General features: G+C 39.5%; 4 protein-coding genes and 1 long non-coding RNA gene across 11 annotated transcripts; 1 reads left to right on the top strand and 4 right to left on the bottom strand.

Annotated features, from left to right (window-relative positions):
* Window positions 1–1,876: 1,876 nt before the first annotated feature.
* On the bottom strand, window positions 1,877–17,450 carry LOC113424877 (lipase member M-like). The gene is made up of 9 exons (XM_026686758.2): window positions 17,346–17,450; window positions 13,254–13,368; window positions 12,361–12,559; window positions 11,473–11,582; window positions 10,423–10,559; window positions 4,500–4,646; window positions 4,326–4,397; window positions 2,749–2,814; window positions 1,877–2,110 (listed from the first exon to the last, which is right to left on the bottom strand). Exons 1-9 carry the CDS (start codon window positions 17,448–17,450, stop codon window positions 1,877–1,879), a joined length of 1,185 nt encoding a protein of 394 aa, XP_026542543.2.
* Window positions 17,451–17,944: 494 nt separating this feature from the next.
* LOC148130835 (uncharacterized) lies at window positions 17,945–19,659 on the bottom strand. The gene is made up of 2 exons (XR_015749352.1): window positions 18,483–19,659; window positions 17,945–18,251 (listed from the first exon to the last, which is right to left on the bottom strand). It is a non-coding gene; the product is annotated as an uncharacterized LOC148130835 (long non-coding RNA).
* Window positions 19,660–46,754: 27,095 nt separating this feature from the next.
* LOC113424878 (lipase member M-like) lies at window positions 46,755–66,321 on the bottom strand. Its single transcript, XM_026686759.2, is given in 10 exon segments — window positions 46,755–46,988; window positions 48,259–48,324; window positions 49,991–50,062; window positions 50,941–51,087; window positions 52,826–52,962; window positions 54,726–54,835; window positions 55,950–56,148; window positions 56,361–56,454; window positions 66,114–66,278; window positions 66,280–66,321. Coding segments are annotated over 10 exon segments (1,266 nt in total).
* A 7,891-nt stretch (window positions 66,322–74,212) lies between these two features.
* Window positions 74,213–99,842, bottom strand: LOC113424876 (lipase member K-like). The gene is made up of 11 exons (XM_087965673.1): window positions 99,787–99,842; window positions 96,860–96,912; window positions 95,633–95,736; window positions 95,145–95,262; window positions 94,705–94,903; window positions 92,184–92,293; window positions 91,212–91,348; window positions 89,210–89,356; window positions 85,626–85,697; window positions 77,513–77,581; window positions 74,213–74,499 (listed from the first exon to the last, which is right to left on the bottom strand). Exons 1-11 carry the CDS (start codon window positions 99,840–99,842, stop codon window positions 74,266–74,268), a joined length of 1,299 nt encoding a protein of 432 aa, XP_087821799.1. The 3' UTR covers window positions 74,213–74,265.
* Window positions 99,843–108,127: 8,285 nt separating this feature from the next.
* Window positions 108,128–271,207, top strand: RNLS (renalase, FAD dependent amine oxidase). 7 transcript variants are annotated; one of them, XM_087964154.1, is made up of 8 exons: window positions 108,128–108,270; window positions 109,054–109,159; window positions 118,612–118,754; window positions 120,066–120,227; window positions 213,109–213,282; window positions 229,109–229,284; window positions 244,224–244,293; window positions 271,137–271,207. In XM_087964154.1, the coding sequence occupies exons 1-8, from the start codon at window positions 108,150–108,152 to the stop codon at window positions 271,190–271,192; spliced, it is 1,008 nt and encodes a 335-aa protein (XP_087820280.1). In that variant the 5' UTR covers window positions 108,128–108,149; the 3' UTR covers window positions 271,193–271,207. The 7 variants fall into 7 exon arrangements, with proteins under 7 accessions (XP_087820280.1, XP_087820282.1, XP_087820281.1 ...); XM_087964156.1 differs by lacking the exon at window positions 271,137–271,207 and adding an exon at window positions 247,305–247,545 and having other exon boundaries at window positions 120,069–120,227; XM_087964155.1 differs by lacking the exon at window positions 271,137–271,207 and adding an exon at window positions 247,305–247,545.
* The last annotated feature ends 17,151 nt before the right edge of the window (window positions 271,208–288,358 follow it).

The raw sequence follows: 288,358 nt of genomic DNA, 5'->3' as shown, positions 1-288,358 counted from the left end.
AGCCTTCTGGTGGTTGACTGCAACACGAAGCAAGGAGCAAGGACAAATTGTTGCCATTTCTTACCCAGAACTGTAGCAAACTTAAACTTTGCAGCTTTGTACGCTTATGCGAATGATCAGTGCATTTTATGTGATGTAATGCGTTTGTAATAGGACAAAAATTGCTACATTAACAAATAGGACAAAAATTGCTACATTAACAAAGATTGCTTCTAATAAAAGAGGGTGTCGGAGTTTGCTCTGAGCTTTTCATCCCGAGACAACCTTGTGTTGTGTCTTCTTTTCATGAGGGACCACCACAGACCACCAAACTCATAATTTTAAATCCCAAGGACCAGAGACCCTGGAAAAATCTCAAAATAGGCTGCAGAAAAATTCCCCACCCCGTTTTCCTACTGATCGATCATTCTTTACTGTCTCCAGCTCCATTCTCAGGGGGAGAGAGAGAGAGAGAGAAAGACTTTTTGGCTTCATGCAAGGAAAGCAGCAGAAGCAGCAGAAGTCTTTCTTTCTCTCCCCCAAATTCCACCAGAAATGAATCTTTGTGAGAATTGTCACGCTGGCACAGCCTCTTGGAGCAGGATGCCTTGCAGGGTCCCAAAGATTCATTTCTGGTGGAATTTGGGGAAAGAAAGAAAGACTTTTGCTGCTTTCCATGCATGCAGCCAAAAGCAGAAGAAAGAAGAGGAAAGAAACAGCCCAGTGGCCATGCCAGGCGTGTGGGGCAAGTGGGGCAAATTCCCCCTTCTCCTCACTACCTCATGTTGTTCGTAATGCAAGCGACACAAGCCTTGTGTTCCCGTGGGCCATGTGGGCCGAGCAGCCTTGTGTTCCCGTTCAGCCTGGATTAATTGCTTTGGGGGGTGCTCTGGGGGTGAGATTTCTCTGCGGCCCACCAAAATGTTCTCACAGACCACCAGTGGTCCCCAGCCCACTGGTTGGTGACCACTGTACTAGACCAGCTGTCGCCAACCAGTGAGCCGCAGCCCACTTGTGGGCTGTGAGAAAATTTTGCTGAGCCGCAGACAAATCTCACCCCCAGAACACCCCCCAAAGCAATTATTCCATGCTGCACAGAAACACAAGGCTGTGTAGCCCACATGGCCTGTGGGAACCCTCCCCGCCCACTCACTCCTTACCCGGCAAACTTACCTGCTAAACTGCTATTTTTCCTTTTTCTGACCATCATCTGTGTTCTGCTATGCCAGGAGATTTAGATTAGCTGGGAAGCAAGAAATGGTTGGATTTCTTGCTTTCTAGCTAGTCTTTAGATCTTTGGCTCTGCTTTTAAGCACAGCCGAACCTCCTTTAGGACTAAAGTTTCTATTATTCAGTGCAGACTCATGGCAAGCAAATTTTATGTGACAGACTGCTAGCCGATGGCAGATAGATCACTGAATGAATCTGTGATTCTGTGAGCAACTCAATCTGCCGTCTGCTTTGCCTGATTTTGGGTAAAAGTTGCTCTTTAAAAAAAAAAAAACACCATGTACATACATGGTGTATGTAAATATTGTGTTGTGAGTTAATTTTGTGAGTTTGCTTGCAAGCAAATTTTATGTAACAGATTGAGCTAGCCAATGGCAGATAGATAGATTTCTGAATGAATCTGTGATTCTGTGAGCAACTCAATCTGCCTGCTTTGCCTGGTTTTGGGTAAAAGTTGCTCTTTTTTATAAAAAATTCAATATTTATATAAATATTTATAATATTTCCATACAAGCCATGCCCAGCCAGTCACATGACCAGCAAGCCACACCCACAAATTAGGCCACGCCCACAGAACCGGTTAGTGGTCCCTGGGATTTAAAATTATGAGATTGGTGGTCCCTGAGGTCCAAAAGGTTGGCAACCCCTGTACTAGACAATCCCCAGCTTATGAGAAATTGTGAATTATGTCAACAAGTTCATCATACAATTTTTGACGTGCATCAAGGCCGAAAAGATAATCATAATGCATCCATTGAGGAATGATTTTGTAGGAGATCAGATTACTAAGAAGAGGGAGCAATAGTTTGGTGTCCTTTAGTGTTGAAATTTGATCATTTTCACCACCCCACATGAAGATTGGGATATTCATGCTTCTTATATCATAAAAGGGAGGGGTCATCTAAAGAGAAGAAGATAAACACTTCATTAAATCTCATAACAACTAAATATTGCTACTATTATAATATTGTCCTATAATATCTCGTGGTTTGAATCATTTAGCTTTGCTACTTCCCAGAGTCTAGGATAGCTCTACCTGACTTATTTTTTAGGATGGTTGTTAATATAATACACTTTTATTGTCATGCTATGTGGCCATCACTATCATAACGTATCTTCCATTTTTGAGCAATCTACCTACAGGCTTTACGACCATAACCCCATAAAATCTGGAAAAAAAAAACGTTTAAATTATTAGCACAGTAAGCTTTATTCATTGTCTCCAATACTCTAAATTCAATTCCTGCTAATTGCTCCTAAAAGAACTTTTTTGTAGTTTAAAAGAGACCCAATACATTCTTTTCTGAATTTCCTGGTAGTTATATCTGGGTAGACTTTACATGTTTGATGACACAGCATTTCATTGATACAAAAATGGACACTCCTGCCTTTAATCAAAATAGGTGAATCCAGGATGACATATGAAATGTAATGGTGTTATGTAAACAAAAATTACAAAAATAGTAAATTTGTAACCACTTTATCTTCATTCTTATTTATCTGCAATATTACTTTCATTTGAAAAAAAACTTTGTCTACCTGATTGTATTTTTCCATATTCTTAGAACCATAGTCAAATTCTTTAAACTGCCCACTATCAAGCACCTGAAAAGGACAAGAGAAAAGTCTCTAAAATCACTTTTGTAAATTATTTTTTTACATTTAAAAAAATGTTAATGCACTTTTCTAAAGCTTCCCATTAAAATAATCTATTTATATAATCCTTTAGAATAAGTTAAGATACAAAGATACACAATAGAAGATTCTGGAACAAAATAACTTTTCTGGAACAAAATTACTTTTCCTTTCTGGTGTTTTTGGATAGATTGGAATTTTAAATTCCTTAATAAAAAGTCAATACTATTAATGATTAATTTCTCAAGGGCACAATTTCCTTAAACTTGTCACAATGCAGCCTATTTTAGCTTTGTAGCTGTAAGTGATTGTCATCCTCCCACACAAACTGTTCTGTCTTTCTGTATTCCCTCCCTTCTGGGAATCTGAAAAAATATTCTATTGCAAATAATACATGGAGCAATTGCCAGAGGTCTGTTGCCCAGCTTGTCTAGTGTGCCAATTGATTAACTGAAAAGTATTGGTGATTTAATCCCTTGATGTTATGGAATATAGTAAACTGGATTAGGAGGGAGGGATTAGGAGGGAGGGACTGCATTCCAGAAGAATAAGAGGCAGCTCAGTCCAGATATTTTCTGAGAAAGAAGGAGGATGAAGAAGTCCTCCCTAATCATTCTCAGATGATATGTCTAGATATAGACAGTAGGGTGCTTCACTTTGGCAAGATTCTGTCTCTAAGTGAAGAATAATAAAGAACTCTACTTGGAAGAACCAAGGCATGTCTATCCTGATTTGGGGGCATGGCATTTGTAACCCGACAAACAGACGGTGGAACATACTTTGCCTCTGAAGAGAACTGAAAAATTTCAATTGATTCAAAATATAGCAGCTTGTTTAATCACTAGAGTAAATACAATTGGCATCTGTGCTGTGGTGCTACTTTGCCAGCGGATTTGCCAACTCCAAATTCACATGATCCTTGGGAGAAGAAGTGTTCCTACTCAGTGGAGGACAGTGGCCCATATGTTTTCTCAATCAGGTGCCCTGCCCTTCAGAGCCCTGCCCTGGTTCACGAGACAAGTAGCATTTAAATGCTTGCAAATTCTTGGACTGTCCCAGTGATAGTTTAGATTAGCTGATAGTTTTTGATGGCTGTTTGTCCCGCAAACTGCCCTAGTCCTTTTGGGTGTAGGCTAGGGGTGTACACTCGCATTGTCACGGCATCATCACATGACGTATTGCAGCTTTTTCCCCTTTTGCTAAAACGGCAGTGGGCATGGCCAGTGCGTGATGCATCCGGCTTGCTGGCCGCAGGTTTGACAGCTCTGGTTTAGGTTCTATAAATAATGGTATAAAAAATTAATACTCAGAAAAGCTAATGGAGAAAACAAAGAAGAATTCATTTTTAATTAATGGGAAATTGATACTTTAATTTTATTTGAGATAGAAGCATTTATTATGAAGACAGAGATCAAAAAGGGCATTTGTTATTCCCAGTTGGTAAATTTCACATTTTTAGTTTCACATTTCAGAATTTTTACCTGCTTCCAATGTAAGAGAGTTTTTGTTGATGTGCATCCTAATAAATGTGTTACAATGACATCCAGGCGACTCTGAGGAAGAATATTTTTAAAAAACACATTTTCATTTAATTGGTACATTGATGTCACCATTTGAAATAAATTAGCTTGTTTAAAAATATGCAATAAACATACCATATTTACATTGTTTTCACTAATTCCACCACCGGACAATAAAATATTTGCACAGGTTTTTCTCCATAAATCCATGTCACAAAACCTAGTCAATATTCGTGATATTTGATTAGGTAGCACGCAAATTTCTTTTCTGCCTAATGCAGCCTGTAAATAAAACAATTCAAATCCATTTTCAATGCCTTTGAACTTTTTCTATCCTTTCAAATTTGCATATTCCAAGTTTACTTTCAAAATGAGGTATCATAATAGGTGGCTGGGAGGAAGCAAAGACCTGACAGTACCTCTGACCAGTGGTGGGATTCAAATTTTTTTACTTCCGGTTCTGTGGGCGTGGCTTGGTGGGTGTGGTGTGGCTTGGTGGGCATGGCAGGGGAACGATACTGCAAAATGGTAAAATCTCCATTCCCACCCCACTCCTGGGGGAACGATACTGCAAAATCCCATTCCCTCCCCACCCCACTAACCTGCTTTCCAGCTCCATCCTTCTGTGCAGGACAACAAAAGAAGACCCAGCCAATCAGCTGGGACTCGGGAGGCAGAGAATAGATGGGGCTAAGGCCAGTCAGAGGTGGTATTCTGAACTACTCAAAATTTCCACTACCGGTTCACCAAACTAATCAAAATTTCCACTACCGGTTCTCCAGAACTGGTCAGAACCTGCTGAATACCACCTCTGCCTCTGACATTTTCCTAGGTCAGTGGTGGCTAACCTTTTTGGGCTCCCATGGTGAAAATTGTGCATGCCAGCACCCAGAAGGCAATGTGCGCAGGGGGCCCCACGCCCCCTGCGCATGCACGCATTACCCCCACGTGCACTGCATGACTCTGTGCATGCGTGCAACTCCCGCACGCCCCCGTGCCTCGCGCATGCATGCCAGATCAACAGGCGGGCGGGCAGCATGCACACATGTGCAGTGGGGCTTTTCCGGGCAACCTCTTGCCTGCCACTTCCAGCACATGTGCCATAGGTTCGCCATCACAGTCCTAGGTAGTGGGTGATGAGCCACTGAACTGGATCATAAGATTATATACAATGCCAAATATCTTATTTCATCATTCGGGGATTGGTGCTGGAAGCTTTAAGCCCCAGTCCACTGATACCTCAGCTGTTGCCCTTGGTAATTTAGCAGCTCAACCAGAGGTGGTATTCAGCAGGTTCTGACCAGTTCTGGAGAACCAGTAGCAGAAATTTTGAGTAATTTGGAGAATTGGCAAATACCACCTCTGACTGGCCCCACCCCCATCTATTCTCTGCCTCGCTGATTGGCTGGGTCTTCTTTTTTTTTTTTTAAACAAGTTTTATTTTTCAAGACAAACAATACATAAATACACATAAACACAAAACATAAAAGTATAAAAATCTCTTTTCTGAAAGTTGCTTAGTCCCGGTTAAAACTCTTGGTACAGACACAAGTTCAATTTCATATTCATTTTACATACCATTTCATATTTTCTTAACATTTTCAATTTTCTATATAACTTCTCCTCTCCTTTAAATTTTCTCAATTTTATTTCATTTTTATTTTTTATCTCCTCTCAATTCATATCGTAATATTTATTATTCTTTGTCTGTTCTATTCCAGCCAATCATTTATTTTTCTTCTTTAAAAAAAAGAAGAAATACTTCTCCTATACACTATATGGAGTATGATGCCTTTGTCTTTTTCCCCTATATTTATAGTACTTAATATAAAATACATAACCTACATTGGGATTCTGTCTGGTACATTCTAAAATTATACTATATTATCAAAAATAATACAAATCTATTCATTAATATTGATATTCATTCATATCTTAGATATTTAACTCATTACTTTCAATTAAATTGCATGCTTTTATGAGAGCCCTATTTTTCAAAATTATTCCCCCCACATCACATATTATAGCTCAATATTTCATTGAAACGTTCCTCCTTCTTCTACTTCAAATCTCATTTCACAAAAGGTTTGCTAATATACCATCTTCTAATTATTAATATTGACAATCATTTATATCTTAAACATTTTATCCATTTCAATTGAATGTCATGCCTTTGTAGGAACACTTATGCTTTCCACAATTATTACCCCCTCACAATCTTGGATCATATTTCATTACAATACTCCTTTTTCTTAACAAAAATTTCACTTGTTTATGTTAAATCTTTTATCACATTTTAAACTACATATTATTTCTAATTTTCTATAATTACTTCTAAATACAGATATAAAAATGCAATCTTATGTACCTTCTAGAATCCCATTAACAATAAGACTTATCCATTATCTCTGAAAAACTTTTGCTTCTTAATATCTTGCTCCCCACCATCCTTTCTCCCTTGCTTCTTCTTCTTCTCCTTGTCCTCTTTAACCCCTTGTCTCCCCACCTCCCTTTTATTCTGCTTTCCCCTTTCTGTTGTTTCTTAACATAATGTCCCTTTTCCACCTTTTTCTTCTCTTTTGGGCTGTTTTTCCAGATCTTAAAGACCTCCGCTTTTTCCCTTCTCCAATCAAAGTCCTTTTCTCATCAAAGATGGCTTCTCCTTCTTCTTTATCCCCATCATCCTCATTCTGCTTCACATAAATATAAACCGCCATTTCTAAGTATTGGAAAATAGTGCCAAGTCCATCTTCACCTCCTTGTTTTTCTCTTTCAAATTTTTGATATATAAGTTCCAATTCATCCATAGATGATGCCATTGTGTAAAGAAAAAGTTTTTCCAAACAACCACCCAGATGATTTAATCAGAAATAATTTCCAAAGGTTCCAAAATCACCAAACAATCCAAACAGACTGTTTCTTTTAAATACCTTCTTCTTCTTGACTTTCTCTTTCTGGGGTTAAAGTAATCACAAATCCTTTTCAAATATATTTTTGGAAGTTTTTAAACTCTTTGCAATTCTAGGCAATCTTCTCCTTATTTTCAAATTTTGCTCAGATTTTTTTCACTCTCCCTTCCCACTCACAGCCAAAAGGATTTTTTTTCCGTGTCACTTTAGGAAGGAGAGTCGAACAAAGAAAAAAAAACTTTTCCCTTTAGGGCAGTGGTCCCCAACCTTTTTGTACCAGGGACCGGTTTCAAGCAGAAAATTTTTGCAAGGACCGGGGGAGCGGGGGGAGAAGGAGAAGAGAAGGAGGCTTGCTCTCTCGCTGCTCCACCATCCAAGGAAGAAACTGCTTCAAAGAGCGGGGGCTTTTCCTGTCGCCGCAGCTATTCCGAAGCGCCCGTTTCACCCCCTCCCACCCGCCCAGCAGCCTGCTTCAATCCACAGTGTCCCGTTCTGCCTGCCTGCCTGCCTGCCTGCCTTAGTTTCTGGTTGTTTGGGAGCAGCTTGGCTGAGAATAATAACTATTCGCCTCTTTTACTCAGCCGAAGCTGTTCCGATTCAACCATTAACGAAGGCAGGCAGGCAGGCAGAGCGGCGAGTGGACGGTGGGGGTGGGGAGAAGCGGGCGCTTCGGGAAGCTGCGGTGACAGGAAAAGCCCCGGCTTCTTTGAAGCAGTTTCTTCCTGTGCTGGTGGAGGAGCGAGAGAGCGACTGAGAGAGCTGACCCAGAGAGAAGGACAGGTTCGGTTGCTTCCTCCCTCCTCTTCTTTCATTTGTGTCCTTGATCCCGATCCCAGCAGCATTCACCGAAGGTGAAAAAGCCGCCATTTTTTAAAAAAATTCTTTGCGGTCCGGTAGAGCGTGCTCCGGCCCGGTACCGGTCCGCGGCCCGGTGGTTGAGGACCCCTGCTTTAGGGTATTCGCAGCTTGTAACTCTCGCATGGAACAATAGATACTTAACAGCTTTCAAGGTTCCAAATAACTTTCTCCTGTCTTGTCCCAGTTAGAAGCAACTTTCACTTTCCTTTCAGCTTTCTCCCTCCTGCTCCTGCTTACCGGCTGCAGCTTTCTTCGTGGCGACCATTGCTGATCGCCGTTCCTCCGCCTCGGGAAAAGGGAGTTTAGCCGGCTGGGGAGGGGGTTTGCGGCACCCAAACCCCTTGCCGGATCCCCCTATCTTCCGCTGCCTCTACAGGGCAGCTGTATCCCCAGATTCAAATGGATCGGGGGAACCTTGGCGGTGAACGCAGCAGGGATTGCACAGTGGCAAATCCCTGCCTCCACCGAAAGCTAGCAAACCGGAAAGTCGGCTGGGTCTTCTTTTGTTGCCCTGCACAGGAGAACGGAGCTGGAAAGCAGGTTAGTAGGATGGGGAGGGAATGGAGATTTTGCAGTATCCTTCCCCTGCCACGCCCACCAAGCCATGCCCACCAAGCCACACCATGCTCACCAGCCACGCCCACAGAACCGGTAGTAAAAAAAATTGAATCCCACCACTGAGCTCAACTCTTAACATAGAGATAAACTTGAAACATATATGCACTACAATAATCTTTGATAACTAAATAACAGATAATACAAGGGATAAATACTTAAATTTACCATATAAACTAAGCAATATTTCTATCTATTCTTTTGATTGTGATCTTAATTCCCATTATAAATGGTTCTTCTGCAACTAACAACAAATCCAATAAAAGCCAACAAATTAAAATCACTTAAAAACATTCAATAACATTAATTAATTAGACCACTTCCACTCTAATAGATTGCATCCTGACAATGGGCAATGATAAATAGTATGATAATTATTTAGCTTCATTATATCATTCAGAGTCCTTTGGAATCCTCTGATAAAACCTGAGCACTATTGGTCAACTTCTAGCATAGCTGTCATATTTCTCAGAGCACACAAACTCCACAACCACAACATCAAGGTAGTGCCTCACTTGGGGTATGCTACATATTTTTATTTACATTTATTATAACCACATATTGGAGGTGGCGCAGCTATAATAAATGTAAATAAAAATAGGAACATGACAGCCATGCTAGAAGTTGAACAATACTTCATCAGCGGAGCCAGATGAAGAGTGTTTGTCTCATAAAAAAAAAATGATGAGATGTAATTTACAAAAGCCCATATCGGATTGGTTATTTCACTGGTCAACAAGGACTGCTTTACACATTAGAATTATTCTACTGAAAAGGGGCTACAGGACTCAGGGCTGTTGGTGGAGTAACCAAAGCCAGCAGCTGCAGGATTATTTGAAGAAAAGTTGTTGACCCATCACAAATATATTTAAGATAGAAAAACAAGAAATAGTCCTGTGAACATAGTAATACCAGTTGAATTCCACCCCTGACACCAGATATTATGGTTGTTGAGGGCCAAAGCATACAATGTATTGATATCGCTGTACCAAGAGATGCCAAAGTCAGAAAAAAAGAACTGGAAAAACTCATGAAATATCGCGACCTGGCCATCGAAACTACGCGGTTATGGATGAAACATGTAACAGTGATACCCAGGGCATTTGATCACCAGGACATTTAATACCATGTCCAAGAATTTTACAAAACACATCAAGAAATTGTAGCTTTCTGAAATAACACCAGCGGAACTGCAAAAAAATATGCTACTTGGAACATCGTATATTTTAAGAAGATACTTGGTTGATACCTAAGACGCTGGCAGCAACCCATATCAATCATGAGCACTAGTCAATGGTTTTTGTGATACATTTTTAAATGTTCAGTTGACTGAATTTCATGTTTAATGAATAAAAGAGATAGTAGTAGTAGTAGTAGTAGTAGTAGTAGTAGTAGTAGTAATACAAAGGCCTTCCTAACTAAAATGTTGTCTGCTGCCAAGAGAAGAATAACAAAAAGGTATATAGCTTAACTTCCTTTGGCAGAGTTCCCAGAATATTTGTAAATATTTTCAATATCATAAACTTGTTAATCTCATACAAACAAACCTAAGCGTGATTAACTCCTATTGAAGGCAATTATTTTGACATGAGATTTGTTCTTGCCTTTTAAAGATCTTAGCAGTAAAGTAACTAGCATATATTCATTATTTGAAAACCACAGCATCAATCACATACCTTTATAACACCTTGGTTCGTTTTGATTATCATCTCATACCATGGTTTGATATGATTCACCAAATATATTGGACCAAATGCAAAAAAGTTTTTTATTTTCTCAGCTAATGCTGGCATAGCTGAAAATGCAATGAATCCTAAGTATAAAGAAAATTAATGATTATTCAGAACCATTAAAAGTCATAGCTTGTTTATGATAGATATACTATATTTGCTAGAGCAGTAAGCAAATAGTATATCCACACAATCTGATGGATGCCCTTCCTGACGCCTATGTGGAGCTCATAAAAGATATTTTCTCTTTATGCCCAGAGAGAGAAATATCTGCCGCTACCTAGGATCGAACTCACAGCCTCCTGATTGTGAGCTCTGCCTCTAGGCCCCCATGCTTCTCATAACCCTCCTATTCATTGATTCAGTAATAATGGCTTAATATCCACATTACACATAGGAATTTAACCCAGTCATAGAAGATTTCCTTGAATAGGGAGGATTCTATACAGATACGAAGGATTGAATTAAAGGCTATTTGTTTGAAATGCAAATTAAAGAGGTGTTGTTTTGTTTTTGTTCTGTTTTAGTGATAGCAATCCCATTCCATTTGGAATGTCATATAACACAACCCATCCAAGGATATGGGTCAATAAAGATTATGTATGTTTATGTCTTATGTACTGCTTTCACTTCATTCACACTTTCCATTATTTTGTCCCCAATAAATTGTTCAATTACTTCTTCATGGTATGATTAAACAAACCATTCTCCTACAAATCTAAACAAAAAGAAAATAAAAATGAAGAATATAATTAAATATATACTGTAAGAATTGACACTTAGAAGTCTATAGCTTTTAGCCAGTTTGCATCCCACCAGCAATTACCACAGTTGAATGAGATCAGATGACATGTGCTGGTACCAAGCCACAGTGTTGTCATCTGCATCATGATGTCATTGCATCGTTTGCCTGATGACATTAAGATGCTTATCATGTCACTTGCCCTTCCACCCGCCATGCTTCCCTTTTCACCCTGCAAAAATACAAGAACTTACCTATAGTGGATCCTTGGGAATAGCCAATATAAGAAAGTTGTTTCTGTCCAGTTTTAGCTAGGATAAAATATATAATAGCTGGCAGATCTTCCATTGCCATTTCATGAAAACTGAAACAAAATAGAGTCAATCAATCACTCAATCAAATCTTTGTTACGGTCCTAGCCAAATATAAGAAGGGTGACATATAAACAATTAATAATTTTAAAATCTAAGAAACATAAAATATATAAAGTTATTTTTTAAAAACAAACAAACCTAAAAGGTATATATATAAAACTATAAAAAGAATTAAAAATGTAAAAGAATTACATGGCTGACTAAATTTATTATAATACAAAACAATGAACTGGATAATGAAACTTATATCACTATAGCAATATGTGGTAAGCGACTCAAACTATCTCTCTTTCCTGATTATATATGCATTAATTGTGTGTATAATTGCTTGTTTGTCATGGTACTATAGGATGGGAATCATAATCTAATAGAAATGTAAAATAAAACAATCACATATCCAGTTGGGGGAAGGAAGTCTATGGAAGAAGGGGACTTTCAAGAAAATCAGGATAGTGAACATGACTGGTGTCCATGACAATCAAAGCCCTTCCCTCTTTTTGTATGCATTGTGACATGTTAAAAAGAAGATAGAATTTTGATTGCACAATCATAGCTACCTTAAAATTTTTTCTCTCTTCTGTGGATGCCCTTGACTGCTGATGAACATGGATGCTTCTATGACTGTCCAATCAGACCCATGGCACAGTCTAAGGTTTTGGACTTTTCCTTTCAAGTCAACAACATGGCATGATCCATCTTTTGTATTTCTTTCACATTGAAGTTTATTACTCCCTCCCCCCACCCACAGCACCAAATATTTTAACTTACCTGAAATTCCAGAATTCTTCTTCTTTGTGTGAAAAGTGCTGGTGTCTTTTACACCATCTGCTTCCTCGGTTATTTGCCAACCAAACATCAAAGCCAGCATCTGCCAGTACAAAACCTAAGCTACCATTGGGCACATTAGTCAGCCATATTCCACAATCAGTAAGAACACCTGGCATCAGTAACACAACAGGTTTTGAAGCTGAAAACAAAACAAAAAAAAAGGAAAGGAAGAAAAGGATAGACAAGAAAGCAAGACATTTCAACGAGAAAAAAATGTAATTTCATAGTTGGGCTTTTGTAATCAGCCCAGATTCTGAATAAAATTAAGAATCTGGCCTGATTACAACTGAGCTATAAATCTGCAAACCATAATAACATTATAAGGCAAAAAACAGTAAAACATTTGCTTTGGCTTAATACTTTGTTTGTTTATTGTATTTGTATAACTGCTTATCTCACATAAAAGTGAGTCTGGGTGGCATTATGATACTATATAACTCTAAAAATGAGGTTATGTTCTTTCCTGTTTTCCCATGTTCATTTAAATGAAATGATTAACATGTAGTTTACTCATTAAGATAATCTTGAGATTCTTTGACTAATATCTAGACCCGGGGAAATCCCAAAACGTTCCTATTACATGATATCACAATATCATGGAAAATGAAATGAACTTGGAACCACGTGTGTTTTGGTTTTTGTGTCCATTTGTTTTCAGGATGACTTCTGTTTCCCAGAACAAGTAAATTATTTCAAAGGATCTCCCCCTTTAAATGAAAGGGTTTTCTCACTGCAGTATTTCTACAGATGTAAGAATGTAAATAGGATATTTCAAAAGAACAAATAAGTATTAATAAACTTTGCTTTTGTGAACTGTAAATGCAAAAAGAAACCTGTTTTCTCCAAGGCTTTCCTTGCAAGTATTCTGTTGATAGTAAGAAAGTAACCATCATTTGTCAGTATTTCATGTTCCTCGTTAGGATAACCATGATATTGTAAGACCTCACTCTGGAAAGGGATATAAAAAAGATGCTCCATTCAAAACCTTGCCTTAAATCTGTCGCATGTTGGATATTTGCCTTTGCAGAGATGTTTATTAAGGCAATACTACATTCTTAATAAAGAAAAAAATCCGATAGTTTCCCCCACAGACACCCACCCACACCCATATCCACATCCAAACAGAGGGAGGAGGGAGAGAGAGAGAGATGTAATCAGTCTTGTTTCACTTGTAACCTTGTTTACCTTTTTATTACCCTTACAACATACAACCTTAGCTCGTATAGAAATATAAACCTCAGGCGACTAAGATTATCATCTTTAATCATAAGGTTTTGCACTAGCTAGGTTTGCCTGTGAAATTGGTAGGAACATTTAACCTGTCCTTCAACTGATGAGAATATTAATAACAGCAATGTCTCTACATATTATAAGAAGCCAGTCTCACAAATGAAAAAGTGACCTTTTGGGGGTAACCTCTTCAGCATTTGGAAGAACAATTTTGATAGATATGTTCCAGTCTAACAGGAGACCAAAGGCAATGATTAGAATCTTCCACTAAATCAAAGCTGAAGCTGCTTTCCACAGCAGCTTGCCAGTTTGTCTCCTGTATAAGATTACCAAAATCTGTATCTTTAGCTTCCTTTAACCCATATGGTGGATCTTTATTTCTGATTGCAATAATGACCTACACATTTTTGGTTGATCTAAAGAATGAAGTATTACATTCTCAGAATTACTATAAGTTCCAAGGAGATTTGAGTTGACATCAAAAAAGTCATAATATCGTATCACCTATTCATTGCTCTACCTTATCTTTATTGAAAAGTGTACCATTACAGTAAGAATCCTTTCGTCTATATAAAAAGACTGTATTCCATCAAAGATTTCTTTTTAGCCAAACCAGAATAAAGATCCCAATAAAAATAGGTTATCAAAGGAGTAAAAAGAGAAATATCATGTATCAAAACTGTGTATTTATTATTCCAAATTTGGAGACTATTGAATATTAAGAGTAAATGTTTTAGTGAAAATATTTTCAATCTGTTTTATTCCAGAAAAATGTTTCAGGTAAAAAACAACAACATTGATTTAAAAATTGCTAAATGTCTATGGAGATTATCCAGGTCATCAAGACATCAAGCAGAACTCAAGAATCTCAAAGGTGCTTTTTTCAAGAGGTAATTGGTCTTTCTTTTGTTTTTCCTTGAAGATGTTTCACTTCTCATCCAAGAAGCTTCTTCAGCTCTGGATGAGAGCTGAAGAAGCTTATTGGTTGAGGAGCAAAACGTCTTCAAAGAAAAACCAGAAAGTCCAGCAGCCTCTTGAAAAAGCACTGTTGGGACTGATTTATAAACAGGGGTGGGATTCAAATTTTTTAACAACCAGTTCTGTGGACATGGCTTAGTTGGTGGGCATGGATTGGTGGTCATGTTATTGGCTGGACGTGGCCAACTAAATATCACTCTCATCGAGGCATGCATCTCCTCGCCTGGCCTCTCATGACTGTGGGGATGCTGCAACAGTTGTAAGTATGAAAAATGGTCATAAGTCACTTTTGTCAGTGCCATTTTAACTTTGAATGGTCACTCCACACAAGCAAAGTACCAGCAAAGGAGGGGAAAAAACTCCAGAGACGTTCCTGAGACAGGAAGTCTAGTCCTGCCAAGAATGTAATAAGAGTTAACGGAGAGGCAGTTTCTGTAAGCAACACCAGAATGTTTCCTTCCTGCCTTCCTTACAGGATTAGGCCAGTAATTTCTTCTAACAACCGGTTCTCCGAACTGCTTAGAATGTTAACAACCGGTTCTAGCAAATAGGTGCAAACTGGTAGAATCCCACCCCTGTTTATACACTTATTTGATTCTAATTAGTTTCAATCCAAATCCAGTGATTAGAAGAGCCCTCCATAATAAGTGAACTAACCTGCCACTTGATAATGTAATAACAAATTGGGCATGCTTCTGCCTCCTGAGGTGGAAGAGATTTCTGCAGAGTATTATCAGAGAAGTCAAGATAGCATCTACAATAGTGCAATCGGTGGTTGCACCACTGTAAGATCTATGTCAGGTACACATAGATCAAAATTTCTGAACTCAAAAGAATATTCCAACTCAAATAGGAATGTTAAATGATACCAATAGACAAATGGTAATAAATTAAAAATAGGTCAGAGAAAAAGGGTTTAACTTTAACTTTCTTTAATTTATTGTTTTACATTGTTTTGTTTTGTTTTGTTTTTTTGCTCTTAAAAGTTGACCAGTGATTGAATGGTGGACTCTTTTTTTATTTTTATTTTCCTTTATGTTTTTTCCCCCTTTTTCCTATGAAGACTGATGAAGATTGGAGAGTAGATTTATTACACCTAACTGGAAGCCACTTCTATTTGGGCTTTGTTGGGAAGATAGACCCATTGTGGGACTGAATTTATTTAATTAGATAACAACTGATAAAAGATGGCATTAAGAAACAAGCATGGATATTTAATCCAGGATGAATTACTTTTAACTTTTGGGATGAGTTGGGATAGATGTTGTGGCAAACTTTATATGGGTGGATTACAATAACATTTTCTTAACAGAGAGTTTTGAGACCTTAATCTTGTCATTATTATTATTATTACCATTATTATTATTATTAACTATGTTGTCATTAATATAGTATGTAAAAGACAGATCAATAATTTTCAAGTAGATTTACAGGTTTAAATTTTTTTGGGAGGCTTATTTTGCAAGGGGTAGGAACTAATATTGTAGTAATGTATTAATCAGTATTCAGTTAGGGAGGATAATATATGTATATGCTTTTTTTCCTTTCATTTTGATACACTTTTTAAAAATGTCTTGATTGTTTTATATTTTGCCCCTTTCTTTGGATTTTTTTTAGAGTTTTGTATTTTAACTTTCTTTTGAATACAATAAAAAATAGGGAGGGGAATATGATAAGCAACAGAAGAAAAATCAGTAAAGGTTCTAATTAAGGAATGCCAACCAACCTGGGAAATGACACAGAGGACACAAAGATGTTCCAACAGATGTACAAACTACGGTCCTATTTCACAGACTGGCAAAATAATGTTTAGGATCAATTAGTGCAGATTACAACCCTACACGAAGAAAGAACCTTGGACACCCAACATGGTAAAGAGGAAATAAAGAGGAAAAAGAGATGCAAGATATTTAATCTGGCTTTAAAAAAAAAATCCAAGGAACATGAAATATTGGTACATAATTGAGAAAGTGAAAGAGTACCAGAGGGAAATCAATATATGCTTTATGAATCCTAGAAAGGCCTTTGATTGTGCCTATCATTATTAAGTTATAGAATGTCCTTAGAAAAATGGGATTCCCAGAACATTACATTGACCTCATGAGAAATCTACCAGATAGATAGATAGATAGATAGATAGATAGATGATAGATAGATAGATAGATAGATAGATAGATAGATAGATAGATAGATAGATAGATAGATAGATAGATAGATAGATAGATAGATAGATAGATGATAGATAGATAGATAGATAGATAGATAGATAGATAGATAGATAGATAGATAGATAGAGATAGAGATGATAGAGATAGAGATGGAGGGAGGGAGGGAGGGAAGAAGGGAGGGAGGGAGGGGGAGGGAGAGAGACAGAGACGGAGAAAGGGAGAGGGAGATCAGGGAGTCTCTTCTGTAGACAGAATATGGTGAAACAGATTGGGTCCAAGCTGGCAAAGGAGTGAAACAAAGCTTCTGTCCCCTTCTTTAGGTATTGAAGGAGGTGCCCATTGGCCTATGAGTATCTAAGGAATTTAACCTTGATCATTGAAAACTCTAAAATAACTGATTCAAATATAAATTTACTAGTACAAGTGGAACATTTTTACCATTGTATATATGATACCTGGATTCAGAAACCAGATTAGAATTGACAATGAGGTTCCAACCATTACAGTATAAAATATTGTACTAAAGTATATTAACTACATTAAACTTACAATATTCATGAATGTTTCAGGGTTCCCTTCTGTCTTTGTTCTTGACAATTTTTTGGAATCGTTGAACTCCAGAACCAAAAGAGATATCACAAGAAACAAAAACATCTTCAGTATCTGTAAAATAGCAATGGAATTTATGGCATTATTGTACTTTTGCCAGGCAGCTTTTAAAGGGTTAAGATTATAAACTGAAGCCAGTGTGTTGTTTTTTTTTAATAACAAATTTTATTAATTTTCAAAGACAATACACAGACAAACAAAACATAAAACATAAGAACATAAAACATCTTTTCTAAAAACTGCTTAACAAAACAAATAAAACATCTCATTTAAGTACATTACTCTTTTCCAACTTCTCACTGTTTCTTCCTTTATTTCTGTTCAATTTTATTCATTAAACTTATACTTTCATGTATTTCATATTACTATATTTCATATTATTGCTATTTCATATGTTCTTATCCAACATCATTAATCCTCGATAAACAAACATAAGCAAACAAAATACATAACATAAAAACATAAAACTTCTTTTTAGAAAGCGGCTTAACCCCAGGTTATAACTTTTTGTACAGACATAAATCAAATTCATGCTCACCTTATATACTATTTCATATCTTCTCTTTTCACTCTCTTAATTCTATTTTATTTATTTAATCTCAATTTAAATCATTATACTTGTATCTTTTGTCCGTTCTTTTTCAATTATCTATTTATCTTTTCTCTTTACCACAAATTTTTCCCTGTAATCACTGGTTGAAGTATGACACCTTTCTATTTCCCCCCCAAATTTAACACTTAAAATAATACATAGTTTCTATTCTGATTCTGCTTAGTACATTCTACATAACATTTTAAAATATAAAACATAATGATCTTATAGTATATTAAAAATAATTAATTAAACTCTATTAATTAAATCTTAGGCATTTTACACATTCCCTACAATATTCTATTAACCCATATTTCAAATACAAATACTACAATACAATCTTGTGTACTTTTGCAGAATCTCTTTTTAGATTATGTTTTACCCTTTATCTCTGAAAAAAACCTGTTTATTAGCATCTTGTTTTAAGCCTTTATAACTTCCCTTCACTTTTTCCCTTCCTTCCTTGTCAAATCTAGCCTTTTTACGCCCCCCTCTCTCAATCTCCAGCCTTTTAGTCTCCCCTCTCTGTTGTATTCCTCTCTTCTGTTGCTTTCTGACATTATATCGATTTTTCACCTTATTTTTCCCTTTCTTGGTTGTTTTTTTAGAACTTAAATTCTCCATTTTCTTTTCCTTTTTACCCCTTTCTTTCTCATTTAAAATCATATGTCCATTAAAGATGGCTTCTTCTTCATCATCCCAGCCTTTTTCTTGTTGCATTTCCTGATAAGTAGAAATCGCCATTTCTAAGAAGCAAAGGATAGATCCAAAGGAGCCCTTGCCTTCTTCTTCTTCTCTTAATTTTTCAAATTGCATTTTCAGTTCTTCAACAGATACCATTGTAAAAAAATCCAAATGTTTTCTTAGTCTTTCAAAAGATAGTTCACAAAAGTCCCAAAGTCATCAAGCAATCAAAGTCAGCACAATCAGCACAGTCTGTTTCATTTAGCACTTTCTTCTACTTTCTCTTCCTGGGGTAGAATTCAATTACACAATTCCAAGGTATTTTTTGGAAGTTTTATTGCAATTTAATCTCTGATCTTATAAAACTCCAAGCAATCTCCTTCAACAAACGTTTGCCTCTCTTCCTTCCCACTTAAAGCAAAAAGATTTTAATTTTTAAATGTCAGTGTTTAGAAATCTAATGTCCCCTTGGCTTTAATTTTCAAAGTTAGTACCTTCTGCTGCCAAAGCGGGTATTTCCGATTTCCATCTGCTGTCTCCGTGGGGAAGTGAGGAGAAAAAAACAAAAAACTTTCCCTTTACTTTCCACCGCAGCTTAACGATCTTCTGGGAAACAATATATCACTTAAGGAGCCAAAGTTTCAGGGTATTCAGATGTTAATTGTCATCCCGGTTCAGCCAAAAGCCTTCTCTTTCTTCACTTCCTCCTGCACAAAACTTGTCCGGCTGAGAGGTTCTTTGTGACGGCCATTGCTGACCGCCGCTCCACCACCTTTGGAAAAGGGAGTTAAGCCGGCTGGGGAAGGGGGGTGCGATATCCCCCGACCCCTGCCCGGATCTCCCCTCTCTTCAGTTATCCCTACAGGATAACTATAGCCTCCCAATCCAATTGGATCGAAGGCACTCCAGCAGCGAGCGCAGCAGGGATCGCGCACAAACGCGAATTCCTGCTGCCTCCGAAGCCTGACAAACCGGAACTCAAGCCAGTGTGTTTTTGAGGTTGACAACAGTGTTTAAAAAAAAAAGTAAGTGAATACCTTATGTTACTATGCAGCCTTGAGGGCTTGAATCAGTTCCCAAATTTGTTGTTTCATGCAACATATACCTTTCTGCTTAGTCAAACATTATACAACAGTATTTAATTCATTTGTTCATTTAATCTTTATAATCTATATAATCCTGAAATCATTTTCATTCAGAAAAATTAAAATAATGCTATGATAACAAGATGCATTACTGTATTGTATTCAGTAAAAATATGCAATATCTTCACATCATACAATCTCATAAACGGGACTTTATATAAGGGACTTTGACATACAATGGAAACCCTTCATGCCTGCATGAAAACAATAAAACTAATTTAAAACACACATCCTTAATATGACTAAAAAACACTGAAAGAAATTCTTACCATTCACTCCAAGGCTCTGCTGTGTATGAGATGTTTCAGTTTACAAAGGGTGGAGATATCTGTAGGTATTGCACCTTGAAAGATATTGAAACTAACATCATAAGATTTCCTGTTGCACCACAGCCCAGGCTCTTCCAATTACCGTAACATTTATTTGTTTAGAGCAAGACAGAAATATATTCTTCCCTGCTGCATTTTTTAAAAAACCTCACACTTCCTGTATATTCCAAATATTTGTTTTTAAACATAAATAACCAACCCAGGTCCTGCATAAATAAGTGGAGATGGCATGCACAGTGAAAGATTTGAGACTCTCACCCCAAAAAATCAATGAAATAATATGAAAAAGTCTCCGATGACTATGAGGCCAAGACCAATGTGTATAAACAAAGCAATGTCCCGAACAAATCCATAATGCAAGCATTGCTGGATATGCTGTCTTTTACTTTGCAACATAGATAGAAAGAGAGTTATAACCACGTAACACTGGTGCTTTTAATAGATGTGTTTACTTTGAGAACTACTTCTAATACCTCATTTGTTTTTTGATGCCCATCATCAAAGAGACACAGTTGTCTGGGGATGTAGCATAAATGCAAAATTATAGTTAAGACCATGTTTCTCTATTATTTGGGCCTGGAGGAACGAACAGGTTCAGTTTGGATTCTTGAAGCCTAGCTGGACAAGAACTTAGGAAATGCCTACTTAGGAAATTCATCCTGTAGGATTTATTTATTTATTTTGATTTGTCAATCGCTTACAAAATAATAGGTATAAGTATCAACGTAAGAATACAGAAAATAGGTACAATTAAATGGGGACAATAGGACAGGGACGGGAGGCACGATGATGCACTTATGCACGCCCCTGTGTGCCTACTTAGGAAATTCATCCTGTAGGATTTCACTATAGTTATGACACTAAAGGCAAGGACAAGGAGTTGCAAGATCTTTCATTGGGCTCTTGGCTGTTACCAGAGTAAGTGCTTCTCCCTGAAGTAGGGATGCAGTTGGTTTTTCTTTAAAATTCATTTCTTCTTACTGGCCTCCTTTCCTTCCTTGGGACATTTCAGAGGTCAGCCTAGCCTTGTCTAGTGAATGCTCAACCATGCAGCCACTTTTTCCCTTCCTTCTTTCCTTCCTACTGTTAGGAGGAAAGAGCAAAATCAGAACTAAATTTAGTTGTCCTTGAAATCTAGAATGGATGTCTTTGAACCGTATACTAGATCATGAATCAGGATGGTAATATGAATCAGTGATCCATGTGGCATGAGTTCTCTGAGCAACTGTAGGGATCAATAAAGCCCTTAATAGCAAAGATAAGTGCAGAATAAACAACGGTTGTCTTATAAAATGTGTTTGATACTGAAAATATGGGAAGATGAAGTTGAAGCACATGGGGCTGGATAACCTGGAAAATTCTGGTTCTCTTCCAAAACCCAGCCTTTTCTAAATCAGATTAATTACCACTCTAAAATTGCCTGGTTTTTATTTCTAGGGGAAAGAGGGTGCTAAAATTGTTAACATCATTTACTGTTTAGATATATCAATTTCCAAATACATCTTTGTTTATTTCTCTGCTATTACCTCCTTTGGAAGGCGTCCAGACCTCCACTTTCTTTCCTGCAATGGTGGTTTCTTTCTATGGTGCCATATTCTTTCTGCACCCAAAGCAGTCCTGTTGGGGCAAAAGTGGCAGCACACAAGCTGGTCCTATGGAGAAGATGATAGCAATACCATGAAAAAAACAGCTTTGTGAAAGAGAATACAGCACCCCCACCACAGGCCAGATTAACAGATTAACAGAGTCGGAAGGGCCCTTGTAGGTCATCTCCGCCCAAGCAGGAGACCTTACACTAGGCAGCCTGTGCACACGGCAGCAGAATCGGACAGTGGGGAAGAAAGGGGATCAGCCCGGGAGTCTGGAGAGGACTCGCACAAGGATCCTGCATCCGATGCAGAGATGGGGCCAGGATGATCTGGGAGTGGGGTGCTGCCTCCGGAGCCTCCAGAGTCTGGCAGCAGCGAGGCAGAGGACCCAGGGGAGCCTGTTCCCAGAGTGCGTATGCACAGAGCTGCTAGAAGGCGAGAGCAGCTGAAACAAAAGGGGCGATTCTTTTATACCCATAAGGTATAAAAGACAGGCAAAGATGATGAAACCTTTGCAGGAAGCAAAGTTGTTCGTTCGGTTCAAAGTCATTCCTGAAGCTCTTTGTACTTTGGTTGGTTTTTTTTTCTAGTTCATTTGACACTTCTGTTATTAGCAGCACTTCGCAGGAAAGAAAGGTGGGTGCTTATCTCGAGGGACTGTTTGAGATTCATTACCATCTGGGAATGAAAATAATTCCCAGCATTGCAATAAAATAAGACTGAGTCAACCTTGAGCCTAGTTGGATTTGAACTGTCAAATTGCAGTCAGCCGACAGTCAGCAGAAATAGCCTGCAGTACTGCTCTCTAACCACTGAGGATCATGGTGGTTATGTCCTTAGAAAAATGGGATTCTCAGAGCATTACATTGACCCAGGTGTGCGATTCAACTGGTTTAACAACCGGTTTGGTGAGTGTGGACATGTGTGCCAAACGCACGCTTTGCACACACAGAGACTATTTGCTACTGACCTTCTCCAGCAATCCCTGTGTGTTAAACAGCTGGCGCGTGGCAATCCGCTATGCCACATGAATCAGCTGAGCTTGAAAAACAGGATATAAAGCACAACCTAGAGCCCGGGCAGGCAGGTGGGCCCAACAGCTGATTGTTGGAGCTAACCGAACCATTTCACTCCCAGCTGATCCTCGAAGACACCAGTTCGCCCAAACTGGGCGGAACTGGTAGAATCCCACCTCTGCATTGACCTCATGAGAAACCGACTATAGAGAGAGAGATCAGGAAGTCTGTTCTATAGACAGAATATGGTGAAACCTACTGGCTCCAGGTTGGCAAAGGAGTGAGACAAAGCTGTATACTTAGGTACTGAGGGAGCTGCCCATTGGCCTATTAGTATCTCTAAGGATTGCAGCCTCAACCATTGCAAACTCTAAAATAACAGATTCAAATGTAAACTTACTAGTATAAGTGGAACATCTTTACCACTGTATATATGAAATCTTAATTCAGAAACCAGGTTAGAATTGACAATGGGGTTCCAACGCTCAATGTATTAAATATTGTACTAAAGTATAAATGGTGGCATTGGAGAAGACGCCTGAAAATACCATGGAAATAAATGAAAATAAACGAATAGATTATCGAACAAATCAACCCAGAGTTCTCATTCAAGGCACAAATGACCAAGTGCAAGTTATCCTACTTCAGACACATTACGTGAAGATCCAGCTCCCCTGAAAAGGCTTGAATGCTGCAAAAGATGAAAGGGAAGATAACAAGAGAATGGCCAACCACAAAGTGAATTGAGTCCAGAGGCAATGAGTGTACCATTGAAAAACCTGAAAGACCAGGTTAGAGACAGATCATCATGGATGAAACTATCCATGTGATTGACACAAACTTGATGACATATAAACAATCAATCAAAAGATCTTAAGTGAAATGTTTTGATTATTTCCATCTCTATACATTGGTGGAAAAACCGATAGCAATGTTATTAGGGATAGAATTTCTGAACTGGGACGGTGTTTCAGAATGGACATAGGCATGCTTGCACTTTGCAAATGTTGCACTGTTTCTAGTATGCACTTTGTATACCAGATATGTGATTCCACTAATTGAGAGTTCTTTAATTAACTCTTTAACTGAGAGTTCTTTAATTAAGATGGCATGATACAATATGAAACAAGGTTATTGTGTGCTGTCATCTCCTTCTTAATATCTCTGTAATTATTTGAATTCAAAAGTGAAGAATGAAATGTAGCTGAAAATAAATGTTAACAGTTTAGTTCATGGCAAATTTTCTTAACAAATTATACGTCTAATCTGATTTCAATAAATGATTTACACATTAATCCAATCATGTTTGAAGTTTTGTACAGATTCAGATTACCAACCTATTTTAGTTACTAATCAATATTAGGTTAATAATAGAACAATGTGGTAATGTGCAATCTTGGCCTGTATTTAATAATTCATTGCGTTGCATTCGGATTGAGAGAGATATCAATGGCACTCTTATCTATACATCACACTTTAAAGAACATATGGAAAAAATGAAGTAGGCTAAAAAAATTCCTCCAGATTCACTACAGGTCCATAAATCCATGGCAAATGGTTAAAAAAATTGGCACATTTAGCTTGTAAAAAATATTAAGAAAAGTTAGAGATCTACAACTATTTAAACCAGGGGTCTTCAAACTTGACAGCTTTAAGACTTGTGGACTTCAACTCCCAGAATTCCTCCTCCAGTCATGTTAGCTCAGGAGTTGAAGTCCACAAGTCTTAAACTTGCCAAGTTTGAAGATCCTTGATTTAAACAATGGGTATATGACCTTTCATCTTGTCTTGGCCACATTGAGTGAAGAAGAATAGTCTTGGACCACATATAAAATATGTAATATAGTTAATGTATCTAAGTCACATAATAATGTAAGGTTTGTAATCTTGTGGGGCTGCATTACTAGCTATCCAAGACCACATGTGGACACATCTGATCTAAAGCAGGGGTGGGATTCAAATTTGTTAACAACTGGTTCTGTGGGTGTGGCTTAGTTGGTGGGTGTGGCTTGGTGGTCATGTTATTGGCCAACTCAATATCACTCACATTGAGCTACGCATCTCCTCACCTGGCCTCTCATGACTGTGGGGATGCTGCAACAGTCGTAAGTGTGAAAAATGGTCATCAGTCACTTTTTTCAGTGCCATTGTAACTTTGAATGGTCACTCCACACAAGCAAAGTACCAGCAAAGGAGGGGAAAAAACTCCAGAGAAGTTCCTGAAAGTCTAGTCCTGCCAAGAATGTAATAAGGGTTAACGGAGAGGCAGTTTCTGTAAGCAACACCAGAATGTTTCCTTCCTGCCTTCCTTACAGGATTAGGCCAGTAATTTCTTCTAACAACCGGTTCTCCGAACTGCTTAAAATGTGGTAATTCTGGGTGGCATACAATATGAAGATGTTGTACTCTTTCCAGTATTCACATCTAGCAAAGAAAGACTTTGTTTAAAAAAATATGTTTTGCCAAGAGTATACTCTACTGAAGCGTAAATGGTTACAGAAGTAGCATTTGTGTTCTTTGCATAGGAAAACCTCAGATTCAGTCTACGCTACTTCTGCAAATGTCCAATCAAGTGCTTGTATATTGTTTAGAAAACATGTGCTCAGCTCCCAGCTCTGCATATTGTTACTTGACCTTGATTGGCTGTAGCTTCTCACATGGCTCAGCTGAGCATCTATCCCCCTCCCTTCTTCCTTCCCTTTCCCTCCTTCCCCCCCCCACCACCGCTAATGTCAGCTCATGAAGCTTGGATAGGTGAAATACAGCCATGACACATACTTTGATTTACCAACCTATCCCAAAAGTTTCCTTGTTTTTCTTATTTTCTTATTTTTTTTACAAACCATCATTCTGTCTGGATAAAATTGCATGGAATTATGTGCAATACTGGATGATGTGTCTCTGCCCTATATCAGTGGGAATAAAAAGAGTCTTCTTGTTGCAATTATGGTGCTGATATGCAAACTATTAAACCTATGGTGCAAGATTGCCCTTGTCATGAGTTCTCTGGTTTTCTATCTAGAAGATCTGCACAAAGCAAAGCAACACCAGAAGAGATTAGCTGGATAGCTGAATTGGACATCCAGTTATGAGGCCTCTGCCGTATCTCCATTGTAGTTTTGTATATAATTACATAGATTATCTGTATATGTTTACTTCTCACCAGATTCTAAATAAATAATAGTAGTTTTGTATATAACTTTTTGTATATATCACATTGGGTTAGGGTTAGGGTTAGGGTTACAATAATCTGAATGGAGCCAGGAAGGAAGGAAGGAAGGAAGGAAGGGAGGCAGGAAGGAAGGAAGGAAGGAAGGAGAGAGAGAGAGAGAAAGACAGAAAGACAGACAAAAGCTGAGATTCTCTCTGTATACATGATCATATCATAAATTTTAAAAATCTCTTTGTGTAGAGATTGTTTTCTTTTGAGAAAGCAATAACACTGATGATATTACCTAGCTTGGTAAGGAAATGTCTGCAAGAAAACAACCAAGCTCAGAGAGCAACAAGGACCCCACAAAGTAACAACATCTTACAGTTGCAAACCCCAAACTATTATAGGCATACATGTGAAAATATTCCCCATATAAACCTAAGGAAGAAAACATTCCCTGAGCAGATAAATTTTTATTATGACATCAGAGATATCAGCTATAACAACAAAAGTACAGATATGATCTGGGAGAGACAGAATGGATTGAGAGTTGAATGGTTCTCATGATAGAAGACAGCTCTTTGGATTTCAGAGTCCCCATTTAAGGGAAACCCTCTTCTCGGTAAGACAAAACTGGCTTAAGTAGTCAGTGGACTTCTTGTTCAAACTTGTTGCCTTCAGTTCTGATGCAAAGGTGAAGGAAAGAAATGAGCATGTCAGTGCTATTTGTGATGTATTTCTTTCCTGCAATGGCTCTCTTTCAATTCTTTGAGACTTCCATTAACGTTCAATCAAGCCTGGTTTAATGGGGTGCCTCGATGCGTTGCTCATCTTCTATTACATCCTACTGTCCCTCTAGAATTGTTCAATTGTCTCTCAATCATTCCAGCCCAGTTCCTAACCTACTGGCTGAAAATCTCACTGGAAAACTTATCTTGCTGGAGGCAGCAAACCTGTCTTGATAAAATCTTTACAATTGATGCTGAGGCTTGCAATGTTATTCATTCATTTGTCCAAAACCAGGGCTGATTTGAATTTGAAATTGAGCAGGTTGCTCAATTTGCTGCTAGTTCATTGCTAGGTTAATGATAAACCCTCTGTGAAAGCCGGTCTCTGGATCTGTGATGATTCTGATCACACAAACACAGAAAATGGGGGAAGCCATTTGTCAAGAGTGAAACATTGGTAGCTACATGCCTCTTTGTTTCAACTTGTCATTAGAGTAAAGAGGGAGAGAGAAATGTTGATTACAAATGGGTTAGTTGGAGAAATGAAACGTAGTGTTAGATCGGTAGATCGGTTCCCACAGAGACGCGAGACCAAAGTGTACATTCAGCTCTTTATTTCAGTGTTAAGACCTGTACAAGATCTTAGAGCCGCGGCAGCCCTTCATATAGGGATTGCTCGCGGCTCGGCGGCCAATGACAGGGCTTTGAATCTCCCACGATTGGCTCGACCAATCGCGGTTGATTCTTAGCACGCCAATCACGGCTGTTCAGTTGACCAATCGGGTCGCGGTCCGTGTGGACCAATCAGTATTCAGTATTTGGAGTATGCTGATATAGAACACTTAGGTTCACTGAAACTTGTGAGAGTCTGGAAACATTTCAAGGATGTTTCAACAGATATGAAGAAGAAGACAATGCAGTTCCCATAACCAAGAGAACTTGTTTACATGGTGTGCATATATCCATATGTGGGTTGGGCTGGGAACTTCATTGTTTAATACTGTGAACTGTTGCCTGAGAAATTCAGAGTTAGTTTTACCTCACCATTACCATGCTATGTATTCAATAAACAGAAAGCTTTTCAGAAAAGACATGATCCTGGACTTTTATTTGGATACTCAAGCTGGATGGTGACATCAGGAAGTTTCACAGAAATGTGCAATTTGTATTAAAGAAGGAAACCAGTAAAATTGATTGATTCCTTATCAGATTTTCCTGGCAACAACTCCTAGGTCTATTATGTTCCCTGCTGTAAGAGTTTCCATTTATGATGCTTGATTTTCACTCTTGATTGTGAGGGTGGAGCAAGTCATTAACCTATTTCACTAATAGTCATTAGAATTTCTACAGTGGTGGGAGACAAAAAGAAAACCAAAACAAACCGCATTGAGGAGAGTTCCAAAGCAAGCCAAGATACCTAATCATAAATTCCAGGAAAATAACCGAGGAGAGTCCATGGGAAGACCACCAGCAAAGATAAACCTCTTTCAAAGTAAACACTAAACTTTGACGCCAGCAATTCTGACTGCATAGTTACAAACTTATATACATAGCTCCAAGCTACAAGCCACGAGGAGGATCATGGTAATCTCCTCTTGAGTAGACCTCGCTTTTCCCTGATCCTCTCCTCCCTGCGTGACCTAGGATGGAGAGGGGGTGGGCCTGGATCCTCCTTTGATTGCTCAGCCGGCCTCTGCCCTTCCCCAGCCTCCTCCACCACCTCTGGAGCCACACTCCCACTCCCTGTTGGCTGTTCCTCCTCTTCCTCAGAGTCAGTCTCCACCAGGGGCATGATAGAAATCTTATGCTACAGCAATATGCTTTCAGGCTATCTCTGAAGATCTAAACAAAGAAAATGGGTTTTAAAAGACTGTTTCACATGGCATAACTGCACAGCTGCATAACCAACCACAGTTTTCCTCCTCCCGATTTAAATCCTACACAATTTAGACACTCCATGCCCCTGATGAAGTTGTTTGTACCACATCAAAGCTCATGCCTTTTAGTAAAATTTCTAGTCATAAAAATGCCACCAGACTCCTGACTTTTGGCTACCATAACCTACCCTGCTCATCTCCACTTCCTACAACGTTGCCATCAAAGCAAGTATTTCTATATACAAGCAGGAAGCAGCATCAAGACCCCAAATGAAATCCCAGTGGTTCCACTCAGGAAACTTCTTCTCATGAATGAGATTAGTGATTCGATGTTGCAACTCTGCCATTTCTATGGGTTGAGCACTCCAGTCCTGACCTCCACTTCACATTGCTATTGGGGTGGTGAGTGCTTCAATGTTGTACAGAGGATGAGTTGTCTGTCAAGAACAAACCAAAAAAAAGGAATAATGTAGTAAGCATTGACATAAATTTAAATGCATGGTAATTAATACCTTAAATTAGTATTAAATGATTCTATGTTGTATGTAGCATATAGTAGTTGTTTTTGTGTAAAAAATAAATAACAGAGTATTCAACAAGGCCATACATTTACGTACGCTTTAATTCATGGTAATTGATATGGTAAAATAATCTGGGGACTCAGTTTAAAAGAAAACAAGGTGTATAAATTCAGCCCATTATATATCTGTTTGTCTATATATATATTATTTATCTAATCTCTTAAGTCATCCTCCTTTTTTGGTGGATTTACGGCTGCAATGTGTAAGGATACTTTTATTTATTAGGTTATTTGGCTTCAAGGTGTAGAAAATACTTTGTTCATGTGGGATTTGGAGCACGTGAAATCCTCATCTCACTGTTCAGTAATACCAATACCAATTTTAGAATTAAAACCATTGCCTATTTATGATCCAAATCTATTTTAAGTAGGCTAAAGCTTGGTGTTGGGGCAAAAACTTCTTTGTTGACTTTTTCTTCCCTTTTTTTTCTGTTGTACATTTCCCAGTTTGTTTTACTCGCCATTAGAGAAGACAACAGATATAAACCTTTAACTGGATATGAGTATGTGTAGATACAGATACAGATAATCAGAGTTGCAAGGTACCTTGTAGGACATCTAGTCCAACCCCCCGCCCATGCGGGAGACCCTACACCACATTTCTGACAAATGGCAGTCCAATCTCTTCTTGAAAGTCTCAACTGATGGCGCTTCCACAACTTCTGAGGGCAAGCTCTTCCATTGGTTGATTGTTCTCACTGTCAGAAAGTTTCTCCTTGTTTCCAGGTTAAATCTCTCCTTGTTCAGTTTCCATCCATTATTCCTTGTCTGGCCTACAGGAGCTTTAGAAAATAGCTTGACCCTTTCCTCCCTGTGGCAGCCCCTCAAATATTGGAAGACCGCTATCATGTTTCCCCTGGTCCTTCTCTTTACTAGACTAGCCAAGCCCAGTTCCTGTAACCGTTCGTTGTATGTTTTAGCCTCCAGTCCCCTAATCATCCTGGTTGCTCTTCTCTGTACTTTTTCTAGACCCTCAACATCTTTTTTATAATGTGGTGACCAAGACTGGATGCAGTACTCTAGATGTGGTCTTACTAAGGCTTTATAAAGTGGTATTCGTACCTCCCTTGATCTTGATTGTATCCCTCTGTTAATACAACTTAGGATTGCATTAGCTTTTTTGGCTGCTGCTGCACACTGCTGGCTCATATTTAACTGGTTGTCCACTAAGACTCCAAGATCCCTCTCACAGTTACTGCTATTGCTAGTGTGTGTGTGTGTGTGTGTATACACACATATTTACATATATACATATGTGTATGTGTATGTATATATGTATGTGTGTATGAATATATATATGTATACTTTCCAACAATAAATATTGCTTTTCAGTTATTTAAAAACCCAAATATTAATGACTCCCCAACTCAAAATCATTTGCCGAAGGTAGAATTGATAGAACATTCATTTCTCATTCATTTCCAAAATTATACCCATAATCCATCAAATTCCTACCTGATTATATATATCTTTGTTCTTTGATCCATAATCATAATATGCAAACTGATCTGATTTAGCTATCTATAAAAGAGAACAAGACAATATTTGAATATGTGCATAAACCCTTTAACAAAATACAAGTTGGCATCTCCAAAAGAAAAACAATAACAGAATAACAGAGAGTTGGAAGGGAAATATGGCTGAGTCCTGATTTAAAACGTTATTATAAGGAAGAAATTTATAGGAAGGCTACTGCCTTCTTACACAGATTGAGTCTTCTACTCTTTTTGATTATGTGCATTTAAAAGCATTTAATTTGAATAAAAGATTTATTATAACTGCAGGACTAATAATGAAATGTGTAATGGGCACCATTTTGTGGTCTTCCACTGTTTATCTTTAAGTACAGACATTATGGCTTTTAGAAAATTGAATTGAGAAGTGTGGCTATCTACATAGTTTGGGATTAAACAATTTTATGTGTGATAAATAAATGGCATCTTAAAGTCTCGAAATATCATGATTTTTCACTTGCAGCTACTGTACCTGACTCAAATGGATAATATTTTTCACAGAGGTATAATCTGGGAATCATGACAGATACACATCAATCTGACTCTGTAATGGAAAGGTGAATTATTGAGAAGTCATATTATTCCATAGAATGACTTTTTGTAGATATCATTATTTATAACCTCTTAATAGCAGTAGCCCTTACAGCCCTCTCTAAGTGGTTTACAGTGTCAGCATATTGCCCCCAACAATCTGGGTCCTCATTTTACTGACCTTGGAATGATGGAAAGCTAAGTCAACCTTGAGACAGTGAGATTTGAACTGCCCAATTGTAGGCAGCCGGCAGGCAGCAGAAGTAACCTGCAGTACTTCATTCTAACTACTGTGCCAACCACAGCTCTGGCTTCAAATGTTGCTCTTGATTTCTGTAGCAGCACGGCCACATGAGAAGTAAGTGGAAGTGTCTTGTTGGATGGGCCAAAGCATCAATGCAGCAAACACTGACATGGATACATTATAAATGCCCAGCGTTATTGAGTTATCTGCCTTCCACAGTCACTCAAATGCTTGTGCTACTGCTGAAAATTCAACATCTCAAAGGAGTAACCATAAACGACAATGAATTCTATAGAAACTATCACTGCATCATGTATGTCATGATATCGTCACACAAATGTTGCAAATAAGCAATTGTTCTATAAGTGCACTTATTTGAACAATGACCTCATAGCATGCATGATGTCATGCGCCTTCCTTTGGATTTCCTGCCTACAACACCTCAACTGGGCATGGCCAATAAAGAATTCTATTCTATTATTCTATTCCTATTTATTCTATTCTATTCTATTCTATTCTATTCTATTCTATTCTATTCTATTCTATTCTACTCTACTCTACTCTACTCTACTCTACCCTATCCCATACCATCCCATACCATCCCATTCCATTCCATTCCCATCCCAGTAGTGACTAAGAAAACAAAAGGATTGCAAACATACCTTGAACAATATCTCTGGCAAATGTATGGCTTGCAGTAGAACACTTTTTGCATGCTGAAGTGTATATGCAGGGCCCAAGGCAAAAAGCATCTTGACCTTAGCAGCCAGTTGTGGTATCACTGAAAATGCTACAAGGGCTGGAGATAAAGGTTTCAGTTAGTATCCTTTCACTTGGCTTTTAATGCAATACTTGTAGGCAGATTGAAGATGACATTTTGAATTAAGCTTGACTCATACGATAGAATTTTCTTAGCAACAAGACAGTGTCTGGCCCTTGGTTTGTTCCAGAAAGTGCTTTTCACCTTCCAGATCAAGTTTACAGCTTTGATATTTCTTGGGCCTTCTATCTTTTTTAACTTTAAAATCATACCCAGTCAGTTGTTCTCCCACTTAGCTAGTGTTGTAAGTAGATATTTATTTAAAAATCAAGTTAGTAAAGAATTATAATGAATGCGATACATTAAAAGCAATTTCCGTAAGAGGGGTGGCTTTCTCATGAGCAGCAACTCTGCATATGAATGATTTTATTTTCAACTGTGTTGGTTGGTTACATATAAATCAAAAGACTCTTTGATGTGGGAATTGAAAAGGTCTCTTTCTTAAATGTATAGAAAGGATCTCCGTGGCTTTCAATTTGCTTACAAAGATAAGGTATTTTCATTTATGAAACACTTATCTTTTTTGTAAGAGTCTTATATCTGAAGTCAAATAAGCACATATCCAAAATAGACAGATATAAAGACTGGCCTGAATTCAGATATTTAACTGACACTTTTAGGATTGGTCTACCTCACTTAGTCCAGCAGAAGCAACATGCTGTGGGTCCCCATTGAGTTTCAGTTGGCAGGGTCTAGGACAAAAGTCTTTTCTGCCATGGCACATTAGAACATCTTGTCATTGGAGGGGAGGTCCATCCCCAAATTTTGACCTTCCCAAAGGGCATTAAAACTTGGCACTGCTGGGGACTTCTGGTTTGGCATCACGGTGACACGGTCCGGATAGCAGGGATCCATAAAATCCCAGCTGATACCTCTTTGTTGTGGGGGTCCTAAGAGACCAAAGTCATCCTGGAGCGGTGACGAAGAAAGGAGGGATGCCTTGATGATCGTGGAAGAGCAGTGGCTCTTCCACTTGAAACAAGGTACCCTCCCGACCAACAAAGAAGCGAAACTGCTATTATGGCCGACCAAAGCTGGGGCAACTGAAGAAAGAAATGAGCAGGAGTTATTTGTGAACAGTGTATTGAATCTGGATGAAATTATTTTCAACTTTTTTTAAATTAAAGACTCATTTTAAGCAAAAGAATTTCTGAAAGACTCCGAAGCATGGGGAAAGCGGTGAACTAACACATGGAGGTAAACTATAGACCCAAAAGAGAAATAAAACCTTAACAGAAGAATATGAAGTTTTTAAAGACTGAACTGGAATTTGTTATGTTGTAAAAAGTGACTTAAATCTGGTGGAAATATTGTCTGACTGTTGGAAGAAATTATATAAAGAAAAATGGCTTTTTTTTTCCTCTTTGTATTGAACTTTGACAATCAGCTGGCAGAGTTTTGGTATTGAAAATTAGAGCTGTGTTGCCATCTACTGGCCAAAGTAGATATTATTGATACAGGGCTGGAAAGGCTCTGAAAAAGAATTGGGGGGTGGGGGGCGAGGGAGAGTCATAGGAGGAGATAGGCAGAGAAGTAAAAGGCAAAGAACATTTGGAAGTCCATCTCATTGTTTTTCCAGTTGTTTGTATTTGTTACTTTCTGGCAGCTTATGAATAACTGGTGAGCCTTTTGGAATTTTGAAAGCAATGTGGATTATAAAGGATAGGAATTGCCCTTGAAACTGAACACCTGATTTTGTGAGTTAATGAGTTATGGGGAAACTCAGTGGGCCATTCTGGATTATAAAAACTATTTGATAGAATTTTCTACTAGGTGAAAGGAGGGGGAAAAACATTAAACAAGACTTATAAACTTAAATAACTCAGAGGGAGTAAAAAAAACAGCAGATTTTCATGATTACAAACATTATGGATGTTGAGGAACAGTTCAGGGATTGAGCAAATTCTTTTAGCATTGATTTTTTGATGTTCTTGAAAATTTGGGAGACTGTGACTTGGATGGATTATTGAATAACTTTTAGCCAACTAAATAAAGTAAAATGTTACAAAGAAATAAATATACCCCAAATGGAAACACTATTAATGCTTCAAAATATCAAGGAAACTATGATAAGGAATCATAGGGAGATGATGGAGCTGACACACAATATGGATTGGAGATTGGGAAATCACCAACAAAAAATCCAAACAACAGAGGAGAATTCAAAAGGAGCAGAAGAAAGAAGAGAGGAGAAAAACCAACAAATGACACAAGTCGATAAAGATAATAGACAGTAAAAATAGAACAAATAAATGATTTTTCAAGAGGCCAAAATGTAGAAGAGACCAAAAAAGAAAGATTGCATAGCAGAGACCAAAGAGCTTCTGATGGGTATCTTAGAGAGCAGACAGCAAGAGGCCACTATGGAGGCAGAGAAGACATTTAGATTAAACATGAGTGGTGTGTAGAGGGTTACAAAATCCCAAGAGAGGAGCAAGGGAGACTGATCAAAAAGTCAATAAGAGTTGAAGTACTAAAAAGAGCAAGAGATGATGGATAGATATAGAATATCTAATACCTCCGTTCTGTAATTCTATGAAGTTAATTTTGATGTCTAGTATAGACTTTTGCATAACAATGATTTTGCTCTATTTCTTGAGTCTGACCAGTAGAGATTTCAGATGTCACCATCTGAACACAAAAAAATGTCGGCTTGGATAATAGCACCAAACTTCATTCTCAACATACCTGTACTGCAAACTTGTGAATGGCAGACAAAATAGAGATGCTCCTGTCCCCTTTTCTGAAGAATAAAGTTTATTGTGGCAGAAAGGTCATATATCCCAATTTCATGAAAACTGAAACCAAACAAGTGTAACGGAGTATTTATTTTATTTTAGGAAATTTATAGTGCTGCCTATTCGCACATCAAGGCTGCTTACAAGGATATAAAAACCTCATATAAAAAACAATAAAACTAATCAAAGAGAGAATTGTATATAAATTAATAATACAATAAAATCACACACACACCCCACCCTAGCGACAACACATCACAGGAGCCATTTCAGGGGTGGGATTCAAATTTCTTAACAACTTGTTCTGTGGATATGGCCTAATTTGTGGGTGTGGCTTGGTGGTCATGTGACTGGCTGGGTATGGCTTATATGTAAATATTATAAGTCTTTCTTTCTGCCCCCCAAACTCCACCAGAAATGAGTCTTTGCCGGCGCAGCCTCTTGGAGCAGGATGCCTTGAAAGGTCCCAAAGACTCATTTCTGGCAGAGATTGGGGGAGAGAAAGGAAGACTTTTGCTGCTTTCCTTGTGTGCAGCCAAAAGCAGAAGAAGAAAGAAGCGGAAGAAGCAACCTGGTGGCCAGGCAAGTTCCCCCCTCCGCCCTTTCCCCTCTCCCCTCACTACCTCGTGTTGTTCCTAATGCAAGCGACGCAAGCCTTGTGTTCCCGTGGGCCGTGTGGGCAGCACAGCCTTGTCTTCCCCTGCAACCTGGATTAATTCCTTTGGGGGGGTGCTTTGGGCTGGCATTTCTCTGCGGACCACCAAAATTTTCTCGTGCCACCAGTGGGTCATGGACCACCAGTTGGCGACCACTGGTATATACAGTATATCCATTCATCATAGGTGGTGCCCTCAACTTAGGCTTGTTTCAAATGTAACAAGTTATTTAATTCAATTTTAATTTAATAGAAGCAAAGTCAATTATTAAAGTAGATTGTTCCAGACATTTTTAAAATGTCTTTCCAAAACAACGCCTACCCAGTTTTAAAGTCCAATTTTCTATGTTTTAAAAAGTCTTTCGCTTTTCTCCCGTTAGTTACTTTCTTTTGGATGTAGGATTTTTCTCTGTATTATTATTCGTTGCTTTAGCAAACAGTTCTAAGAGTCTCTTTTCCTGGATTTTCTTCTCTTTTTTCCCCTTTTAATGTTAGGGTCTAAATAAAAAAGGAATCTTCTCACCCAGCTTCAGTCACATCTGGCTCACATGTATTTCCCCAAGAGGCATTATACTCTTGACAAGCAGCTTTTGTTAGACATAGAATATGAATATTGACGCTGTCAATACCGGTAGCCTCCAGCTCTTCATAGATAGTACTATGAGATATACAATGGCTCCAGGGTACATATCTTAAATGTCTCAGAAAAGAGAAGAGCTTTCAGCCTAGCTTGATATGGTTCTCTCCCTTCATCACTGTTGGAAAGTTCAACAAAATTTGGGTTCAACAAAAATCCAAGGAAAGTATCTACAGGGGACCAGTTTCAGGAAGAGCTGGGCCTGCTATGCCTGTTACCACCTATATGCATTGTCCTACCCTAGATCTTCTAAGGCAGGGGCGGGGCGGCTTAATGACAGACCAAGGCAGGGCAAGGCTCCACCAGCAGCGGCCTAGCTTTAGGTGGCTCCAAGCAGCCCGCCCCGCCCGCTGGTGGAACCTTTCCCGCTCCTCGGCGGGAAGACGCTCCAGCCTGCAAGCTTTGCCTTTGCAAAGTTTAAGCCTGGAAGCCCCGGAAAAAAAGGGGGATCGGGGGACTCACCTTCGGAGAGGTCGCACTCGAAGGTGATTTCGAACTCCCAGCCGAGGCCTTTGCAAATTTCTTTTCTTTCCTACCCCTAGATTGCTCCGCACTGTTTTGCAGCTTTGGGGGCCACGCGGCACAGGGCAATCGCCACACCCACTGATTTTTTTCAGGGCGGGCCGGATTGGACAGACCAATGGCAGTGATTTTTTTTCAGGGGTGGGCGGATTGGACAGACCAATGGCAGTGATTTTTTTTCAGGGGCGGCGGATTGGACAAACCAATGGCAGTGATTTTTTTCAGGGGCGGGCCGCATTGGACAGACCAACGGGCCGGATGTGGCCCCCGGGCCGTAGTTTGCCCACCCCTGTTCTAAGGGGATCCTCCCCTAACTACCCTGACTGACTTTCTCTAAGATAAAAGGCTCTGCTATTCCCCCTTCCAACCATTGTCACATTCACTCAATCAAGCACCCTGGGTAGATGGATAAGGACAGGAGGCCCCATGGCACATTACTACAGCTCTCTGCTCCAACAGGTTTCCACCTCTCCATAACCCACATTTCACAGCATCCCCCCCCAAGCTGGCCCATCTCATTGGCCAGTCGGGGAGAAGGCAGGCTCACCCAACCCCTCCAATTGACTCTCAGTGCTGCATCCAGGTTTTCAACCATCAAAATTCAACCATCAAAGACATCTGTATTACCTAGGCTGATATGCCCTCTTCAGATTAAGCCACATAATCTAATGTGATTGTTCTTAGGTTTTGCATGTCTCTTACATTTTTCAACTCCTTTCAAGTTCTGAATTTATATCCCAAAAGATTATTTTAGGATAAGGATGTCCTACTCTTTGTTGCTTTTGTTTTTTCTTCTTCTTCTTCTTCTTCTTCTTCTTCTTCTTCTTCTTCTTCTTCTTCTTCTTCTTCTTCTTCTTCTTCTTCTTCTTCTTCTTCTTCTTCTTCTTCTTCTCCTTCTCCTTCTCCTCCTCCTCCTCCTCCTCCTCCTCCTCCTCCTCCTCCTCCTCCTCCTCCTCCTCCTCCTCCTCCTCCTCCTCCTCCTCCTCCTCCTCCTCCTCCTGCTGTAGTTTCAGGTTAATTTTCATAGTTACCCTGCATAATCCTTAGTCTGATATCTGTGTTTGAAATGGAATTCGCACTAAGAAATCTTATACAACAACAGCATGATTTCAGGTTGTCTCTGAAGGTATCAATAAACACAATGGGTTTTAAAGATTAAAAGGTCTCCCGATATGAAGTGCCCCACCAATGCCGAGGTCAAGATCCAAGCTATCGCCGCCCACCCGCCCGAGGATGCAAGGGGGGGAATTAAGTCACCCCCGAAAAGACAGCCTAGCTGTTTTTTCAGGGGTCAAAAAAAATAAGGCCCGGCCTTATTTTGTGAGAAACATGGTACATATACATATACATATACATATACATATACATATACATATACATATACATATACATATACATATACATATACATATGCATATACATACATACATACTGACCCAAATCTTGAAAGATCAACACAAATTGGGGTTGGGAAATATATTTTTTCTTACTCTTTCTATGTCCTGGGATCCTGTTCAGGGTCCTTCTGTAAGGACTTCATATTCTTCTGCTGGATACCCCCAGAACTGAATTATCTCACTCTACGAGGAGGCAAAGAGAAAAATCTACCACCACCTTCTTCCAAGGCACAAATATAAAGTTTCTGACAGTTGAAACTAGAATTCATGAAAAGCTTTATTGCTGAACTTTAAAATATCAAAGTCATTGTCCAAATGTTGATTGTCACATAGTCAAAGCAGCATTAGCAACATACAACAACTTGGCATCAGCATAATTGTGAGAACAAAGGCTTCCAGAAGTAGATATGGGCTTTAGAAAAAAATTGCTAGGGAGAAGATAAACCATCATAGTCATTTCTGACCCCACTCATGTGCCACAAAATGCAGTCTGATTGTTGGGGACCGGGTGCAAATCAGAATGCACTATTAGAGAAATGATTACCTCTGTATCCAAAAATAGGAGCATTCCTCAACACAATATCTTATTTTATGATTGACCTGTAAAGTCAAAGTGCTTTATTTTATTTTATTGGTGGGGGGGGGGGTGCAAACATTCAGACAACCACTAGATAAGAGGAAAGGGAAATGAATGTCTGCCATCTAGTGGATCTTCTTGCTATCTGCATCCTGTATACAAAGGGCCCAGAAAAGGCTTAATTAAAAATATACAACGTACATAGAAGAAAGTCCCATTGAACACAATTGGTAAAAATACTTTTTGAGAGCTCAACTCACAATATTCATGTGGGATTCGGGATTCATTTTTCTGATGGTTTCTACTTCTTCTGACCTCATATTATCACATACATGAATCATAAGCAGCAACAGCCATATCCCGGAGCGCCTAACAACAGTTAAATATTTTAGGGAAGAGATCCAGTTCAGTTTGGAAAATGCACACCTGGGTTGAAAGAGTTGTATTCCATTGTAAGCACTGTTGCAACACCCAAGGCAAAATTTGGATCAACTATAATGTATTTAAAGGTAAACAAGTCAATATATCCTTATTTTTTTAAACAAACTTTATTCAGTTTTTCCAACAATTTAAAAACACTAAAAAAAACAATTGCAACAACATTGAAGACGTCATTACCATTTCTTAACCATACTCCTCTATTTCTATTTCTGTTTTCTATTGCATTATGATTATTATAATATTAATTTTTCTGTTGATTCTCTATTCCTTACTTCTTACCTATATCACTTGTTACATAATACATTTTCTATTAATTCTACATTCAGTACATATAGCTATTAGCAAGTCAATATATCCTATGGAGGGAGAGTAGATCATTTTTTTAAAAAAGTGTATAACACCACTGAGTTCCCTGGCAGAATTCCTCTTGTTATATATTGAATGTATATAGTTGTGTTAATTGTGCTACAGTGAAACTAACTTTTAGATGACCGTAACTGCTAGCTCCAACTGTTTTGGAAGAAAATTTACAACATTTATATCTGGGCGGGCCTTTTCTAGTTCTATGATTGGCTAAGACCCTGTGGGCCTAGAGTATAAATCACAGGCATTTCCCTGCAGTTCCTCAGTTCCCGTTTTGAGTCTGGTTCTTGCCTACTGAAGCCCATTACACAATACCTCTGTTAATTGATTTCGATAATTCAGTCATTACTTAATTCAGCTAATACTTTACCAGCTGAAGGTTTATATATTCAGAAGCTCTTTAGCAGGTGTACAATTGCAGTGTAGCTAGGAGCCAAAACCTGTATATATTCAGAAAAACCATGCATAAATAAAAAAAAGCCTCTCACACCCTGTCACTTGGCAATGTACAGCCTTTCAAAAAAAAAATTGGTAATATAATATATTTCTATATTATATTAGCATGAAAAAATATTTACTCATCGAGAAGCTAAAATAATAGCCTTCAAGCATTTTAAAGAACAAATAATTGTGCAAATCTTTATTTCTTTTCCCATTATTTTTTCTAGGGTAACAGGAGAGAGAAGAGCAAGAGGAGACGTTTGTCTGGGCGCCCAGGTTTAGTTGAAGTTTGGGCTGCTCTGGGCAACTTTTAATCCTACCATTCTGCCTTTTGTTTCAAAATATCCTGTCTTGAATGGATTACCAAATCTCAATTTTTAAAAGATGGCCTTCTCAGTTTCTGCTTGGGGGCTATTAAGAAAGCCTGATTCTGCTTCCTGCCCCCCCCCCCCCAAAAAAAACCCCACATATTTGTCAATTTCTCATTTAGCGAAATATATTATTCTTCCTTTTTTAATATTCCTCAAAGTATTTCATTCTTCCAGGAGGGGGGCCTTCCCACAATAGGAACAATAAAAATATTAATAAAGGATAAGTATTTATTTGCATTATTACTGGTATAAATGCTATTCTGTTTAAATCCAGACAGCTGTTATTCCATCTTCATCATATTAATTGTGGAATATTTATACATTCATATGGATGGTGATTTGGATGGTGATTTTCTAATCATACATGGAAAAAAAATGATCTCTGAATAAATTTCTAGTTCCTTTACCATCTTCGTGCAGGTGTGTTTGATGACAGGTGACTGAATTTTCTTATTTATGTTTCTGTTTACATGAAGGCTAGATTTGGATATTTCTGTACAGTATGGAACTTGAGAATAAAATGAGGTGGATGATTGAAGAACAGTTCTGATTAGTTAGAAATGAATATAAATAAAAAAAACACGCCTAATTAGATTAACGTAATGAATACTATAATATTCTAGAAATATTTGAGAGAACTTTCTCAAAAAAATGAAACATATCATAGTGTTTGTAATTCCAAGGCGAAATATGTTTCTCACGGAGAGGAACTGTAGTCCCACTTTTCTCTGAATTCTGTGTTTCTGTATATAAAATTCTCAGGCTTTAGAGCTACGTAAAGTAAGGCCAGACAGGCTTCAAGGCCAACAACAGGAGGAAGAAGAATGGAAGATATGACTGTGTAAAGTTGAAATCAGAGAAAGATTTCTATTAAAATAAATAATAAAAAAGGATGCCTAATTAAATTCACAAAATGTATACTAAGAAACCATCTATATCATGGGTGTCAAACTTGATCACATCACAGACTGGGGTGGTTGTGGCCTGTGCGTGATGTAGCCAACCCATGGACCACCAGTTTTACATGCCTGGATACGATAGACAGGTGGAAATGATGGAACCTGAGCACCTTGATCCTAGATTGATGCTGTGTAACCTTGATTCTAGACTGATGCTGTGTAACAGTGGGAATTGTGTGGTTTTTCCACTGTGGTTCGTGAGAACAAGAAAACAGGGTTTTTGATAGTTTAAAGGATATTGAATTCCATTTTATGTTCTGTGTCATTTCTGTTCAACGTGTTCCTTAAGTATATACTGTAATTTTCCATTCCTAAATCTTATTTAATTTGTTACTTTTGCTTTAATCTCATTTCTAAATGTTTAGTACACACAATTTAATGTAGCAAAATAGCCTGTTTATGCTGTTCTCAGCAAACTAGGATCTCCAGAAGCATATGTGGGAAGAGCTATTACCGAAAAGTTCTGCCATCTGGCCCACATGTATTTCCCCAAGAGGGAAATACTCAGGAGATGTTCCTTGTTGACAAACAGAACTTATTACACATAGAATACCAAACTGGCACTGGCAATAGCCTCCAACTTTTCACAGTTGGTAGTATGAGATACGTAATGGCACCAGGTGCATATCTCATTGAAATAGATGGCCCAGAAAAGAGAAGAGCTTTCAGCCTAGCCCAGAAATCATGGGAGCTCCAACACTGGATGTTTTTAAGAAGAGTCTAGACAACCATTTATCTGAAATGGTATAGGTTCTCCTGCTTGAACAGAGGGCTGGATTAGAAGACCTCCAAGGTCCCTTCCAGCTCATTCTATTCCACTATTCCTCTCCTAATGTAGCCTGATGCAATGCTCTCCCTTAGCCCCTGTAGATGAAACCAAGGTTAACAGCAAAATTACACTTGAAAACCCTCCGTTAAGAATCGATTATTGTATTTAAACTGATAGAAAGTCTACAACAACTTGTCTATGGAGATTCTCAGCTATCCAGGTCATGGTTGTCCCATGGTTGTCCCTTTTTTCACAAGGCAACTGGACTTTCTGAGGTGAAGAAGTGAAGAAGGTTCTTGGATGAGAAGCGAAACATCTTCAAAGAAAAACCAGAAAGTCCAGTTGCCTCTTGAAAAAAGCACCTTTGGGTCTACAACAACTTCTTACCTACCATAAATCATCACTATCATTATCTCTGATCCATCTAGGATCAAATACATTCATTTGATTCTCTAAAATTTTGTCTTAAGATTTGGGTTGGTAACTTTCCCAACACTTGTATCATATTCCCCAGAATCATAAACCCTTGTTGTTGATCCATCTTCCCAAGAAAGTCCAGTCCAAAATGTTTTCCAGTTGGGTCCATTTCCAAATGACCTTCAATTTTCTTTTTAAAGTTCAGTTCATCCCTCATCAATTCTATTCACTCCAAATCTGTAGAAACCATGTCTTTTTCAGCCTTCTCCAATAACCTGCAGTTTCCAAACAAAGATCCTTCTCCTTTAAACCTCCTAGCAACAATTTAGATTTTGATCCATCTAACTGAGAGCCTGGTTTGGCTGCAATTGCTTGTGTTTGGGTATCTCTTTGAGGATAGTGAACTTTAATCTACAAGTTCAAGGTTTTCAATTTGAACTTGTGGATTAAAATACATTTTTGAAAAGAAAAACTTCCCAAAAGGCTTTATCTTTAAGTTTTTACATTGTTTGCATTTTCAATATAATCTTTCATTTCAAAGACAGGAAAATTGTGTATACTATGAGATAATGAGATTATGCTTAGCCAGGAATATTTAACATGAAGCAGAATATTTAAGATAGTCTGGAATACAACCTCCATGCCCTCTCACCTACACATGGAACTGAAAATGAATCTATCAATCTTTGAGCCACATGGAATGGTTTAAGAAAGTATCATCACATTACCTTGTTTTTTGATAAAATGTGTATAACTCTGATAATACCACGTGAATCAAGTTTCAAAACTACATCAATTCAATTGGAGCACTGTGCTTAATTTTGTGTCATACCCCCACTGGGTAGACCCAATCAGGAAATCAATAGGAAGGCTATGTTTATTGAGAATGGCCATAATAATTGACTCTTGAAAGTCTGGTGTATAAAGTCTGGATGTCCTTTCTTCTTTTATACTTGGGTTAAATAGGGAGATGTCTGTTATCAGGACAGTCTAATCTTTCAAAATGCTGTAGCCCCCTTTCCCCAGTCAACAGCTTCTCTATATCTCCATCAGTGTCATCTTTCTAGATTTAGAAGACACAAGCATTGCATTACACTACGACACAACTGCAATGATTATTGATTCTAAGAGCTCAACTTACTATATTCATAAATAATTCAGGATTCATAAATGTTTAGCTGTTCAGCTCTTCTAAACTCACAATTTCTTATGTAGCTATCAACATCCGCAATGGTGGAATATCTATAAAACAATGGAATAATTAGCTTTGGAAAAGGACCTAGACTAGAGTCTTGTGACTAACCTCATATCAGTTACACCCAATCAAAAGGACTAATCTTCTAGAAACTCCCTTATATATCTTCTTCACTTCATTTTTTTCATCACATGCATATTTTCATAGGGCTGATCATTCTATTAAAGATGTAAAACATTTGTTTTCAATTATCCCAGCATCAGCCATTTTTGCTCCTTCAGTGATAGGATTTCGGTTGAGATTTGTCAGCTTTTAATTCCCAGTAATGCATACACTGTCACTAATAATCTTCCAGAAAACTCCCTAATGATTAATCTTCCTAACTTCATTTTTTTCAACTTTTCTTCCAGGAGAAACTCAAGGTTAACCAATATTATACAATTTTATTTTATTTTTTTAAGTAAAATTGAATCAATCCAATAATTATAAAAAAAGAAAGCTATTGCCTCCAGTGAAGGAACAAAACCAAGCTTCAGGTAATTTATGACTGGAGATGCCTGTTCTTTAAACATCTGTATACTTCTGCTTTCAATATGGGAAATGTACTGATGCGAATAGAGATAAAGAGAAAAGGTTTGGAATTATGTAATTAAATCTCTTCTTCTTTAGTTATGCCAGAGAATTGTGGATTAGTTCTTTTGAAAGTATTTCACATTGTATAAACGACTGCTTTGCTCTGCTTATTTTGATGGTACATGGTGGGATCCTTGGTGCTCGTTCGCTCTCTACATCCTCTTGACAAATATCTTCTGACTTAATCCAACTGGAAGACCTCCCTATCAATTGAATCCCTTTTATTATAGTACCGTGTTTCTCCAACAATATGGCCTCCACCAACAGGAAGGCCCAGCATGTTTTTGGGGCATAAAATCAAATTAAGCCCCTCCCCCCAAATTTAGGCCTATCTTAAAATATGCAAAATAAGGGGGAAGGGCGGGAGACTTGCTGTTAGGAGCGCCCGGCGGGCAGGAATTCCTCGCCACCAGCCGCTCCTAACGGGCGATCATGGCGAAGTGCGGGGAGCTCCCTATTCCCACCAAATACCTTTGCTGCAGACACCTTTGGCACCCGCCGCTATTGCTTTCCCTTCTGCCCATTCTCTGCCACGTTTGGAGCTGGCGCTTCCGTGTTGGAGTGCCGCCGCCATTTGGAGCTCCAAGCGGAAGTGGCAGCTCCAAACATGATGGCGGGCGATCTTTTTATTTTGGTCCGTGCGAAGTTCAGAGTGAGCAAGAGAGGGAGACTGCGATGCCTCCATCCGAGATGGCAACCTCACTAGTGGATCACAACGTGGCTGGAAGCCCGAATCGGCGGATACGATGGCGATCTTTTGGAGCGAGAGGAAAGGGAGAGAAGAGTTGCGAGGCGTAATTTGCAGGAGGAAGTGGGTGTACCCCACGGCAGGGAGCCCAAGGAAGAAGGGCCGGTAGGCACGGAGAGCGTCCCGTAGCTCCGGAAGCAGCCTAGAGATGCTCCCGGGAAGAGGCGCAGATGCTGCCTTGTAGTCCCCAAACCAACAGCGTGCGCCACCTTTAGTTATGTGCGCTCCGCTCTCTGGGCATCTCCGTGTGATCGTGACCCTGTCCTTTCCACCTGGCGCCCTTGCTGCTTTCTGGCTTTTTAGCGACCGGCTTCGCGTTTGGAACACGTTCGCGTTTGGAGTTGGTTTGGGGACTACAAGGCAGCATCTGCGCCTCTTTCCAGGTGCGTCTCTAGGCTGCTTCCGGAGCTACGGGACGCTCTCCATTGCCTACCGGCCCTTCTTCCTTGGGCTCCCTGCCGTGGCGTACACCCACTTCCTCCTGCAAATTATGCCTCGCAACTCTTCTCTCCCTTTCCTCTCGCTCCAAAAAGATTGTCATCGTATCCCACCGATTCAGGCTTCCAGCCACGTTGTGATCCACTAGTGAGGTTGCCATCTCGGATGGAGGCATCGCAGTCTCCCTCTCTTGCTCGCTCTGAACTTCGCGTGGACCAAAATAAAAAGATCGCCCGCCGTCATGTTTGGAGCTGCCACTTCCGCGTTTGGAGCTCCAAATGGCGGCGGCACTCCAAACACGGAAGCGCCAGCTCCAAACGTGGTGGCGGAATGGGCAGAAGGGAAAGCAACAGCGGCGGGTGCCAAAGGTGTCTGCAGCAAAGGTGGGAGTAGGGAGCTCTCTGTGCTTCGCCATGATCACCCGTTAGGAGCGGCTGTTGGCGAGGATACAAGGGGGGGAATTAAGTCACCCCAAAAAAAGACAGCCTAGCCGTTTTTTCGGGGCTCAAAAAAAAATAAGGCCCGGCCTTATTATGTGAGAAACACGGTAGTAGCCAAATTTGAACATTAATCAGTTCAATAATGACAGTCAGGGTAATCAGGTTCGATATGAAATATAAGCTCCCATTATATCAGCTTTAAATTTTAGTCCAGTTTTGTGGGCAGCTTTTCATACGGATGCTTTCTTTATCCTTTGACAATCTCCCAGTTTCCCATGGAAAGTTAGGAGATGCCTAACTCCTGCAGATTTATGGAGAGGCAAAGCATGAGGAATACAAAGAGAAGTTCCATTGGATAAGTAAATACATCCTTACATCATTTGGGAGAGAGATCTTGGCATGTATAGTATGGAATTACTATTGGAAAATTCCTATATTATGGGAATCTTTCTATTAACTACTGACTAGGCCAATGAATGAAGCACACGTTATGTCAGTGTTCAAATCAGATTTATTTATTTAAGAAAACTTTCAAACCCGCCTAAACACTAAAAGTCTAGGAAGTTACATTATTTATAACTTTAGGATCTACATTAAATTATCAGTAGGAGCTAGACTTAATTCTTCAGTAGGAACGAAATACACAATGGTTCATAAATTGTGGAAGAAGAACCAATTTTGAACACAAATCAGTAGAATAATAAAGACAGTCAACATAAACCCAGGAAACAAAAAATACTTGAGTGTCTGGTACTTTCACGTGTACTGTATAATGAGGACAGTGAAATTTTAATTCCAGGTGGCTTCATAGATATTTCTCCATTAGGCCAAGGATGTCCTTGTATGCACGTTGGTGAGCATCAATGCCCCAAATAAAATCCCAGTGAGTCCAATCAGGGAACCCCTTATTATAGACAAGATTAGTTGTTCGAGACCATAATTGTGCTATTTCGTTCGGACGGCAAACCCAATCCTGTCCTCCACTCCAAATAGCAACTGGCACAGTGATGGCTTCTATCCTGTAGAATGGTGGAGTTTTCTGAGGAAAGGAAAACACAGTGAGAAAGTTAGAAATTCTCCTAGAACAAAATTCAATACAAGGGTGGGAATTACACTAAAGGACTTCTTCCGTACAAGAAGTATCGAGAGGAGCCCAAAGAAATTCTGAATTTGGGTAATGAAATGTCGTAGATACTTTCAGTGCATTCCTTGTTTTGGAAGCATAATTTTAAAAAAAATTTAAAAAGAGCACAGATATATTTTCTGCCATTTCTGCTTAGTACTCTTTGTTATGTTGTCTCTGATTCAAACCACTTTTTAAATTTTGTATTCTGTACTGTACTAACTGCAGGCTGTATCCATATTGTATTTATATTTAAAAAGTGCTCAAAGTCCTGCAGATAATATAGGAATTCTCCTTAATTTCCCCACGCCTATCTCCACTCTTCTGGGCACCCCACCTGTAGTGATCACAGAAAAAAATGTGTGAGTTCTCTGTCCTAGACAAAAGATCAAAAAAGCATCAGGGTCAGACAGAGTGACTCCTTGTTTGAAAGCAGGTGATGAACAACCAGCCCCCATCTTCAAACAGCTGTTTAATAAATCACTGTGTTTTGTCCCTTCTTGCTTTAAACATCTATCATCATCACAGTTCCTAAGAAACCCTCCATCAGGGAGCTGAATGACTACAAGCCATCTGACATCCATAGTCATGAAGACCTTTGAGAGGTTAGTGCTGGTCCACTTTGAAAGTCATCGCGGATCTGCTGTTAGGCCCCATGCAGTTTGTCTACTGAGCAAATTGGTCAACAGATGATGCTGTCAATATGTTCTTGAATCTCCGGGGACCTGCGCATTGAAGTTTTTAAGGACTTCAATGCCATCATTCCAGAAATTCTTCACTACTTTAGAATGAACTGAGTCCTCAAAAAATGACCAAGGGACAGTTCCCCAGGGATTCAAGATCATATTGACAGCAGGTGTAATGTTCTCCCCATATCCTTCCATTTCTATCCCAACTACTTTCCTGAAAACACATGTATATTGCTTTCCAATAAACAGAAATTTTTTACTTGTTGGGATTTTCCAAAGCAATGGGAAGTTTTCAAATCAAAAATACTTTCAATTAGTTATGCTTTATTTTTAGTTACCCAGGATTAAAGTATTTTATGGAATAATCTGATAGTTTGGCAGAAAACAATCATTATATTATGAGTTTTAGGAATCAACTGTTCATTATTTGTCTTCTTTCCCATGGAAAAATGCAACAAATTCTACATTAAAAACTGTCAAAATCCAGCACAACCAACCTGGTGATAAATATCTTTGTTCTTCAAGCCATAGTCAAAATATCTGAAAAGCCCACTTTTCATAAGCTAGAATAAGAAAGAAAACACAACAGAGACATAAGTAGAAAACATAAGTATGTTTTCTATTATAAAAATAATGATAATTCTAAAGACCAAAAGGATGCAGAACATCCTCCAATCATATTTTGTTACCATCTAAGGGGAGTTAACTCCAATGAGAAGACATTGACACAATTCACAGATTCTATAATTTCCATGAAGTTACTTACTATCATACAGCCAGCAAAAAAACCAGTCAAACTGGATGTAATATAAAGATTTTTCAACCTAAATACAATACCATGTGTCTTTCCAAAGCCACTGTCAGCCATTTTGTTTATGTTAAAAATGGTGGACGTTTTTTCATAAATCTTCTACTTTCCTAACTACAAAATGACCAATGAAAAGTTCAGGTTTTCACTCCAAAACATTCTGGAATGGTTGACCCATTACTTTATATACAGTTTAGTTTAATTTAGTTTAGTTTAATTTAGTTTAGTTTATTGTCATTGCACCTTGTACAACAAAATCAAACACCATCTCCAGTGCACATTGAAAATAAAACACAAATACGCATCCTTCACTCTCCACACATTGAACCGAAAACCCCCAACACGGCACCAACACTGCACTATACAGCAGAATTCAAAAGAGCTAGTGCCCTGGGATAGAAGCTGGTACAGTTATTTACACCTAATATGTAGCCTTGATGTTTGCTACATGGACGTCTCTGGGTAGATGGGTGGGTCAAAAAGGTTAAACCCCTGTGTCCCTTTCCCCCCTTTTTTACATACATCAAGGCATAAATGTTTTGTTTATGTTATAAATGGTGTGCATTTTTTCATAAATCCTAAATCTTACAAATCAATTCATAATTTTGACTTTCCTAACTACAAAATGGCTAATGAAAAATTCAAGTTTTCACTCCAAAGCATTTTGGAATGGCTGACCCAGAACTTTATACACAATTATTCACACCTAATATTTAGCCTTGATGTTTGCTAGGTATTAGGCATGCAGAATATTTTCTCCCTTAAAAGACATTTCTGAAGTTTTATTTAAAAAAACATTTCCAAGTAGTTATGAGAAAACCATATTTGTATGTGCATTCATGGACATCTCTGGGGTAGATGGGTGAGTCAAAAAGGTTAAACCTCTGTCCCTTTTTTTACATACATCACTGGCCAAGGCCAGTGCAGTTACCTTCTCCCCATCTATCTTTAATACTCAAGATAACTTAAAAATCAGTGTGGCATCTAGGTGTCTAAAAAAACTCATTCACCTTTGGATTAGCCAAAATGTGTTTATTAATTAGCATATGGCATACTATACATGGACTAGCAATATATACATATTAACATTTCACTTAGATTAGTAAAACAATGAAATATAAATGATAAAAATATCTATGTTCAAGTTTTCTTTTCTTAACAGCCTTTTAGAAGAAGGACTGAGATGTGCAATAATTTTGAAAGACGTTTTCCATCATTAAGCAAATGTTGTCTTCTGTTAAGAATTTGCTGAATTGATTTAATCAACAGTTCTCCTAATTATTTACTTATCTGGTTTTTGTCTAATTCTTATTGTGGTTCTCAACAGACTACTGTATGATTATTTTTACCTGACCACGGGGATGTTTTTATTAAAAGATGAGAACTTGTTTGTTGAATTCAATCATCAAAATGAATCTTACCTGGCCCAAGTGGATTATGTGTTTCACCGAAGTATAATCTGGGAAATGTGAGATATACACATCAGAACGGCTCTAGAAATGGTAAAGAAAAAACTGTTTAGAAGTGTTTTATATTTCAAAAGGCTTGTGTGAACTGTACTGTGTAAAAGATGAGAAGCATCTAAAGCTAATTTTGAGTGAATCACTCAGTAATTTCATGCGAAGGAAGGGAGGGAGGGAGGGAGGGAGGGAGGAAGGAAGGAAGGAAGGAAGCAAGCAAGCAAGCAAGCAAGCAATCAAGCGAGGGAAGGAATAGATATCCAAATGAAATATGAAGATCGTGTTAAATTATCATTAATAATCCAGAAAGTTTCTATTTATCTTTCAGTGACAGAAAAAGCATTGAAACAGCGTTACACAGCACACTAAAGGACAATAAGCACCATTGGCATTATTTTTTAATTTTGTTTTCATCCAGAGACTCAGATCATAGAAATACTTGCAAATGTATATCTGTATTGTTGAGAATCTGAATCAAAAGTTCCACACATTCACATACCCTTGCATACTTTCCCAATGCAAATTGAGATTCCAGGCTAGGACTGAATTAATAGAAACAGAGAATTGTGAAACTGAAACAGATCACAAGGATGCCCTTTATTAAAGACTGAAGGCATGTTCCATGTGATCCTACCCAAGAACTACAATCCCCATATATTATCATTCCTTCAAACCATGGTTCACAAGCCTATTAAGCCTTGGCCAGTCCAACTTGGACACAGTTGTCAAACCTCCTGCAACATTTCTGCCAGCATCCCTCATTTAGGTCAAATGGGAACTTTTTTAGGAAATGTATTTTGTTCTGCAAACTCTTTATCCTGGACTATTTCACTCTTTAACTATATAAGTGTGGGGGCATCCTAGAAAAAGCTTCATTTTTGTTAACATTTTGAAAAACTTCACTTAAATACCTTATTTAAATTCTTCAGATTAAATCCACTAATTAGAGAAAGTGCTTGTCTGCAGAGTTCATCACTCAGTTGTTGGCCACATTGTTGGGTCAGAGCTGCTCTCTTGCTTCGACTCAGCAGGCTAAATTCCTTCTGCCCGAATATGAACTGCAAAACCAAGGAATCCTTTTTCCTGTGAATCTTTCCAATGGATGTCTTAAACAAACTGGCAAAATAAGAATCTTAATATTCTAAAATCCTTACATTAAGGGGAAAAAAAAAAAAAGCTCCAGGCTAAATTTTTATATTTTTGAGATTCTTCCCATTTCAATTATTTTTTCCAATTTTCAGATGTGTAAAAGAACTTAGTCTTGCTCTTTAGTTTCTTTTTTCTTTTTTAATGAATTTTCTATAAAATATACTGGTAGAAAATATACAAAATACCAATTTTCTATATTTTAGAAGAGTAAACTCACCTCCTGGGTAAAGGCAAAAGGAAAGAATGGCTGGGTGGACTGAACATTAATACTTGAACTGCTATAAGTCCATGTATTTGCCATATGCTAAATAAATAAAATCTCCTTACAAAGTCTTGAATTCATATCTAGCATAAGAATCTCCCACTGGCAATTCCAGTGGTTTCTGTTGTTCCTTAAGCTCAATTTTGACTTGGAGAACTCCCTACAGTTTTCCTGGCAAGATTTTGCAAGTAATTTGCCATTGCCTCCTTTCCAGGATTGAGAAAGAGGGACTGGCCCAAGGTTATCAGCTGTCTTTGAGCATGAGATACGACACATGACTCTCAGTTTCTAGCTTAATGCCTTAACCGCCTATCAAACTGGCATTCTGAAGCAGAGGTGGTACTCAGCAGGTTCTGACCAGTTCTGGAGAACCGGTAGAGGAAATTTTGAGTGGTTCGGAGAACCGGCAAATCCCACCTCTGACTGGAGATTTTACAGTTTTTCCCCTGCCACGCCCACCAAGCCACGCACACAGAACCAGTAGTAAAAATTTTTTGAATCCCACCACTGTTCTGAAGGCAAAATAAGAAGTGGATGACAACTAATCAAGGAGAGAACGAACCTAGAACTGAAGAGAAATTTCCTGACAGTTAGAACAATTAAGCAATGGAACAACTTGCATTCAGAAGTTGTGGGTGTTCCAACACTAGAAGTTTTAAAGAAGAGATTGGACAAAATTTGTCTGGAATGGGACAGGATTTCCTGCTTGAGAAGAGGGTGGGTCCTTTCCAATTTTATTATTCTGTTATTCTAATTCTAGTTCCACACATTAAAATGCACATTTTGGGACAAGGCTGTAAACAAATGGGTACTTGCTATTCTAGATCAAATCATGCCAATCATTATATAATTCAATCAAATAAATTCTTGCTTCTTTATTTGTTTGAATTATATCCCACCTTTCCTGCTTCCATATTTCCCAACAAGATGAAATCAACAAGTAAGTCTGCATGGCTGAGGATAGACACAGTGCAGTGATTCACTTAACAATTGTGGCAAGAAAGGTCTTAAAATGGGACAAAACTCATTTAACTACTGTCTTGCTTAGCAACCAAAACTTTGGGATCAATTGTGGTCATAAGTTAAGGACTAACTGTATTGTATTAAAATTTAAGACAGAGTTAAACTACACTTGTAAAACAACCTAACTAGCATCTAATAACTGAGATCCAGAATACAACCTATATGAAATTATAATGTAAACACTAAAATTATGTTAAATCTAAATTATATTTAAAGTACAACAGTGGAAATTTATCTAAAACTATTAATATCTGCAAAGTGGTAAGCACTCGCTTTACTGCTCTGGAAAGTCTATCCTAACCTTAAGTCCCTAGTGAAGATTTCCAAGGCTTTGGTGATACATTCAACTTTAATTCACATACCTTGATTAATACTTCTGGCAAACGTAGTATTTGTAGTACGGGACTTATGGCTTTCTGTAATGTGTATGCAGGACCCAAGGCAAAAAACATTTTTATTTTCTCAGCCAAGTGTGGGAGGACAGAAAATCCAACATAAGCTGTGAACACAAAACATTTTAGCACCTTTTTAAATGCAGAGGAAAGTAATTATGTATTTACAGGCAAAAATAGAATGTATGTAGACTTCATAGGACCACCTCATGCAATATGTAAAAGTCAACAATTAGGGTTTTTTTTAAGTCCTTTATGGTTGACACCATCAGCTACCTAGGTTGATGTCAATAAACTTTATAATCCCTTGGCTTGGGTTATGAACTGACCGTTGCTTATATTTTTAATTGTTCTTACAGGGAGCACAGGGTGGTTCTAACTTGACAATAATTCTATGAGCTAGGCTGAAAGACAATGGCCAATATTATTCACTGAACTTTATATTCTCCTAAATGAAGGAGAAAATATGGCATTGGTTATGGCAAGCAAAACATCTCCCTGCCTGGATTTCTTTCCTATGGAATTAGGAAATCATAAATTATGCAGGCTCCCCCATGAGAATACTTAGAAAAAGTCAAGGAATATTGGTAAACCTGGGAAAAGATACCAGGAGATGAGCATAGACTCTGGAAAGCAAGGCCAATATAAGATAAATCCATAAAATTAACTTGAAAGTAACTACGTCCATAAAATGCTTTCTTTGTTATTTCACACCATTGTTTTTATCCATTGTATCACCTCATGGAAAGCTCTTGTGTCTGACCTTGAATATAGAATAGAATAGATAGAATAGAATAGATGTTTAACTCATTCATATATAATATGAATCATTGATATATTACTCCTTCTACCCTCAATTCAGGAATTCATCTCAGGACTCAATGAGGGTAGGGAAAGAGGCTTCCACTTTTCATTCTGAGTTTGATGTCATCAGAAGTGTGACATGAGCTAAAAAGGGATTCCAGCTGACTTTAATAAAAAATAATTTTCTAACTGTTGAGAGATACTGTGAGATTAGCAAGCTTGAATTAAAAATGGTATTGGCTAGGCAAAGACATAGTCATCATGAGTTATCTGGAGAGAAAAAGATCAGGGAAGATGAAAGAAGGAAAATATGAAGCAAATAAAACCTATCAACTAGAGTTTGGCTCTTTTCTGAAGGTGTGGGATGGACTTTTACATTCTAGGCTCTAGAGCCATGATGGAGAACCTATGGCACACATACCAGAGGTGGCACACAGTGCCCTCTCAGTGGGCATGCACACCATCACCACCTGCTCTTCTGGTTTCTGGGCATGCCAGCCAGCTTGTCTTTGTAGCGCCGGAATACCAAAAAACGGCCTAGAAAGTGGTCTGAAAGCAGCCCGGAAAACGACCCGGAAATGCCCACAAAACAGGCTCTTTTTCAGGCTGTTTCCCCAGCTGGTTTCAGGCTGGTTTCCAGGCCATTTGCAGGCCATTTTTCAGGCTGTTTTTGGCCCAGAAAATGGCCTGAAAAATGGCAAAAAGCAGGTCATTTTCCAGGCCGTTTCCCAGGGTGCATGCATGCACATTCCGGTTTGGGCATTCAGTGCCGAAAATGTTCGCCATCACTGCTCTAGAGTGTAAAACTCTAGACAGCTCAGGATGGGGGGAATGCACATATTTGGTATTGACAGTTAAATCATTTGGTCATTGCTAAGATAGCACCTCCTTCTTCAAGCAGCCAGAAGAAATTTCAACACTGACTCAATAACTCTGACACCAATTTGTGGGGGGGATAGGATATATCTGGTAACAAGTTTTTCTCTGGAATTGGTTAGTGATTTTACAGACATCACCGAAAGCAGGGAAACCTTCCCATAAAAGGGTTGGCAAATCATCAACCTACCTATTAAAGATCCCACAGCATGACCAGCATAAAAAATTTTCTGCTGTCCAGTTTTCTGTAGAATAAACTCTGTCATGGCACTAAGATCATAGATGCCCATTTCATGGAAACTGCAAATGTAAAGATGTCATGTAAAATATAAGTTGTGTTGTGTACTAATCAACTCAGAATTCTCCTGTGAGGCACAGACTCGATGTATATTACTTTGGACACATTATGCAAAGAACTGGAAAGTCTTTAATTTGGGGAAAGTTAGGGAAGAAACAAAAGAAAAGCAATTACAGCAGCAATTGGTGAGTATTGGGACACTTGAATGACCAGATTAAATACAGATCATCTTGGAGAAAAGCTATCTATCAATGCATCCTATCATGTGCTCTGGTTTTCCCCCTTGCAAATCATTAACAAGTATATTTAACCAACAGAATATGCAAACAACAAATTGATCTGGATGAAGAGAAAATAAAAACGTTTTCTAGGACAGCAAATTGCTAACTGCAACAAAACAAGTTTGAATAAAATTGTCAATTAGCAATCACAATAGTATGTAATTGAATGTAAGAAGAGATACAGGCTTCCTTGACCGATTAAACCATGATTAATCCATTGTTAAGGAAGAGATGAATGAAGAACTTTTGGGCTGAATGGCCATGATCTAGTTTTCTATACCATACCGTTCAGGCCTAAAGTTTGTCACTGCTTCATTGATGCCAGCCATGGAAACAAACAAGAGTATATTGAAGATTACAAATACTTGTTTCTTGATGGCTAAAGCAGCAGTTAAGGTCTCTACATAAAATTATCCCTTAGAATCACCACATCTGCTCAGTTTCAAAGATGCATTTCCTGGAACTATTGATTGAGAAGATGGCAATCATCCAGAACATTACTAATGGTTCTGTATTTAACAAGCTTTTTGGCTGGGGTATGGTAATGATACAGTTAATATCACCTTCTCTAACACTAGCAAATGGATGAGATCTATGTCCAGCCCATCCTGAATTTGGTCAACTCTTATCTACCATCTATTTGCTTTGACTGTCAGAGTAATTCATATTTTCTTAGAGAGCTTTAGCATGCAATAAGCCTATAATCATTTGTACTTCCTGAATTCCTGGTTATTTGCAATGGACATTTTTGAACTGACCTTTGAATTGATTAATTGGTTGAATAATCAATTGACTGATAACCAGCTGGAGTAAGTGCTACATTTTAAATACTAACCTGAAATTCCAAAATTCTGTTTCATTAACCGAAAGGTGCTTGTGTCTTCTAGACCAAGAGTTTCCTCTGTAATTTCCAATCCATACATCATATTCAGCATCTGCTAGTATGAAGCCCAGGCTCTGGTGGGGCAAATTTGATATCCACACACTACCTTCCATAATTAGTCCATGCATTAATAATATAGCAGACTTGCTGCCTGAAAAAGAAAGAACTTCTTACGTGAGATTCTTAATAATAAGGTTCATAGAATCAGAATGGCATAAAACTGTGTTGGATGGGAAGTGACATTTCAATACTGTTTTTCTTCAAGGAACACATGAAGAGGGGTTGATGTGAGCAAACACCACTGCTCTGTTTCCCAAAAAGTACCCAGACCCTTAATGTTTGTTTCTGCTTTTTTTTTTTTACCTCCCAGAATTCTGTTCATATTTAGGTAATAGCCATCTTCTGTAAGGATGTCGTATTCTTCACAACAATATCCCCAATATCTGATTCTTTCACTCTGCAAAGGTTGAAAAACAAATTTATAATGTAGAATGGATTGTGGTACAATGAACATATGTTGGCCAACCCAAAAATTATCTAGGAAATGATTACTTCAAGAAAATACTTAAATCATGGCTGAATTATTGAAGATTTTTTTAAAAAAAAATTCAGATATTATTGAGTCAAAATTAATGTCAGGTGATTATATGGATATATTGAGTTTTCTTGTCAACACGTGGAATGTCCATGGTCTGGGGTAAAAAGTCAAGATGATGGCCTGTGATCAGACTATGTTTTTGCATAGCAGAGCTTTGAACCACTGTTGTGACTGCCATCTTGTTTTTTTTTGGCCATACCCAAATATGGCAGCAATTAAGAAAAAATTTGGCATTGCCTCCTTCTGAGATGCTTTGTGACTTCTTAGTCTGCATAGTAATCTGCCTTCCCAACCTGAATTAACTTCAAGGCCCAGGAACATTCAAGTGTTGCCAGCTCCTCAGACAATAAGAGTATGCTTAACCAAGAATATTTAACATGAAGCAGAATACTTAAGATGATCTGGAATGCAAGCTTCTAGTCATCTTACTCATAGGTGGAACTAAAAATGAAAATTTCAACAGAAGGAAGCCTGGTAAAGACTGATCGCTGAGCGCTGACAGCAATTAGTCAGCACTTCCTCCCCCTGCTCCTTTGGTGCGCCCAGGAAGAAAGACTATAAGACTAAAATGCCAGCCCCAACTCAGACTTGTTTTTCTATGGAACTAATCCCACAGATACATGTCTAGTGATTCCCCGAAATCTAAAAGACCCTTTTCCTCCCGCACTCTCTCTCTCTCCCTTTCTCTCTTAGTCTTTTCTTTCTCTCTATAATAATTATAAATATAGGTGTAAAGGCAAATTGCTTATTATAGTTATTAGGGTTTACTGATTAGAGTCTCTTGAATATACAAAAATTTTAAGGTCTGTTAAATAGGGTTGACTCAGATTAATTGGAACCTTAAATATTAATATACATTATAGGATAAAGGTATATATAGAGTGAGAAATTCTAGAGTTGTTTGTTAGCTTTAAACAAGTTTGAGTTGATATGGTATTGATTTATTTGGGGTAAAATATAATTAACTCTGGTATATAAACTTAGTATAGAGAATAATATATAATACATAATACATAATACATAGTATTTGATAACGCTCTATTGTATAGTATCTGATAACACTTTATTGAATTGGAATTTAAATTGCCTAAACGACAAATTGGGCTGAAGAAAGAGATCTAAAATAACTTGGTGTGTAAGCTTAGTAAATAGACTTGTAATCACACTTAAGGGGCTATTACATCGAATGGTGATTTGGGATAATATTCTTAACATTGTCCAATTGCAAAAACAAATCTTATCAGAGATGACTTCCACAACAACCACGGCCCTGAAAACGGGAAGGAAGAACACCCAGACCTTGACGACAACTTGGGCAACTGCCTCCCCAACAATGCAGAAAACTATAGAAGAGACCTTGACAGGAGAAAAACAACCAACCGTCACTAATGCTAATCTACAAGTGACACTATTATCCCTGCAAGAATCAATGTCTAGAATGCAGGAGATTATGATTAGGAACCACAATGAGACCAGAGCCGATATTAGCGAACTGAAGGAAGAAATGGGTAAATTAAAAGAGGAGATGAGAGCAGATATACAGAAAGTTGAAGATAAGGTTGGGACAATGCAATTGGCCATGGAAAGAACTGAAATAAAAATAAAAGAAATAGAGAGGAGGACAGAACGAGCGGAGAGGAACCTAGAAAGGACTGAGGAAGACTTTAAAAATGTTAATAGAGAAATGGAAGATTCCTTGGTCCAACTTGAGATGGACAGAGCAGCGGCATACCTAAGGTTCCAAAACATGGAGGAATCCAAAAATGAAGAACTAGAGCAATTAATGGCAGGTTTGTTGGCTGAACTAGTTGAAAAAGAGAAAGATGACTTACTCAAAGAATTTGACAAAGTCTATAGGGTGAACACCAGTTACGCAAGGCGTCACAATTGCCCAAGGGGGATCCATATCCGCTTTTCAAGAAGATGCGTGAGAGACCTAATACTTAGAATGGCCAGAGACGAGAGAATATTATATAAGGGCAAAGAGATCATAGTTCTTAAGCAGATTCCAAGAAAAGTGAGGGCCATAAGGCAAGAATATAAATTTTTAGCTAATTATTTAAACAAAAAAGAAATCTCATTCAAATGGCTAATTCCAGAAGGGATGTTAATATCGTGGAAGGTAAGAAAAATTAAAATAGATTCAATAGAACAAGCACAAGACTTCCTAGAACAGCTAACAACCACGGAGGATCAACACACTAGGGAGGAAACCCAAAGGAACATGCAGGAAGATCGTAACCGCCATAGGAACAAAGAAGAAAGACCCATCCAAACTCAAGGGAAAGACAACTTACAACAAGAAAGAGAAGAAACAATCCCATATCAACCACAAGAAGAGAGCCGTATAGTTACGAGACAAAAAGCGAGGCAGACTTAGGTAAATGGAGGAAGGAAGGAAAATTCTTTCCATCAATATAAACGGCCTAAATTCAAGAACTAAAAGGAAAAGGATTCTAACCAAACTAATAAAACAAAATGTTGATATAATTTGCATACAAGAAACACACATTAGGAAAAGTGAGGAGAAATTCCTAGATTGTCAGAAACTGGGAAAATTATTCACAGCACCAGCAGATAAACACAAAAAGAAAGGTATTGCAATATATGTGAGAGATGACTTAAAAGCGGAGTTAATCTGGGCGGACCCTGAAGGAAGAACTCTGGTGGTACAAATCTCAATTAATGGCATTACATTTTTACTGGTAGTAATCTATGCCCCAAATGATGATCAAGGTAAATTTTTCAAACATCTCCACCAAAAAATAATAGACTTCGAAAAAGGCAATATTTGGCTGATTGGCGATTTTAACTCTATTGCTGACTACCAGAAGGATCACAGTAACATGAGTAAGAACAAAAAAGGAAAAAGAGAATTTTCGAAGCCATGTAAGGATATGATGAATGAAATGAATCTGGTAGATATCTGGAGAAAACTAAACCCAAAAAAAGAACAGTTTACTTATTATTCTAACCCACACAAAATTTGGACAAGAATAGATATGGCTTGGATAAACAGTGAATTAATTAATGAAGTCAAAGATAGCGAAATCTTACCAAATGACTGGGCTGACCACAACCCAATTCAAATAACCTGGAGAGGTAGAAGAAAACCAAAGAAAAGATGGACTCTTAACACTCACTTAATAAAAGAAGAAGAATATTAGAGATTACTATTAGATTATTAATATTAGAATATTGAGAGATTACTGCAATTGATTGTTTGATATAATATTGGCTATATAGATTACCCAAAATTGTTCCTCTAATTAATTCAATCAACGTACTATTTTAACAATCCTACCATGCCAAAAAAGAAAATCCTACGTCAAACCACAACCTAAAGAGAAGATGATCCCCACCAATGAACCACAAGACTCCTGCACATGCCTTAAATGCTACAAAAATCTAAAGGATAATGAAAACTCCATCAAATGTTCTCTGTGTAAAAATACACTCATCATGACTGTTTGGGATTACCTGAGCAGATTATTCAATACCTAAAATCATCCAATGAGTTTCCACATATCTGCAAATCATGCAGACCCAAACTGGATCTGTCTGAAAGAGTTGATACCATTGAAACCATTGAAACATCCCCTACCATCGAAACCATTACAACATCCCTCAACATCATAGTAGCATCCCTGGACGCCGTAAAAGAAAGAATATCCAACCTTGAAAAAAAGGACACAACGCAAAAACCTGAACATCCAATAGCTACAAACCACATCTCTACCAATCAACCACAATCCAATCCACAACCCAATCCACAAATAAACACAACCCAGACAAATATTGATATCCCAATTCTCATCAGAGAAGCCGTTGAGCGTGAACGGAAACGTCCAAACGCCATCTTATTTGGTCTAGAAGACATCAATGTCAATGATGACATCACAACTGTCCGAAACATCATCAGAAATTATCAAGCATCAACCATCTCCGCTGATGAAATACTTGACATTTCCGCATTGACCGAGAGCTCAAAAATAGAGACGGCTCTGTGGCCCCACGCTTGTGCAGGATCATTTGCAAAAATGAATCAAGCAAACGTAAATTCATTTATACTATAAACTCACTCGCCAAAACCAACACCATCCATAAGAACCTCCGTTGCCGCCCTGACCTAACCATACAGCAACGTGCCCGCTCCCGTGCACTCCGCATCGAACTCAAAAACCGTCTAGACAATGGAGAGAAGGACCTGTACATTGACTACCATGCTGACTGTATCAAAAGTAAACCACTCAACCCAATACTCAGCTTTTACCCTCAACCACAACCCTACCTCAACCCATCCACCATCACCCAAGACTAGGCACGCACGCCCCAACTACCTCAATTCCAACTACTGCCGGCCTTAAATGCAAACTACTCAATGCAAGAAGCCTCGTGAATAAAATACCTGAATTTCTCTTCCTCCTAAATATGGCTAACTTCGACATTATATTTGTCTGTGAAACATGGCTCAATGCATCTCTCCCTGACTCCATTACCACAGTAAGAGACTATCATGTTTACAGATCAGATCGTGAAAATCGTCGAGGAGGTGGAGTTGCTATATTCTATAAAAATCCTTACATCTAAAAAATATCCAAGTTACCCAGGAGTTTGCCCTTCCTGAAACCATCATCTGTGAACTATCCTCAAATATCACAATTCGATTCTTACTATGTTACAGAGCACCTGATTATGACATCGAACATGTAAACAAGCTAAATACATTACTAACATGGGCTGCATCCTGCCCATACCCTTTTATCCTTCTTGGTGATTTCAATCTACCTCATATTAACTGGACCCTAAATGATTGTACAACTGAAATCATACACACAACCTTCTACAATGCTATTACAAATCTGGGACTGGAACAACTAGTAACCAACAACACTAGACTAAACAACTGCCTCGATCTCATCTTCTGCAACAGTTTGAACCTAATCTACGGAATACAATCTAAAGAACCCTTTTCCAGTAGTGACCACAATATGATCAACTTTTGTCTCAACATACATCCACACAAAAATCACCACAATGATGTAATCCCCTATTGTAACTTCAAAAAGGCAACTATGATCTTATAGACAACGATCTCTCATCCCTTGATTGGCAATCTCTATTCACTGGATGCAATACCGTTGAAGACCATTATAACATATTTTTACTTGAAGTCAAAAGAGTCATCAAACTATATGTACCAACAACAACTCCCAAAACAAAACAAAAAAGCAGATTACCCATATCAATAAGGAAACTTCAATCCAAAAAGAGATCACTCTGGCGGAAAAACAAATCTGGTCACGTTGCCAATTTCAAAAACCGATACAAAAATCTATGCCACCAGATAAAGACCGAATGCGCCAATTATCACATTAAACAAGAGGAAAACCTTCTAAGCACCAATTCCACCGCGCTTTTACAATTTTGTAAACAACAAACTAAAAGACTCAAGGTCCATCCCTCCTTGATAGGACCTGATGGTAAAGACTGCAACAACGACACCATTAAAGCCAACATCTTTAACACATTCTTCGGCTCAGTATTTGTAAACAGCAATGGATCATGCCCAATATTTCCTAGCCGTACCACAGATAACAACAATGATCTAATACATATCGATTTCACAGAAGACAATGTTGAAAAAGCAATATGCAACCTAAAACCATCTCTATCTATTGGACCGGATGGAATATGTGCCTACTTCTTAAGAAAGCTATCCACTGCCATAGCCAAACCTCTAAGCATAATCTTTGAAAAATCTTTCAGGACCAGCTCCTTGCCTAACCTATGGTCACAAGCCACAGTCATCCCCATCTTCAAAAAGGGAGACCCAAGCCTAGTTGAAAATTACAGGCCAATCTCCTTATGCTGCGTCACCTGTAAAGTCATGGAATCAATTATTAACCAATCCATCATCCTTCACTTAGAGACAAATAACCTACTCTCCAATAAACAATTTGGTTTCAGAAAAAACTATCCTGTAATCTGCAACTCTTACACTGCAAAAACATATGGACGACACAACTCGACCAGGGCAAAACAATAGACGCAATCTACATAGACTTCTGTAAAGCCTTTGATTCAGTGGTACACGACAAACTACTCCTAAAAATAAAATCCTATGGTATCTCTGGACAACTGAATAACTGGATAGAAGCATTCCTGTCAAACAGACAACAAATGGTCAAAATCGGGAGCGTCCTATCAAATCCAGTACCTGTCAATAGTGGTGTTCCCCAAGGCAGTGTTCTAGGACCAACTCTCTTCATACTCTACATAAACGACCTCTGTGATCATATTAAGAGCAATTGCGTTCTCTTCGCTGATGATGTAAAGCTGTTCAATACCACAGACAATACTGCTACCCTACAAAAGATCTTGACTATGTATCCGAATGGTCAAACAAATGGCAACTTCAAATCTCAACAAATAAATGCTCTGTCTTACATATTGGCAAAAAAAATCAGAAAATAAAATACAAGCTGAATAGTCAAGATCTTGTTGATGACCCAAGCTCTGTAAAGGACCTTGGAATACTCACCTCTAATGATCTAAGTGCTAGAGCACACTGCAACTACATAGCCAAAAAGGCATTAAGAGTTGTTAACCTAATCCTACGTAGCTTTTCTCTGGTAATATCACACTACTAACCAGAGCATACAAAACATTTGCTAGACCAATACTCGAATACAGTTCATCAGTCTGGAACCCACACTACGTATCTGATATTAGCACAATTGAGAAAGTCCAGAAATATTTCACAAGAAGAGTTCTCCACTCCTCTACTCGCTGTAGAATACCTTATGCCACCAGACTTGAAATTCTAGAACTAGAAAACCTTGAATTACGCCGTCTTCGGTCTGACTTAAGCATGGTATACAAAATCATACATTGCAATGTCCTACCTGTCAATGAATACTTCAGCTTCAACCATAACAACACAAGAGCACACAATAGATACAAACTCAAAGTAAACCGCACCAAACTTGATTGCAGGAAATACGACTTCAGCAATAGAGTGGTCAATGTCTGGAATACTCTACCCGACTCTGTAGTTTCTTCCCCAAACCCCAAAAACTTTAACCTTAGACTGTCTACTATTGACCTCACCCCTTTCCTAAGAGGTCTGTAGGGGCGTGCATAAGCGCACCAACGTGCCTACCGTCCCTGTCCTATTGTTTCTCTTATTCTTTTATTTTTCTTATATGTAAACCATTTCATGTATTCACAACTATGTATACATTTATACTTATTATCTTGTAAACAATTGGCAAATCAAATAAATAAATAAAATAAATAAATATACTAACAAATTGAAAGAAGAACTGAACTTCTTCTTAAAGGAAAATAATAATGAACTAACTTCGAAACAAAATATATGGGACACAATGAAGGCATTTATAAGAGGAACAACAATCTCTTACAATGCTATGAGAAACAAAAGAAAGTATGCCCAACAAAGTAACCTACAACAAGAAATTAAAGATTTAGAAACCCAACTACAAAAGAACCCCAAAAACCAAAGAATACAGAACCAGTTAATAACAACTAAACACAAACTAAATTTACTGGAACAAGAAAAATTGGAGATTAGTCTGAAAATGACTAAACAAATCTACTTTGAGCATGCAAACAAGCCAGGGAGATGGTTAGCCCACAAACTTAAGAAAACGAAAGAAAAAAGATTGATACACCAATTAATGGACAAGAGGGGCAATTTGCAAGAGGAGATAGAGAAGAAAAAAGAGATCACTTTTAAATACTTCGGGAAATTATACAAAAAGGAAGAAGTCTGTGAGGACAAAATAATGAAATACCTAGAGGAAGCAAATGATAAAGCAATTGGAGAGGAAGAGATAGAATTATTAAACAAAAATATAACATGGTCCGAACTGAAGTCAGCAATAGAGAAGCAAAGTAACAATAAAGCGCCAGGACCAGACGGGATACCTGTAGAACTTTACAAAACAATCATAGAACAAATTGGACCACTGATGCTGGAAGTATTCAACGAGGTACTCCTAGCAGCCAAGATGCCGGACTCGTGGAGGGGAGCTTTAATTTTGCTGATCCCGAAGGAGGACCTAGACCATAGACTTATTAATAATTATAGACCAATCTCGCTCCTGAATGCAGATTACAAACTATTCTCTTCTATAATAGCCACTAGATTAAAACAGGTTTTAAACACACATATCCATGAAGATCAAAATGGATTTCTCCCATTTCGACAAATTAAGAATAATTTAAGAACAGTGATAGACATTTCAGAATTCTATGAAGCCCATCCGGAAAAACAATTTGCATTTATGTTTTTGGACGCTGAAAAAGCATTCGACAATTTAAATTGGCATTTCTTAATACAAAAAATATACAATATGAACCTCGGCACCAGATTCGAAAACATCGTCACTACAATTTACCACACCCAACAGGCAAATATTCTAATAAATGGGGAACAAACTGGCCCGATAAAAATAGAAAAAGGGGTAAGACAGGGTTGCCCTCTCTCCCCCCTGCTTTTCATATTCGCCCTAGAATCTCTTTTGACGTACATTAGGCAAAATTCGAGAATTAGAGGACTGAGGATTAAATCAGAAGAGTATAAAGTACAAGCCTTCACTGATGATTTGGGTTTTTTTCTGGAGGAGCCCATAGAAAAAGGACATAACTTATTAGAAGAACTAGAACGATTTGGAGAAGTCGCAGGATTTAAAATTAACAGGGGAAAAACGAAATTAATGACTAAAAATTTAACAGGAGACCAGAATAAAGAGCTAGAGACAACAATGGGAATACAGGTGACAAAAAAAATTAAATACTTAGGAATTTGGCTAACTCCACAAAGCAAATCATTAAAAGAAAACAACTATGACAAACTTCTCCAACAATCCAAGAAAGATTTAGATTCCTAGAGTAAGTTACAACTTTCCTTATTGGGCAGGATTGCTCTGATTAAGATGAATATTCTGCCAAAATTTCTATATTTATTCCAGACAATTCCAATCAAATTAAATAAAAATTTTTTTTATGGAATTAAACAAGATAACGCTGAAATTTATTTGGCAGGGGGAAAAAGCTAGGATTAACGTAAAAGCCCTACAAGATTTGAAAAGCAGAGGAGGGTTAGCCCTGCCAAACTGGGAAATATATCATACGGCAGCCACCCTATTATGGATAAAGGAATGGGTGAATCTAACCAACAAAAGAACACTAATATTAGAAGGCCACGATATGCAGAAAGGATGGCATGCCTTTCTGTGGGAAACTGGGAAACCCAGGCAATCATATTTCCATAGGCATCTTATCAGGGACTCTCTATTAACCAATTGGAAAAAAAGTACGTAAAAAACTCTATCTAAAAATACCAATTTGGCTATCTCCAATGGAAGCGATAGTACACCCTAATAATTTGGATATAACTAAAATGATTTAAGAGAAGGGAGTAGGAGCAGGTCAATCCTGTCTAACATAGTTGGATGGGTACAGATTACAATTCTAAGAGTTCAACTTACTATATTCATAAATGATTCAGGATTCATAAACGTTTTGCCATTCACTTCTTCTGAACTCAAATTTCCTTGGGTAGCTGTCATAGCAATCAGCATCCACATGGTGAAACATCTATAAAACAATGGAGTAATTACCAATGGAAAAGGACATGTTTTTCTGAAATATATTCATACAAATAAATTCATACCAGATATACCTAATAAAAAGCATTATGTAAAAATGCTAAATGAGAAAGTTGGTTAACTACAGATATTTCTGCTGGGACAATAAAAGTTTAACCTTTGAAGCAGTCATGTAGGAATTTCAAAGGACATCACTACTTTAATAGTTTGAGTTGAGTGCTTCAGAGCAGCAAAGCTCTGAAAAGTGCTCCTTTTAAATTCTTTAAGTCCTGTAATCTTTACAGCCCTGATGATTTATGTGTAGTCACACAATCATAAAATGTAATGAGAGAGCCAGTTTGGTCTAGAAAGTAAAAGATTGTGAGTTCAAGTCCCACCTTAGCCATGTAAGCCAGCTTGGGTGATTTGGGGCAAGTTACACTCTCTCTCAGCCCAACCCATTTCACAGGGCTGTTATTGTGGGGAAAACAGGAGGAGAAAGGTGTGTTGGATGTGTTCTCTGACTTGAATTATTTGTAAAAATAACAAAGCAGAAAATAAATAGATGATAGATAGATGGATGGATGGATGGATGGATGGATGGATGGATAGATAGATAGATAGATAGATAGATAGATAGATAGATAGATAGATAGATAGATAGATGAATAAATGTAAAACAATCATCCATTTTAGTATAGACATGACTTTAAATATAAACCAGTTAAGATGTTGCAGCAGGCTGGGTGGGTAGGGAGACAAAAGAAAGAAACAAATGAAGTCAGCTGGAAAAAAAATTATATAATTAAGTATATATCAAAGAAGCTAAATTTGGAAGATGAAGAAAAAATCTCAATGTAAATGTAATAATGACTATAGCCTGGAAATAGACTAGATATTTTTTTTACTATAGAATCTTCTGCAATAATTTTATATATAGAAAATCATATGTATGTACAGCGTAAGACCTGAAATAGATTTCCTAAAAGTAATCTGAGAGAGGAAACTTTTCATGTAACACATCACTCCATGGACCAAACTTATTAATTCCATAAATTGAACCCTAAATGGCCTTCTTACTCATTTCATTCAAAAGATAGAAGATTTCTTCTTATCAATGCCAGGAGGAACCCAAATCATTTTGTTCTGAGAACTGCTCCCAGGTTCAATCTCCTTCATGTCAGAGTCTCTGGGCAAATTCCAAAAAACCCAAACATTGTGATATGTCTCTAAGCATATAAAGTTCAAGAAAACTCAAACCAAATCTTTGTATTATAAGACATAATGACTCAAATACCACATGCAAATTCTCGGATGGCTATTCATTATACTAAAGATTTAAAATGTTTATTTCCTATTATCCCAGCATCAGCCATTTCTACTCTTTCAATGATGGGATTTAGGTTGACATTTAAGTGAGCTTTTAATTCCAAATAATATATACACAATCACTAATAACAGTGGTGGGATTCAATTTTTTTTTACTACCGGTTCTGTGGGCGTGGCTTGGTGGGCGTGGCAGGGGAAGGATACTGTGAAATCTCCAGTCAGAGGTGGGATTTGCCGGTTCTACGAACTACTCAAAATTTCCACTACCAGTTCTCCAGAACTGGTCAGAACCTGCTGAATACCACCTCTAACTAATAATCTTCCAGAAAGCTCCCTAACGATAAATCTTCCTAACTTCATATTTTTCACTTTTTTTTTCCAGTAGTAAATCAAGGACAGATTATATAATTGATAAAAAAAATAAACTTGAATTTAATCCATTCATCATAAAAAGTTAAATTACTGCATCCAGTGAAAGATAAAAACAAAGATTATTATAATTAAAGACTGGGGGTGCCTGTCTTTAAACCATTATATACTTCTGTTTTCAATATGCAAATAGTGCTTCAGGAAAAAGCTTGGCACTATATCATTAGATCTCTCTTTCTTCGTGTGATGACTAATATTTCTGGATTAAATTTCCACATTTTCAAAACAGCTGCTTTGTTCTGCTTATTTTGATGACATAATTATATATATTCTAGTTCATTTAATTAGGTGGTTAAGGCACCAGGCTGTGAGTTCTAATCCTGCCTACTGCATGAAAACCAGCTGGATTACCTTGAGTCAGTCCAGGACTGTTGTTGTGGGGGCAATAAGAGGAAAAAGTATTATGTTTGCCACCTTGAGTTATTTATTTCACAAGAGCAATAATAAAGTAAATTGATAAACAGTAATAAAGGTGGGATTTTAAAAAAAATAAATAAAAATAAAATTTAAAATATATCTTAACTGGTATTATGATTTTAGTTTTTCAAAATAGCTCTAAAACATAAATACATAGACCTGAGACTGATAGAGGGAGGGAGGGAGAGAGGAAGGAAGAAAGGAAGGAAGGAAGGAAGGAAGGATTACCACATAAATTCTTAATATTGTGCTGTATAGGCATTCAAATTAATTTCCCACTCTAACTAAAAGCTACTTCCCTACTAAAAAAAAAAAAAAAAATCATATAGGCACAAGTTCTAGCTTTCCCTCAGCATCAATCAAATACATTTGGTCAAAAAAATGTAACAATTACTCAAATGTTACAGTATCAGCAAAGGTGATCACTTATATTTTATCATATCTGTCTTTGACCTAAAGAGCATTTAGACCTAAACTATCAAAGTGTATTTTTGTATTTTCCAAAGAGAATCATTTTCTTGAACAAAAAATATTAGACATAATTATATATTGTGCTCCATTGAGATGTAGTTGTAGAGAAATATCTGTTTCTTTATACATTATTTCTTCAAATGTGAAATAAAACAGAGAAAAATTACCTGTGTGTGATTTTAAATGACACTTTTTTCTTAGAAATTAGTGGCAAACTTATCATATCTATATGTGTCTCATTTAATTTTTAAATTAATATTTAATGTTATTAAAGTCAAAACATTTTGCTACAGAAATAATTCTCTTTTATGAATATGGATTAAAGTTAAACTGGGAAAGATGGGGAGGGAAGGGGAAAAGGAGGAATTCCATGAGATAAATATCAGTAATTAAATAAAATCCCCCCACAAACATTCATCCAGCAGCCATAGATCCAAACTTTAATCCATTAGACGTGTTTAGATATATGTGGGAATCCTCCCCCCCCCCCCGAAGAATGAAATATTTGGGGGAATATTAAAAGGCAGAATATTATATTTCCCCAAAGGAAAAATGGAGAAATATGCTCTTAAAAAGAGAAGGCAGACTCAGTCTTTCTTAATAGCTCCCAGAAGATATTTTGTGCCCTTAAGAAAGATTGAGTCAGCCTATTCACAAAACAAAATAATTTCGCCTCCAAGAATGGGATTAAAATTTACATTCTCCTCCATCCAAATTCTAAGAACAGGACATGAGCCTTTAAGTTGAGGACATAATAGGATTAACCTGTTTGGCAAAAGTCACAAGCCCCTTCACTGTACAACCCCCCAGAACAGTTCAAACTTCAAAGTCACAGAAACCTAGAAAGATCCATCCACCTATTCAGCCATTTGGTCAGCTGTCTCAGAACCACACGCTCCTGGTGGTTCTACTTCATCAATAAATGGAACCTGTTTCCAGTCAGTCTTCATGTTATTTCCAGCGTCTTTCTCCCAGCTTGGAACGGAACCAGGTGGATTTTCCTTCCAACATGCGAAAATTCCATTTCATCAATAATCTTTTTGAAAAACATGTTTTGATTGACGCAAAGACAGAACTTACATTAATGTTGCTTTCTTTTCTTTTACTCTTCTCATTTCAAACCCAGCACACAATAATATTCCTGTGAGATATAGACCAGTTACCAATGTCCTCTCCTAAATGGTACGTTTCTTCTCACACACAAGTCTGGAAACCTCCCTTTATAAACTGTACACACCTGCCAGCTGTAGCAACCTGCTGGGTGTAGCAGCTGTTTGTTCATATTTACACCCAATTGGCTGGTGTCTTCTGACTCAATCCAATAGGAAGACTTCCCTATTAAAAATGGGTTCCTTTTATTATATAGAAGCATAGGGTGAGAAAAACTGCACTTTCTGTTTTGCCCCTCACTAGTATGAGCCACTCCATGTTTACTGAGAACAGCAATCAATGATGTCTCCTCATTCAATACAATCCAATTAAGATACAAGTAGTCTTTTGGATTCTTCTAATAATGCTTTAAATTGTACTGTGGTTAATTTAATAGCTGAATTTGTAACAATTGAATTAACTTTCATTATTTCTTAGCTTTTTAAGTTGATTTGCTTTGAATGTTTCCTTGAGCACTCTTCGATTTTATTTTATCCAAGGATCAAAGGAATAAATTTGGACACATAGGGAAAGTGGTCTGTTTTGGTGTTAATGCCAGATGAGTAATCAAAGAAAGATAATTTCTGGTTGGTCATATGGGTCCTCATTCAGTGGAATGATTCCTACAGTTTTACAAGGGAATTAGAATATTTGCTTTGGGGGGAAATGTGTATCCAAACTGTTAGTATTTTTTGGTTAGTACTGTTAAAATAACAAGAATCTTTCAATATAAATTTAGAGAATTATTTTTAAGCTTGGTATTCTACATCATACTTCATCTGATACAGCTCTCTTCACATGCATTGTACTACACATCTATTTTACTACACAACTCATGACCTATTGGATCATGTTTCAAAGATATTTACTTAGCTATCTCTTGCAAACACCCACATAATTCCCCCCTAATGCTTATTCCACCTCCTTTGCATCTTTTGCATCCAATAAAATATATTGTCCAAAGCATGTGCAAATAACTTGTTTGGAAATGTTGATATAGGACAGCAGTACATAAATTACAATTCTTTACCTTCTGTAATTAAGTCTGTTAAGCAAATAAATACTGCAATATAGTAAAAATGGGATGTCTCTGTTAATCATCAGAAGTAGAGAATATGATATAATTTTGGCTACGTGTCAACTAATGATAAACAGGAGGCTATAACTCTTGTCCCAAAGATGCTTTTTCAAGAGGCAACTGAACTTTCTTGTTATTCTTTGAAGTTTTTTTTGCTTCTCATCCAAGAAGTTTCTTCAGCTTTGAGCAAAACATCTTCAAAGAAAAACAAGAAAGTCCTGTTGCCTCTTTAAAAAGCATCTTTGGGACAACCATGACCTGGATGACTCTCCATAGACATGTAGTATAACTCTTGTTCTCTGTTCACTACTGCATTAAAATATTGCCATAGTTTCCCTTATGCCACCAGTAAAAACATGGACAACTACTGCAAATATGGTCATTATCCTGAGAATTTCTTTTTAAGCCATTCCTTGGAATCATTTTGAACATTAATGCTGATAGAAGATCTAGTGCTAATGCAAACATTTCTTGATCACTGTGTATTACATGAAAGGAGTCCACACCGGGCATCCCCCAGGTGATGATTTCAGGTTCATATAATTTATGTCATGTTCTACTCTTATTCAAAGAGCTTTAGAATAATAGAGAGGGGATGAAAGAAGAGAAAAAATACAACAAATAGGCCAAATATCAACTTTTGTGGTTGATCACTCACACCGTCTTGACTAAATTTCAGTTATTTATTTGTATCCCTCCTTTACTATTTTTACAAACAATTCAAGATAGAAAACATACCCAATACTTCTTCCTCCTCTATTTTCCCCACAACAATAACTCATGAAATGGGCTGGGTTGGGAGAGAGTAGCTGGCCAAAGGTCACCAGGCTGGCTTTCATCACTAAGGTGGGATTTAAACTCACAGTCTCTGAGTTTCTATCTGGTCCCTTAATCACTAGACCAAAGTGGCTTTCATTGTCTTTATTACACCAGAATCCAACAGGGAACATGCTAAGAATTGCAGTCTATCAGACACATATGATCAACATACAAGTGGATTACTGCCTTCCTGACAAACAGGCAACAAATAGTAAAAATAGGAAACACCCTATCAAACCCTGCACCAGTTATCAGCAGTGTCTCACAAGGGAGTGTCCTAGGACCCACACTCTTTACACTCTATACAAATGACCTTTGTGATCACCTTATTAGCAACCGCGTCCTCTTCGCTGATGATGTAAAACTATTCAACACCACCGTCAATACTACCGTCTTTCAAAAAGACCTTGATTATGTGTCTGAATGGTCTAACAATTGGCAACTCTAAATATCTACCAACAAATGCTCTGTCCTACACATTGGTAAAAAAAAATCTATATACCAAATACAATCTAGGTGGATATGACGTTGTTGATGACCCTCACTTTGTCAAGGACATTCTCATATTGAATGATCTAAGCACCAAAGCTCACTGCAACAGTATTTCCAAAAAGGCTTTAAGAGTTGTAAATTTAATTTTATGAAGCTTCTCCTCTGGTAATACTGTTTTGCAAACTAGACTAATACTTGAATTCAGCTCTGCTGTCTGGAATCCGCACTGTGTATCTGACATAAATACAACTGAGCAAGTCTAGAAGTATTTTACCAGCAGAGTACTACATTCCTCTGTTCACAACAGAATACCCTACAGCAGTGATCCCCAACCTTTTTTACGCCGCGGCCCGGTATCCCCAACCTTTTTTATGGCGCGGCCCGGTACCGGCATTAGCTGGGCGCCGCCATCTTTTTGATGAAAAAGTGCTTCCGGTGACCTCACCGGAAGCACTTTTTCATCAAAAAGATGGAGCCCACGCTTCGATGAGCTTTTCCGGGTAGAAATGGCTTTCTACCCGGAAAAGCTCACCGGAAGCACTTTTTCATCAAAAAAAGATGGCGGCGCCCAGCAAGCCAGCGGCCCGGTAGGACTTGTTTCACGGACCGGTACCGGTCCGTGGACCGGTGGTTGGGGACCCCTGCCCTACAGCACCAGACTTGAGATTCTTGGCTTAGACAACCTTGAATTACGCCGATTAAGATTAGACTTAAACATAGTACATAAAATCATATGTTACAATGTCTTATCAGTTAATGAATATTTCAGCTTTAACAACAACAACACTAGAGAGCACAACAGATATAAACTAAATGTAAACCATTCAAAACTCTATTGCAAGAAGTATGATTTCAGCAACAGAGTAGTCAATGTCTGGAACTCACTACCTGATTCTGTTGTCACCTGCTCAAACTCCCAGTCCTTTACCCTCAAACTAACCTCTATTGACCTCACCCCATTCCTAAGAGGTCTGTAAGCAGTGTGCATAAGCGCACAATCATGCGTCCCGTCCCTGTCCTATTGTCCCCAATTATTAGTTTCTATTTCTTGTATTTAAACTTATGTTTGTTCTTATTTCTGTTATATTGTAAGTTTTGAAAATAAAATAAATAAATAAAAATAAATAAAGATAGGGTAGTCTGTTCTAATCAATCAACATGTTTTCTTTTACTTTTTAAGTATTTGAGATTATATTATTTTGAATCACATGAAAGGAGCCCACACCGGGCACCCCCAGGCAACTGTGATGTCACCATCTAATCCTTTCAACCCTGAAGGACCTTAACAGTTGCTTCCAACACAAACGGGACAAGATGTATAAGCGATAGCAATAACTCTTAGACTTATATACAACTTCACAGTGTTTTACAGCCCTCTATAAGCAGTTTAGTGTCAGCATATTGCCCCCAACAGTCTGGGTCCTCATTTTACCGACCTCGGAAGGATGGAAGGCTGAGTCAAGCTTGAGCTGGCCAGGATCGAACTGCTGGCAGTCGGCAGAATTAGCCTACAATACTGTGTTCTAACCACTATGCCACCATGGCTACAAATTTAGCTATACTCCATGTTCTCCATTAGGGATATGATTTCCATGTGTTCACCCCACTCCATCTTTGAAAGAAAAGCAGTTTAGGAGTAATTGTAAAGACAAAATCAACTCTGAGTAATGCGTAAATAGAATAATCTATGCATCCAAGCTAAATGACTTGTTGTATATAGAAAACAAGTTAACGGAGACAAGAGTATGAATTCACTGGATGGTCTTTTGTTTTGTATGTAAACTGAAAATTTATTTAAAATGGGTCATGGAAAAAACCAGTGGAAAATTAACAGCAAATGAACTTCGTGTCTTTATTGACAAACATTTCTCAAGGATTCCTCTGGAGTAAGTCCATTATTTCATAATACAAATTATCAGGTGCATCAATACCATATATAAAATCCAGATGGTTCCACTGAGGAATAAATTTGTGGGAAATAAGGTTTTGAATTTGGGGGATTAATTGATTAACATCATCAGGATCAGAAAGCCAGTCATTTCCACCATTCCAAATTGCCGTTGGTACAGTCATAGCTGATATATTGTATTCAGGAGGCAAATCCTGTTTTTAAAAAATGAAAAAGAAAATGTGATATTGTCCTACTCCTCAGATCCAGACAAAGATATTATTAGCTAAATTGTGTCCCACTTTGCAAGAACATAAAGGAAAGAAAATGGGGCTGAATTCTTGTGTATTCATTAACTTGAGTTCTGTAGAATGCTAAGTATTAACATTCCTTCCAAAGACTACATATTTTCTCATTGTAACTGAAAATGAAATGCATTCACCCATAACACTGAGTCTCAAAAGAAGTTTAATGCTCCTGGGTGACCTACTTTCACACTTCACTCTTTTACTTCTGTCGGTTATGTTTTACGCTAAAGGTAATTATGATATATAAGGGAGGTGTCCTCTGAAAAGCTCCATATGGGTTCAAAACGTTAACGGGACCATTGTCCCAATTTTTAACCAGTCTTCATTGTGCAAATATTGAGTTTGCTCATACAAATATCCACATGTGCATAGTTGCTTGGTTGTATATGTGTGTTCACACAATACTTAAAGACATTTGGGAAAGTCTGTATCTCAAGGCTTGTTATTTGAATTCCTGAAGCATACATGCATAAGAAAGATTTCAAGGCAGGAATTCTGTATGATCTACTTTCAGTCTTAAATCTTTTATTATAACTATTCATATTTCTTAATTAAGGCCATTTCTTTCTGATCTATCTATCTATCTACCGTGTTTCTCATATAATAAGGCCAGGTCTTTTTTTTTATTTTTTGAGCCCCGAAAAAATGGCTAGGCCGTCTTTTCGGGGGTGATTTAATTCCCCACCCTTGCATCTTCAGGCGGGCGGGCGGGCAACAATGGCTTGGATGTTGACCTCGACGTTGGTGGGGCACTTCATATTGGGGTTAACGCAGGCAGCACCATATCCGGGTGTGCAACAAAAGTACTTCCTAACGGCAAGCCCCCCCACCATTCTGCATGTTTTAATATAGGCCTTAATTTGGGGGGAGGGGCTTAATTTCATTTCATGCCTATAAAACATGCTGGGACTTCCTATTGGGGGAGGCCATATTGTTGGAGAAATAGGGTATCTATCTATCTATCTATCTATCTATCTATCTATCTATCTATCTATCTATCTATCTATCTATCTATCTATCATCTATCCGTTTGTTTGTTTGTTTTGTAGCATACCCCAATGCTCAAACAAAATAATGCTACTTAAGAACAGTATGGTAAAAATAAAAATCCAGAGAAAATCCATGACAGGTACATGCTGTCAATCATCCAGGACTGAACACACGTTGGAATAAAACTGCTCTAAAGTGTTTATGCAATTACAGTAAGGGGAGGGGGCTTCGCAAAGGAAAATATTCAAAAGGGGCAGTCAATAGAAGTTCTGTTGTCTGACCCACATCCATGAACCTCACAGAGGGAGGGCGTTTGCAACTAGCTCCTTCTCAATGACTGAACCAAGCAAATTCAGTTCTGACAAAGGTTTGCCTGAGATACCCTGGTGCCATATAGTTTAGGACTTTCACCACCACTTTGAAGCAGAAGCAGAAGCATACTGGCAGTTCTAGTACAGATCCAATTCTAAATTGGCAGGTTTGCTGACACATTTTGTACCAGCTGCAGCTTCCAAGTTGTTTTCAAAGGCAGCCTCACAACAGATCGTATGCAATAAAAGGCATGAGTTAGTAGGGTTGGGCCAATGGAGAAAAGCCATTGGGATTTGATCTATGGTCAATTTCATCATGCAAAAAAAGTGTTCTCCTACTCTATCTGTTTTTAGTTCACTTTATGTACATTTTCACAGAGATTCAAAAAGGGAGAGAGGGAGGGAGGAATTGCAAAGCTGTCTCTCAGTTGTATCAATGGCTGAATTCCTGGATGAGACTGGTTGTGTGCCAAAAGTCAGGATTAGCCCAATGGATCAACTGGGGGTGAAACCCCTTCAATGCAATTCTGGTTACATAATAATAAATTGGCTCAGCTTTCAAACAGGGTGGACAGCATAAAATTACATGTGGGCTAGAGCAGCGGCCGCCAATGGGTGGGCCATGAGAAAATTTTGGTGGGCCGCAGAGAAATCTCACCCCAAGAGCACCCCCTCCCAAAAGCAATTAATCCAGGCTGCGCAGAAACACAAGTGCTGCGCCACCCACATGGCCCACAGGAACCCTCCCCGCCCACTCACTCCTTACCCAGTAAAGTTGCCTGCTAAATTTCTATTTTTCCTTTTTTCTGACCATCAACTGTTCTCTGTGCTGGGAGTTTTAGATTAGCTAGGAAGCAGAAAATGGTTGAATTTCTTGGTTTCTAGCTAGTCTTTAGCTCTTCGGCTCTGCTTTTAAGTACAGCTGAATCTCCCTTAGGACTGAAGGTTTGCTTGCAAGCAAATTCAGTGCAGACTCACGGCAAGCAAATTTGAGAGATTGAGCTAGCCGATGGCAGAAAGATAGAATGATTCTGAATCATTGAATCATTGAATGATTCTGTGAGCAACTCAATCTGCCTGCTTTGCCTGATTTTGGGTAAAAGATGCTCTTTTTTTAAATAAAAAATTCAATATTTACATGCATGGTGTGTTGTGAGTTAATTTTGTGAGTTTGCTTGCTAGCAAATTTTATGAGTTTGCTTGCAAGCAAATTTTATGTGACAGACTGAGCTAGCCAATGGCAGATATATAGATCTCTGAATGAATCTGTGATTCTGTGAGCAACTCAATCTGCCAGCCTGCTTTGCCTGATTTTGGGTAAAAGTTGCTCTTTTTTAATAAAAAAGATTCAATATTTATATAAATATTTATAATATTTACATACAAGCCATGCCCAGCCAGTCACATGACCACCAAGCCACACCCACAAATTAGGCCACACCCACAGAACCAGTTAGTGGTCCCTGGGATCTAAAATTATGAGTTTGGTGATCCTTGAGGTCCAAAAGGTTGGCAACCCCTGGGCTAGACGGTTGCTGAAGCAATGGTGTCCAATACAAGATATATGTACAATACATATCATTACTATTGAGATAAGCATCTGCTGGAAAATACTTCACCTGTCCATAATGAAATTTATTTCCAAGTCTTCCATGATCATAAGCTTGAAGTTTACCACTGTTAATGGCCTGAAATATAAAGAAATATCAAATGAATGTATTTATGATCTTACTTCAGCTTTCCTTTGCTTTACAAGCGCTATGAGGATTGGTTATAAAGTTACTTTTTCATACCCATCATAACTGAGTGGTTGTTAAAAAAGGCAGTTGCTAAATGAGGACTGTCTGTACTCTCAATCGGCAGCAGTGTCTTTGGGATGATGAATCTTTGGGGAGTTGAAACAGGCAAAACGTCAGACATCCCTTTTTGTATGTGCATCAACAAATAGTGTAATATAAACATAAACTATAATAATAGGAACAATAATAATAACAACAACAGCATCACATCTATGCACAAGATGGAGAACTTGTATCTTCACACTGCAACTGCCACCTTGCCTCTTTTGAGCTCTCCCTACAATTGCTGATGAGCATCATCATATGTTAATGTTCGTATTGGCCTTTCAAGCAATTCTTTGTGCTTTATTTTGCCATTAGCAAAAACAAAAACCAATACGTTAACATCGTTAACCTATTTTACACTTGAGAAACATGAAGAAGCTGAAAGAAGAGGCCTTTCCTAATAAGATCGAGCAAGTTCATAGCCAATGAAATTTTTGACTAGGGATTGACTGATTGATTTATATATTTACACAATTTAGAAGCTGCCTAACCTTAAATAACTGGGACTGTCCGATTTATTTATATATTTATACAATTTAGAAGCTCCCTAACTTTAAATAAATCTGAGATGTTTGCATTCTTTAAAAAATAAATTAAAAAAGGAAGAACAATACAAAACAAAATAAAGGAATTGATTATATTATCCTCCATTATCCAAGTCTCTATATTAAACAAACTCAACCAACAGCTTGTCCCAAAGCTTGTGAGAATAACCAAGTTTTCAGTGACTTTTCTAATGTCACATAAGACTCTTGGAAAAGCAGGGAGATTATTAAACAAATACTATGACAGAGAAGGCTTATTCCCTAGGTTCTAATAGATGACACTGTTTAACTGAAGGGACCTAAAGCTAATGTGTCATATGAGACAAACAAACTATTGGAGACAAGTGGCTCTTCAAATACTAGGCCCAGTGCCATGAAGGGCTTTTAGATAGTAATCAGAACCTTGAATTGGCCCTGGAGACTAACTGATAACCAATATAGCTTACAGAGCAATGGTGTCACCCAGGCATATTGCACTATGTTGTCTGTCCTACCATATTCTGGAGCAACCATAACTTCCAAATTAGCAGCTGCCAAAAAAGCTAATACAATCCTTGGTTGTATAAACAGAGGCATAGAATAAATCACATGAAGTATTAGTACCTCTTTATAAAGCTTTAGTAAGACCAAACCTGGAATACTGCATCCAGTTTTGGTTACCACATTACAAAAAAGATGTTGAGACTTTGGAAAAGGTGCAAAGAAAAGCAACTAAAATGATTAAAGGTCTGGAGACTAAAACATATGAAGAACAGTTGCGGGATTTGGGTTTGGCTAGTCTAGAGAAAAGAAGGACTATGGGGGACATATCCAGTATTTGAGAGGTTGCTGTTAGATCTGGAGGTGTGGGCGCAATAACGGAGACGAGGGATCTATAGTGACTCAACTCAACACTTTAATAGTGACTTCAGAACAGGACAACAACTAGGGCAGCAGCAGCTCTTTTATAGAGCTAGCTGCTGTCACAACAACCAATGAAATTGAAGTAACCGCTCTAAAAGCGTCCAATCGGCGACGGCCCGTTGTCAGCCAATCAGGTCAGCCAGAATCGGCCAATCACGATTCGCTTATCCGTGGGCCAATCAGAAGTGCAGGCTTACAAGCCTGCTGCTGAAGTAAGTTAGTATAGTTTTTGACGAATGAGTTTATTAGTTCGTAACACCCCTCCCCCCTAGGTTCCGTCTGAGGGGTGGGGTGACGTATTCTCATAAGTAGGCAGGCCGTTTCACTTGTCTATTCGATTTTTGCTGTTCCACCGGTCTCTGCTCTGGCGCTGGCTCCAGTGGGCTGTTTGTAGAACCGGGTGGCGAAGACAGTTCCATTACTCCGCTCGGGGATTCAGGGCTGTCCTCTCTGTTGTCATCCGGGTTCCCTGGACTTGCTTCTATGGCCGGGCTGCTTTGTGGCGAAACAATCACCCGGCTCGGTCCACCTCCGGAAGGTGAGTATTCCATGGTTGGCTGTGCAGACTGCTGGGCGTCAGTTAGTGGGTCGTCTGCTATTTCTATTTCGGCCCCCTCGATTTCCCTTCCCCCCTCAGCTTGCGATTCAGGGGTTGCGATAGGGTTAGGTGCCAATCGGGAACGAAGTTGGTCTATATGGCGCTTCCATAATTTCCCATCGCTAGTTTGTAGACGGTAAGATCTGGGGCCCGTAAGTTGAGTTATCGTAGCGGGGACCCACAATGGATCACCCGCGAAGTTTTTCGCGAAGACTAAGTCGCCTACCTTGAACGCACGACACTTGCTGCTGGAACCGCATGGTTTTTCTGGTGTGTATGTTGGGTGTAGGCGATCAAGGTGTGAGCGAAGTTTCTGGCCCATCAGAAGTTCGGCCGGGGTTCTGTTTGTGATGCTGTGCGGGGTGATGTGTTGGAGGAGAAGCATTCGGGTTACTTTGTCATCAATGTCCCCATGTTCCATCTTGTGCAGGGTCTTTTTATGAATTGGACCATGCGCTCAGCCCTGCCATTGGCCGCAGGGTGGGCCGGCGAAGTTAAGGCATGGCGGATGCCCCGGTCGGCTAGGTACTGTTCAAATGCTAGGGCAGTGAATTGGGGACCGTTATCCGAGACTAAAACGTCAGGCAAACCGTGCGTAGCGAATAGTCTATTTAATTTTTTAACGACGGCTTCTGTGGTGGTGCTCTTCATTTTGTGGACTTCGAGCCAGTTGGAATAGGCATCCACAGTTATGAGAAAAGTGGGTCCCTTGGTGGGTCCTGCAAAGTCAATGTGGATGCGGGACCAGGGACCACGAGGTGCGTCCCATTCAGTTGGAGGTGCCTTCGGTGGGGTAGCGCGGATTTCCTGGCATTTGTTGCATATGGCTACCCAGGCTTCTATCTGTTTATCGATACCTGGCCACCACACGTAACTTCTTGCCAGTGCCTTCATTCGCACGATGCCTGGATGACCATCGTGCAACAGTTTTAGAACGGTGTGTTGTAATTTTTCTGGAATGATGACTCTGTCTCCCCACAAGATGCAGACCTTCTGGGAAAACAGTTCCGTCTGTCGATGTTTGAAAGGCGCGAAGGTGTCGTTGGGTTCGTTGTCAGGCCAACCTTGTTCCACCCAGCTGAGGACTCGAGCGAATACAGGATCCTTTTTTGTTTCCGCAGCGATGTCTCGTGCAGTCAGGGGTGGTGCAGGGAGAGTTTCGATTTGGAGTGCAGTTAAAGTTGGAGCTGGATCGTCTATGGCTTCCGGTTGCAGAGAACGACTCAAGGCGTCAGCGTGGGGAATGACTTTCCCCGGGCGGTGTTGCAGTTGATAATCGTATGCGGCTAGAAACTCTGACCAACGGGTCATTCTGGGTGATAAGATGTGGGGAGTTGGTTTGTCTCCCGCTAAAATGCCAAGCAATGGCTTGTGATCGGTTATTATGGTAAACGGTCTGCCATATACATATTCATGAAAGCGTTTAATAGCGGATACAATAGCAAGAGCCTCTTTATCGAGTTGGCTGTAGTTTCTTTCAGTCTTCGATAAAGTTCGTGAAAAGAAAGCAATAGGTGCTTCATTTCCGTTTGGTAGGACATGACTTAAGATGGCTCCTACCCCAAATGGTGAAGCATCGCAGGTGACCGTTAACGGCAAAGTCTCGTTATACTGCATTAATACAGCGTCTGAGGTTAAGAGATCTTTTACTTGCTGGAATGCTCGTTCTTCCCGATGTCCCCAGACCCAGGAAGCCTTCTTGTCGAGTAGTCTATGTAGGGGCTCAGCTACAGTCGCCTTCTGGGGCAAGAAGATGTTATAAAAGTTAATGAGTCCCAGGAAGGCTTGGAGGTCTGTTTTATTCCTGGGTCTTGGGGAGTTTTTTATTGCCGTTACTTTTTTTTCAGTGGGATGGATTCCCTTTTTGTCAAGAAGGTACCCCAGGAACTCAACCCTCTCCGTACAAAGTTGACACTTGTCCTTTTTTACTTTCAACCTGGCATTTTTAAATTTCTGAAGAACCGTTCTGAGTCGTTTCTCTAATACATCTTTAGTGGGGGCAGCTATCAATACGTCATCGAAATAAGGCACGACTCCTTTTATGCCTTGTAGCAGTCTCTCCATCAGGCTTTGGAAAATGCCTGGTGCTACACTCACTCCGAACTGGAGTCTATTACATTTAAACGCACCTCTGTGCGTGACTATAGTCTGGGCCTCAGCAGTTTCTGCATCTACGGGTAGTTGCTGGTATGCCTGGGCGAGGTCCAATTTTGCAAATACTTTTCCGCCAACCAGAGAGTGAAGAAGATGTTGGACCACAGGTACCGGGTAAGCGCTCTGCTGAAGTGCGTGATTTAGGGTGGCCCGGTAATCCCCACAAATTCTTATCGATCCATCAGGCTTTATGGGAGTTACAATCGGGTTTTCCCAACGGGCGTGATCGATCGGTTCCAACACCCCCTGAGCTATTAATTTGTCCAATTGTTCATCAATCTTTGGCTTGAGTGTGAAAGGCACTCGACGAGGCTTAAGGCGGATGGGTGCAACATCGGGGTTGAGGCTAAAGGATATGGGGGATCCCTTGTACTTGCCTAGTTTCTTGGTGAACACGTCCTGAAATTCCTGGACGAGGGCCGCTTCCCAATCGCTGTCTCCTGTCTGGTGAATGCCCGCTAGTTCAATTCCCAGTGGAACGAACCACTGTAACCCCAACAAGCTGGGTCGGTCTCGATCGACGATGGTAATAGGCAGATTTGCAGTGCGGTCTCTGAAAGACACCTGGACGTGGCGGGAACCGGCAATGGGAATCCTGTTTCCCTGGTAGTCCCGTAATATAATTTTTTGGGTGCTGAGGTCCTGCCGACGGATGTCAGGGATCAGCTGCTTGAAGGTTTTCCATGAGACCATTGATAGGGACGACCCCGAGTCTACTTCCATTACGCATGGACGATTCTCAATGGCGACCTTCACTCGGATCTTTCTTGCATCCATGGATGATGCGTGACCAATGGTAATGGTTTGATGCGCCTCTTCTCGCCTAGCTGACGCAGCAGGCGCTCGATTTCTGTAGTGATAGTGGTTCGATTGGTGATTCAGACAGTTCTGATTTACAGGTGGGCTGCTCGTTGTTCTTAGGATTGGGCTTGACGCTCGGTTGCTTCTGCAAACCTTTGCGATGTGGCCCCTCTTTCCACAGGAACGGCAGAGTGCGTCGAGGAATTTGCAGTCCGATCGCGGGTGATTGGCCCCGCAACCGGCGCATTGACGTGCAGGTTTCTGGCTCTTCAGGTCTCGCTGGTCGCGCTCTGACCTGAGTCGGTTGACCTCTTCTTCCTCACTATCAGACGAGGATTCGAGGTCTTCATGGTGAGCCGTTGTTGAGTGCCTCTTGGAAAAAGGCGTAGTGTCACTGGCGAGTTGGCGGAGTGGTGCGTTGGTGCGGTGCATTCGAGCGGCCGACTTCCTGGTTGCTTCTGCTGCAGTAGCGTCGGCGATGACATCTGCGAGGTCGATGTCCCCTTTAGCCATGATCTTGCTCTGCGCAGTGTGGTCATCTAATCCCAGAACTATGCGGTCTCTCATGGCTTCCTAGAGGTTTGCGAAACCACAGAGGCCTCCCAGGTTCCAGAGGTCCGCGATGAAGTCCCCAACGCTCTCGTTTTTCCGTTGGTCCCTCTGGTAAAATTCGTGCCTTCGGATAAGCGTTGGTACCGCGGGTGCATAATGGGCTCGGAGGATCGGTGCGAGGGTATCCCAATCCATTGTTTTAACTTCCGCTGGTTTAGCAAGTGCCTTAGCCATTTTAAAAATGGCAGGCCCACAATGGGTCAGGAAGATCGCTCGTTTCTTGCCAGGCGCAGCGTCTTTCAGGTTGTTGGTCTCCAGGAACATCTGGAACCTGTCTATATATGAGTCCCAGTCTTCGTTAGCCGGGTCAAATGGAGCGGGTGGTACGGCGCCGCTGGCCATCTTGCCGTTGTTGGCGCTCTCTTAGCCACGTGCTCTGTTCGGTGCTCAGCGAGTGCTCAGTCAGCTCTATCGTCTCCGCATCCCACCTTCATTGCCAGTGTTAGTTCTGGAGGTGTGGGCGCAATAACGGAGACGAGGCATCTATAGTGACTCAACTTAACACTTTAATAGTGACTTCAGAACAGAACAACAACAAGGGCAGCAGCAGCTCTTTTATAGAGCTAGCTGCTGTCACAACAACCAATGAAATTGAAGTAACCGCTCTAAAAGCGTCCAATCGGCAATGGCCCATTGTCAGCCAATCAGGTCAGCCAGAATCGGCCAATCACGATTCACTTATCCGTGGGCCAATCAGAAGTGCAGGCTTACAAGCCTGCTGCTGAAGTAAGTTAGTATAGTTTTTGACGAATGAGTTTATTAGTTCATAACAGTTGCCATAAAGAGATGGGGATCACTGTATTTTCCAAAGCACCAGAGGGCAAGAAACAATGGATGAAAATTAGTCAAGGAGGGAAGCAACCTGGAATTAAGGAGAAATTTCCTAACAGTGAAGACAATTAACCAATAAAACAGTTTGCCTTCAAAACTTATGACTGCTTCATCGCTGGAGGTTTTTAAGAAGGAACTGAACAGTCACTTGTCTGAAATGGTATAGGATCTCCTGCTTGAGCAGGGGGTTGGACTAGGTGACCTCCAAGGTCCCATCCAGCTCTATTCTGATTCTAATTTTCTAGGGCAGCCCCATTTGGAGTACATTGCAGTAATTCATTGGTGAGGTGACTAAGATCTGAGTAAGTAAGTATTGCCAAAAAGGCTTTAAGAGTTGTACATTTAATTTTATGAAGCTTCTCCTCTGGTAATACTGTTTTGCAAACTAGGGCATTCAAAACCTTTGCTAGACATGAATTCAGCCCTGCTTTCTGGAATCCACACTGCATATCTGACATAAATACAATTGAGCAAGTCCAGAAGTATTTTACCAGAAGAGTACTACATTCCTCTGTTCTCAACAGAATACCCTACAGCACCAGACTTGAGATTCTTGGCTTAGGCAACCTTGAACTATGCCAACTAAGATTGCACTTAAGCTTAGTACATGAAATCATATGTTACAATGTCTTATTAGTTAATGAATATTTCAGCTTTAACAACAACAACACAAGAGCACACACCAGATATAAACTAAATGTAAACCACTCCAAACTTGATTGCAGGAAGTACGATTTCAGCAACAGAGTGGTCAATGTCTGGAATTCACTACCTGATTCTGTTGTCACCTGCTCAAACCCCCACTCCTTTACCCTCAAACTAACCTCTATTGACCTCACCCCATTCCTAAGAGGTCTGTAAGGGGTGTGCAAAAGCGCACAATCGTGCCTACCGTCCCTGTCCTATTGTCCCCAATTATTAGTTTCCATTTCTTGTATTTAAACTTATGTTTACTCTTGTTTCTGTTATATTGTAAGCTTTTGACAAATAAATGAATAAATAAAATAATTGCTAAGGGGCTTCTAATACAGGAATAGGCATGATTGGCAAACTAGATAAATCTGTGCAAAGGCCCTCTTTGAGCAAGGGATGGAGATCAAAGCAATCCTCAAGTTGTGGACCAGTGATGAATGGGGAAATGCTCTCCCATTCAAAACCAAAAATGGAAAAAACCCGGAACTGGAGGGAAAAAATATTCACAACCACGCAGTATTCTCACGATTTAGCCTGACTCTTTTTCTCCCCATTCAGACCTGTACAGGTTTCAGAGACTGTGACAGGACCAAGATAGCATAACGCAGACAGCTCGGAGTTGAAATATCACTTGGGTATTATCAACAAAAGAATAACAATTTATATCTCTCAAGAAAAGACCATCCTATAATTTCTTAAAGCATAATATATTATGCCCTCCCAGGGTACCAATTTATTTTAGGGTATCTACCTGTTTCCAATGGATCATATTTTGCACAGATGTACCTGCTGGGACATATGAAGTATATACATCAACTCGGCTCTGAAAGAAAAAAAAAAAGACATCGTGTAGATTCTTTACTGTGCAACCAAGTTAATTTCAGATCATTTTTTTTTATTATGTTAAGGAATCGTGTGATTTCTTTCTTTGGTTTTATGTCACTGCATAAATCTAACCATTAATGATTGCAAACCATGGCTTATGGCAGAGAAGACCAAGAGTCTTAAAAATGTGCAAATCTCTGTGCAAATTTCTTGCAGACGTTTCATTACCCAAACTAGATAACATCATCAGTGCTAGTAAGAAGTGCAGTTTGTTGACACTTTATACTCTAGTGGCTTGCCTGTCTGTGTTGGCGGGGGTGATCTTAGAGATTCTTTGGTTGAGCTATTTGCTGTTGGCTTCTTTGGCAGTTTCTTAAAAATGTCTCTGCTCCAGAAAAGGGGGAACTGGCATTAGTCATCTGTTGTTTGTATTATACAAATCCAAATTGTGTTTATTTCATAAGCCATGATTGAGTAAACCAATCTAATCCATAATTCTGAACCAATAGGCTGAAAGCCCACTCAAAGGTTTATAAGAAATGACAACTGAAAATGTTTGAAACCTTTCATAAAAAGTTATGTTTCTTTTTTGTTCACACAGTTGGGATGAAATGAGCACAATGGTAGGGACATCTGCAACCATGCAACTGAAACATGGAAAAAGCGGTGAAGGTTCTGTCACAAGGTCACAGCCAACATCTTGACACCTCTGAACACTGCATTCATCTCACAATGTATTGTGGTTTGCCAGCAGCAGGTGCGGACGGCTGAGGTCTCAGAGAGTGAGGACTCAGATGAGGGGCCTGCGTGTGATGCAGGGATGGGGCCAGGACTATCTGAGAGTGGGATGCTGTCTTCGGAGCTTGTGGAGTCTGGCAGCAGTGACGAAGAGGACCCCGGGAAGCCTGTGCCCAGTGCGCATGCACACAGGGCTGCTTGAAGGAAAGAGCAGCTGAAGCAGCAAGGGTGATTCGGGAATAAGGCTGAAAGGTGATGGCCCCTCTCATAAGGGATAAAAACCAGCCCTCGGGGATGTGTTCTTTGCAGGAAGCAAAGAAGTTCTTTAGACTCAGTGTCCTCGTTGAAGCCCTGATTAGTTTTTGAAACTTCTATCGGTGGATATTTACTATTTAATCAGTAATTAGTCTTCTGTCCTTGGCAGCCTTTTGCAAACTTGAAAGGGCTTGCTTTAGATATCGGACAATTAGGTTTAAATGTCTCTTGGCTGGGAATGCACTGAATTCCCAGTGCCACATTTAAAAAGGTTTGCTTTTATACACAGTTTGTGTTTGTTTAATTTGAACAAGGTTTGGGTCAGAACACAATGGGAGAAAAGATACAATAACCTTTTCAAAAAGTTCAGGGGAAAATATCTTATTCCCAGACAGAAAATATAATGTAATATGTAATGCTTAGAGGGGGAAAGTGACCAAACTAAGGAGACACAGTGGAAATTGAGTATCTCTATCACACCTCATATGGAAAAAGTGAGTTTCCATCCCTCATACTGAAAAGGGCAGATAAAGGAAATTTCTCCTTTCAGCTCATTCATGGTCTTCATGAATGAAAACCAAGACACTCAGATACACAAGCCAGTAAATAAAATAATGGAAGCTTTCTAGGCCATCTCATTTTTTTACTGAAGGAACCCAAATTAAAAACATCTTCAACAAATATCTATCCCAGATTAGTCTATTGAAAAGGAACTCATCACTTTAGATACTTTTAGAATGTATAGATAATTTGTAATATTATTTGATTTTTGGATGGATGGATGGATGGATGGATGATATGCTGAAAAATAAACCACCAATTTTTATAGACAACACACAAGAATCCATTAATGTTCTTTGCAAAACAAAATGGCAAATTGCTGCATTTGGTTTCAAGGCATACCAATCATGTTAGAGAAAAAAAGAATCCTGAAAAATCAGGGAGCTGGCGGGAGTGACAAAAAGAAAGCTTCTCAACCTATCTCCAGGTAAATCAATGTTCTGGGTTTTCCCATGTATATTGCGGTAGCCATTTTGTGACTGCCCCAACATGTGTGGCCAATATTCTAAACCAGTGGTCCCCAACCTATGGGCCGTGCCAACTACCAGGCTGTGACCTAGCCCACATGAGTGGTGAGCCGGCGTGCATGTGTGTTCGCAGCCACACTTGCTTGAGTGATGAGCACTGGCACTCACATTCACACAAGTGGCACTCCAAAGGCTTTTCTTTCGCACGAGTGGAGCTTATATGGCTCGGTTCTCCTCTCCACACGCCACCTAGCTGCCAGCTCCCGATGCTTCAAAAGCAGAGTAGTGAGAACAGAGGCTGAGTGGGACAAGCATGCCCTGCTCAGTTTCGCTGACTCACCAAGGCTGCCTTCACAAGACATCCAATCCATTTCAAGCCTTCCATCTAGTGGAGGGATTCAAATTTTTTTACTACCAGTTCTGTGGGTGTGGCTCAGTGGGCGTGGCTTAGCTTGGCGGGTATGGATTGGTGGGCGTGGCAGGGGAAGGATACTGCATACCTACTTTCCAGCTCCATTCTCCTATGCAGGGCAACCAAAGAAGACCCAGCCAATCAGCTGGGACTCAGGAGGCAGAGAATAGATGGAGGTGGGGCCAGTCAGAGGTGGTATTTGCCGTTTTTCCAAACTACTCAAAATTTCCGCTACCGGTTCTCCAGAACTGGTCAGAACCTGCTGAATACCACCTTTGCTCCCGTCCCTTTGCAAAAACTTTTGACACAAAGAAGTCTGATGTAGCTGAGACTACACCTGAAAGGCTTCTCTTGTCCCTTGCGTGAGTGGAGCTTGTGTGGCCCAGTTCCTTCCTCTCTACCCGCAGCCCCAGCCAGGCTGCCAAACCACAAAGGTTGGGGACCACTTTTCTAAACGTGTTTCAACCAAAAGCATGCTTAGTTTTGATCTGTAGAAAGAAGTCCATTTAGTAATGAGTCCTCTATATCAGTTAAGTAAACTAAAAAGAGTGAATCTCTGAAACAAATACAACTCCTTCCCTTAATCCAATATTTTTCAAACTTGGCAACTTTGAGATATATGGACTTCAACTCCCAGAATTCCCTGGCCGGCTTGAATTCTGGAAGTTGAAGTCTACAGATCTTGAAGTTGCCAAGTTTGAAAAATGCTGCCCTAATTGGTTTTGTCCTCCTGACATAGTGAAATGGTAGCTTCTAATGTCTGTGGAGATTCTCAGTCATCCAGTTCATGGTTGTCTCAAAGGTGCTTTTTCAAAAGGCAGCTGGACTGTTTTTTTTCCTTGAGGTAGACGTTTCACTTTTCATCCAAGAAGCTTCCTTGGTTCTGGCAAGATGGTGGGGATGATGGAAGGACTAGTTCTGACAGGATTGGGGGAAGGCGAGCAATGGAAGGATCATATTTCTTGGCAGTCACCTGGTTGTTAGTATTCTCTGTGAGAGCTCTTGAAGTCACCCTAGCGGCATTAACTGGGCAAAGACTTTAAAATGAAGAACATTATGCTGAAACAATGTACTCACCATATTCAAGTTCTCCTCATTATAACCATTCAATACAAATAATAAGTTGCTACAAATAGATGCCAGTGCCTCCTGACTGCAGACGTTGGTAGAAAACAAAGTACCAAAATAAGTTTTGGGTGAAAACTCTTTTCTTCCAAATAAGATCTGTAAAATTTCAGAGACATGAATATTACTTATACAGAATCATCCGCCCCACTGTACCCCCAGCAGTTCTACAGAAGATGATATAACTGTAAGGAACAGAGTGGAACCAATACACAGGTAGGCCTCAATTTAGAATCATTCATTTAGTGACCGTTTGAAGTTACAATGGCGTCAAAAAGTGACTTATGACTGTTTTTCATACTTATGACCATTGCATGATCCTGGTAATCAAAATTCAGAAGCAACTGGCTCATAATTATGATGATTGCAGTGTCCTGGGGTCATGTGATCACCTTTTGCAACCTTCTGGCAAGCAACATCAATGGGGAAGCCAGATTCACTTAACAACTGTGTTACCAATTTAATAACTGCAATGATTCACTTAACAACTGTGGCAAGAAAGTTCATAAAATAGGCAAAACTCACTTAAAAACTGTCTTATATAGCAACAGAAAATTTGGGTTCAATTGTGGTTGTAAGTCAAGGACCACCTATGTATAGGAAAACCCTCCTTTTTAGTAATATTGGCTCTGAATGATGTGTGTGTGTGTGTGTGTGTGTGTGTGTCTGTGTGATGATAGAAAGATGGGTGAATGGATGGGAGAGAAAGAGAGAAAGAAGGGAGGGAGGGAATTCCATGAGTAAAAGAAAATTTATTTATTTATTTAATTTATATGATGCCCCTATCGCTGTCATGTGACCTTGGGCAGCTTAAAAACATCATAAAAAACAGAAGTATGAACAATGAAACAATTCATTAATAAATAAACAGAAATTAAATACCGATTTTTTTTTTCACTATAAGACACTCCAGACTATAAGATGCACCTAGCTTTTGGGGAGGAAAACAAGGGGATAAATCTGCCTCTGCCTCCCAGCAATTTGCTTCCTTGTAGCAAACAGCAAACAGCCTGGTCAGCTTCAGCACAGCCAGATTTAGCACGAGCAGCTGATTGGCGGTTGGATCGGCCTCCTGGGATACCGCCAATCAGCTGTTCCAGGCTGCGGGGGTCACCGCTGCCCATCGCCATGGTTGCCGCCAATCGCTGCCGCTGCCTATCACCACTTACGTGCGTCCCATTTTCTGCCTCCATGCATCATGTTTTCGGCCTCCATGCACCCCATTTTCGGTCTCCGATCACCGCCGATTGCTGCCACCTCCATTCAGGGTGCACTGAGGCAATGGTAGGCAGTGATGGCGGCAATCCCCACAGCCTGGGACAGCTGATCCGAGGTATTCCGGGAGGCCAATCTAACCGCCAATCAGCTGCTTGTGCTAAATCAGGCTGTGCTGAAGCTGACCAGGCTGTTTGCTGTAAGGAGGCAAATTGCTGGGAGGCAGAGGCCGAATGATGGAGGGCAGAGGGTGGACGGGGCTTCAGCAACATTCGCTCTATAAGACACACAGACATTTCCACCCACTTTTTGTGGATGGGGTGGGGTGGGGGGAGAAGTGTATCTTATAGTGTGAAAAATATGGTAAGTCAAAACCAGAATACTATAGGGTGGGTTCTTCTTCCCAACATGGAACACACCCATCAGGGCCTCCAGGCCAGTTGCTAGAGCCAGTTTCGAGACTCTTAGGGAAGGCCAAGAGGGTGATCCCACAGTGTTTCAGAGAGCAGGAGCCACAGCAGAAAAGGTCCTTCTCCTGAGCTCCTGATAGGATCCACAGCATATCCCTTCATCCAGAATGAGTGGGTTGGGCCAATCCCATTGGGGTGAGATGGTTCCTCGGCTCTCCAGGTAAAATGGAAATGACCTGTGTCCTAAGACTGCAGCAAGAGCAAGTTTCTAAATCTTATAATTTCCATATAATGAACGCTTACAGGCCAAAGTCACCTAATCCACATACCTTAATTTCTATGTCAGAAAGTTTTGCAAGTTGGGCTAAAGGTGTTTTAGCATTTTTAACAGTAGCAACAGGAGCTAAAGCCAGATAGAGTTTGATTTTGGAAGCCAGTTGTTTATTGGTTGAAAAAGCTATAAAAGCTGACAAGGAGGAAAAGAAGAGGGAAACAGCTGGTTAACATCAAAGTCAATTGATTACCTGATTCCACATGATTAAATAAAATTCCACCTTTGATATGCTTAGCAACTAGCTTCTCTCTAAAAGCATGAAGAGGAAACAGGATGAATCCTGAATTAATCATCCACTCAGATGCTATCTCACTCTGGCCTCTGTAAACCTTGGCTATTAAAATGAAAAAAGAGGCAGCTACAAAAATTGCTTATCTTGTTGTTCAGCAGTATGTGTGCTATGTATGCTATAAGCTACAAAAATTGCTTATCTTGTTGTTCAGCAGTATGTGTGCTATGTATGCTATGAGCGCATGGAAATGCAAACCTTTGATAACAATTCCAAGTTGTCACTAGCTTGACTGGCTGGTTCCCCCCCCCTTTCAATTATGTCCAGTTTTCTGGAGACTGCCTGGCTCAAGTCCCTGTAGTTTTCTTGGCAAGGTTTCTTCAGAAGTGATTTGCCATTGCTTCCTTCCTAGGGCTGAGAGAAAGTGACTGGCCCAAGGTTGTCCAGCTGGCTTCGTGCCTAAGTCACTGTCACTAAAACATACTAGTTCAGGGGTGTAAATCTCAATTTCATTGAGGGCCACATCAGGGTTGCGTATGACCTCAGGCCTTGATTTTGACACCCTTGCACTAGATGTACTTCCAAGCAAATGCATTCCCAATACTGTCCTATATAGGCATATTAATTAGAACATTTACTTGAGTTCAGTGGGACTTCCTTTCTGGTAAATATATATAAGATTGCAGTCCTAGACAAGAGCAGCCCCTTGGCACAAGGTTGGGCATCTTCTGAACTTACCAATGGTGGTTCCTTGGGAGTGCCCAATATAATAAAGTTGTTGCTGCCCAGTTTTCTGCAGAATAAAATCTATAGATGCTGGAAGGTCATATTTAGCCATCTGATCATAACTGGAAACAAAAACAAATGTCCTCATTAAACTGCGTGCACAGCAAGGATCTTCAACCTTTCATATCCTGAGAGTGTGTGAGTCTCATTTTCACAAAATGGTTTCAGTGGAGGATATGGTGCTCAAGCCATGCATCCTAACCAGACTAAAGTTGCCCAAATTTCTAATATAGTAAAGGACAGGAGTGCAAGATTTAGAATCAAACGTCTACCTTTCCATCTTGTCCCTGACTAACCTTTAGGACTGGGTTTAAGCAAGGTGAGACCCAGAGCTTGGGAAGCCGTAGAGGCTCTATTTGGCAGGTGCTAACAGAGATTGACAACTGAACACCATCAAGATGCCTAACAAACCCTGATGGGGTCTAGAATGCATGTAGGAACAAAGTACATCTTAACCAATTAAGGAGCATATGTAAGCCACACAGAAGGGCTTAATGTGGATTTCTTTGATGCTCGGTGAGCTTGGTTGTTTGCTTGCAAACACTTCATTACACAACTAGGTAACATCATCAAACCTACACTACATATATTCTCTTGTAGGAAGATCATTTATGGAAACTATCTTCAATGGAATTATAATAAAACTGTAACAGTTTTTAAAAATCTGAAACTTTCAGAGATCCTTCTGCCTTTAGATTGTGCCTAAATCCAGCAAGGGCCTCATATTTATGACAGTTGCAGTGTCCCATGTGATCACCTGTTGTGAACTTTTGACAAGCAAAGTCAATGGGGAAGCCAGATTTGTGTAACAACCATGTTACTAACTGAACAACGACCATGTTATTCGCTTAACAACTGTGGCAAGAAAGGTCGTAAAATGGGGCAAAATTAACTGAACAAATGTCTCAGCAACAGAAATTTTGGGCTCAAGTCTGATCATAAGTTTAGGATAACCTGCAAAACAAAAGTCTCTGTAGTATGGGGGGAAGGGGAAAAGCTTTGAGAAATCGTAAAGAAGGTTTCCTTTACAGCATTAATTTATTTTCCCTAAGAAAATGGAGAAAGGCATTTTGGAGAAACTGTAGGAAAGGAAGTAAAAGGCAGAAGAATTCTATTTTTGCTCCAAGAAATTATAATCTGCTCTACACTCTATCTTTTCTGTTGAGAGTAGAATAAAGCAAACAAGCCAGCTCTTATCAGTGTATAGATTAGGTCAGGGGTCTTCCAACCCCCAGTCCGGTCTGTGGCTTGCCAGAAACTGGGCCACACAAACAAGCGAAGCCCCATCAGTGAGATGCAGGCAGCACATGAAACCACATCCCCTCTGCTCCGCGGAAAAACCTCTCTCCATGGAACCGATCCCTGGTGTCCAAAAGGGGGGGGGCACCGAATTAGATCTCATGCAGACATTTACAAACCCCTCACATCCTGGACATAAACTGTGTCAACTCCTTTCCTCAAAACGACGCTATAGAGCAGGGGTCCCCAACAACTCTTACCGGGCCGCTGGTTGCTGGGCGCCGCCATCTTTTTTTGGTAAAAAAAGTGCTTCCGGTGAGCTTTTCCGGGTAGAAAGCTCACCGGAAGCACTTTTTCATCAAAAAGATGGCGGTGTTACGCTCGTGAGCTTTTCGGGTAGAAAGCCATTTCTACCCGAAAAGCTCACCGAGCGCTGCGCCGCCATCTTTTTTGACGAAAAAGTGTTTCCGGTGAGGTCACCGGAAGCACTTTTTCGTCAAAAAGATGGCGGCGCCCAGTTGATGCCGGTACCGGGCCGCAGCGCCCAGCTGATGCTGGTACCGGGCCGCGGCGTCAAAAAGGTTGGGGATCCCTGCTATAGAACACTGTACACCGGAACAACTAGACACAAGGACAGTTTTTCCCAAACGTCATCACTCTGCTAAACAAATAATTCCCCCAACACTGTTCAACTGTTTACAAAGTCTGCTCTACTATTACTATTAATCTTCTCATCACTCCTTATCGCCCATCCCCTCCCACTTATGACTGTATGACTGTAACTTTGTCGCTTGAATCCTTACAATTTATATTGACTGCTTCCTAGTATGATTTGATTGCTTATTGTACCCTATGACTATCATTAAGTGTTGTACCATGATTTTTGACTCTTGACGAATGTATCTTTTCTTTTATGTACACTGAGAGTATTTGCACCAAGACAAGTTCCTTGTGTGTCCAATCACACTTGGCCAATAAAGAATTCTATTCTGTTCTATTGTATTTTGTCCAGGAAAGAAGGGAACAAAGATAATAAGCTTAAAACACAATAAGAAGTGAGGAAGCTGGGGGAAGTGGAAAACCCAGGAGTATCTAGGATTGTGCTTCAGAGAGAGGAAGGCAGCCCAATTAATAATAGTCCCAAAGGCTATAAAATTTCCCAAAGATTAATATATCTCCAGCATGAGGAGATATCTGAGATCCACATTGCTCTGCACAGCTTAAATCAGTATACCTGAATTTCCAAAGCTTCCCCAAAAAGGGAGAAAGAGATGTGTGATTCTTGGACCAGGTGTTCCCTCGGCTATTTCCTAGCCAGACATCATATCCAGCGTCTGCTAACATGAAAGCCAGACTATTATGAGGAAAATTTTGGTACCATTGGGCAGCATCCACCAGCAAGCCATGCTGTAGGAACACTACTCGCTTTGGACCTGAAACAAAACAATCAGAAAGGCATCCTGTCATTTGGTGTTTTGGGTAATCTTTGCAAGACTAATATTGGATGTTGTAACTTTATTCAGAAATTATAATTTGTAGCAGAATTATTCCCTACTCGTTGTTGCTTCTCTCTCCACGTTTGCAAAGAGGCTTTGAATCCAGAATGTTGTTCTTTGCTGAGAAGCACATTCACCTCACTATTGTAAAATGTCCCAACTTAGTAAGAATACAAACCTGTGGTTGTGTTGTTTTCTCTGCCATGTGGAATTCTGAATAAGTTGAGAATATAGCCATCTTCTGTAACCACATAATGTTCCTCAAGAGGATATTTCCAGTACAGGATGAGCTGCTTCTACAAAAAGCGAAGAAGGCAAACACAAAATCAGTTCATCATAGTGATAAACCTGACATTATGAGTAGACCTAATAGACTATTTCAATCTAAAGAAATACTAAGAGGTATAGATGTGAATAATATGACAAAGATACTAATACAGTAACCAACACCTATAGATAACTACATATATTATGAACATTAAAACCCTGAACATGGTAACAGCTAATTAAGTTAAGTTTAATTCTGGCAAGGTTGTCAGTCTTTGAAGGCCTTCCAAGATAGTTTTTATGAGACTTTAGAAGACCTTAAAAGCAGATGTCATCCTTGCTTCAGCATTGTTCCAATGGAATGGGCTGTTCTAAAAATTCCTTCAAGAAATTACTTACTGAATTCAGTCTGGCTTCGGGATTAACATTTCTGTTCACATTTTTTCCTTCAACTAATACAGGCCAATAAAGTAAAATCAGAACCAGCCACATTTTCAGTTTCCCTGTAATTAAAAGATTTATTTATTTTTATTTGATTTGTAAGCCAGCCATCTTAAATGCAAGATTCTGGGAAGCTATAAATGATTAAAAACAAAATAAAAATAATAGTAAATCAATAACATATATGAGATAAAAAAAATCAACCAACTCATCAGTTAACATAACCGTGGTATAGGCTCAGTCACAAGCTTGGGGTCAAAGCTCGGTAGCAAAATCAGGCCTAACACCTTGAGGCAAATTTAATCTCCAGAAGAATAATGTTCTATAGATGCTACAACAGAAAAACCTGTATGCCCAGCTCTCGCCAAATAACACTCCTTAATAGATAGGACCCATACCATGCCTCTCCCATCAGAACTAACAGGATTGGTAAATGTAACTAGGAAGAAACAGTCCCACAAATAACCCAGGCCTAAGCCATGAAGTGTAGGTAATTACCAGTGCCTTGAATTCTATTCTATTCTATTCTAAAGGATCAGAATCAAGTTCACTAGATTTTCTCTTGCTTCAATTAAATTTGCACCAAAGACCAAAGGTTGAAATAATTCCATTAAAACTTCAGTTAAAACTATTCTATCAAGGATATAAATCAGTATTTAGAATAAAAATAGTAATTATTCTAAAAACGAAGAAAACATTTGCAATGGTCAAAAGAAATGGTGCATCTCAGTTTCAATTTAGTACCATAGTGAATGTTTTTTTTAAAAAAACAAAACATTAAAATTGTAATAAAGGTTTGCTTGGGATGCATTTTTCCACACATACATTTTCTACATTATTATCAAAATATAGAGGGTACCCAGCAACATATTGTTGCCTAAAATCAACTCTGCAATCTTTGGAAGTGAATTTCAGGAATTTAAATTTGCATTCATACGAACCCTGATTCTTAAGCTTGCAAATTAATTTTAAAACTACCCATTCAATTTCTATTTTAATAGATATTTATGTGCAATTGGACCTTCTGTCCAATTCAATAGTTTGTGCAAAGATAGAGAAAAACCATGAATATCTTTCAGCACCTGTAGCTATTTTTCTCTATACAACATTAATCATAGAGAAATACCATGTAATATACATTTATGTTGCATTTATATTCAGCCTGGATAGTTCAAAGGAACTTACCAGAGAATATCAGTTGCTTGGAGGGTCCAACCTGCCAGATACAGAAAAATAAGCTAAGTGAATAAAAGCAGAGCAGAAATAACCCAGACTATATCAGAATAAAGTAGAGCCACAGTTTTTTCAGAATGATTAGTTTGGACAAATGACCCTTTCTTCTTGATAAACTCTACCTTGTATTTTAACTGTAGGTTGGGATAGAATAGGAAAAGGAATGTAAAAGACGTCAAATTTTTGACATTGTAATATTTTAGTACTACAAATAACAAGCCAGATGAGAGATTTACAGCCCCATTGTGGTGCAAATCTTAATCAAAACTGGTTCTGTTCAGTTCTTATTTCCTCGTCCAGAAATGATTATGAGATGTTTAAGGAAGATTTTTGTTTGACAAACATGCTTGACATTTTCCAGTAACAGGCTTCACATAAAGGTCAGGTCATACGTCAAAGATGCTCTTTGCTTTTCTCCCTTTTGAAACAATTATGTTTTCACTCAGCCCATTTAGAAAATAATAATAATAATAATAGCAGCAAAATGCAACCCAAGTCACTGTGCTTAGCTGTGTTTTAAAAGATTCATATCATTTTTAAAAATTATATTTTCAGTTTTTAAATCATCTCCTATTAAGCTTGCAGTCTGAGAGCGCATTTTCCTTCTGGCTAATGACCAATTAGTTCAATATTCAGAAAAAAAGGGACAGATAGTCATCCACTTGTACAGGTCTATGTATTAGCATGGAGCCTACTATCAAACTGGGTTCCTTAGTTTGCTACATTAGGCTTATACCAAGGATTGTTTCTGGAAAAATAGTTCCTATTAGCGACAGCCAGCAGTGTATGAGGCAGGGCTGGGATTCAAAAATTTTAGCAATGAGTTCTCTGCCCAGTTGTTGGGTGGGCGTGGGTGTGGCCATGGTGGGTGTGGCCTAGTCTGCCTCCTGCACCATTGGGAGTGGGCGTTTTGCCCTCCCCGGGCTCTGGAGGCTTTCCTTGAGCCTCCAGGAGGGCAAAAACGGCCTCCCCGGGCCCCGGAGGCTCTCTGGAAGCTGGAAACAGGTCTGTTTCTGAAACTTCCAGGAGGCCTATTTTTCATCCTCCCTGAACCTCCGCACGCACCCTGCACTTACCTGCATCCTGGGAGGGGAGGGGTGGGGTGGGAGGGGCCAGCCAGGAGTGGGATTTGGGGGCTCTCCAAACTGTGCAGAATCTTAGCTAGGTGTTTTCCCAAACCCCTGTGAACCCCCAGCAGCCGACCTCTGGTCTGAGGGAGTGTCCAATCCGCAAGACCAGTGTACCAATGTTCAATGCAGCAAGGTCACCGTTACAATGCTGCGTTCTTCGTCCTGTAGATTCTCAATCCCTACCATTGGCTCCAGTGAGCTAGCAAAGATATAGGAGAAGAACAGGCAGAACTGAGGGGCTTAAGAGTTCTAACATTGCCACAAATGATCCAAGCCCAAGCCCTTTGGAATTCCATTGACCCTTACCTGATGCCAATTTAGTAGCAATAGCAATAGCACTTAGATTTATAGACAGCTTCACGGTGCTTTACAGCCCTCTCTAAGCAGTTTACAGAGTCAGCATATTGTCCCCAACCACCTGGGTCCTCATTCAAATTCAAAATGTTCCATTTTAAGAACAAAATGGTGGATTTAGAATGAAAAACAGGCTGTTGCAATCATTCAGAGTGTGTTGGATATGAGGCAGCTCTTCAAAGACGGAAACAATCTACTTGGATTCAAAATATTTCTGAAAAAGGATTGAAATGATATATCCGTTTTGATATGGAAATAGCGGTTTCACACTCAGAGCCAATGCCTCAAACAAGATTTATTTTACTTTATTTATTTCAAATGTTTACAGGGCTGCCCATCTTAAACCAAACTCTTGGCAATGCAAGATAAAAACAATATATACAAATAAATGAAATAAAACACTAAAACAAAGAACAAAAATGATCTGGCGCCACCACTAAACTTTCCAATACAATCCAGAATATCCAATTGCACCCAATCCCAGTTTTAAATGCTTTTTGGAAGGATAAAGCCTTTCAAATTCAAAATGGGTGAGCAGGTTGGGGGATGGATTTACTAAACCATTTATTATTTAATTACTATTCTATGTATAATGTACAGTATCTGTTCATCAAAATGAAACAGTTGCATAAGAAAAATGAAAGTGATACAAAAGATACACAGGTTATATATAGACATACTCACACACACACATGCATGTACATATTTGTCCAATATTTTAAATAAGTTTTCTAGTTAAAATTAAATAAAAAATTATATTAATTAAAACTAATTAAAATTTTCATACAGAATAAAAATTAGCAAGATCTAATGTTTAGAACTAAAAATAGGAGAAATAAAAGAAAGAAAAAAGGACAAAAAAAGCACAAAACAAAGGAAAGAAAGAATGATTATAAAAAGTGATTTCTGATTTTATTTTACAACAATTATGTGTATAAATATATAATAACTCCTATTGCAGCATTGTTTGCAATAGTTTCAATAAAGAATTATCATAATTCACTACAGTACAGTCATCCCCTACGTAATTTATGTTTGTAAGCATTTTCTTTTTAAAGCCACAAGTAATTTCAGGTCTTCAATCCATTCTTAAATGTATTTTTCCAACATTGAAACAATTCAGATCTGTAATGTTTTGCCCTCCCTTGATCTGTGATACACACCACAGTGGTTGACCAAGCATTTAGAAAAATGTTTTAAAATGAAGTTTCATTCAGACTAGTCAGCCATGGCTACTGCTGAATTCAGATAAAGCAGTAAAACACTGCTACAACAGTCAATTTCCTTTTCAAAAGTAGCCAGTGTAGTATACTGAGATCCACGTTCAAGTTTAACCCTCACCTAAAGAAGCTCACTCGGTGACTTTGGATCATTCATTATCTCATCTCAACTTACCTCACAAGATTATTGTTGTTGGAAAAAACTGGAGACTTGAAGCCAGAGGCTACCATGTGGAGGACAAACTCCAAAGATCATTTGGAGGTGGAAGAAATTTCAAATGTAATTTATTAAATTCCCTGCATAGATTGCCCCGTGACTATATGGAGGGATGAGGAGGAAGATAACCAGAGGATTGCAAGAACATGAGCAAGTGCTTAGAAGAGGAGACCTGAACCCATTGGCAGCCTCATATTGCAATGAGTGAGAACATGCATTCAATTTTGTGACTACTACTATTGTTGGCCAAGTAGGGACAAAAACAGTCAGAGAAATGTTTGAAGTCTTGGAAATGGGGCCATCAGTCAGTAAGGGTGCTGATTTACCACCAGCCTATCAGGTACTTAGGAGCTGAGGGTACAGTGGCACAAGGAAACAACAATTAACAATTTAATAACCAGTCATTAACACCCTAATTAACAACTAAAAGCTACACATAATGTAGGAACCATATAAATACAACACATAAAACAGCCCAGTGTGCATATTCTGGAGAGAGAGAAGTTATCTGATATAGGCTCTAGCACTAACCCAAAAGCTTGGAAGAATAAACTTTTGGAACCAGAGACCGACTCAGATTGGATACTGCAACATTATTCTGGGACACGTATATTTACTGTCATTTGCTGGAGTGCTTCCTTATGTCACTTTCAGCTCCTGCAGGAAAGACAGGATATAAACCTAACAAATGGATAAATAAATAAAACTTCTAACCCATCTCTACATGTTTGTCCTCACTTGGAATCTGTGGTCAGTTCTAACCAAGCACTATAAAATAAAAGTTTTGATTTAGGAAACATAGCAACAGGGACACGTCTGCATAAAAGCTGAGAAAGAAAAGAAGAATTAAGAAAACATTTTAGCCTGTGGGTGAGGGACAACAACTCACAGAGGTTACCACAAGGGATAGTCTCACATCAACAATGGGAAACTTTTTAAGAGTACTGCCTTCACCTTTTGATATTATTTAATTAAAAGCAAATTAACATTAGATAAATAAAATGCAATTGATATGGATTCTCCATGGACTTGACAGTTTTCCATGCTGTCTTTAAAATTCACAATTCAGTGATAACTTTTGGAATCCCACAAATGAGGAAAGCTTTCAGAGATTGCTATTCCCAAAAGACAGCTAGAAACATGCTTTCCCCTTTTACTCTCACAGGTACTTCCTAAATTGGGATATCAATAGGCGAGGAAATAGAACTCCTATTATTGGAAAAGCACCTATGCCCTATTTTAATGCAAAGGAGCAAGAATCGTGCTCTGAAGCTAAGTCATACCAGTTTTGACACATTAATAGGGGTAGTCCTCGACTTACATTCATTTAGTGACTGTTCAAAGTTAAAACATCACTGAAAAAAGTAACTTATGACCACTTATGACTGTTGCAGCACCCCAATGGTCATGTGATCAAAATTCAGGTCAGTTGGCAACTGACCAACATGTTCCCAGTGTCCCAGGATCCTGTGATCTCATTTTACAATCTTCTGACAAAGTCAATGGGTAAACCAGATTCACTAAACAACTGTGGCAAGATAGGTAAAATGAGGCAAAACTCATGTAACAAATGCCTCACTTAGCAACAGAAAGGTTTGGCTCAATTGTGGTTGTAAGTCAAGGACTACCTGTATTAATATTGTACTACTGTAAATCATCCACAATTTCTAAGAAGATTGCACAATAATAATCTACGCCAATGGGAACCCATAACTGGCTTTGTTGGTCTCAAAAAAGCTAAGTAGGGTTTGACCTGGTTCGCAGTTGGATAGGAGACCATCATAAATCTCAGCATTTGAAACTAAACTTGGCGATTCCTGGGCAGGTATGGTTCTGGCAAATGCTTCTTTTTAAAGCATTCTGGAAATCTGTGATATAGTCAGACTCAGGTTGATTGTATTTGTATTGGTATATAAAACCTTACACAGCACTTCAAAGAAGGAAAAATATGAAGAGTTCTTTTGAATGTGAGTTCTATTTTCTCCTCAAGGGTTAACTTTACTATAATTCTCTTCCAATTACACTAATTAGAGGTAACTGCAAATAAAACTTACCAGAGAATGTTGCTGTGATTTTCTTCCATTTTTTCCAATTTCTCTGCATATCATTTGTCCCACCGGTGACATCCTGAGCTTTCTCTGGCAAAGAGAGTATCACCCACCACCTTTGTACTGAAGTTAATCTTTGGATTCCAGTTATTATGAAGATCTGGCACAAAGTCCAGATGCCAAGAAGCTGACAAAACGACACTGCCTCTGCTGTCTGTTATCCCACTGCATGAGGTGAAATCCAATCTTCTCATATTGGAACTGACAATAATACAGGTTCCCATCAGACTCTTTCTAGATGAATCATGCTCCAAACTCTAAAGTTGTTTCATGTTGACTCAGAGTTATGAAGGATTTACTGCCAACATGAGATTGACCAAGGCTGGATCAATCTACAACAGTGGATTGATCAACTCAATTTGATTGAGGGCTGCATCAGGGTTGTGTCTGACCTCGGGGGAGAGTGGGTGGGCATGGCCAATTCAATGTTACTCGTGTCCAGGGCACCTGTGGTGGCCTGGGCAACACCCAGGCTCCATTTTTGCTGGCAGAGGCACTGCGGACCAGTCCTTCGTTGTTTTCTGGGTGGCCCTGCAGGCCAGATCTAAGCCCCCCACAGGCTGGTTCCAGCCCCCAGGCCTTGAGTTTGACACCCCTGATCTACAAGAACAATCTAACAAGATGTTACTCTCCTCTGAGATCAACAGTAATCTGACAAGATTTTGGAGATCTTGAAAGCCTTTTTTAAAAAAAAACAAAAAAAACCATAACTTGTGTTCCAAACCTATTGCCTTTTCAAGCAAAAAAAAAAAAAAAAATGCCAAAAAGAACCCTAGTCTTCAGTTTGAACCATAACAACACAAGAGCACACAATAGATACAAACTCAAGGTTAATCGCACCAAACTTGATTACAGGAAATATGACGTCAGCAACAGAGTGGTCAATGCCTGGAATACTCTACCTGATTCTGTGGTTTCTTCCCCAAACCCCAAAAACTTTAACCTCAGACTGTCTACTATTGACCTCACCCCTTTCCTAAGATGTCTGAAGGCGCCTGCATAAGCGCACCAACGTGCCTACCGTCCATATCCTATTGTTTCTTTTATTTTTCTTATATGTACCCATTTCATGTATTCATAACTATGTATATACTTATACCTATTATCTTGTAAGCGATTGATAAATCAAAATAAATAAATAAATAAAATAAAATAAAATAAATACAGTATTACAAACGGTGACATTTGCTGGGAACAAATCATGCCACATGTTGTCTCTAGAAGATGATTGGGAAATATTGAATGTACATATATTTCCTTTGGTTTTTGAATTTAAAAAATTGATAAATTGACTCCCCCGCCCCCAAAAAAGATACTGTCATTATTTTTAAAGTGTTTTACAACTTAGTGCTTCATTTTTAAAAACACTCTTAACTTATGGTTCACATGGTCATCATTTGTGCACTTCACAACAGGCTTCCGAGAAGTTAGCAATAAAATTGTTGGTCACATGTCTCACTTAACAATCTGCAATGAGTCGCTTAAAGACGGAATTGGAAATGACTTCGTAAGTCCTACATGGTCATTTGTTTTGTTTTTTACTTAGACATTATAGCTTTACTGATGGAGTTATTATCTCAATTGTGGTTGGTAAATGAGGACTGCGGCATCCTAGTGTTTTGCATTATGTTGTTTCAGTTACAATGTGATTTTTGCAAGCAATCTATGCATGAGACGCTGCTAAACTATGTTGACCTCAAAGATAACTATGTTCCTTAGAAGATAAAATGTTCAGATTTACAAGACTGTCACTTATGAATCCAAAGGTCATGCTGCTTGTGTTCACTTCACAAGAAAGACTTAAATACATTTTAATTATTTTAGTGCGGATTGCATTCCCCACTTTCCTTTGCTTTATTAAGTCAGGTTACTTGGAATTGAACAAAATTGAACTCCCCCAACTTAGAAGAGAACATGTTGCTTATTGTGGAATTAATTCCTGCAGAGAAACACATGAGGCTATCTGTTGTGTACAATTTGTAGGAGCACAACTGAGGATTTGTAGGACACCTTCCTGAAGACTAATGATTGTGGGCATCTGCTGAGGTACGGTACATAACATCACTAAACAGTAGTAAACTCGTCTAATTTGTCTCCTCTGAGGGATGACCTCACAACACATGTGATGTCATCTTGGTTTGTTCATTTGGGCTCATGAGTGAATAGCACAGGAGCAACATTTCTTCCTCCCTTTCCACTATAGTTTTTGTTGGCAATTATTAAAAACAAATAATTTTGTTTTAGGGGATCAATAATCATAGCAACAATCATGATTTGGAGGATAACTGGACAAAATTTTATTACATCAAGCTCTAACAAGAACTGTTAAATTATGGCTTAATTGTGAATTAAAATGTTAGTTGTAGATGATCAGGGTGAGCCTGAGGGAGGAGTCAAACATGTCATAAGTCACAAATCCCTGCATACCCACAAGAGATCTAAGCCCAGCCCATCTTGAATGCCTTAATTCCCACTTTTTTGCAGAGAGCTTAAGCTTGCAATAATCTTACACTCATTTGAACTGCCTAAATCTCCTGATTCCCCTGGCACCTGACGTTAGCTATTTTATTTTATTACTAGGATTTATAGGCCCCTTTATTCATACATACAGATGACTAGAGTTTCACTTTATCTTTCTCTGGCTCCTTATTTCCAAAACCATAAAGCTACCATTGAGTACATATTCTTTATTCATAGTAGAAGGGAAAAATTCCCAAAGATGATTATAACATACCAAAACCCAAGAATTAAAACAACTCTTCATAAGATCTGAGTATATAATGCAAACCATGCAAAGGTTATGGGGAAAGTTGTTTATGTATTAAAAACAATGTATGCACTATTCAAATATAAACCTAAAGCTTCTTATTTTTAGACATTTGGCTGTAACGTGGTCAGATACCCTAAAATTATAAGAAAGTCTGAAGTTGATTCATCAATTGCATATCAAGTTACTGTCAACTCTTTCGATCACATAGATTTTCTCCAGGACAATCTGTCCCCATCTGGTCCTTCAGTCTGCCAAGGGGACACATCTCTGTTGTAATTGAATCCATCCATCTTACCATTGGTTGATGTCTTCTTTTCTTTCATCTTATCCAAAATTATATTCTTCTCCAGCATTTTTGCTTTTAATGAGTATTTATAAAATATTGTCATTTCTTTAAATAATTTATGAAATTTCTATGACTTACAATGTAATAATAAGAGTTTTAAATGTATCAGAAAACAATTAAAGTTAGAAAAATTGAATAGAAAAGCTAAAAAGTAAGACCATGGTGGATAGTGGAGAAGTCTATTAGGAAGAACAATGCCTCCCTCTAGTGGTTATTTCCCATATACACACAAGTTTTATTATTTTCACCCAACAAATTGCTTTGCATGAAGCAGGTGATAATTCTACTTTCCATTATTATAAGCCAATGTAAAGTTATGTTGATCCTGAGCTTTTTGAGACCTTGAAACTGTAACAGAATATATTATCTGTTATTAAATGTAATTACATATACTTCTCCATTCACCCCACCCAAAGGTTTCTCATCTCTTCTTCTCACGTGGAAAGTTTGCATCAGAAATAAGACACAGTACATCAGATATAAAGTTTATTGTGTGACCACCTTAACTTATTTTACACTGTGAGTGATGATAATAGTGTTGTCACTTTAACAAGGATTTCATTATTATTAGTAGCTAGCGTACCAACACATTTAATAACTTTTAATATACTGGTTTACGATCATATTTCATTTGAAGAACTTTTTATATTTGAAAACCAAGTAGTAGATTTTATTCAGTTGAGAGTTTACTCCAAGGTACATATATAAAGGATTTGTATTTTAATAAGAAGAACCAAATAATTTATAATAATTAAGTCACCCATATATCTTGAATCTTATCTGTAGCCAACTTGTCAGTTGAAAGTCTAACAATACTCTTTTTAAACTGCCTTCAAGTGATTATTGGGGATCAGATTATTCCACTAGTAAACCACATAGCAGATTCACGGGAGAAGTTCACTGTAGGATATAAGATTTTATTCCCATTTCATTCAATTCTCTACAGAGAGAAAACCGTGAGACAAAACTTTTTGCCACCATAGACTAACACAGTCCTCATCCTACAATACACAATTTTTAAATCTCTAGTTACATTCCAGAGATAAGGGGCAATAAGTCTTTTCACTTTTTTAAAAAAATAAAACTTTAGTCATTTTATTGAGAGACAGACATAACAAAATTATTGCAAAGTGGTAATCCATAAAAATATGCATGTATATCTATTTAATGTAATAGAATTAACAGAATTCATATTCCTAATAAAATTAATGAAATGTCTTTAAACTGTCAGAAAAATTTTACTTCACTTCAATGTAAAACATAAAACTGTGTTACAGCAACATTCAGTTCATTACATTATAAATATAAATCCACTTGTACATTTTTCATGCTTAGTTATAATTACATTGTCTTTAGAGTGCCTTGCCAAGTACCTTAAGATGCTTTTCCACTGAATTTTTAAAACATTTAAAAAAATTAAATAAAGAAGGAAAAGAATAAATAGATTCTACAGAAGTAAAGTGTCTATGGAGATTCTCAGTCATCCAGGTCATGGTTGTTCCAAAGGTGCTTTTTCAAAGGCAACTGGACTGTTTTTCCTTAGATGTTTCACTTCTCATCCAATAAACTTCTTCATTTCTGAAGTTCAATTCGGAACTGAAAAAGCTTCTTGGATGAGAAGCAAAACATCTTTAAAGAAAAGCATAAGTCCAGTTGCCTTTTGAAAAAGCACTTTTGGTACAGGAGTGAAAGTTCAGGGATTTTGAGGCATTTGCAGAGGCAGTGCCAATTATCACACTTCCACTTCCAAGGAGAGTATCAAGCAACTGCCACAAATGAGGTAATCTACCTGTACAGAAATTGCATCCTTTGCCAGATACCGCAAAGGCAGATAGCTTTGTTTGCTTCCAGTTCCCCTGCGGGCAGCAGCATCCAAGGTAGAAAAACAAGTCCAGAGTGACATGGTTTAATCAAACACACACACATACACACCAACTCAGTCAGAACTGAAGAAGCTTCTTGGATGAGAAGCAAAACATCTTCAAGGAAAAATAAAGCCCAGTTGCCTTTTGGGGAAGAAAGAAAAACACCTTTGGGACAACCACAACTGGGTGACTGAGAATCTCCATAGATATTTAATCCCAGGAATGTGCAAATGGTCTTCCTTCCCTTAGAAAAAAATAACTTTCTTTTTACTACCCTTGTAGTCCCCTTTAATTAGGGATAGAGTCAGGATGGAACTGAGCAAAGGCTGCCCATTTCTGCTTCAGCATCAAAGTAGACACAAAACACAAAATCTTAAGGACTGGAAGGGACCTCAGAGGTCTTCCAATTCATCCACCCTGCTCAAGGCAGGAGATCTAATACCATCCCAGACATCATATCCTTCACCGCCCATTAGAAGATGGGTGGAGTCCGAATGATCAGACCCATCTAAGTCTCACCCTGCATAAAAATCTACTGAGAAAGAATAGGGATAGGGAATGGAATGGAATAGACTGGAATGGAAGTACAAAAATAGGAATAGAAAAATAGAAGAATAGGAATAGAATAGGAATAGGAAAATAGGAATAGGAAAATAGGCATAGGATAGGATAGGATAGGATAGGATGAGCTGGAAGGGACTTTGGAGGTCTTCTAGTCCAGCCCCATGCACAGCTCGTGTGGAAATACGGATCATTTCAATCCTCCCGTTAGATTTCCAGTTTCCAGAATAAAAACATTTACCAGATCGCGGCCGCCCAAAGTTGCTTAGCTGGGAAGATTTGCAAAGCCGGGGGGTGTCCCTTTCAAGGTCAAGTTGACCCCTCCGGCCCCGGTTTTTTTGGGAGTCCATTTCGCCCTTTCCTGCGGGATTGGGCTAAATCTAGACCTCTGACGGCTAACCCACTCTTCCACCTCGTGTTTGCTGAGGCAACCGCGACACAAAGCTAATTTCTTCTTGGCGCTGCGAGCAAGCTCGGCGTCTTAAAGAGGGAAAAGGGGCCTGGGAATCACTCCTTCTGCCGGTAACGCCTTAGCAACAACAACAACAAAAAGGCCAGATCGCTTGCGCTCGGCTTCTGGATTGCATAAACTCCGGGAAAAGGTGGAGGAAGGAGGAGGATCTTGGTCGGTAGGCCGGACCGGACCGCCTCCTCTGTCTGACGGCCGAGCCATGGCGCGGATTCTGATCGTAGGAGCCGGGCTGACAGGTAGCCTGTGCGCTGCGCTTTTGCGCGCCGAGTTTCCTCAGCGTCTTCTGCGCGTCGTGGTTTGGGATAAGGCGCAGGGCGCAGGTGAGTTTGGGCGCAGAATCTTACTGTGTAAAAAGGCAAGGCGGCCAATCGCGGGGATCCGGGAAAGGTTAGCGGCAAAACCCGCGACTGCGGGGAAATTAAAACCGCCAGGCTTCCTCCCCCCGCCCCGTCCCCCGGTCTTGCCAGCAATTCATCTGGCACCGAATGGGTTGTCGGGCTCCTTTTCAGGATTGCTCTCAGAGGAAACGCGATCCTATACCCAAGGATAAGAAATCCTTTCGAAGTGCACGCCTAGCACTCCATTTCAGACCCTCCCTCACCCTTTTTTTTTTTTAAAAAAATGAAACTCGTTTTCCCCGTCAGCCGGCAAAGAGCGAGCTTTTTTTCCCCGGCCAAAAAACACCCGAGGCAAAGCCCTCGAGACTCGGGTGGGATTCCAATAAGGATCGCCTGGTTTAATCTGTTGCTAAGGGATTTTTAATAGCAAGAAGGTAAAACTCTTGAGATTGCGAACGGCGGTCACTCGGTCCACGTTATCCCGAAATATGCATCCCCCCCTCCAAAAAAATAAATAAATGCAAATCTCAGTAGAGAAATTCATGGCTTAAAAGATTTACAGCCGCTGTCATTGCCCCAGAGGTTGCCCGGCAGCGCCCGCGTGCAACCCGTGGTGCGCGGGGATTGGTGGGATGCGGGGTGGGGGGGTGTTTTCCCCTGTTACTAAGGCTCAGGCTTGCCCCTCCGGAGAAGCTGATTGGGCGACTGGCGGCAGCGCGCGCGCGCTAAACGGTTTTCTTGTTTCCACGCACGTGACTTACCAAGGGGGAAGAATGTCGACGCGCCGAAGCGATCGCGATCCGAAATGCACGGCCGATCTGGGTGGCCAATACATCACGCGGACGCCCGACAATGCGAAGGCGCATCAGAGGTGAGCGAAAGGGGAAAAACGGCAGCTCTTTGGCTTGGAAGGTAAAAAGGAAAGGGTGGGGAGTCGATGCTGTTGTAGGTAGCAACAGGTGGTAGTTCGTCCTTGGCATCAGGGGCTTGGAATGATGCGCAAATGGTATTGGGCAAAAAGGAGGGAAGCCCCTAGTTGACCTGGACAGAGAATTAAAATCCTTTTATTGGCCAAGTGTGATTGGACTCACAAGGAATTTGTCTTGGTGCAAATGCTCTCGGTGTACATAAAAGAAAAGATACATTTGTCAAGAGTCAAGAATCATTAAGGTACAACACTGAATAGAAATAGAACAGAACAGAACAGAACAGAACAGAATAGAATAGAATAGAATAGAATAGAATAGAATAGAATAGAATAGAATTCTTTAATTGGCCAAGTGTGATTGAACACACAAGGAACTTGTCTTGGTGCAAATGCTCTTAGTGTACATAAAAGAAAAGATACATTTGTCAAGAATCATTAAGGTACAACACTGAATAGAAATAGAATAGAATAGAATAGAATAGAATAGAATAGAATTCTTTAATTGGCCAAGTGTGATTGGACACACAAAGAACTTGTCTTGGTGCAAATGCTCTCTGTACATAAAAGAAAAGATACATTTGTCAAGAGTCAAGAATCATTAAGGTACAACACTGAATAGAAATAGAACAGAACAGAACAGAACAGAATAGAATAGAATAGAATAGAATAGAATAGAATAGAATAGAATAGAATAGAATAGAATAGAATAGAATAGAATAGAATAGAATAGAATTCTTTAATTGGCCAAGTGTGATTGGACACACAAGGAACTTGTCTTGGTGCAAATGCTCTCTGTACATAAAAGAAAAGATACATTTGTCAAGAGTCAAGAATCATTAAGGTACAACACTGAATAGAAATAGAACAGAACAGAACAGAATAGAATAGAATAGAATTCTTTAATTGGCCAAGTGTGATTGAACACACAAGGAACTTGTCTTGGTGCAAATGCTCTCAGTGTACATTAAAAAAAAGATACATTTGTCAAGAGTCAAGAATCATTAAGGTACATCACTGAATAGAAATAGAACAGAACAGAATAGAATAGAATAGAATTCTTTTATTGGCCAAGTGTGATTGGACGCACAAGGAATTGGTCTTGATGCAAATGGTCTCAGTGTACATAAAAGAAAAGATACATTTGTCAAGAGTCAAGAATTGTAAGGTACGACACTTAATGATAGTCATAGGGTACAATAAGTAATCAAATCATACTAGGAAACAGTCAATATAAATTGTAAGGATACAAGAGACAAAGTTACAGTCATACAGTCACAAGTGGGAGGGGATGGGCAGTAAGGAGTGATGAGAAGATTGATAGTAATAGTAGTGCAGACTTAACACCAATAAGACCAAGGAGCTTATAGTAGACTATAGAAGGAACAGATCAGACCTCCAGCCCTTGCTTATCGATGGAGACCGAGGGGAGCAAGTGGCCAGATTTAAGTTTTTGGGTGTTACCATAAAAGAGGACCTGACTTGGGGCGCTCACATTGCAGCACTGGTCAAAAGACAATACAGGATAATAAAAACAAGGACAAATTGACTGAAAAACAGCTTCTATCCCAGGGTAGTAACTATATTGACTTCTATTGTATAGTGCAATATTAATGCAATATCAGATTTTCACTGAAGATGGCATTTAATTTCGTTGTACGAGGTGCAATGACAATAAAATAAACTAAATATGGTGGGTTCAGACATTGCACATTTGGCTTGGATTTAATCCATTATGTGAATCCATCCAGAAATAGTTTATTCAACAAACCATAATTACACTGTGGCTAAGCACACAATATGTGGGGCCATGTCCCTAATACATTGGCAAGTTGGAAGATGGGAATCTTTGTGTAAGTCCTCCCTGCTCCCAGTCATATTTTTCAGTGTAAATTTGAATAGTCACTAAATGAATATTTGCAACTTGAGGACCACCTATAGGGCCTATTTTAGATTTCCAATTAAATGTAGTTCAGGCATTATGGAAAATTGAAAGTGGTTTATAAACTTTAATTGGTTGTCCATAGCCACTCACAAAGACAAGAATTGGTGAGACTGTTCTGTGTTGAAGAGTTTGGAGCTTCTCTTACAGCTTCTCAAGCTTATTGAATATTGATTACCTCCAGGGTGAATTGCCTCCAGGGTGAATTGCTAGACCATAGTTTGCCAAATAAAGCCACAGTGGCATGGATTCACACATTGCTCTAAACGTAATCCATTAATTTAAAACAAAACCAATTGAAATTATTCCAGAACTTCCAGAACTTATTTTCTTTAGTATTCTAAATTAGGGGTCTCCTAACTTGGCAACTTTTAAGACATGTGGACTTCAACTCCCAGAATTCCTTAGCCAGTCAAGCTGACTAGGAAATCCTGGGGGTGGAAGTCCATAAGTCTTAAAGTTTTGAGACCCATTTTTCTAAACTAATCACTAAACTATTGCTTCTAGAAGCAATACTGAGGACAAGGGGATAAAGGCCAAATTCTTTTCTACTATAGCTTTACCATAACCTCTATGACTCTTGAGCCAACACACTGAAGCGTTTCTTTTAGAAAAAGTCACTACATTGGGGTCTCCAGACATAAAAACTCCAATGGAAGGAGTACCGTATTTGCCGGCGTATAAGATGACTTTTTTGCCCCGAAAAACATGCCTCCAAGTGGGGGGTCGTCTTATACGCCGGTATATCCACTGCCGGCTTTCGGATGCTTGTTGGACGCAGCGAAGGCGCCTCTGGCTTCCTGGATCCCCTGCGCCGCTTCCGCTTCATCCCGCTCACCTCGCTCCGCCCGAGGCTGCAGCCTTCCTGCTCTTCCCACGGCCCTTGGCACTCTGCCCTGCCGCTGCAGCCCCGGGATTTCTGGAGGGCGTTTCCGGTGGTGGTGGGGGTCGCTTATACGCCGGGTCGTCTTATACGCCGGCAAATACGGTAATGTTGCTTGCAAATTAAATTATTTCCGTAGATGAAAGCTAAAACAAGATACTAATTAGATAGTGTATTGGAAAACATGCTGCTGTGTGCATTTTTGGAACCAAATGTCAGCCTTTTTAGTTTCAGGTCTTAGTAGTGCTGTGAGAAGGGAAGAAATGAAATCCCCCTTTCATAATGAACCCTGGGTGCTGATCAGGGCTGGGATTCAAATTTCTTAACAATTGGTTCTGTGGGCGTGGCCTAATTTGTGGGTGTGGCTTGGTGGCCATGTAGCTGGGGGGAGTGGCTTGCTGATTGGGCATGGCTATGTGGTCACGTGACTGGGGTGGGCGTGGCCATGTGGCTGGCAACCCAAATTTAAATGGTCCTCACTTAATGACTAGGTGCTCACTTAGTGGCCAATTGCTTAGCAAGTGCTTTTTGCCAATTTCCAAGGCCTGGAGAGGCCCAGGCAAGGCCCAGGCAGGGGGCCATGTGCTGGCAACCCAAGTTTAAGTGGTCCTCACTTAATGACCAGGTGCTCGCTTAGTGGCCAATTGCTTAGCAAGTGCTTTTTGACAGTTTCCAAGGCCTGGGGAGGCCCGGGCAAGTGGCCATGTAGCTGGCAACCCAAATTTAAGTGGTCCTCACTTAATGACCAGCTGCTTGCTTAGTGGCCAATTGCTTAGCAAGTGCTTTTTGCCAGTTTCCAAGGCCTGGGGAGGCCCGGGCAAGTGGCCATGTAGCTGGCAACCCAAATTTAAGTGGTCCTCACTTAATGACCAGGTGCTCACTTAGTGGCCAATTGCTTAGCAAGTGCTTTTTGACAGTTTCCAAGGCCTGGCAAACCCTGGAGAGGGCAAGGCGAGGCGCGGGCAGCTACGGGGAGGGCTGCAGAGGGCTGGGCGAGGCCAACTCAACATCATGTCATTAGCTCCGTGGACACTTTTTTCTTTGGTCGAAATTTCAAATCTTCTGCAATAATTGCAACCTATTTTTTTTTGGAAAATGTCCAGTCCATCATATTTTTCCCTAAAATTATTGTACTGCTGCAGTGTCCAGCAGTCAGGAAGGTTCCCTTCAATGTCTGATTCAACTCTTCCAGTACCTGATGATGTGTTGGCTCCTTCCTCTGGTCGTGGTGTGGATGACGTACTGGCTCTGCTTTCTTCGATGGATGATATGCTGGCTCTTTCCTCTGGTCCTGGTGTGGATGATGTGCTGGCTCTTTCCTCTGGTCCTGGTGTGGATGATGTGCTGGCTCTTTCCTCTGGTCCTGGTGTGGATCATGTGCTGGCTCTTTCCTCTGGCCCTGGTGTGTGGATCATGTGCTGGCTCTGCTTTCCTCAGACTCCAGTGGTTGTGGTTGTGACTTTTGGATCTCCTTTTGTTTTCTTGCCGAAGAAAGCAGACAAATTCATTTGCCTTTTCATCTTGGCAATGTGCTGCAAAAAAAATCAACAGTGGTTTGGACTCGATCGTTGTTGTAAGTTGAGTGGTGAAGGCAGTGGCAAGCAAAGAAAGCAGGCGAGGAACAGAGATCAGTAATATTCAGTTACTTTTAAAAGTCCCTGACACTATAGCTAGTTAGTGTTTAAAAGATGTTATGGAAGAGGAACAAGTTTCACCAGACAAGAATGAGATGGAACTGAAAGTGGATTTGAAAATGACAGTCTATAAAAAAGATGTTGCACTGTATATATAAAAGAATGGCTGATATTTTCATAATTACAATTGATTAATTGAAAAAGAAACATTTGAAATGGAAATACTATTAACAAACCAAGGAAGTTTGTTATATTGTGCCAGTAATGGCACAAAAATCTTTCCTAGCCAAGACTACTTACCTGGACCAACAGTCCCTAATGGAATGCTCTCTCTATAGCAGAGAGAGAGAAGCCAGAGGAAGCCATGCTTGTGGCCTAACCTTTTTAGAATGCAGCTTAAAACTACACTGAAGCTTTTTACAGCCTTATATATATAGTACAAAAAAAAGATGATAGTACAAAATCATCTAAGAAGTTAGATTACAAATGGAATTGATAGGCACATTCACAGAGCAATACTGAATTCTTTTTCTGAAATTTATTCCTCAGTTTAAAAAACTGGAATATATGAATTCAGTATTGGGCACTGTTAGTGTAGCGATTCAAGAGGATATAGTGTCTAGGTTAGCAAAAATGGTAAAGCAACATATAGATTTAAATTTTAAAACCAGAAATACTTTGTTGGCACCCACATAAAGGGAGTACAATACATATTTAATGTTATGTGTGTTAACAGCGGCTAGAATTGTTTGCACAATAGTGGAAAAACGAAGAGATCCCCATAGATGAAAATGAAATTAAAAAATTACAATGTGCAGAAATGGATAGAGATAAGAGGTAGACATTAGGTGGAGAATGATCATTGCTATGTATGAATTAAATACAGAAGGTTGATAATTATAAACATGTTGATATAATTAACAAAATTAGAAATAAGTCAATACAAAGAAATTTAAATAATTTTTCTGTTACACTGCTGTACTTATTGATATTTGTTTCTGCTCTGCTTTTTCATTTATGAAATATTTTATAATACTTTATAACAAGTAGAATAGAATTGCAGAGGTAAGATAAAGTAAGGATATATTGTAGAATAGATTGGTGATGATGAAATGAACATTATAAAGTAGATTAAATAAAAATGGTGATATTAGTAGTCTAGTAAGTAATTAATAATAGGAATAATATAAATATATACAGTGGATTTATGATATAAGGATTAATGCAAATTGGAAGGGAAAGACTGAAGAGATTGTGCACAAGTGATTTGTACCAACCAACACACTATGTAACTGAAGATGGCTTATGTTTGTTTGTTTTGTTTATGTTTTTTTAAAAAAAAATATTTAAAAAAAATTCCATTTATTTATGCATGCAACTTTTTGTTACATTGATGTTGCTATTTATTGATTTAAGCAGAAACATACAATGTATAACATCAATGTAACAAGAAGTTGCCTGTCTCCCTTTTGGTAAGTTGCTTTATTTATGTATTTATATATTTTTACTATGTTTTTGTTTTTATTAATCATAAAAACAAAACAGATACTAAAGAAATAAACACATAAATAAAAAATATTTTACTATTCACCTTGATGTTTCTTCTTTGCTTAAAGAAACATCAAGATGAATAGTAAAATAATTTTTATTTATGTGGTTTTTTTTATTTCTTTAGTATCTGTTTTGTTTTTATGATTAATAAAAACAAAAACAGATAGTAAAGAAAAACATAAATATAAAAAAGCAACTTACCAAAAAAGAGACAGGCAAGTTGGCTAGCTAACTATGCCGGGGTCCTCCTCAGTCTTCTAGCATGCTGCGGCGAGGCCGGCCCAGGAGTCGGCTTTTGACCGGGCTGGTGGCGGCAGCGGCAGCAGGAGGAGGAGGTAGGGGACCGGCCCAGCAGGACTTGCTGCTTTGCCGCCTCACTACCAATAGGTGGTGGGAAGGCAAGGCAGCAACCCTTGGGCCGTGGCGGGCGAGGCAGCGATGCCAGGCCTGGGAGTTGGCTGGCGGCGGCGGCAAGAGGAGATAGGGGACTGGGCCAGCAGGAGCTGCTGCTTTGCCTCCTCACTACCAATCGGTGGTGGGAAGGCAAGGCAGCAACCCTTGGGCCGCGGCGGGCGAGGGAAGGTGGGAGCGGGCAAGGCAGGGAGCGTCAGCAAGGGCGGTGGGCATCCTGGGAGTTGGCAATCAACCAGTACTGGCGACGGTAGGTAGGCGACCAGGTTGGAGGTTGTACTTACCGATCTGTGTCTTCGGAGGTTGGCGGGATAGGCAGTCAGGGCAGGCGAGGATGGCTAGCGGTGGCAGTGGCCGAGGCTTGCGTCTTCTTTAAGGTAAGGCAGGCATGTCGGACTCGGGAGGCAAGGCGGGCCTGGGAGGCAGGCCAGCCGGGCGAGGACGGCTAGCAGCAGTGGCGAGTGGGGCTGCGGCTTGCCCTCACTCAGCAGGGCGGCAGAAGGCAGGCAGCGACGGCTGGCTGGCTCAGCTACTGCTGCTGCTGGTGTGAGCGATGGCGCCAAGCAGGAAATTTCTGTAGTTAGCACACATGCACTATAAGTAGGGGCAGGGCAAGGCAGGCGGGGAAAATGAGGAGGGGATTTTCACGCGTGCGCAGTAAAAAAAACAGTTTTTTTTAAAAAAATGGGTTTTTTACTTTGGAGCGGTGGATAGGGGTGGGAGCCGGGGCAGCGAAGGGACGGGCAGGCAGGGGAGAATGAGAAAGGGATTTTCGCGCATGCGCAGTAATAAAAATTCTGGTTTTGGCCCGTAGGAACGGCGGAGAAAGGCAGGGCCAAGCAGTGGTTAGTTTTACCGGTTCTTAGAACTACCGGTGATGTTAACAACCAGTTCTATAGAACCAGTGCGAATCGGTAGAAATCCACCCCTAGTGCTGATCACTCTAAATAAGTATCTAGATGAAAATTCTGCAGTATTTGATTTGAAATGGAGAATTTCTGGGTGCAGGAGCCAGGAGATACTTATCTATGCCCCATATAAATGCAATTGCCTACTAAGGCTGTACAAATATTTCAAAAGAGGATAATTTCAAAAGGAGATATAACAAAATAACAAAGTTGGAAGGGACCTTGAAGGCCTTCTAGACCAACCCCCTGCTCAGGCAGGAAATTATATATAATTTCAGATAAATAGTCGTCCAATCTCTTTTTAAAAACCTACAGTGTTGAAGCCCCACAACTTCTGGAAGCAAGTCATTCCACTGATTAATTGTTCTAACTATCAGGAAATTTCTCTTTAGTTCTAGGTTGTTTCTCTCCTTGATTAATTACATTACATAATATATAATATTATTTTGTTCTGGTTGAAAGTAGTAAACAATGACCACTGCAATTCATTCGCTATGTTTTTTACAACTGTCCTACAGACTCTTGTGGACATTTTGGCTTCTGAATATCCTTCATATTCTTTCAAGATTTCCTTCCATCTTTAGTACCAAGAGTCTCTACCCTCTAGTCTAGCATATCAGATCTTAAAACTGGGTATAAGGTTTGAAGGTAATATCCTAAAAATATTCTTCCAGTTAATCTTAAGGCTTGTTTTGTTTGTGCAGAGAACATTTCATCTTGGGTATAATGATTATGGGTGACTCATAAAATTGTTCTTATAAAAAAGAAGCCAATTTTCACTTTTCTACCAAAGATGATCTGCTGTTTAGTTGCTGATCTAATGCATTTGTTTAGTGGTTCCAAGGCTGTAATTTCTGTAAATAACTTATAAAATGGCACAGCATTTTGCTATCAATACTTCAAAAGGAGATGGAGCCATGACAAAAATGGAACCTGACTTAATTTGAATTAAATATGATCATTTAATATAGGTAGTCCTGAAATATGTAATGATTTCTTCTTTATTCACTTTCACTTGATCACTTTATTTTTGTGTTCTTCTGGATAACATTTGATATCTGAATCAACTGCAGTTCAACTTGTAAAACATTCCTATTCCGGTTTCCAAGTTGTCATAAGAAGGGTGGGGGATATTCTGCCTTTCATGGTGTCGTACAGCAGTTGGGGCAGGTGTGGGATTCAAATTTTTTAACAACCGGTTCTATGGGTGTAGCTAGGTGGGCTTGGCCATGTGACTGGGTGGGCGTGGCTTTTCAGCCCCCCCCCTTCTCTTTTGCCTCCTGGGCCTCAGGGAAACCTCCTGGGGGGGGGTGTTTTTGCTCCCAGAAGGCTTCCCTGGGGCCCAGGAAGGCAAAAGACAGAGAACCCTCCCTCCCCACACCCCTTTTTGCCTCCTGGGCCTCAGGGAAGCTTCCTGGATAAAGCAGTAAGACAGCAAGGGGGATCCTGGCACAGCTGATCATCGGAACGTCGGGGAGGGGGGGAAGAAATACCTTAAGGAGTGACTGGGCGGGGGAGAATGTAGTCAGCAATATCAGGCATGCATGCGATGTCCCACATACGCGATAGGGACTGACTGGGAGGGGAGGGGAGGGGCAGACCAAGAGGGGTGAGCCCAGCAAGGGGCACAATTTGCCAGTTTTCCGAATCATAACAACCAGTTCTATAGAACCAGTCTTAACTGATAGAATCCCACCCCTGAGTTGGGGCCAGTTTTGCACTCTATTTCTCCCATTTTGTAGGATGTTGTCCAAATTAGTGTATGTAATTTAATTAAGGGCAAAATTTTGAAAGCAAGGCATAATTTTAAAAAATTGGAACGGGGTCTCCAAACTTGGCAACTTTAAAACCAGTGAGCTTCAACTCCCAGAATACCCCAGCCAGCATGAAAGTTGAAGTCCACCAGTCTTAAAGTTGCCAAGTTTGGAGACCCCTGATCTATAACTCTGAATTTCTATCCTAAAGAAGTTTTAAAATCATCGAACAGTGAACCAATTAAAAGCAGTATAACCTAAAATCTGTACAAGAGCAGAAAAAAAGATTAGTTAACAGATTAACTCTCTCTATAGCTTTTATGAAGATTTGTTGTCGCATGGAGTCCTGAAGCCATTGACTGTCCCAGTAAAAGGAATGGTGGTGAAGGAAGGAGTAGATAACTTTGTAACACCCCAAGGAAGTTCATCCATTGCTAAACATTACTTAAATAAGGCAGGTGAGCTTCAGTTGTACTGTTGATTTTTCTGTTTTTGAATAATAAAACGCACTGAAAATGCTTGGGGGGAGGGATCTCCCGCCAGGGCCAGTGTTAAAAAGTCAAAATGGAAGTTATAACAGATTGGTCAAAAACCCATCCCTTTTTAGTACACGTGGCACATGTGTAATACATATTATATTAAAATAAAAAAGGGAGGAATTTTGATCACAGTTGCAACCTCCATCTTGGCATTTATGATTTCACCACACACACACACACACACACAGGGAGGGAGAGGGAAACCCAACTCTGCAGGTGCCCCTGTTTAGGTGTAGGTGTAGATGATTAAAAAGTGAAACTTCACATTCATCCTCACGTTTATAGGAATGACAAAATATATTAATTCAATCAGTTTTTATAATGGTCTGGTACAAGTAGTCCTTCACTTACAACAGCTCACTTATAACCATTATTCATACTTACAACCATGGCAGCATCCCCATAGTCATGTGATTTGCATTCAGATGCTTGACCACTGACTGACTCACATTTATAACGGTTGCAGCGTCCCGGACCCATGTGATCCCCTTTTGCAACCTTCTGACAAGCAGAGTCAATAGGGAAACCAGATTCAGCTGGTTGCTAATTTAAGAACTGCAGTAATTCACTTAAGAAGTATGGCAAGAAAAGTTGCAAGATGGAGCAAACTCACTTAACAAATTTCTCACTTAACAATATAAATTTTGGCTTTATCATGATTGTAAGTTGAGGACTACCTGTATTGTTTCAACTCCAGATTTTTGTCCTTTTTCTCCTGCATCACTGATTTTATTCATTTATTTTTTTTATTTAGTTATTTAATTTAAATGTATTTATTAAAATTTATTTAAATGTCCTATCAGTCAATGACTACTTCAGCTTCAACCGCAATAATAATACAAGAGCACACAATAGATACAAACTCAATGTTAACCGCTCCAAACTTGATTGCAGAAAGTACGACTTCAGCAACAGAGTCAATGCCTGGAATGCACTTCCTGACTCTGTAGTTACATTCTCAAACCCCAACTCCGTTAACCTCAAACTATCCACTATTGACCTCACCCCATTCCTAAGAGGTCTGTAAGGGGCGTGCATAAGTGCACCATCATGCCTCCTGTCCCTTTCCTATTGTCCCCATTTATTCGTACCTATTTTCTGTATTTTTACTCATGTTTATAGCTATACCTATTATTTTGTAAGCAATTGATAAAATAAATAAATAAATTTATTAGCCACCTAACTCCAAGGGGATTGTAGCATCTGTTAGCTTATTTCTTTCTTTCTCAGCAGACACAGATGTCTTCTACAATCATCATGTTACTCAAATCTGCCTCAAAGATGGAAAGTGGGATGTGGGTACCAGTACAGGCTTTTCTGACTGCTTTGATACAGTTATTCTCACAATGCCTGTCCCACAGATTCTTCAACTTCAAGGGGATATTGCAACCAGTAAGTTCCATGCTCAGTTTTTGTTTTATTTTACTTCATGAGTAGCTTGCTCACAAAGATGTATCTTCATATAATCCTCAGTGGTAGTTTGGGCGAGATATTATTTCCTTTGAGCACCATGGCCAAATAAAAATTTGAACCATGGTCTTCTCCAGTCTAATCCAGACTCCTAAACACAATATCACCTTGAGTGTCCATCAAAAAAGTTCCCTTTTTATGACTCAATTAATGTGCAGGCTTTTTTTTCCCCTTTAAAAAAGTCACTTTCTTCTGCCTTGTATCTGACACATCAAAAATGTGAGAATATTTGTAGTCCAAAGGTGTGCCACTTGCATAACATTAAACTCTTAATTCATTCAAGTGATAGGATTTGGAAGCCTGATGAGTGTTTAATTGTTTTACAATATTCTGAGGATGTTTTGTTTTACAGTGAGTTAAGGCGGGTTTTCAAACTTGACAGCTTTAAGACTTGTGGACTTCAACTCCCAGAATTCCTCCTCCAGTCATGTTAGCTCAGGAATTCTGGGAGTTGAAGTCCATAAGTCTTAAATTTGCCAAGTTTGAAGACCCTTGAGTTAAGCCTTGCTTGTTTCAAACTGAAAGTTGAAAAACAAGAAAGATCCTTAGCAAATGAAATGTTGAAGCTTTTGTATATGTCTTGTTTTCTTCTACTGCCTGATTAGGGAGTTGGCTGAGAGGTTTCAAAATAGCAACTGCGGATTGTAATTTTGGCAGGGATGGGATTCTACCAGTTCAGACCAGTTCGGGTAAACCGGTAGTTCTGGTGATCATTTGGCCCTACCCCTTTCCTGTGCTTTATTTCCTTGTTTTTGAGCACAGCTGATTCGCAAGGCAGAGCGGTTTGCCGCGCATTAGCTGTTTTACTCACTGGGGCTGCAGCAGAAGGTAAGTATCATAGCTAAAAATTGTCTTTTCTAAATGCTGGGGCCACACGCAGTGTGTGTTTGGTGCATGCGCGTGCAAAGCGCGTGCTCACCGAACCGGTTGTTACACCGGTTAAATCGCACCACTGAATTTTGGACACTATGTGTGTTTACATTGAATGCCTTATACAGAAGTACTCCGTTTGAAGGAAATATTGCCATTAAGAGTTTGCAGTCATCACTAGAGGCCTTCTATGTTTGGTCTCTCCCCAGTACAGTTTTTGTGACAAAAAAGATGGCTTTTTTGTCTAAACTTCTGCATCTATGGATTCTCTTTTGCAGGAAAATAGATCAGATTTGATATCATTTCAGTATAGGACAAATGGTCTTTTTATTTCATTCTATACGCTGGTTTCAATTACAGTTGCATCTGTTTTGTTGAACACTTTCGTTTTAATCCTTTTTTAAAAAAATCAAGTTTATTCAGTTTTCCACATTATAACATCTCTTTTTAGTGAACAGCATGATTACAGGTTTCACATATACATGCAAATATGACCATAGTTACATATTCAATTTTTGTATCCAGTTCCTTACAAAGCTTTTATACATTTTCTATTTTATTATATTATTCCAAATACTTATCTCATTATTTAATTCACATTATGTTAGGTTCATAATCATTATACTTTAGTACTTTAAACTGTCACATTTGTATATTTTATCTTAAATTCTAATTAAAAAAACACTTCTTCTATAAATTGGTTTCCCCCTTGAAATATCAATATAAGTGCTCCACCTCTAAGTTACATATTAATTTCAACATATTCATTAATTTTCACCCCTTTTAAATCTCATTAAACATTTAGCATTATTACCTAAAACATTAAACTTAATAATCCCTTTAAAACTACATAGCATATATAAATCAGATTCTGCATGGTTTTCCCCCTTTTTAATTTCATTAATTTTTTCAAAAAAGAAGGACATATTAATCTACTCATTCAAACAATAAAACAACCCTAAACCCTAAAGGTAATTCCATTTCTCCTCCTATATCATTTCATCAATCTATATGTCCATATTCCATCAATTATTCCATTCACATTTAAACCAACAAAAAGAACATTCCAATATTATTTCCCCATATTTAATAAGCGTATTCCATTACCTTGCAGAATCACCATTATCAAAAATAACAATTATCTTATCGTCCCTATTTCATCTCTATATCCCCAATTAGAACACCTTAAATTTTAATCCCATTTTTCTAATTATACAATTTTTCCCATTTTTTATAATTCCCATATTTCTTTCTTCCCAAATTCTGTTTCTTGTCCCTTTTCCCCCTTGTCTTTTCTTTTTTCTTCTTTCACTCCAGTTTTTATCCTCCTCTCTATTTATAGCTTCCTTCCACCCTTGAATTTCTGCTGACTCTTTTTCCCTTTTTTAATTTTTCAGATATTCCCCTTTTTATTTAATTTCTTAAATCTGCTATATTTATTTCCAACTCTTTTCCTCTTTCTTTCCAGAGTTTTTTGTTCTCGATGATCACTAAAGATGACCCCTTCTCTAATTTGCTCCACCTCCTCTTCTGCCTTTTGTCTTTGTTGTTCATATTCTGCAATCGCATTTTCCATAAATCCAGTTGATATTAATTTCCTCTTTAACAGTCTATAGTTCAGCTTTATTGATGCCTGTATAGAATCAAAATATATTTATCCAAATTGATTATATGATTCCTGCTCCAACTTCTACCTTTCACAGTTCAAAGTTCTGCCGCTGTCAAAAGCAATTCACACTTATTTTCCTCTTTCTCTTTGCCGCTTTAAATCCTTTTTAAAAAATTCTTTAAAATGTTAATCCTGAGGGTATCTTCCATTTAATTATATCATCCTGTTCCTCCTACTGTTTGCTTCTTTGTCTCTCTCCTGCACAATCTTATTCCAGTCTAATCTTCCCCTTCAGGGTGGCCATTTTAGACCACCACTTCAGGTGTCTTCAGGAGAGAGTAAATGCCAAGCCAGGGAGGGGATTTGCGACTCCCCTCTACCCAGCTGACAGTCTCTCCTTCCTCTGCCACCCCTATGAGGCAGCTTCTGCCCCAAAATCCAAAGGATTAGGGCTCTCCGATGCTGAAGCACGGACTAAAACCACGCACAGTCGCGGTCAGCAGTCCGTCTTCGGGGAAGCTCAAAACTGGAAACGTTTTAATCCTATTTTTGCTACTTTACTCATTTGGAATTGCATTATTATTATAAGCTATGCTGTGAGTTTTTATTGAATGGTGTTGTTGAAGTGCTTTATATGCATCAATTTCTTACTATATCAATTTCTTAAATGAGTTATAGTCACTTTTTCTCTGTCTTAATGTTTTGCATGTCACAAGGTTCAGAAAAGATTTTTTTTCCTAACAAAAAATGATTGGATATCATCCTTTGTCATACCTGAAGACAGCTGAATAATGTGAGGGATGACAGGATATTATAGCTATCAAGACGCAGGTAGATCTCCATTACCACAGAGGAAGTGGGAGAGAGAGAAAGAGTGAAGGAAGCAATAAATACATAACTTAATATTTGGTAGCAATAAAAATGTAAACTTATATTGCTGTTCTCAAGCATCTGTACTTTTGCTTCATAAGGAGGTTTACAATCTACCCAGACATTGAGGTAGGGTGAGATTTTTTAATGTTGGCTGTTTTAGGATGCTTTTAATTGGTCTTGTTTATCTTTACTGCTTCTTTATGTTCTTAGTGCTGTTGCTGTGAGATACCCAGGATTATAATACATAAGATTACTAACCATGTAAGTCTCTTAAATCAGTAATAATATTGTATATCATGATGTTAGTTAACCAGCTAGATCGTAGAGCTATCTGGTGTTTCAAGTAGATTCAACATAAGACACTGTTCATTACCCCCATTCTATGCAGCTGAAATCCTTTAGATTTTTAAATCCAACTTTTAAATACTTGTTCTGGATAGGCAGATAGACACTTGTGATGTTACAGTGCCTTAGGGGCAATAGCAGACTGCTATATTTTGGCATCAGTGGTTTCCTTATTATTCACTTAATTTTAAATTTCATTGTAAATATTGGATGTGCGCTGTTTTTCTTGTGTATGTCTGCAATTGAAGCTCTATTTGCCAAAGAAACAAATAAATAAGATAAGCTTTTAATGCTGTTGATTAAGCTGGATCCTCATTGCAGCAAGTTAACCCATTGAATCTAATCCAGCAGCACAGGCACTTTTAGAATTTCAATGTTATAATTTTTTTCTTGAAACGTCCCTATAGAATTTTCACTTGTCAAAAATGCATGTGTTGAATTTGGATATGAATCCTTTCCCAAAATACTCTGTTTCACGGTTCTTTGCATTGTATTTCCCGGTGTGAAAAGTGTTTGGCATTTGAAGGGTTAGCATTTTGTAAACCTGGAAGCAGTTTTTATGTTGTGCTGGAAGCAATTTTATAACAGATGAGGCAATTTTGCACCTTGGTTGTAGTGCTTGAATGAGACAGCAGATGGCAGCCTTCTAATAATCTTTCAAAGGGCTCAGTAAAATGTAAGCTGCCAGCAGTTAGATTTTTGATCTTTTAGTTAGCCATTTGCTATATTTTAAAAACTTAAAAGAGGAAAGATAAACATTCTATTGACGTTGAAAGGCTTCTTTAATTTATGAGAAATCAGCTCTTAGAATAGGAATATTCAAATACAAACACAATAAAAAAATAAATCCTAATTTTCCATCATGTTTAGTGCATTTTGTGCTTTGTAAAGTACTGTATGGAGACTATGGGTTAAATTGTGAACTTTGAAAAGTCTTCTGGTTGAAGTGAGAGAAGGAAATTTTGAAAATTCTGCCTGGGCTGTTCAGATATATTATTATAATATGTGACATTTTATATTATGCCATCACATGTGATATATTTTATACATAATTTAGTTATAAGAGTTATTACAGATCTGCTGAAGGAATTCAGAAAAATGGATTATTTTCCTTCTAATCCCAATATACTTGGCTTCATCATTATAATTTCTCTGAAATGGAGTGCACTAATAGAGCAAATGTCTATACTGCATGTTTTTTTTCTAATGTTAGGAAAGTTGAGGGAGGGAGTATAATTTGCCTTCTCTATGTGGGCTCCTAATGTTATGTTCTCGGCCTTTCTAGCTGTGTTCACTGAATTTCACTTCGTTAACATTTTCATATCATATCAAACCAGTACTTTGGTCATAGTGATTTAAATAAGCTATAGTAACTTAGTCTATATATAACACTGAGTTTCAGTGGAAAGGTTTATGTCTAGACACTCATGAAAAGGAAGTCTTGTAAATTCATCGTCATCTTCATTATTGATTTGTGAATGGAACTCAAATTTCTAAAAAAAAAAAAAAGCCAGTCCGCTGTGTAATTATTTTTCCTGATCCTTGATATTGTGTTGTCCCTTGAAAACAACAACAACAATAATAATACACTACTTTCTCCATCTATAATTTAAGGCTTCATGCACTCACTACTTTTTTCTATTAAGTGCCACTTTTCCATAATTCAAGTGTTTTCCTCCCCCTTCATCTATAATAGAGTTTCTCAACTTTGACCATTTGAAGATATGTAGACTTCAGCTCCCAGAAATCCCCAGTTGAAATAATTCTGGCAGTTGAAAGTCCACATATCTTAAAATGGCCAAGGTTTCTCATCCTGATCTAGATTGAGAAACACTGATCTACACTGTGTGCACAATTATTAGGAAAGTTGTATTTTGGAGAATTATTTTTATTATTGAACAAATACAGTGCTCTTGGTCAATCCAAAATGTTAATAAACCTCAAACCTGAATATTTAAGAAAGAAAAAGTGAGGTTTTGGTTTTCTTTGGAGAATATCTTGGTGTGCACAATTATTAGGCAACTAAATAAAAAAATGAAAAATGTGCCTGTCTCATTTATTTGCAGCTGTTAAAGAGAGAATAATAAAACAACTCAAAATGTAGAAATAAACATTTCTCCATTGTGGTGGAGATAGCATTCAGGATTAGGTGATCAGTCTCCGCTTGCTGATTGGACTGAGTCTGTCAAATCTTTGAGGACACTCCCTCTGTTGCTAGGGTCCTCCCAGAAATTGACTCAGTCAGCTAGCTGGACAACGTGTTAATTTCTTCTCCTAAAGAATCAAAATTTGAAGTAATTTAATTCGAAAAAAATCACCAATACTGAATACTATTTCAACGGACAACAGATCGGCTAAGGGCCGATCTACATCGTTTTTTGGTGGGAGGTGTGTAGAAACACCATCCACACCACATCCCTGCGCTTTGGCTTGGCAAGGCTCTCAGTGGCTTAAATATGGCCGTGCGGATGCCTGTTTTACCGTGGCAGCGTTGAAGGGGCAGAAGATTGCCGCGAAGGCAGAAATCTCCTCACACGTTGGCAGGTCAGGTAAGGAGAGTAACCTTTAGATAACGTAGTGATAGGAAGGCTACAAAATAGCTTGTGGAAACTCCGAAATAACAGCATCTGAATTGAAAATGGCAGAATGCTAGCCACGCTGTCAGGAGAGTTGAGGAGACGGCTCACAGGCCGTCACGCTCTCTAAGCCCAGCAGCCTCGGACCAGATGTCTTCCTGTTACAGTCCAAGCCAAAGGACAAGGTTGCAGGGGCTCGAAAGAGCTCCAAGGCAGCTGAGCGGGATGAGCACCATAGAGACAAGGCTCTTGACCAGTTGTGGGCTCGAGGAAAAGAAGCAGCCCAAACTTCAGAAGAAATGGCACCCAGTATAGTTTCCCGCCTAAATGAGGAGCGACCGTTATTAAGGGGAGATAGGCAACTGCAAACTGACAGAAGTGCAGTAATAGAAACGGCCTCAGGGGGAGCTGAAGAGCAATAGGGGTCTATTGAGGCTTCAGAGATTAGAATTTTTTTCCCTCAGTCTGCACAGTAACAGAGCAACTGACAGTTATAGGTTAGAGATCCGGAATGGCTCCAAACGCCACATTTACTTCCATGTCAGCTAGCATTAGGACAGTCAGGGGGCAAGAGCCTGAATTCCAACTTAACATGCAGGCTCTTTTAAATGAGGCAGTAAGGCAAGGGGTATCAGTTGTTTAAAACAGACTAGGTATTTGCCTTCAGAGGCTCCAGCCCCTTCATCCAGGCATAGCAGGAGACACAGGTCTCATCATGAGGATGATCTCTCCCTACATCATCTACATCTCCATACAGCCACGGGCCATCTGGTTCCGTCAAGAGTCTCATCACTCCATAAAACTTCAGGTATTTCTTGGCCCAGTCTTGCCATTTCAACATATGTGTCTTGTTCAGGGGTGGTCGGGTTTCAGCCTTCCTTACCTTGGCCATGTCTCTGAGCACTGAACACCTTGTACTTCTGGGCACTCCAGGTAGGTTGCAGTTCTGGAATATGACAGCACTGGAGGATAATGGTTTCCTGGTAGCTTCATGTTTGAGTCTTCTCAAATCTTTGGCAGTTAATGAGCATCTTATTTCCTCAACATTTTTCTTGCGACCTTGTTGACTATTTGCAACAAAACATTTTATGGTTCTGTGATCACGGCCCGATATCTTAGCAATTTCAACAGTGCTGCATCCCTCTGAAAGACTTTTTATAATTTTTAACTTTTCAGAGTCAGTTAAATCTCTTTTTTGGCCCATTTTGCCTGAGGAAAAAAAGCTGCCTAATAACTATGCACACCTTGATATAAGGTGTTGATCTCCCTAGGCCACACCCTCCCTCATTACACAAATACACATCACCTGATATGCTTATATCTGCTAAGCATTCAAGGGTGTACAGCTTGGAGGTAGAAAATATGCATAAAAATGATGATATGGTCAAAATACTCACTTGCCTAATAATTGTGCATACAGTATACTTAAGCAAAAAAAATTGTACATTTCAACAAAAGAAAGAATTATTTTTTAAAAATCTGGCAAACATACTTATTTCTTTTTGGAAGACTGCATTGGAACTAGACAGTTTGCAACACTGGAGCAGAATTTGAGTTATCTCATTGTACCTACCAGTATTTACTTGCTTTGTGTTAATGAACTATTAAACAGTGTGATCATTTTCATTTGTTTTCAAATGCCTTGTGGGACAATTTCCTGCAGCTTTGTTCCATACTGTAAGACAATGCAATCGTTCCATAGCACAAACATTGCTTGTAAGATCTTCAGTCAATTATCTTTCATTCTCACTGAATGTGTGGTTTGAAATAAAGTAGAATAGTCAGACTGTCTTCTTATTGAGTGAAAGGGCATATGTTGAGATTGGATAACGGCAGAAAGAAGCCTGAAATTCTGTTTTATCATAGATTATTACATTTATCGGAATCCCTCATGTATTAATGTTTTATGATGGATTGGGTAAAAATAATACCTATACAGTAACTCTTTTTGAACCATTTGGGTGCTGACACTCCTTTATACAGATAGTCCTTGACTTAAGACACCAACTGAGCCCAAAATTTACGTTGCTAAGTGAGACAATTGTTAAATGAATTTTGCCCCATTTTACAACCTTTCTTGCCACCGTGATTAAGTGAATCACTGCAGCTGCTAAGTTAGTAATACAGTTGTTACATGAATCTGGTTTTTCCATTGACTGTTTGTTGGAAGGTTACAAACGGTGATCATATCATCCCAGGACACTGCAACCTAGTGGTGGTATGCTACCAGTTCGGCTGAACTGGTAGTAAAAAAAGCCGGCGATCAGGTGAGAGGAGGAAAAAAATCCTCAGACAATCAGCTGAGAGGAAAAAGAAGAGAAAAGCACAGGATTGGCTCTCCCACGCACCTCTGTGGTTTTCTCTTCTTTATCCTCTCAGCTGATTGGTGCTGCAGGTCTCAGTTGGTGTGGGGAAAGCTGTGTGCCGGCATTAGGCAAAGCACGCCCTCCAAGCCATGTCTACCAAACTGGTGGTAAAACAATTTGAATCCCACCACTGCTGCAACCATCATAAACATGAACCAGTTGCCAAGCATCCAGATTTGGATCACATGACCATGGGAATGCTGCAACAGTTGTAAGTGAAAAATGGTCCGGACTCTCTTTTCAATGATGTTGTAACTTCGAACAATCACTAAATGAACGGTTGTAAGTCAAGGACTTCCTATACTTACATTACTTGAAAAAAAGTGTTTATCCTCTAAACAAGTGAAAACAACTCTCTTCGAACATTTTTAGTGCTATCTCAACTGCTAGTGTGCATTAATTTGAGCAGCTATACTTTGCCTGACGGCTATGAGTTATGTAGAAGATTTCTAATTCTGCTTATATTCTCATCAAGAGTTGGTAGAGGCAAAAAGATCACTGAAATCTATATGAAACAGAAGTGCAGAAAGGTGATGTGGATCTTGCCATCTGCTTTGTGTGAAAACGATGTTACAAACCAAGGGGGCGTAGTTAAGAGAGGTTCTGAAAGAATCATGACATGTAAATGATCTGGGGGGGAGGAGGAGATTAGCTCTTAACTGATACTCTGATATTTACAAGTATGATAGACTAGAAGATAAGGAGAGGTTATCTTAGATATGCCACCTATCTTTATTAGCTTTTATTAGATCTGAGGTGCAGACTAAATACTGATTCCACTAGGAATCGGTAACCTATAATGAATGAAAAATTAAGTTAAGCCAGAGGACTCCCAATTTTCCAGGGCCACAGAAAATACTATGGCCAGTCTCAAAATGGCTCTTTTGGTAGACAAGGACAGTTTCAAAATACCCATGTACCATCTGTGCCTTATTCCAAATAAAATATTGGAATTTCATTTTTGTTTTCCAGAACACCTCTGGAGCACATGTGGGAAACAAAAATGATGCTTGAAGCTGGCATTTTGCCTTATAAAGCACAAATTTGCTTTTATTGGTTTATTTATTTATTTATTTAAAGGAGTATTCCAAAAATGAAACAAATGACAAGAGAAATGCCCTGCAACACTTTTTTGGGTGTTCATGGGTGCTATGTTGGATGATCCCATGGCTAGACATATGGAAATCCAGTTTTAGAAGCCATGAAGGGCCCTGAATGCATCTGTGCGGGATGTGAACTGTTCACCCAGCCTATCAAATTTGAATGAATGGGGATGCTGTGAATACTGACAAGATTTCCTACAGGGAAGGAATGAGTAAAAGTGTGCAAGACTTAATAGTACTATTACATCTTTATAAAACTGGAGTCGTGCAGTCTGATGGCCTCTAATTTCACCCATAGCAGAGTCAAGCAGAGTTGTATTCTGACAATCTTCACCAAAGGGGAATTATTTCTAGTTGAATTATTTCTAGTGAACCACAAAACAGTTCTCATTTTCTTTTGTACAGGTGATGCAGTCATTTTACCTGTTTCTCAACTCTGCTTGCAACAGTCTTCATATGCTTGACCAGCATATTTTCAAATAGAAAAGCTGGAAATTAATTATTGTAAAACAAAGGTGGCAGTATTTTCCCATTCTTATGAATAGCAGCACATTTAACAATAAAAAGAATAGCCAAAATGGGTAGGTCAAGTCCTTCCAATATCTAGCCATCTTATTTTAGGTTATGAAAAGACCTAATCAGCAACTTCTCCATTCAGGAGAATCTGTAAGCTGCAAGGGTTGGTCATGTCTGTCCTAGTAGTGCATAAATTTAAAATGTAAATGCTAAGCCTCCTTGTTATTGATGCTTATCTCTGCACTTATAAAAATAACATCCCATTACAAGTAGTCCTTGACTTTATGACCACAACTGGGATCAGAGTTCTGGTCATTAAGTGAGTCATCATGTGACCAGACCCAATTTTACAACCATTTTTACTATGGTTATTAAGCAAACATTAAGTGAATCACACAATTAAGCAGTAATTACATATTTATTTAGGGCCTGAAGAAAATAAGATTTTTTTCCCTGAGTCCCAGTATACGGTTCTCTCAAGTAGCATTTGTAAGTACAGAGTCCTTGCTGAAGCATGGAATTGACTATTGAATATTGACCATTGAATTGAATATGCCATATTTTCTCTATCTGAGGCTCAACATGCATTTTCTCTCAAGATATTGCCCTTGATGGAACTGTACATATTTGATCATAAGATCTAGTTGTTCAAATCTTGCTCTGCTAAAAGGTGTCCTATGGTATTTAGTCAAACCCATTGTCAAATATTTTTCTGTTGGAAGGCCATTTTGACCAGACATTTCCATGACCTGATATTTGCAAGTGATATCAATATCAGTTTGGGCATTGTGTTAAATAATGTATTTGTGCAAGTTGCGTGCTTTACATTACAATTTTACAGTTTCCAAGAGACAGTAAAAATAGGCTTTTCAAGTTTGTTTACAGTCTTAACTACCCTATTGAATCACAAATTATTTCAGGCCTAATACAATATAATTTGACTCTCTTGTCAAGAACAATAGTGTGAATTTAACACAAGAGTTTCTTAATAATCCAAATTTCTTGAATTTGGATTATGCCGATATAGAAACTGAAGATTGGTTGGTTGGTTGGTTGATTTCTTGTTTTCATCAATAGTGGAATTTGAATTTCAGGATCTGTATTATGTTTTCCTTTGATTCTAACAGGTTCTTTCTATATTGTCTCAAAGGACGGCTGAGCAAGCAAGAAATACGTTTGTTTCAGTTAACTCGTAGGAGTCTAGAGATTTGCATGACTAAAGAGCTGTTCTGGAAATGATTAAATTCATCTTTTAATGTGAAACTGATTCTGACTTTCAGATGTGAACACTGTTGTTGTTTTTTTAAAAAATCAGAAAATACCCTATGTATGCCTCAAGTGATATAATGTCAAACATAAAAGCTGTTTCAATATCCAGAAACTAAACGCAGTCATCTGAGTAAATGTTGGTAAACCAAGGCATTGCCAGTTCTGATAAGTACTTTTGTGTATCGTCTGCAAACTGACGTCTCTTAAATGTCACAATTATTTCACTTACGTTTGTTTCTCTTCCACACTTTCTGCAACCTTTTAAAATATTTGTCTGCTTACTTTGCATAATGTGTCTTGATTCTAGGTTTCTAGTAGCAGAAGGTATCACTTTAAGGGTCTAAATATAGTTTTGAGGAAGTTGGTCTGGAACAAGCCGTTTACAAGCTCTCACAAGCTAACGTCTAGGATAAACTTCCTAAATCTGGCACCTTCCAGGTGGGTTGGACAAGAATTCTCGTTAAGGGTGGTGAGAATTGAAATCCAACACATTTGAAAGGCATCAGGTTGAAAAAGCCCTGTAGTAAATTCAGTATGTTTTTCTACTGCATTCATACATTTCTTTTGTCATCTTTCAATTATACGGTGAAGGCTCTAAGAGAGCATTTTTAGTAGCACTGAATATTTTTTAAAGCAAGCTGCAATTGTGGAAGAAAGTTGCATTTCAGTACATCTATCGGAGGTTCATCTTACCATAGCTCTGAGAGCTCAAATTGAGGGGTAGGGTGTATATATGGAAGTCTCCCCTAGTTTTTGTTCCTGCAGCAACAGCTTTGCAAAGGAGACTAGAGTGATTGAAAGTAACCGATTTAAATAGAGGAACAGTTGCTGAATTTCTCTGGTTTCTGAATTTTATTACGAGATGACAAATTTCTGTCATTATGCCTTTTTTGTACATTTGTATTTCTTTATTTGGGTTTGTTAGGTTTTCCCTCCCCCTTGGAAAGGCAGGGGGAGGGAGGGGAAAAATCAAAAGCACATTCATTTTGATGGGGATTTTATCCATCTCCTGTCTCAGGACCTTACTGTAAATGCCATAAAATTTAAAATCTGTTGCTAAAGCCATAGAAACTGTACATATCTTGTGAGAAACTGGGATGAGAACAGTGTCGGATGCTGAAGAAAACATTTTATTTATTTATTTATTTATTTATTTGATTTGTCAATTGTTTACAAGATAATAAGTATAAGTGTATACATAGTTGTGAATACATGAGATGGGTACATATAAGAAAAATAAAAGAATAGAGAAACAATAGGACAGGGACGGTAGGCACGTTGGTGCGCTTATGCACGCCCCTACAGACCTCTTAGGAAATTGGTGAGGTCAATGGTAGACAGTCTAAGGTTAAAGTTTTTGGGGTTTGGGGAAGAGACTACAGAGTCGGGTAGAGTATTCCAGACATTGACTACTCTATTGCTGAAGTCGTATTTCCTGCAATCAAGTTTGGTGCGGTTTACTTTGAGTTTGTATCTATTGTGTGCTCTTGTGTTGTTATGGTTGAAGCTGAAGTATTCATTGACAGGTAGGACATTGCAATGTATGATTTTATATACCATGCTTAAGTCAGACCGAAGACGGCGTAATTCAAGGTTTTCTAGTTCTAGAATTTCAAGTCTGGTGGCATAAGGTATTCTACAACGAGTAGAAGAGTGGAGAACTCTTCTTGTGAAATATTTCTGGACTTTCTCAATTGTGCTAATATCAGATACGTAATGAGGGCTCCAGACTGATGAACTGTATTCGAGTATTGGTCTAGCAAATGTTTTGTATGCTCTGGTTAGTAGTGTGATATTGCCAGAGAAAAAGCTACGTAGGATTAGGTTAACAACTCTTAATGCCTTTTTGGCTATGTAGTTGCAGTGGGCTCTAGCACTCAGATCATTAGAGGTGAGTATTCCAAGGTCCTTTACAGAGCTTGGGTCATCTGCTGCTGTTCAAGCACATGGAAAAGAACTCAGAAGCCAAGAGTTCTCCATATCTACTCATACTCAGCCAAAAATAATAACAGAAGAAAATAGAAAAATAGAATAAAATAATTCTCACTAGTGTCCTCTATGAGACATGTCTGACTCTCTGTGTATCCATATATGATTTTGCTGCCTGCTTTCACATGTCATGATTTATCCTGCTTTTTTGTGCAGTGCGGACCTTTAAATTAAGAACTGACTCTCATTTCACATAATGTGCCAGGTTATAGGAGTAAATATTTCTAGTGTGGGAGATTATGGAGAAACTGGGAAAGGGATGGAAGGAAGAGTAGGTATAAAACAGTTGAGTTGAAAGGTGGCTTACTTGGCATCTTATTTTCTCAATACATGTAGTCCTCGACTTACAACTGTTTGTTTAATGACCATTCAAAGTTACAGCAGCACTGAAAAAAGTGACGTGACCAGTTTTCACACTTATAACCATGGCAGCATCCCCATGGCCAGGTGATCAAATATCATGCCCTTGGCAATTAACTCATATTTATGACGGTTGCAGTATCATAGGGTCACATGATACCCTTTTGTGACTTACTGACAAGCAAAGTCAGTTGGGAATCCAGATTCACTTTAAAAAACTGTTTAATATAACAACTAGTGTGATTCACTTAACAGTTATGGTAAGAAAGGTTGTAAAATGAGGCAAACTCACTTAACAAATGTTCCACTTAGCAACATAAAGTTTGGGCTCATTTGTGATCAAGGACTACCTGTATAGAGTTAGGCCAGGTGATAAGAAATCTGAGAAAAAGCATTCCAAAACGTAGAAGAATATTCCACCTTAATCCGTTGATTATCGAGGAGAGAGATAATTGTACAATTTCCGAGATTCTGTATTTAACCCAAATTAGCATTACTAAAATCTGTGACCTTTTTGCTTTCTTGTTTTTGTCCAACTAAATGGTCTTCACAAAAAGCCATCCAAAGGCATTGTAAGCATTTATTTTTTGGTATTTTCAGACAAAGTAGAAAGCTGACATTTGGGCCATCCTATTTTCTCCCTTTTGAGCAAAATATATTTCCTATCAGATACTGGGGGAAAATACAAGCTTGAAATATGCATGTGCATTTGTGAGAGCCTAAAGACTGTCCTTAAAATTCTGCTTAATTATCAGTGATAACAGCCTGCTTAACTGGCATTAATAAAAGCCCATGGAATTATGCTTCCTGTCTTTTGAATTCAGTTCATAAAGCAATGGATTTTATTTCTGTTTGTGCTGCAAGGAGACATTATTTATTATCCTGAATTGTTTTCTTTAATGCAAAAAGCTATTATTATTTGGCAATGTGATTACATAATGCATCCTTTTCCTTAGCAGCAAGCTTATTTGATCCCTGGAAAAATTTATTTGTGTTAAGCAAAATCTATCAGCTTAGAACTACTAAAGTTGGACAGTCTAAAGTTATAATGGACTGCATAATTAATATTAGCAAGCCAGACACCATATGCTGTCTGGTAGGCACCATATAAAGTAGATAGAAAAATTATTCAAGTGTTTAGCATAGTTAATTAATTTTATCTGAATAAGTTATGCAATTCACATGATTGGGGTTTCATTTCCATAACTCTGTTCTCTTTGGGACACCCTGTGTCATAAAAGGGAAGAAAATATTTTCACAACATAAGCTGTATTTTAATTTAATTTTGTTTTCATGTACAAATGTTAGAAATGAATAATCAGGGGACCTTTCATGGCTGTTTTATTAATGTTCCTTGCATCAAATAGTTTGCCATTCTCAAACCTTGATCTTGAGAAAGAAATAAAGACTACAAGCATATACACTTTCAGATGTCAGGCAGCATCATACAGATTAATATGCAACAACATTGAAATATGTCAGAAGAAATAATTTTAAAATAGTTTCATCTCTTAAATCTGTAAAAAATTGCTGAACATGTGCATGATTTTTTATTTTTTTTGGTATAAAAATGTTCAGTGAAGTATTGCAGGTTTTCAATATCTTCTAGATTTGTAATAATTTTTAAACTAATTGGTTTTCCATATACGCTGCCAATCCTAGGTCTAAAACAAATCATTTAAAAGTTGTAGATGGGTTTTATAGCTGTTGCACATTGAACCTAATGGTGCAGTCCTATGCATAATGTACATTCAAAGAGATTTGTTTCCAAATAAGCAGATTTAGCCTATGCTGAAGTACTAAGAATGAATTTAGTAGTGCTTAGTTTTAAATTTCTAGATAATTTTTGCACACAAAGTGCTTTTTAATTATGCTTTACAAATTAAGGATATATAAAACTGTGGGCGTGTGGCAAATTCAAAATTCATAATTCTATCAGGTTCAGTCTTAAAAATTTCTAGAATGATGAGAACAACCTACTTCAAATGTGAAAACTAATGTTGAAAAAATCAAAAGGTTTTGCACCAAAACCTAGTTATATATGTGTGCACACACAGCCTTCCACAAAAATATGAAAAGTGAAATATCAAGAAATACATTCATATCTAAAGAAGACAAGGTGGGAAAGGAGTAATTACATTTTAAAAGATTTAAGAAAATAAAGCATCTGTAAAATTACATAAATTACATGCATGTCTCTCTACATAAAAAAGCCATTGCAGAACTTCTTAGAAAAATAAATATTATTTGTAACCAGATGTATTGTTTAAAAAAACATTATAGACAGACTTTTTTTCCTCAACAGCTCAATTGCATTTTTTAAAACAAAGCCATCTTTTTCTTTACACTATCTTTAGAGTCTCAGTTTTAAATCAACTTAGGTTCAAGAACTATTTGCTTTTGCAAATCCATACAAGGATCCTGTGCATTGTAAGCATTACATCTCTGAACAACTTTTGTTATTTTACTTTATTTTATTGACATCACGTTTTGGTCTATTGTGCAAACTATTGTTTGCTTATTGTGACCACGGTGACATCCCTTGTTCGGTACAATATGAAGACTAAGTCAGTAGGTAAAATAAGTTTGGGGTGAGAGGGAAGGGATAATATGGAAAAGGGTTAAGTTAGTTTTTTGGGGAGATAGTTTTATTATTGTATGTGAAAGGTGGCTGGATTTGCTCTTTAAGAAGAACTTAATTTTGATATTAAGTAAATATGCATTTATTAGTTTACAGTATTTTTATCTCTTCCCAATTATAAACTTTCAGGGTAATGTACAATAAAAATCAGCCACTATTTGCAATAGGCTTTATGTGTAAAATAACCTGAGGAGAAAAATGTGTCAGCTAAAATAAAATTAATTTCTCTCTGGAAATAAATGACATATAAAATCCTTCCTACTTGAGCGTTTAAGTTTCAGCAAATGTCTGTCATTTGATAATATACAAGCTTTCAAAAGACTGTAACTTTGAAGGTACCATAGGGTAGGCAAAAGGGGATCTTTTATTCACAGTACTGAAAGTAAGACATAGCCAATTTTAGTTCGATGCTTAAAAGGTACCTGTGTAGCTGAGCCTTGGATGACAAAAGTTACATTATTTTAAAATACTATTTTAGTATCAGTGTTGCTTCTTGTGAATTTTATAGTGTTTTGATATTTAGAGAGTTTTTATTTCCTATATTGTTCTTCATATTTGTACTGAATATGCATGATACATTGGCTTATTGTGTAGAGAAGAAAGAGATTTGCTGGTTGTTTAAATTTGTCAGCCCCGTTCTAAATCAGTTTTTAATAGTAAACTGGGGCAGAAATCAATTCATTACACACTGTCCAAATTGAAACCGGATTGAACAGGCCTTAAGTGTAAGGCTGAAATCTGAAAAAGGAAGAGCCAGTCTTTTATTTGGGCATCTTGTGTAATCTTGTATGTGTAGATGTCTTGCTGATTATGCTGTTATGTAATGCAACTAAACCATACTTAGCATGAATAGAAAGAGATAGCCGTCTTCAATTTGCAGGAGTCAGGAAAAATCAAATTAAGATTCATTCTCTCTCTCTCTCTCTCTCTCTCTCTCTCTCTTTTTTTTTTTTTTTCTGCCCATCCCTGTGTAACATCAGGTCCACTTAGGAGAGGCTGTCCTGCCCCTCTTGGCCTTCTGGAAGATCCTTAAAACATGACATTGCCAACTAGCTTGGGGACTCCAGGCCACAGTGCAACCTACCAGATGACTGTATGATAAATTAATTGAAAGCACTCTTTTGCATGGTTTTCTTGAATTTTGTCTTTTGGTTTAATCTTGCTTTTATATTTTAATTTTAATTTTAATTTAAAACATTCAATTGTAATGATTTATGTATTTTGTTTTATTATGTATGCTGCCCAGAATCACTGTGTAGGATGGGAAGCTATACAAATTGGATAAGGAAAGAGAAGGGAGGGAGGGAAAGAAAAAGAAAGAAAAGGAGGACATTTGGTTCAAATTCTTGCACTGAACCCCATTGCATGTACACTTTTTCATTGGGTTGCCCTTGACATGCCCTTGGTCTGGGGAACAGAATGACAAACTTTGGAAAGAACATCCCCACCTTGTGTCTTGAAACATGGTGTCACTGCCACTCCCATGTTCTGTGAAATACAGCTTTTGCCTTGTAACAACAAGAATGAGGAGCAAGCATTCCTTGATCAAAAGAGTTGCTCCTCATTGCTGAGTCAACCTTTTCAGAAAAACCACCAGGTAATGTCCTTTTGTTTCCTGGTTCCAATTTTAGATGTACAGCTCAAAGCCTTCCTGATACACACCACTTTGTCTGCTTTTTTTTTTTCTTTCATATTGAACAGGAAATTTGCTGCACTTTTCTACTGACAGCCCTGCCTTATCTCTGAGCACAATTACATTGGCCTTTCTTTGCCTTTGGAAGCATAGTGCTGACTGACGCACTAGGAAGCTCTTTTTCAAAAGGGTTTCCCTATTACCCAGCCTGTCCCTGCAAGAAGCAGCATGCTGAGGTTTGATTCTTTGCAGACAAAATGTAGCATGCTCCAAGGGAAATGACACGGTGTAAAGGCTTTCTTAAATATTGAACTTGCCAACTTTCACATCCACCAATCACTTCAAAGTGACAATTCAGTTTGGCTCCGTTTCACTTCAATTTCCCTTACTAGAATAATATTCAAACAAAGACAGTTTTTTAAAAACTGTTCTAATATTATAATATTGGTGATAACAACCCCCCCCCCCCAATCTATAATTATGAGTCATTTAAACAAATATCAAAATAAGACAAGAAACAGCAATATTAAACAGAACTCAAATTTTATGAACAATTCCAATAATTCATGTCTTGGAATCTTTTCTTCCATTTTTGCCTTTAATATACTATGCAAATTATTTAATTACTGTTCTGTTCTCATTCTTTCATGTTTTTATTAACACAATTTTTTTATTAACACAATTTTTTTACTAAGTAAACACAAATTAAAACGGATGTCATTACTGGATAACTATGTATTACTAGATAACTAGATCTAAGAATTAATAGAGCAGAAGACAGTCTAATCCCACATATACCTACTTAATTTATTTTTTCTCCGGAAATCCTTTTCATCTCATCCTCACCACCTAATAGAATTGAGTTTGATTTCTTTTCTATTTCAAAGCTGTGAGTTGGACTGATTGTTGAGTCAATTTCTGGGGCACCCTTAGCAACAGGGGAGTGTCCTCACAGATCTGACAGACTCAGTCCAATCAGCTAGCAGTGACAGACAACCCAATCCTGGATGCTATCTCCACCATAATGGAGAATACCTGGTTCCTTAGTAATATACCAGAAGAACACGTGACAAATTAATAAATTACCAAATTGTATTTTGTTAAATAAGATTGCTATTAGTAATATTAATTAGTACTATTACTAATTATTCTTTATAATCTTGCTGTAGGCAGATTTATGGTAACTATAATTGTTTGCATTTGGGGTTAGTGGAGATCTTCCATTCATGTAAAAATGGTTATTGAAAACTTGAAGCAAAGTATACAGAATAAAATTAAGTATTCTGATTTGGATTAGAGAAGATTGACAGCTGGGTAGATTTATTGAGAATTGAAAAATTAAGACATGCTGCTCAGTAAAATTATCTGCATTATCAGAATACTGCATAAGGATGTGTTAACTCTATCAATGGTATATTTGATTTTTGTTTGCTAAATTTGTGTACAGGTGGTCCTCAACGTATGACCACATTTGAGCCCAAAATGTATGTTGCTAAGTGAGACATTTGTTAAGTGAAGTTTGCTCCATTTTATGACCTTTCTTGCCACATGTGAATCACTGCAGTTGTTAAGTTAGTAGCACAGTTGTTAAATGAATCTGGCTTCCCCATTGACTTTGCTTGTCAGAAAGTCATAAATGGTGATCACATGATGCCAGGACACTGCAAAGGTCATAGCTATGAGTCAATTGCCAAGTATCTGAATGTTGATTATCTGACCATGGGGATGCTGCAACGGTTGTAAGTGTGAAAAATAGTCATAAGTCATTTTTTCAGTGAGGTTGTAATTTTGAGGGTCACTGAGTGAACTGTTGTAAATCAAGGACTACCTGTATTTTAAAAAAAACTGAATGGCCTGCAAGAACATTCATAAGGAAACTGATGAAATAAAAGTGGTAAAAATTTCCTACAGTCTGTTAGAAATCTAATATTTTTAGGTTTCTTTTACGTCAAAATAAGGCTTCCATTAAGACCAAAGTGTAAGGGCCTTGACTATCAATTTTGTTTTAAAAATGCACCTGAAGACTTGGTTCACTTCTTTTTCTTTGGAAACAACAGCAGTTGACATATAAATTACATAAAACATACATAAATTATATAATCTCACTTATCTTATATAAAAATGCACCACTCATACGAGCAAGCTAACTAATGAGGAGTGAGAGATTATAACAAGGTTACTAAAAACCAAAAGGGGAATAGCCCAGCCCAGGTTTTACAGTTATGCAAGCAGAAAGGGTGAAAAGGAAACAGACACACCCATCCTCAAAGCAAGTCAACAAATTTAGGGCTGAACCTTATATTCTGCATAGATTATGGTTGAGTTTAATTTGAACCCACTTCCTTTTACAGGTAATAAGGCGAAGTTCAAGATAGGAGGGAAGATAATGTTCAATTTGCCTCTTTTGTGTGGCTACATAACAGAGCTCATTGGTGGAACAGAAACGTGAAATATAATTTGGAAATGTAATAAGCTCACATTCAGCCTTTCCTCCATATGCAACATTAGGCATCCATTGCCCTCAATAGGATAAGGCAAGTATAATAGCAGGTATAATGGTACCTAGAGGTGTTTCCTTTATTTCCGTCAGGTTCACCTGTGCTGCTGTATTCTTTTAATTACTCATTATAAATGTGAAGCTGTCATAGTGCCAGCATCATTATTTCCAAAAGTTCTTGTGGGTCCCCAGAGGCATTCTATAACTATGCCAATTTCACAGAAAAAGAGATGGATAAACTGAGGAGCTAGAGTGAATCTAGGAGTCAGAAGATGTTGGGGAACTACCTAACCAGCATGTCTTTGGGTAACCAAAGTCATTTTGTAAGCCATTTTATAAGTGCTTCATCTCACATCCCTTTGGAACACCTTGCCTTCAATAAGGAATGTTCCAGCCTTCTAATTTTTCAGAAGACCTTTAAAGTCTTGTTTATTCTGCAGAACATACTGGTTCTTGTACTAGATTGCTTTAATTACAGGCAGTCCTCAACTTACAACAGTTCATTTGTTGACTGTTCAAAGTTACAACATCACTGAAAAAAGGGACATGACCATTTTTCATATTTACAAATGTTGCAGCATTCCAGTGATCATGTGATCAAAATTTGGATGCTTGGCAATTGGTTCATATTTATGACGGTTGCAGTATGTTCATCTGACAAGCAAAGTCAATGGGGAAGCCAGATTCCCTTAACAATTGTGTTACCAACTTAACAGCTGCAGTGATTCACTTTACGACTGTGGTAAGAAAATAGGACAAAATTAACTTAACAATTGTCTCACTTAGCAACATAAATTTTGGGCACAATTGTGGTTGTAAGTCAAAGACTATCTGTAATTAGGTTGTTTTGCTGCTGGTTTTATCTATATATGAAAATTGCCTCAAGCTTTTTGAAAAGTGGATTGTCTATAAATGATTATATAAATCAAATACAAATAAATTAAAGTAGATGTGAATGCTATGCAGAAGACTGTTGAGATGTAAAGGGGGGGGAGCCATGGGAATCAATAGATGTCATCATATGCAGTGCAAAGTGATGATTAAAATTGAATGAACCCTATGTATATTTTATTTTTGAACAGTAAGCTTTAATCACTGTTAACTCTTTAGCAGTGTTTCAAGGCTATAGATTCCACCAGATTAAGACTGGTCCCAAATGGGATTGAACAAAAGATGTCAGGAGGTATAAATACAACAACATTTTGTGGTTCTCCACTCCTGACCTATGATACAAAAAGCATTTCTGAGAGGATTCTGTTTTCATTGTATATTGAAATATTGCCTTGAGCAACGTGTAACTAGGTTTATTGTATGAGTTGCTTCTGAAGTCTTTGTCGTTCATTTTCACAAAGTAGGTCTTCATTCAGCATTGTTTTAAACCAAGCCCACCCACAGTGGAGAGAAGTAAATAAAGCATTAAAATAAGAAATGTTCAGGATGCTGAAGAGAAGAAGTGTACACTGTTTATTTTGGAGATCAGAAGAGTGGAAATAGTTGTGAGGCAAAGGAAGCAAGACATTAGGGAAACTGGTGGTTTAAACATCTCAGCTCCATGGAGGTTTGTTGGTTGGCCTCCTTGAAAGATCTTGATGTGCAGGCAGTTTTTGCTAACACCCTCAAGTGCTGTAAAACAAGAAAAAATCATTCCAAACTATTCAGGGAATATGATTGTAGTCCTTAAATATCGTTGAGTACCTATAAATAGCCTCAGTGTCCTAATTTTGAACTTTTTCTGTCAGCTCCGAAGTAATGAAATATTCATTATCTTTTGAAGTTTACATCGGACTGTACTTCAAAAACTATCAACACATCAAATTATAATATATAAATGCATTTATTTTTTTTAAAAAAAATTAATCTTAACAGCTGTAAACCATTGTGGGATACAGCCTTTTTTCTTTTTTCACTTTTTTGTCAGTGCCAATGTTAGCAGTTCGTGCAACAGAGCTAAAACTATTTTCATAAAAGCTATAGAACACTGTAAATTATGTGCTCTAGTTAAAAGAGAGAAATAAAGTTTCTGGGTATGAAAGTAGAGATCTGTATGTACAAAGTAATATGAAAGAATATTATTTTAAAAATGCTACGACTCATATTCTTCCTTTTATTATAATAAGGATGGATTTTAATATGGATCAGTTCTTTGATTTTTAATGCTTCAGATCTTTCCTGGAGATAGTGAAATCAAGAACATTCAAACAGATTAAGCATCCATCTCTGGTACGCATTGCAGAATATCCTCTGTATCAAGCAGTATGGTATGAAGTAGTTAGATCAGTTGGAGAATTTGGCATTCTGTATATGTTGTATTGACATCATCATCTATCATCTTTCTCTATACTAACAAGACTTCACAAAAGTTGAAGCCCAATAATATCTTGAGGGATAAACCCGGGCCATCCTTCTCATATACGCTAAACAAAATAACTTCTTTATGTGATATTTATGTATTAGATTTTTCTCTTGCCTTTTTCTCCTAGTGTGCTGAGGAGAATCCAAGAAATGGGTTAACGCTGCCTTCCTGCTCGAGTCAAGTCAAGTCTTTGTAGTCACGCCTCTCATGTCTACCTCCTCAGTTTTCGACTCAGTCTTCAGTTCGGCAGACGCTTTTTCCTCAACTAGGATTATTCAAACCTCAGAACTAGAGAATTTAAGAATCCCTCCCCCACTTCTATCAGGAGGAGGTCAAGCACAGTTGGAGCAAAATGGCAGGCAGGCTCCCCAGTCTGACCAGCAAGGCCGCCCTTATCCGACTCATTCTCTGTAAAGCCGAGGTCCCTTTTGACCATCCCACATTCTTGTGGAGGGGACTAGAGTCACTGGCCGGGGCTCCAGAGCATACTCGCTTTGTGGCAATCCAACAGTGGCGGCAGCCTTGTTTCCAACCGAAACCTATCTGTCTCTCCAAGAAATCCCTTACTGGAAATGGAGCCTTGTGCAGCAGGAGACAGCCATGAGGAAAACATGAGTGGGGAAGGACTGAAATTACCAGCCCCCAAGCCCCAGGTTTCAAAGAAATGCTCCTCCACATCCAATTTGGCTATTACACGAGCAGCGGCCAGAATCAAGGCAAAGGCACTATCCTCCAGAAAGGCCAATAAGGCTGAGGAGAAGGACGTGCGAACACACCAAAAGACCTTAGACAGAGAGGTTGGAAAGGCAGAAAGGGAGGCAGAGTGGTGCAGGCAAGAGAGTTCCTCTATGGACAAACCTACCAGTTCCCACAGTTTTCATCCACAGCCGTTACAACCACTAACAGGTCTGTCAGGTGACTAGCCCGACTACCCAATCTTGGTTACCAGATGGCACCTGAAAACAACTTTCTCAGCCACAGCTTCCAAGGATAGAACACAATGAGCTGTTCATTCCTTCTATTTCAATTCTACTCCCACCGGAAAGTCCTTGGGAGCCGGCTTCTAAGAAGGCAAGGCCTACCCCAGATGCTTCCTTCACTCCTACAATGGCGGGACTTCGCCAAGGGAGACACAGGATCCAGAAATTTACCCACGAATGAGATTAATAATCTCAGAGGCTATTGCTCAGGACATTGCCGCAGGCATAAAACAAAATCAACAGGCAGCCTTTCCACCCGATAATCCAAGGGACTTACTGGTTCTTCACAGGCTTCATTCCCCTACCTCTTCCATACACAGTCAAGAATCCTTCTTGGACGATGAGGAATATAAAGAGGAATATAAAAAGGAATATAAAGAGTTAATGCTATCTGAGGACAAAGGAATGACTCCAGACCCCCCAGCCTTCACAGGACTATTCCGCCCTACCTTGTTTAAGATACTTCTCTACAAAGCCAAGACCACAGTTAGGAGTGGACCCAGCCACGCCAGTTCTGGCCTTGGGCTTATCTGACCCCAATAATTGATTGTTCTCAGATCCTACCACAGATAATGAGATTACCTCCCTGAAATTATTCCGGGATGTCATCCATCCCCGAGCATGAGTGACAAGCGGTTCTGAGTATGGCCCTGAATCTCACTGAGGCATTACAAACGCCAGCAATCGATGGGCCTGTGGCGGCCTTAGCCTCCCCTACCATTATGTCCAATGACATGGAGAATGCCTTAAAAACAGAAGACAAGAGCAGAACTGATGCTCCACAAAGCCCATCAGGTGGTTAACTAAGCTACGGCTGTTTCCTTCTTCAATACAACTTCCTTGCTCTGGCTCAAACAGATGCAAGCAAGAATCCCAGCCACTGACCTCCACACTCATCAAAACATGAATAAGCTGGTAGTGGCAGCAGAATTCTCTGCAGATGCCTTACTGAACTCAGCCAAATTTGCATCCAGGCCCATTGCCTCATCCTTGACAGCCCAACGACTGCTGTAGTTCTGTCACTGGCAGGCAGACATGAAGTACAAGTGGAAGTAGGCTTCTGCTCCCTTCAAAGTGACAAACTGTTCGGAGAGGCTTTGGAGCCTATACTCATAGAGACCAGAGACAAAAAGAAAGTCATGTCTTCTATGTCCAGACGTGCTTACCCTCGATCCTCGCCTTACTTTCAGAAGCCTTCCTTAGAGCAGCGGACACTGCATATGACTTTTCACATCCACAGAGGGCATACTTCTGGTGACAGGTTCGCCAATCTGATAGGCCTGCCTATAGAGACAGAGCAGACAGCAGTTTCAATCCAAACGGTCATTTTGAGGCAACAGTAATTGCCCCTTCCATCGCTCCTCCAAATGACTGCAGATCCAACCCTCCCATTGGTGGCCGTCTAAGTCTCTTCGCGGCTCAATGGGATGAAATGACCACAGATGCATGGGTCCTAAACACCATCCGACTAGGCCTTGCTCTCGATGTTCTTTATTTGTTGCCCTATCTCAAGAAACGGAACAAGCAGATCTCTCATGGAAGCTGCAATCCAACACCTGTTGGACATTCGAGCCATCCAGCCAGTTCCAGAGGACCAGCTGCAACCGGGGTTGTACTCCATCCTGTTTGTAGTCCCAAAGGCTTCAGTGGGGTTGGAGAACAATTTGCGACCTAAAAAGACTCAAGCATCAAACAAGAGATTCAAAACTCAACAAGAGATTCAAAATGCAATCTGTCAAGTCCATCCTGGAGGGCATCCAGGAAGGCAACTTCTTGACAACAATAGACACATCCCTACACATCCCTGTATTGCTGGCCCTACGATTCTGCTACACCAACGATTCCTATGATTCTGCTACACAAACCAACTCTACCCACAGGACCCTCCCACTCGGCCTATCTTCAGCACCCAGAACATTCATGAAGATCCAGCATCATAGCTCTGGTGAACCGGATCCAATTGGGCTGAACAGTGCCCTTGGCCCTCCTTTCACAACTCTTAGGCAAGATGGTGTCCAATACTATCTGTGCTGGCTTTGGTATGTCCCATTCCTTGGATTCTCCTCAACACACTCGGAGAAGGGGCATTGGTCTTACCTGACATGCTCCTTCTCAGTGTGCTGAGAGAGAATCCAACCCCACCCTGGCGGCCATCTGGACCAGAGTCCAGGGGTGGTCAAGTCAATCATCATGCCGTCGTTGAAAACTGGGGAGGTAGATACGAGAGGTGTGACTATAAAGACTTGATTGACTCAGTCTAATGAGCAGGAAAGCATAGTTAACCCATTCCTTGGATTCTCTGTCAGCACACAAAGGTTAAGAAGTTAAATCAAGTCTGATTTATTTCATAATATATATCATGTATAGGCCCATTCTTGCATTGTAGATTTAAGCAATGATACCATATGAGCTTAGGTCTCACTTTGACTTCTGTTGTGACAGAGTCATCGTGGTAAGTTTTTTTTACATGAAGCTTTATATATCTGGAACTTATCAAATCTGACAATATGTTTTGCTTTATTCGTGGATTTGTTTCAGGTAATGAAACAGCAAACTCTCAGACTTGATTCAGAACAGACTACAGTAATATGCTGTACATGGGGCTGCGTTTTGATGACCAATCTAGAATTTTAGTCCAACTTAATATTGCCATATTATATGGTGCTGGTATCCAACACGCTGGTAGTGTAGTACTAGTATAAGTATGATAATGCTAGAATTATTACCCAGACATTACATTTTGGACATTTGTTATTTAGGATTAACCTCTTGGAACAGGCCATTCTGAACCATATCTCCAAGAGCTTTAGGTGAAGTTCTTAGCAATGCTGAAGAAAAAATGGAATATCAGAAGTAAGGAACGATAGGAATACCTATGAATAGTTCATCTTTGGCAGAAGTTGAACAATCTTTGTCATTGATGCCTTAACTTATAGCTTGTGAGGAACAGAACTGTACATGATAGCCTAACTCTTTGGACATGGTACAATTCAATGATGGTCAGTAATTACTGGAGCATCACTGGGAGTTTGGATATTGATATATTTTGTCCATTTCTTTTATGACTTAACATAGGAAACTGTCCATGCTGTCCACGCAACCATACAGTTTGAAGCAAGCAAAATGGGCGTTGGTATAATTACTTGAGAACGCCCTTTCTATCTATGCTGCTGTGAGCGCCCAGGATGGGTTAGACTCTTCCTGATGATGTCATTAAGCTGAGTCTGTTCTTGTATATAAAAGGGTAGCTCCTGGGACCGTCCCCAGCTTTGGCTCAGCTTCTTTTAGTCAGTAAGCTGTGTCTCTGAAAGCACTGTGATAATTCTACCATTCAAACTCTTCAAAAGCAAATACAGCTTTAAACACAGCTCCCAGGGATCCGGGCAGTTGTGTCTTCAAGAGAGCGGGGCTTCGCTCTCCTGCCACACAGAGGACTCGACGTTGTTAGCATCAGGGAAAGCAAGTAAGGGAAGCATCCACCAACCTCCCCCACAGCCTTTCCCTTTTTCTAACTGCCAAATTTGTCGCTCAGGGCTCTTAGCGGCCTAAGAGCAACCACCGTTACCAGAGGCCACAGCACGTGCGGGCAGCCATTTTGGAGGAGCAAATCCTCCATTGCATGAGGAGAGTGGCCATTTTAAGTGGCCCAACTTCAGATCGGCCTCAAAACAAGGGCAAATTTCTTAGATTCCTTGGCAGCAAGGCCCCACTAATAGGCAGCACATTCTGAGGGTAACTTCCAGCACCTCTTGTGCTTTGCCTATTCTTGCCATGGATCAGGACAAGGCCCAAGCTGAACTTCCTCGTCCAAAGGACCTGGCCTTCCAACCAGCCAGAAGAAAAAGACGCAGACCGCGATCTCAATCAGTACAGAGAGAGGTGGCTGCAAAACTTAGGACTAAGGTTCTGGCCCCCAAGAAAATGTCCCAGGTTCTTAGCCTTTTCTTAAGGCTAAGAAACAAAGACACGCTGCCTTAGAGAGACAGTTTAATAAAACATTAGAACAGATGAGAGGGCAACTGCAACAGGCTTCCCAATCAGGAGAATCCCAGGGTTACCAGGGAAACTCTTCTAGGGGAAGGGAGGAAATTTCAGGATCCTTTGGAAACCCTCCATCTTCGTCCCCTGAGAGGCTGGAGAAACAACTCAATCCTCAAGACCTAAGCATGTTAGGGCCTAATTTCAAACAGGCCACTTGGGCCTATTCCCCCCCTCCACCCACCTGGGTACAGGGCAGCTCCCGGCCCAGACCGGAATCTACCTTTACTTCCACTGTGACAGGCCTTCGATCCCTTTGGCACTCCCATTAGCGACAGGCCTAGGGAGATTCAGGATGTTGTCTCTGTTGCCATCAGGCAGGGGTTGGCTGAAGGATTCCAGCAAATCCTTCGGCCCTTAGAAAGGGCTCACTCCTTTTTCCCTTCACAACCCCAGGGCCCCTTCCCCCTTCAGAGAGGATTTAATCCACCCCAGGAACATAGGTCCCTCTCCACCCACATAGAATGGGAGGATTATGGGGAGGATGACTGCGCTGACCCTTCTGTGCACAGTCACTCCCCTCATTCAGATTGGGAAGAGGGGGAGATCTGAGACCCTAATCTCTCAGAGGAGGAAGAATCTCGCCCAGATCAACCTCCCTCAGCAACAGTCTTCAAACCAACCTTATTCATACCACTCCTATATAAGGCTCTGGTTACAGCCAAGCTGTCCCCTGAGGAAGTGGCCCCCAAACCACAAGGAGGGCAAGGAGACTCCCTTTTCTCCAAGCCGATAGTTTACACGGAGGTCTTACCCTCACCTCTGTTTTTTCTCAACCTGGTCAGGGAACAGTGTGCTTCCCCCACTGCAGGTCCTCGCCCTTCATCTCACGATAGACAATTTTACAATACAATGTGGGCCCTAGCCAATGCTCTCGCAGTGCCCCCTGTAGACGCTCCGGTTGAGGCCTCATTCTCCTCTGGCACCCCCACCAAGCCAGAGGACATACTTAAGCCTGAGGACAAACGCTCCAAACAGACACTCAAACGCAACCACCAAGCAGCTGTGTGGGCTGTCCGGGCTTCGACCGCTGCATCATTTTTCACAAGGGCCTCGCTCCACTGGGTGCACCAACTACAAGGCCGGAACCCGGCATCTGACTTCAGGTCTCACCAGGACCTCAACAAAATAATAGCAGCAGCGGAATTTACAGCAGACGCCACCCTTAATTCTGCCGAGTTTGCAGCCAGAGCCATTGCCTCCTTGGTGGCAGCGAGAAGGCTCTTATGGCTTCCGAATTGGCAGGCGGAGTTGCAACAGAAGTGGGAACTGGCTTCGGCTCCCTGTACAGGTGAAAGGCTCTTTGGCAATGCTCTAGAGCCACATCTCATCAAGACCAGGGACAAATGGAAGAGTCTTTCCTCATCAGGAAAGAAAACTGACTATCGCCCTGCTCCATGCCGTCCACTGACATTTCGGCCCAAGACTACCCCCTGTTTTTCTTGGCCACAGAGGGTGTATTCCCAGCAATAAGATCAACGCCCAGACGCACCCAGCAGACAATAACCTTCTGCGGGTAAACGGCCCTTTTGTGGGTGGAAGGGGTAGTTCCTTCCATTGCTCTAAGTAATCCCTCGTTCTCTCCACCCATCAGGAGTCAGCTTACTTCGCCTCCAGATGGGAGGAGTCAACGATGGACCCCTGGGTACTCAACACTGTACAGTCAGGGCTGCAGTTGGAATTTCTCTCGCCACCCCAGAGAATTTTGTGTTCTGTCCCGTTTCGTGGAACAGTTCAAAAAGGGCCCTTATGGAATTGACCATTCAACACCTAGTTGACAAAAGGGCCATTCAACCTGTCCTGGAACATCAATGTGGACGAGAATTTTATTCCTGACTTTTGTGGTCCCTAAGACCTTGGGGATTGGCGAGCCATCCTTGACATCAAATTTTTGAATGAGTTTATCCCATACAGGCGCCTCAAAATGCAGACCCTGCATTCTATTTTAGAGAGCGTTCGGGAGGGCGATCTCCTCTATTGACCTAACAGAGGCCTACCTCCATATATCCATTTGGCCTCACCATCGCCGGTTTCTCTGTTTCTGTTACCAGCACCATCACTTCCAGTATTGAGCCCTCCCCTTCGGGCTCTCTTCATCTCCAAGGGTCTTCACAAAGATCCTAGCAGCATTGGTGGCTTCGCTTCGGTCCATTCCAGTAAGGATCCAATGCTACCTGGACGACATTTTGATACAGTCGTCCTCTAATCACTCCTCCCATCGAGACCTGCAAATTACACCTGATGCCTTCAGGACCACGGCTTTTCCATCAACACCAGAAAGAACCATCTTACTCCTACAATCAGATTGCTTCACCTGGGAGCTGTCATTGACACAATCCTGTGCCAAGTCTTTCTGTCTTCAGACCAGGAGAAAAGCCTCACTGAGATCATCTGTCAGGTTCGACATCAACACACTGTTCCCCTGGCACTACTGTCCAAGTTATTGGGAAAGGTGATCTCGTGCATCAGCATCATCCCATGGGTACAGCTTCACTCCCAATCTCTACAATGGTTCCTGCTCCCTTTTCAACGAGCAGAAACCAGCCACACATCGATCAGGGTCCGACTCACTCCACAGGCCCTGCGTTCCTTCGAGTGGTGGCTCTCTCTGGCCCTCCGGAAGGGACTCACGTTCAAGGAGCCGGACAGGCTGTTACTCACCACAGACACCAGTCTTCTGGGTTGGGGAGCCCATATGGAGGGCCAGATAACTCAGGGTATTTGGTCCCAGACAGACAAAAACTGCCCCATAAACTGGCTACAGCTCAGGGCCATATCTCTAGCACTGAGGCACTTCAGGGCCATAGTAACTGGATCCCATGTACTAGTGTTGATGGACAATATGGCTGCAAAGGCGCACGTCAACAGGCAAGGGGGGACGAGGTCCAGGGCCCTCATGACAGAGGCCAAACGTTTGGGGCTGTGGGTGGAGAGACATTTGTTGTCAATAACGGCAGATCATATCTCGCGAGTCAGCAACTCCCAAACCGACTGGCTGAACCGGAACTCAGTCGACCACGCAGAATGGCACCTCCACTCACCCGTACCTTTGCCTGACGTTTGGGATCCCGGAAGTGGATCTCTTCTCCACTCCCCAAAACACCCAAGTAAACATATTTTTCACCAGGTTTCTTTGTCAGGGAGCAGGGGGGACCAATGCTCTTCGGTGCAGATGGCCCAGGGGTCTCCTCTACGCCTTTCCCCCTCTTCCCATCATTCCGGCAGTCATTTGAAAGATGTTGGAGGAATGGGCGGAGCTAATTCTGGCCTCCTATTGGCCATGGAGGCCCTGGTTTGCACACCTGCTGAACCTGTCTGTAGCCTCTCCCTGGAGGATCTCAGCCCACACGATCTCCCTCCATCAGGGAGCCTTGCTCCATCGGATCCTCAGTGGTTCAAACTGACCGTGTGGTGCTTGAGCGGTAACGGTTGAGAGAGGCTAATCCCCGGAGAAAGTTATTCTCACCATCCAGGTATCTCGCAAACCATCCACGATGTGCAGCTACGATGCCACCTGGAGGGTTTTTTGTCAATGGTATCATAAAGAGAGTCTTTCACCCATCTCAGCTCAACTGGCAGAGGTTCTACGTTTCCTTCAAGAGGCCTAGAGAAGGGACTAGCCCCTAATAACTTACGACGCCAAGGAGCGGCCCTTTCCTCAGTGCTATTCTGGGACTCATTTCCTTCCTTGTCTCACTATTCTTCTGTCAGGAGATTTTTAAAAGGGACTTCTAACCTTCATGCCCTGGTGGTACACAGGTATCCTTCATGGGACCTTTCTAAGATGCTTCATGCCCTGACGGAACCACTATTCAAAACCCTTAGGACAGTGTCTCTGCAATTCTTGACACTAAAGGTGGTTTTTCTGGTATCAACCACATCAGCTAGAAGGGTGTCAGAACTGGCTGCCCTGTCAATCAGGCAGGATCTATGCACCTTTCATGATAATAAAGTTGTTCTCCGTCTAGATCCCACCTTTATCCCAAAGGTCAATAACCGGTTCCACAGGTCCCAGGATATTGTGTTGCCAGATTTCTGCCCCCTTCTGCACCACAACTTAGAGCACAAGTGGCACACCTTAGATGTTAGGAGAGCACTTAGAATTTACCTCAAGCACACTTCCACCTTTAGGAAAACTGAAGCTATGTTTGTCTCCTTTTCCCCATCTCACTTGGGGAACAAGGCCTCTACTCTCATCTTAAGCAGGTGGGTCAGGGCGTGCATTGCACAGGCCTACAAGGCTATCGCTCTTTCGGTGCCTCGGGCTGACTGCGCACTCTACCAGAAGCACCGCAACTTCAGCTGCCTGGGCCAACCAGATGTCCCTGGAAGAGATTTGCAGAATGGCCACATGGGCATCCCCATCACCCTTCATCAGATGTTACTGTCTGGATTCCTTTGCCTCTGCGAGTGCGGCCTTCGATAGACGGGTACTTTAGTGAGTGGTTCCACAATCAGAGTGATCACCGGACGAGGACCCTCCCGTGGACATGCAGGCTTTGGTATAATTACCTGAGAACACCCTTTCTATCTATGCTGCTAGAGAGCCCAGCGCCTCCCTTGTTTCGTCCGGATTCTGGTAAGCAATATTAACGTTCTAGATTTTGTTTTGCTTTCAGAGACACTCATACAGTCTGTCAGGTATCTTCCCAAAGCTAGGGACACTCCCAGGGGCTGGCCTTTTATATACAAGAACAGACTCAGCTTAATAACATCATCAGGAAGAGTCTAACCCGTCCTGGGCTCTCTAGCAGCATAGATAGAAAGGGCGTTCTCAAGTAATTATACCAACACCCATTTTGCTTGCTTCAAACTGTATGGTTGCGTAAGTAGGAGGTAGTCTCTATTTCTTGTTTATTTGACTTCTTCCAAATCTATGACTCTGTAAGTCTATGAAATATCAACTTTCATTGAATTGTACTTATTGTGTATCCAAATTTAAAGTAAAATATTTTAATCTGTGTTTCTAAAGTGCTTTTTTACACTAGATTTACATGCATGCAATACTCTTTCAAGATTTTATAGATCATTTATACATTTGTTTTAATTTCTTAAGGCACTTATTAACTTAAGTTGAATAATGGAATTCCCATCACAAAACATTTTATCTAATACAGTAAATGTCAGCTATTATATCTGGTTGCATTTAAACAAGATTGTCACCAATGGAATGGAATTAATAAGAGAAGACAAAAATGGTATGGTTAGTCTAAATTGATGATTTTCTAATATCAGAGTCAAAAGAGAAATCATGGCCTAATTGTGTGGCAACTTGAGACTAATTTTGTTTCAAGTAGTCCTGCTAAAATAAAATAAAATGTAGGGTTGGTTTATAATTTTTCTAAAGCAGCTTATGCATTGGAATTTTGAGCCTTTTCATTTTGTATTTTTTAATGTAGATAATATTGTTTATAATATACTGCTCTAAACCATATGCAATCTTTTGCACAAGATGAGAGAATGGTTTTGTTTTATTGCAATACTTTTTGTTAAGACTATCTTTTTATAGTGGCAGTAAGAAATGCACAATTATTAGAATCTGTTTCATAAAGATCAAACTTGTTAACTCCCTATTTCTCTACCAGCTGTTTTCTCATGATGCCCAAATTAATTAGAGACCATGGATGAAAAAGGTAGACTTAAAAATAAATAACAGACTATGGATAAAAAAAATACATAAGTTGGAATGAGCCTTTTTGCCAGTTGCTATAGGAAGAAAAACTAGGGAATTTGCAAGAAATATTGTTACGTTGGGAATTACAACTAAAAATATTTTTTTCACACAAGGAAAATTTAAAATTGATTTAATATAAATAGAATGCACTTTGTAGAACAGGCTTATTATTGCATTATATTGCATGATAACATGGCTATTTGAATCAGTCATGAGCTTTTTGTTGGTGACCAACAAATATCCAAAATGTAAAGACTTTTAAAAGAATTATAGCACTATAATATCTATACTAGCTGCTATACTGCAGTTGCTCTTAATATGATCACAGAGGTCATTTATGTAGAGTATGAAGAGAGTTGGTCCTAGAGCACTGCCTTGGGGGACACCACTGTTGACAGGTACAGAATTTGATAGGACACTCCCAATTTTGACCATTTGTTGTCTGTTTGACAGGAATGCTTCTATCCAGTTATGCAGATGTCCAGAGATACCATAATCATTCCAAGTAACCCAAATCCTTCTTTTTACAATGGTGAAGCTCTATTGAGGTTGCTTGAGTCCCTTTTTCTGTTGGAGGAGTTTTGTGTCTCCCATTGGCTGGGGTCTTTAAAAGGAATCCTGGCTTTGCCTTTGCCCAATGTTGGAAACAGCCATGCATACCCTCAGAGAAATTTGTTATACAAATAGTTATGAATTGTGCAGAAATGGTCAAATTAATGCTGAGTTTAAAAGATAAAGAGGCTTCTATATTTTATAAGGTGTGGGAACAATGGTATAACTGGATAGAACAGAGATAGATTAAAGATAGGTAGTTATCAAATATAAGTAATAGATAAAATAAGAATGTAATTACGCATAAATTTATACCTGTAAATAATGCACGAATTATTGTTATAAGATAAGCACTACAAATTGCTGTTGTTGAGTGATATATTTTTTATGTTTTTAATGTAATAAAAGTTCAATAAAGTTTATTTTTTTAAAAAGGAATCCTGGCTTAGTTTAATATGGACAAACAGTTTCCTGCTTCTGATTTTCAGGAGACCAACAAATGTGAAAAGTGCCAGGCTGCTGAGGTTTAAACATTTCTGTTCTTAAAGTGAGCTGGAATAGAAAGAGTAGTGACATAGGAATCCACAAGTGTCCTTCCAATGAGCTCCATGACTTAATCACTAAAAAGTATGCATTCCAGGTAAAAAATATTGTTTCATGTTGGCTGCAAGTGCAGCCTTCAACCATGATTATAATTGATGAGAAAAGGTGTCCCAACTGTCTATAGGATATTCAATAAAGGAAGAATTACTTAGCTAAATATTTCATTACAGGTGCTGAGATGAATGCACACAATGCATACTGAAAAATAATGGATAGTTTAATTAATTTACTTTTTTATATGGAAGGATTTGTTTGTTCATTTTGATACGAAAGGATTTGTTTGTTCATTTCTACTTTTCACTGACAAAACGTAGGGCAGGGCACTAATTGTACTCAGGTTTTTTATTTATCAGCTTGAGGGAGAGCATTGATTGGTTCATTCTGAGGTCAACATGAGTGAAAATTCAAGCTTGAAGTGGTGTTATATGGAATTGCCCTTATTGAAAAGAATTGAATACAGATTTAGAAGAGATTCATAGAAAGTAATTAATGATGCTAACAAAATAGTATTGATTTCAGTGGGTTCCAACCAAGTGTAATTACATGTGGAGCCAATTGTTTATAGTTTCCTTTCACTTAAGACCTTTAAAATTGATCCCAGTAGCTGTATTTTTGCCAGTTACTGATTTAGAAATTGCCGAGTAAATTCTTACAACTTTTCAAATAATGGGAATCAAAATCCTATTGTTTAAATAGTTTTTGTAGTTTATTTAGTATGTAGTCATAACTTAATATATCATTTTAATCCAAACGATTACAAAACTCTTGAAAAAAACAAAAAGTATTGGAAGTAGCTTTAATTATTAAGTAATGTGAAGTTTGTGTGCATGTATACTTAAAAATAATTTCTATTTGAGTGAGGTATTTTTTAAGAACAAATGCATAGATTGCAGCATAGCTTAATTAATTTTTTTCCTTCATGTTATGTAGTATTATCAATGCATAAATCACATTTCTATAATTTCTAGGTTGTAAAGAGTTCTTGAGAACCATCAGATTCCTGCAGATACAAATGAAGTTAATAAACAACAGAGTAACTGAAGAATGCCACTCTGCAAAGCTAAAATCTATATAGAAATTGTCATAAATCATAATTGTCCAAAATCTTGTTAATATCTGGTGAATGATTCAATCTTTATCATTATTAGCAGCAACAAAATTACATTACTTAAAATTTTCTAAGAATTTGACTGGTTACTTTTGAGCTAAATTTTCCCAACCTAAGCTTTCTATATTTGCTGCTGGCCAGCCTATCTGAGAATGTTGGAGTTTTAATTCAGTGTATCCAGTTTGTACCAGATTGAAGGAGGGAATTCAGCAACACTTGGAGGACCAATTATTCTGCTTTTTTGCAGTATTCTGAGCTGTATGGACTAGAATAGGTCATATACAAATGGACGAGAAGCTTATGAAATAATGATAATCTCTAATAATAGTGTCTCCATAGATAACAAAAATAGAGCTGGATACAAAAGTAAAAGCAAAGCTGAAAACAATGGGGAAAAAACAAAATTGCTAAAGATGTTAACAACTATCTCAAAGAAGGAGATTAGAAGCATGTGACAGCTAGATATATTCTTAAAATATCTTTTCCAGCAGCTTCAATCAGTGTAACCAACTGAAGGGTGCTAGGAGCCATAACAGCTAGAAATCCAAGTGGTATAATAACACCTGCAAGTTCCTCACCTTTGATATCAATTGAACAATGATTTCCAGAGTTTAGTCAGCAAATTATTCAATCAATATTTCTATGCCAAATTAGGTTAACTAATCTTAAAAATTAGATGTTGTTTTATTCCAAATGTTGCAGCAATTATCAACCTGGCTCCATTTTGCAATTTCTGGGCCGCTATTTTTATTTATTCAAATTTATTATTTGCCTAACTCCAATATACTTTTTCAGCAGTAACTCCTTACAGAATATGTTGTAAGTAGCCAAGAATTAATACCACTGCAGCTAAATAGATGACTCATCTCTATTCATTTGGGATACCTTTTTTCTACTGTAAGAATTCTACCTTTGGTGTATTTCCATTCATTAGCATGGACTGAAATATTTCTTGTAGTTTGAAGATGGAGTATTTCCACAATTTTCTTTTGGGATATGTCATCTCTCAACATTTAGGAGCAGTTGCAAAACAGTTTTTAGAAACTTGTTTGAACAACAAAATACATTCAATAGTATGGCATTTTTTAATCTCATTGGTATTGGAATTTGGGAGGGGGGGGTTGTCTTTCTACAGGTTGCTGTGCTTTTAGCTCAGTGATGGCAAACCTTTTTATTGTAGTGTGCAAAAGCATGCAGGCGTGCCAGCACCCACAATGCAATTAGCCCCGCCGTCCTGTGCATGCGCTCGTAACACCCTCGCCCTTCCCCCTAACCTGCACTGTGCATTTGCGTGCCTCCCAGCTGATTTTTGGCCCGTTTGAGGTCGTTCTCATCGACGCTGCATCAAGAGTCCAGGATGGGTAAACTATTCCCTGTGACATCATAGAGCTGAGTCTGCCAGTATATAAAAAGCCGGCCCCTTGCTGGCTCCCCAGCTTTGACTCAGCTCCTTTGACTTGAGCTTGTGTCTAGGAAGCAGTGATAGCTATTTCAGCTAACAGCAAAGCAAGGAAAGAGAAAAGAACTCTCAGGCCTAGAAGATCAGGGCCCACAGGCTCAAAAGAGAAAGAGGCAGAGAGGTCAATCTGCACAAAGAGAGGCTGCTGCAAAAATCAGGGCCAAGGCACCGACACCCAAGAAAATTTCTAAGGCTGAACTTAGGGCAGAGAAGAGAAGACATGCTGCTCTGGAAAGGCAATTTCAAAAAAACCTGGAGCAGATGAGAGGTCGTTTACAACAGGCTTCTCATCCATTGGATCTGCAGGTTTGCCCAGGGGTTGGTCCCAGGGAGTGGGAGGCTGAAGCCAGCACCTCTACTCATCTCCATGCCTGGTCCCCTGAAAGAGTAGAGGATGAATTCCCCCCCCCCCTCAAGATTCAAGTAGATCTGGGCCTAACTTTAGGCAGGCTCTTCTGCGTCCCCTTCCTGGCCAGATCTCCCAGGGTGCCCAAAGGCCTAGACCTGAAGCTACTTTTACTCCTTCAGCGGCAGGCCTACGCCCGGCTGAAGCTCCCTCTGGCAGTGGGCCTAGTGATATTAGAGATATGGTCTCTGTGGCCATCAGGCAGGGCCTAGCAGAAGGCTTCCAGCAGCTCCTTCGTCCTTTGGGGGGGGTGTCAGGCCTTGTTCCCAGCCTACTCCCAAGAGGCTCCTCTTCTACATAAGGAATATGCCAGGCATCAGGAGCTCAATGGTCCCACCATCCAACCTGACTGGGGGGACTATGAGGACAGGGGTTACACCAACCCCTCGAAGCATGGTTGTTTCTCAGGATCCGAGAAAGAAGAGTGGGAGATCAGGGACCCTAACATATCTGAGGAGGAAGGGTTTTGTTCTGAGCAGCCCCCTTCTACAGCTGTGTTCAAATCAGCCTTGTTTAAGCCCTTCCTTCAAAAAGCTTTGGTCACTGCCCAATTGATCCCAGAAGAGGTAGCTCCTGAACCCCAAGGGGATTCATCTGGCCCTTCTCCAAGCCAGTGATATATACACAGAGGTTCTACCATTTCCTCTTTTGTTTCTGGACCTGGTTAAAGAGCAGGGGGCCTCCCCTGCTGCTGGGCCCCGGCCTTCATCCTATGACAGGTGATTTTATAATGTGGGTCCTTCCTTGGCCAATGGCCTTGTAGTGCCCTCTGTTGATGCTCCAGTGGTAGCCTTATTTTCCTCTTCCAGCACCCCCACTGAACCAGAGGACGTGCCCAAGGCGGAAGATAGGAGGTCGGAACAAACACTCAAGCGTAACCAGCAGGCCTGGGCAGTCCGGGCCTCCACAGCCATGTCCTTTTTCACAAGGGCCTCGATCCGCTAGCTATATCAATTACAAGATCGCCTTCCACCAACGGACTTCAGATCACACCAGGATCTGCACAAGATTATTGCAGTGGTTGAATTTACGGTTGATGCCACTTTAAATTCTGACCAGTTTGCCTCTCGAGCCAGGGCCTCCTCAGTGACTGCTAGACAGCTCCTCTAGCTGCGAAATTGGTAATCGGACTCCTGCCAAAAATGGAAGTTGGCATCAGCTCCTTCCACTGGAGATAAGCTCTTCAGAGAGGCCCTGGACCAAAAACCAGGGACAAAAAGAAGATTCTCTCTTCAATGGGAAAGAGGGTGGATTATCGCCCAATTCCGTACTTCCATCCCTCTTTCTCACATAACCAGAGGGTGTATGTACCTTAGCTCCAGGTACAATGACCAGAGGCGGCGGGCAGGCAAGAGGAAAATATGAGTAAGCGGCCCTTTTGAGGGGGAGGAGGCCATTCATTCTGACGTTCCAAGTAAATGCCCATTCTCCCCTCCCATCAGAGGTCATTTGGCCTTCTTTGCCTCCAGATGGGAGGAGTCTACGTCGGACGCCTGGGTGCTCAGAACAGTGAAATCAGGTCTGCAGCTGGAGTTCCTCTCACCACCCCCATGCTTTTTTTGTGAACTGTCCCATTTCTGGCTAGAACTCAGGGCCATCTTCCTGGCATTGAGGCATTTCCGAGACAGGGTGGTAGGGGCACACATGCTAGTGATGATGGACAATATGGCCGCAAAGGCACATGTCAACTGTCAGGGACGGATGAGGTCCAGGGCCTTGATGAGGGAAGCTGAACACCTAGGGCAGTGGGTGGAGAGGCATTTATTATCAATCATGGGGGATCACATTTCAGGGGTCAACAACACTCAGGCCAACTGGTTGAGTAGGAGCATTGTCGATCATTCAGAGTGGAGTCTCCACCCTTCCCTGTTCAGGGAGCTTTCAGGTTTGGAGTTCCCCCAGTAGACCTTTTTACCACTCCCCTGAATGCTCAGGTAAGCAGGTATTTCACCAGTTTTCCTTCTCAGGGAGCGGAGGGGACCAATGCGCTTCAGAGCAGATGGCCCCCAGGTCTCCTCTATACTTTCCCCCCCTCTTCCGATCATTCCGACAGTCATTCGGAAGATGTTGGAAGAAAAGGTGGAACTGATTCTCCTGGCACCTCATTGGTCCAGGAGACCCTGGTTTGCCGATCTCGTGAACTTATCTGTAGCCCAGCTATGGAGGATCCCGACCAACAGGATCTCCCTACATCAGGGTGCCTTGATGCACTCAGATCCTCAGTGCTTCCACTTGACTGTGTTGTGCTTGAGTGGCAACATCTGAGAGACGCTAGCCTTCCCAATAGGGTTATTCACACCATTCAGGCTTCCCATAAGCCTTCTACAATACACATTTACGATGCCACTTGGAAGGTTTTCTGCAATTGGTGCTTAAAGGACAACCGAGTTCCCACCTCAGCATTGGTAGCAGACATGTTACTTTTCCTTCAGGACAGGCTAGATAAGGGGCTCTCGCCAAAAACCTTCCGCCGCTATGTGGCAGTACTATAATCGGTTCTGCACTGGGAAAACTTCTCTTCCCTGTCCATCCATCCGTTCGTAGGTTTTTAAAAGGGGCCTCTAATATCCGTCCCCCGGTGGTTCATAGGTACCCCACGTGGGAGCTTCCTAAGGTGCTTCAGGCCCTTACGGGATCTCCCTTTGAACCCCTCAGATCTGTGTTGCTCCAGTTCATGACCTTCAAGGTGGCCTTTCTAGTAGCTATTACATCAGCTTGGAGAGTGTCAGAACTGGTGGCACTCTCAGTTAGAGAGGACCTCTGTACTTTTCACAAGAACAGGGTGGTCTTATGTTTAGATCCTACCTTTGACCCAAAAATCAATACCTGGTTTCATCAGGCTCAAGAAATTGCGTTACCTGATTTCTGTCCCAAACCAAGCCACGAGTTGGAACACAAGTGGCATACGTTGGATGTTGGAAGAGCTCTACGCATCTACATCAAATGTACTACTGCTTTTCGAAAGACTGAGGCTTTGTTCATGTCTTTCTCTCCAAACTCCTTGAGGTGCAAGGTTTCTTCTCCTATCCTGAGCAGATGGATCAGGACATGTATATCCAAGGCCTACCAGACCTTGTCCTTTCCAGGATCCAGGAACCTGACAGCGCACTCCACCAGGAGCAAGGCTACATTGGCCGCATGATCTACTCAGGGATCTCCTGAAGAGATCTGTAGGGCGGCTACCTGGACAACTCCGTCACCCTTCATATGACACTATCGTCTGGACTAATTTGCTTCGGCAGATGCAGCATTTGGCAGATGGGTGCTTCAGAGGGTCATTCCACAAGCGGAGTAAGCTAACTGGATGAGATCCCTCCCAAGGACATGCAGGCTTTAGTATGTCCCACTCTGGACTCTCGACGTAGCGTCGATGAGAATGGGTGTTAGTATAATTACCTGAGAACACCCTTTCTATATACGCTGCAAGAGAGTCCAGCCCCACCCTTGGTTTGTCCGGATTTTGGCTAAGGGGGGGGGTGTCCAATTTTTTTTATTTTTTTTTATTTTTTTGCTTCCTTAGACATTCTACGTCTGTCAAGTTTCTTTGCCTAAAGCTGGGGAGACAGCAAAGGGGAGGGTTTTATATACTGGCAGACTCAGCTCTATGATGTCACACCCATCTACCTATCCTGGACTCTCTTGCAGCGTAGATAGAAAGGGCGTTCTCAGGTAATTTATACCAACGCCCATTTTTGCCTTCCCAAGGCTCAAAGGAAGTCTCTGCAGCCTCAGGAGGCTGAAAAACGGGCCTTCCGGAAATACTGGAAGTGCCCGTTTTCAGCTTCCAGAGGGCCTCTGGAGCCCGGGGGAGGCTGTTTTCGCCCTCCCGGAGGCTCAGAGGAAGCCTCAGGAGGCTGAAAATGGGCCCGTTTCAGCACTTCCAGTATTTCCGGAAGGCCCATTTTTGAGGCTGCAGAGGCTTCCCTGAAGCCTTGGGAGGGCGAAAACGGCCTCAAATGGGCCAAAAATCAGCTGGGAGTGTATGCACAGTGCAGGTAAGTTTGGCTGGGGCTCGCATGCACGCACAAATGGCTCTGTGTGCCACCTGTGGCACGTGTGCCATAGGTTCGCCATCATGGTTTTAGCTGTGATACTTTTGTCATATGCAATTTTTTTTAGAAAATATTGCACCTGCACCTCTAAAGTTATGATCTGCCACAAACCAACTGTTAGAAGGAGATAGAGCTGGGAACATAGCAAGTTGGCTAGTTATACTGTATGTGGTTTTGACAAAATAGAAAATGAGAGAGCTTGTTTTATTTGTTTTAAGAAAGTCAAAGATGAAAGTTTTTATTCTGTATTATTTGTACATCAGTTCAGAGCAAAAAAAAAAAAGTTGAGCAAAAATGTGCATTTGTAAAACCCAGAGATGAGAAATACCATATTATAGAACATAGAATAGGTTGGGAGCACTTTTGCACAGGATGAAAATAATGGTTGGGTTGTATATCATGCCAAGCCATAAGGTAGGATGGTTTTGTCTTAGTGTGTAAATTCAGCTGTTATAGCTTGTAAATCATAGATATATACCCTTCAATTCAAATCTATATCAGTATATAATCTTGGAATCTGAAGGTTGCTAAATATGTTGTAGCAGCCTATAATTTGCAGTTGTCATCTGGGAGGCTCTACTGACATCCAGGGGCACTGTCTTGAGGATGAGTAGAAATGAAGTCTTTTAGCTAAAGTTGGTCTATAAGGATTGGTGGAGTTCCCAATGCTGATTGTTCTCAGGGACTTCAGCCTGCCTACCTGCCTTGGCATATTGTGTGGAGGCAGCTCAGGAGATCACAGTGGCCAATACTTGTCCCAGATCATACAGAGTTCAACATATGCTGGAGGCCACACATCAGATCAGTGTTTTGTGTCAGGGCCACTGCAATGTGATTTAAAGCTTAAGATATTTCTGCCCTTTGTCATAGTCAGATCACTCTGCAGACTTTTCAGAGAAGTGGGTCTATTTAGTCAATCCATCCCATGTGCTTAATGGCAGCATCTGGTTTCCAGAAATGCTTGAGAAGCTTCCCAAGCTGGTAATAGGCAGTTCTATCAAGGAGTAACTGCTGGAATGGGGAGATAGTAGTAGCATTGGGCAAAATTGTACTTGAATGGTGTCTCCCAGCCTGCCAACCTAAGAGAACTCCTTGCTTTCCTTAGGCACTCCAGGAAATGAAGCAAACCAAGAGTTGACTAGAAGGCCTTGGCATAAAATGAAGACCAATCTGACTACCCCATATTTGAGCTTATGCCATGGTAATAAGGGCAGCAAAACATTGCTATTTGTCCACTTATTGCATCATAGATGCGGTCCAGTGCCCTTTTCAAAGTGACTTGTACTCTTCTGGGTAAGGACAAGGCTGGAAGACCATCTAAGGAGTCTTTGTGAGAAATTTTCCAGACATCTGAAGGACAAAGATAAAAAAAGCATTTGTTCTGCCCTTGCTCGACAACTTCTTTCTTTTGCTTATTGTTAACAAAATCCCAACTAGAGCTTTACTTTAGCTTTGATTTAGCCAGTGTTTTATTTTTGAGTTCTAATTTTAGCTTTCGGCATGCTTTAGCCATTTGTCTTGGGAAAAGGGGGAACTACAGTAACAATAAATTCTTTTTAATTTGTGGGAATACCAGCACAGAGGGAGAGGATTGCATTTGCAGAATACTGTGTGGGTCTTATTGTCCAAATACATTAAAAGAAGGCATTTGTTGTTGGTTTTCTTCCCTCGACTGCTTTTCTGCAATATTAATTATGTGTTTGTTACAGCCTTTTAAGGGGAAATTAGACTTCTTAAAAAGAAATTAGACCTTTGAACTTAAAAAAGTATAAAGTTTTATAGCATTATCTATCTAATCTTCCTCATTTATTATTTATTTGATTCTGGATTGACTTCTTATGTAAGCATTGTTCTTTCATGTTCATTATAAAAAGATCTCCCACACATAAACACAGAAGGTCCAGACTTCACTAGATTAAAAGAATGTCTTTCTATCCAAACAGTCTTCTTTTGTAGATTTAAAATCGCCTGATGGATATTTAATGAACAGAGGTTTTGCCTATTATGTAAAAAATGTGGGAACATTTAAAGTTATTTCTGAACTAGTTTATAGAATTTAAAGTCCTTTTTATTGATTTAAAAATAATGAGAGAAAAAGAAAAAAACACAAAGATGCATACATCGTGTGTGTGTGTGTGTGTGTATTGTATATATACACTTAAATGTGAAAAATAAAATGGAAAGAATGCTATGCTTACAACTGTAAACAGTTACAGTTCTATAATTATCTAATGCAAATATTATGCAAGGATAACTATATTTATTTCTAATACCCTTATATAACTATTGTGTTTTTTATAACCTTTAATGACACTATCAATTAATCACAAACTAAACATCCATTTTATTGCTTGTTCAGTTTCCAGTAAAAAGCATTGAGAGATTTTTATTTTCATTTCATTCTAAAAATTCAGTATTTCTATAGCAATTAAGATTGCCTGCAAGGTGAAAATCATGGAGCTTTCTACCTTGCACTCATGACCTATTATATGAATCATATTTGTATCTTTTGTTGTTTCAACTTACTTTTCAATTTTTCTTTCAGCTATAGAGTATCATTCTTCGACAGGGTGCCTATAAGCCTAGTCTATATTTTCCTTTCTTGGTTATGTAATTTTTGCACTGGGTAAAGTAATCCTGTCTTGTTAGCCCTGAAATAACCATTCATATGAACAAGTTCTGAAATGCTACAGTTACTTGAGAATTCAAGCTGGGAGGGAAAAGGCTAGTTTTTAAGTTGTTAAGTTCAGAATTATTCTCCATAACCATTGTTGAGAATTCTTTAAAAAACTAATAAAATTAGGCAATAAAAAACATAAACGACACCCACACACAGGTAGATAGATAACCAGGCCAGGGAGGTAGATGGACAAATGGAAGAACTATGAACTGGGGGAGTGCCGAGTAAATATGAATAACATGACTCTTCTTTAGATAGCTGTAGATAACTATCGTGATGACTTCACAGAAAGCTGGGAGGAGCTACCCAGAGTGGGTGGAGCTAGGTTAATAAGCCTTTTAGACAGACTCAGTCCAAGCAGCTAGGACAAGAGCAACACCCACTCCTGACCTGTCTTGCCTACAAGGAGAACAAGTAAGACCAGGGATGGGATGCTACCGGTTTAGCCTGGTTCTATAGAACCAGTAGCTGCGAAGAGCAGCTGACACCGAACCGGTTCGGTGTTCGGCCTGCTCGGGCTCTAGGCTGTCCTTTATTCCCTGCTTTTCCCTCTTCAACTGCTTTGCACGGCATAGCTGAGGTTGAAAAAGCAGGAAACAAGGATTTTCAAATGCTGCGCACCCGCCCGCAGCACTTGTCAGCTGTCCAGGAGGCACAGCTGATGATTTCTTGCAAACGCTGCACACGAGTGTGTTATGATTGTCCACAGTTCAGAGAACCGGCAAATCGCTCCACTGGCTGGCCCCACCCCTCCCCGCCCACTCACTCCTTCACTAGCATGCGAGCCATCCAACTTGCCTGGTTTGGTAAGTTGCTATTTTTCCTTTTTTTCCCGACCATCAGCTGTTCTGCTCTGCTGGGAGATTTAGATTAGCTAGAAAGCAGGAAATCTTTGGATTTCTTGCTTTCTAGCTAATCTAAAAGCAGAGCCAAACCTTCCTTAGGACTGAAGCTTCTACTTTTCAGTGCAGACTCAGGTAGCCTATTGCAGATAGATCGATCTCTAAGTGAATTTGTGGTTCTGTGGGCAACTCCATCTGCCTGCCTGCTTTGCCTGCTTTTGGGTAAAAGTTGCTCCTTTTTTATTAAAAAAAACAACAACAAATATTTACATAAATATTTATAATATTTCCATACAAGCCATGACCAGCCAGTCACATGTCCACCAAGCCATGCCCAATCATCAAGCCATGCCCACCCAGTCACATGACCACCAAGCCATGCCCACAAATTAGGCCACACCCACAGAACCGGTTGTGAAGCAATTTGAATCCCACCCCTGGGTAAGACAACACCCAATCTCTACAAATCTGCATGGTTATGAATGATTATTCTCAATTAAGTTGTCCTAGGTATTCTTTGAAATAAAAAAATGATCTAATATTTTCGTCCTGAAGTAAATGTTTCTGACTCAACTTCCCTCTGTTCTTCAAAGGGGAAGAAATACCATTCTTACATTGTTGCACCATATGTTCCTTTGCTTCTTTTAGAAAAGAATCTTAGCAATTTCATTTAGTGTAACTAATTTATTAGTTCAAAACCTTTATATAATATTTCCCTTGAAGGTTTTTCAATGGGAAGAAGGCTTCAAAACAACATAATAAGATCAGATCTTTTATTTCATAAAATGAGTATAAGTTGAAAGGAAGATGTTTCCTGGTACAGCAGACCTATATATAAAATATACCAAAGAAATACGAGTGTATAAGATCTTGTTACATGGATTTTTTTTCTGATAGCATTAACATTGAACGTTATTCAAATACACTACCAGAAAGTGATTGCTAATAATATTAATAAATAATACTAATTAACAAAAACTATTGAATACTATATTGGCTTTTGAGCCTATATGTATTGTTTCATAAGATGATGTCAGTGGATCTAGGACAACTTGCCATGGACAACTCGCCATGGCCAACTCGCCATGGCTAACTCGCCATGGGACAATTTGCTGAGAACAATTCAATACTGTACTGTTTTATTCAATTACTTTTATTATTAATAACTATGCTTGCATCAAAATGATTGTAGCTCTTGCATTTCTGAATTGACATTTTTATTGTATTATTACTGGCCATGGATCACTATAAATTAATTTAATTTCTGTATTTGTTGAGTTGTCCCACAGCAAGTTGGCTGTGGCAAGTTCGTTGCAGCAAGTTGGCTGTGGCAAGTTTTCCCATTCTGTATGGTAGTCTTTCTCCATCCTAGATATTCTTCTGGTATCTGGGTTTTTACTTCCCATAAACCTCAACAACTGCTTTCCTGGCTGCAGAATTCTGAAGAATATAATGCTTGGAATTCCATCTGTATGCTTTAATTTTCACCTTCAAGTCAAGGCATTATATTTCTGTAACTTTTTTCTACCTTTCTCAAAACGCTTTGTCCCTCATGGCAGGAAAAGGTTATTTTTATTTTTTTCACATAAACATACATATAGGAAAGAACTAATCTTAAACTAGCATTATTTTTTTCATATCAATGGGCTAATGTGTGCTTTGTTTTAATGACAAAAAAGTGAGAGCAAACATTCATAGCACTGTAAGAATAATTGCCATATTCAAAAATGATACCTTTCTTAGATGAATTCAGGGCTCATAAAAATGTGTGTGTTAGCTTTATAACCCATCTTCAGGCGCTCCAGACAGCTTATATTGAAATCTCCCTTCATTTCATTCCCTGAACAAAAAACTATGAGCTAAGTTATGCTAAGAGAGACTTACTGGTCCATCGTACCCTCTGAAGTGAGATCTCTGCCCATCCTTTTGACCTTCTGCCAGGACCTGAAGCCCTGGCTCCGCCACATAGCCTGGGACCCGAACAGGAATGCACCATTCTAGCGGTGGCTATTGAATTAGAAAAGACCCCAACTCTCCCTGTGTGCTTTATGTTCCCCCAGTCCTTTAACAGTATTTATTATTGTCTTTATTTGTTTTAAATTATACTGGTTTAATAGCAATAGCAATAGCACTTAGACTTATATACTGGTTTATAGTGCTTTACAACCCTCTCTTTCCAGTAACAAATGCATTAACAGTTATCTCTTTGTCCTGGTACATGTATAGGGGCAAATGACACTGTAAAGAATACCTATAGCTATATCATTACAGATATTGCACATCTAGAAGGAGATGTCAAACCCAGGAATGCTGATGCATTCTTATCTTGTCTATCTAGTCTATGAAAGAAAAGCAGAAAAGGAAAAACATTGTAAGTTAGTTACTGGCTGTAGTAAAGTAGCATTGATGGTTTCCAGGACTATAGTCTGAGATATGCAAATGAGGAGCTGCTGGCACAAGATGGCTGTTAAGAATTGGTAAAAAAAATGTGTTTGCCCTAAGCAGGTTAAGATTGATAAGGAGGGCTTTATCCTGAATCTTTTGAGGAGATTACAATGAAGACCTAGAAGTAAGAAACTCAGATAAATAGGTATGCCGTGTGTTGTAAAAAGTGAGAGAGTTGGTGAAATAAGGCTTCTTAAATCACCAAAGGACAAATCAGAAAGAATTAACTTCGTGGTCTTTATTGTCTATACACTAATGGTCATCATAGAAGAAATAAAACAAGATGAGGTTGAGCTCTACTTACAGAAGAACAAATACGATTTAAGAGGTATAACAGTACTGGTGGGGATGATTCCCATACAGCAAGTGGAAACAGAAATAATAGAAAGTTACAGGGAATTGCAATGTGTGTTAGACATAGGCGTTCCTGCTCAGAAATCCAAATGCATAAACTTGGCAGTGTAGTGGAGAGCATCTGCATTTTGATGGAATTGGTTTTTTTTTAATTTGCACTTACACTCAGTTTTTACCCTTAAAACACTTAAAATATAGTAGTGCTCATGGCCTTGTAAGTGTCAAATATTTCCCATTCAAGATAATAAGAGATCTAGTTTGGTAGAACCGAACAAAAGAGTTCAGTTGAATTCAATAAAAAGGGAAGCATTTCTGGCAGATGGGTCAGTAGATGCCCGGTATTCTCAGCAAAATCCATTTGTTGTCTAAGTGGTTGTGCTCTTGTGGCGCCTACTTTAATTAAGTCTCTAACAGGATTTCCATTATAAGCCATGTTTTAAGAGTTTTATTGCTCAGCTGTAACATACTGCTCCAGGCAGACTGTCTCAGCCTGACACGTTTTTTTCAAATTTTAGGAGGAAAAAAAAACCTTGAAAAGTTAGAGAAAGGGAGTTTGTCTTTGTTCAGTACCACACAACCTGTTGTATTTTATGTTCTGAAACAGAGGAGTGTGATTGAAAGATTGTCAGTTGACATTTCGGGTGTAAAATTTACATGTATGCAGATAAATGTAATGTATATCGAGGGGCCCTTGGTGCTCTCTGAGCTTGGTTGTTGTTGTTTGCAGACATTTCATTACCCAAACTAGGTAACGTCAGTGCAGATGATACACTGCAAGAAAATAACCAAGCTCAGAGAGTACCACCGAGGACTCCTCATTTCAACCCTGAGCTACAAATATTCCCCTTTATATATGGAGTCTGGAAGCTAAAAACAAAGAACAACAAAAAAGAGTTGAATGCATATGTAGCACATGGGTATCCTAATGAGATACGTTAAAAATATTTTGGGCACCTATGTAACAATTCCTATTTGAAACTCATGAAGTCTTACCGCAAGAACCTTGCAGAAAGATCAGCCCATCGTTTCATTTATGTATGTGTGTGCATGTGAGCAGTAAAGAAAATGACCTTTGGAAGAATTGGAGGGATTTCATATGCAGCATTTGTTTGGTGATAGACATGCTTTGTTCATTTGCATTTTGCATGGCATTTATAGAATGTAAGGGGCCATTCCTTCTCCTGGATTTTTCCCCCACTCCACCTCTTGAGACTGCAGCATAATTCTATATGCACAGGGAAGAGAATGTATAAGGGATAAGATGGAGAGAGTGGTCCATTATTGATGCCATTGGTGATACATGACCGGTTTCTGTTTGCAATGCTAGTCAAAAGCTCCTCTCTCTAACTTTTCTATGAAAGTTTGCTGACTCTGGGGAATGAGAGAACACAGCTGTGGATCCTTTGAACAGCTATATGTCTTTTTGTATTGCACAAGGGAACAATTAAAAAAAATAGAAGAGAAAATGGATTTATCTGACTCTCCTTACCCTTCCCAAAACAAGTCCATGGGTGATCTGATTCTCTACTAATTATAAACAGTACAGTCAGGGAAATTTTCCCAGCTGAAAAGCTATTTTAATTTCTTTCTTCTTCTCCTTCCTGTGGCTGAATTCAAATGTAATACCTAGATGATATACATCAGCAATTACCTAAAACCAGCTCCAAGATAACTGATGGCAGCTGGATTAAAGTATACATCTATTTTTCTAAACTCCTTTGTTATGCTTATTTTGATGCAGTTCTACAATTAAGTCAATATTAGACTAGTGTTCTCGCCAAAATACATTCATTGTCTTAGTGGTTGTACTGAGTTTTTTTTCCTGAAATACACAAATCTCAGTAATTTATTAAATGGGTGTTTAATACAGAGGTGGTATTCAGCAGGTTCTGACCAGTTCTGGAGAACCGGTAGTGGAAATTTTGAGTAGTTCGGAGAACCGGCAAATACCATCTCTGACTAGACGTGCCCCCATCTATTCTCTGCCTCCTGAGTCCCAGCTGATAGTCTGGGTCTTCTTTTGTTGCCCTGCACAGGAGAATGGAGCTGGAAAGCAGGTTAGTGGAGTGGGGAGAGAATGGGGATTTTGCAGTAACCTTCCACCAGCAGTGGGGAGGGAATGGAGATTTTGCACTATCCTTCCCCTGCCATGCCCACCAAGTCACACCCACAGAACCAGTAGTAAAAAACTTTGAATCCCACCACTGGTTTAATAGTTCAGTTTGGAATGGAACCTGTGGCCATCTGAAGTTTATGCAGGGGTGGGATTCAAATTTTTTAACAACCGGTTCTGTGGGCGTGGCTTGGTGGGTGTGGCTTTATGGTTACGTGACTGAATGGGTGTGGCCAACTCGATGTCACTCACGTCAAGGGGCGCTTCTCATCTGGCCTCATGATAGTGGGGATCTGCAACGGTCATAAGTGTGAAAAATGGTCATAAGTCGCTTTTTAGTGCCATTGTAACTTTGAATGGTCACTAAATGAACTGTTGTAAGTCAAGGATCATCTGTACAGAAATACAAAAAGCTTCTTTGCTTGCAAAAAGCTGCCCTAAATACCAATCATTAGATTAAAAATACCTGCAAGCCGGAGTTACAAATCAGGCAGGGTGCCAGAGGACCTTGAGGAATTAAAATAGTTAAAATGCAATGACAACTATCAGCAGCCAACTCTTGCTCATAAAGTGAAACCCTTTAGCAGAGAGGTCATTTACTGTAAGCTCTCCAGAAAGAGCACACCCAGGAAAAGCAATCCTTAGATCCATTTGCACCACTTAAACATACCAGCTGGTCTCACTCACCTCACAAGATATCCTAAGGAAATCATCCAGATTTAAGGAAAGGTCACATGCCTCCCCAGAAAGGCAGTAAAAAAATCAGTGCCAAGCTTGCATCCTGTCTCTTGGAAGCACACCCCAAAAGGACAGCGCCAGATACCACTAAAGCAGTGAAGGAAGACCCCCTCCCCAGATAGAAAAAGAATACATGAGGCAGGAAAAAATTCAAACACACAATACAAAATAATTAAATCACAGCAGTAGCTGTTGCTTGTTAAACCAGTTACCAGAACAAATAGACACAGGAACTAGCCAGATTTCTCAACTCAGTTTTTTTTTCAGGAACAGAGATTAATCTTTTTCCTTCCAAACAAAGCTGAATAGGGAAAATTATCCCATCAGTAAACACAGGATTAAAGCACAGAATTAACCTTCACCAAAAACCAGTTTTAGACCAAAACTCAGAAAGGGTATGTAAACTCACGTTTGAATGTCAATCTTTCTAGCTAGCCAAGAAGCCTTTCTGAATGTCACTCATCTTAGTTCCTTGTCATTAAAAAGCTTCTTTCCGCAGCTCTGCTTCGTTATTCAATTATTTCTTCAAAGTGCTGGAAGTATTTCCAGGGGAGTATTTCCTCCAAAGAGAAGTGTAAAAAACTTAAAATAACTCTTCCCCTTTAAGAAAGTATCAAGAAAGAAAGAAAAAACTCCTTCTGAGATAGTCTAGGCATACTGCCAAGAATGAAATAAGAGTGGAAAAAAACAAAAGGAGATTTCTTCTAACTACAAGTTCTCTGAACTGCTTAGAAAGTTAACAAGGGGTTCTATAGAACCAGTCAGAGCAGGTGGAATCCCACCCCTGATTTTATGTAGAGTGAGAACATGAATCTGTACCAGAGAATTATGAAACTGAAAGTAAAATTATTCAGCTAACTTTTAGTAAGCCAGTAAGATTTAGAAAGTGTATTGTGGTTCAGAAGAACAGTAGAAACTTTACAAATAAAGAACTAGCACCTGATGTTGCCTTAAAGGCTTAGAAGGTTTGAAACAACCCCTTCCAACTTCTGATTGTTGTCTTCTGAGCTTCACTTTTATAATGGCATATTAAATATTCATTAAAAAGACAATAAATAATCCATTATTATTTTACATGAAGTCAAACAACTGCGTGCTGTCCAGAGGTTTTGATAAAATTTAAATCCTTGAAAGAGTTGAATACCTTATAGAAAAAGAGGACTCAATAGGGCAATCTATATTTTAAGGGAAAAAAACTTGGAATTGCTGTACCTCAACCATTTAAATCTTAAAATTTAATAAACTTTATGATCACAGTGGAGATGCTCTGTAGAAGGTTGTACGGAGTTGGTTGATGGTCATGCATGATATAATCTTATATCACAATAAGTCATGGTTTCCTAACATTGGAGTGTTGGCACAACACATGATAGATTACATCTTATAACAGCACACTAAGCCATAGGCAAATAAAGAAATTTGGACTAAGTCAGAGGCATTATTATAGTTCTGGTCACAGTTCATTTTCAAGTCTGAGGGGTTTATTTTTAGACTGCAAAGGTTTACAATTCTATATACTCTTGAATGAGTCTAGTCTTCTGTTTGATGATGTTTCTTGACTGGAATGTCAGGGACAGCATCTCATGAAGCATGACAGCTTCCTCAGAAGAACAAAAGTTATGTCCCATCTCTGCATCTTAAATTTTTACACTGATCCCAAGATATGGGACATAGTTAGGTTGCCTGGTTATCCATACTTAATGTAGGACTGATAGAGAGGAAGCAAGACCAAGGACGCTAAATTATGCAAACAAAAAATAACTACAGAACTTTATAATGTAGATATGGGGGGCTCACAACAGCTTTTGTGGCTTAGCTGGCCACCATACGCTAGTTCTGCTATTTCTGCTTTCATTAATAGAAAATGTTTCCAAAGCATCTTATTCTAAGCAAACAGGAAAATTACTGTTTGCAGAATGTTGGTCTCTGCTTTCCATGGGTTCATTCTTGAAGGCTATCCAGAAATTTCATCAAGCCATGTATACAAGAGCACAGTAGTGAAAGCTGCATGATTACCTGCATTATATTTTGGATGTACTACATATTTCTGAATTGCAATCAAGATGCACTCTTTAGCCTTTCTTTTTATTCTGTATAGGTGGGTTTGGGACACAGAATCCCATTATATTCCTACTGCATATAGTAAGATCAATAGTATGGTAGTATTATCAGCTGTTGAAGTGAGAGCATCTCCTCCATCAGTAGCTTTTTCAGTAGTGGTGCATCAATTGTGAAGTAACTCCACAAAAAGGTTTACAGATATATTTCTCTTCTATCTATAGGAAGCATATTTTTATGCTAGTTTCTTATCCCCAAAGAGTTAGATGACATAATATTTTGGATTGTTGGTTTATTTTAGAATTATCTTTTTTATATTTCAATTTTATATTGAAAAAAAATCAGCTTTGAAAGGTGTGCTGAAGATCCTAGAAAATTCCATTGTTTTTTCTCCTGCTTTATATTGTTGCCAGATGTTGCAGAATTGTGGAGTTTCCATGTCTTCTTGAAAACATCATCTCCCTGCCTCGCACGTCTAAAGTTATATGGCTAAGGGTTAGGAGTCAACAACTACCACTATCTCTGAGGTTTACTACACAAACAGTTGCATTGGAGAACATTTTTAGAAGATAGAATTGCAATCCTAGACATTTCACTAGCGAATGATGTAAAATATTTTCATAATCAGCCCTTGATAGTCTTGCCATCTGATTCTTGAGAGTTATCTATTGCATTCAGTGTAAGATACAATAACTTCCAGAGTGCTGTTTGCTGGTGACCAAGAGCAGGAAGAGTAATTGTAATCCAATTTTGCTGCTGATAAGGATCTTAGTAATAAAATGATGATAAGCAGAACAATAAACTTTTGATCTGATGTGTTCTTGTGATAATAAACTAAAACCACACATTTGCAAATGTATTTCATGCTTTCTCCAAAAATAGTACTCAAGACAACCTGGGGGAGGAGAAAATAATATTTTAATACTGCTTTATTTTATTTTAAAATCTATTTTTTAAAAGTAGCTCAAATAAACCATGTAATAATTGAAGCTTAAAATAAAACACACTGTCAGCAAGAGATTTTTTTAATGGTCTCACATAGCTTTAAAAGTACAAGTAAAGTGGAAAGGTTTTGGCCACTTAAAAGACATTGACAGTATCAAACCAATTTGCATGGATATATCATAGACTGTGCCAACACGTCATCCTGGCAGGAGCCAGTTGCTAAACTTTTAAAAACACTCTCAAAGCCCAAATACTTCCTTTCAGTGTGATAACTCAAATTGCCTAATTTGCTTTAACAAGTGATGTGATCAACAGTTTCTTCCATGGAGTGAATAAATGAATGAATGAATGAATGAATGAATGAATGATTTTTAAAAAAAATATTGATGTTTTTTAGCAAAGCTGTCTTTTATTTATCTCACAGCTCTTTCACAATCTTAGAAACTGTCTTTTCCATGTAGAATATGCCTAGTATTCAAAGTAAACTAGAATTCCACCTATGTTTTGATTTGTAAACTATACATTAGCCTTCTAAATGCTGCAAGCATCACCTCTATTATTAAATAGGCTTCCTCATCAATAAATTATAGTATTTCAGTATTAATGAAAAAGTATATGAATATTTGGGTCCTTGAAAACTTCAGACCCCAAACTCTCTTAAATTATAAATACTAATATAGTGATCTTCTGTGAAAGAGTTCCTTCCAGCGTTGGGTAGAATATCTTGCTCTGTTTTGGTCTCCAGAAAGTTGAGATACAAGGGCAAAAAAGTTTTCCTGGTTCTCTTTATAACTGAAATGCCAATTATACCCTGTGTGGAAAAGATAACTGAACCACAGACAATATTAAAAAAGGAGGAGGGTTGTTATATGTAATAAAAGCAGGTGTGAGGAAAGATTTGGAAATAGAGAGAACTTGCACAGCACAATAAAAATATTCTCTAGAGATCAGTTGAAATGCAGATAATCAACCAAAGACTGAATTACATTTTTAATGTGTCTGTTTTTTCCAATTGCTCTAGTTGCTTATCATTGAGATGTTTTTTGTGTTAGAAAATTCATCCACTGACATTTTCAGAACACATTAAAAATATTCCAATCTGTCATTTTCCAAGACAGACATACTGTGCACACACATCTCTACATATACCCTCTCCAAGTTAATAATACGTAAGGGACAATCAGAACCAATCTATTGGGACTACTTTTCTCCTATATTTAATTTGTAATCTCTGATAATTTCTGGATTGTTTTCTCTGAGGCTTAACTGTTTTGACTCATAAAGAGTGTTAAAAAATGAGGTCTATAACACATTTATTTTCTTTTTTCCTTTCCTTTCTCTAATTAGGGTCGGTATTTCTTTTGAAATATGTCATATTTTCTATACAAACATGTATTCTTTTTGCATTAAGTTCTGGCATGAGGTACTGACACAAACATCAAGGATAGAGTTTACATTGTGATGTCATAGCACATTTTTCATGCTTGTCTCCACCAATTGTCTTTAAGTGCCTCAAGCAAATATTTCTGCACAATATTATTATAATGCCCTTCAACTGCAGGGAGAAATAGGGTTGGACCTTAAAAACATGTCTGGACCCACCGCCCCCCCAATCTAATTTTCGCTAAGGCCTTAGATCTAATATGTTGATTCCCCCAACCCACCAAAATTTGTTGTCATAATTTTCTCACAACCTGCCTTTCCTTATTCTTGATAAGAAGAAAAATTACAGATGTCGAGTTTCATCAAATACATCAAAGGAAGTAAGAGATAGATGTATTAAAGCTACTGATAGTTTTCCACCAACTACAGATTCTCCTTGGAGCTGGTCGGATCATCCAGTGATGGGTGGAGCTTCAGTCTCTGCTGTTATAGGCTGAGCTTAATTTCCAAGGGACGCCTCCTTCTTCCATCACGTGTCCAGTCCTGGCGTCCCAGTTTATGCTCAGCCTTGTGCAGAGTAGGCAGATTGCGATTGTGCTCCTGGCCATTGCTTTCAGCAAAACCCTCTCGATTGAGATTTCAGCTGTTTTTCCTCAGGTTGTATCGTTTCTTTATTCTTTTTACCTCAATTTAGCCCTGCGCCGGTTGGTTACCTTTTAATTTTCCGTTTTTTCCTCCTTCTCCCTGGGAGGCCTCCCGGCCCCAGGGGGAGCCAGGGAGGGCTAGCACTCTTACAGGCTGCCCCCCACCCTCTCCCTTTGCCTTGCTGCTGCTTGTTTTGTCTCCGTTCGTTTAAAAGGCTCCTTTCGTTCCGTTCCCCCGCCGCCTCCGATTTACTTATACAACTAATTTTCGTTTGAGCCTCGTTTCTTTGGAACTCCTTCCCCTGGGGAGTCAGATCGCCCCTAGGGAGGCCTCCATTGCTGCTGCTAGGCCCTGCAGGCCCTCGGTTGCGGCCGCCATTTTGGCTCCACCTGTGGCCGGCCGCCATTTTGTGAGGCCTTTATCAACCCGATCCTTACTGCGGCCTAATTTCAAGGACAGCAGGACCCGTGAGGCCTGCTCTACAGTGTTTTCTGGTGGTCTTTATTTCTTCTAAGAATCATTGGAGGCTTGGATTGCTTGATTGAATTTTCTACAGTGTTTTAGCATCCGCGCCAGCCGTAGCGGCCGCGGTAACCTATCCACCACTCCCACCCAGTTTCCTATTGTCTGGGAAGGCAGTCTGGTGCAGGCCTTGTGTATTGCCCTTCAGGGCACTTGCAGTTTCCAAACAGCCGAATTTAAAAAAAAAAAAAGAACAAGCAAGAGGAAAGGAAGAGGCAGCAGCTTCTTTCAAATCTCAAACAGAATAAAGGTTTTTTCTGATCATATAATCCAAAAAAAAGAGAGAGAGAGAGAAAAGAAGCAGAAAAAAGAGTAATGCCTTTACCAGGCCAATTCATTGATCTTAACTGATTGATCGGGGGACGATAGCTCCCCAGGGCTCCCGTCCTTAATTGCAGGTCAACCCCTAAGGTGCCAATTACCTTATTCTTGATCCACACCGTTTTCAAGCATCCAGAATGGCAGAAGGCAATCCTTCAAAAGGCCCTTCCTTAAAGGCCAAACGAAAGACCAGACACCTGCACAGTCAGGCTAAAGAGCCCACTAAAGCCTCCCAACAGGAGGCCCTAAGGCGACACAGGGCGCTAGAAAAGAGATAGAAAAGCACACGAAACAGTCCGGTGCAGTGCTCCCAGCACCAGCCACCTTTCTACCTCTGCTCTCCCTCCCCTCCGCAGTCTCTCCCTCCCTCCAGGCACAACAGGACTCCACAACGACACCCAGGAGAACTCCAGAGTTTCACGCCAACGGCGCGGGCCTATGACAGGAAGACTCTCTACCTCAGGCGGTCCCGAACAACTCAGAGCCTGGATGGAGTTGGCAATCCGCCAGGGGATTGCGGAGGGAATGCAGAGGATAGCCAGACCAGAGTGGCCTACACAAACCACCGAAACCGTAAGACCATCCCCTCTCCACTCCCACGAACAGATACCCCTTCAGGAGACAGCTTCTCCCTCAGTTAGGGAGGACGATGAGGAGTGGGCAGGGGATCTAGATCCGTACGCATTAGAGGGGGAGGAACAATTTGAGTTGTGGTCGCTCCCATTCGACGAACCCTCCCGGACTCTGACCCGTCAGAGCCGGAAATGTCCGAGGACGAGGGGCTCACCCCTGACCTTCCCGCCTTCGTAGGGCTCTTTAAGCCTCAGCTTTTCAAATCACTCCTCTACAAGGCCAGGAACATCTCGGGTCTAACCACCCAAGGCCTTCCTACTCCCTCTCCCTCAGACTCGGCAGCACTAGAGGACTCCATGTTCAAGCAGCCGGTGGTGGAGGCTGAAGTAATCCCAGCCCCCCCCATATTCTTGGACCTTATCTCCAAGCAACTGGCTTCCTCTACTGCCCCCCAGCACCTTCAGCCCATGATAAGCGGTTTTTAATCTTGACCCTGAGCTGTCCAACTTGTTAAATACTCCGGAGGTTGATGAGCCTGTCGTGAGCCTAGCCTCTTCTTCCGCCCTCAGTGACCCCTGAGGCCCTCAGGCCGGAAGAAAAGAGGTCGGAACTGGCCCTGCGCCGAGCTCACCAATCAGACGCGTGGGCGATCAGGGCAGCCACGGCCGCCTCATTTTTCATCAGATCTTCTATCCGCTGGCTCTGCCAGCTTAAACAACATGTCCCGACTTCTAATACACGTGCCCATCAAGACATAGCTAAGATCACTGCCGCGGCAGAGTTCTCAGCTGATGCTTCTTTTCACTCCGTGAAATTCTCCTCCCGCGCCATTTCCTCACATGTCTCTGCCCGCCGCCTGCTCTGGCTAAGGCACTGGCAGGCGGATCTCAAAAATAAGATGAAATTAGCCTCCGCTCCCCTCACGGGAAATAAACTATTCGCCCTTCCTGGATCCTCTCCTAGTTGAAGGAAGGAACAAGAAGAAGTACCTCCCATCCTCGCCCGTAAGTCAGATCACAGACCCCTGCAGCCCTTTCAGAGGTCTTCCTTTCGTCCCTATCCCCAACCCCCTTCCCTCCCAGATACCAAAGGCCCCCTCCTTTGGTTCGGGACACCCCAGGATAGGTCTGACTCCTTTGACAGACACAGGAGAGGGGGAAACTTTAAGAGGCCCTTTCGTGGCTCCGGCACCAGGCCCTTCAGGCGCTCCAGATAAACCTCCCAATTTAATCCCAATTGGCGGACGACTCAAATCCTTCGCCAACCAGTGGGACTCATCCACCTCAGATGCCTGGGTCAGGGATACAGTCAGATTTGGCCTTGCCCTCGAATTCCTCTCCATCCCCCTGATTTCTACATGGCATGCCCCCTTTCTAAAAACCACACCAAACGCAGCCTCATGGATGCAGCACTGGCATCTACTGGAGATACAGGCCATCCAGCCAGTCCCTCCATCCCAAAGGGGACAAGGGTTTTATTCTCACTTATTTGTGGTGCCCAAACACTCAGGGGGATGGAGAGCCATCTTGGACCTAAAACGGCTAAACAGCTACCTGGTTTATTGTAGATTCAAAATGAACACCCTACAATCCATCCTCTCGGGGTTAGACAGGGGATTGGTTGTCCTCCATTGACCTCTCTGAGGCATATTTACACATCCCAATCCGACCCTCCCACTACAAATTCCTGCGTTTTAGCTACAACAATCGCCACTTCCAGTACACGGCCCTCCCATTTGGACAGGCCTCTGCCCCCAGGACTTTCACCAAGATCCTGGCCGCTCTGGCTGCACACCTCAGAACCATCCCGGTGCACGGCTCCACTGCTACCTGGATGATATTCTCATCCTATCCTCCTCCAGGGATCAAGCTACCAGGGATACCTTCATTACCCTCTCCACCCTCCAGGAACACGGCTTCCAAATAAATTGGAAGAAAAGCCAGCTCACCCCTTCCACCAGGTTACCCCATCTGGGAACCATCATAGACACAGTTAGGGCAAGGGTGTTCATCTCTCCAGAGAGAATACTCAGCATCCAGCAATCAGTAAAACTTATCAGACGGCTAAAGAAGGTCCCTCTCCTGGAACTATCAAAATTACTAGGGAAAATGATTTCTTGTATTTCCGTTATCCCCTGGGCTCGATTCCACTCCAGGTCCCTCCAGTGGTTCCTGCTCCCGCACCAAAGAGCCGGCTCCAGCAACTCCCGACGCAAGGTCAAGGTCTCGCCAAGGGTTCTCACCTCCCTCCTTTGGTGGAACAAGGCGTCGATCAACAGGGGCTGCCCCTCAAGGAGCCCCCAAGAATCACCGTCACCACAGACGCCAGTCTGTCCGGATGGGCCGCCCATCTGCGGTCCAGCACAGCTCAGGGAAAATGGTCAGCCACAGAGAGCAGGTGCAATATAATTGGCTAGAGCTTCGGGCCATCCACCTGGCCCTCCGCTACTTCCTCCCTCAGTTAAAGGGTTGTCATGTTCTCATCCTTACAGACAACATAACAGCAAAGGCTCATATCAACAGGCAAGGGGGCACCCAGTCAAAGAGTCTAATGAGGGAGACCGAGCGCCTCTGCTGATGGGCGGAGTCACACCTTCTTTCCTCACAGCAGATCACATCTCGGCATCGACAACACCCGAGCAGATTGGTTGAGCAGGGCCACCATAGACCAGGCGGAGTGGCGCCTTCACCCGGCCCTGTTCAGGGAAGCAGCCGTGATTTTCGGCCTGCCAGTAATAGACCTGTTCGCCTCCATCCAATGCCCAACTCCTCGGTTCATCTCCAGATTCCCGACACCAGGGGCAGAGAACTACAATGCCTTACGATGCCCGTGGCCCTCTGGCCTCCTTTATGCCTTTCCTCCTCTGGCTCTGGTCCCCAGAGTCATCCAGAAGATACTCCACGAGAGGGCGGAACTGATCCTGGTAGCTCCTTATTGGCCCCGCGCTCCTGGTTCGCGGACCTCTGCAGTCTTTCCACAGCCCCCCTTGAGGATACCAGCAGACAGGATCTCCCTGTCCCAAGGCCCCTTCTCCACCCGGACCCCAATGGCTTCAACTAGCCATTTGGAGGTTGAGCGGAACGCCTGAGGAGAGAGAACCTTTCCACTGAGGTTATTAATACCATCTTAGCAGCCCGGCGTCCCTCCACTACAAGGATTTATGACGCCACTTGGGACTCCTTCCACAAGTGGTGTTCTAGTCTCCACATCGACCCAAAGGTACCGTCAGTCGCCCAAATCCTTGACTTCCTCCAAGAGGGGCTCAGTAAGGGTCTATCCCCCAATACACTAAGGCGCCAGGTGGCAGCCCTATCCACCGTCATTTCCTGCGAAAAGGTCTCCTCCTCTCTCACCATCCCCGCATCCACGCCTTTCTGAAGGGGGCCACGAACTTACATCCACCGTCCATTCACCGTTATCCCACTTGGGACCTCAATAAGGTCCTGATTTCTCTCACTAGGCCACCCTTTGAACCTCTGAGAGAGGTGCCTCTCCAGTTCCTGTCTTATAAAGTAGTATTCCTGGTCGCTATCACATCAGCTCGTAGGATTTCAGAGATCGCTGCTCTATCAATTAGAAAGGATCTTTGCGTCTTCCACACAGACCGGGTAGTCCTCCGACTCGACCCTTCCTTTTTACCAAAAATTAACTCAGTCTTCCACAGGGCTCAGGAACTTATCCTCCCTAACTTTTGCCCCAGGCCAACCCACGAAAGGGAGACCCTATGGCACACCTTAGACGTTAGGCGGGCCCTGCGAATCTATATTAAACGCACACAGTCCTTTCGTAGAACCGAGGCCATGTTTATATCCTTCCAACCAAAGTCACAGGGACTCAAGGTACCTTCCACCACCATTGGCCGTTGGATCAGGGCGGCCATTTCCAAGGCGTACCAGGTCCAGGCCCTACAAGTGCCCAACGGAATTACGGATCACTCAACTAGGAGTGCGGCTACCTCAGCTGCCTGGGCTACCCAGGCCCCAATACTAGACATCTGTCGGGCAGCAACCTGGGCATCCCCGCGCGCCTTCATCAGGCACTATAAGATTGACAGGTACGCAGCGGCGGAGGCCTCCTTCGGAAGAAGGGTCCTCCAGAAGGTGCTTAGGGATCCTGATGAGTCAACAGACCAGACGGTGTCCCTCCCATAGGACAGGCCCCAGCTTTGGTATGTCCCATCACTGGATGATCCGACCAGCTCCAAGGAGAATGGGCGTTGGTCCTTACCTGACACGCCACTTCTCTGGGATCGTCCAGCCCCTCCCTTTTCTTTCATGTCTATTTCACCGTCTGGAGGGGGTCTTGCTTTTGGCCAGTGCACTTTAAGTTTAGTAAGAGGAGGGCACGACTGCCGGGTCTCCTCATCTTCACATAAACTGGGACGCCAGGACTGGACACGTGATGGAAGAAGGAGGCGTCCCTTGGAAATTAAGCTCAGCCTACAACAGCAGAGACTGAAGCTCCACCCATCACTGGACAATCCTCCCAGCTCCCAGAGAAGTGGCGTGTCAGGTAAGGACCAACGCCCATTCTGTTACAGAATAACAGAGCTGGAAGGAACCTTGCAGGTCTCCCTGGCAGGAAACCCTATACCTGTGATGGCGAAACTATGGCATGCGTGCCGGAAGTGGCATGCAGAACCATTTCTGCTGGCACGCAAGCCATCATCCCAGGTCAGTTCCACTGCACATGTACGCGCGCCTCCCGCCAGCCAGCTGATTTTGGGGTATTTGCCATGCATGCCCAGGGGCGGGGTGCATGCGGGAGATGTGGGCGCAGGGGACAGGGGGTCTCGCACGCATACGCAGGGGAGCGCAGGGGTCACGCACGCGCAGGGGATGGGAGAGTGCAGGCAGGGTCGCGTGTGTATTGAATTATGGGTACAGGCATGTATACTTTTGGCACGCAATGACAGAAAGGTTAGCCATCACTGCCCTATACCCGGGGGTAGGATTCAAAATTTTTAACAACCGGTTCTGTGGGCCTGGCTTAGTTGGTGGGCATGGCTTGGTGATCATGTGACTGGGTGGGCGTGGCTTGGTGGTCATGTTATTGGCTGGGTGAGGCCAACTCAATATCACTCACATCGAGGCACGCATCTCCTCGCCTGGCCTCATGACTGGGGATGCTGCAACAGTCATAAGTGTGAAAAATGGTCATAAGTCACTTTTCTCAGTGCCATTGTAACTTTGAATGGGCACACAAGCAAAGTACCAGCAAAGGAGGGGGAAAAAAACCCCAGAGAAGTTCCTGAGACAGGAAGTCTAGTCCTGCTAAGAATGTAATAAGGGTTAAAGGAGAGGTAGTTTCTATAAGCAACACCAAAATGTTTCCTTCCTGCCTTCCTTACAGGATTAGGCCAGTAATTTCTTCTAACAACCGGTTCTCTGAACTGCTTAGAATGTTAACAACCGGTTCTAGCGAATAGGTATGAATTGGTAGAATCCCACCTCTGCCTATACTATTTCAGACAAATGGTTATCCGATCTCTTCTTAAAAACTTCCAATGTTGGAATATTCACAACTTCTGGAGGCAAGTCGTTCCACTGATCAATTGGTTCTGTCAGCAAATTTCTCCTTAGTTCTAGGTTGCTTCTCTCCTTGATTACCATATTTTTCGCACTATAAGATGCACTTTCTCCCCCAAAAAAGTGGGTGGAAATGTCTGTATGTCTTGTAGAGCGAATGTTGCTGAAGCCCCACCCACCCACTGGCCCCTACCCTTCGGCCTCTGCCTCCCAGCAATTTGCCTCCTTACAGCAAACAGCCTGGTCAGCTTCAGCACATCCTGATTTAGCACACGCAGCTGAGTGGCAGTGGGATTGGCCTCCTAGAATACCACCAATCAGCTGTTCCAGGCTGCGGGGATTGCAGCCACCTGTTGCTGCCGCTGATCACTACCTATTGCCACCTCCACGGATTCCATTTTTGGCCTCTGTGTTCCCCATTTCCGGCCTCCGCACATCCCATTTTCAGCCCATTCCAGGCAACGGGGATCACCGCCGATCGCCACCGCCAAATGGTGGCAGCAGCAATAGGCTGCAGTAGCAATCCCCTCTGTGCTAAATCAGGCTGTGCTGAAGCTGACCAGGCTGTTTGCTGCAAGGAGGCAAATTGCTGGGAGGCAGAGGCAGATTTTTTTTCTTGTTTTCCTTCCCAAAAGCTAGATATGTGTTGAGGTAATGAAGATTTAATAGATGTCCAGCTGTAAACCAAGATAATGAACTGAGGATGAGTCAGCAGGGTACTGCCACTTTAAGAAGCTGTCTATATAAGGGAGGCCATGAGAGGTCATCTCTCTCCTTGCGTTCTATCTCCATTGTAGTTCTTCATGTAGAGTTGAAGATTGATTGATTGCCTGGTATTTGCCAACACTGTTTGTGTGTGTGTGTGTGTGTGTGCAGTAGGAGTCTTATATATAAACCACTGTTAAAAGATAAAGCCTCTGTGTCCTGTGTTTTGCTCCTGGGTTGTCTCACCATAGTAGTCATGCTGTAAACACTCTGACAATATGTCTTATAGTCTGGAGCATCTTGTAGCGCAAAAAATAAGGTAGTTGCCATCCATTGCTTCTTGTCCTGCCTTCAGGTTCTTTGGATAATAGTTTGACCCTTCCTTCCTTCCTTCCTTCCTTCCTTCCTTCCTTCCTTCCTTCCTTCCTTTTCCAAATACAGTAATTGTTAGCCATCATGTATGTCTCTTAGCTTGTAAAAGGAACGGAATCATGAAAGGCCTTCTGGAAGTTCCCCAAATACATATCCAGAGAGAAGACTACTTTCTTCATTCCTTTTTGGTTCACAGTTCTTGGCTTCATTCATATCTCTCCCCTCTGGAAATAGATAATATTTCATCTGGAGTTTCTCCAAAAAGAAGAAACAGTGAAGTCTATTCCAAGGAGACTGCCCATTGTTTTTCTTCATGAGCCTCTTTACTCTTTCACGGTATTAAAAGGAAGTTAAACCTTTTCACATTTAAAAGTCATGTGGTTTCAATTTAATTCCAATGCAGAATTTGAATTTGGAAAATGCTGCCTTAGGCTGCAATCCCCTGTCCTGTTTTTCTTAGAGGAAGCCTCACAAAAGAAAATGTATGTAAGCATTGTAGTCTGTTGTTATTTAGCATAGGAAGATATACTGTTCATAAACCCTCTGCACCCCAGTAGAAAGACAAGACAAGGAAAAAAATCAAATTAAATTGTAAATGGAATATAATCAACCCATTCACGTAAGTAGTCTCTATATCTTTAGTAATATTTTCCCCCACTCTTCATTTGTCCGAAAAGTTTAACATGAAAGTCTTGTGGGGGCATAGGGGCTGCTTTGAAAGCTGCACATGGCTCGCAAATCTTATATGCCTCTACTTTAATGCAGATCCACCAAGTTGTCTTCCTAGTTTGCATACTCTATTATTCTCTTTCTTCAGCCTGGCCAGGAAGATGTGTTTCGAAGACTTTTGCATATAGGATATACATAATTTATAAACAAATATATAAATAGAATATACCCAGCAACATGCTCTTGTGGTGGTATTTACATCATTCTGTGTAATTAGCCTCGACAGTATTTAAGCCTTCAGTAAACCCTGAACTAAGCTTTCTATATGCAGCACATATCATAAGAATTGCTGGATACGAATGATCCCCAAATGATCCTTTTGGGGAAATTATTTATTTCTCTTAAAATAATGTAACTGTTAAAAAGTTCCTTGTGAATCAGCCTGAAGGAGGAATACAATCCACTCCTGATTGATTTTGTGGCGTTTTTCAAATCTTGTCAATCAGTAAAACGGAAAGGAATGCTTGAGAGAGATAAGTCCGTATGGCAGCTATGGCTAGAAGGGCCTTTGCACAGTTGTGGACTTTTGTCAGCCAGGAAGCCCTAAAGATGGTCACTCACACAGTGGTCATCTTAAAATAGGACTACTTCAATGTGTGCTAAGCAGGACTGCCCTTGAAGATCATCCAGAAGACCAGTATCCCATTCTGTGTTTTACATTGAGAATATATGCAATTATCAGAATAACAGACTTGGAAGTGTTCTTAAAAGTTTTCTAGTCCAACTCCTGCTCCAGCAGGAGACCTGTTTTTAATTTAATGTTATTTAATTTAGATCCAGTTAATTGCAAGATTTGCACATTAGTACTTTTTGACATTCTGCATTTTTTTTTCAGATAAATTAGTGTGCACAACTGATTATGTGCAAGAAACCATTGTGTGCAAGAAACCATTGTTTCCTTATATAATGGAAACTAGCATAATTTCACTTAGGCTTCAGTCCTATATAAAGAAAGCTGAAGAAGACTCATCGGGGATATGAGCTGTGGGCATACATTGGTACAGGTGTCTTTGACTTACAATAGTTTGTTTACTGATCATTTGAAGTTACAACTCCGAAGGGAAAAAGTGACTTATGACCATTTTTCTCACTTGTGATTTTTGCAGCATTCCCATGGTCGCATGATTTACATTTAAATACTTGACAAGTAGTCAAGTATGACGGTTGCAATGTCCCAAGGTCATGTAAACCTCTTTTGCAGCCTTCTGACAAGCAAAGTCAATGGGGAAGCCAGATTCACTTAATAAAATAGCAAATTGGGGTGGCAACTAAGCCGATGTGGTTAGGATTGCATTGTAAACCACTTTTTTAGTTTTTATTAAAGTATTCAATAGACTAGTTGGAGCAAGATTTTTCTTAAAACAAATTATTTGAAGTCTACACTCTTAGTCCAGTAAACCGGTTTCAGTATAGAGTATCTACTTTTAATATTTTAAATAAAAAGATATTGATGTGATCAAGCACGAACAATTATAATTAAAAAAAATTAAAAAAAAAATTCTATTCTTACTAGGTTTCCATTTTCTCTAACAAAACTTCACGTGTTCACATATTTGCCGATGCAGCTTTTATCTAAATGAGGCTGAAACTATCATATTATTTATTTATTTATTTATTTATTTATTTATTTTTATTTGATTTGTCAATCGCTTACAAGATAATAGGTATAATTATAAACATGAGTAAGAATACAGGAAATAGGTACAAATAAATGGGGACAATAGGATAGGGACTGATAGGCATGATGGTGCCCTTGTGCATGCCCCTTATAGACCTCTTAGGAATGGGGTGAGGTCAATAGTGGATAGTTTGAGGTTGAAGGAGTGGGGGTTTGAGGATGTAACAACAGTGTTAGGTAGTACATTCCAGGCATTGACCATTCTGTTGTTGAAGTCGTACTTTCTGCAATCAAGTTTGAAGCGGTTTACATTGAGTTTGTATCTGTTGTGTGCTCTTGTATTGTTGCAGTTGAAGCTGAAGTAGTCATTGACTGGTAGGACATTATAGCAGATAATTTTGTGTACTACGCTTAAGTCCAACCATAGGCGGCGTAGTTCTAGATTATATTTCTCATTGCAACTTATTTAGAGGTTGAAAAATAGCTTACATTTAAGTTTTTATATTTTTAACTAAAACAATATAAACAAGCATTGGCTTATGCATAGCTTATTTATAAAGGGAACAAAACACGATGTTAGGACTGAAACCAAAAGAAAACTGCACATTTCGTGTTTTAAAAGCTATTCGCATTAAAAAAAAACTACATTCAGAAAAACCACAAAATAAATCCATCACTTCAATTTCATAAACTTTTTTTTTATTTAAAGAAATGTTCTCCAATAAACAGAAATTTTACGATCCTAGAATCTTGATGGAATGAAATTTGGAAGAAGATCGTTTTGGAACATTCCTGTACCATAGTATCTGATTTTCCCTTTTCAGCGTTAACGCACTATATTCTAGTACAAAATATTTAGCCTCATAAATTCAGATATTTTTTACATCAGGCATTCAGCATATTGATGTCTCAATCTGCCTCTTTTCCACATTGACTTAGTTAATAGTGTTGAGATTTTATTTATAATTGTGAGTAATTACTGTTATTTTTTGTTTATTTATCTTAGATGTTCACATATTTGTATGTTTACAGTAGACATTTTACAGTGCTACATTGTATGTTTTAACTGTTGGTTTAAGTTGCTAGTTTATATAGTCTTACTTTTCACCTTCCCAGTATTAGAGCCTTTTTCAGAGAGTTGAGTTTTTGTCTGATATAAGATCATCTGAGCCTGGTGGTTTGTGCCTCATGTGAGAACCTGGGTTGATTTGAAAATGAGCTGTAAAATTATATGAATTCTTAAGTAGAAAACAAATAAATGAATATTATTGTGGCCACTGGGAACAGAGATCCCAAACATGTAGACGGCTTTAACTCCTTTCTCTTTTGCTTACTTCTCTCGTAATAAATTTTGAGGGGCTGCCACAGAGAGGAAGGATTCAAGCTATTTTCTAAAGCACCCGAAAGCCAGACAAGGAATAATGAATGGAAACTTAACAAGGAGAGATTCAACCTAGGAATAAGGAGAAACTTTCTGACAGTGAGAACAATCAACCAATGGAACAGCTTGCCCTCGGAAGTTGTGGGAGCTTCATCACTGGAGGCTTTCAAGAAGAGATTGGACTGCCATTTGTCAGAAATGGTGTAGGGTCTCCTGCTTAGGCGGTGGGTTGGACTAGATGACCTACAAGGTCCCTTCTGACTCTGATTATCTGTTATCTGTTAAATTAAGACTTGATAGGCAATTGCCAGTTTGTAGAGAATTGTGAAGAAAAAAATCAATATTTGTATTTTTTTCTGAAAAGTACATTATTTTGGGGGCTGCATTATTAAATCTCCTAGAGCTGTGGGGTGTAACATAACCATTGTTAGGCCCAGATCCAAGATTGAAATGTTAATAGCCACTGGCAGCCATACCACAAAAAAGAGAATGGTACTGGAACAAATATTAAGTTAAATTGAATTAGAATGCAATTTGTAATGTGAACATATGTGAATTTAATATAAAGTATATGTTAATATTTATTTAATTAATATATAATATAATTATAATATAATTTGTTCAGTGGCAAGTTTTGTATCTCCAGGGCTTTGGGATGGTATATATCAGTGTTTGCAGAAGGAATTGGATCGGGTGGAAAAAGTCACATCAAGGCTTTTCCAAAGGAACAATAGATGCCTCGAACAAGCAAAAATTAAATCTCCGTCAACAGTCCTTCTTGGCAAACAGTGTTATAGTTTCCTAGATGTAGGGAATGTGAAATAGCAATAGCACTTAGACTTACCGTGTTTCTCATATAATAAGGCCGGGTCTTATTTTTTTTTGAGCCCCGAAAAAATGGCTAGGCCGTCTTTTTGGGGGTGACTTAATTCCCCCCCCTTGCATCTTCAGGCAGGCAGGCGGCGATGGCTTGGATGTTGACCTCGGCGTTGGTGGGGCACTTTGTATTGGGGTCAACGCAGGCAGCACCATATCCGGGTGTGCAACAAAAGTGCTTCCTAACGGCAAGCCCCCCCCCCCACCATTCCCCCATTTCGCATGTTTTAATATAGGCCTTAATTTGGGGGGAGGGGCTTAATTTCATTTCATGCCTATAAAACATGCTGGGACTTCCTATTGGGGGAGGCCATATTGTTGGAGAAACAGGGTATATACCACTTTACAGTGCTTTACAGCCCTCACAAAGCGGTTTACAGAGTCAGCATATTGCCCCCAACAATTTGGGTCCTCATTTTACCCACCTCTGAAAGATGGAAGGCTGAGTCAACCTTGAGCCTGGTGGGATTCAATCTGCCAAATTGCAGTAGAAGTAGGACAGGTATGTATCCTACAACTAGGCAGAAAGGATTGACTTCACTCTACTTGCCCGAATACAACACCTTCTATTTTCATATGGTTTAGTAGCTGACTATAGTCCTAATTTACAAAGCTTCCTAAATTTGGGAGGTAAGGATGACAAGATCTGCAAGTCTCAGAATAAACCCCTTTGAGTGAAACCAGATTTGCTTCTGAGTAAATTAGTGTAGGGTTGAAATTCACTCTGATTAGAGCAATGCACTCTGCAGGAGAGTTGATGTGTTTCTCCTGAAGTAAACCCCACTTCATTGAGAATTAATTGTGTAATTATGCCTCGGACTACATGCACTCTTAAATTAAAAGGAGCACCAATATTTTTAGCCAGGGTTAATTTGCTTTGGTTTTTAACTTTTTATGTTTAGCATTTTCTTTATTTAGGAGGATTAGAGTTATGAGGCCATGTTGAGTTTTTTTATGGTTGAGAAGGCAGGATGCAAATCCAAAAATGAGAGATATCACCATTTTTGAAGTTCCCTTTGTCAAATATGAAAGCTCATTACTTTTGCTTTATGATGAATCACATTGAGTCCTGCCAGGTCACCAGGTGATTTTGTTATATTGCACTATATTAATTTATTTGATTCTTTTTGTTAGTTTTATTGTTTTAAATGTGGTTTTATATTCTGTAAGACGCCTTGAGTCGCCATGGGAGAATAGGTGGCAATATAAATTCAACGAATGAATAAATAAATAATTTAAAACCCCGAAAGCCAAGGGTTCTGCAGCAACACTAGCCAGAGTTCCCCCATTTTTCTAGATTGTGAAAAATCCATTTTATACAGTCACGGGTTGAAAACATTCAGTGCTGAAATTGTTTTGAAGCACAGGAACGGACAGCTTTGCAAATCAGTAGGGCTGTTGGAAGAAGAGGGTTCCATTTTTGGCTCTTAAGACATCCACCCCATGACAGAACAGCAATTGATGTCATCTTTGGAAGAAAGATGTATGTCTCTCTCTGCGTGTAATTATTTGAATAGAGATAGATAGATAGATAGATAGATAGATAGATAGATAGATAGATAGATAGATAGATAGATAGATAGATAGATAGATAGATAATTTTTATTGAATGATTTTTAACAAAGAACCATAAGAGAACAGATATAAACAGATATAAAAATAATAGAGAGAAAAAATAGAAATAGAAAAGAAAAGGAATTTTATAAAGAAGCAACTTCCAACCTTCTTGACAATAATTATAGATACATTTATATTTTGCCTTTTCTCTCTTAAGTCACATCATAATTTACTTTTTTCCATAAGTTATCCTTTCTAAAACCCATAAATCATTAATTTATCTATTCATCTATTAATCAGTTCTCTATTGTGAGTATTTCAGAGTCTTTCCACTGTTGTGCATATAATAATCTATTATTTGAACTATTCCTAATATAAGGCAGAAAAATAAATTGTACAGCTGATTAGCACATGCCTTCCAGCCCTTACTTTTTTTTTCCTGTATGATTTGCTGACTACCAGAAAACACTTTGATGTAACCCTCTAGAAAACTTGCTTTCACAAGTTCAGAGACAGGAAACAAAACCACACAGTAGTCAGGTTTTGTATAGCACAACTTGCCAACTTTAAGACTTGTAGACTTAAACTTCCAAAATTCCTCAGTACAAACCTATAGCACAATAGTTGTGTTCCAGAAATCCTCATGCTATGCAAAATCATGCAATATGTGTTTATGGGAAAAACAGAGTTAGGGGTCAATCAGATCACAAATGAAAACATATTTATAACCCAAACATTACTAAGCAGAATAAATAATCCTGATAGCACCTACATTTGAGGAAGGCACTTCATCAAGATTTTCTGCCTTTTGTTGTTTTTGTTGTTGGGAGTTCTGCAGATACTGCTTACACTTCCTCTTTTATTATAATAAAACTTTACACTGATCTCTTCTTCATTTGTTCGACTGTTCAAATACATAATAGATGTTCCATTTCTTCCAGTTCTTTACTTATTTTTGCTATATGTTTGGTAGCACTTGGACTTGTTCTTGTCTGTAGCGCCATCTCATTTAACCCAATAGTGCATGTATCTTTCGGGAAGCTCCCATTTTGGCCTGCAATGGGCCAGGGGAGGCCCGCAGAGGGTCGAATGGAGTGTCGGAGGGTCAAATCCAGCCCTTGAAGGCTCCATTTTGGCCTGCAATGAGCCATGCGAGGCCTCCGGATGCTCAAACAGTGCTCTGAGGGTTGGACCCGCCCCCAGCTCCATTTAAGATGGCAATGTGCCAGGTGAGGCCTCTGGATGCCGGAACGGGGCTTCTGAGGGGCAGGTCCACCCCTTATAAGCTCCATTTTGGCCAGCAACATACAAGACAAATGTTGCAGAGCCTCTGCAGTTATTCATAAGGATGAACAACTGACATGGTGCTACAAGATTTGTAGTTTCGGGCCTTGTTCACAAACGCTAGGGAGCCTTTATCGCATAAGTTCAAATGTTCAATAAGGGAAGGCTTGTAATCTGGGGATTACCTGTATTTTTTTTATATACATTTACTCTTTCTGGCAGAAAAAAACACTGGTCATTAATCATCTTCTTGTACAGATACTTCAGCAAATAGCAAAGAACTATGCAAAACAGATAACTCCAGGGCAACAATAATAGAAGGAACATGAAAGCTACTGATCTGGACAGCGATGGTATCATGGACTTTATTCATGTAGTGAGAGGTGCTTATCAGACAGACTTCATCTCAAGTAATGAAAGTTTGGATTGTTATTTAATACATGCTGCTTTTGTGTATGCATGTTTGGACTGATCTACTTCTAGTCTTCAGTGGGGACCAGAATTTCCTTCATAAGTCAGTGTAGTCGTAAAGCTGATTTTATCACATGACCAGACTCAAATTTTACCATGATCATTAAATGCATCACACAGTCGTTAAGGAAAACTATTGACATTGCTTATCAGAAATCAGCTGGGAAGATAACAAATTATGATCACATAACCACAGGATGCTGCAACCTGTCATAAATGCAAGCCAGTTGCCCAAATTGCAGTCATATGACTGGGAGTGGTGCAACTATCATAAATTAAGAGGATGGATTATAAATCACTTTTTCTGAGACTGTAGTAACTTTGAACCATCATTAAATGGAACAGCCAAAAATCTAAGAATACCTGGATAACACTTCTTATACCATTTTTAATTCCTGCCTTACATGCTTCTCAGTCAGAAAAAGACAAAGGAGATGCAAATGCAGGAAACTCTCAAGGAGGAAAACCACAGTTAGTGAAGAAAGAGTAGAAAGTTGCTGGATCAACACCTGAACAGAATTATTAGAAATAAATTTAGCCAACAGAAGAATTACTGTTACAACTTAAGTGCAAGACCATGTTCCCAGCACATCTGATAGAATATGTATTCTTTCCTCATGAAAGAACATTCTACTCTGGTGGCTGTTTTGATGAAAGGGCATTGTTCACTAAATTGTTTTAACCATGTCTGGACAAAGTTACCACATAACTTCTCCATCTATAACCATTCCCATAAGGCTGGTTGGAGGAGGGCTCTGCAGCATTTTCATGTGTCTTTTCCTAACAACTTCAGATGTAACAAAGGCACAATTATAGGTCAATTACTATAAGGGAAACAGGGACCAAAGTTTATATTTGCACTTTAGAATAGATTTGACATACTTTTCTATATGGTTTCTTGTTCTGACAATAGAAAGGGCTTCATTGTGTCCCTGAAAGAAAAATGAAGGACAGATTACCAGATGAAAAAAAATATCACCAGCTTGCTCAGGATTTACTGTAGAAGATGTCATGTAATATTAAAGAGATCAAGTCTTCAATAAATCCCAGCCCTAGTCTCTACTGGTTTCTAAGCAGACTGGTTTCTAAGCACCAAACTGCATTAGGGACTCAAGTTGCCTCAGAAAAGCATTTGTAAAAATTTGGCTGAACTTTAGTCAATTGAACACAGCTGGGGAAAGAACAAAATTAGATCTCAGGAGCAACTGTTATAGTAGTTTTCTGCCATAGGATTATATGCTCAACAATCTCAAGAACATTTCCCAATGCTCTACAGATAGTCCTTGACTTATGGCCAAATTGGGACTTGAACATCCATTACTAAGTGGGGCAGTTGTTAAGTGAATCATGCCCAATTTATGATCTTTTTTTCTACAATCATTAAATGAATCACACAGTTGTTTAGCAAACGTGTCTTCTCCACTGACTTGGTTGAAAGTCAGCTGGGAAGATTGCAAATGGCAATCACACATGACCCAGTATGCTGCAACTATCCTAAATACAGGCTAGTTGCCAAACAGACAAATTTTGATCTTGTGACTATGAGGATGCTGTGACAGTTGTAAGTGCAAGGTCCAGTTGTAAGTTGCTTTTTTTACACCACCACCATTGTACCTTTGAATGATCAATAAACAAATGGTCATAAGTCAAGGACTCCCTGTAGACTCCAATCTAGTATGGGAGTAAACTAAATTTTGATAATGACAGCCTACATTCAACATTAGCATAAACTAGGGATGAAATGATACAGTTCTAGAAAATTGATGAGGCTGAGGCACGTGAATGACTTTATGAAGTTTTGTTTTAGTTTTTGCAGCAGTTTAATTTTATTAAGCCTGTTTTACACTGCAATTTCATGTTTCCATTTCAAAATTATAGGCAGCCATCAATTTTGGCAGCTGTATTACTAAAACTGAATAGCTGGTTCAAGGGAGTCTCAGAGGGTAAATAAGTAGGTACAGGCCACAGATTTCTCACACTGATGCAATAATCTCCTTAGTATTTCCTTTTAAAGGTTCTTTAAGACCAAAAAAAAAGGAACAGAGGAAAGAGGAAGCCTGAATTATGTGGGAGAATGAGGCTTGGGACAGAGAAAATTAGATTAATATCCAGTACAAAAACTAAAACAAGGAATTAGTTTACTTAAGTCTGAGAAAGTTGAAAGTAAAAGTCCTGTAACATTTTGAAAAAAATGGTTTGTACTTCTTTAGGAGATGACTTTAACTTCACACTCTTCTGCTATCAGGAATTATTCTTTCATCTGTTACTTTAAAAATCATTTTTTTCTCTTTTAATTAGAGTTTTTATATTTATTTCCATGTGAAACACATTGGATACTGTAGAGGTGGAACTGGGAATAAAATCTGGTGACTGAACCAGAACTGTAGATAACTTCTCTACAGTCTCTGGAAAGAATGAGAATGGGGATGAATCTTCAGTCTGTTCCCAAAATCATCTTAAAGGTCATCATTTTCCTGTTCAACTTCCTGCTGCAAGTTTCAGTCTTATAATAATTCTTGGCAAAAGTAAGATTTTCACCCAATCTTTTTTTTTCTACATACACAACTCAAGATTGCAAACATATCAAAACTCCTTCTTCTTCCTATTTTCCCCACAGCAACAACCCTGAGAAATGAATTGGGCTGTGAGAGAGTGACTAACCCAAAATCATCCAGCCAGTTTTTCCTGCCTAAAGTGGGACTAGAACTCACGGTCTCCTGGTTTCTACGCCACCACACCTTAACCAATTAACTAATTGTTTTCACTGCTAGTTTTAAAGAAGATATACATTTCATTGGTTGTCTTGATAGTTCAAAAGTGATGACCATTCATTGCTGTATGTACTGTTTGTATGCATGTAAGTATAGATTATCTTGAAAAGGAAGAAGATAATCTTACCTTGGCTGCTTTGGACTTCAATAAGATGTTTCCTTTTGTGACAGGTGGTCAAAGTGAGTTTGCCAAGCTGTGATCCAGTAAAAGCTACTATTTGTCACAGTCTCTTTCTGAAGAAAAGGAATGTTGTGATGCTCCAGAAATGTTATTGTGGGATGACCTGTCACATGGAAAACAATGCCCTTTGTCAGATGCATATTGAAGAATTGGAGGAAGAAGGAACTCTATTATTTCAAAATGAAGCAGACTTAAGGGGGGGTGGGGGAAATCCTCACTAACCTCGTATATCTTATGAAGCCCAGAAAAAATTAAATTGCTTTGAATAGAAATGCCAAATATGGGAGTTAGATAGAAGGCAGAATCAATAAAGATAGAACTATCATCTTGGATATTAAGAATGTAAGATGGCTGGGACATCAATGCTGTATAAATCATCCTCTTTACACAGGAAACATGCTAGGTGAGATAAAAATAAAGGACAAAAATTGCAATAAAGCAACCAATCTTTGCAGGGTAGATTAGGAGAATACAGAGTATTAAAAGTGGAGTATCTCAAGAAGATAATGTCACTAAGTGGTATAATTTGTTAAAATATCTTTAAAAGCAAAATAAATTATATATATGTGTGTGTGTATGTGTATGTATGTATGGTATTCAGCTTTGTTCGGGTATTTTCCCACGTCATTATAGTTGTGCTTTTAAAGTTGTAGCGACGTTTTGGCAGAACCTCATCTGCCATCATCAGGCTTGTGTATTGTGTTTGATACGTACACATATACACACACATATTGATGGCACATGTGTTGAAAAGAAAAATGATTTATGCTTTTATTATGTATTTTGTGTTCTTCAGCCCATCAGCTGCTTCCAATAGTGTTTTGATGTGGTTTTGCTGACTCACTTGAGGACTCAAGTGGGAGTAGAGATGAACTTTTTGTACTGCTGGTATTTTAAATTATTTTCTCCAGGAGAGGTCCCAGAAGGATAACTTGGGTCAGATTATTTTTATGCCCTGGTTGGTTTCACATGTGAAATTCTACTCTACTGTCTTGTATTCCATTCAAGAGCCCTCCCCTCCCCCACCCCAAAATATGTGAAGGAGAATGGTTTTTCTTTTTGCTGGAGATACTACAGTGATGTTTGCATCTTCCTTACCTCTACGTTCTACTGAAACTACTTTCTGAGATCTGCGGCACTGCCAGAACTGCAAGTGAACCAATAATGAATACAAGTCATGAGGGGATGTTGCATATGATGATTTATTTCTCAACCTTCAAGAGCCATTAGAGCTGTGCCAATCTGTCCCTGATGCATTACATCTGGTTTAGATGGAAATTAAAATGTCAGTCTGGGTGTCATCAGCATATTCATGACGTGTCCCAAACCATGGATAAATATCTTCCAGCAGATTTACATAACTTTCAAAGATGTGGGGGATAAGATTCCATCTAGAAATCTAGAAGAGAACTCTCACAGATAAGGGAAACACTATTCTGAAAAGTGTATTGGTGAGGTAGGGAGTCTGATCATCTTTTTACTAAAGCAGCACCTTTTACTTTAGGCCAAATGATTAATCCAAAAAGATTAGAACATAATAAAAGTTCAAGAACCCATTGTCTGTGTTCCTCAGTGTCTAAGGCAGGAGTCCCCAACCCCAAGGCCACAACCCACTACCAGGCCACGGCCTGTTTGAAACCGGGTCACATGAGTGATAGGCATGCACATGTATGAAGCTCCACTCACACAAGTGGTGAGCCTTACGCGTCATTCCTACAAGCAAAGGGTTGCCAAGGTTGGGGACCACTGGTCTAAGGCATAAGTACAGTTGCTCCCATATGATAATATTTTAAGACATACTGTTGTTAATACCCAAAGTGTTGTTTGGTCAGATAACAAATAATCAGAGTTGGAAGGGACCTTATAGGTCATCTAGTCCAGCCCAAGCGGGAGACCCTACACCATTTCTGACAAATGGCAGTCCAATCTCTTCTTGAAGGTCTCAAGTGATGGCGCTCCCACAACTTCCAAGGGCAAGCTGTTCCATTGGTTGATTGTTCTCACTGTCAGAAAGTTTCTCCTTATTTCCAGGTTGAATCTCTCCTTGTTCAGTTTCTATCCATTATTCCTTGTCTGGCCTACAGGCGCTTTAGAAGATAGCTTGACCCTTTCCTCTCTGTGGCAGCCCCTCAAATATTGGAAGACTGCTATCATGTTTCCCCTGGTCCTTCTCTTCACTAGACTAGCCAAGCCCAGTTCCTGTAACTGTTCTTCATATGTTTTAGTCTCCAGTCCCCTCATCATCCTGGTTGCTCTTCTCGGTACTTCTAGAGTCTCCACATCTTTTTTATAATGTGGTGACCAAGACTGGATGCAGTACTCTAGGTGTGGTCTTATTAAGGCTTTATAGAATGGTATTAGTACCTCACTTGATCTCGATTGTATCCCTCTGTTAATGCAATTTAGGATTGCATTAGCTTTTTTGGCTGCTGCTGCACACTGCTGGCTCATATTTAGCTGGTTGTCCACTAAGACTCCAAGATCATCATAATTAACAGTTGTTGAATAATAATAAGTTTGTCTAATAATTTCTGTTCAATTTGTGCCTGTGTGTGTGTATCAGCAAATCTGACACATATCAGAAAATCTTCCAATTTGCTGATAGGAAATTCCATAATTTCAACTTTGCACTGGAAATGTTTCCTTTATTTAACCCCAATCTTGCCTGGTTAGAAGGATGAAAAACTCATCACTGCTCTGGGCAATTTGTTCCAATGCTCTTATTTTTAGGAAGTTTTTCCCTGACATTTTATTGAAAGCTTATTTCCTGTAACTTCAATCTATTTTCCCACCTTTTCCAAAGAACTCGGCTAATGAAAATGGAAAATTGTTGTCCGCAACAATTTAGTTTAGTATTTTATGGATGCCTATATTTTAAATTATTAATGCAAGCAGTAATTCAGGATTCAATCTTACACTAAACTGCTGAGGAAGATGACATAGGGAGTCTTGATTGCCATTTCCGAGATGTTTGATGCCTGAGTTAATTTGGAAGCATCCTAACCTTTCTTTTAAATTGAGGAAGAGAACTACAGTTGAATACTCAAGGAAAACCATTGATCTTCAGACATTATGTGGGAAGAGCATATACTATATACACCACTAGTACACATTTTGTCACACTGTATTGCAGAAATTAACAAGGGGGCGGGATGTTAATCCCCACTTCTTGGAGATTTGATGCCTGAGGTCATTTGTAAGCATACCATTCCTCCTTTTAAATGAAGAGATTTTATAAAGGGAATAAATGAGTCAGTTCTAGATGACTAGACCTGACTTTGTCCATGGAAAGGGAAGGGCCTTCTAGGAAGGGCAAGTTCTCTTTTGCATGTCTTGAAAGACTTTTCCATAAATAGCGTCATGCTTGAAGAAAGCAAATACTCTGATTTCATTGTGCAACCCAGCTGCTTGAGGCATGCTATGCTTTATGCAAAAGTTATTTGTAAAGTGCTCTGATCTTGAGATTTATAATTATAAGTTTATAATTATAATACATACATACATACATACATATTTATGCATGTATGTTCTCTACCATGAAAAGGCTCATTGTCTAACACGCCAGATTTCAAGGCAGGAGTCAAACTTCTATGAGACATTCCAAGTGGAATGGCTACTGAATGATTTCAGCTTAATTGATAAATCCATAAAATAAAGGCTGGCCAAGCACCACATGATGTTTGCCTGCTTATTACCCCAGAAGCAAATAATGAATTTACATCACTCCATAGGAAATTATTTGGTTTTCAACATGTATAGAACTGAATACCGCTTCCATGCATCTTAGGAAAAACAAAGGTTGCTATTTAAATATGAATTGTTAAAAATAAAAATCCAAAGTAAATATTATTTTTAATAGCAAATGCCTGTGATGAATGTCCTCAGTATTGTAGGAAAACAAATCTAAAGAGAAAGAGACTAATATCTTCAAAAGTTGGTCATCGTCATCCAAGTAAACTATTCTGAATTACTGAAATGTGGAAAAATTCAGTACACAACATTTAGACCACAGGTGGTCCTTAGCTTTTGATGCCTTAATTGTTTTTATCTTTTAATTCAGAAATTAGGGTAAGGACAGGAATAGGAGAAATTTGAGAGATAGACCACCTCTATTCTTATCCTTAAAGTCTCCAAGAACTTCAAAAAGGGCCCCAGATCATATTATGGAAATTTGCAATTATGTTTACAAAGGTTGAGAGCAGGGGTGGGATCCGACACGGTTAACTACCAGTTCGGTGATTTATGAGGTTCGGTGATTTACAATGTGCTTCCCTGCACGCTGCGCATGCCTGTAAATCGTCATCAGCACGCTGTGTGCAGAGAAGCAGCCTTTGAAACAGCCCTTTTTTCCTGCTTTTTAAACTGTAGCTGTGCTTTGCACGGCAGCTGAAGTTGAAAAAGCAGGAAATAAAGGTCAGGTAAGAGCCCGGGCGGGCGAGTGGACAAAAACATCAGCAGACATAGAACCGGTTCCATGTCTGCTGCTCTTCAGAGCTACCGGTTCTACAGAGGTGGACAGAACCGGTAGAAACCCACCCCTGGTTGAGAGTGGATTCCTTCTTTTTCCACATGTATTCTTAACTCCCACTCAAAAAAAGGCATAGCTCCATGGACCCCACACTTTTCAGTGATACTCTTACATCAGGGGACCCCAACCCCCAGACCATGGCCCGCTATCAGGCTGTGGCCTATTTGCAATCAGGCCAGTACACACACAGCTCGACTTGCGCAAGTCGAGCTGCACACATACACTGGTTCACTCATGCAAGTTGAGCTCTCCTCCCCCACCAGGCTGCCAAGTCACAAAGGTTGGAGACCAGTCTTCCATTTCCAGATGTTCTTCCCCTCCCCCCCATTGGCAAGCCTCTAGCAACTGAAGGCCAAGATGGTGCCTCTGAACCTTAAACGTTGCCCTTCCCACAGGTGATGAAGGTGTCCTTTTTCTCACTGAGAATGAAAAAGAAAGTTGCAGAACAGGCTACTTGGGCAAATTGAAGTTTTATTGTACCAGTGATAAGTCTGCTTCATGGACAAATTTCAGGGAGTTGTATCTATCAATCCCAAAAGTTCATTATCAGATTGCTTTGTTGATGGCAATTTCCTCCTTTGGGTAATGACAGAATCTGTGTTGACAGTACAAGATTTAAAATTGACATCTGATATCTGTTACTTTAGAATGATACAACAGTCATGTCCATTATTTCAGATGGAATGTCCAGAAGGCAAGAGCCCAGAAAAAAGTAAATTCAAATACCGTATATACTCGAGTATAAGTCGACCCGAATATAAGCCGAGGCACCTAATTTTACACAAAAAACTGGGAAAACTTATTGACTCGAGTATAAGCCGAGGGTGGGAAATGCAGCAGCTACTGGTAAATTTCAAAAATAAAAATAATTAATTTGGGAAACGATCTCACTATCATGAAAGGTTTAATTGATTCACTAACCCAAAAGAAGAAGATGATGATGACAGCGGGAGGCAGGAGTCACTCTCTTCCCCTCCCTCGGAGGCCCCCTGAGTCAGGAGTCACTACCGCCGGCGCGGCCCCAGTCCCGCCGCCTCGGGAAGGGAAAGGCAAAGCGCTTTTTGCCTTTCCCTTCCCGGCTGGGGCTGTTGGGAGTCGCTGCCGCCGGAGGCCGCGACTCCACACCATTTTTTTTTTCAGAGGGGAATCTGACTCGAGTATAAGCCAAGGGGGATTTTTTCAGCACAAAAAATGGGCTGAAAAACTAGGCTTATACTCGAGTATATACAGTAATCTAGATTTAAGATTATTCAGAAAAATATTCCCAACTCATCTGGTTTGTTGCATACAAACTCTTTTGAAGCTGGTTATATTAACTCGAGGTTTCACTGTACTTCTTTCAAAAGCTAAGAATATCTCACAGCATCAATTTTACGAGGCCAGTTCATTAACTATTAAATCACTGAATCTTTGGAGGCATACCAAAAAGTCTATTCATGCTGCCCTAAGATGTGATCTCTTTCTAGAAATTAAAACACAGTATTCTAGTAATAAGGTTATAGTAAGATTTCCTTTCGGGAAGAATTGTATATGGTGGTTTTTGCAGATACATCAATGTATTCAGTGTTTTGTTTATTTATTAAATATTTTGAATGTTTTCATACTACAGAACAATTCACTAACTTTTAAAGACTTAAAAGCATAGACTAAAGTTTGATTATTGAAAAAAGCTAAAATTTGACCATTAGTGAGTAGTTTATGAAAACATTAAAATTAAAGCCATAGTTGAGTGTCTTTTTCTTCTATTTTTAAAGTTCTAAGGAATATAAATTTAAAGTGTTAATAAACTCTGGTCAGTACTGTATAAATACCATTGTATTGAAATAATATAATGTATTACATATTTGTGTGTGTTTGTAGAGGATGGATGGAAGGGAGACTAGGATGAAGCTGCCATGACCACCCAATCTTTTAATCTTCCTAATCCTAATTTTAATAATTTTAACCATCATTTGGCAGTTTCTGTCTAGCTAGTACTTGGATAGCTGAGTTGAGAGTTGAGTTGAGAAGGATGTAAGTAAGAGGGGGTGAGCATGTGTCTTGTGTGAGAGAAAGAGCAAGTGTGCTTGTAATTAGCAATTTTTTTCTGCCATTTAAATTTGTTTGGTCTCTGTGTATCCCAAAAGAACATGACGTGCCTAAGTGATCATTTGAAAGTGATTTTAGTGTGTTCCTAATTATTTCCCAGCTGTTTACCAGGGCTGTGTATCTCATCTACTCTAGCCGCACATATCTGGAAAAGCCAGGTAGAAAGTAATGGGTGCTACAAGATCTGTGTACCCCAACAAACTTTGTGTTCATGGCCATAAGCTGAAGCTGGAAGTGTGTGTATTAGAGTTGAATTATTCTTTGGGGGAAGAATCTATATTATCTATATATCTAGGGTTATACACACACACACACACACACACATATATATACATACACACACACACACACACACACACACACACACACACACATATATATATATATATATATATATATATATATATATATATATATATATATATATATATATATATCCCTTTAGGAAATGGAAAGATAAACCTTCAAATTGTATTTCAGCCATTGAAAAAGCCTGCCAATCATTAAGTGTAGCAAAATATTGCATGTATGAATGAGGTCATTGAGATGAGTTGGGAATATTTTTCTGAATAATCTTAAATCTAGATTATTTGAATTTACTTTTTTCTGGGCTCTTGCCTTCCTGCTTAGGGAAATTAATTGTAATGTGGTGCATGAATCTTCATAGGTCTCCTATTACATTTTTTCACAGGATATTCTTCAATTTTTCCCCCAAAGCTGTGTCCATGAAAAGAAAAAAAATTGCATTATGGTGACATTTTCAAGATGATATCGGCTGGCTAATATCTAATGTTTTAAGGCAGGGCTGTCAAACTTGCGGCCTGTGTTAATGCACTGGCCATGACCATACCCAGTTTAGTGAAAGAGGGGATCGCAGTACGTCATGTGACCCCGCCATGACAATGTGGGGTCACAATTTCACACCCCTGTTTTAAGGGATCATATGAATAACTGCTTGCATGTTTATATTCGTCAGTTGAGTGGATTGATAGGTATTTCCAATAAGCTGTAATGATAGTTCTTAAAGCATGCAACATCATTCTATTTTATTCTTTTCTTCTGCTTTGATTACATCCTTCCATCAATCTGCTTTTTGCAAAGCTTTCACTTATCATATATTTTCGGCAATAAGCTTTATAGGCCACCATTATTTATGACAGTGATTGAGAAAAGCCGGTTGTTCATAGACAATTCAAACTGTGTAGTCTTGTGGGATAACTGTTTCACTGTCATAAAAATTCAATACATTGGATTTATTTATATTGTTGCTATTTTTATTTCCATTTTTGTATAAGCTTCACTGAATTTATCTGCAGTGCTGCCCTTTATAATCTGAAGACACGATAAGGAAGTGTGGCTTAAGGGTCCATGTCTTTCTCATAACCTTTACTGCCTCCTACGTAAGTTAAAAAATAGTCAGATGGTCTGCAGCTGGAAATGGCCTATAAATGGCACTAAGCCAGCCCCATTTCACAGTATCATTTGTTTTAAAAAAGCCCTCTTGATGACTATCAAATGGCCGTTTTTCTCTTGAAAGAATATTTTCTTAGAACCTCTTCATAGATAGTATCTTAATAAGCTGCTTTTGATTCTTTGCTTGAAAATTCCCACAAACTAAAGGATGGTTGCCATACATTCTGGTTTAATTGGTGTTGGATGTATTGCATAATTTTGCCTCATTCAAGATTTCAAACATAAATCCATTGAATTAATTCTTGTCAGGGCAGAATACTGTTACCCCTTCTTTCAAAATACCTCTTCTTTCAAAGGAGGGGAGATATTTTGTATGAATTGTCAGATTATGTTGTCAAATTCAGTCATATTTTTAATAACAAGGCAGTCTTCAATACAGTGAATTTGATTTTCCAAAATATTTATATAGATGTGCTTTTAAATAGAAAAGATTATTCATTTTATATAGCAGTGGACAAAAATTTAGCCATTTGAGAAAGAAGGCGGAGCCTCTCGCCGACGGGCGGTAGATCACAACTCTCTGCGGCTATCGCTTCGTGCTCTTTGTCGGAGAGCCCCAATCATCCTGATTAGGGGCTGAAACTGCCTTGGAGGGGCAGCGGAGTAAGAGGAAGCAACAAGCCTGTTTGTGGGGAGCCGCATCTCCCCCGGCTTGTTTTTTTTTTCCTCCCGAAGACGACTGCAGCGATGGTCTAAAATGGCCATCCCGAAGAGGATGACTCAGCTTGACTAAGATTTGTGCAGGAGGGAAGAAAGAGGTGGATAACATCTGAACCGGGACAATTGGGCAACATAACCAAATAAAAGTACCCGGGATTAAGGTAACATAGAACTTTTAAGAAAAAAACGTGAGCGGCGAAATTACAAAGAGACAGAGAAATAAAGGAAAATATTTTTGTCAGCTGAATGGGGCTTCGAACCGGGAAAGGAAGAAGCTGGAATTAAAGATTTTATGAAATTGGACTAAAATAATTTGGGAATAATCAAGTATAAAATTAAAGCTGGACTTAAGATTGTCAAAGAATAATAATAATAAAGTTTACAAATTGGAGACTGGATTGTGTTGGAATATTGAGGTTCGAAAAACCTTAAATAAAAATACAGGGGGAAAAAGTGAAGACTTCGTATAATGGAGAGTGTCACCTTTTGATAAAAATTTAGTTCAAATAAAAGGAAAACATTTTGTTTTTGAATGAACTGATATGGATATAACATTACAGAAATATTGAAACAAAATAAGAATTTTGGAAAGTGAAAGCAGAACCAGAATAAAGGAAAAAGCAAGGAAGGAAAGATTGTTTGTGGGACTGATTGATGTTTTTGGTTTAGACCCTGGACTGGAATAGCTGAGAACTTTAAAAAATTGAAAGAAGAAAGAAGGAAAGTAAAAGTGGTTTCTTTTTGTGGACTTTAAGGATCATAAAATATAAGAATGATGATATCTCTCTGGGATTTAAAAATGGAACTTAAAAATATGAGAGAATTACTACAGGAAAGAGGCGAATCACTTTGCTCTGTGCTAGAAAAAATGGAAATGGCGATTGAAGAACAAGAAGAAAGATTCTCAGAGGAGCAGGAATTGACTCAAGGAGAAGACATTTTGAATGGACAATTAACACAAAGAACGTTACAAAGAAGTGGGGAAAGAAGGAAGGTTAAAAGTTGAATTTCAGGAAAGCAATTAAAAGGGGGAATAATTGTGAAGTTAGGAGACGCAGGAAGATTCAGCAGAAAAGGGGAAGGGAAGATATTAAGGAGATAAATTGGAATGAGAAAAGTTATGGGGAAAAGAGAGGGAGGAGAAGCAGTAAGAAACACGCATGTGAAGGGGAGAAACACAGAACTGGTAAAATGTTGAAAGGAAATTGTTTCTTTACAATTAAAAGAAGGAATACTTGTGAAGTCAGGAAATGCAGAAAGAATGAGAAAAGACATGGACAAGAGAGGGGAGGAGAAGCAGTGGAAACACGTGGGTGAAAGAGAGAAACACAGAACTAGTAAAATGTTGAAAAGAAATTGCCTTTTCAGAGATAATGGTTGATGAATTAAGGGGGATTCTGCAGGGTGACAAGGGGTAATAAGAATATTTCTGCAATTAAAAATATTTAGAAAATAGGGTATATAGATACTGATAACTCTTATTAAAGGGGGAAATATGCTGTGGAATCCAATTGAGAAGATGTAATGACTAATGGTTTATTGGGAATTAAGATAAGGGAATAAAGGTATATTCTAATCATTAAGGTGGAACACTTAAAATAGTAAAAGGGAAACTTATACTTGTTCTTTTTCTTTTTGTGTGGGTGTGTTAAGATCTGTATTAATTTAGAATTTATAAAAAAAAAGTGTAATGGAAAGGGAATGTGACAGACTAAAGAACCAGCTAAATTAATAAGCTTAATAAGTTTAATATAGATTATTAAAAAGCAAGGAGAGACATTGAACTTCATTATTACCATTATTAGGCAAATATATATTGTTTATTTTTATTTTTAAAATAAATATTAAGGATTATACTTGAAATAATTGAAATGAAATTTAAAAATGTTTAGATTGGGACTAATGAAAGAATTTAGAATTAAACCTTATTATTATTTATTAGGCAAATATATATTGTTTATCTTTACGTTTAAAAATAAATATTAAAGGATTATATTTTAAATAATTGAAATGAAACAAAATTGATTGAAATTAATGAAAGAGGCTAGAATTAATGTGTTTGTTTCTCTCCTTACTGAAAATTTGGAATGGAAAAGGTAATAATAGAATTAAGTATGCATATATCAATGTATAATTTCTGTCATATTTGTATGTAAAGATGATGACCCGGAAATATGTTGTCCACTAAAAAGAGATTTTTGTTTTTAATGTGAAAACTGAATAAAGTCTGTTTAAAAAAAAAAAAAAATTAGCCATTTAGAATCTTTACATTTTCTCCAGAGTATTTTGAAATTACTTGTTCTTACATCAATTCCTGTCTGCCAAATTAGTGATAGACTTGGATTACTGCAGTTCACTTTTCATGGGATTGGCCTTGAAGACAATCTGGAAGCTATCACTGGTACATGCAGTGCCTACTTGCTTGCTAGTAGAAACCAGCGTAACAGAATAACACAGATACTGTGGAAGCTGCTTTCACCCTCACCAGTTAGGTTTGGATGCTGCAGTTAAGATCCTGATCATTACCTCTAAAATCATTTATCCAATTTGTACACAAATTTCACCCACTGGGGGTTAGCAGTAGAATAGTGTCACCATGTTTGAATTGAACTAGTCCTATTTTATCTGGGTTGGTTGCTTGGTTATCCAACCCCTAAATGATTCTGGGTGGCATACAATTAAAAACCAACATATAAAAGTACAGTCAACTAGAAGAGCAAAATACCAAAATTAACAAAATTAAAAGAGGGCTCCTCAATTAGCCTAGCTGCGAGAACAACCAGGTCTTCAACAATTTCCTGAATGACATAAGAGTGGAAACCACAGGAATCTGAAAAGAGATCATTCTAGAGCGTAGGGATTTCAACATAGTAGCCGTGCTTCCTGGATCACATAAGATGATGTTCTTTAATTGATGGGACCTGAAACAAATCCTGTCTGTTGGTCAAAGGCAATTGAAGATAGGCAATCCCTCAGATAGCAAGTCCTATGCCTTGAAAAGTCTTAAAAAGTGATAACCTTGATTTGCACCCAGAAGCCGAAAGACAAACAGTGCAACTCACAAAGCAGCGGGATCCCACAAGTAAAACATGACACCCAATCACTGCGCTTGCTGTACTTAGGATCGGCTATAGCTTCTGGATGACCTTCAATGGCAACCCTAAGTAGACTGCATTACAATCCAATAAGATGACTAGAGCATGGGTGAGTGTCTGAAGGATCTCCTGGTGCAGGAAAAGGTGCAACTATTGGAGCAGATGCACCTATGGAAAGACCCCTTGGTCACAGCTGCCACCAGCTTGTGAGAAGGAGTTGAGTGGTCCTCCAGTTTGTACACAAATCTCACTCACTTAGAGTTAACAGTAGAATAGTGTCACTGTATTTTGAGTTGGGTGGTTGTGCAAACTTAATGAATAAACAATAAATATATTAGAACTGTCAGCTTTGCAAGGTAGTCTATACAGGAAGCACATCCAAATGAACTAGTCCTATTTTATTGTAAGGTTTTATTAACCTGATCTAGGCCTGCACAGCTTCCAGTCATAGTATTAAGACTTTAGCCAAATTGCTTAACTGTCTAAGGGTCAAGATATACAACCGGATATGATCAGCATATTGATGGTGAATGACCAAACCAGTGAATGACCTCACCCAGTGATTTCATGTAGATTTGAAAAAAGATAGAGGTCTGCAAATCCTGTGGCATCCTTCTAATGAGGGTTGTGAGAGCAATCTCCACCAATCAACACTGATTGAAACCAGCCACTGAGAAAGGAGAACCATTCTAAAATAAGATCACCCACTTCCTGAAGCCAGTCCCATAGGATACTATGATTGACAGTATTGAAAGTCACTAGGAGATCAAGGAGCATGAGAATGGATTTAATACCATCATCCTATGATCCGCAATGGCACAGTGGTTAAAATACAGTACTGCAGACTACTTCTGCTGACTGCCTGCAATTTGGTAGTTTGAATCTCACCAAGCTCAAGGTTGACTTAGCTTTTCATCCTTCCAAAGTTGGTAAAATGAAGTCCCAGATTGTTGGGGATAGTATACTGACTCTGTAAACCACTTAGAGAGGGTTGTAAAGCACTTTGAAGCAGTGTATAAGTCTAAGTGCTATTGCTACCTTAGCTCTGCTATAGGTCATCAACAAGCATAACCAATGCTATTGCTACCTTAGCTCTGCTATAGGTCATCAACAAGCATAACCAATGGTGTCTCCAAATTAAATGCTGACCTAAAACCCAACTGTTAAATCTATATGAGCTAAAAGAATTTGATGTGGGTTTCCTACCTTTACCAAAGCGATGCCCCTGTGGGAGGGCAGGTGGTTCTCGTCGGCAGCAGGGTCTGTCCTGCAGCTGCTGCCACTGTTGTTTACCAGCGCCGGTGGGAACCGTGGAAGCTACAGAGGTGGCTCCCCCACCTGAAAAGCGGCTGAAACGCTGCCGATGGGTTAATGTGCAGCACTCCAAACGCAGCAGCGGCACAGGCAGAAGGAAAGCAATGGCGGCAGAGGAAGCAGCAGCGGCGGGCACTAAAGTTCTCACAACATAAAGTGCCCCACCGAGGCCGACATCCACACTGACGCTGCCCACCCGCTGACCCGGCCTGCAGCCAGCACCATACCCAGGTCTGCAGCAAAGGCGCTTGGCAGGGGTAGGGAGCCCTCTGCACTCCACCATGATTGGCCGTTAGGAGCGGCTGGTGGCGAGGTGTGGCTACCCACGGGGCACTCCTAATGGCAAGTTCCCTCCCCGCCCTCCCCCCATTTCACATGTTTTAAAATAGGCCTAAATTTGGGGGGAGGGGCTTAATTTAACCTTATTTCTAGAAAACATGCTGGGACTTCCTACGGGGGGGGGGGGCATATTTTTGGAGAAACACGGTAATGTAAGAGATAAATGTGCTAAGTGAAGTTATTCCCTATTTGGAAACTCTTTTTATTTATAAAATCTGTAAAAATGTGAAGGTCATAAAATGATTTAAAAATGTCATTAATGCTCTTGATTTTGGATCACCAAAGTGCTTGAATATTGCTTTTCTTAATTCTTAATTCTTTTCCATTGTGCATGTATTGATTTGACCCACATGCTTTCTCACATGTTCAAATATAAATGCAATAATGAATTCACTCTACTGAAAATGTTACAGAAAGTTGCCTATCTTTTTCAGTTTTCCCCCTATTCTGAGCTGCAATTATTATTGTAGAAAAGAAGAAACTAAATGAAACTTGGTGATTCTCTCTGAATCCATCCTTTCAAGAACTTCCATAATCTGAAATGTATTGGCCATCAAGCAAAGAGCAAATACAACATAGCAAGATACTTGTAGAGATAGCTGCAAATAATGTAGGTCTAAAACCCAAACACACAGTGCAGAGAAAAGGACCAAATTTCCAAAATTTGTAGTAAATTCAGCTAGGAAGATGAGAAGGATTCCTTTTTGGCCCAAAGTCTATTGATCAATTAGATCCCATCCAAGGATTGTTTCCAAAGAGTACATTTAATTGGGCACCACTTCAAAAATCCGATTGCTAGTTATATCCTAAGAGATGTTCCTTGTTGTTTGAAATGTTCCAAGTCTACAGAAGTGGTGCCACATCTTTTCATATTTCTTCATCCCAGAATTTTGCCTTGTAAGATGCCATGTCAAAGTTTAAAAAGGATCAGTCTTTATTATCTGCCAGAGCAAGGTGTCTCCTGATTTCTGTTAACCCAGTGCCCTCCCTAAAAATACCTATGTTACAGTTTAACCACAATTTCCTTTTTAACTTAAAACATCAATCAGCAGCAACTTCAAAATACTACAGCTTGTTCAAGCAATCTGTATCTTATTGACTAGTTTTAGATTTTTTGCCAAAGTAGAGTTTAGTCATACACTACAAATAAAATCCTCTTAAACAAAACAGTCTGCTGAAAGAAGGAATAATAGTGTGGTCTTAACAATGTTGTACTCCACATAATTCACCCACATATTATACATGGATATGTGAATTTTGCTGCAAACTAACAAAAATTAAATGCTTAAAAATGATGAACATTTTACCTGAATTGTGTTTAGCATTTACAGTATATGTGACTTGTCATGTATTCATACAACTTTGTACTCTTATGTTGTGATTTTTGCCATTAGTTCTGTAAGATTAGGCTCTTAGGATTAATTTAGGATGGTTAAAGGTTATAGTGGATGAGAGAGGAAGCAGCTTACCAAAGATCTGTATTTTGTTTTTATCTTAGAAACCCATTTAGAATCAGGTTTGGCATAGTCGATCAATGGAAATGGCATGTTCATAAGAGTATATGGAAACAGTACACAGGAATCTTTTTCTCCACCCTGAAATATGTTGTCATTAAGATAATTGATTTTTCAGTGTTTTCACATAAAAATCCATACCTGAGACAACATTAATAAAGTCACCCTAGGTGACTACTTGACCATTATACAGCAACACTTTGCAATGAATACCTATTATTGGTTTTAAAAAGACATTTTAACAGTACAGCTCTGTTAAAAAATTGTGGAGAAGCTTTGTTCTACATCATAAATAAGGAAAATATATTTTCGGTTTCTTATTTTTCAAATTCCTCTTTTTTTTAAGTTTTGACTTTTTTTTTGGTAAGTCGGCATACCTTCTGTGTAACCTTCACAGTTTTGTACCCAATTTTGTTTAAGATATCATTTTTTAAAGCCATTTCCTTGACTCTTAACATATTTTGGGAACAATATGCTAATATGAGGAAGATGGCAGAGTTTGGGTGAGAGGGGTTGGTTGCATTTTAATTTTTAGAATTGTGTCATAGAAAGATCAAAGGAGAGTTGAATTTTAATTCGTGTCTTGGTTGAAGAAGTGCAGGCTAAGTCAATTTTAATTAAAAAGGGAGCAATTTTCTCCCTTGCCCTGACCTATGAAGAATCTGTTGCTTGTCAAGAATCATTTGGCTAGAGAACTATTTTATTCCAATCTTCAAGAGTTGCAAGGGGCAAATCTGACGGTGTGGTGATATCACCGTAGAATGGGGCTGAGCTTTTTCTGTTTCTTTTTGCTTGGAAGAATTCTATATAAGAAGTTCAGTAAACTTCATAGAGCCTGTAGATAAACTTATTTTGCACCAGTGGTGGATTTCTACCAGGTCTGTCCACCTCTGTAGAACCGGTAGCTCTGAAGAGCAGCAGACATGGAACCGGTTCTATGTCTGCTGATGTTTTTGCCCACCCACCCACCCACCCACCCGGGCTCTTACCTGATTTTATTTCCTGATTTTTCAACTTCAGCTGCTGAACGAGGCACAGCTGCAGTTAGAAAAGCAAGAAAAGAGGGCTGTTTCAAAGGCTGCCTCTCTGCAGGCAGCTGCTGATGACAATTTACAGGCGCGCAGCTCGCAGCCTGCAGGGAAGCTCATAAATCCCGAACCGGTAGTTAACCCTGTCGTATCCCACCCCTGTTGTGCACCATTGGGAGCAAAAAGGTTTACCAGCTTGTGGCATCTGGAATGGAATGGACTGTATTAAAGAAAAGAAACAAAAGAAGGTACATTCATAGCTACCTGCACTGGAGCATGTGAGATGCATGTCTCACCTAGAATGAAGCCATCCAGGCCTTCAGAGAGACTAAGGAGATGCTTAGTCAAGAGAGAGATACATTAATTGTAGCTTTTTGGTTTTCCTCTGTAGGCTGCTGAAAAATATTTATCAGTCCGGTCGTTAAGTTATTTGAAATGAAAACTTTATCTGTGTCTTCTACTAAATTCAGAATCTGGAGGAGGGAATGTGTTTCATAAATGCAAGAAAAAAAGGTACTCTCCCGCCCCCCTCTCACCTGCTGAAGAAGCTACACATTGGACAAAGCATAACAAATCTTTTATTGGGATTTTTTTTTTTAAGAGCTGATAAGTTTGGAAACCTGCACCGATCAAAGAGGATCTGTCTGAAATTTTGGCTGATTTTAACACAGGTGATTTATAAACAGCTATTTTGACTCCTGCGATACCTTAAAAAAGTGCTTCCAGCAAACTTCATAATTTTGAATTTTTTGCAATAATGCAGTCTATATAGAGAAAGCTTTTAAAGTGTACAGTTAAACCTGAGGCATTTAACTGAAAGATACCTTGCAAAAGGAAATTCAACAATTAAAAGAAAATGACAACCTCATGAAAATGGAATTTAAGTTTTGGAAAAAGCAGGTTAAGTTCACACTAATTATGTGGCAAAATAAACCCACCCAAATTCAAGGCCCTTTATGTTGGAAGAAGCTCAGAGTATTAAACATTTCTCAAGATAAACACTTGTGATGTTATGGCAACTTCAGCCTGGTCGCACATTCTTACATAGCCCTATCTCATCTTTTCACACAATTATGGCTGAGGGAGGATTTTGAACCTTGATCTCCCCAGTGTGAGTCCACCATCTTTTCTACTATACCATTCTGGCCGAGTTCAATCATGGTAGCACTTTTCAACCTTAAAATGCTGGTACAGTTTTATTTTGATCGTTTATGCATTCTGTAGTTGAAGGGTTATCACAAGAATAGGAGACCTGATAAAATTATTTCTCTTCTCCAGAAACCTCTTGCAAATGTTAAGAAAATTGTCTTTCCCATAACCTCTGCACATGCAGATAGCTTTGCAAATTGAGAATGTGGTTGAGAAAGTTGAAAGCTTTTGGGATGGAATGGGAGAATGATTCCTGAGTGGAAAACTTGATCTCTCACTAATTTAGTGAGCATTTGGAAGTAGGCTTTCACAACTTGGCATTTGACGGATGTTTAGAAATTACAACTCACAGAATCCCCTGCCAGCACAGACTTTTTTGTGAGGTTCCTTAATTGTCCTTTTTTTTATGATGGCCACCTATAACCTTCTGTCTTTATTTCCTGACTAGGAAATTCTCTGACACATATTTATGCGGCCATAACAAAAGCTAGGTTGGTGGAACAGAGAGTTCGTTAAACAATGTGAATGGGCTTTTCTTGAAACACAGTAGTGTTATTTTAGAAAAGGGATTAAGTAGATGAACTGTAGTATTATTTGCAGGTTTAATGCTCCAAGAAAAAAATAATTGCCTCATTTTTGTTTCCTTCACAGTAATTAACAAACGTTGGAGACAGCAGCTGGAATCTGTGAGCTATTCCTCTCGCTATGCTCTGGGCCTTTTCTATGAAGCTGGCACCCAGTTTGATGTCCCTTGGGCAGTACAATACATCTCCAATAATCCCTGCATATGCTTCATTTCCATTGATAATAAGAAGCGTGAAATAGGTCAGTGCTTCCATTACTCCTTATAAACAAAGTAAGAATGGAGGGTGTGGATCATAGCCAGAGGGAAGGGGCTCTCTAACGTTAATTTGGTCTGTACCTGCTGTGCCTTCTGAATGCTTTTCAAAAGCAGCCCATGTGGAAATGTTACAGTAATCCAAATGGGAGATGAATTGGACAGGAGTTATTGCAGTTAGGGCTTCCTAACTTCAGTTGGCAGCTGGGGCAGCAGATCACAGCTGGAATATGATCTGCTCCAGGAGATTCCTTAGTAGATCAACCTTGACTGGGGAATATAACCCTGTTAAGAGCTGAACCATACAGATGCATCTCAACAAGTAAGTTCTCCATGCAGTTTCATGTATCTTTTAAATAATGGTGGGAATATGGGGCACCCCACAGATCAGAGGTTTCCAGCCAAATCTCTCCTTCATCCCAACTGCCAAACTAAAGATGACCCTTTAGGAAACAGGAAAGCCACCAAAGAATGGTGTCCCCCTCCTCCATTCCTGTACATCAGAACCAGTACAGAAGAATAGGATATCTGGGTACTATTAAAAGCTACTGAAAAGTCAAGGAGGACTGGGAAGATAGTATTCCCCCAGTGTCAATCTTTCCAAAGCTTATTTACATGTGCAACCAGTGCAGTTTCCATGCAGAGCCCAGCCTGAAACCCAACTGCCACCAGCCGAGATAATTGCTTTTTCTAGGATCTTCTGAAGTTGCAGGGCTACCTCTTTTGCTACTACGTTCTCCAAAACAGGGAGGTTAGAAACTTCTCTGGACTAAATTTGTCCAAAAGAGTTAGATTGAGCAAAACTTGATAAACAGGGTTTATACCATGCTTTCTTTCAGAAATGGATCGGCCTCTTTTCTCCAAATAAGTATTAATTACTCTATTTTTTTTTTTTTTTAAAGGGATGAACAGGTCTGATGCACCAAAAGAATCACAACTCTAACATACAAAGAATTCAGAATTCTTTCAGAATTCAGATTGGAATTCAGAGTGACTGTTCCACATATCTTTAGGGTTTGTTTAGACACAAATCTTAAAGGAATAGCATTTATTTAGCTCTGCATGTCCAGAATTGCACATTTTGCCATGCATACCATGAAAACACCAGCCCAGATATGAATGCCAGTACTTGAACATCCAGATAGATGGAATTGTTAAACTTTAATCAAGCCCTTCCCCTTCTATCTCTATTTAATCTGGAAAAAGGATAGAAAGTGCTTAGACACCTGGCTCTGAAACACTCCAAGAATCTTTAGAGTTGCTAAACAGGTATACTCTGTACAAGCCCACACCACAGAGAATAATAAAGACAGTTGACAAATAAAATAAAAAACGAATAATAAAGGTAGAAAGGGGGCTGGTATTTCTGGTTTTGTAGACAATGGATAAAGATTTCAATAACTAATTATTTAGTCATAATAGCCTTCCTAAGTAGAAAGTAAGGGCAGTTTGTTGGCTATACCAGTGTAATGCCATCATGGAGACGCAGATTTAAATTGATCTCTCCCAACCACAGCAACTCACTGATAATGTAGTCTCCTCTGCCTCACAAAATGATAAAGTAAAGTTGGTGTAGAATACAGTGTTATATGAGCTCCCAAAGCAAAGGCAGGATATATGTCTAACAGACAAGTAAACGTCGATTTTGGTCTCTCTGACTTGCTTCATGTACAACATGAGTATATGATAATTTCATAATGTCAGTTAAAGTGTTTTGTTGATTCTATTAAGGTTTCGAAATCTTCCCTAATAGAAACAGTGACTAGTTTTTTTAGCAGGCAAGCTATGTGAAATTTTCTCCAAGATAATTATATTTTCTCCCTAATTTTTTATTCTAGTTTTAATTCTGCAGCCTATTTAAAGAATGTTTGAAAGAGCAAAGTATTCTCATAATTTTAAATGATTCAAGCTGGGCTGCAAAATTAAATATTTTGTTTATTCATGTACTTATTTGCTACATTTGCCTTTCTTCTAAGAGAATACTCTTTATGTGCATGACTGCATTCCCATTCACGCTAGTAATACTATTGCTAAATTTGTAGATGATACAACAGTGGTGGGACTTATCTCCAGGGGGGATGAGTCTGCCTACCGAGATGAGGTGGACCGGTTACTTTCATGGTGTGGAGACAATAACTTGGTCCTCAACACCAATGAGACCAAGGAGCTTATAGTGGACTATAGAAGGAACAGATCACACATCCAGCCCTTGCTTATCAATGGAGACCGAGTGGAGCAAGGGGCCAGTTTTAAATTTCTGGGTGTTACCCTAAAAGAGGACCTGGGGTGCCCACGTTGCAGCCCTGGTCAAAAGGGCCCAGCAGAGATTATACTACCTGAGACTTCTCAGAAAACAACAACTGAATGAAAAACTGCTGGTGACCTTCTACCGCTGCTCCATAGAGAGTCTCTTAACTTACTGCACCTCTGTATGGTTTGCCAACTGCACAGTGGCAGATAGGAAAGCACTCCAGAGGATTAATGTCATTGCTCAGAAGATCATTGGTTGCCCTCTCCCCTCTTTGGAAGAGCTTTATAGCTCTCGCTGCCTTAAGGAAGTTCAAAACATTCTCAAAGATCCATCTCATCCTGGGAACCCTTTTTTTGAACTATTACCATCTGGCAGACGGTACAGAATAATAAAAACAAGGACAAATAGGCTGAAAAACAGCTTCTATCCCAGGGCAGGAGCTCTTTTGAATTTTGCTGTATAGTGCAGTGTTGGTGTGGTGTCGGGGGTTTCTGGTTCAATGTGTGAAGAGTGAAGGATGTGTGTTTGTGTTTATTTTCATGGTCATGGTCATGATGTGCACTGAAGATGGTGCTTGATTTCGTTGTACGAGGTGCAATGACAAAGTAAATTAAACTAAACTAAATATGCAAGTATAGTTAGCATTCCTCCTCTGTCTGAGGTAGGTTGGCTGAGTGAGTGACTGGCTCCAAATCACCCACTCTTGAGTTTTTGTAGATTAAAGTAGACTCAAAACTTGGGTCTCCTCAGGCCTTGTCCAGCAATTAACCACTATATTACACTTTCTCTTGCCTGAGGCTTTATCCAGAAATATGCTAGCTCAGTTCTGTGGAATTAACAAAGGTAAGAAATGCCCTTGAGTATAAATTGCTGTTGCAGCAGCAATTGGCACAAATAAGGCCAGAATAAGAACCATGTTTGTTTGAAACTCTGCCAATTAAGGGCACATGGGCAGCCATCTGCCAGGAACGGCTGCGCTTCTTCTCCTTCCTGTGTCACCCTGGGCCCTGTAACTGCAACATCTTTTAGTAAATGCAGCTGTTACCTGGGTCCTATTTGAGAATTCATTGGAACTGCTATTATCAGAGTCACAGAAGGTCACAATCTGGATCCTGACCTAAATCCTACATCGAACAAAGGGCAACTAAGCATGAGGAAGATAGGACTGAGAGCCTTTCAATTATTAGTGTTTCAGAGGGGGATACTTTGTGTGGTAGTCCTCTTTTGTAGAAGACTTTTCTGTTTCCTGCCTGCCATTTTCATTCTCAATTAAAAGCTAATTTTCCAAGATTTCCCTTGGAAAAAGCACAAGTTGTTTCATGCTGGTATATTGCTAATGCCGCCATCCTTTTTGGATTTACCTTTAAGAATGAGCCATTGGACTCATTGGGGCTTACTTCTATTAAGCATATGTAATAGGATTGTGTTGTGCAAAAGTTTGCTCTTCTAATCCTGTTTTCAACTCACAGAAGCTAAAAAAATCTCTATTCCCTTTATAGCACAAAGAAATTCTGTGTGCACCTCCATCAAAATCACTTAGTCTTGATTTTGTTTATTTTGAAGATAAAATTTTCTCCCTTTAGTTAAATTCCCAAAGCGTCTTTAGTTTTTATTTCACTGACAATTTTGATTACTTTCAAGTCTTGTCTTGTTCTCTGATGGAATGCAATGCATATTTACACTTTTGAGAAGATACTTTGGCTTCCACATCTATTTTTCTGTCTTTAGCACCAAATCTTACATTCTGGGCTTACTTTCATATTAAATATGCAAAAAACTGTAATATGGTATGTTATGATATTTAATTTTGCTTCCTTTTTTTGGATGGACATATTCAAAAGTGATCCTTTTATTAACAGTAGCTTAATTGAGACAATTTTTATTTACACCTTTCTCCTTCATATAGCTCTCATTTTAACAGTCAGGGTATGTCAGGAATAGCTCCTCTTCTTTATTTATTGATTTATTTAAAACATCTTTATATGGGAATCTTTATAACAACTCTGGGTGGTCTCTTGTTTTTTATGCACTTTTTCTTCCCAATATATAGCATTCTGCTATATTCCTAAAGCTTGTAAAATATTATTGAAAGTGAATTTGAAAGTATTAATGTTAAGAAGTTATTTAAAAGATGCATTAGAATTTATTGCTTTCAGAAATATTTTTAAGGAAAAGTTTAGAATTTTAAAATGGATGTTTAAAAAACCCCAAGCGCCTAGTAATCCTGATAATTGTAGGTTGCATTTTTTTAATCAATATATCAGAGTCCTTCCTAGAACAGTGAAATATCACCATTGTTTCTTTATATATATTCTGGATTTTACCAGCTGCTCCTGATGGATTAAAAGAAAGCTAGGCATACGTGACACAGATTTATAAAATGGGGGTTGGGAGAGAGGATAGAAATATTGGTTGGCAGTCATTTGTCTAAGAAAACCATCTTACTCCAGGGGAGTGAACTATATAGCTGCTATAAGACTTAAAGAACTGAAGACAAGCAAGTGCAGATGAATTACTTCCCACAAGGCCTCATTATGGGAAAGGGCCCCTCCTTCTCTCTCTCTCTCTCTCTCTCTCTGTGTGTGTGTGTGTGTGTGTGTGTTTTATTGTCCCTTGTTAACTTTGTTGGATTTGATAATTCTATTCCAAGGAAAGGAGTGGGACAATAGTGTTTGTTAGTAGCAAAACATAAATAGTTGCAGTGGTGGGTGTTTCTGTTTAATCTGAGGTTTTCTAAGGTGATTTCTTATTCTCTATCCCACCCCGCATCCCGCTCCTGCCCAAGGCTATAAAATAGTTGAATAACAAAAATGGAGAGAATTTTTATGATGATGCCTATACCTAACCCCTTTAGAGTAATGCGTATCTCTGTAAACTAGGACTCTCAAAATGAAGTCTCACTAACCAAAAACACAGTTTGGTGCATAATTCTTATTATGGTCATGTCATGTGTATATTTTAAACATCATTATATTAATAATATTAAATTAGTAGCAATAATTATTTATAAAAGAAATAATTCTTGCTGTGCTCATTATCATTGCATAGCCATTATGATTGAGACATGTATGCAGATATATAGAACAGGTCTCTCTTCTTTTCAAAGAGCGGCATTTGTGCCCAACTCCATTGCATAGAAAAAAAAGAGTGGGATTTGCCAGGAGAAGGATCAAGTTGTAAGATGAAGACAGAAGGCATCATTCTTCTTTGTCTTGTCTGCACGCTATGCATAGACATTCTGACATGATGCCAACTATATCATGCCAACACACAGGAAAGGCAGAAGAAAATAGTGCTTCTTAGCTTGCTGGATTCAGTCTCACCTCAGGGAAGGTTTAAAACTAGAAGCAAATCATAAAACGGAGAATCTGAAGATTACAGATTCCCCTAGCTGGGAATTGTATTTACCAAGACAAGAATATTGAAAGGGGACCTCATAGCACCTCAGTAGAAATAAATGAAAATAGCCAAAGGCATGAGTGATCAAAGGAACTCTAGATCCAAATTTCTCATACGTTAGAGAGCCTCCAGCCCATTTTTTTAGATCTTCCCAAATCATGCAGAAATTTCGAGCAATGCATTTTCTCATAATTTTTTTTAGAAAAATGACCCAGGTGTGTAAAATACTGTAAATTCATAACTAGTATTTACAATAACCTACCAAAGCAGATTCTATTTCAACTTGGGCTGTTGTAGAGAATGACATTTTGCTGTTTTGTCATTCCCAGTTAGGAATATTTAAACAGATTAGCATACATTTGGAAAAGTTGTCTCAAATCAGAACATGTTTTAGAAAATCCTCCTCCTCCCTTTTCCCAACACATACACACACATATATACATTTATATGTTGGAGTATTGTAGAAATTTCACCAGAAAATATATAGATTGGGAGGTAAATGCCAACTAATCCACATGAAAGCTTAATGACTTTTAAAATTATTTGCTCAGAAATGAACACCGAAGCATGGGTATATATGCAACATTAACCCAGACTGGATTTTGTTTCCAGTTCTGAAATTTTCAGTTTCCATTTAATTTTGGTCTCTTCAGTCTTGATTTTTTGACATCTAGTATTTCTGTTATTCTGTTTCACCAAGTATTCAGGTGACATTTTTTTTTACTTCTCGGCTGGCTGTAAAATCTGGTTCCTAGTGTTTTTTCATACTTCGTACTATTTATTGCCTTAATTATGTTAGATTTTTAAATGATGACAAAAATCACTATCTTGGCTTATATTTGGAGTCCTAACGTTAATCTTTTTTTATTGTGCTTCTTGCCTTCCCTTTTGACATATAATAAAAACTATTCATTGAAACGTTTCATGCATACATGAACAATGTGGACCACACAAAAGTAATGAAAAGCACGTGGAGCTAAATATTACCTGCTTATTTTGGTCAAATCCATCTTACTGTTTTAAAAATGGTAAAATCCCAGCCCTTTAGTGAAGATGACCTTGCATATTCCAATTGTTGTTGGAATCTTGCTGTCCAACGCTATTCACTTTTAAAGGTACAGATGCTTATATAAGTCAATACTAAACCTTATTAATTATTGAAAACCTAGTTTTGCCAATGAAAAAATTCCTCCCCCCCACAAGTATAAAGTACTCAAGAATTCATCTCCTGAAAAAGCACTTGTATTTTGGGTACAGTGGTGTCTTTTTTTTCTTTTTGCATGAATGTTAAATAGTTTATATACTTTTAAATAGGTTCTGTGGGATGAAAATAATTTTCCAGCATGAATTCTTAATCCACCCAATACACTGGATACTTCAGAACTGTGTTCCATTTTTCTATTTACGGGCCTACTTATATTTGATATTATTCAAATTCAGCATGTTATTCCTCCTTTTGGGATATGATTTTATTTGGAATCATATGTTTTTGAAGAAATTATAGATAAAGTTTCTCTTGATAGATTATGTCACCTATTCATTCAAGCCCTCATCTCTACTTTATAATTCATTTCCTATTCCTTACAATGTTACAACGAAATGATTTCTAAAGAATTGAAAGACAGAATAAATTACCCCGTTGATCTCTTCAGTGAGTCCCTGTAATAATGTGGTCTGTACATCATAGTAATTCCATGGAGAACAGAAGAGGGTCAGCAAATCTTTTGAATTTTTAATTTTAAAAAAAATAAGAATGGCCTATCCGTTTGGAAAGTAATGCTAGCGTCAGTACTGACATTTCAGAGGAAATTCCAAGTTTATTTTTAGAGTCAAAGGAATTTATTTTTATTCATTGTTATATTGCTAGATACATATTAAATTTAAGACTATTTTTCACTGTGGAAAGATTCTTCCTCCCTCCCTTAATTCCTTGCACAAAGTGAAAGCAGTTTGTATATTTTACACTACCAATACATTGGAGATTTTAGGCACTTGCTGCCTTTGAAGATAGAAAGAATGCAAAGATGTACATAGGCAAAATACACATTTTCCAAAACAAGCAGGTTAACCAATCTTCCTTCTTTCCCTCCAGGATCTAACAGAATTTACATTCTTACATTATGGTCATTACTTTCTTATATTTTAGAATGAAATTGAATCAGGTCTTTAAAGATTTGGTTCAATTGTCGATCAATAAGTCAAATTTTTATTATGGTCATAGGCCAGCACAAGGTAGAAAGTTACAGTCAATTAAAAACATAGAAGATATATCAGAGGCTAAAATAGATATGAAAAGCTAGAATATTTGTGTCTGTGTCTGTGTGTGCAAGAAAGAGAGAAGATAAGGATGGATGGATAAATGGACAAATGGACAGATAGAAAGTATACACAAACAAAAAGTCGTACTGTCCAAAAACACTGGACCATTATCCAGATTTCCTTCACTAACAGGTTTATTTTCCTAGTTTGAAAAAAGACTGAAAAGATGGTAGACAATACAAGATTATGACAAATAAAGGAAAACTTCATCTAGAACCCTTTAAAATTTCATAAATGAAACATTCTCTGGATTCTTTTTTTTAATAGACAGAGCATTAAATAGAAATGCACTTTAAAATATCTATGAGATTAAAGTGGAAAAGAGCATTTTCTAGCAAAGCCTAAGATTAATATAGAGATAGATTTGGATTTAGATACCTCAGATCTATGTGTGATTTTATATCCTTGAAATAAGAATGTACTCATTGTGATAAATATTTGTGATATAAATCAGTAAAAGCCAACATCTGTGCTTTTTAATGTATCTTGTCCAAGAATTAGATAATACTAGATTTCCATTATAACAGTAACAAAATATAAAACAGTTATTTATCATTACAGAAGTCTACTTATTAGTTGCATTGGTTAGGTTAAAGATTATTTTTCAGGGAGAGTGTTGAAATTATTATAAGTATATTAACAGCAGTTCATATAACTATAAATCCAAAGAAAATTAAGTGAAAAGATTATGGTAATAGAATAAGAATGGTTTATTCTGTTAAGCTTGCACGTGTGGGAGTTCAAGAAGGAAAAAAATTGCACAATAAGGTTATAAAAACTATTCTTTCATGTTGGAATAACTAAGCTTACCTCTGTACTTTATTATATGCCATTTTTGAGGAGTCTTGCAGAAGCCTTTGTTTTTGCTACCTCAATAAACATAAATTCCACATTTATAATTGCAGGAGCCATTAATATCTGTGTCACTCTTTCTAAAACAAAGCTTTCACTTAAAAACAGTGTCTGTGTTGTTTTTACTTTCATCATCTCCACCTCACCAAAGGGCCTATGGGGCCTAAATCATGTAGTACACAATATTGAGAGAAAGAATTAAGCAAAACAAAGAAACAACAACAAATGAAATCTTTCTTTCTTTTTTTTAATGACTTACAATCTGTTCAGACAATTTGAATGTACTGAAATTAGCCTTGTAAGCTTAGCCAGGAATCCTCGGAATAGATTTCCAGAAGAATTACTCTCAAATTCCTTGAAATCAGAAACCGTATTTAATGGCTCACAAAGGGCAGTACCGATTGCAGGTTGCTCAATTTTTTAAAACATCAAAGCCCATGTGTTTAATTGTTTGGGGTGGGGGGAGGGGTTGTGGACATTTTATATTCATTCCTTTTTTTAAAAAAGTGGCAAGCGAAAACTTTGTGATATCTGGCTGTGTGGATAATAACAGCCAATAAGCTTGGTTATGTAGATATCCTGAAGCAATACTATTATCACTACACCTGAGGAAGGAATTGAGGTAAGGTAACAGCCAGTCAGTATGAAAACCTCTTTTACAGCTTTCATAAATACCTTTATCCTTCTTTAAGAAGAACTACAGTAGCTAGTTTGGCTGAAGGTCTTAAAGCTGACCTTCTCAGTAGCCTTCTTTATATCACTTCAGTATAAGGGCCTGTGTAGCATTTTGGTTTCAGTGTAGAAAAGCCACTTGCAAGCAGGTAAGGGACCTTTCACAGCACTTGTTCTCAGCTCCTTAAATCACTTTTGACACTATCACGATCCATCATGACCCTCTCGATTCTCTCAGCTTTATCTTGACACTGGCTGCTAAATTGAATATTTGCCAAGCTAAAACATGAATCTTGGCAGGATTAGGCCTAGAATTTCTAGAGCAATATGTTCCAACACTTTGACTTCTTTGACTTTGGATGTAATTTTCCCATTCATGTGGTGCTTTGTATCAGTCATCTACAAATAAAAGCATTTTTCTGTACCTTTTTCCTGCAAATAACATCTGATTTCAGGGAACTCATTAGCTGCTGCTGTCTAAGCCATCACAGACTTTGCAAATGAGGTTGAAGGAATTTTAGATAAAAGAATAGTCATTATGACTTTATTTTTTAATCCCTTTGCTGGCAATAAATAAGCAGAGGACCCTTTACAACAGAAATTTCTCTATAACAAAGTGGAAGCCCTTTTTATGTTGCTGTCTTATGCACAGTTGCTATATCTATTTTTCTGATTTGGGTGGACATTTTCTATTAGCTATTTTTCCATTTGGAACGTGTCATTCTTCTAATCTAGAGAAGGCAGTGGTTCTTAAGCATCATGAGCATTTAATGTCTGAGAAATAACCCTCTCTGGTTCTTGAATAGTAAGTTTGTTTGCTTCATTCCTATCATCTCTTTGGGATATATACTACCATACTGGGACCAAATCTTTGAGCCCATTTACAATTGGATGCCAAAATAAGAAAGACAAGCATGTTTGATATTTCCTCCTCATGAAAGAGCTGCATGCCCGCAATCTGATGAGACCCATGTTAAGCTAAGTGTAGAAAAATACCAAATATACAAAGCACAAGAAGATGTACCATAATTCTGTTATATCACTTTTATTTTTGGCCCAGTTCCATGTTTCTCCTCATTACTGTTCTCAGAGTTCAGCTGTGATATTTGTCTTTTAAAAAATAGTTTTAGTGGTTGTATTTTAAAAGCTGGTCTTTCTCAATATGTTTTGAATGTTAGGTTCCAACCCATAATTTTAAGAACAAACTTGCTCCAATAACTTCCCTGATAAATTTGAAAGTTTAGATTTCAGCCGAAGTCGTAGAAAGTTCTCTGCTGCCATTCCCACCCACCCACCCAAAAAAAACACCCACCATTTTTTAATTGCAATTCCTTTTTGCTGAGTGAGCATAGCATCCCTTATTTATTTTACTGAAAACAGTCCCCTCTTCACCCTGGTTCAGTGCTCTTGGGCAACTCAACCATCATAATATCCCTTTGGGGGACACAGAAAAATCTATATTGGAACATAAATTCCAGGCACAACACATAAAGTTAAGTCCAGAGGCGCTTCGGGTGACCTGAAGAAAACTAGGCTGCGATATAACCAGCAGCAGACATTAAAAAATAGTGTCTGGACTTAAGCAAATATACACTGCTCAAAAAAATAAAGGGAACACTTAAACAACACAATGTATCTCCAAGTCAATCACACTTCTGTGAAATCAAACTGTCCACTTAGGTAGCAACACTGATTGACAAACAATTTCACATGCTGTTGTGCAAACAGGTGGAAAGCATAGGCGGTTAGCAAGACATCCCCAATAAAGGAGTGGTTCTGCAGGTGGTGGCCACAGACCACTTCTCAGTTCCTATGCTTTCTGGCTGATGGTTTGGTCACTTTTGAATGCTGGCGTTGCTTTCACTCTAGTGGTAGCATGAGACAGAGTCTACAACCCACACAAGTGGCTCAGATAGTGCAGCTCATCCAGGATGGCACATCAGTGCGAGCTGTGGCAAGAAGGTTTGCTGTGCCTGTCAGCGTAGTGTCCAGAGCATGGAGGCACTACCAGGAGACAGGCCAGTACATCAGGAGACGTGGAGGAGGCCATAGGAGGGCAACAACCCAGCATCAGGACCTCTACCTCCGCCTTTGTGCAAGGAGGGACAGGAGGAGCACTGCCAGAGCCCTGCAAAATGACCTCCAGCCAGCCACAAATGTGCATGTGGCTGCTCAAACGGTCAGGAACAGACTCCATGAGGGTGGTATGAGGGCCCGACGTCCACAGGTGGGGGTTGTGCTTACAGCCCAACACCGTGTAGGACATTTGGCATTTGCCAGAGAACACCAACATTGGCAAATTCGCCACTGGCACCCTGTGCTCTTCACAGATGAAAGCAGGTTCACACTGAGCACATGTGACAGACGTGACAGGGTCTGGAGACGCCGTGGAGAACGTTCTGCTGCCTGCAACATCCTCCAGCATGACCAGTTTGGCAGTGGGTCAGTAATGGTGTGGGGTGGCATTTCCTTAGGGGGCCACACAGCCCTCCATGTGCTCGCCAGAGGTAGCCTGACTGCCATTAGGTACCGAGATGAGATCCTCAGACCCCTTGTGAGACCATATGCTGGTGCGGTTGGCCCTGAGTTCCTCCTAATGCACGACAATGCTAGACCTCATGTGGCTGGAGTGTGTCAGCAGTTCCTGCAAGACGAAGGCATTGATGCTATGGACTGGCCCGCCTGTTCCCCAGACCTGAATCCAATTGAGCACATCTGGGACATCATGTCTCGCTCCATCCACCAATGCCACGTTGCACCACAGACTGTCCAGGTGTTGGGAGATGCTTTAGTCCAGGTGTGGGAGGAGATCCCTCAGGAGACCATCCGCCACCTCATCAGGAGCATGCTCAGGCATTGTAGGGAGGTCATACAGGGACGTGGAGGCCACACACACTACTGAGCCTCATTTTGACTTGTTTTAAGGACATTACATCAAAGTTGGACCAGCCTGTAGTGTTCTTTTCCACTTTAATTTTGAGTGTAACTCCAAATCCAGACCTCCATGGGTTGCTAAATTTCATTTCCATTGATAATTTTTGTGTGATTTTGTTGTCAGCACATTCATCTATGTAATGAACAAAGTAATAAGAATATTTCATTCATTCAAATCTAGGATGTCTTATTTTTGTGTTCCCTTTATTTTTTTGAGCAGTGTATTTCCCTAGGCTTACAAGAAAGATAAGAATCTATGTTCTCTCATCCTAGTTCATGGGTGTAACCACAACTAAAGAAGTTTCCAGTGACTATTGTAGGTAGATTAAAGGTAATAGAATTATTTCTCAGCCCAACAGTGCTCCACTTCAGCTTGCTAAATTATTAGTTAGTAGACTAAAGTTAGTAGACTAAAGAACAGTACAGGTAGCCCTTGACTTACGACCAAAATTGAGCCCAAAATTTCAGTTGCTGAGTGTCATGCCCTTGGTGGAGACTGACTCTGAGGGAGAGGAGGAACGTCTGACAGGGAGTGGAAGTGTGGCTCCAGAGGTTGTGGAGGAGGCTGGGGAAGGGCAGAGGCCAGCTGGGCAGTCAGAGGAGGACCCAGGCCCATCCCCTCTCCATCCTAGAGCATGCAGGGAGGAGAGGATAAGGAAGAGACATGGTCTACTGGGAAGGAGAGGGTCTTGATCCTCTTCATGGGCTGCAGCTGTGACAACTGGATAAGAGGACGGACATGTTTACGGGCGAGTGCTGGAAACAAACCGTAGAAATATCTCTAGTTTATTGTTCCTCTCTGAGTTTGGCATCGTTCCCAGTGTGTGTTCTGATATCTGTGGATGTCTTCAAGCCTTTATCTTGCCTGGTTTGTGTTGTTTTTTACTCTTTATAATTTATAGACATTTTTAGTTTAAACGGCATTTCCTCCTTCTTGTAACTGCTCATGTGGGAGTTTTTTTGTCTCCAGTCAAGTATATTTGGAGCTTGGAAGCATAGTGACAGGCTTTACCTGTTTTTTGTGACTGTGTTTATTTTGTATCCCACCCTGGGTCATCACACTGAGAGATAATTTGTTAAGTATGTTTTGTCCCAGTTTACGACCTTCCTTTCACAGTTGTTAAGTGAACTGCTGTTGTTATTATGTTAGTAACACAGTTGTTAAATGAATCTGGTTTCCCATTGACTTTGCTTAAGCTGTCAGAAAAGGTGCTCACATGCCTTGGGACATTGCAACTGTCATAAATATGAGTCACTTGCCAAGCGTTTGAATTTTGATCGCATGACCCTGGGGATGCTGCAACAGTCGTAAGTGCGAAAAATGGTCATAAGTCATTTTTTCAGTGCCGTTGTAACTTTGAACGGTCAGTAAACAAACTGTTGTAAGCCGAGAACTACTTGTACTGCTGTATCTTTCTGTAGTATAAAAGCAAATGTGTGGAGACATATGTGCCTATGCTGTATTCCAACATTTAGCATTTGCAGGGCAGGCAGGACAGAGTAGAAGGCCCACCACAAAATCATAAAGTTGTCAAAATGCCAACATTTTGTTTTTTCATTATTTGTGCAGGGTAGATTTAGGTTGGGAGTTTTTCTGTGTTGTTGTTACTACTCAGGACTGTTTTAAAGGTACCAATGCATTTAGGTGGATTTTTTTTTTACCTAATCATAATATTAAATTGTACAATGGCATCATCAAAAATGGATCAGAGGTAAACAAAAAGGGGTTGGGACCAACTTTGGGGAGACAGATTATCTGAGCAATAGATAATGCTGCTCTTTTGGTCTAGTTTGATCAGAAGCCAGTTACAAAAGTGAGAAAATTCTTCCCTGTGAACATTGATGGTTCTTTACTGTGTCATTCAGGTCTCTTGAAATAATTTATGTCCTGCAAGACCACTGGAGGCTTTGAAATGTTTAGAAAAATTGGTTTGGTCAGACCTTCCTTAAGGACAGGCTAGGTTAACCAGATGCAGAGGAGATAAAGATCCTATACTTCTTATAGCTGTAGTAAAGAAGACATTTTTGCAGATGTAACTAATCATGCCACACTGTTGCTTGAGTGAAAAAAAAAAAGTAATGGTTGCCTAAAGTATGCTTTACCAAATCATCAACCACTGTCTGCTGGCTTTGTGTTAAGTTAATGATTTAAACACTTCTAGGTATTCTGAAATTCCGATGAAACCAGGTGAAGAATTCAATGTTCTCAAGAAATAAAATAAATAACGTTTATTTTGCAATGAACCCATTGGCTCTTGGGGGAATAGCAATAGCACTTAGACTTATATACCACTTCACAGTGCTTTCACAGTGCTCTGAAAGCAGTTTACAGAGTCAGCCTATTGCCCCCAACAATCAGGGCCCTCATTTTACCCACCTCGGAAGGATGGAAGGCTGCGTCAACCTTGAGCCTGGTGGGATTCGATCCGCCAAATTACAGGCAGCTGACAATCAGCAGAAGTAGCCTGTAATACTGAATTCTAATCACTGCATCACCATGGCTCTTAAGTGTGAAAACCAGTCATAAGTCACTTTGCTCAGTGCCATTGGAACTTCAAACGGTCACTAAATGAATGGTTGTAAGTTGAGGACTACCTGTGCAGTGGTTCTTCTTCCTCTGTTTTTAGTAATTTTGAAGTGGTGGGTGGTTGGGTTTGAGATTCTCCATCTCGTGGTTCTATTCCGCCATCCTTCATTCCTAACATGGAATGAAGCTATTTTTAAAGGTCATCCATCTTTCTCCAGGAATCAACAGTGACTCAAACCCAACCCAAAATATATTACAATGTTGTCATTTATTATTTTGATTTCTTTTTCTTACTGCATTGAAGTTTAGGCAACTTAGAATCCTCTATAATAGAAGAACATATATGGTAGCTCCTGACTTACGAACACAGTTGGGACCAGAATTTTGATCACTGAACAGCCCAATTGTTAAGCAAATCACATGTTACTAAATGAATCATGTTCTCATTAAATAAATCTGTCTTCCCCAATTGACTTTGTTTGTTGAAAGCCAGCTGAGAAGGGCACAATTTATGATCACATGACTGCTAGATGCTGCAATTAGCATAAATGTGAGCCAGTTGCCAAGAGCCTGAATTACGATCACATGGGTAGTGTAAAATCATAATTTCCAGGACAGGCCATAAGTCACATTTTCTAAGGCTGTTGTAACTTAGAACCATCATTAAATGAGCAGTCGTAAATTTAGGACCTGTAAGTCTAACCAAATCTCACAAGCATTCGCAGTAATTGTTTTCTGATTATCATTTCCTAGATGGACAGATATCCTTGATTAAATCTTTAATTTTGAATATGAGAGATCCATAAAGGGAATGTTGTTGGTGCCATTTGTAGACACCTTCCTGCTTTGTCTCTTACAGAATCACCTGATACTGCTCCATCTGTTGTTGTTCATACCACTGTGTCTTTTGGAACTGAACGTTTGGAATGGGACAAAGACAAGGTCCAGCAGTTGATTATAAATGAATTGAAAGCCATAATGCCTCAGTTGCCTGAACCAGCAAGTATCAAATGCCAGAAATGGAGATATTCTCAGGTAATTCCTAATAACAATTTATAATAGTGAATTTTGGTCAGAGGTTGGATTAGATAATCTCCACCAAGCCTTTCAATAATTCTAAAAGGTATAAGTCAGTTACCAGCCAAATATACTTTATTCAAAGCAGGCAAATTTAATTTCTGCTGAAGAATCACACTGTTTTTTGCACATCTCAGTAACTATTGACAATATATTAAATGCTTTGGAAGATTGGTTGAAGGCAAATTGCTTCTGAGCAATCTGGGAATTTGTATTGTGTCTTCATTAGTGTCTTGAAGCTATAAACACAAAATTCCTACATTGTATAAGAGAGGGATTCTCAGGAAATATAGCATATTTAATTTACTTATACAATTGTGTCTTCGTTATGTAATGTGTGGTTCCTAGAAGGCCTATGACTAAAAAGGTAGAATATACATTGAAATATTAAATAATAATGTATTCAGAGAGTAACACATATTGATATAATGGAATCAAAATAAGCCAAAGAGCAAATGTTGTTACTGTGCATTGGACTTACTGTAAGTAGCTGGCATTGCCATAGGTGCAACAAGGTATAAGCAAAGTTTCAGCAGAAAGTTTTCTAGCAAAAGTTGTCAAGAACAAAACTGGGTGGCATAAAAGAAATGAGAACTTTCCAGTGTAAAGAAAAAGGCTTTATTTTGAGATAATTTTGAGCAATCAGTATTAATAAACATTATCTAACAGTATACTAAAATAAGAAGTATTAAATCATAAGTCTAAAATCAAACTCTAAACAGCAAGTAAAAATAGCAATAACAATAAAAGATTATCTTTAAACCTTGGGAACAAAAAACATCTAAAAGATAACAGTATTAGCTGAAATAGAAAATAAAAAGAGTCTTGCAAAATCAAATCACTGCTTGTTCTCATACTAGCAGTCTATTTTCCACAAAGGCTTTCAAGATGTCTATGGGTAGAACACAAACAATAGGTGAGGGCAATTCTAATCCTCTGTTGTGCTTGTGCTATTAGAATAGAATAACAGAGTTGGAAGGGACCTTGGAGATCTTCTAGTCCAACTCCCCTGCTCAGGCAGGAAACCCTATACCATTTCAGACAAATGGTTTGTCCAATCTCTTCTTTAAAACTTCCAGCACTGAAGCATTCACAACTTCTGGAGGCAAGTTGTTCCACTGATTAGTTGTCCTAACTGTCAGGAAATTTCTCCTTAGTTCTAAGTTGCTTCTCTCCTTGAATAGTTTCCACCCATTGCTTCTTGTCCTGCCCTCAGGTGCTTTGGAGAATAGCTTGACTCCCTCTTCTTTGTGGCAGCCCCTGAGATATTGGAACACTGCTATCATGTCTCCCCTAGTTCTTCTTTTCATCAAACTAGACATACCCAATTACAACAACCATTCTTTATATGTTTTAGCCTCCAATCCCCTAATCGTATTTGTAATTTTTTGTTAAATCTTTGTATTATATTGAAGCACGTGGCCTCTGGCCCTACAATTATTATATACCCATCATTACAGGTTGCCGTTGTAGGCTTTGTCTTCCTGAATTTGTACAATCCCCTTTTAAAAGAATCCCACTTGATGATCATTGCCACATCCTTTGGAAGCAACTTCAACACCACCACAATATTACTTGTACTCTCTCCATGACCAAAATAGTGTTTTCTGATTGAGACTAGACTGCTACAATGTGATGTGTGGGGACCTGTCTTGGTAGAGTTCTCAGAAATGAGACAAAAGAATAAATCTTATTAGCTGAATAGACAGAGAACTTGTGACGTCTGTTCTGACTGGGGCCTAGTTGAAGTCTATTTTAATGTGTTGATATGAGACTTTAAAGCCCTTGGCCTTTGCTCCATGATACATAACTTTCTCTCTATAATGCCTGTTTTCAGCTGTCCCTTCTGGACCAGGCATCCTTTGGAAAATACCTGGGACGGGAATAACAATTTGTTGTGGTCCTGAAGCTTGGAATATCCTTCCCAAACAAAATATATTAATTTTCAGAGTTGTGCACACAAAAAGAACTCTTGTGCATGAATACCCTTGAGTAGGGAAGGGAGATTGCTTTTGAGTGGGTGCTCTTAACAGAGACAGATAATTAGAGTTGGAAGGGACCTTATAGGTCATCTAGTCCAACCCCCTACCCAAGCAGGAGACCCTTCACTATTTCTGACAAATGGCAGTCCAATCTCTTCTTGAAGGTCTCAAGTGATGGAACTCCCACAACTTCTGAGGGCAAGCCGTTCCATTGGTTGATTGTTCACACTGTCAGAAAGTTTCTCCTTATTTCCAGGTTGAATCTCTCCTTGTTCAGTTTCCATCCATTATTCCTTGTCTGGCCTACAGGCACTTTAGAAAATAGCTTGACCCCTTCCTCTCTGTGGCAGCCCATCTTTTGGTTGTTATGCTGTTTATCTGACTTTTAGGTTTCTAATTATTGAATTTGATTGTGGTACTCTGCCTTAGGGTGCTAGTGATGTAAAAGAGACGATGTAAATATGTTCAAAGATAAAAGAGATGAACCAAACTGCGATGGATATCTTTGTCAAGCAACTTCACTGTTGAAGGAGATTGGGGGGAGTGGGGGGGGGAATTAGAGAAAATGCCAAATGAATTGGAACACTTTTAGTACTGTATGCTAGAGAGAAATATAGAGAAATATTTTTCAGTGGTACCAAGCATACGTTGCTTTCTCTTTTTGGTACACCAAAAGAAGTGTTAGCATGTACAATCAATGTAGAAGTTAGCAAAACAAATGGGGAAAAAAGCAGTTAAAAATTACCAGATGGAAAGTGAAGAGAATATCCTCTTTAAACTTTTTTGGGGGGGATTTGCATCATTGTTTAGTTTGGTTTGTCTCTTCTGGATCAAAGACTCCTTGTAACTGAATTACAGATGTCAGGCTTTCCACTCTAGTTTCTCCCTCTTGTCCCTGTCCTAAAAAACGGAAATCATAAAGACTTGTTCTTTAAAGAGAGAGAATTCTGAATACCAATAGATAAATCTGAACAACAGATTTAAAGTTCATACTGTTGTTTTGTGTTTTAAAAAAACCCTCACAAGATAATAAACCACTTTCCCTCTTGGTGTAACCCAGGGTTTTCCCCCCACCTAACCCCAAGAGGCACATACCCTGATAATCTCTCTTTTATCACCACATCCCACATCAGTAGTTTCATCTAGTCCCAGCCCAGGAAGGCAGGAGACTTAAGTCATGCTTAATAGTGTAGGAAGTAATTAAATATGAATTTTCTGTCCTTTCCAGACACTGTCTTAAGAGGGTCAAACCTGTTGTTTTGTCTTCCCATTACCTCAGAGGCAAATTAAATAACTGCAGTGACTTGAAAAAAGAGTAATATATTCAACCAACCCAAGGATAAGTGCATAATCAGGTTGGGAAAAGCCTTTAGTATTGTAGCTAAATACCTACCGACTCTGAATTTAGTGTTATTATAGCAAGCGAAGCAAATTTCCTTAAAATGGGCAGGTGAATTATTTGGTGGTACAGGTAGTCCTTACAACTTACAGTTGGGGCCAGAAGTTCCATTGCTAAGCAGTAGAGTTGTTGAACCATGCAATCTTTTTGCCATGGTCCTTAAGCGAGTCTTAGAATCATTAAATGAATCCGGCGTCCCCCCACTGATTTTCCTTGTCAGAAGCCCCCTGAGGTCACAAAGGGTTATCACTTCACTCTGGGATGCTGCAACCACCATAAATAGTTGCCAAGCAACCAAATTTTGATCACATGACCATAGGGATGCTACAGTGGTCATTAAGTGTGGGGACCAGTTGTAAATCACTTTTTTCAGAGCTGTCATCTTTTTGAATAGTCAAGGACTACCTGTAATTAAAATTTGGTTCTGGAAAAGTGTATATTTTTAAAAACAAATAGAATGATCATCTCTAGCAATAAAATATGAGTTTACAAACATAGAGTATACTCATCAGATCATTGAAATTAGAAATTGCTGACCACTTAGCAAAGATATATAACTTGTCCCTCAAATTGGCCTCAATGAAATAGGATTGGAAAGAAGCTATTTTAACAAATAGGGACCAAGAGGAGACTTGAGAAATGATAGAGTGGTCAGTTTTCTGTCCTAATTGGAAAAGTTCATCAAAGAAAAAATAACTAAGCATATAGAGCCATGATGACGAACCTATGCCATGAGCCATCTCTCCAGGCATGTGAGCCATTGCCCGTTGCTCTTCTGGGTTCCGGCGCACCAGCCAGCTGGTTTTCACATGCACGGGAGTGCCGGAAACTGGAAGAGCAGCCGCCCAGTGTTCATGCGCGTGCCGGAAAGATTATCTTCTTGTTTCCAGCATGTGCACTGACCACTTGGTCTTCCAGAAGCTGGGAGACCAGGTGGCCAGTGCACATGAACATGCCAGATACCAGAAGAACAGCTGCCCAACACACGCATGCGCACCAGGTGGCTGCCTTTCCGGTTTCCAGCGAGCATGCACACACTCCCATTTCGGCACTCGGTGCCGAAAAGGTTCACCAACGCTGATATAGAGGAACAAGCTTTGCTGAAGGAAAATCAAAATGAATTCTACAAAAAATACATCCCACTTCCTCCTGAAGGTGTTTGAGTATCAGCAGGCATCTAAGATGGATGTGACTGTCTTGGTGCTGTGTGCTTGGATTTTCAAAAACTCCCTGACAAAGTTCCTATCAAAAATTATTGACTAAACTTAAAGCCATGATCTAAGAAGACTTTTTATTTAATGGATCACTAACTGATTAAAAACAAAATGGGCATTTTTTTTTTTAAACAAGTTTTATTAATTTTCAAAACACACAAGTCATCATTATCCATTACATATTTGAACCTTTTTCCATTATAAATTTAACAAGTCAGATGAACTATAATTCTGTTTTAAACCATTTCCATATAAACATACAAAAACCTCTTATCCATTTTCTCTTATTTCTCTTTACTCTTATTCCATTTTATTATTATTATTTCACCTATTTCTTTCTGACTTAGTTACCATTATTCTCATTCTATATTTCTGCAAGGTTTCATTAATTCTCCCCCAAAAAAACAACATATATACACAACACACAAAACATAAAAAAGATCTTTTTGGAAAGTAACTTGGACCCAGGTATCTCTTTCTTCATGGACTTCAACTGTATTCATGCTCATTTTACATATCATTACTTATTTTATTTACCATTCTAAGTCTTCTATATTAACTTCTCCCCATATTTCACTCTTTTTAATTCTATCTTAATTAATTCATCATTTTCTTGAATTTGGGACACGTAGTAAACTGGCTAAGGTGTCAGTAATACCATATACTAAGAGAAGAGAAAACTAATAGTATCTATCAAGAGCTTTGGAAAGATCTCTTTAAACTGGATGAGCAATCAATTAAATGGGAAGTGCAATTCAATTTTTTATAAATGTGACCCTAATTTCAGAAAGAGAGCCAGTTTCTGATAGTGGTTAAGGCAGAGGTCTCCAAACTTGGCAACTTTAAGACTTGTGGACTTCAACCCCCAGAATTCTCCAGTCAGCTATGGAGAATTCTGGGAGTTGAAGTCCACAAGTCTTAAAGTTGCCAAGTTTGGAGACCTCTGGGTTAAGGCATCAGACTGACACTGGGAGACTATGAAGTCTAGTCCTGCCTTGAGTACAAAGCCAGCTGAGTGACCTTGGGCTAGTCACTTTCTCTTAGCCCTAGGAAAGGAACAATGGCAAACCACTTCTGAAGAGTCTTGCCAAGAATAGTGCAAACAAAGGCTAATCCAGGCAGTTGCTAGGAATAAAAAAAATGACTTGAAGACACCCTCCTAACTTCACAAATACTTTGAAAAGTGTGTTTCTGTATATAACTAATCAGGAAGAAAATCCTAGCAACCTAGTGGATAGTTCAATTGATATTTTATTTATTTGTTTACCTCTTTGTTTGGCTGCCCCAATCTGGAAAACTCTGAACAGCTTTACAAAATTGTAACAGCAAATAAATATAAAATGACTCTAGCAATACAAACTACTACCATTATGGAAGGAAAGAAGAGAACATCCAAATTCCCTACAATTCCGAGTGCTCTTCCATATATCTAACCCAAGGCCTGCAAAAAATTTGAAGATAGACAACATAAAGAGTCACAGACATCTCCAAAAAGATATTGTTTCTAACAGCAGATTCCACAACTGAGAACATCCATCTATCTTCTCAGTCCCACTAAATAATTGCTTAATTGGTGGGGCCCAAAGTAAATGAACTGTGGGGGATTGCATAAAATAGACAGACATTGCAAGAATAGTCAGTCTTTCAGATATACGTGCCCTTTGCCATATATAATAACTAGCACTTTGAATTGCACCTGGAAGCCAAACATTAACCACTGCAACTCACACAGCAGATATGTTAAAATATAGACATAGCAAGGATTGCTCGTCATTGCTTTTACATAGACCTAAACTGCAATCTAATAAGTGTTTCTTGAATGTCATATTTTTAGCCCTTGTAGCTTAGTCCTGCCCACACTGAATTCTTCCCACACTGTCAGCAGACCTGCATGGTTTCTTTTCTCAGAACTTCACCAGTCTGTCTTAGAACTAGCAGAACTGAACCTAGAAACTTCTGCCGGCAAAACATGTGCTTCATGTGGGGGACAGCTGAGATACGCTGTTAAAAGCATCTTTAGATTTAATTAAAGTTGTAGTCACAGTACATGTTTGTGCGTCGATAGTGATTTTTAAAAAAAAGATGTGCAGCAGATGGGAAGGGCATATAAGAAATTTTTGTCCAAATGGCAGGAGGAATGCAAAAATTGATTTCTACATCCCTGATTCAAATGATCTTAACAATGTAATACAGTGTCTATTTTTTACATTTAAACAAAGCAATTCATATTAAATAACAAAAGCCATTTTAGTCCACTCTTTCTTTGGCCAAAAGTGAATGCTTCAGTCATTTGTACAGTGCAATTTGTCCATGTAGCTGGGAGTAAAAATGCTGGCTTGTCCTGGAATCGGGACTAGCTGATTTAATGGGGGATCCAGCTATTAGAATGTTGATCATATGAAAAGGTCCCAAGATCTTCGAATTTTGTGCCAAGCTGTGCAAGTCTTTCTCAGAATTTCAAAGATCATTGATTGATTGAATGAATGAATGAATGATTATGTGCCATCAAGTCAGTGTCAACTCATAGAGACCACATAAATTTTCTCCGTGACAATCTGTCCCTAACTTGGTCTTTCGGGTCTTCCAATGATGCATCCATTGCCATTATAACTGAATTTAACAAAATAACAGAGTTGGAAGGGACCTTGGAGGTCTTCTAGTCTAGATAGTTAAACCATTGCATAATGTGTCTAAAGATAATTGTAGCCTAACAGATCATAAATATATGTCCTTAATTTCATTGCATGGTTGAAGACAATAATCCTGTAGCATTTTCTGTATATATTAGATATATATCCTACTTTTCATTCAGGAGCATTCCTCCTTCTGTTTTTCCACCCAGCAACAACAATTCTGTGAGGTAGGTTAGGTTGGGAGAGAAAATTTGGCCTAGGCACCTAGGGAACCTCTGTGGTGAGGATGAGCTTGAACCTTGTTGTGTTCTGGCATTAGAGTAGTAAGAATGAATAGTGAATTGTACTAAGGCAGTAACCTAAATAACAACTAAAATACATTTATATACATTTTATAATTGATTTTGTCTTCCATAATGATAACTATTGTAAAATTCTATGGCTGTTGCTAGTCTATTAATCATCAACACAATTCTCTTAAGGTCTTGCTTTTTTTTATCCTTTGTCCCTCAGACACACCTTTTCTGTTTGTAAGAGAAGCATCCAAATGCTTTGACTATTGAAATAGAAAATCTCTTCCTTTAACAAACCAGCTGAATCGTCAGCACGTCATAGCCAATACTGGCTGATCTTGAGATGTTAAATGGGTTGAAGTTGATTATTACTTTGACTGGAGTCTACACAGTAGGAAACAATGGGAAGTCACCCTTCTTAAGAGAAGACAATTACTCCAGCAAACCACTAATGAATTGTTACCAAGAGAACAAGAAGTCTACCAGGAGCTAAGACCAACCCAAGGGAGGCTTTACCATTTCTCCTTTTAGCAACAAAGGAAGCCCAGCTACTTGTGGCTGCTGCCAGCTATTCTCAGAATCTGATAAGAATGAAGAGTTATGTGAACAGTAATACTCAGAGGAATAGGGAAAGTTCTGTTTATGTCATAGAAGTCAGTGATGACTTATAAATGGTAGTAGCAACAAATGTTATTGACAGCCCTTCATATTAATAGAAATTATAAATCTCAAGTTATGTCTTCTTTCCCCAAATTCAAACATACACCAAAAGTTCCAAAAATAAATCAGAACAAAAGAAGACAAGTTATTTACAAAATGAGATATCATTACTTTGCCAGTGGTGGGCTAACCTTCACAACACAGAGTTCTGAACTTAAATGTGCACACATATACAAAAAGAGAAGTAGCATAGGATGGGGGATACCTAATTTGATCATTGTATATGTAGGAAGGGGCTTAGGATTGTAGGTTTATCACAAGCTGAACACTAAAGCATGATATGGTTGCAAAAGAAAATGTAATTTCAGCCTTCAATTAGTAGAATCATGTTTTCCAAGTCAGAAGAAATAAGAATACCAAATTAATCTTCATTGATTAGACCTTATCTGGAATTCTGTTTCTGAGTTCTGTTTCAAGGCATTGTTTATTAAGGATGTAGGAGGATTTTGGGTTTCTATTATAGAAAAAAATAGCACATGGAGTAGGGAGGGACATAATATGATTGCTTCCATAAGGAAAAATTATTCTTTTTGTTGTTGTAGAAGAAAACACTACATTTATTAGATTAACGTGACATTGAATTAAGAATGAATGGATGATGCATGGATATTGAGTGAATGCAACAGTGATTAGTATAAAACAAGGATATGCAGTGGTTTAGATCAGGGGTCCCCAACACCCAGGCCATGGCCTACTTCTGGCCTTGAACCTTTCGGAACCAGGTAGTAGACATGGCAGGTAAGCATGCTCACTTACGCGAGCAGCAAGCATGCGCATGCTCAATTTGCGCAAGTGGGCACAAGCACATGCCGCTTGCGCAAATGGAGTTGTGCACACATTTGCCTGCCGCTTGTGTGGAATCCTCCTGATCAGCAAAGCCAGAAAAATTGAGGATGATTAGAGAAAATGAGCTAAAATCGCATTGCAAAATGAATATTATATGGAGGAACATGAAATGAGTTGAAAGAAGGGGGATGACTAAAAAAGTTGTGGTTGGATGGAGTCAGTGAGATCTTGGAAAAGGGAGAGGAGAACTTTACAGAATAAAAAGTAATGCATGAAGCAGGAAATGTATCTCCCCCCACTTGAGGTCTTCAAACAGAAAGTTGAGGGGTTTTTTCATCTTTGTACTGATACTTGGATGAAATCAGGTAGAGTGCCTCCCCTCCAACTCTGACTCATTTTTTCCTCTGTTTTATATGCTTCCTCAAATTCTTAGTTTTTAATTCAGCTGAGTAAACTTGCCTTGACATCTTTTGCATATTGCACCGAGGCACTGTCCTAGCCACTATGTTGCTGCCCATATCATTGGAGAAGGTACAACTTTAAACACTGCAATTTAGCACTGCCTTATAGTGTAAGGAACAAAAACAGTTATTGAACAAATGGTCCTATGAGGATTATCTGTAGTGTTATGTATATTATTAATCTGAGCTGCTGGAGAAAAGGTGGGATACAAGTCTAATAATTGAATATTTTTGCAGTGCTTTAATTTGGATGCCACTAAGAATGTCTTAGGGCAGGGGTCAGCAACCTTAAACACTCAAAGAGCCACAAAGGTCCTAACCGGACCCCCCATTCAATTCTGGACCAAACGGAAGTCCAGTTCCCCCACCATAGAGTCTCCTCCTAGCACGGCATCCTTTTTCCGCTACCTGTCCTAACCGAAAGCCCTATCAATTGTGGAGCTGACTGGTGACAGGGAGCTGGTGCAGCAGGATGAAAGAGCCACATGCAGCTCTGGAGCCGCTGGTTGCTGATCCCTGTCTTAGGGGGTAGAGTGAAAAAAGTCAAGATGGCATCTACAGACACATGATTGAACCCCCTCTCTTTTTGTGGCATGTAAAAAAATGTCCAAGGCTTTGATCACACGGATATTATGTGGAATGTTTCTGTCTTCCCTGGTAGGTCCCCCAAAATGACTGCACCAAGCAACAAATTGGCATTGATGGTCTAAGTCAGGGGTCCCCAAACTCCGAGCCATAACCCACTTACCAGGCCATGGCCTCTTCAGAAACGGGCCACACAAGCAGTTGACGCACAGCTCAACTTGCACATGCCGGCCTGCCACTTCCGTGGGGCAGTTCTCCTCTCTCCACCCAACCCACTGGGCCACCAAGCCGTAAAGATTGGGGACCGCTGGTCTAAATAGAACCAGAGGAAACAGGAAATTGACACCAAGCGTTGTGTTGAGTAGACAAAAGGGTCAGTCATCAGAGCTATGGTGGGAAGCAGCCTGGAAAAAGTGAAAGACATAGGCTGCGCACAGCTGCATGAGCTTGGAAAGATTAGAGGAAGATCAGTGCGAGATTGGATACGTAAATCTGTTGCTTTGCTTTTAGGTTTGAATGTTTATATCTAAGATGGCTCTCATTTGGTTGATGGAGTTATTTGCTATGTTTGCTTAGCCACAAAAAAGGAGGCAGAAGAGACTGTTATGCTACACTTGAACAACTGAGTGGTATAAGGAAAGCTGAGGTTAAGGGAAAGGATTATTGGGTTGGTGTTTGCCTGCCCTTTCAGCTGCAGTCAATTTTGCTGGACAGATTTCTGTAACATTCCCACTATTTGGTAAGCATCCGCCTAGTGAGAGATAAACTATTTGCATATCACTCCTTTGATCTCTTTCAGTGCCTTTGGTAAGAGGTAGTCAACACTTTTGCCCTTTTGACATTAATCTGTGGATCTGTCCTCTTTAAAAATTCCATATCTGTAAACATGTAAACAGCTATTTCCAGTTGCATCAGCAGTAATGGCCGTCTATGTTCCTTTTTATTTATACTGTACTTTTCCTTCTATAAACAGGCCAATTGATGCTGAAAGGAATCTGCTCCCCTCCTTTCCCAGAAAAATTAATTCAAAGAAAAAAACATGTCAAGTCTATTTTGCTTGGAATAAGGCAGTGCCATTTCTCTTTATTTAGACCATTCTTCTAGCATGAGTTACAAAGTAAAGGATGTACGTCCTTTGAGTTTGGGCTCTGTACTTCCCCTTCTTGTGGATTGCAACATGTTCTTTGCTGCCACTGTTCCTTCCTATTGCTTCTTCCCCTTCCCCCCTCCCCAATTTCTTTCTTAAATAATGCTGAATGTACATGTTTGCACAGTAGGAATATAGCAAATGGGGAGGGAGAACTGGAGACAGATTTCTGGGCTTACAAAATTGTTCTTGCGGTCCTATATTTTTATAAAAAGCACTCGCTTCCCTCTCTGTCTTTTTCATAAGTGACTTGGAAGAGATTGAAGTCAGCAGATACATTCAGGAAAATTCATCAGGTTGTAATATAATAGGATACCTTCACAAAAGATTTTTTGACATCCTTAGAAACCAAAGTAAGAGACCAAGACTTGTGCTCCCTGGATCAATGAGGGAATTAATACATCGAGGGAACACCAAAAAAGGGGGGTCAATTTATGTAATGATATGTAGGAATGACCTTGGGAGACCAGCAAAGAGATGTTACCTTGGGAGATAAGAGGGACCATAGCCCACAACTGCATAGTGGGTGAAGCAAGAGCTCAAAAAGGACACACACACCCAAGTTATCAGTCTGCAAAAGTGATGGCAAGAGAACACTTTCTACTTTCGGATTTGTAAGATTTTGTTAACGTAGCTTTAAAATAAAATAGAATTAGCTTATCTGGTCATGTTTCCTGTCTGATTTATCTGGTTGATATCAATTTTGCATATCTGAAATACAATTCTTCCACTGTCACCTTTGCAGCCCAATGACTTAGGGAGAGTTGCTCCACCCACTATACAATTGTGGGCTATGCTTTCACTTATCTGACTGTTTCCTAGACAGTATCTCTTTACCTGGTCTCCCAAGGTCATTCCCACATATCATTTCAATTTCCTCCCTCCCTTCAAATTTAACCTTAATGGAATCAGTCATGCTTAATTCAATCAAGTTAGTCAAGTCATGGCAGCACTGGTGCTCAGGTAGTTAACCTATTTTGCATAACTAGTTCTCCAAGAAAAACAGCTGAAGGCCATTCCAAAATTTCCTGCCAAAGTTAGACCATTGTAGAACACACCTCCCAAGGATAAATGAGCTTCAGTGGCCAAGCCATGCCATCTTGCTGTTTGCCTGGCCAATGCTAGTGAAGTCCTAAACAGAGGTGGGATTCAAATTTTTTAACAACCGGTTCTGTGGCCATGGCTTAGGTGGTAGGCGTGGCTTGGTGGTCATGTGACTGGGTGGACATGGCTTGGTGGTCATGTTATTGGCTGGGTGTGGCCAACTCAATATCACTCACATAGAGGCATGCGTCTCCTCACCTAGTCTTTCATGACTGTGGGGATGCTGCAACAGTCATAAGTGTGAAAAATGGTCATGTCACTTTTTTCAGTGCCATTGTAACTTTGAATTGTCACTCCACACAAGCAAAGTACCAGCAAAGGAGGGGGGAAAAACACCAGAGATGTTCCTGAGACAGGAAGTCTAGTCCTGCCAAGAATGTAATAAGGGTTAACAGAGAGTCAGTTTCTGTAAGCAACACCAGAATGTTTCCTTCCTGCCTTCCTTACAGGATTAGGCCAGTAATTTCTTCTAACAACTGGTTCTCCAAACTGCTTAAAATGTTAACAACCGGTTCTAGCTAATAGGTGAGAAGTGGTAGAATCCCACCTCTGGTCCTAAAGCCTGTTCAGTGTTTTCCTGGTACAAGAGTTTGTGGGATTCTGGAAGTTCTCCAGTTGGTAAACTTTCACCAAATATTGTTTCATCTATGACCACAACTAGGAACCAAAAAGCCAAAATTTTGTTGCCTATCCTACAAATGTATTCTGTACCCTGTTGGGGAAATTCAGCTCTTGGGACAAAGGAAATGTTAAAGATAATTTTTTTGAAAGGGATGCTGATTAAGTTGCTATTACAGTACAGATATCCAAAGTTTCGCCTTGGTTTCATCACTATAAAAACATGCAGAACTTTCTGCTTAATATTACCAACATCCTGCTGAGAAAGGTATTTCCATCCCTTCACTTGCAGGCCACACCTGTGGCTAATGAGAAAGAAGATTTTGTAAGCCCTCTGTTGCACAGTGACTCTGTCCTTGTGGGCTACTTAGGTGGAGGACATTATTTACTATGTTTGTCACTGCCTCACTTAGAACAAGATTAGGATCAAATTATTGATGGTAGGTTAATTCAAGGGCTTGGACCTCGAATGGTTGAATTATCTTCTTGCAGATTTATTTCCAACTGATAGAAGGTTGCTGCTTTGTCATCATTTAAACTCAAAAATTATTCTTTAGGCTCTTTATCACAGCCCTGGCTTTATCTTGTTTTAATCTCTTTGTATGTAACATTCTTTTTATTGTTGTTTTCTTTTACTGTATTCTGTGCATTTGGTTATGATCTATGTTTACAACAATAAAAATTGCTTTAATTTATAAGTAAAGTGCTTTATTAATACTTCACTATATTAGCCATACTATATTAAATGACACAATTTAGATTTATTTTAATTAGCCAGGTTTATCTGCTTGCTGGTCTTGGCCTACCCAAAGCATGGCAAAACATGAAGCATGAGATACTTGTTCTCGTAGATTTATTATTAAAACTGAATAGAAAAATGTGGGTTAGACAGCATCACCACCAGATGGATTCGTAACTGGCTGACCAACCATACTTAACGTGTAGTCCTCAGTGGAACTGCATCTACATGGAGGGAAGTATGCAGTGAGGTACCCCAAGGCTCTGTTTTAGGCCCAGTACTCCTCAACATATTCATCAATGATTTGGACGAGGGGAAAGATGGGGAACTCATCAAACACCCAGCTAGCAGGAATAGCCAACACTCCGGAAGGTAGGCTTAAGATACAGAAGGATCTTGACAGACTTGAATATTGGGTGCTATCTAACAAAATGAAATTCAATGGTGAAAAAAGTAAGGTTCCACATTTAGGCAAGAAAAATAAAATGCACAGGTACAGTGTATGTGGTACCTTGCTCAACAGTGGTGACTGTGAGAGGGATCTTGGAGTCCTAGTGGACAAGCACTTAAATATGAGCCAGCAGTGTGCTGCAGCTGCCAAAACAGCCAACACAGCATGAACAGAGGGATAGAATCAAGATCACGTGAATGCAAAATGTAAAAAATATGTTGAGACTCTAGAAAGAGTACAGAGAAGAGCAACAAAGATGATTAGGAGACTCGAGGATAAAACATATAAAGAGCAGTTGCTGAAACTGGATATGTCTAGTCTTATGAAAAGAAGGACTAGGGGTGACATGATAGCAGTGTTCCGATATTTCAGGGGCTGCCACAAAGGAGTCAAGCTATTCTCCAAAGCACCTGAAGGCAGGACAAGAAGCAATGGGTGGAAACTAATCAAGGAGAGAAGCAATTTAGAACTAAGGAGAAACTTCCTGACAGTTAGAACAATTAATCCGTGGAACAACTTGCCTCCAGAAGTTGTAAATGCTCCAACACTGGAAGTTTTTAAGAAGAGATTAGATAACCATTTGTCTGAAGTGGTGTAGGATTTCCTGTAAGCAGTGGGTTGGACTAGAAGATCTCCAAGGTCCCTTCCAACGCTGTTATTCTGAAGCTATTACTTATAGCTAGTATATTTCCTTGAAATACCTCTTACCTGAATTTTAGGAAGGGTAATTAGTAGCTTCTCATTCTTGTATGTATTTTATTACAGGTTACCGAACCTTTCTCTGGAAGTCCAGGACAAATTACTCTTCAGGCAAAACCTGTTCTCATCTGTGGAGGTGATGGATTTGTTCATTCCAATTTCGACGGGTGCATAGATTCAGCCTTAAGTGTTGTGAAGGCTTTAAAGGCCAGTTTGTAGCATTTTCATTGTTTTCTCTCCAAATATTAGTTCATTTTTTTGATGAGTTATACACTGATATACCAATAAATAGGTGTTTGACATACCAGTCCTCTGTTTTAAAGAAATAAAGAATGGAAGTCTTGAAATGTCGTAAAGATTTATTGCAAGAAAGTGGATGTTGCTTATTTATTAACCCTTCCATGAGGGCACTAATGTGATAGCTTTTCTGGCTTCACAGTGTGTCAGGGATATACAAAGAATGAATGTATTCCTCTCTGGTTACCCCCTTAAATTGCTGAAAATCTCATACTATGTGGACAAAATCTTAGCTTATTTCCTTAATTATTGCAAGCCCAGACTTACACAGGGAACTACTCTGGTGGCTTTCCCATTCATATTCACATGATAAGATTGCCATTCTAGATTATTTTTATTTATTTTATTCACACACACACACACACACACACCCCTCACAGAATGACTATGTTTGGTTTGTGAAGACTTGAAAAATGTAAGACTGACTTGATGTTACTTTTCTACAGACAAGCAGGATACATTGCTTTTCTACACAATTACATGAGAAACTCACAAAAGCTATATCACCTAATTGTGGAAGTATGGGAAATGTGTAGAATGGGTGCAATTATTTTCCTGGGAATAAGACAACAACCAAAGCCACTCAGAGTCCATTGTAAACTCCAATTTTCACAAAATTTGTAAGAGAAAGAAAATGCCTCCTAATGCTGTCAATTACTACCTGTCCTTCTTTTCCCACAAAGAGCAAAATAGGTCTTACCTCCTAATATGTGTGCAAAGATTGTGCTCCAATTTCTTTCTGATAGGGATAAAAAAATGTGTCATTGTCAATCCTATAAATGGGTCAGCCTTAAAATCTCTCTGCTGTTTAGATGAAAGAATTAAGAGGATAGAATAGAATTCTAAGTAGATTTGTGTCTCTGGCAAGAAATGTGTTTCACTTGAATTTGTTACCCTATAGTGTTAGCTGTCATATATTCTCCTTTTATTTGGATTGCCAAAGCTAGTAATTTCAACAAATTTAAATGAATGAAGAATGAATGCAAGGCATTTCCAAGAACTTAGTTTTTTTGACAAGATAATTGTGCGTTCCAAACAGCAATTTCCAAGGAACCCCAAGATTTTCAAGTGGTTAGAGACTATCATGGAAAAGAAAGAGTAGCTAACTCTATGACACTAAATTTTCTGATTTCCATGAATGTTACAACTTATAAGCATCCCCAGAAAGTGTGAATATAATCAGGATGAAGAATCACTGTATTTCAGCATCTGGCCTCACTATGGTAATCTCTGCTCTTAGCATAGTAATTGAGCCTTAAACTGAAAATCCGAGTATAAGTCTCATTCATTGAACTGCAATTTTAAATCTAGTTTGAAAGCATGGGGAGAAAGTGGTCTGGTTTAGGGCTTTGGTTCTGAACAATATTCTTTTATCCATATCAAAAATCAAAATCTTTTTAGGTCCTTATTTTAAAAAAAAAAAAACCTGAGAAGTGGAGTGGATCATTCCCTAATGCAGAATAAATAGTGAGCCTAGGCTTTGTCAGCCTAAAACTTTACCATGCCTCAGTTGGGAAAGCTCAATTAACAAACTGTCAACCCACATGTCCTGTTCAGGAGCTGAGGATGACAAATGATCACAAGTGACCCGTATTTTTTTCCCACTTTGAATGTTTTCCCGCAGGCAGAAAATTACCTTTTCCCATCCACCTTGTCCCCACACAAATAAAAAAAAAGGAGTACAACAATGGAATTTGCAACATGATCAGTGACCTGAGCAAACAAAGATCACAGGAGGTCAGGGAATAGAATTAAATCTTTTCTTGGTATTTGCAGAGGAAGATTCTTTATCAGTTGCCAGTCTCTTCTCATTTCATTTTTTCTAGATGCAGAGAGCTAAACTTCCAGACAAAGTCAGTGATTCATCACATGCTACTGAGAGACTTCAATTAGCAGCTAATTGAAAATCACTCCAATACAGTTTTGGTGTCTTCTACACTTTCCATCCATTTATTCCCATCTTACACACTACTACAAAACACTCTCATCAGCGTTTTCAAAGGAACCTGTTCAGCTGCTGGTTGAATATATAGAACAATATAGAATTGCCTGGTATTTGCCCATCCATTGTTGCTCATAACAATGTGTTCTTTAGAAATAAAAATTTGGAAGGGAGAAAGTCCAGCAGTGTATTATAGATGGAATTGAAAGCTATTGTATTTCCTTTGCCTAAACCAGCATATCTCAAATGCCAGCAACAAGAGATGCTCGGAAAAAATTCCCGATAACAGCTGGATCCAGTATTGGAATCTCTATTGGGCAGGAATATGGAGCAGATTTCGAAGTGCTCTTTCAATCTTCTGTTTAAAAAGATATTCAATTCCCCTTGGAATCTTCTACCTATTGCAATACCTGTGAAAGCTTCTTCAGTGGTAGTTGTTCCACGTAGGGACTGAAATGCATAACACTTCTTGTCACATGAATTATCCCTCTCCCTTGAAAATTTCTACAATACACCAGGCATATGTCTAATCTGACATTGATGCAAACACATTTTAAAAAGCAGCAGCCAGAAGGCTAACTTTGCCCACACAAGCTATTTGATTTTCCATTAGGTTTTGAGAAAAGAAATATATTGCCAGATGGCTAAAAAAAAAAAAAAATGCGTTTTCAAGCAGTTCCATTCCCCAAAATGTGGGACTGTGTCTTTTACATATTAATTCATGTTCACATTTCTTGCTACTAATCTTTACAGAGTTGAACTGAGACATCATTATCTGAGATTGGAGTGGGGGCAATTGGCTTGTGATTTGAAAGATATAAAATTATTAATTTTGTTTGTGTGTTCTTTGGGGCTATAGCTGCTGTTGATTGGCTCATATTTCCCTTCTCATTCATTCTCTTTCTTAGCTTAACTGGTAATTCAGGAGATACAGTCAACTTGAAAACATCTTTTGAGAGCACTGGAAGATCTGAACGATCAGTAAAGTACTTTGCTTCTACAATTTTCTGCTTCAGTGCATTGTCTGGGACTGTTGGATAGGTTTTTCTCTTCCTGGAAGACAACTTCCAGAAATACCCTGAATGAGGATATAGAAATGTATTAGAAACCTTTTCTCTCCTATTAAAAAATATTATATGAGGTACCATATCTTAGTTTCCATTTCTCATTTCCAACCCTAAAATTACTCACTGATTAATCTTTCCAGCTACTTTAGTTTAAAATTCAAGCTCAGTCCCTTTATTAATGTTATTATAATTTATTAATAGTGTGATTAGATCTTTTATTCTTCCTTTTGCTCTTCAGTCTATTTTAATGATTTGTGTTAGTAAAGATATTAATCTGGTTTATAAAGTGATTATTCACCGACTTCTTTTCTTTCAAATGAGTTTTTTTAGTACAGAAAGAGTGCATTTCTTCGCCAATATTATTATTTCAACCAAATGGTTCTGAAAAGCATTTTTGAAAAGGACATTAATTTGTTTTCTCCCAAGAAAATTGTCCGCTATTATTATATGAAAGATAAAATCAGCATTATTTTGTATTTTTGGTATAGATATTGCACAGATTGGACACAGTCTTCCATGAAAGACTTATTTTAAATGTAGTGGTATTGGTGTTAGGCACAGGGGAAATCAGGAGATTCTGGCAGTTCAAATGAGTAAAAAGATGTATTGCCTAAGTTCTCTACAAGAACTACTAGCAGTCAAGGGAAATGAGTGGGAATTAAGAAGGCATTCAAGGTGGGCTGGACTTAGATCTCTTGTGGGCGTACAAGGACTCATGACTGATGACACATTTGATCCTTCCCTCAGGTTTAGTCTGGTCATCTCCTACACCTGGCATAATTAAGAGCTGGGTGTAGTTACAGAAATCTTAACAGATAAGAAATATGAACATGAACAAATTGATTATTTTCATAGTAAATTGACATAGAGTGGAACAACAAACGTTAATTTTTAAAAGGCTATCTAAAATTGGAGATAAATAGGATGGCTGCAAATGTTGTGGATTAAAGTTGGTAAATTGCTCTAAAACAAATTGGGTAGAAGTGGGGAAGAAAGTTACATCACCATATATAATTTTACCCTTGCATTGAATATCATTGCCTATTTTATTGCCAGTTTGGAGATGATTCAGTGCAAGAGTAAAATTATATATGGTGATGTAACTTACTTCCAAACCCCTACCCAATTTATATGCACGCTAATTATTCCAAATTTGTATTAGGTAGCCAGGTAACATCATAGAATCTATCTGTTAACATGGCTATAAATTCTGGGAGTTGAACTTGCCACAAGATGGGGTAATGAACCATTGATTCTTATATTCTTAGAGGGGAGTAAGCCAGATTTAGGAAGATTAAACCATTATACTATTCAGCATAATAATCAAATGGAACCCTAAGTTCATTGGCAGGATGAGAAATGTTCCAGATGCCAATTGTTGGAGAACAACCAGGGAAACAACCAGTTTTTATGCTTTGTCTTTAGATTTCCCGTTTCTAGTTATTTTTGGACACAAGTTGCTGGACTTTTCATCTAATGATCTAAAAGAGCTTCCTGGGATTCACATGGAACCTCTAAGACTTGTGTCTTGCTTTATAACCTTTTCTGGTGAAGAGTGTGTTCACATTAGTCCATCAACAGTTCCTCAGCTTAAAAGAAGTCAAAATTATAACAATGTTGAGAGTAGTGGAGTAGATTCCTCCCTACATTTGCTTTTATGTTTTGTATTGTGCTGCAACTCTGATAGATCTGTAACATTTCTAGGTTCCTTCTCATGTAACACCCAAGAACCACTGATCCACTCCACTGCTCTATATCGGTCCCTTGTCAGTCTTCATTTTCTCTTTCTTTTCTTATTTGCCTTACTGTACTAATTATCCTTTTATGGTTTATAAAGAACTGAAAATCTTTTTTCATACTAACTCATTTTTCCCGGTCCATTGTAGGAATACAACACAAATACATACCCCAGTAACACTACTTGTGCTTGATCATTCATTTGTAGTAAGGGAAGAAAGGCTATATTTTAGCTTTATTAAATTAATTAGTTACATCTTAATTCATGTATAGTTCCTGTGGGCTATAATATTTAAACAGAATAATATAAGAAAAATGTTAGGAAAGAGGTACAGTATATGTAGTCCATATAACATCATTGGGAGTATCAAGATAAGCGGAATGAATTTGTTTCTTTGCTGGAAACAACCTAATTCTGAAACCAATATTGCGAAATCAGTTCAAATCTTGTTGCTTCAGGTTAAGTAGGCTTGTTAATTTAAAATATCTAAAATAGGCCCACTGTCAAAGACATTGTATATTTCAGGGCAATTGTTTTCCTCCAAAATGCCTTTCACTGTTTTATCTTCCAGGTTTACTTTAGGTGATATTTCAGTGGCAATACAATACATTCCTTCCCAAATTGTTCTGCTTCTCTTAAATTTTTGCAGGACGTTAATTAACAAGTGCATATGTTTCCTAACAGCAAAAATTAGACCTCAGAAGTTCCTGTTTGAAAACTGCACCATAGAATGACACATTCTCCATCATTGTAAGTGGTAACCTCATAAACCAGAAGTGAAAATACTGAACTGAAGAAGTGAAAATGATTTAATTAACCATATTGTTGAGCGAATTGAAGAACAGTGATTACATTTAGTGGATCACTTGGTCCTGAAAAAAGGGTCTTCCTGAACATTTTAGCTTAGAACTGAAAACCTTTATGCCAGCCAATAATTGACTTTTCTTTTTCTTTTATTCTAAGCCAACTACTGGTATTATTTTTTGCTGAAATCCAGAAAAATGGATGATATTGCTTGCAGACACTGTCCTAGGATTGTATGAATTAGATAATAATTGTTGCCTAATTTATGCTAATCAAATGTAATCAAAGAAATATTTACTGGGTGCTTACGGCTGATGCTAGGTTATTCCCTTCCTTTGGATTCTTGATATCCATGGAGATTCTCAGTCATCCAGATCATGGTTGTCCCAAAAGTGCTTTTTCAAAAGGCAACTATTGTTTCTCATCCAAGAAGCTTCTTCAGTTCTTACTGAATGGTGGAGGATGGATTTATATACCTTGCAGTCATCTGGTCATTTGAAAGAGTTGTTGAGGCCATTTGGAGATTCGTCTGTGCCCTTCGGTTTTTGAGCAACTTTTTCTGCCATTATTCTATTCTTTTCGTGGATAGCAATAGCGCATAGACTTATATACCGCTTCACAGTGCTTTACAGTCCTCTCTAAGTTGTTTACAGAGTCAGCATATTGCCCCCAACAATCTGGTCCTCATTTTACCCACCTCAGAAGGATGGAAGGCTGAGTCAACCTTGAGCCTGGTGAGATTCAAACTACCAAATTGCAAGCAGCCAGCAGTCAGCAGAAGTAGCCTGCAGTACTGCACTCTAACCACTGCATCACCGTGGCTCATGCAAGGTATGTTTAAGTGTCAAGAAGACTGATTGGCTTGAATTGTCCCCAGGAAATCTTCATAGACATAACTTATTAGATGTTGGGACACAAAACCATAATGGAAAAAATCATGTTATAACAGACCACAATGACAGGGTTTGTTAATGACGCCAAACTGCATCACCATTTTGTCATCTACGGCCACTGATTGCACTGAGAGCTGTCATTATAGCAGAGGTCCATCAGTTTTGCACATGGACTATACAGATAGTCCTCAACTTAACAATCACAATTGCGCCCGACATTTCTGTTGCTAAGTGAGTTTTGCCTCATTTTACAACCTGTCTTGCCACAGTTAAGTTAATCACTGCATTTATTAAGCTAGTAACATGGTTGTAGAGTGAATCTGGCTTTCCCGTTGACAGAAAGTAGCAAAAGGTGATCACATGACCCCAGGACACTGCAACCATCATAAAGATGAGTCAGTTTCCAAGCATTTTGATCACGTGACTCTGGGGATGCTTGCAACCACTGTAAGTGTGAAAATTGGTCATAAGTCATTGTTTTCAGTGCCATTGTAATTTTGGTCATTAAACAAACAGTTGTAAGTCAAGAACTGTGTGTACACGGTCTAATCCAAAAGCACAGAGAGGTCATTGGTGAAAATGAAGGGAACTGCTTCCTTTCTGTTACTCAGCATTCAAGGTTGTCTACTCACAATTCAGCAGAAATTCCAAGACCAGAGGTGAGAGGGCCATCTGCTACCACTGGAAGTTTCTTGTTCCCTCTGACTACTTCCCTGCCACTGTAGCCTCTCTCAAGCTTCCGTTTGTTTTCCATGAGACCAAGGATCACCACATCCTGAGCTTGACTTTACACTATTATTGAAGCATGCAAAAGGTATTGGCGCAGGGACCTCCACCGTATCAGCTATCAAGCCATCTTAATTCTATAACTCTGTGCCATGTTCAGCAGTTTTAACTCTATAGCCTCTCCTCATTTTCTGCCCATTTGAAGTAGCGTAATGATGGAAAAGGAAGATTTAAAAACCTAAATAAAATTGCGTGTCAATTGCTAATGACTCAGTTCCTTTTCGGTTTCCTTTTTTGCTTTTCTCACTTCATTCCATTTGTGTTGCAACCAAACAGGGCATTAGGAGGAAGGACACAGAACAAGCCAAAGAAGACAGGTGGAATTGGCCAAGTTTCTCAGGTTCACACACACACACACACACACAGAGAGAGAGAGAGAGAGAGAGGCACCAGCATGCACACACCACTTCTCTAGAAGTGCTTTGGTTGCCGGGTGTTTTCCCCACCCAAAAATGACATGCTGACAAGGGAGGGCAGCAAAGTCCATAGAGTAAAACAATGCCTAGGACTAGCATGAGTGCCACATAAATAACCAGGACTGGGCCATTCAGTACAGATTTTTTTTCTCCCCTGTTGATTCAAGTATAGAGTGGAGGGCTCTTAAATTCCATAGTCTGGAAAGGTCTATAAGGAAAAGGCCACAGCCAGAGGACATTGGCTGCTGGCAAGGTTTGGTGACACCACGCTAGGAGGCTGAATGTGTCTTATTCTTTTCATCTTGGCCCGGATTGAAAAGCAACTGAAAAGAGGCAATTCAATAGATTTGAGAAGAAGCAATAGAAGTGTGCAACTTCGGTTATTAAAGGAGATCGGGAGGGAAATTCTACAGAAATGTAGCCACGGTAAAGCTGAATAGAATGGTGGAAAATGGCCTGGATCATCCAACCAACAAAGTTAACTTTCCCCGCCTCACTTCTTCAACATTATTCCTGAAGAATTGCATTGGTGGGGGCGGGAGCCACCTTTTGAATTAGTAGAGTCATGGGTGTTTTGTAATTTAATGAGTTTTAACCCTTTATGCAACACTTGAAAGTGTTGCGACAGCCATTGCTTCTTCCTTTCCTCCGCTTGCCTCACAGACATGCCGCTTGGCTTTCCCACGATCTCTTTCCTTCCTTTTCTTCTCAGTGCACTTACCTCTTCCTCTCTTACCACTTCCTCTCTTACTCCATGCCCATCCTTTTCTCATCTTCCTTTCTTGAAACTTCTGCTGGAAGGAGGGCAATGAGGGCAAGGGTGTAGGATAGATAGAAGAGACAGTATGAGAAAAGGAGAATGGCTGGCACATGTGAAGGCAGAATAAATTATCTTTCTACATGGGTACCTTATTTTTCAGGCAGATTAATTTTAATCAATAATTACTAATTCAGTTTGAAATGAGTTTTCTCTTGACCATGTCTGCCTTCTTTTGCAACATGGTTCCTGGAAGAATTATTTATATTAGTGTAAATATAACAGGAAGGGAAGTGTCACAGCTGTGCACATATTTTGGGGAAGGACAGTCAGGATTTAGTTTAGCTGAAACTGGCAGCTCTAGATTGATACAATGGAGGATTTGTCATTGTGCAGGATTTGTGTGTGTGTGTGTGTGTTTAATTTTTTTGTTATTAAATCTGCTCTTCCTTTGCTGGTGGTGGATATTATTAAATGTAGGATCAACTTTCTTTCATGTGAATTTGGTATAAGAGTTCCAGATGTAGTTAAAAACTGGTTATTACTCTATGGAGATTCTCAGTCATCCAGGTCATGGTTGTCCCAAAAGTGCTTTTTCAAGTGGCAATTGGACTGTCTGGTTTTTCTCTGAAGACATTTTGCTTCTCATCCAAGAAGCTGCTTCAGCTCTGCCTGAATGGTGGGGAATGGAAGGATACCGCCAAGAAGGCTCTACACCCATTTGCATTACTCCGGCAACCCTGATGACACAAACCTCCAGGTGGCCTCAGCAACTCGCTAAAAGAATGCAAATGACCAGCTGTTTGCAAGGAGTATAAATCCCTCCATTTCCCACCATCCAGTCAGAGCTGAAGAAGCTACCTGAATGAGAAGCAAAACGTCTTCAAAGAAAAACCAAGAAAATCCAGTTGCCCAAAGCACTGTTGGGACAACTGGTTATTAGATTTCCGTCTCTACCACAGATCTTAGTAGACAAGGGATTCCGACAATGCACGGGGCTCAGCTGAAATGCCACATATTGCACGATGCTAAATTTCAACCTCTGTGTTAGGAGCCAAGCTTGAAAAAGGTCAGGACTGATATATACTCCATCTCTTAATTGAGATAAGCCAACCAAATGTACAGTATATACCCACGCACAGATAATTGTATTGCTATTATAGATCTATCCCGGAGGCTTCTCCATCACAGCCCATCTAACTGGGGAAGTAACAAAAGTTGATGACCCCCTTGATAAGCTGTGTAGGGTTATTAGTCAATTAATGTGGGGAAATGGATTTTCATATCATCAGAAAAGAAAATCGAAATAACGTTGAACCAACCCACCCAGCCTCCCAACATGAGAGGATTAATGCTAAAAGCCATTTTCTGCAAGCACAGATGTTACCTTCACCCTTTTGTATTCCATACCCTCTCCTACACCTTTTAAGCATCCTTCTGTATTACTGCACAGAATACACCAGAGAAACAGTAATGTGTGTGGTGAAGGGAACATCAGATGTCATTTAGATTTAGATTTACTGTTTATTAGCTTTGTTCTACAAGCCAGGGCCCGAAGTGGCATACAGTAAAAACCACTCATACATTGTTAAAATGAAAAATGAGAGGGGGAAAAAATATTATAAATCCTAATGTAAAAGCATGGTTAAATGTTTTACAGCTGCAAAGCAGGTAGACAAAAAAAAAAAAAACCTCATTAGACAAAACAAAAATCTTCCTCTTTAACAAATTATCTAAAATTTAACATCACAGCATACCATTTTTTCAGAATAGAGGGAAAGAAATCCAGTTTTGCTATAACTACTGCTGAATCTGGATTTCAGAAGCATCAGCAGGAGCTCTTTCATTCCCATTATTATAGAGCAGTGTTTCTCAACCCTTGGCAGTTTGAAGATGTGGACTTCCACACATCTTCAAACTGCCAAGGGTTGAGAAACACTGATCCAGAAGGTCCTGCTTCCATTGAGTTCCATTGACCTAAGACCTGGAGTTCAAGCGAGTTGCTTTCTGCCTTCCATTCCTTGTAGAAAAGAGAGACGGTGATTGGCTCTCATGCTTTCTTTGAACCATGAGAGAGTACCTCTGTCCATATTGTAGTCGAACGGCAGCTTATGTTTATAAAAGAAATTTTAAAAGGAAGAAATGGGTTAGGACAATGCAATCAAAGGGACAGGTTTATTTGCTTAAGTCCAAAATCATCGGGGAGGGGGGAGTGGAATTCCTTTAGACGAGCTAAAGCCAACATCTGTAAAGCAGAATTGACCTCAACATCTGTGCACAAAGATTTTGTATGTGCACAAGGGTGAGCATGTGCATCTGTGTTCATGCCTCTTACTGTGGGAAAATAAGCTTACTTTTAGTCATTCTGTACTTCAGACCATTCAGCTGATCAGCAGAACATTGTGGTAAACCGCAGCTGAGCTTCAACTATCTTTTTTAGAACATTGTTCCGGTGAGGCTGGTGGGCACCCAGTTGCATCACCTGCTTTTCACTCCCAGTGCCTTCCTTCCTCATCTTTTTTTTCTTCTTTGTCGTCTTCAGCATCACTGCCAGAACTCCTTGCACAGTTCCTGGCTCTCGCAATAAATGTACTTAGTTCTTTTATTGAGGAACAGATCCTGGCTCTCAATAGGACTGCATATAGCAAAGAAGGGCACCTAACACCATCTGGTTTGTCAAATGAAAGGAAGATAAGCCAAAAACTGCAAACATTCATTGAGGAACATGAGGAAAATAATCATTTGAGTATAATTTGGGGGGAGGTGGGGGATGTATAAATCCTGTTCTTGCCTGCCGGGACCATAGCATCAAGGAAAGCATACCCAAAAGGCAAGCATTCTTGCTTCTTGAGACACAACTGAGTTGAGGCCTACAATAGAAAGGCCAACTTTGAATATTCAACTATGGCCAAATGATCACAATCACAATAATTTTGCCACAATTCTTCCAGGTGCAGTATTGGCCTCTGCATCCATTAGAGGGACGGTAACTTTTTCACACGCTATCATGTCCATCTGTCAGTGGTGGGATTCAAAAAAATTTACAACTGGTTCTGTGGATGTGGCTTGGTGGGAGTGGCATGGCTTGGTGGGAGTGCCAGGGGAAGGATATACTGCAAAATCTCCATTCCCTCCCCACCCCACTAACCTGCTTTCCAGCTCCATTCTCCTGTATAGGGCAACAACAAAAAAAGACCCAGCCAATCAGCTGGGACTCAGACTTAGAGAATAGATGGGGGCGGGGCCAGTCAGAGGTGGTATTGGCGGTTCTCCGAACTACTCAAAATTTCCACTACCGGTTCTCCAGAACTGGTCAGAACCTGCTGAATGCCACCTCTGAACCTTTCCCCTTTGTGAATAGCAACTCCTGGTGGGTAGGAGCAATTTTAAGTAAAACAGCTGCAAGGCCAAAGTTTAAAATCTTCTCTTTCCTGATCCAGCTTAAGAGCTTCTAAGATAGTCATTCTATTTTTTGGGAGGGTGGGGACAAGCCAGCTGCATTACATGACAAATGTTCCATATAGGTAGTTTGGCCTCCAGAAGTCAGTCTAGGGATATACATTTATAAACTTCGTTGCAAGTCTCCATTTAACTAACAGCCATAACCAATTCCATGTCAGGCAACAAGAGAGTTCAGAGTGGATCTGCTTTAGTTTAAACTTTAAAATGTTGGTTATGACATTGTGTGCAAACAACCCATCTCTTTTACTCAGATGCTTGAAATTTCAGCAGATATACATCCTGCCACAAATTTGCTTATTTAGGGTCAAACTGGACATTTCCCCCTTTTTGTTTGTGTGAAAAGCAGGTAGGCTCAGATCCACATTGGAGACAGAGTGATGTTTTGGCATATTGCTGTCTTCATCCAGCTCCTGCCTCTGATGTTTACTTTCAGCAATTATGCAATTACTAATTGCATGAATGGGAACATCATAAGTCTAGCCTTGAAAGCAAGTCTTGATGAAATCAACCGAGTCTGGTTTCAAGCAAAAATGACAGAATCCGCAGTAAATCTCAGCCATCTTATTGGATCCCTTTCTTTCTCTCCCTCTCATACACAATTCAAGCATTCAAAATCTGGGCTGTCTGGGTTTGTGAGAGGTCTGCATGTCTGATGATTTCAACAAGTCGGCCTATATTTCAATGAGTTGTTTAAGAGCTAAGTATTGTTTGGTTAACTTGATTAAGCTAGAAAGTGAAGAAAAGAATCCGTTTGGATGCTATTATACTTGTCCACAGCTTTGAATCCGATTGAGCAAAATCTGAATAGTTGTAGAGAAAATTGTGACTTGTTGTGAAGCTTCTTACGAAGCTTCTCCTCCTGTAATATTTAATTGCTAACTAGGGCAAATACCACCTCTGACTGGCCCCATCCCCATCTATTCTCTGCCTCCCGAGTCCCAGCTGATTGGCTGGGTTTTCTTTTGTTGCCCTGCACAGGAGAACGGAGCTGGAAAGCAGGTTAACGGAGTGGGGAGAGAATGGGGATTTTGCAGTAACCTTCCCCCAGGAGTGGGGAGGGAATGGAGAATTTGCAGTATCCTTCCCTTGCCACGCCCACCAAGCCATTCCTACAGAACCAGTAGTAAAAATGGAATCTCACCACTGAAAGGGTTTGTCCTATCCTCAGCCTTCCCATTGGTTTAAAAGTTAACTTAGACAAAATTGCCTCAGCTGCATCATAGCAAGTTGGAAAATTGGCTTGGAAAACCTAGAGTGATAGATGACAAACAGAACAAGAGCGATGACAGATGCAGGTGGTCCTTGACTTATGACCCAATTGAGACCAGACTCTCTGTTGTTAAACAAGCCAGGTGTTAAGTGAGTCAGATCCAATTTTATGACTTGTTTTGCAAATCATTTTGGTTGTTAAGCAAATCAATGCAATTGTTAAGTGACTCATGCAGTTTTGAAGCAAATCCGACTTTCCCCATTGACTTTGCATGCCAGAAGCGGACTGGGAAGGCCATAAATGGCAATTGCATACCCCAGAATGCTGTAACCATTGTAATGCTTGCCAGATGCCCAGCAACCAAATTTTGAACATCTGACCCCAGGGACGCTGTGATGGTTATAAGTGCAAGGACTGGTCACATTTTTCAATTTTGTTGTAACTTGGAATGATCATTAAATGGATGATTGTAAGTTGAGGACTACCTGTAGATGATAGGTGAGTGGATAAAAGATAGATAGATAGATAGATAGATAGATAGATAGATAGATAGATAGATAGATAGATAGATAGATAGATAGGATGGAGGGAGGGAGGGAGGGAGAGAGAGAGAGAGAGAGAGAGAGAGAGAGAGAGAGAGAGAGAGAGAGAGAGAGAGATTTTGTTCAGTTCTCGAAACATTAGCTTGGTAAAAGAATGGTTCTCCATACAGTAAAGTACTACCAACCTTGTCATAGACTCTCAGCAGCCTTCAGTATAGCCCAAACCCCACATAGTAGCCTTTAAACAATCTTCCCCAACTTGGCAATTTCTGGATATAATGGACTTTAACTCATATAATTCCCAACCGGTGTGAGCCAACCCTTTCCCCATGTCCACATGATAGGCATTATGCTCTACAATGTGCCTTGAAATGAGATACACCACCTGCAAAAACTACTGATCCAAATTACAGATGGGATATGGGAGTAAAGAGGTTAGTGGTCCTCATGAATTCAGGTCATCTGAAACAGCCATTTTCAGCAGGGGAAAAAAATCCATTAAATCATAGGGAAAATACCAATGTATAGATTATTTACTCATTATCACATATGTGCACAGTGACATCACATCATGTTGATGGAGAAGCAGATAAAAAGAAATCTGTTTATGTTTTTGAATTGAGTAGGGCAATGAAATACTGAGATATCAAGATTGTCCAAAGGAAGGTTTCAAGAGAAAGCTATATGTAAAAGAGTGTGCTGGTGTGTCAGAGCATTTGGCTGGGAGGGTGTTGCCAGTGGCTAAAAACGTAAGTACGAGAATGGGTTAAACTGCAAAGGATGTGTGTGAAGACTGCGTAAGACTCCACTTTTGAATGCTAAAGAAGGAGTATAACTGCAGCAAAGAGAGGATGTGGTTGTGTATATTAAGTAAACGGCAACGTCAAAAGCAGAAATGATAATTAAGAGAACGATAAGACATTCAAGAAGGAAGGTAGAGCACACAAGAGGCTCATCAGGGGAAAAAAAGTACAAAAATCTACAAATCAGTAAGAGACTGGTTGTTCCAGAGGAAGAAGGACAGTTCTTTAGTTCAGGGAAGACTGCAACTCTAGGCTTGCATAAGTCATATCTTTCAAACAGCTTAAATTATCACTGCTTTACCACATGGATTTATGGAAACTGCCAATCTGTGGAGAACGTCTTATCACAGACTCCCCAGTATGTCTTGGAGTTTGAGCTTTAAAAGATAAGATACCTTAGACTTTTTATTTTAAAAAAAATTCACCATGCAGAGAACATGGGGAAGAATTGTTCCTGCACAGAGAAAAATGTTTCTCCTTCTCTACAGGGAGAAGTTGGGAATGACAGTGTAGAAGAAGAGCAGGCTGAGCTGGAAGGAGGGGCTAAATGTGTCATCAGTTTGGGGTCATTGTGTTGCCACAAGAGACCAGTCCAGTCTTCCTTGAATTCTCTAACGCCAATTTAGTTTGACCATTAGTTGACTGGATTTTTGTATAGAGGTAGCAATAATAAACTCTTATGTGCTTTGAACTCAAAAGAAGCTTCTGGTTATTCTGACAGGCTACTGCTGCCTTTCTCTTTCTCTCTCTGGAAGGAAGACAGGCAAGATGCTGGAGTGGCATTCTGGGAACACGTGGGGTGGAAAATACCTCTCCCCTCCCCCGTTTTTCCAAGCTCCAACTGTTGACTTAATGTCAGTGATCAGCAAACTAGGTCACATGCAATCACTTAACTCCTTTTAATAATCACTCTGAACCATACACATAGTGTAGTATAGAAATGCCAAGGATCAGACACATGTTTTTTTTTTCCTTGTTTCAAGTGGTGTTTTGATCAACAGCAGATAGTTTCTAAATTACGTAACAAGGTGCTTTTGATCTCAATATGTTGGCAATAGATCAATTCACTTTTAGTGGGCACCTAACAGTTGAATCACCCAAAGATAGCAGATCCATCAGTCAAAGTAATACAGGCGTTTGATGGAGAAATTTGGAGTAAGGGGGATGGAGAGTATTGCACACTATAATGTAAAATAGGCGCTACACTTTTGCTAGGTTGAAGAAAGTAATTTTATTTGTCAAACATCCTCAACAGTCAAAGTAATACAGGCGTTTGATGGAGAAATTTGGAGTAAGGGGGATGGAGAGTATTGCACACTATAATGTAAAATAGGCGCTACACTTTTGCTAGGTTGAAGAAAGTAATTTTATTTGTCAAACATCCTCAACAGCAAAATGAAAGGCAAAAAAAAAAAAGTTGCTAATTTCAGAATTGTCATTGCACTGCTGTAGGGCCGAGTGTCCAATAGTTTCCCCACATAACTGAAATTTCAAAATAATGCAACAACATCATAGTCATTAGTCTGACTATATAATAATGCAGTGTCACTGCAAACAAAGGAAGAAGTCTCAAAAATTCACTATCGTGCATAAAGGACATTAGCTAGGAAAGAGCTTGTATAAGGCAACTATTGGCTATTCTTATAAAGTGTGACAAACATATAACTTCAGTTGAACCCAGGTGATGATTTCATGCATCCTATAATGGCAACACTTTCATTTTCAGGAACAGACGTTGTTAAAAATAAGCCATGGCTGTAGCGCTTCTAGATGACCCTTTAAGAAGAAGAAAAATGTTCCAAACAGGCGTATTCATTTCAGTGCAAATCTGCTCTTCAGACAGACAGCACATGCTGAAATTTGCTATCCTTGAAGTTACAGGAAGAGGCTGGTGGGTTAACCACAGAAGAGCCCACATTCTCAAGTCACTTGAGGAGAAGAAAAATAGGAGTATTAGTTCCACAATACATTGCGAGGTCACCAAGCCTGCAGGAAGCTCTGATTAAAAAAGAAAGAAAAGAAGAAGAAGAAAAACAGGAACTGGTAGGCCTTGGGTATCTCATGAATTTGATTTCTGCAGGCCAAACAAGGCAGTGAAAATGTGTCCTTAAAAAGAGGGAGAGGGAGAAACGCAGGGGTTTTTTTTTCAGCATCCATAAACAGTCATAAAACCCAGATTTGAAACTGCGCCTTAAATGAACAGCTGTGGCACCCGAAGATCCAACCTGCTCCTGTATGCATTTCTCTCAACTGCAGCTGAGTGACATCATTTCTCACTCCTAGGGTTTTCGATGATTGCTATTCTTGTTGCTTTCATAACGTCTGGGAAGCTGTCTGCTATTTTTGTGAGCTGAGCAGGAGCAGATCTGTAAATTCCCACCCCACCGCTGTGTAGCTGATTTTCTCTACGTCTTGCTTTCCCTGGACCTATTGCTTTGGCTTCTCAGCCTTAACACTCGGCTGCTGCAATCGGCAAGTGGTGCAAGGCTCGATGGGAGGGAAGGATTGTCTCTAATCAAATCCTTTATCCCTTTGTGGGGTGACTGATAACAAGCCACTGTTGTGAGCAAAGAATTCCAGCAGTTGCTTGGTATTAGAAGTTTCTTGCTGGGCCATTCATTTGGAACAGAATCCCTGTTTGAATTTAGCAAGGATTCTTATCGGTCCTGTTCATTCACTCTTCCCTCAAGCATTACGTATTAAAGTTTTAAATAGCAGTCATGGGAGCCAATTAGCACTATGAAATATTAGGAGGGGTCTCCCTTCTTCCCTATACAAAGAATAGACTAAAGAGATCCCTTCTCATCTACCATCCACCCCATCTAATGTCACTCTTTATCTAAGGAAAGAGGCTAAGGTGCCACTATGACCGTAGGCCAATTTACTTGAGGGAAAGAGGGAAGGTTCACTTCAACTTAAGGGGAGATGTTACTGAATAAATTGTCCAAGTGTCTGCCCAGGAAATGCATATCCTCAGATTCAGGAGGAGAAAACGGATATAGAATAAGATATCTTTCATCGTAGGATATTAGAACTTGGGTAACACGTTTGCACTGGAGTCCTATGGAAATGGAGCATTTCTGATTACATAACTAGGATTAAGCAGTTGGCAATGAACACACGCTCACACACACACCACAAAACACCCTTCTTCCACTTCTTTCCATCAGACGCAATCATTGCCCCACCAACCTAACCACGAGATCTGTAAAGATGTGGAATGCAACTAGAGATGACAAATTTCCTTCCTACTTTCTAATCCAGGATCTGAAATGGACTTTTGTTTTGCTTCCTTTGTTAAAAGCAAGTTAACACTAATCATTGTTTGTTCAGCCATTCCAGAAACACTACTTAGAAAATAATGAGAAGGGGCTGGATAAACCGTAGCTCATTTCCCCATTGTCCTTTTTGATCATTCACAAATGTTACAGTGCTCACTCCAGATGATGCTTCTTTTCAATGCGCACTAAAATTGATGTGAGGCAATTTTATATCTATTCTTGTTTTCCTTGGTACATTTCAGACAAGACAGCATTTCTTTGTTTGGTGACCTACAGATGTATTCATTGCCCATTATCCTCATGAGTGTCCATGCTGGTTGAAGTTTATGGAAGACTACAAAACTGGAGACAACACACAGAAGGAAGCTGAAATGATTTTACTTCAAGCAACTCAAGACCATAATAGCCACATTAGCCTTTGAGTAACCACAGCACTGAATTCCGTTGTTATGACATAAAGTAGTTCCGTTTGGGAATTTGTTCTTCTTTCTCTTCACACTTCTGAGTTGCGCACATTTTGAATGCTCCTTCTGAAATATAATGGATTTTTGCTATCGGGCTTGGAGCCTTTCACTCCAGGAACGAGGACGGTAAAAGACACAGGACAGGCAATCTTATTAAAATTCAGAAACTTGAGAAGCTGAGCAGTATAAAGAAAGTCAAAATCTCACCAAGGGAGAATGCAGGAAGCACCACACTTGGTGAGTGTGTCTAGCAGCCCCAGGAGGAACAGATTCCTGCTGCTGAGTCAGTATGAATTTCTCATGGGTTCTTTCCCAGGCAAAAAAAAAAAAAAAAGCATCCGGCTACCATAGCAACACATTCCCCATCCCAGCTCTAATTCTTTTATACATTTAAGAAGATGTGCTTCATATTTGATAGGCTGATCTCATAGTCTCTACTAATAAATAGGAGATCTCTAGCCCTGCACTGCAAGCAAGGCTTGAATCATTTATTTATTTATTTTATTTTATTTGGTTTGTCAATTGCTTACAAGATAATAGGTATAAGTAAAAACATAGTTATAAATACATGGATACATATAACAAAAATAAAAAAGTAATATATATATATATATAAAAGAAACAATAGAACAGGGACGGTAAGCAGGTTGGTGCGCTTATGCACGCCCCCTACAGACCTCTTAGGAAAGGGGTGAGGTCAATAGTAGACAGTCTAAGGTTAAAGTTTTTGGGGTTTGGGGAAAAAACCACAGAGTCAGGTAGAGTATTCCAGACATTGACCACTCTGTTGCTGAAGTCGTATTTCCTGCAATCAAGTTTGGTGTGGTTAACCTTGAGTTTGTATCTATTGTGTGCTCTTGTGTTGTTATGGTTGAAGCTGAAGTATTCATTGACAGGTAGGACATTGCAATGTATGATTTTATATACTATACTTAGGTCGGACTGAAGGCAGTGTAGTTCTAGGTTTTCTAGGTCTAGAATTTCAAGTCTGGTGGCATAAGGTATTCTGCAATGAGTAGAGGAGTGGAGAACTCTTCTTGTGAAATATTTCTGGACTTTCTCAACTGTGTTAATATCAGATAAATAATGTGGGTTCCAGACTGATGAGCTGTATTGGTTTAGCAAATGTTTTGTATGCTCTAGTTAGTAGTGTAATATTACCAGAGAAAAAGCTATGTAAGATTAGGTTAACAACTCTTAATTCCTTTTTAGCTATGTAGTTACCACCTACCACTCTACCACTTAGAGCTCTACCACTTAGATCATGGGCTCTACCACTTAGATCATTAGAGATGAGTACTCCAAGGTCCTTGACAGAGTTTGGATCATCAACAAAGTCTTGACTATTCAGCCTGTATTTTATTTTCTGATTTTTTTTGCCAATATGTAAGACAGAGCATTTGTTTGTTGAGATTTGAAGCTGCCATTTGTTTGACCATTCTGATACATAGTCGAGGTCTTTTTGAAGGGTAGCAGTATTGTCTGTGGTGTTGAATAGCTTTACATCATCAGCGAAGGGAACACAGTTTCTCTTAATATGATCACAGAGGTCATTTATGTAGAGTATGAAAAGAGTTGGTCCTAGAACGCTGCCTTGGGGGACACCGCTGTTGACAGGTACAGAATTTGGTAGGATGCTCCCAATTTTGACCATTTGTTGTCTGTTTGACAGGAATGCTTCTATCCAATTATGCTGTTGTCAAGAGATACCATAAGATTTTAGTTTTTGGAGTAGTTTGTCGTGTACCACTGAATCAAAGGCTTTACAGAAATGCTTCTATCAGCAGATTCATACACAAATTATTCCAGGACTATCATTATGGGACAAAGTTTTGAAGGATGGTGTGAAAGGAAAGGCAAGAGAAATTGCTTTCAATATCTTAGAATCACAGCCTCTGATAGTCCATCTCTTTCAAATAAACCTAACCAGAATCTTCCTTTACCTTCAGAGACTGGTACCTCAGTGGTGGGATTCAAAAAATTTTTATTACCGGTTCTGTGGGCGTGGCTAGGTGGGTGTGGCCATGTGATTAGGTGGGTGTGGCTTTTTTGGCAGCACCCCCACCCCGTTTTTTGGACCTTCCTGGCCTCAGGGGAGCCTCTGGGGGGTGTTTTTGCTCCCAGAAGGCTCCCCTGGGGCTCAGGAAGGAAAAAAACGGAGCATAGGAGGGGCACAGAGCACCCTTCCGTGCTCCCTTTTGAGCCCTTCCTGGCTTCAGAGGAGCCTCTAGGGGGAGCGTTTTTGCACCAGGAAGCTTCCTGGGGCCCAGGAAGGCAAAAAATGGAGGGGGAGCTATGCCCCGTCCCTCCATTTTTTGCCTTCCTGGGCCTCAGGGAAACCTCCTGGGCGAAGCAGTAAGAAGCGAGGAGGATCCTGACACAGCTGTTTGGAAGAACAGCTGATTGTCGGGAGGTTAAAAAAAAAATACCTTAAGGAGTGACTGGGTGGGCCAGCATCGGGCAGACGCATCAGGCAGGTGGGGCAAGTGAGCAAGCAGTGACCGGGCAACCGGGTTGCGGGTGTGGCCAGCCAGAAGTTACTACCGATTTGGTGACCCATGCCAAATCCTTGCTAGCGGTTCACCTGAACCGGTGTGAACCAGCTGAATACCACCACTGTGGTACATCCCCCATCTATTAATTGAAGTTGGCAAGTTCTCAATCTTACCTATATCTATGTGTGGAACTCCTCGTCATTTTGGCTTACTTTTTTTTTCCATTTTTGACAAAAAATGTTGCTGATTACTTCCTTGCTATTGATCTGTAAATTGTCGGCATTATAAAATGATGCTGGTTGGTTAACCTTTCCTTTCATGATGCTTCTGGCTCTCACAGATGCTGTCCCTGGCCTCCCAGTGAAGTAGCTGTGAAGTTTAGGAGTTAAACTCCAACTTAGTGTGGCAGGTTGTAGAAGACCACCTGAGAAGTTAAAAATTTGTAATATATCTATTTAAGAAGCTATGGAAATGTGCCTTCTTTGAAAGCTAGTTCTTTGCTCATCCTGTTATAAATGTCACTGACAATGTACTAAAAACAAGTGCAAATAAAATTAATTAAGAATTATTACTTGCACAGGATTATTTTGTTTGTTTGTCATACATGTTTCATGTCACCTGCAATAGTTTCAGATCTACTTACCTCTCCCAATCCCTTTACAACTCAAATTGTCTGATAAATTATTATGTGGCTTATATGTAAATTCTCCCAATTGAATCAGGACTGAACCAACTCTTAGCTGTCCTGTTTTCTCCCTCGTTCCCGTCCTCAACTTTTAAAAGCTTTTCAGTCTACTTTCAAATAGCATATTTCTACACATTTCTTTGGTATTATTGTTTATCTTGGAAAAGCAGACTGACGTCATCACAACATGAGAAAAACAGCTTTAAGGTAATCATTTCTATCCATCCTATTCTGGTCATTTGTTTTCTTGCCAGATCAAGTAGGACACTCTGGGACAAAGACCATGTGTTAAAACTTCATCCATACATCTGTCTCCATAGGGTCAGAGTTGGAGGTCTCTATAGCTGAAGATCTACTATAGAAAGTGGGAGAATCATTTTCCATGAAGTTGTTCTAATCTATACATACAAAGTGCCTAAAATATTGTGGGAGGGAGGATTGATGGGAACTGTCCACAGGAAGGATTCAAAATGACACGGCTTAAATTAAAATCAGCTCCCAGGATCCACTTCCAGAAAGTCAAGCTTTAATCCCCATCAAATGGGTGATTTTATAATGAACATCTGATTAAAATGATTTTTTTTTACCTTGATTATGAAAAAGGATGAGCAGACCCTAACATGTTGAGTTGCTTCTCTGACATCCCTGAGTATCGGCCATTTTTGTGTCGAGTGAGAAATATATCCAGCAGATCTTAAGAGCAAAAAAAAGACAACACTGGGAAATCATCACGCTCAGAAAGAGTTAATTCTTCCTTGCTTGCTTCCTTTGATTTCCTCTGAATAATGAAATTAGCTGTTGTACAGTCTCTTGTAGGACTGTTCTTGGTCTCCTTAAGAATAATACATGCTGAGCTTGCTATGGGAACAATATTCCAATGAACTTTAATCTCCACATCTGTTATAGAGAAATAACTCTAATTCCCAATGGGCTATTTCTAGCAAAAGACTCAGAGTTCATCTGTGTGTGTGTCTGTGTGTCTGTGTGTAAATAATTAGCTGTACTTCAGCCTTTAAGGGAGAATAGATTGCTAGATGCTATTTATATCCCTCATTAAAATGCATCCATGGTTTTATTTTTTTCCTTTAATAAATGTCAGTAGAGATTCTTATTTTGCAAAGAGTGACCATTATCCAGCTTAAAATTTTGGAACAAACAAAAATGAGAGATTGACTCAAAGGGTTTATTGTTGTTGTTGCTACTATTCACTGTTATTTCCGTGCAGTCTTTCCTTGAGGTATAATGGGAAGTCTTTATGACACGTCTTCATATATGAATTAACATGAAGGATCTTGGAGAAATTGTTGCTGAAAATAAATAACAGTCATCTAATTTTTCAGGAATAGGTTTTCTCTTCTTTTCACAGCTGACCAAAGACTTTCCTTTTAAGATGATTTCAGAAAAGAGACAGGGATAGAGAATAAAGGCAAACAAAAGATGAGTTCAAATAAAATAATCTTGCTTTTTGCAAAAAAAAAAAAAGTACTGATATAGATCTCTTTGATTTTTGTTTTTAATAGTTTTGTTCTTTTCAAAACTGAGTGGATGTGATTTACAATAAAATTGATTTCATAGCTTCAAATGAAAAGGACAAAAGCTAGATATTCAAAATTGATGGGTTCTTTTTATCTATACCAGCCCTAATTCCTAACAGGAAGAAAAAAAAATGACTGGCTAGAGACATAAACCCACTTTAAGGATCATTCTCAGCACAATTCATCTGTGGTAGAATAGGTTCCAGAGAAGGCAGCATTTCTCTTTAGTATGAAAGTTTACTATTTCTTAAACAAGAATGGCTTGCTGAGTTCTTTGCTCGCTCTAAGGCAGGGGTGTCAAACTCACAGCATCGAGGGCTGGATGTGTCGTGTGCTGGCCCCGCCCCTGCCCGGTTTAGTGAGGGGGAACAAAAGTCCCAAGACGTCATGTGCTGCTCTAAGGCTAGCTTGATAAATTCCAGGTGGTTAGACCAACAGTCTTGGTATGGATAAGACCCACACTAGAGTGGTTGGTGATGCCATGTGGCATTGTTTCTCAACCTTTGTAACTTTATAACATGTGGACTTCAACTCCCAGAATTCCCCAGCCAGCATGAGCACTGTCTTATAGAAAGATCTTCTCACATATAAAAGGCTAGCACTGGGAGGCAGAGATATTCTGTTTTCTGAGCTTGGTTGTTTGCTTGCAGATGTTTCATTGCCCAACTAGGTAACATTATCAGTGCATGTTAGTGCTGGTTTGTTTCCTGTACAGGCAGTAAACCCCACAGACCAGCACTGATAATACTACCTAGTTGGGTAATTAAACATCTGCAATCAAACAACCAAGCACAGAGAGCGTCAGGGACTCCTCAATTCAATCCTGAGCTACATATATTCTCTACTATTGGATCTTCTGTTTTTCAGAGCTTCCCCGCCGTGTATTCAAAATAATGGCAATCTGGGGACGCTACACACGATCTTAGCATGTACATAATTGCTTCCAAAGGTCCACCATGGACAAAAAGCCTAAAAACATCCAAGTGGACTAACTTGTCCCATTAGAAAAATGCCACCCTTCTCCTGTAATTGGGTGATAATAAGCATGACTAACAAGAACCCTCAGTCATCTTAAAGCCAATACAAAAGAGCAACAAGATACATGCTCAGCTTTACAAGACAAGATATAAAGACCTGTACATGGATTAGAAAACAAACGAAAGTATACAATATCATCAAGACAGTAAAAGAATTGACATGGAAATGAGCTGGTCACATAGCAAGAAGAACTGATGGAAAGGTGGGTGAAGGCAGTCATAAAATGGATTCCACTTGATAAAAAGCATCCACAAAAGAGACCTTAAAACAATAGAATTCTTTATTGGCCAAGTGTGGTTGGATACACAAGGAATTTGTCTTGGTGCAAATACTCTCAGTGTACATAAAAGAAAAGATGCATTCGTCAAAAATCATAAGGTACAACACTTAGTGATAGTCATAGGGTACAATAAGCAATCAAATCATACTAGAAACAGTCAATATAAATCATAAGAATACAAGTGACAAAGTTACAGTCATACAGTCACAAGTGGGAGGAGATGGATGAGAAGGAGTGATGAGAAGATTAACAGTAATAGTAGTACAGACTTTGAAATAGTTGAACAGTGTTGAGGAAATTATTTGTTTAGCAGAGTGATGGCTTTCGGGGGGAAAACTGTTCTTGTGTCTAATTGTTCTGGTGTGCGGTGCTCTATAGCATCGTTTTAAGGGAAGGAGTTGAAACAGTTTATGTCAAAATACAAGATGGATCAATGACATTAGCAAGTATTGTGGGCTCAATTAACAAAAGAAAGCTGAGGAAAATATTGACTGGAAACATGCAGAATAGGCCTTCATCCTACCATGGATAGACAATGTCTAAAATGATGATGATGATTGATGATGACAGCAAAACAGCAGAAATAATATAGTGGAGTTTAAGCAGACAAAATGAGGTTGGTTTGGATGGGATGTTAAGAACAACCCTGTGGAAGATCAGAGAAGTTCCTCCAAGAGAAAGTGATTCTCAGATGGTGGATGGTTTAAATGAGAAACTACTTCCCCATTGCACCACCACCACCACCACCCCAAAAAAAAACCTGGATCCAGGAAACATATTTTCCCTAGTGTAGGGCTGAGTCTGCTCAATTTTATCTTAGGCTAAAATTTACCAAGGAGCTTAGCCTGACCAGGATAGCTTTGGATGGATACATAGCGGTAAGACTGCCTCTGACATCCACCTCATTTGCAAGCATTCCCCTCATCTCAAGCCAATTAAAGAGATTAAGAAGAGTAAGATAAACATCGCCATTGTCGTCTGAGAGTCTGGAGGACTAAAGGGAAGATTTAAGGGTCCCCTTAACCTATGCATGCTGATCCTAGAATGAAACAGGAAATTGTATCCCGGCTGCCAAAATATAAAAGGAGTGCTATCGGTTGCTTGCTACATAATAAGTAATATAATTTGGTTCCCTGGACTCCAAATAGACATTGCCATCCTTCTTCCAAACTTGGCAAAACAGAGCACATACATTGGAAATGGGCCCAAAGGAAATAACCAAGTAGACAATGGCTTCCATTAAAGTACCAACATTCCCCAGGTCTTTTGGACCAAGAGGTCCATCTGTATCCTCACAGCTTAGAGTTCCTTTGTTTTCCACAGTCGATTTCCTACATCTTCCAGTTTTCTTTCAGATACATTTTTAAAAACCCAGGAATTTGCCGTCCAGTCCAATCCTGATGCCCCCAGAACTTTCAGACCATGAACCTGGGTTATTAACACTCATCCCCTGAACTCAACACACAAGTTTTGATCTGCGTACAAACTGCAACACTTTAACACAGTGGTTCTCAACCTTACCAATTCTAAGATAGATGGACTTCCATTTCCAGAACTTGATGAATTGAAATCCACACATCTTAAAGCTGTTAAAACTGATCTACCCTAATACTGTCATACCTGGGCAACCTCAGCTATGTTATCTTCGGCACCCACAATTCCCTAGCTAAACAAGTTCCATTGCTGAGAATTCTGGGAGTTGCAGTCCAGACATATTAAAGTTGCGAAACATCGTTGTAGCAAAACAGCTGCTGAAAATCTCCCTTTGACTCCTTGGAACCAGCTCTGGGCATAGTTTTTCCACATCTGTCCCTATATTTTTAGTCAGTCTTTTCCCAGAGCTGACGCGCAGTAATGTCAGATCCTTTCAAAGTTTGTCCCATATGTTGGATAATCATCTCCACCCATTACATTGTTTCTTTCATGGTGCATATAAAGGGATCACCTGGTGTCTTTATTTCCAAATCTATTTGGCTACTGTTATATACAAAAATAGGCTAAGGCCAATATAACCAATAGGGGTAATTATCCACAATGTTATTTACAGTAGTTCTGCAAAGCTCTATGCTTTTTAAGTTTGTAGGTATAGATAACATAGTTTACTATTATTAAATAACTCTTCCTTTTTAATTTCTTCCTTCTCTTTCTCCATTTTTTGTCTGCTTCTTTTCGATTTTTTCCCAGTTAACTTGTTTAAAGTTTGATCATATATAATAACTAAACATCAGACTGTGGTTTTTTGTTTTTTTTTGCTAGCTGAGCTGAGTGGAAAATGTACTTGCCTGGATCCAGATATAAAAATTGATCAGAGATGTATTCTAGATGCAAACTAAACTGGAAATTACCCACAGTAACTGTGCAACTGTCCTCCCATTAGTTAGGTGGAGAACAGTTTATGGGCAGGACAAAATTGTGTCTTTAATAAAATTCTTTCTTTTCTACTGTTGAAAATGCATTTTTTCCTTGTATCCATGAAACATTTAGTGACAAATGTTGCAGATGCTCTGGAATGGCACCAAATACATTCAGAGGCTACATAGGCTCCGAGGCCTTCAGCTGATCAACCCTTGTTATGATGTCAAGTCTAGATTTCATGATCTTGCTCGCTGGGAAAGCTTGGGGTTGACATCCACTCATCAGGAGAACACCCAGATTGGAACCCAATGGATACATTGGGTACCACCAAGCTGATACTAGACAATATGGCATCTTTTCTTATAATTAAAGTAGAATCGAGGCCTATTTTGCCCCTAGAGACAGGTATGCGTAAAGTTGGCTTCTTATTAAACTCGATTTCCCTGTTCTGCAATAAAATAATGCTTGTGCCAAAGTAAATATTATGGCAGGGCAGGCAAACTAATTTTATTTCTGCAGTTATGAGAATTAAATTATTCTAGTGAGTTTGAAATGACACGTGCTCAGTTCTGTGGCATTTTTACCCCCCTTTTATTTTTCTTTAATTAAAAAAAAATTGGGGTGGCTATTAGCTTTCTATCTGAGGGTTTTTTCCCCCTAATGAGGACAGAATAAATGAGTCATAAACTATGGGGAAGGTGGGGAAAAGCAACAGGTTGTAGAAAAGCCATTCGTCATCTTTGCAAAATGGAATCGCATGCATAAGGTACTAAATAAAAAAAAGAAATAGGATGCTTTTATGATATGCTATAGATCAGCTCTCCAGGCCTTCAAAGCAGTGCAGATAGTACTCGTTTAATGGCCACAATTGGGACCAACAAACTCAGTTGTTAAGCAAAGAAGTCACTAAACTGCAGCAGTACTTATAATCTCACGTCACCTTTTATTTTATTCTTTCACTTTATAGATCTGCAAAGGTCATAAAACTGAAGATTGGTCGTAAACCTACAGGTAATCCTTGCTTAGCAATGATCTGCTTTGCAACCATTCAAAGTTACAACAGTGTTTTAAAAAATGACTTGCAACCTGTCTACACACTTACGACAGTTGAAGCATCGCTGCAATCAAGTAATCACCATTTTGCAATCTTTCCAGCCAGCTTCCAACAAGCAAAGTCAATGGAGAAGCCATCACAGATTACAAATCATAGTCAGGTGACATCTCACTTAACAACCACATGTGATTCACTTAATGACCATGGCAAAAAGGTAATAAAAACAGGCGCAGTCACGTGATAACTCACTTAACAACTATACTGCTTAATGATTACTTTTATGGTCATATGATCTTAAAGGGGAAGCCCAACCATCAGAAGTTCAGAACCAGGTTGTAATTCTCTTTTCGCAGCTTCAAACAGTCACTACGATGCCGGTCGTAAGTCAAGAACTATGGGTATTACATTTATCAGCTTCATTTGCTTAGATCAGGGGTGTCAAACTCGATTTCACTGAGGGCCGAATCAGGGTTGTGTTTGATCTCGGGGGACTGGGGTAGGTGTGGTCAGGGTGGGCATGGCCAGCTTGATGTCACTTATGTCGGTGGTGCCTGTGGTGGCTTGAGAGCTCGGCCAGCGAACATGGGCTCCTGAGCTACATTTCCAGATGCAATGGCCTCCTGCAACCCTCTTCCAGCAAAAATGGAGCTCAAGAGGGCCACATGAAGCCTCCTGAGCTCTGTTTTTGCTAGCAGAGGCACTGGCTGGCCCCCTCCCCCCTCCCCTGGCCTGAGAAGGTAAGGGTGATAACGGAGGATGGAGACTCGCTTCATATTCCAAAGCAGGAGGTGACTGGGTGAGAGTGAGTAACATCGAGTTGGCCAATCAGTTACACTGATTGTTAAATTATTGGCTCCCAGTGTTTTCTTTTCTGTGGGAAATGGGTCCAAATGGCTCTTGGAGTGTTTAAGATTGCAGACCCCTGGTGTGGGGGCTGCCTATTACTCATCTTTTAAACTATTATTGTGCCTTATTAAGATCTCATTCTTTCTTGTGGCCAAAACCTCACACATTGTTCTACTACTCATTGCTACCAACAGCATGCACAAAATCATGGGAATGTTTTGCCCATTGATGACCATTGCAAATCCTTTTGGCTTGCTTATCATCTGTTTGAATTTCGAAGCCTGGGGAGACCAAATCTTAGAATCTGGGTTTCGTTTCCATTAGCTGCAGGGCCAATAAACCACATGGTATGCTAACAGCTTGGAATTATTGTACAGTCAGAGAAAGCAATTACTGTAGCTGGGCCACACATATGTGCAGTACTTCTTCAATGTCTCCTTGTTGTGTTCATCAAATGCTCCAGTCTGTAAAAAGCCTCATTGTTCCTGATCCCACCCTTCCTCCTTCTCGATCTCTCTTTCCTCAAAAATTAAATGCCAACAGCCCAGCAGTCTTGAGGAAAGCTGCAACAAAGAACCTTTTCTCAGTTTCCTATGAGCTAAAATGATAGCAGCACATAATTAGTATAGTAATTTATCTGCTGCAATCACAGCAATAAGAGTTTGGAAAAGGGGATCAGAAAGACAGGTGAGCTAGAATGGTGTGCAATTCCGCACACAAAATGTGGGGCTGATTTGGCGCTTCTCAAACATATAGGGAATTTGAAACACAGCGCATGGTAAAATAACATTGTTTTTCCAACGTTTCTTAAAACGGTCAATAATTCTCAGAAGTATGCATAGAACAGCATACACAAGCATTTCCATTTACTGTGGAAGCATCGTTAAGTAAAAGTGGCTGAGATGAGAAAAAGTATAAGGAGAAAGGTAACATACTTTTGGGTAGGAATATTCATTTTAAAAAAAAAAACATTTCAGCTGAGTTTGTAGGCAAAATACTTAAAACGGAATTTGTGCCCGGTAGATGGGAATTTTGACACCCCTCCTAAATAAGATGGAATTGATCTTTCCTACTTCCTACACCATGCTTCGATATCGATAAGTCCCCATAATATGAATGTTTAATGGCAAGTCCCTGCATGCAGGGTAAGAAAATTAATCCCTCTGTCAGAAAAATGACCCCTCCCCCCCAAAAAAAAGTATTTGACTTTTACTTGCACAATAAGGTAGACTAGGAAAAGCTGCTATCTCTGATCCGTTTCTGCTGGGAGATAGGTCTCCCCATCCAGAAGGAGTGAAGGAGCTTTGAAAAATGTGAGAAGCTGGCAAGCCTATCAGGAAACTGATTCAGCCTCTAAGTCAGAAGATTCCCAGATCAGATTTCCAGGCTTCCAGGACAGTCCTGTGGTGGTGCTGCTGCTGCTGCTGCTACAGTCAATTTGGGACAGTTGAAGGATACGTTGCTGAGAAACTGTTCTGCTCTCAGAAGTGGCAGGAGACAAAATAACAGCTTAAACATCTATGGAGACCAAATGACATCATCTTGGAAACTGTGGTTTCCTTGACAAAGCACACTTTGTGATTTTAATCTGTCAAGAAAATCACCCAAAGTAATGCCAGGTGTACGTTTTCCCCTCTGAGCCTCTTCACGGCCCGTGAAATTCTCACCATAAAATGGGGCTCTGCCAGGATTGGTTGTTTGCAAAAGATTCTAGGTCACCTCCCCACAGCCAACGAACAGCGTTATATCTAATATCCTGCACCTTTGCTTTGATACAAACTTGGCCATATAAATTCACCTCAGGTAGTCCTCGACTTACGAAGACCAAACTGAAGACCAAAAAATTTCTGTTGCTAAGGGAGACAGTCGTTAAGCGTGCTTCGCCTCATTTTGTGACCTTTCTTGCCACGGTTATCAGATCACAAAAGTTGATTGCACGATCCTGGGATATTGCAACTGTCGTATATATGAGTCAGTTGCCAAGCGTCCAAATTTTGATCGCGTGACCATGGGAATGCTGCAACGGTCATAAGTCACTTTTTTTCAGTGCCGTCATAACTTTGAGCGATCACTGAATGAACTGTTGCAAGTCAATACAGGACTACCTGTATTGCAGTGATGTATAGACCCCCCAGCATGCTAAAAGATGCATGTTCCAAATCCTGATGATTGTGGCTCCTGCTTGAATAGAATATGTCTCCACTTCACCAGTGTACCTGCAGATGTCCCCTTCAATTAGGAAGCAAGGCTAGTCCAACCACCCCCTCCTTCCAAGCAGGAGACCCTACACCATTTCTGATGGCAGTCCAGTCTCTTCTTCAAAGTTTCCAGTGATGAACTATCGACAACTTCTGAAGGCAAGCTGTTCCATTGGTTGGTTGCTCTCACTGTCAGAAAATTTCTCCTTATGTCCAGGTTGAACCTCTCCTTGATCAGTTTCCATCCATTATTCTTTATCTGGCCTTTAGGTGCTTTGGAAAATAGCTTGACTCCTTCCTCTCTGTGGCAGCCCCTCAAATACTGGAACACTGCTAGCATGTCTCCCCTGGTCTTTCTCTTCACTAGAATTGCCATGCCTAGTTCCTGCAACCAGTCATCATATGTTTTAGCCTCCAATCCCCTAATCATTTTGGTTGCTCTTCTTTGCACTCTTTCTAGAGTTTTGACATCTTTTTTATAGTTGTGGTCACCAAAACTGAATGCAGTATTCTAAGTATGGTCTTACTAAGGCTTTATACAGTGGTATTAGTACCGCGCTTGATCTTGATTGTATCCCTCTGTTAATGCAATTTAGGATTGCATTGGCTTTTTTGGCTGCCGCTGCACACTGTTGGCTCATGTTTAATTGGTACTGGAAAATATCTTCTCCTTTTCTTTATTTTCTATGCAGTCTCCTTGTAGGTACAATAGAAGGAGCAGAGTCCACCATTCCCTGTTCATGTTTCTACAAGATATAGTTAATGTCATCTTTTGCTCTCTAAAGTAAAAAGAAAGAAAATTAATGCTTTGCTTTTAACCTTCTGGTTGTTCACAAACAAAGCCCAGTTATTCATCATGTAATTTTTATCAATTTTGTGTCATATCAACCGAAACCATTACTGAGGGGTTTCAAGCACATCAAAATCATCTTTGATATATCTTTTTCCCATTTGGCTTCAAGCCTCAACTCTGAATTCAGAATTGTGTTCATTTATTTTTATTGTACTGATTTATTTAACTAGGTTTATATGCTCCTCAACCTCCACTGTCTCTCAGTGGCTTGCATACTACATTTTGCCTAGTCTGTAACATAAGATTAAAAATTAAGCATAAGATAGCATGAATAATAACTCACAGTTCCAGGTTAGAGTCGATTTAAAAAATAGAATGCCACACTATAAGAGGGAATGCTTCATGAATTGTCTGTTCTTAAGGTCTACTGGAAAAGCCAGGTCAAGTCAATGGGTTATTTCATTTTTTTTAAAAAAAAAACCCTCAAATTTAGCTGCTGTCTTGAATAAAATATAACAAATTGGATGAATCAGCCCAAAGATTCATGTATCTCTATTGTGGCAAATTTGAATCCCCTGTAAATTTGAATATATTATAGGTCTGTGACTGTAAAAGACACAAAAGGGAAAAGGGGGATATTTAAAGTACTTCAAAATGTTCTTACTTCAAACTTTACTCCATGAATTATATTGACTTATTTCTATCAGTTTTTCTGCCTTGTATTTTAGCCAACCTGACAGATAAGGAACGAGAAAGTCAAGTGGGAGAAAGTATGTTCATTTAATGATTAATCCCAGGTTTTTTTAAAAAAAAAAAACTGGAAAGCACCAGTTTCAAATATTTTTAAAAGTTCAGATTTCTATTTTTTATTCATTTGGAGCTAATTTCCAAATGTCAGAAGATACATTCTGTGCTTCCCCCTCCCCCACCTCTGAAAATATTGATTTCTAAAATACAAATGAAGTAAATTTAAACAAATATGAAAAAAATGTTTTTCACAAAAAATGCAATTATGTAAATAACTATAAATCACTGCAATAATAATGATAAAGACAGCTTTGCTCAGAAGACCGTATGTCCTGCAATGAAACCCTTAAGGCCATCAAACATGCACATCTGCCTGTCCCAGGTCCTTGGACCAGATTCGATAGCTTGACAAAAATGTCAAATCCAATCTGAACATCTGGCTGACTGTGCGACGAACCTTAATAACGAAGTCATGGACATGGAGTACCTAAAGAGAACCAAATAGAAGAGAAAGAACTGAAGAAAATCACAAAATATAAAGTCCTACAAATAGAAGGAGAATGACTGTGGCGAAAGAAAAAGATAGAACCAACAATAATAGACACTTTGGGATACAATTCCAAAACAACTGGATAACCACTTGAACACCATCAGCATTGACAAAATCACCATCAGTCAATTGCAAAAGGCAGCTATACTTGGAAAAGCTTAAATCCTGCAACTATACCTTGAACAACATCCAACAGCAACATCTACTTATTTCAGGTCCTTCGGAAGGATTGAATAAGTGGTTAAAAATGTCAAATCCAGTCTAAACATCTGGCTGACTGTGCAACTAACTATAATAATAAAAAGCCCCCGCAAAGGAACAGTACTTTTTGATAATGGAGGGCCCTGCTAGGCTTAACAGATGCAACTCATTTCAGCCAAGTCTCAGCTAAAGAGTCAGACTAAACCCGCCCCCCCAAGGGAGACGGGTGGTTTAGAAATAGGAAACATAAATGAATAAAAATAAAAATATTCCAAAAATCCCATTCAGTATAATCAGAATATATAATTTGAAACTCATTCTGGATTGATTATCACCTGGATTAATGAGAGTCATGTTGGAAGAGGGAGGGAGGGAGGGAGGGAGGGAGGGAGGGAGGAAGGAAGGAAGGAAGGAAGGAAGGAAGGAAGGAAGGAAGGAAGGAAGGAAGGAAGGAAGGAAGGAAGGAAGGAAGGACATGCTAGAACAAAATTGAATGTTTGCACCACCATTTGTAAGAATAGTTCTAGAGAAAAGTTGTAGCTTATTAATGTATGAAATGCCATCGAAGCAATAAATTGAAGGATAGTAGAGGCATCTATTATTATTATTTGCCATTAAACAGCACCAAATAATGTACTTAAAATAATGCCTTGATTGGTCAAAAATGCTTCCATATGTTGCCAGGGAAACTCTGTGAAAGGTATATACATAGATATATACCTTTCATTAAGGTGGATAGTATTTAGAAATCAAGGTCAGCTTTTGGGAATCTTTGTGCTTATCCACATTCAAATACTCAAAACACCAATGACAAACAAATATGAAATTACAGTATATAGTTGCAAAAGAGTTTGTGTGCAGTTGGTGCACTGGCTTATTTTAGGATTATCCATGTCCATGAACTTCACTTATTTCTAGCCCATTACAGGATCCATATATGATCATAATCTGGACAGTCATGGTACCACATGCTTGTAGATGGAAAGCGTGTGTTTAGGAATAGCTGGTAAATGTTCAGCAGTTTGTTGTGTTTATTCACTAAGGAAGTAGTCAGATTCACACATGGCCATCAATCAAACTATCTCAGAACTGGCACATAATAAAACCTATATAAGTTTTCTTTATTTGCATATCGAAGGTGTATCCCTTACATGCAAGGAAAAAAATGCATATGTATATATGTATGTATGTATGTAGGTCTAGGTGTGTTTGGGTCTTTTCCCGTGTAAGATTAAGACTATCTTGGTGACATTTCGGCGAGGTCCCACTCGCCATCCTCAGGCTGGTGCTTTCGGCTTCGTGCCAGTGCAAGCAGTGTGTGATCAGAGCTGCCAAGCTAGTCGCCAAGATAGGCTTAATCTTACACAGGAAAAGACCCGAACACACCTAGACCAACATACCCGTACCTGTGAAAATCTAGGAATATATATATATGGTATTCAGCTTCACCCCCACCCAGCAACTGGGCAGAGAACCCTTTGCCAAACCCCTGAATTTAGTCCAACATTTCTGTTGCTAAGTGTTGCTAAGTTTAAGTTAATTTTGCCCCTTTTTAACAACCTTTTTTTTTTTTGCCACAGTTGTTAAGTGACTCATGCAGTTGTTAAGTTAGTAACATGGCTGTTAAGTGAATCTGGCTTCCCTTTTGTGACTTTGGTCACAAAAGGTGATCACATGACCCCCAGAATACAAGTGACACTGTGACCATCATAAATATGAGTCAATCCCAAGCATCTGACTTTTTTTTTTTAAAACAAGTTTTATTAATTTTCAAAACACACAAATCATCATTATCCATTACATGTTTAAACCTTTTTCCATTATAAATTTAACAAGTCAGATAAACTATAATTCTGTTTTAAACCATTTCCATATAAACATACAAAAACCTCTTGTCCAATTTCTCTTTACTTCTCTTTACTCTTATTCAATTTCATTATTATTATTTCATCTATTTCTTTCTGACTTAGTTACCATTATTCTCATTCTATATTTCTGCAAGGTTTTATTAATTCTCCCAAAAAAAAACATATACACACAACACACAAAACATAAAAAAATCTTTTTGGAAAGTAACTTGGACCCAGGTATCTCTCTCTTCATGGACTTCAATTATATTCATGCTCATCTTACATATCATTACTTATTTTATTTACCATTCTAAGCCTTCTATATTAACTTCTCCACATATTTCACTCTTCTTAATTCTATCTTAATTAATCATCTTAATTTGAGTCATTATATTTGTATCTTTTGTCCATTCTTTATTGTCCCTTTGTCTCGTTCCTTATTAAAAAAAAAAGAAGAAGTTTCTCCTGAAATCACTAATCAGAGTATGATGCCTTTCTATCTCCCCCTAAATTAATCAAATTAACCTTTAAAATAACGCCCAATACCCAATCCGATTTTGCTTGGTACATTCTATCTAAATAGTACATCCAGAATAATTAAATACATAGTTAAACAATAGATCTAAATATTAAAAACAAATACTATAATAGAAATTTTATAATAACATCAATACCATAATCTTATTAAACTCTTTAATTAAAACTCAATATTCTAAACCTCCCCTCATATTATTAAATTTTAAAATCATTATTAAACATTTCAACATTTTAATCTCTTATCAACTCTTAAACCATTTAAGTTTTCTATTTCTAATACAATACTACAATATCATCTTATGTACCTTGCAAAATCTTTTTGAAAAAATTATACTTTATCCTTTATCCCTAAAAAAGATTCCTTTTTTCCATTTAATTTCAAAACTTTGTAGCTTTTCTCCACCTTTTCCCTTTCTTTCTTCTCCCAACAAACCTTTCTACCCCCTTCTTCTAGCCTCTGCCTTACTGGCTTCCCTTCTCTGTCGTGTTCCTTTTCCCTTTTGTTTACTATCATTATATTGATTTTGCACCTTATTTTTCCCTTTCTTAAGTGTTTTTTTAAATCTTAAGTCCTTTATTTCTCTTCCTTTCCCTCTTCCTTCTTTCTTGGTCGAGTTCTGAAATTTATTAAAAATGGCTTCCTCTCCTTCTTCTTCTGCTGTCTTCATCTGTTGTAATGTTTGTTGATAGTTAATAAGCGCCATTTCTAAATGGCATCTGACTTTTGATCACGTGACCATGGGGAGGCTACAATGGTCATAAGCGTGGAAAATGGTCATAAGTCACTTTTTGCAGTGCCATTGTGAACTGTTGTAAGCCAAGGGCTACCTGTATAATTCCCATAACATTGATAAAGTAAGGGTGATGCAAATCATAATCCAAAGGATATGAAGATTGCCCCTTGCCTCCTTCCATTGTACATAAATTCTGCATTTCTTCTTACTAAATGGTTAATTTTTTTTTTTATTTGTCAATTGCTTACAAGATAATAGGTATAAGTAAAAACGTAGTTATGAATACATGGATACATATAAGAAAAATAAAAAATAAAAATAAAAGAAACAATAGGACAGGGACAGTAGGCATGTTGGTGCGCTTATGCACTCCCCCTACAGACCTCTTAGGAAAGGGGTGAGGTCAATAGTAGACAGTCTAAGGTTAAAGTTTTTGGGGTTTGGGAAGAAACCACAGAGTCAGGTAGAGTATTCCAGACATTGACCACTCTGTTGCTGAAGTCCTATTTCCTGCAATCAAGTTTGGTGCGATTAACCTTGAGTTTGTATCTATTGTTTGCTCTTGTGTTGTTATGGTTGAAGCTGAAGTATTCATTGACAGGTAGGACATTGCAATATATAATTTTATATACTATACTTAGATCGGATCGAAGGTGGTGTAGTTCTAGCTTTTCTAGGTCTAGAATTTCGAGTCTGGTGGCATAAGGTATTCTGCAATGAGTAGAAGAGTGGAGAACTCTTCTTGTGAAATATTTCTGGACTTTCTCAACTGTGTTAATATGATTATCTTTGGACTATAACCTTGAATTGTAGTGGATAAGGAGCCTCTATTTTATCTCCAGATAGCATATTTTACTTTTTAATTTAATGAGGCACTGCTGTCATTTTGTATTATTTATTGCGTATTCATAATTATGTATGCTTAATACAATTGCATTGACTTGCTTAATTGCTGCTTCCCTACATTACGGTCCCATGACTTTTTCTCTTAGACTGTGTGGTCTATAAGCAGGATACAATACTAAATGGCATAGATACAGTATGTAGCAAAGACAACTTACAAAGGGAGGAAGTAATCTCACAGCTTTCAGATCTGCTGAAGTGGGTGGGGAGATTAAGGTGAATCAGAAGTGATCAGCAGCCAGTGGGGGAACTTTACCAGCTGCGTCTGGTCTACTAGACCCACTGGTCTCCCCCCCCCTGCCCCCCCAGTAGTGGAAAGCTGTGGTTGCTAGCATTCCCACTAGCTAGCAAGATCAAACACTGGAGTTCTAAAAGAGGGTTTCCACAAGTGCAGCAGATGTGGGAATAGACCCAATGAATCCAAATCCATTCTATTACCTGAAAGGATTGGTATAGCTCATTTCTTCCCCCAACCTGCCTTTACTGCTTCCAATAAAAAAGGATTCCCTTCAGATTTTACTCCACTAGTCATTGCTGACTATAGGGGCAGTGCTCGTCTCTGTTTTAAGTCCATTGTGCTAGAGCTATCTGAAGACATTTCTGCAGTCATGTAACCAACAGGAGGACATGGAGCACTGTTATCTTCCCACTGAAGTGGTACCTATTTATCTACTCGCATTTGCATTGCTTTCAAACTGCTAGATTGGTAGAAGCTGGAGCAAGGATGGGAACTCACCCCGTTGCATGGGTCTCAAACCTGGGCTGCTAGCTTTCCAGCTGACAAGCCCAGCATCTTAACTGCTGAGCCACCGCGGTTTTAATTTTAATTTTAAAACTGTGGTGGCTCAGCATGGTTTTTATCTTCCATCCGTGTTTCCAATGCACTGATTTAAAATAAAATAATCCACTAAACTAAAAATGTAGCCACAGGTTAGTACACTTCCAAGCTATACCAAGCCAGTAGTGCTCAGAATGAGATTGATACTATTAATTCAGTTGAAAAATGAAAATTAGAAGCATAGAATCGTCGGGCTGGAAGGGAGAAAGGTCTTCTAGTTAGTACAACCCCTTGCTCAAGCAAAGAGCCTTATACCATCCCAGTCAAATGGCTGTCCAGTCTATGTGTCCTAGATAGAAGGGCAAATGGAGTGAGGTATGGTGGGAACAAATTATTATTTCTAGAAAAGAAATCCCGTAAAACCTGATTGTGAGTGGGGTTGGGAAGTAATATCTTCAGTGGTGGGATTCAAAAAATGTAACTATTGGTTCTGTTGGCGTCGCTTGGTGGGTGTGACATGGCTTGGTGGGTGTGGCTTAGTGGGCCTGGCAGGGGAAGGTTACTGTAAAATCTCCGTCCTCACCCCACTAGCCTGCTTTCCAGCTCCATTCTCCTGTTCAGGGCAACAAAAGAAGACTCAGCCGATCAGCTGGGACTCAGGAGGCAGACAATAGATGGGGGCAGGGCCAGTCAGAGGTGGTATTTGCTGGTTCTCCAAACTACTCAAAATTTCTGCTACCAGTTCCCCAGAACTGGTCAGAACCTGCTGAATACCACCTCTGAATATCTTCCTTAAGTAAAGCTTGGCTTCTGATCACAACATGAACACAGTCATGCAGGTATTTTTGGCAGAGAGTATGGAAGTTGCTTATTGTTACTGTCTTCTAGTTTTTTGTTTTATTTTTCTATCTGTGTGGAAGTTTTTTTCACGATCATCCAAAGTTGACTAAAGAAGTTTAAAGTACACAATTGTTTCTTTTAGAGAAATGCATGCATAAAAGAATGAATAAATAATAAACAAAAAATCTTTGATCCATAAGCCTGGGATTATATGTCAACCCACAGAGAGGAGCAGATTGCAAAAGTTAAATGCCCAAGCTTTACTTCAGGATACCATACTTTAAAAAAAAATAAAGAGGGTGTGAAAATACAAATGCAATTAATATAGGTACTGTAAGTCAGGCTTACCCCAAAGAGCATCTTCACCAATGTGATATTTTGTTGTTACAGAGAACAAGGGTGTTCTCTCACTAGGGTCAGCCCTAGCATTAAGGAGAGTGAGGTAACCACATCAGATGGCCAATCTGGGCTTGTGGGTGGCAATGGCAGACCTCCAAGCCGATTCTCCTAAGTTGTCCCTGCTTGGATGGCAGAGCTTCCCATCACAGGATCTCTGAGCCTCCTAAATTCCATCAAAGGCCAGTCTAGGCAGTTTCTCTAATAGTATGTGGAAATGGCCTTGAGAGGCAGGAGGGAGGGCCACAGACAGGCAAGTAGCGTGCAAAAGAAGATCCAGCAAAATAGAAGAATCGGTGGTTTGGGAAACATTTCAGAAGAGACACACTCTAGTTTTCCAGACAGTATAAGGAAAAGGGCTAGACTTTCAGACTTGCGAGATTCTTTTAATGTAACCTTACAGCTGGTACTCCTGCTTGTGCTCCTTGTCTGGACTTACTTCTCAGGGCAACCATTTCTATGCTTGAATGGCGAAGGATTGAAAGGATAATCTCACATGTCTGGAGAACAGAACTCTTCCTTCATGTTTCTTGCTGTAATTCTGTTGTGAAATGAAGTTGCTAGCAAACCAGCTTAACCTCTTTGAGTACTTCACTTTGTTTCATGAAAGAAACAGTTAGTGAAACAGTTAGTGAAACAGAGCTTGTTTGTATCTATTAAATCTTAGCTGAGGTCTGACTGACCCACCAAGGGGGCCTGGAGAAGCTACTCAAAAAGTCTCAGATTCACATGGAAATTTCTTGTATTGGCTGTCAACCAAAAGGGGGAAAATTTTATATTTGCAGTTGGTGTGCATACATATTTCTTGGTAGCCAATTGCCATATGGAGCATTCCCATCAAGTCCAATCAAAATAAGTATGATTGTGTTCCACCCCAAAAAACATCTTTGTAGCAGGAACTAATCTTGAAGTCAATATTAAAAACTGCAGACCTTCTAAGGAAAATGGTGTTAATAAACCCTGTCCTATGGTTTGTTCTAAAAACAAACTGAAATTCTGAAAAAGGCTGAAAGTTTTTTCAATTTAAAACCAAATCTTTTAAATAATAAACGTAATAATTTACTAAACTTGTACACTGCTTAGTTCTCCACAACTCTGCATGGCTCACGACAATCAAAGAAAGAAATGGCCATCAAATCAATAAAATATTAAAATATGGCATTTAAATCCTCTTCAGAATTTGACAAAAGAAACCTTCCTGAGTTTGCTGTAGAAGACCAACAGAAGAGATTAACTCAATAACTGCTCAGGAAATGATACACTGGAAGTTGCTTTAGAAATATTTAGAAATTAACATGTCATTGCCCTCAGATCATTTCCTGCTCAGAAAAGCAGCAGCTGATGGATAGAGCTATGATCCTACATTTAATCTTTCTGTACCACTTTCTAATATCCTTCCCAATACATCAAGACTGTCTCAAGATTGTGGATTTTCAGGTTACATTTTGCAGATATCAAAATCTCTTATTCTGTGGCAGGGCTACTTAAGTGTTCAAATATCAGCACTAGTAAATTTATCCCAATTTGTATAAGAACCATCCACTCTGTGTGAGAGAGTCCATGTTATACTCCATGATTTGCGGACCTTTCTCTCTATGTTTCCCACATAATGGATGTGCCCTTAGACACCTGGTACAAACCACAAAGATGTCAGATGCTTTAGGATTTCTTTACCCAGCTGATATACATATGCATGAAGGCATCATAGCATACATGACATAATTTGCCCCATCTGCTCTTGTGGTGTAGACACCCATGATATGTCACAGCACTGATGCCAGTAACTGCAACTTCTAACAATCAATTCCTGAGCAATGGCACTGGTTGTATAGCATATCCCTTGTCACGATAGTTTGCAGGCCAAACTCTGAAAAAAAGAGAAGGACCTTAGTAGCTTGGTTGTAGCTTATTTGAACCATGGGAGAGGGGGGGAGGAGTAGAGTAACAGAAAGTGAAAATTTTAATAACAAAATTTGCATTGACTTTGTCTAAAAAAGGTAAAACTGAGGGAAGAATATTTGTTAATCTCTACTTTTGCTCCTGATATTGATAAACCCAAGGTATTTGTTGTCTCTTTGGTGCAAATCTGTGCAAAATTGAATCATTTCCCCCTTTTTCAAGCTATAAATTGCTGTGGATTGGATTGTCCTTCATTCCTGTTTCTCACCACACTATTGTTCTAGCCAGATCTCAAAACGTAGCTTCCTCTCCTCAAAAGACTCAGGAGACTCAAGCTGTGCAAACAAATGCCCACAACTGACAAGGCTAGTTAAAGAAGATAACACCACTTGCCACTTGGTCTACATCACTTCTTTTCCGAGTGGTTACCACTAGTCAGACACAAAAGGCTGGGAAATTCCCAGCTGGAAGCTTAACATGCCTGTCTGCAGGTAGTGGGACTTGAGATGCCCCTTCTGGTGAACTCCTCTGCCTCTGACATATGATTCACCTGCTTGTCTCCCTGGGCTCTTGAGAAATCATGCATCATTAACGCAAGGCTTCCATCCTCCATGAAGCACAATTCAAATGAGTCAGCAAGGAGATGTTTGTATTATTTTTATCTCTGTATGCTGTGAGCATATGGAAGAGATCTTCATTTCCAAGGCCAGCTGGACTCTCCCATTCCCCCTTCACATATTGTTACCATACTTCTTAAGGTCAGATACTATTATTGTTCAAAATGATGCCTAGCATGTGGCAAGGCAAAAAGTTTATGCCCTTTAATTCTCTCCAACTTTCCTATCGCCAAAACTATTTTTTGAATTAGCACCTGGTCAGAGAGATTTCACAGATTTTTGAAGCACTGCAATAAACTGGAAAGCTTCCTTCCTTCCTTCCTTCCTTCCTTCCTTCCTTCCTTCCTTCCTTCCTTCCTTCCTTCCTTCTTTCCTTCCATCCCCCTTCCCTCCCTTCCTCCTTCCCTTCCTCCTTTTCTTTCTTCCATCCAAATTGCATGTGAAAATTAAAAAGTAAAATCAAAGAAACCAGGAATAAGAACATCCTTCCCATTGTTCCATTTCACCAATGAAACCTGTACAGAAAGCAAATATAAATTTCCTTTTTCTGAGAAAAGTTCAGTGAGGATGGCACAGAAAATGTGTCAGGGGCCTTTCCCTGGGGAAAACAGGGCTCATTGGGATTGATCCTGCACAAATGTGCACTGCTTTGTGAGAGGATCAGTGACATACCTTCCAAACACCACATGAGCCTCCCAATGCCTCATCAGATATTCTATAGCAGACTATAACTATCATCTGGGAGTTTGCCACATCAAATAGTCACCCAACACTTTTTCTGTGAAACTTTCTTTTTTTTCCTTTCAAAAACTTTCTCTATATAACCACATCTCCATTTTCATCCTTTGGCAAGTTAAAGAAAGAAAGAAAGTAGCCAAGAATGTATGCATGTTGTTATTTGGAGAACGAATTTACAGTTAATGACAGCACAAAGACACTGTGGCAATCTTTTCTCCTTCCCTGTTCCCTGAGCATTCACAAAAGCTTCCTACTTTCATTAAAATGATGAGAGCATCATGGCATTGTTCCCTGAGCATTCACAAAAGCTTCCTACTTTCATTAAAATGATGAGAGCATCATGGCATTGCATCCCAACAAGCTCCACCTTTTGGAAGAAGGTGGGCAACATACAAAATTGCCATGCAAAGCCGTGGTGGCACAGTGGTTAGAATGCAGTATTGCAAGCTAATTCAGCTCACCACCAGGAGTTCGATCCTTACTGGTTCAAGATTGACTCAGACTTCCTTCCTTCCTTCCTCGGTCGGTAAAATGAGAACCCAGATTGTTGGGTAGAATGTGTTGATTCTTTGAACAGCTTAGAGAGGGCTGTAAAACACTGTGAAGCGGTATATAATATAAATCTAAGTGCTATTGCTGTGGAACAGCACTGCACTAATTATTCTGCCTCTCTGACCCCCTCTTGGCCCCTCTGTATTTCCTCATGATAGATTCTCATCTTGTCCTTGTCATGAGACAGGTTTGAATAGTCCTTAAACTAGTGTTAAAGTAGTATTTCCTTCTGTTCTGTACAAGTCAATCTACATACTGGTAGCCCGCGTCGCGATTGGTTAAGGCGCGCGGCGACCGGATTGGTCGGCGAGCCGCACTGATTGGTCGCTGCGAATCCCCGCGATTGGTGGAAACTAATCGCGGGAGATTCAGCGGTGTCATTGCACCGCGACCGCCGCGGCTCGAGAATAAAAAGCCGCAGTTTTCCCTTCAAGCCTAAGCTGTATCAGGAGCCAATAAAGAGCTGAAACCAAGTCACTGACTCCGAGCTTCCTTTCTCGACGGACACGACACTGGCGGAGGGTGGGATCAAAGAATAACCACCGAGCACGTGTCCCGAGGAAGACAAAGGACCGACGAGATGGCCAGCATGACCCCACCAGCACCCTTCAACCCCGCTACCGAGGACTGGGAATCGTACACGGATAGATTCCTGATGTTCCTCGAAAGTAGCAATTGAAGGATGCGAAGCGGGCAGAAAGAAAAGGGCCGTCTTCCTCACACACTGCGGGCCCGCAGTGTTTAAGATGGCCAAAGCCCTCGCGAAGCCAGAGGACGTGAAGGCGATGGACTGGGCGATCTCGAGCCACTCCTTCGGAACCACTACGCCCCGCTGTGCCCATTCTCATCCGGCGGGATGAGTTCTATCGGCGAAACCAGCGGCAGGACGAGAGCATTAGCGACTTTATAGCCGCCTTGCGAGACCTAGGGGATGTGCGAGTTCAGGGACCTGGACGATGTCCTCCGAGACCGCGTGGTCCTAGGCCTCAGGGATCAGGCACTAAAAGTCGACTGATGGCGAAAGGCAACATCGACCTCGGGACGCCCTGGCCGAAGCTTCCGCAGCGAAGCCACCCGGAAGTCAGCAGCCAGACTTCGGAGGGCAGACAACGGGGACC

The sequence above is a fragment of the Notechis scutatus genome, chromosome 4 (genome assembly GCF_049901735.1).
Source record: "Notechis scutatus isolate UNSWTSFEM ecotype Mainland chromosome 4, rNotScu1.2, whole genome shotgun sequence".
Taxonomy (NCBI): domain Eukaryota; kingdom Metazoa; phylum Chordata; class Lepidosauria; order Squamata; family Elapidae; genus Notechis; species Notechis scutatus.
The sequence above is the reverse complement of the archived record's forward strand: the minus strand, read 5'-3'. Positions and strand labels throughout refer to the sequence as shown.

Excerpts from the sequence above, each read along its gene's own strand:
- RNLS (XM_026686771.2), top strand. The coding sequence starts at position 108,150 with ATGGCGCGGATTCTGATCGTAGGAGCCGGGCTGACAGGTAGCCTGTGC. Across the intron at positions 109,160-118,611 it reads AATGCGAAGGCGCATCAGAG|CTTTTATGAAGATTTGTTGT; the intron begins GTGAGCGAAAGG and ends CTCTCTCTATAG. Across the intron at positions 229,285-244,223 it reads AGAAATGGAGATATTCTCAG|GTTACCGAACCTTTCTCTGG; the intron begins GTAATTCCTAAT and ends ATTTTATTACAG.
- LOC113424877 (XM_026686758.2), bottom strand. The coding sequence starts at position 17,450 with ATGTTTTTGTTTCTTGTGATATCTCTTTTGGTTCTGGAGTTCAACGAT. Across the intron at positions 13,369-17,345 it reads CTGAAACATTCATGAATATT|AGTGAGGTCTTACAATATCA; the intron begins GTAAGTTTAATG and ends ATCCCTTTCCAG. Across the intron at positions 2,111-2,748 it reads ATATGGAAAAATACAATCAG|ATGACCCCTCCCTTTTATGA; the intron begins GTAGACAAAGTT and ends TCTTCTCTTTAG.
- LOC113424876 (XM_087965673.1), bottom strand. The coding sequence starts at position 99,842 with ATGGTAGCCTCTGGCTTCAAGTCTCCAGTTTTTTCCAACAACAATAAT. Across the intron at positions 95,737-96,859 it reads CAAGCAACTGATATTCTCTG|GGAAACTGAAAATGTGGCTG; the intron begins GTAAGTTCCTTT and ends TTTTAATTACAG. Across the intron at positions 91,349-92,183 it reads CTCCCAAGGAACCACCATTG|CTTTTATAGCTTTTTCAACC; the intron begins GTAAGTTCAGAA and ends CCTCCTTGTCAG.